The 239,609-nt window shown below is 36.9% G+C and overlaps 2 protein-coding genes and 1 long non-coding RNA gene across 9 annotated transcripts in view; 1 reads left to right on the top strand and 2 right to left on the bottom strand.

Moving 5' to 3' along the window:
• Nucleotides 1–29,236: 29,236 nt before the first annotated feature.
• Nucleotides 29,237–152,448, bottom strand: PSMA8 (proteasome 20S subunit alpha 8). Of its 3 annotated transcripts, XM_077900316.1 has the most exons (8): nt 152,355–152,448; nt 150,610–150,680; nt 56,516–56,642; nt 44,084–44,208; nt 40,516–40,638; nt 33,162–33,281; nt 32,987–33,049; nt 29,237–29,850 (listed from the first exon to the last, which is right to left on the bottom strand). In XM_077900316.1, exons 2-8 carry the CDS (start codon nt 150,637–150,639, stop codon nt 29,758–29,760), a joined length of 681 nt encoding a protein of 226 aa, XP_077756442.1. In that variant the 5' UTR covers nt 150,640–150,680; nt 152,355–152,448; the 3' UTR covers nt 29,237–29,757. The 3 variants fall into 3 exon arrangements, with proteins under 3 accessions (XP_077756442.1, XP_077756441.1, XP_077756443.1); XM_077900315.1 differs by lacking the exons at nt 150,610–150,680; nt 152,355–152,448 and adding an exon at nt 69,528–69,727; XM_077900317.1 differs by lacking the exons at nt 29,237–29,850; nt 150,610–150,680; nt 152,355–152,448 and adding exons at nt 32,797–32,826; nt 69,528–69,728.
• On the top strand, nt 87,542–168,105 carry SS18 (SS18 subunit of BAF chromatin remodeling complex). Of its 5 annotated transcripts, none has more exons than XM_077900309.1 (11): nt 87,542–87,687; nt 90,814–90,890; nt 99,440–99,524; nt 125,352–125,505; nt 129,318–129,539; nt 143,161–143,328; nt 143,967–144,071; nt 146,876–146,968; nt 147,680–147,802; nt 150,283–150,416; nt 166,337–168,105. In XM_077900309.1, exons 2-11 carry the CDS (start codon nt 90,814–90,816, stop codon nt 166,361–166,363), a joined length of 1,188 nt encoding a protein of 395 aa, XP_077756435.1. In that variant the 5' UTR covers nt 87,542–87,687; the 3' UTR covers nt 166,364–168,105. The 5 variants fall into 5 exon arrangements, with proteins under 5 accessions (XP_077756435.1, XP_077756438.1, XP_077756440.1 ...); XM_077900312.1 differs by lacking the exon at nt 87,542–87,687 and adding an exon at nt 88,040–88,195; XM_077900311.1 differs by lacking the exon at nt 87,542–87,687 and adding an exon at nt 99,293–99,329.
• Nucleotides 168,106–233,592: 65,487 nt separating this feature from the next.
• Nucleotides 233,593–239,609, bottom strand: part of LOC144315141 (uncharacterized) — a 12,801-nt gene continuing 6,784 nt past the window's right edge. The window contains exon 3 of the long non-coding RNA XR_013380917.1: nt 233,593–234,359. This is a non-coding gene — a long non-coding RNA (uncharacterized LOC144315141). The remainder of the gene's footprint in view (nt 234,360–239,609) is intronic.

Here is a 239,609-nt window from a genome sequence, read left to right as displayed (position 1 = left end):
CCACACGCTTTTACTTTGAGGACAAGAATGGGGACTGGTTTCAGACAAACGGTCGCTCAGACTTAAATCACGCTTCCTCTGTTTCTCTGCGGGTTTTGCCCGAAAGCGTCGCAAAAGGAGCGTTACCATGGACATCGTGTGTGTGTGTGTGGGGGGGGGGGGGGAGGGGGAGGGATGCTTTCTTTCTTTTAAATGTTTAAGAATGGCGTATGATTGTGTAGTCTTGTAAAATATGCCTGTTTTCCTGTGACTTTGGAGTTGAACTGCCCCCAGGGGAAAATGGTTTTCTTCCTTTGGGCGGATTTGGAGGTCTCTGTCACCTCTAAACGTGTCTACATCGTTGACGCGTAGATCTCCTTGAAGACCTGGGACAGTGTCTTTTGATTCCCACGTCCTCAGATTCTGGCAGTTAGATAGATGTTAACTGCGGTACGAAATGTTGTTTGGAAAACAGTGAGACTGTTTTTGTTAAAGGAATCAGTAAGTCCAGTATATGGGAAAACTTGCTCCTTGGAGATGTAGTTAAGAGAAGGTGCCTTGATTTCAGGCTTTTGTCGGAAGATGATGTTTGTAGGAACCGTCAGTAATACCGAGGGAGATTTTGCAAGTAGGCAGGTACCGTGATGGTTAGGGCTTGTAGTTTTCTCCCTCCCTGTACACTCTGGTGGACCAGGGTCTCCTGACAGCCTTCACACGTCACTGCGTTTGCTCTCTCTCCCATCCCAACCAGTCCAAATCAAGAACCCATTTTTATGATCCAAGACATTAATAACCTTCCCTATTTCATGAAGACTTACCTGATCACGTAGCTTCTAGAAAACTCACTGGGGAGTTGGAGAGAGAATAACTACATTTATCGAGCCCCCCCCCCCCCCCTTGTTTGCTGGTCACTAAGAGGTACATTTTCTGAAGACGTTGTTGTTTGAACGACCACTTCATTGAACTGGCTTAAAAACTACAGTTAAAAGTGATTTTCCAAGAAACTGGGATTCAAAATAGTCTGTATGAAACCGAAGTATATCTCTTTCCATATCTCCACAAATGTCTTAATTCATCGTATATCCCACACTGCCCCTAGCAAAACGTCTTGTACATAATAGATCTTTAATAAATATTTGCTAAGTGAATTAAGTAGATCCATGCAACATAATCAGTGAAGCAATATGGCCTAGTGAATTCGAATCTCAGATCTGCTTTTAATTGGCTGAGCGAATTGCTTAGCCTTATTTTTTTTCTCCATAGAGTGTAATTCCTTTTTTTTTTTTTTTTTAAGATTTTATTATTTATTTATTCATGAGAGACAGAGAGGGGCAGAGACACAGGCAGAGGAAGAAGCAGGCTCCCTGTGGGGAGCCCAATGTGGGACTTGATCCCAGGACTCCAGGATCACGCCCTGAGCCAAAGGCAGAGGCTCAACCGCTGAGCCACCCAGGCGTCCCCATAGAGTGTAATTCAATAAACACTTGTAGAAGAGCAGTTTGCTCTGAGGACTCTCCCTTTTTTAAACTTTCATTAGACCCCACCCCCAACTCACATACTTTGTTTAGATATGTAATTAACCTCAATCAAGTTACAAAGAAGCTTGGCTGAGGAAGTAAAGTTTCTCTTTAAAGTGACCTTGAACATTTTGTTATATTGGTTTGCTCTGTTATTTGTGTCATTGATGGGAACTTTAATTTTCTAGTTGCAAAGAATATACTTCTTACCCAGCACAGGTAACTAGTGTCCTGAATTTGGAGTTTAGTAATAATTATGTTTGATACATTTCCTTTCTATAGAAATTTATACTAAAACAGGATTCATAGGAAACAAAGTGCATTTTATCCATTTACGCGAGAAAAGAAAAAATGCAAGGGAAGATTGTACCTTGACTTTATTATGTTTATCTGTTAAAATATTTGTGAAATTAAGGATGCTGAAAAATACTTATTCATTTTCCTTCTGTCTTACTCCATTCGGGTTGCTGTAACAAAATACCACAGACTGAGTGGCTTTTCAAAATTTGAATTATAATAGATATACAATATTAGTTTCAGGTGTATGACAGCGATTCGATATTTTTATACAGTATGAAATGATCACTTTGATAGGACTAGCTGTCACTGTAAAGTTATTATAATATTAATGACTATTCCCTGTGCTATATATTACATCCCCATGACTTAGGATTTATTTATTTTGTAACTGGGTGTTTACCTCTTAACCTCCTTTTCCTAGGGGTATTAGGTGATGGGTGGCTTATAAACAGCAGAAACTTATTGCTCACAGTTTTGGAAACTGAAAATCTGAGATCAGGGTGCTGGGATGGTCGGTTGAAGGCTCTCTTCCAGATCACAGACTTCTCCCCACGTCCTCACATGACAGAAAGAATAAAGAATCTCTCTGGAGCCTCTTTCATAAGGTACAAATCCCACCCTCAGGATTTAAGTACCTCCCAAGGCCCCACCTACTAATACCATCACATTTGGGAGTTGGGATTTCAACATGAATTTTGGGAGACACAAACATTCAGACCAGATAGGACCTTCTAAATGAAGGATTAGGTCATTAATTGTCAGATACTCTCTTCATCAGTTCAGGTAGTGAAATAAAACTGAACAAACGCAAAATTTATATTTTCAACATTTCACTATTTTACACACACACAGCACACAACTTTAATTTGGACAAAACCAAAGTCTAAGAGTACAATTATTGGGTGGACAATTGCAAATTACTCTTACTATCCTTTTGATTTTTCATATATCTAATGTCTACAGTCTCCTCAGAAAATGAATAAAAGTTTACTACTCTGTAGAATCTAAACAGAAAGCCTTCTTTATCTGTGAAATGAAGTCAGCTGAAAAATCTGCCTGAGAAGATTGAAGCCTCAGCTTCAAATTGAATCAGAAACAAATGGCCTCAACTTCTAAACCTTGAACCTGGTCCAGTATCTGGGCTTTTACATCAAAACGTTTAAATACTTTTCTGCAGTAGAGCACATTCCTACAACACCATTCTGCCATTCCTTTCCTCTTAAAGGAATGTAGTTTAAACTCTTAAGAAGTTTGACTTCTTTAATGACTTCCATTTTTTATGCCTTCACTAAAGGCTTAATGAAGTCTGAGGCACTTTTAATTCTTCTACAAAAAGTGGATACAATGGAAAGATCCTATCACAGGAGGTGTGTCACACTATGGAATACTAATCAGCCACTCAGATTTATACTTGTAGAGGTACAGTAATGGAAAAATGATCATGTATATTGTTAAATAGAAAAAGGAACTTATGCAACAGTATAGAAAGTATTATTCCATTTTTTTGCGAACTAAAAAAAGAAAACTGACCAAAAAGCAGGTAGATATATGCTCAAAAGAAAATCTAGATTATGCACCAAACTGTTAACAGAGGATCTGTTTGGAGACATTGTAAGTGATAATTTTATGTTTATATTTGTGTATTTTCTAATTTATTTACATACTCAAAAACTAACACAAGCTTTTCCTTAAAATATATAATCTTACCAACAACTGACATCTTTTAAGTATAGCTAAGTACTCCCTGGTCTCCTCCCCATAGCATTCAGGAAAGCATTGAATGTCATGAAGCTAGACTACTATATTAGTCTGCCTAAGCTATGCTAGGCAGAAGCTTATTACACACACTGCCTTCACCTAGGAAGATGAATATTTTCTAAAAGCGTGAGTACTCCCTTCCTTTCATTTCATATTAAGTGTAGAAAAAGCAATGACTGCTCAAGAAGCCATAAGCTCAGAAATAATCTTTTATTTTCTAGAAGATTCTGCAATCATAGAATTTTTTACTTGTCTATTTTAGCACTAATTTTCTTGAATTATATCTTCTTAGAAGATCTTCCTCCCCACGCCCATCCATCATTCAGTCATTCATTCACATAACCAGAGTTTATGCTTACTATGTGTGTGTGCCAGTAAAGAATGTATCAGTGAAAAAAAGAAAAGACAGAAATCCCTGTCCCTGTGAAGCATGCAGTCCAGTGGAAACAGACATGGAAATAAGTGAATTATACAAATGTAAATAAAAAATGAATAGATATATGGTATATTAGACGGTGATGAAGTCATGCAAAAGGAAATCAAACAAGGGCATAGGAAGTACTGTTGGGAAAGAAAGAAGAAAAGAAAGAAAAGAAAGGAAGGAAGGAAGGAAGGAAGGAGGGAAGGAAGGGAAAAGAAAGAGAAAAGAAAGAAAAGAAAGAGAAAAGAAAGAAAAGAAAGAAAGAAAGAAAAAGAAAGAAAAGAAAAGAAAGAAAGAAAGAAAGAAAAGAAAGAAAGAAAGAAAAAGAAAGAAAAGAAAAGAAAGAAAGAAAGAAAGAAAAGAAAGAAAGAAAGAAAAAGAAAGAAAAGAAAAGAAAGAAAGAAAGAAAGAAAGAAAGAAAGAGAAAGAAAGAAAGAAAGAAAGACAGCAAATTCACACTGGGCCTTGTGTAGGCCTGTGAAGGATTTTGCTTTTTACCATGAGACATGGAAAGGCATGGGGAGATTTTGAGCAGCAAAGTAGCATTATCTGACATATTTTTAAAACCTCACTCTGGCTGCTCTATGAATAGATCAGGAGAGCTAACTGGATAGGATAACTATGGATAATATACCAGGATAGTAATACAGAGATAATTGTGGAGAGACTACTTAAGGAAGCTACTGGAAAATCCAGGTGAGAGATGTTGGTGGCTTAGACTAAGGTGATATTGGGGTAAGTGGTAAAAAGTGGTCAAATTCTGGGACTATTTTGATGGTAGATCCAACAGGTTTTCCTGATGGCTTGAGTGTGAGGTATGAGAGGAGTTAAAGATGATGTGAAGGTTTCTGGCCAAGGCAAACTGGAAGTATAAGGGGCTGTAGATTGCAATAGGAATGACTGCAGTGGTAGTTGGGAAATCAAGTGCCCAGTCTGGTATATTTTATTTTATTTTGTTTTAGAGAGGGACAGAAGGAGGGGAAATGAAGGAGAGAGAGAGGGAGAGGGAGAGAGAGAGAGAGAGAGAATGAATTATGTGGGGTTCAATCTCGCAACCCTAAGATCATGACTTGAGCTGAAATCAAGAGTCGGAAACGTAACCGATTGAGCCACCCAGGCACCCCTGGGATATTTTCATTTGAAATGCTTATAATATCAGCATACAGATGGTATTTTTTAACACCATTGGGCTCAGTATGATCAAGGAGGAAGAGAATATAAAGAAGAGAAGAGGCCAGAGCCCTGGGTACTCTAATGTTAAGTTGGGTTGATGAAGAGGACCCAGCAGTAAGAGATGGAAAATGAATCTCCCTTGATAAGAGGACAATTAGGAGAGAAAGGAGTCCTGAAAGCCAAGAAGTGGCCAAGTTTCAGATGAAGAGAAGGATCAAATGTGTCAAATGCAGCTGATAGGTCAAGTAAAATGAGGACTGATGATTGCCCAATAGATACAGCAACACAAAATGAGGTCATTGGTAGCCTTGAAAAGAGACAAGTCTCTGTGGGATGTGGAGGTAAAAGCCTGATTGGAGTATTTTCAAGAAACAATGGAAAGAGGATTTGAAGACTCTGAAGTTTTGATGCAAAGTAGGGCAGGAAAATGGGGCAGTAGCCAGAGGGGATGAGGTTATGATGACATCATACTATATCTTCATGGCAATGATCCAGTAGGGAGGGAGATTACTGATAGTGGAGTGAAAAGGGGAGCCTTGCTTGCTGGAACCATGTCCTTGAAGGTAAAAAAGGGATGGAATCTAGTGCACAAGTGGAGAGCTTTTAGCTTTTGAGTGCAATAGAGCATTCATCTATGGCAACAGAAGCTAAGGCAGATTTCTTGGTCACAGACACTGGTAGGAAATTCTCTTCTAATCTTTCTCCCTTCTTCCAACCCAATCCATGTCCCTTATTGTTTCTAGAACAATCTTCCTAAAATGCAAATCTACTTATGTAGCTCCCATTTACAACTTTTTCATATCCTCCCATTATTTACATGACAAAATCTCAAATAGCTGGCGTGGCATACAAGATTCATTATGACCTGGCACCTGCTAAACTACCCAAGTGATCTCTGCTGTGTCCCTACTACTGGCACCATAGATAAACTACAGAAATTCCTTAAATGTCTCAAACTCTCTGTCAGCTTCATGCCTTTTCTTACATTGCTGCACTTCCCCTCAAAGACTTTCCCCATTTGAAACTCATGTTTTACCTTGCCAATTCTTATTTGGCCTTCCAAAAGCTATAACCTACACTGGATGAATTCATTGCCTCTCCTCTTTTTCCTATAATACTTATTATATTATGGCATTTAAGTTGTTTTACTTGCCTATCCTCTCTCACTAAACTGGATTTTCGTCATAGCCAAGGTGATGTTCATCTCAGAACCAGAAGGGAGAACCTAATATATAAGTAGATACTTGACAAAGAGAGTACTTTTCTGACTCCTATCCCACTCCCAACCTCTAGATTGGCACTTAGGGACAGGAATTTTATCTCATCTGTGTATCCTTGGTACCCATTGTACTGTGTGTAATACAGTTCTCCATACAGTAATAGGAAGTTCATATTTCAGCTTTCTCTTCTTAGTCTGTATTTTCCTTGGGTGATAGCATTCACTTCCATGGCTTAATTTCCATCTATATGTTTATGATTTTTGGATCTACCTATTTTTGACCCAGATTTCTCTTTTGGCCTCTAGTCTTTATGGACAGCTGCCTACTATCTCCACCTGGCTGTTTCACAGGCTCAAACTAACTTTATAATTCTACTTCCAAGCCTGCTTTTTCTTCTATAATCCCTATCTCAGTGAGACGGTCAGTATCCTTCCAGTTGACTGGGATGTAAAATTAGGAATTGACTTTGACTTTTCCCTCCTTTTCCTCTGTTTCAATGAGTCATTAGATCCTGGCAATCCTGGCATCGTATCTGTAATATCTCTGGAATCCGGGATCCCTGGGTGGCGCAGCGGTTTAGCGCCTGCCTTTGGCCCAGGGCGCGATCCTGGAGAGCTGGGATCGAATCCCACGTTGGGCTCCCGGTGCATGGAGCCTGCTTCTCCCTCTGCCTCTCTCTCTCTCTCTCTCTCTCTCTCTCTCTCTGTGTGTGTGACTATCATAAATAAATAAAAATTAAAAAAAAATAAATAAATGTAATATCTCTGGAATCCATCGACTCCTCTCTATTCCCATGGTCACTCTTAGTTCAAGCCCATGTACACTTAAGTTATGCTAACTGGGCTCTCTGTATAACTCCAGCCTTGCTCTTTGTTCTATTCCCTACTCTGCAACAAGAGAGATTTTTATTCAGAATGTTCCTTTAAGCATTAACATTATAATCATTATCATCATTCTTTGATTTAGGCTTATTTTTCTTTCTTACTGAAAGGAACCTAAAAAGAAAACAATGTCTATTTTTAACTATTTATAATTCTATCGTTTCAGCTGAATTTTTTGCATATTACTTTCTAATCCTTGCCCATCACATGCTTGCTACTATGTGAAGTATACATATGCTTTGCCCCTATAAGTTAGAATCAACTGTACCCAAATAATTTTCCATGCCTAAACTAAGCATTTAAACAGATCATGTGCATAATTTCCTACTTCTAAAATGTCTTTGTAATTATCATTTTATGCATATTTATTAAACAAGAACATATAATTGTTTGCATGTATAATTATGAATTATGATAAATGCTACAGAAAAAGAAGAAGGTACTTTGAAAGAGGATAATGGACAGGATCTAATTTAGCTAGGACATCAGGGAAGTGTTCCAGGAATTAAAAGAATGCCCGTGAGACTGGCACAGAGCTAACTAGAGGAAGAGTTGCCTGAATGAGATTGGTGACTCAGAAAGTGGTCATGTGATGTGCAAGTGAAAGAAATTGAAATATTTTAAGCAGAGGAGTAAAATGAATTTACTTACATTTTTAACTTTTTATTTGGAAATAATTTCAAACTTAGAGAAGAGTTGCAAGAAATAACTCCCATATCCCCTTCATCCAGATTTACTAATTTTAACATTTTGATTTCTTTTATCATTCTCTGTGTGTCTATGCATATACGTGTGTATATATATGTATATGCATAGACATATATATATATATATATATATACATACACACACACACACATACTCAATCCTCATTACTCAGAGAGTCCATTTTGCAAATTCACCTACTTCCTAAAACTTATAGGAATGGCGCTCCCCAAATCCATACTTATGGTACTTTTCAGACCTTTTGCAGGCATGTGCAGAGCAGCCAAAACTTTGAGTTTCCAAATGTGCATGTTCCCAGGTAAGGTCAAACAAGGTAGTGCTCTGCCTTCTTGTTTTAGCTCTCATACTGTAGCCAGTTGTCCTTTTTGTTGTCTACTTAGTGCCATGTTTTTCTTATTTTTGTGCTTTCTGTTGGTGATGTCACTGCTTAAAATAGACCCCAGGCAGAGTGTTGAAGCGCTGCCTAGTGTTCCTAAGCACAGAAAGGCTGTGACATGCCTTACAGAGAAAATACGTATGTTAGACAAGTGTCGTTCAGGCATGACTTAGAGTGCTAGTGGTAGTGAGGACAATGTTACTGAATTAACAACATGTTTTAAAATAAGGTGTCTTTAAATAGAAACACACATAAAACAAGGTTATGTAGTGATGAGTAAAAGAAAATGTTATGACTAAAGGTTTACAGGAACCTAACCCTGTACTTCCCCTAGGAGTGATGGTTGAATATTAGCTAATTTAGTGTTTTGTAACTTAATAGAACATAACTACTATAAACCATGAGAATTGACCCTACATATACTTTTTTCTCTGAACTACCTAAAAGTAAATTGTAGACCTGCCCTCTTCTTTCAAATACTTCATTGTATATTTCCTAAAAACAAAGACATGCACTTATATTACCAAACTACAATGAACAACTTTAGGAAATTTAATGTTGATACAATTATTTAGTTAACAGATCTTAAATCAACAGATCTTTTCAATTTTTCTAAGTATCTCAGTAATGTCTGTCCTTGATAGCTTTTTTTTTTCTAGTCTAGGATCCAATCCAGAATCACTTTTGCATATAGTTTTGTATCTCTTTAGTCTCCTTTAATCTAGAACAGTTCCTCTGCCTTTCTTTGTTTTTCATGATATTGCCAATTTTAAAGAATGTCCTCAACTCGAGCTTGTCTCTTGTTTCCTCCTGATAGTAGTCAGGTTAACATGTGGGCAGAAATACTACATGAGTGATGCTGTATTCTCTATATCACATTAGGAGGCACATGATATAAGTTTGTGTTATTATTTACCTTCAATTTGACCACTTGTTTATGTTGGCATATTTGGGCTTTCTCACTGTAAAGTTACTATCTTTCCTCTTTGTGACTAATAACTGTGTGAAATATACTCTGAGACTCTGAGAATACCTTGCTATTCATCAAACTTTGACCTTTAATTTTGGCATCCTTTACTGACTCTTGGCTGAATTAATTATTACTTTGATGGATACACAATGGTGGTGTTTTATTTTTTTTTTAAGATTTTATTCATGAGAGAGAGAGAGAGAGAGGCGCCCAGAGACACAGGGAGAAGCAGGCTCCATGCAGGGAGCCTGACGTGGGACTCAATCCCGGGTCTCCAGGATCAGACCCTGGGCTGAAGGCAGTGCTAAACCTCTGAGCCACCCAGGCTGCCCCAATGGTGATGTTTTAAAACTCATTTTCATTTCTTCTGTGTTATCATTTGACATTTTATTGGAAGGAGTATGGATTTCTGCACTCCTTTTTAGTCAGTGGGCTATGACCAGTTATTATCATGATTATCCCAGATTTAGATAGTAAGATCTCCTTTAAATTATCTCCTGTATCCTTTTGATGAATCTGTATCAATTTCTGAGTAATTTACATTCTTAAAAGATCATTCTAGTTATTATACAGGGAATGGACTTGGGGAGGGCACAAGAAGAAACAAACTGGTTAGATTACTCTTACAGTGGGCCATGTGAGAGATGAGGGTGGCTTGAAATTGCATGATGGTAGTGGATATAGAAATAAGGTGTTAGCAATAGATAAATTTGAAGGTAACAGTCTATGTATTCTTGTGGTGAATTGAATAAAGTAGCCAAGGGACTAAGAAATGTTATGTTGCTTTTTTTTTTTTTTAAGTAGGCTCCATGTGGGGCTTGAACTCTCAACCCTAAGATCAAGACCTGAGCTGAGATCAAGAGTCAGATACTTAACCAGCTGAGCCACCCAGGCACCTCAGGACTGAGAAATGTTAAGAAGGACTCTCACATTTCTATCTTGAGAAACTGGTTGGATGGTGATTTCATTTGCAGTGATGGGGAAGATTGGAGATAGAGCAGCTCTAATGGAAAAAATCGAGAGTTCAAGTTCGAGAAAGATCAAATGTAACTTGAATGTGAAACACAGGCTAGGTGTTAAATTACCTTTCTGTCTGCATTTCCTGACACAGTATATATAGATTGTACTTGAAGTAATGGGACTCGGTGTTATCACTGAGGGAGAGGAGGTACAGTAAAGAGAGAAGAACCTACTTCAAATCTCAGCAGTTAGTGCGAGCATGGAAAAAGAAGCCAATAAAAGGAAGCAGAGAAGAGGAAAGACTGGAGAGTTAGGGAAAACAACCCAAAACAGTTGAGTCAAGAAGCCAAAATAAAAGTGTTTCACTAGGTTAAATGCTGAGAGGTAGAAAGACTTCAGTCTCTCTTATGAAATGATACTTTATGAAGGCAGGGATCTTTTACTGTTGTTCGCTGCTCTAGCCCTGTAGCCTGGAACAGTGGTCAGCCCATAAAATGTGTTTCATAAATACTTGTGGACTGAGTTTGTAGATCATGTATTTTTGTCATACTATTGCATTGATTAGATATAATCTCCAGAAAAATAGGGAATAATTACAGTGATATGTTTCCTAGTCTTCTTAATATATTTTGTCTAGTGGTTTAGTTGTTTCATGTTTGCCTCTCTAAAGCAAAATTTGAGGTTTCTTCCAGGCTTAAAAACTTGCATGGCCTTCTCAGTATCACCGCCCTCCCCTCCTGCAATTCCTCAAGAATAAAATCCAAATGTAGAGTAGAAATCCTATTGTGATGCCCTGGTTGGCATCACTTTTGGCCATCTCCCTTTTCTCGAATCTGTCTTCTTATGATGCTGTGCTCCTCTTGCCAGGCAAAGTGGTGGGAGAACTTTTTCCCAAGAAAGTCTTTGACCCTCTCCCTAGCAAATACCCTCCAATGTGTTTTCTTCTCCTGTTGGTAGATCCTGCAGGTAGTTCCCTTACTTTCCTAACTCCCAGTAGACTCTAGATTCCTTTCAGAAGGGTCTGTGGGGGCACAGTCGGTGGAGCATGAGACTGTTGATCTTGGGGTTGTAAGTTTGAACCCCATATTGGGTGAAGAGATTACTTGAAAATAAAGTCTTTAAAAAAAGAAGGGTCTGTTTATTTTGCTGTTTAAACTGCAGTTTTAGGGGTATAGTACTATGAGGTTAAATGGTAGGAGGGTAGAAGGTCAAGGTCCCATGCAAAACTGAGCTGAAACCTCCCACCTCCCATCACCTCTATTTGTTTCCTGGTATTTCTTCCAGAGATTCTTCTCTGTCTTCTGGTTCACCAAATTTTGCCTTATGTTTTCCTCTTACTGTCAAATAATCCCAGTTAATTCATTTCATTTTATTTTAAAAGGATTTATTTATTAGAGAGAAAGGATGTGTACACATGGGGGGTGGGGGTAGAGGTGGAGGGAGAGGGAGAGAATCTCAAGCAGATTTCCTTTCCGAGTGTGGAGCCCAACAATATGGAGCCCAATGTGGAGCTCAGTCTCATGACACTGATAACATGACTTAAGCTGAAACCAAGAGTTGGACGCTGAACTGACTGAGCCACCCAGGAGCCCCTGCATTTCATTTTATTTACATTGTTAGCTGATAAGGTGTGAGCTCCTCTTCTCTTTATTTTTAAACAAATTTCTTTAGGAGAAAAAAAGAATATCAAATTTTTAAGACTTAAAAATTGTTGACCTTACTGTCTCCTACAGGTTTATACATTTTAGATCTGGGTTGAAATTCCGGTTTGCAATTTATACTTGATCTTAGCCAAAAGGCCGAGAAGTGATTGCAATTTGCATTAGTATATCAAAATCTCTGAGAAGACTTGCAGTGAAGCAGCAGTTTCAAACTGTTTCATCTTGGAAACTTTTACAGTATTAAAACTTATTGAGGACCTCCAAAATCTTTTGTTTATATGGGTTATATCAGTATTTACCATGTTAGAAATGAAAACTGAGAAAATTAAATTATTGATTTATGAGTCCATTTAAAAAAGCCTCATTATATGTTATATTAGACAGGGTCTAGTCAAGGGATAGATATCATACCGGTTATTTGAAGAGGAAAAATTTAATAGAATCATTAGCTAGTAGATTGTAAGTAACTGCTACAGTGGATAAAAGAGGACTCTAAGGCATCTAGGAGTAGCAGGTGCAAGAAAAGCATTTACTCCCTCCAGCTAGAGGGACAGTGAACATTGAAAGAACCAGTAGAGGGACTTCCCTATGGCTGAATTTCAGGGCTCCTTAAAGAGAGCATGGAACGCACAGCCTAACAGTGAAGCAGAAACTTGCCATAGGGAATGGGCCACCGCTGATCTATGAAGCCACTGACAGTAGGGAGAGCATAGCCTGAGGGTGTGACTGGAGTTCATATTGCACTGAGTAATAGTAATAATGGAGTATCAGAATCCTTAAGCCAAGCATCTACCTGTTGTTATGGGCCAAGCGTATGACTTTAGTGCCCTTTATTGACAAGTGTAGCTTGTCACCCCTAGCAAAGGAAAAATGTTTTCAGGGTCCAGTTCTATTATCATAAATGAGGGCAAAGAAGGGTGAATTTGTAGCTGAGAGATAAGAGACTAGCACACATATTAGTATAAATACTTTAAATGAAAAAAAAACTTAAAAAACAGTATATAACATTGTTTTGTATTTTCGCAAGTATCTTTAATGTCTGGCTTAATAGAAAACAGCTGGATTTTATGTCTACTTTGCATTTAGTTTCCTGCAATATATTATTTTGGTTCAAGAGTATGAAGAAAATCTGGCCTCATACAGATAGGGAGTTGCAAATGGAAGAATATTTTAATAGCCTTTTCACATTTTGGGGGACATTCTTCTTGAAGTTGCAACAAACTTAACAAGTAGCAGTTTTTAAAGTTTAGATGCAATGTGGAAATCAAAATCCTATCAATTAACTTTTCATACTTTCATATATTGGATTCCATTGGGTGCGTTGGACCTCTTTGAATGGATCTTTTACCTGTACGTGATTTTGCCATATTGTGCATGTCTTTGGAGAATATTGTTTCACTGACTTACTCAGATCTTCCAAATGTTCACATATTTCATTATACCCATAGTCATATTTCTCAATAACACCACCAATCTCATCAGCTTTATGAATAGGGAAACTGTCAATTTCATAGTAGTGTCTACAGGTCTTTCAGAATTCTAATTTTTACTTGACAATTGAACTTTGTCATTGGCATTAAATGCTGTCAGTTGTTTGTCATGAAGTGACAGGTTTATTATTTTCATTTTTGAGAAAATGGTTGCTAAATACCCAAGTCTGAAAAAAAAAAAAAAGTTTGTCAGTATGTTTAAGACAAAACACTGTTTGTAAAATAATTTCTTCCTCAAAAGAAATGGTCCATGAAAAAAAAGTGGGCAGTTCAAACAGTTGCACAAGTGCTTTTTCTCAAATCAGTCTTCTTCCTTTGGTAAATAGCAGAAGTACTTTATATGTAAAGATAATTCTTTATTACACAGAATATTTTAAAAGCATGCAATGTTTACTGCTTCATCAAGAACATTCTTAAGAGAAATCCCTTAAAAAAACAAAAGCAAGATGTAAGTGTATGGTACTAAATAATATAGTGACTAAGGGGATGCTTGGGTGGCTCAGTGGTTGAGCATCTGCCTTTGGCTCAGGTTGTGATCCAGGGTCCTGGGATTGAGTCCCACATCAGGCTCCCCGCAGAGACCCCTCTGCCTATGTCTCTGCCTCTGCGTGTGTCTCATGAATAAATAAATAAAATCTTAAAAAAAAAAAAAAAGAATACAATGACCAGGGGTACCTGAGTGGCTCAGTTGGTTAGGTGTCTTGCCTTTGGCTCTGGTCATGGTATCAAGGTCCTGGGATTGGGCTCTGATTAGGCTCTCTGCTCAGCAGGGAGCCTGCTTCTCCCTCTCCCTGCCCTCTGCTCATGCTTTCTCTAACTATCACTCTCTCTCAAATAAATAAATAATTTTTTTTTTTAAGAATACAATGACTAGGTACAGTTTGGTCTCACTGTCCTGATTTGTAAATGCTCCCACATGTTTACCTATCACTACTTTTGCACCATCAGCAGAAATGTCCGCACTGTGAAAAAAGCAATCATTTTAGTATTATATGAAAATAATTAAGACCCCCATGTACCTCATGAACTGGTTTCAGATACCCCGAAGCAGACAGAACAGATTTTTATAATCACTACGGTAAAGAAGACTGCTTAATTTGTTAAGCCAGCATTTCACAGATTTCCCCAACCAGGAACACTTTGATCACCTGACACCCATTAACATGGCACAGAGGAAGCTTACGTGAAATAAGTTTTGGGATACTATGCCGAGGCTCCTCTACCTAATATAACGTACCCTCCCATCAGAGCCAGTTTTTAAGGAGTGTAACAACTCTAACCAATAACCTGCTTAACTTTTCCATCAAAAAGAATGCCTTCTAATCCCTCTTCTTTTTCAGGGCTTGAATAATAGATTTTGCCTACTACTTCAATTAAGTTAAAACCTTTTTAGAGACTTTATTTAATGAACATTAAATTGAGGCCCCCAGGGATGCCTGGGTGGCTCAGGGGTTGAGCGTCTGCCTTTGGCTCAGGGCATGATCCCGGGGTCCTGGGATCGAGTCCTGAGTCGGGCTCTCTGTGAGGAGCCTGCTTCTCCCCCTGCCTATGTCTCTGCCTCTCTCTCTCTGTCTCTCATGAATAAATAAACAAAATCTTAAAAATAAATAAATAAATTGAGGCCTCCAAACTGTAAAGTTACATTTCTTAAGCCAGAGATGCTCACACTCTAGTAGAAGATACAAGTATGAAACTATTACTAGATAGTGTGAGACAGGTTGCAATAAAAAGGTAAGGAAATAGAAGTCAGATCTCTAATCAAGCCTTAGGAAAGGCTCCTTGGAGAAGACTGCCTGTGGTGAGTCATAAGAAATTTCTGGAGTCAGCTCAATCCATGAAAAGGAGGAAGACAAAAGTCTTTTCAGTGAGCAGAAGCTTGTGTGTGCTACTCAAGCCAGTCTTGACACTTATGGTAGTCACTGGCCTGAACACATTTACTCTGAAGAATTGAAATTGGGAAGCTTGGAAAAGAAAGGGAAGTTAACTATGAAAGTTAAAGCTACAAAAAAAATCACAATTGAAGCAGACGCTGGAGAGGTCTTAATACACATGTATTAAGCTAGAAGTTAAGCTAAGCAATGAGTTAAATAAAATGAGGCTGAGAGGAGAGGGAGAAGAACAGAACAGTTGTATGGAAAGGAACTGATCCACTTACTGCTTCAACATTAGAATTAAGACCCAAAAGTTCTTGATGCAGACATTTCTAATGCTGCCATTCTTAGGAGGTTAAGGGTTACTATTGTTCTGAGTTTAGTACTTCCTCACGAAAACCCTTCTTTTCTTCTTTCTGGAATGAATCTTTGATTCTTTTAACCAAAGATCTCAACTAAAATGGGCATGGGCAAATCATGACACAATCAGCAAAGTCCAGGTATCATGTATGAATAAAGAGCCCTTGAATTGTCCCACATTTCAGTGAGCCAGGCTAGCCTGAAATGCATGATCCTCACATGTTATATGCATTTCAAAGTCAGAATTGTAACTTACAAACACATCATTTAGAGAACTTTTCAAATTCTCTTTCCTGTTGTTTTATCCATTATCAATAAATATAACATTATGTTAAAATAATTTAAGAAATGTATCATCTTAGCCAGTTGTTTCATATATCATATGAATATCATAAATATTTTATATCTTTTAAGTAGGAAACATGGTAACAATTAGTATTTGACTTGGGATTTTTTTAAAGACTTATTTTAGAGAGAGTGCATGCATGGGGGGGAGGGGCAAAAGGAGAAGCAAACCGGTTCAACACTCGTAAAACAATCAATGTGATTCATCCTATCAGCAAGAGAAAAACCAAGAACCATATGATCCTCTCATCAGATGCAGAGAAAGCATTTGACAAAACACAGCATCCATTCCTGATCAAAACTCTTCAGAGTGTAGGGATAGAGGGAACATTCCTCAACATCTTAAAAGCCATCTACGAAAAGCCCACAGCAAATATCATTCTCAATGGGGAAGCACTGGGAGCCTTTCCCCTAAGATCAGGAACAAGACAAGGATGTCCACTCCCACCACTGCTATTCAACATAGTACTGGAAGTCCTAGCCTCAGCAATCAGACAACAAAAAGACATTAAAGGCATTCAAATTGGCAAAGAAGAAGTCAAACTCTCCCTCTTCGCCGATGACATGATACTCTACATAGAAAACCCAAAAGTCTCCACCCCAAGATTGCTAGAACTCATACAGCAATTCGGCAATGTGGCAGGATACAAAATCAATGCCCAGAAATCAGTGGCATTTCTATACACTAACAATGAGACTGAAGAAAGAGAAATTAAGGAGTCAATCCCATTTACAATTGCACCCAAAAGCATAAGATACCTAGGAATAAACCTAACCAAAGAGGTAAAGGATCTATACCCTAAAAACTATAGAACACTTCTAAAAGAAATTGAGGAAGACACAAAGAGATGGAAAAATATTCCATGCTCATGGATTGGCAGAATTAATATTGTGAAGATGTCAATGTTACCCAGGGCAATTTACATGTTTAATGCAATCCCTATCAAAATACCATGGACTTTCTTCAGAGAGTTAGAACAAAGTATTTTAAGATTTGTGTGAAATCAGAAAAGACCCCGAATAGCCAGGGGAATTTTAAAAAAGAAAACCATATCTGGGGGCATCACAATGCCAGATTTCAGGTTGTACTACAAAGCTGTGGTCATCAAGACAGTGTGGTACTGGCACAAAAACAGACACATAGATCAATGGAACAGAATAGAGAATCCAGAGGTGGACCCTGAACTTTATGGTCAACTAATATTTGATAAAGGAGGAAAGACTATCCATTGGAAGAAAGACAATCTCTTCAATAAATGGTGCTGGGAAAATTGGACAGCCACGTGCAGAAGAGTGAAACTAGACCATTTTCTTACACCATACACAAAGGTAAACTCAAAATGGATGAAAGATCTAAATGTGAGACAAGATTCCACCAAAATCCTAGAGGAGAACACAGGCAACACCCTTTTTGAACTCAGCCACAGTAACTTCTTGCAAGATACATCCACGAAGGCAAAAGAAAACAAAAGCAAAAATGAACTATTGGGACTTCATCAAGATAAGAAGCTTTTGCACAGCGAAGGATACAGTCAACAAAACTAAAAGACAACCTACAGAATGGGAGAAGATATTTGCAAATGACGTATCAGATAAAGGGCTAGTTTCCAAGATCTATAAAGAATTTCTTAAACTCAACACCAAAGAAACAATCCAATCATGAAATGGGCAAAAGACATGAAGAGAAATCTCACAGAGGAAGACATAGACATGGCCAACATGCACATGAGAAAATGCTCTGCATCACTTGCCATCAGGGAAATACAAATCAAAACCACAATGAGATACCACCTCACACCAGTGAGAATGGGGAAAATTAACAAGGCAGGAAACAACAAATGTTGGAGAGGATGCGGAGAAAAGGGAACCCTCTTACACTGTTGGTGGGAATGTGAACTGGTGCAGCCACTCTGGAAAACTGTGTGGAGGTTCCTCAAAGAGTTAAAAATAGACCTGCCCTACAACCCAGCAATTGCACTGTTGGGGATTTACCCCAAAGATTCAAATGCAGTGAAACGCCGAGACACCTGCACCCCGATGTTTATAGCAGCAATGTCCACAATAGCCAAACTGTGGAAGGAGCCTTGGTGTCCATCGAAAGATGAATGGATAAAGAAGATGTGGTTTATGTATACAATGAAATATTACTCAGCCAACAGAAACGACAACCACCATTTGCTTCAATGTGGATGGAACTGGAGGGTATTATGCTGAGCGAAGTAAGTCAATTGGAGAAGGACAAACATTGTACGTTCTCATTCATTTGGGGAATATAAATAATAGTGAAAGGGAATATAAGGGAAGGGAGAAGAAATGTGTGGGAAATATCAGAAAGGGAGACAGAACATAAAGACTCCTAACTCCGGGAAACGAACTAGGGGTGGTGGAAAGGGAGGAGGGTGGGGGGTGGGGGTGAATGGGTGACGGGCACTGAGGGGGGCACTTGTCGGGATGAGCACTGGGTGTTATTCTGTATGTTGGTAAATTGAACACCAATAAAAAATAAATTTATTATAAAAAAAAAAAGGAGAGGCAAATCCAAATGGACTATGCTGCTGAGCTCAGAGCCTGATGTAGGGCTCAATCCCAGAACCCTGAGATCATGAGCCGAAACCTAGAGTCGGTAGCTCAACTGACTGCATCATCCAGATACCTCATTTGACTTGAGATTTTTAAGTTTTAATCTAAATGAATGGCTCTGTACTATTTATTATTTATTAAGAACCTATGATATGGCCAGCACTGTTCTAGGCCCTGGCCATTTACCAATAATAAAACAGATGTGGAACTTAAAATTTTAATGGGGAGGGGCAGTCAGTAAACATGTACACATATTTTGGGTGTTGGGGAATGGGCATTCTATTTTATATATGGTGGTCAGGAAATGCCTCTCTGAAAAGGTGACACTTGAGCAACAAGTGAAGGTACAGAAGCAGGTCATGCCCATATAAAGTGGGGATAGAGTGATCCAGGCAGAGGACCCAGTTAGTGCCAAGGCCCTGAGTCAGAAGCCTCCTTAGGGCATATGAGGAACAACAGTGAGGTGAGTATGGCTGTAGCTGAAGGAGGGAGGACAGCAATGGGCCAAAGGACAAGAAATGAGGTGGAGAGGAGGGGTGGGGGGGAGTAAGGAGGAGATCATATAGGCTACATGTAGATTTTTCCTAAATATGTAGCTGATGAGACCTAACAAGTTCCTAGGTGATACCCATGCATCCTAGGCATTGCCTGGGAACATGACAGAAAAGACTGTTGGGTTCCACCCCAGACCTATTGAATCAGAGCCTGTGTGTGTATATATCATCTATGTAACACATGTATATAACATAAACAACACATGTTTATACATACATATGTCCAAGTATGAGGAACACTACAGTTCAGTTCAGTTTATGTAAGTTAACTCTCCTCCATAAGAAGTTAACAGTTCAGTTTATGTAAGTTAACTCTCCTCCATAAGAAGAAATAAGAAATCACAATTAGCACTTTTTTTTTTTAATTTTTATTTATTTATTTATGATAGTCACAGAGAGAGAGGCAGAGACACAGGCAGAGGGAGAAGCAGGCTCCATGCACCGGGAGCCCAACGTGGGACTCGATCCCGGGTCTCCAGGATCGCGCCCTGGGCCAAAGGCAGGCGCCAAACCACTGCGCCACCCAGGCATCCCCCACAATTAGCACTTTTTAAAAAACTTTAAGATAAGGATGAATTTTATTTCTGCCAAAAATACTGGGATTTTGAAAGGGATCACAATGACCTCTGTAGCTAGTTTTGGGTAGTATTGACATCTTAGCAACATTAGGTCTTCCATTCTGTGAACACAGGTGACTTTCCATTTGTGTCATCTTTAATTTTTTTCAGCAGTGTTTTGTAGTTCTTAGTGTATAAGCCTTTACCTCCTCGGTTAAATTTATTCCTAAGAATTTTATTCTTTTTGTTGCTATTCTACATGGAATTTCTTAATTTTCTTTTCTGGATTGTTTAGTTTTAGTATATAAAACTCAACTAAAGTTGTTGATTTTTTTATCCTACGACTTTGGTATTCTAAAGATTTCATAAGAAAAAAAAAGCTGTTATAATAAACAAATATGTGCAAACAGATAATTTTACTTCTTTCTTTCCAATTTGGATACCTTTTCTATCTTGTTTTTCTTGCCCAATTGCTTTGGCTAAGACTCCCAAAACTTAGTACTGTGTTAAATATAAGTGGTGAAAGTGGCATCCTTGTCTTTCTCTTGATCTTATGGGGAAAGCTTTCAGGCTTTTACCACTGATTTTGATGTTAGCTTTGGGTTTTTCAAAAATGCCCTTCATCATATTGAGGAAGTTTCCTTCTGTTTCCGGCATACTGAGTGTTTTTTTTTTTTTTTTATTGTTTTTCTGTTGGTTTTGTTTTTAATCGCAGTAGATGGGCCAAACTCTTTCTTTTGCCATTTGGTACTTTAATGTACACAGAAATCTTGGGAACATTTGAAAATGGCATGTTGGGGCTCTTGGCTAGCTTAGTTGGAAAAACATATGATTCTTGATCTCAGGGTCATGAGTTCAAGCCCTACATTGGGTATAGAGATTACATACATACATACATAAATCTTTTTTTTTTTTTTAAAGATTATTTGTGAGACAGAGAGAGAGCACGAGCAAGGGTAGGGAAGCCAGAGGGAGAGGGAAACATAGACTCCTCACTGAGCAGGGAGCCCGATGTGGGGCTCAATCCCAGGACCCTGGGATTATGACCCAAGCCGAGGGCAGACACCTAACCAACTGAGCCACCCAGGCGCCCCCATATATAAATCTTAAAAAGAAAATGGCATATTGAAGGTGGCAGAGCCAGAAAATAGGAGGAGTTTTGGTTCCTAGATTTTTGCTTGGAGAATTGCTATTGGCAATGGGATTTTTTTTAAAAAAGATTTTATTTTTAGTAATATCTACACCCAATGTGGGGCTCACATTTACAACCCCAAGATCAAGAATCTTAAAAAGAGGGTAATTTCCCAAACATATAGAAAGTTGTTACTTAAACAATGAGAAAAAAAAAAACAAACCCAAAATCCATTGGAAAAATTAGGCAATGGATATGAACAATCAATGGAAGTAAACTTCAGAAGCCTTTAAATGAACGTGAAGATGTTTGACATCATTCATAATAAGAATGCAAATAGAATATTGGAAATTTTTTTAAAAAGTAAAAATGCAAAAAGTATTACAATTTCACCTATTTATTGGCAAAAAAAAGTTTTAAGCACTGTTGTATCAGCTTAGGTCAATTAAAGGAGCAAAACCACTATGATTCAGAATTGGCACTTTTCTATATAAATTAGACCCCATGCAATTTTGGGGGTTGATAGAGAAGTCCATGCCAGGCTGTTGCCTGTGTGTTGGGCCTGAAAGCACTCTGATTTGCTCAGCCTGGTAGTCAGGAAAGAAAGTTGGATGTGAAGAAGGGAGGGTCAGAATTCACTGTAACTCACAAAGACAGTACCTACATGTATCTTTTACCACCTACACCCATGTGATGCTTGTGACCTGCAAGAAAAGCCGGTGTCCTTTGGCATGAAGCTGCATGCATGCCTTGCCCAGTTCCCAAAAAGTCTGAAGGAAAAGAAACTGCAGAATATGGAGGAACTGGAGTAGCTATATGGTCCTGTATGCCTTCCCACACTAACAAAGCAAGCCAGTAAACCAGTATTCTTTGTGAGAGGCTACACTGCCTGGTGTCGTAAACTGAGCTGCTTTCCTTCAGCCTTTCAGATTTTGTACAAATTTCTCTTGTGGCCAACTAAAACTCAGAACCATAAAAAAAAAGAGAATTCTGGGAAATAGTTCCAGGTCAGCTGAGTTGACACCATACAAATCCAGTACAACTACCACGGGAAGGTGTAGAAAAGGAGAGATTCTCACTCATTGTTAGGAGAAAGAGATGACAAAAGTTTATTCATTGCAGCATCTGCAGTATCAACACTATGAACAGTTTAACACTATGAATGTATTCATCAATAGAAGACTGGTTGGTTAATAATTTATTGTTATATCTATACATTGGAAAGAATGATCGTCACATGAGAAAATCCTCAAATATAAAGTGAAAAAAGCAATATGTAGAATATACAGCATGGTACTTTTAATATATTAAAAGATATATTTTTTTCTATATGTAAAATACGTCAGTAGGAGTATATTGAAAACATCATTGGAAACATACTGATGATATGGTTGCCTGCAAGAAGAACTTAGTTCCTGGGGGACAAAAATGAGATGGAATATTTGATGATACAATTAAAAAAGTTATATACTATGTGAATGTATTATTTATTAAGAGTAAAAATATTTTAAAAATCCTTTCAAAGAAATTACACGCATTTCTTTTTTAAAAAAATATTTTATTTATTTGAGAAAGAGAGAGAGAGCATGAGCAGGGGGAAGGGCAGAGGGAGAGGGAGAAGCAAGCTCCCTGCTGAGCAGAGAGCCTGATACAGGCCTTAATCCCAATCCCGGGAATCTGGGAATCATGACCTGAGCTGAATACAGATGCTCAACCGACTGAGCCACCCAGAAGCCCCCACGTGCATTTATTTCTTCATGTTGTTTCCGGTATATGCCTTTTGAAATTAAGATCTTAAAAAATTCTAGTCACCTGTTTTCTCTATGATCTATAAAACACAATGTACCTTTATAATTCTTTATTAAAAACAGTGAGAAACTTTGTAATTTTTAATCAGATTAGGCATTTTTATAACCCTTCAGTAACCACTGAAAATGTATGTGGAGTTATGATAAAATAATCACTGGTACCAGTTCTTATGCCTTGTTCTCCTGGCTCCCAACAGACTCATTCACTATCCTGAATTTTGCAACAACCATTCCCTTGCTGTTCTTCAGTTTTAGGCAAACATTGTATCTTTTATTTGTTTTCAAAGATCTTACTTATTTATTCATGAGAGAGAGAGAGAGAGAGAGAGAGAGGCAGAGACATAGGCAGAGGGAGAAGCAGGCTCCCCAGAGGGAGCCCGATATGGGACTCAATCCCCGAACCTAGGATCACACCCTGAGTGGAAGGTAGGCACTCAGCCACTGAGCCACTCAGGCATCCCAAACATTGTATCTTTTAAATACATATTTAGGGACACTGGGTGGCTCAGCGGTTAAGCATCTGCCTTTGGCTCAGGGCGTGATCCTGGGGTCGGGATCGAGTCCCACATCGGGCTCCCTGCATGAAGCCTGCTTCTCCCTCTGCGTATGTCTCTGCCTTTCTCTCTCTCTGTGTCTCTCATGAATAAATAAAACCTTTTTTAAAAAAACTATATTTAGCTTTGTAGGTCTTGAGGCTTTCTAGAAACATTACATTGTACTTTCTCACAAATGGCTTTAGTTTTTGCTCAATATGATGTTTTAAGATATATTCATATTGACCCATGTAGCTGTAGTGACTTCTTTTCCCTTCCTATATGGTATGCTACTATATGAATATATCGTAATTTATTCATTCATTCTGTTGATGAACATTAGGTTACTTCATATATGTATGTATATGTATGTTGTTATCACAAACTACATGATTATTTTTATGCACATATGCTAGAGTTTCTGTAGGTTGTATGCCTTGGAGTGGCATTGCTTGGCTAAAGGGGGCACTTGCCTCTTTGACATTACTAGATCTCATTAACTTGCTGCCCGGAGCAGCTGGCCTGGTCTAGAGTCCTAATAGCAGTAGGTAGGAGTTCTTGTGGCTCCAGATGCTCATCAACATTTTATACATATTTTTTTACATAGTCCTTTTTAATTTTTGCAGCCTAATAGCTGCAAAATAATATGTCAGCATAGTTTTGTTTTGTTTTTAATTTTTAGGGGCACCTGGGTGGCTCCGTTGGGTAAGTGTCTGCCTTCGGCTCAGATCATGATCCCAGGGTCCTGGGATTGAGCTTCACGTCAGGCTCCCTGCTCATCAGGGAGTCTGTTTCTCCCTTTTCTCCTTGCTTGTGTTCTCTCTTAATATCTCTCTCTCAAATAAATAAAATCTTTAAAAAACAATTATTTTTAGAGAGAGTGAGAGCATGCACATGTGCATGAAAGGGGGATCATGACCTGAGGTGAAGTCAAGAATCAGAGGCTTAACCAGCTGAGCCACCCAGGCAGGCATCCCTCACCGTATTTGTAGGGCTCATTTCCTGGATTAGTCTAGTAGAACATCACTTCGTAAGTTCTCCATGAAGAGAAAATCGTTCCACTTTCCTCTTCTGCAAACTGCCTGCTCACATGTTCCACTCATTTTTCTGATGCATTGCATTTTCATTCCTGTGAACCAGCAATTCTTTATAAATTCCAGACACCTAGCTTTCACCAGTTATTTGTATTACAAATGTCTTCTCTCATTTTTTTTAAAGATTTTATTTATTTATTATGAGAGAGAGAGGCAGAGACACAGGCAGAGGGAGAAGCAGACTCCACGCAGGGAGCCCAACATGGGACCTGAGCCCAGGACTCCAAGATCCCACCCCAGGCCAAAGGCACTAAACCGCTGAGCCACCGGGGCTGCCCTCTTTTCTCATTTTTGGCCTATCTTTTCACCTTCTTTATCTTTTGGTTTGGAGAGGTTTTCCATTTTCAGGTAGCTGAATTATCAATCTTTTCCTTAAGTGTTAGCACTTTTGTATTTTGTTTAGAAATTCTATCCTTATACCACCAAGGTCTTAAAGATACTTTCCTGTGTTGTCTTCTAAAAGTTTTATGTTTTATGTTTAGGTCTTTAATTCCTCTAGAATTGATTTTATTAGAATGAAGTAGATCCAGTTTTCTTTTCAAATGGGTAACCAGTTGTCCTGTTGCCATTTATTGAAGAATTCATACCTTACCCACTGATATGCAATACTAACTGCTATAAACCAAGTACCCCAGTATGGGTAGATGTGTTCCTAGGTGCTCTGTTGCCTGATTCTTAGTCTGCTTTTATTCCATATACCAATACGAACAGGGCAGCACCAGCATCTATCAAAATGCCTTCTCTGATTTTCAGATCCCTTTCTGATTTTGGCCTCTAGGGATTTCCCTTGTGAGCTCAGCTATGCATTTAAAAGGATGTTTCATCCAGCATTAGATTTCATCATGTATTTCTATGTCCGTAGTTGAGAGATTTCTCAGACTATCTAGTTAACCACAACCCAGTGATGTAAAATGAAGTTGCTTAGCTGATTCCTAAAACCAAATGCTTGTGATTATCTCACCTTAAGGATATGAGGCAAAAAAGAAAAAACAAAAAACACAAGGTGCTTGTGTATCAAGGAACTATCTCTCAATAAAAGAAATAAAGATGACATTTTTAAATAGCAAACATGTTGGAGTACGTTTTGGCTAAAGCTTCACATTAAACAAAAAATTGCATTAGGAAGATCAGCAAAACCTGGTCAAAATTATACTTAGGTATCCAAAGTAAAATAAAGCAAATGAGCCAAAAATAATCAGACCCTCATGCCTGTTACAGGAAGAATAAAGCCAATGAGATAGATATACAAGTTCTGTCATGAAACAGCTTTGGGGGGCGGGGGGATATGGGAAAATGTGTCCATTCTGATGGACAGCTGTGGTAGCAAAGCACTATAAGCATCAGCACTATGGACATCAATTATATGCGTCTCATGATAGTTATTAAGAGAATTAAATGAGGGCAGCGGGGGGGATCCCTGAGTGGCTCAGTGGTTTAGCGCCTGCCTTTGGCCCAGGGCATGATCCTGGAGTCCCGTGTCGGGCTCCCGGCATGGAGCCTGCTTCTCCCTCTGCCTGTGTCTCTGCCTCTCTCTCTCTCTCTCTCTCTCTCTGTGTCTATCATGAATAAATAAATAAATCTTTAAAAAACAAATAAATGAGGGCAGCCCCAGTGGCCCAGCAATTTAGCGCTGCCTTTGGCCCGGGGTGTGATCCTGGAGACCTGGGATCAAGTCCCACGTCAGGCTCCCTGCATGGAGCCTGCTTCTCCCTCTGCCTGTGTCTCTGCCTCTCTCTCTCTCTCTCTCTCTCTCTCCTCTCTGTGTGTGTGTCTGTCATGAATGAATAAATAAAATCTTTAAAAAAAAGAGACTTAAATGAGTTAATGTTTGTAAAGAACTCAAAAGTGTCTGGTATGTAGTATTATGTGAGTACTTCTTAAATAAAAATGGGTAGAATTACAACCATACCATTTGGATGGTGTGTTCCTATTACCCCCAGTTGGGAAGCATGGAATCCACAGAGCTGAGCAATGGTTCAGAGAAGAGTCATTAATATTTTATCTATTTATAGCCAAATCCATCCAGAGGTATAGAATGTCCTCAGACCGGAGGTAGATATTGGGAGATAGGGAGATATAACCACTTTTTTGCAGTTAGTACACAAAATAGGTCTCATTTTTTTTTTTAAAGATCTGGTATTGTGTGCTACATTTACTAGGCAAGATCTAAACAAATTAGCCTATAACCAACAGCAACATGCTTCATATCAAGTTCACAGATTATAAGGGAAACGCACTTTTCATTATTCATATAACTTGTCAGAATGGCCTCAACAATTTGGCATATGGTACAAGGACCATATCTTGTTCATTTCTGGTACCTGGCACAAAGGGAATGTTCAATCAGGCATGAGTGGTTGGGGAATGGAACTTCAAATTACTGTATCTTCTAAAGGTTTCCTAGGGCTATAATAGCATATTCCTTTCTTCCTGAAGCCCTTCCATTCTTATTTCACCAGGCTTGGAATCCTTTTAGGGGCCCTGCCTACAATACATTGATTATGAGATGTCTCTCCTTCACTATAATGTTCAACGGAAGCCAAAGAAATAGTAAATTGGCTTCTACACGATGTAAGAGAGATGATTTTTCTCTCCATTCCCAATTTCTGATATTTGCAAAAAAGTCTGCAAATTAACACAGCTCAATGAGCATGTTCTAAGTCTTAGCCATAGACAAGCTATGGAAACAGAGATGGGGGTATCCCTGGGTGGCTCAGCAGTTTAGCGCCTGCCTTTGGCCTGGGGCATGATCCTGGAGTCCTGGGATCAAGTCCCGCATCAGGCTCCTTGTGGAGCCTGCTTCTCCCTATGCCTGTGTCTCTGCCTCTCTCTTTCTCTTTCTCTCTCTCTCTCATGAATAAATAGATAAAATCTTAAAAAAAAAAAAAAAAGAAGCTTACAGTCTGGTGGGAAAGACACACATTAAAAAAAAAGAAGAAACAGAGATGAAAGAGAGGTAAATCCCAGCCCTGCCTCCTGAAGAACTTCTAGTTGAGTAATGAAAACAGAAACCCAGAACTTCAGAACATTCATCCCCCTTAAAAAAAAAAAAAAAAAAGAACATTCATCCCCCTTGTAATTATAATTATTTGTTTAATACTCACCTTTTCACTACACAGTAATGAGGACAAATCAGTCTCTTTACCACTATATCCCTAGCAGTGTCTGCCACTTAAAACACCCAGTATTTGTCAAATATTTATTGTCAAATATTGTATCAAGACTATCAAGGATTCACAATGGGCTCACTGAAGTATTAGCAGAGTATTTTAGACACCCTGCCTTTATATTGTATGTGGGGTATGCTGTGTGTTGAAAGAGAAACCTTCAGTAGGAGCTGATCATTGATTATCAAAGTTGTGGGGTTCTTTTTCCAAAGTGATAAAATTTTGGTTAGCAAGCCTTCTGCGTAGGAAGCACCTTTGCTACTGGAAAGTTAAAAGGGGCCAGGAAATGATAGGGGACGGTATTTGTTTTTGATTCTAAGTTTTATTTTATTTTTTTTTAATTCTATATAATTAATTAATTTGAGAGAGCAAGCGAGAGACCACATGAGCAGGGGGAGGGGAAAAGGCAAAGGGAGAGAGAGAAGCAGACTCCCTGCAGAGCAGGAAGCCTGATGAAGGCTCACCCAGGACCCTGAGATCAGGACCTGAGCCCAAGGCAGCTGCCTAACCAACTGAGCCACCTAGGCACCCCTGATTTTAAGTTTTAAAGAGGAAGGGTATAGTATGACTCAAAGTCAAGAACCATAGTATACCAAAACAAAACAAGAGGAAGGGTATAGGGAGCCACAAAATTTCATGGTTCTAATGAAACTAGAAATGCAGTCAGGGCATAAGTCAGAATGGAATACAGACTGTACCTCCTGCCCCAGAGAATGCCCTGCAGTCTTTCTGTCTGAGGAAGTGAAATGTACCAGCAGCAGGCCACAGGAATTTGGTACAAGATGAATACCAGCAGGGTGGCCTTGTTAAGGTGTTTGTGTCTCTTAAAATTCTGACTCTGCTCTTTACTTTCCCCTTGCTTCAGAGCACTACAACCACCAATGGCTTAGATCTTCTTGAGAGCTGTTTATCCAAACTGATTTTTTTCTTTACTAAATACCTTGAGCTTTTCATGCCCCTGTAAAAACTCAACCTCTCTCTTCCTTGTTTTCAAAAAGAACATTAAAAAAAGAGAAAAAAGACAGAGCTCTCAAATAGTAAGATATACAGGCTTTTGTTTTTATGCCTACTATCTTTTGTCTTCAAAAATATAACCTCATTACAGGCATTAAGCATATTTTTGTGGACCCTCAATGTGGACAGGGATCACTTTTTATATTTATTTTATTACTCCCAATAAGCCTAGCTCAGTGCCAAGCACATAGTAAGCACTCAGACAGCCATGGAACAGGTAACAAACCTAACACACTGTACACTCTTTAAGATAAGGAAGGGCAGCCCAGGTGGCTCAGCGGTTTAGCACTGCCTTCAGCCCAGGGCCTGATCCTGCAGACCCGGAATCGTGTCCCGCATCAGACTCCTGGTGGGGAGCCTGCTTCTCCCTCTGCCTGTGTCTCTGTCTCTCTCTGTGTCTCTCATGAATAAATAAATCTTTAAAAAAAAGATAAAATAAAAATTGAAATTAAGAATTACATGTGTTCATTTCTCTCGTTTTCCAATATATAGAGTACCCTATTTGGATGCCCTTAAAAGCTCTTAACTACACTTTATTTTTTTATTTTTCAAAGATTTTGTTTATTCATGAAAGACACAGAGAGAGGCAGAGACATAGGCGGAAGAAGAAGCAGGCTCCCTACAGGGAGCCTAATGCAGGACTGGATCCCAGGACCCCTGGATCATGACCTGAGCCAAAGGCAGATGCTCAACCACTGAGCTACCCAGGTGCCCCACCACACTTTAACTACCTATTTAGATTAGGTCTTTAAATTTGTTCAATGAAAAAATAACATACTGCAACTTACGAAATGACAAAAATAGTATGTTTCAAAAAGAAGGCTCTGACAAAATTTTGGTAATTCAATACAAGGGTATTTTTATCATTTATCTAGAAGTACAACTCAGTATTCAGTTTATTTTGCAATAGCTATCTCTTTACCTGATACTCAATACCCAAACATCAACAAATTAATTTTTATTAAAAATCTTTTTAACAAATTATTAATTTTTTAAAATTAAGGTTTTTTTCTTAAATTTGTACAGATGAAGAAAAGTAACACACTGGACAAGTTATTAAGTATAGTCTCAGGCTTACATGGAATTGTGACTGCCTTCAACAATTAATAAAATTTGTTTTCAAAGATCTTCATACTAAGATATGTTTGTCTATGTAGCCTACTGAAGACAGCCAGAAATGTGGCATTCTCAAGACAGCACATAACTACTAAATGTAATGCCACAAACCAACTTACTTTCTTTAAAACTTCACTAAGTAATTCCAAGGAGTACAATTAAACATTTTAGGTTCCTAATGTTCATCCTAAAAATTAGGTGGTCTTTTTGGACTTTTTCTTCTCTGCTTCTTCCTTTTCCTTTTCTATTTCTGTTACTTGTAATTCAATTTCTTTGGCACTAAACATCTGAAAAGAAAATATTTTAAAAAGCAAATTTCAATTATATCAGTAATTTCTAAATAGTTCCAATATGGAGGAACCAATTATATCTTATACATTTATATTTTCTATTTAAATTTTAATTTTATATCTTCAAAAATATGAATATATATATAAGCAAAATACTTATAACAAATATGTACAAAATCTGAATTCTGATATTTCCACGATCATTGTGCTAAGAAAGCAGGGCAAAGTGTTATATTGCATTACATATCCTATATATGCATATAACTCTGAAACATTTTAATGCAGGCTTATTCTATTTATGAGTAAGTAACTCATTATTTAACTCCCCCTCTCTACCCAATTATGTGATTCTGATAGGGTTTTGCCTATTTTATCAGCCATTAGAATAGCTACAGAGGTAGTAAAAAGATGATTTACACTGCTTTGTTTACAACTCCTTAAATATAAAGCAAAAATATTTATTTTATATAAATCAATTTTATTATATTTAAAATTAAAGATGGGAGCAACTTGCTCAAGGGTATACTATTAAACATCAATTTGCTGGAACTTAGGTCTAACTCTAAATTTAAACCCAAGTCTATCCAATTCCAAAGCATATACCCTATTTGCCACACAGCGTATCCTGAAATAGCATGTGGGTGGGCGGTCTAACTTTGCTGCCAGTGCACATACCATCCTACCACACATTAGTAAGAAATATATGCATGACTGGGTGTGTATATTCATGTGGGTATATATTATATGTGTATATGATGGAGCTGGAAAGGTGACCCTGGCCTTGGTGGTTTTGTGTCTTTGTGGTGTTGGCATATCTATCCTGAGACCCTTAACAGCAGGGGTGACAACACAGCCCAGTTCTCTCCACATGCTGTGCTCAGCACCACAATTATTTTTGTGGGGCCATGCAGGGGCAGAACCTACACTCCACTCCCCATTTTTCTAACTCCCCATATCCCCATCTACTAATTGACTAGTCAAAAGTGAGAATGTGGTGTTAAAACAATGTAACAACTCAAAAAACAAAAACCCTACTGCTCCATCCAACACTGATTTTAATATTATTTCCTCTTGAAATATTTCCTTCAAAACAAAGGTATATGTAAAATAATACTTTTTATTTTTTATTTATTTTTTTTAAGATTTTATTTATTTATTCATGAGAGACACAGAGAGAGAGAAAGGCAGAGACACAGGCAGAGGGAGAAGCAGGCTCCATGCAGGGAGTCCAATGTGGGACTCGATTCCGGGTCTCCAGGATCACACCCTGGGCTGAAGGCAGCACTAAACCGCTGAGCCACCCAGGCTACCCAAAATAATACTTTTTAAATAATATTTTATTTATTTATTTGCTAGAGAGAGGCGGAGAGAGCATAAGCAGGAGGGAAGAGCAAGGGGAGAGGGAGGAGCAGGCTCCCCGCTGAGCAGGGAGCCCTATGTGGGACTCAATCTTAGGACCCTGAGCTGAAGGCAGACGCTTAACCGACTGAGCCACCCAGATACCCCTAAAATAATATTTTTAGTATACTTTTCATATAGTTTCCCATGCTTTAAGTGCTTTTTACAAGCTCAGAGATTTGGCAAAATATACCATGTACAGTTCTACCTAAGGAACAACAGTGAACCACGTTTCAAATGATCTTTAGCCAATGAGTCCTCTATCACAGTACTCTGGACAATTTACTTTGTGATTCAGCAGTTTTAACCCATAATGCTACCAAAAAGTATACAAAAAATAATGCTAGTCTTGCTACAAAGAAATACAGAAAGGTTATTACACTAGGTATTAAAATTTAAGTCTTACAGAGGCTCAAGGCACTTTTAAGTGAAAAGAAGAGAACATAGATAAAAACTAGTAGCCAATCAAGGGATGGAGGCTTTTTGACATAATGAAGGATAATACTATGTAAGAAGCCTGGAGGCCCAACAATTATACAAATGATAGCTGAATGACACTGGCTGGAAGCATATCTTCATTTCAGAATATCTAAAAAGATAAGGATGGTAACGGCTCTCTACAGGAATACATTGTTTTAATTGTGCTTTGCGGATACTGGGGCGGAAGTATCTCTGGGTTTTTTTTTTTTTTTTTAAGTAAGTTTTATGCCCAACATAGGGCTTGAGCTCACTATCCTGAGATCAAGAGTTGCATGCTTTAGGGAATCCCTGGGTGGCTCAGCGGTTTAGTGCTTTGGCCTTAGCCTTCGGCCCAGGGCGTGATCCTGGAAACCTGGTATCAAGTCCCACATCGGGCTCCCTGCATGGAGCCTGCTTGTCCCTCTGCCTGTGCTTCTGCCTCTCTCTCTCTCTCTCATGAATAAATAAAATCTTAAAAAAAAAAAAAGAGTTGCATGCTCTACCAACCTGCGTTTTCTACAAATTGAAAATCTGTGGCAACCCTACATCAAGCAAGCTTATTTTGCACCCTTTTTCCAACAGCATTTGCTCACTTTGTATCTGTGTCACATTTTGGTAATTCTTGCAATATTTCAAATTTTTTCATTACTATTATATCTGTTGTGGTGATCTGTGATTGGTAATTATGACTCACTGACAGCTCAAATGCTAGCTAGCATTTTTTAGCATTGTATTTTTAAATTAAGATATGTATTTGTTTTTAGACTAATGCACACTTAAGAGACTACAGCATTGTGTAAATATAGCTTTTATATGCATTGGGAAACCAAAAAATTCATTTGACTTGCTTTATTGCAGTATCGGCTTAATAACAGTAGTTGGAACTGAATCCTCAGTATCTCTAAGGTAGGCTTGTATGTGGGGCTGGGAATACATCTCCAAAGACGATATATTATACCAATCCCATATATGACTACTCAGTAGGGGTTCTTACTTACAAGAATATATTCTAAATGGGGTAAGCCTAAATATAGATTTCAGCTCCTCTAAGTCTTCACAAAGGACCAAGGATAGGTAACTGCTTGCACAAGCACATACAAATTAGTGGATGTTAGCCTACAGAAACAAAACAGATGTCATCATAGTGTCAGTGGATGTTAATGGGCGTTTCAGGCTTTTAATGAAGATTCACAGGTGTCAACATTTTGACAAGATTCAACTGTTATCCAATTATTTTATGCTACAGATTTTTTTTTCTCTTTGGTTAATGACTTACTTTCAAAGGCTGGTTTCTTCTTATTATAGCAAGTTCAATGTTTTTTCCACCAGACTGGACAACCTAATGTAGAACAAGCACAATATTAAAATTACTTCACATTTTATTTTTAGTAAGGAAATAGATAAGAAAAAAAACACTTGTTTTTCTGAGTATGTTTTATTAGATCACTTACTTCTAGCAAAGCTCTTATTGCTAATTTGATAGCCTCATTGTCGTTTGCTATAGCATCTTCTGTGTAATTTTTTTCTAGAAATTCTCGGACTGTTTTAGCACTTCGGCCTATTGCATTTGCCTTGAAAAATACAAGGTAATTATTAATATCATTGCAATACAAATGAATTTATGGTCACTCAGTGAATTTCAGAGTTTACTGAGATATTTCTTACCAAATGAAAATTATAGTTTTTGAAAACTTAGGAAACATTTCAGCAGCTCATTTTGTTTCTATGTGAAGAACATAGTCATGATTGCATGACTCATCTTCAAACATACCAATACCTTTTCCTGGTTAATGCCTTCTACTACTTTAATGGCTCTCAAGTCCTTGATAACCAGGGAAGACTGAAAAAGTTGAAATTCAAAATATATACAGAAGAAAGGAGGTATGACTTTGCAATGTAGTAAAAAAGGAGGAAAGAAAAGAGGGAAAAAAAGGACATTGACCCAAAGAACAAAACTGTTTACATGAATAAGGACTGTGTTCTTAGAACTTGAAAAAAAATGGTCATCTAATTACTGATTCATTATCTTTGATTCTATAAGTGAGTAAAGATTCTTCTGTCCTATTCCTCATTTTTCTTTGTTCTTTAGAAATTTTCATCAGATGAAGGAAAGAGGCACATGTTTTTCCTGGCTGCATAGCCACAGGTAGTATAGACATGTTTTTTTAATTTAGTCTAAATATCTAGGCAAGTATTAGTGATAATAATGATGATGATAAAGTAATTCTTATTAATAGAGCACTTATGAGCCAGACACTATGCTAAGCATTTTACATGGATTATTTCTGTTAGCCAATGCTAAACAATTAAATTATTTCCTTTAGCCAGCACAAAAACAATAGTTACTATTACTAAGCCCAGTTCATGAATGAAGAAATGGGGCTTGAAAAGGTTAAAATACGCTATCTCAATTTCAATGCTATTAACATTTTAGCTGAATGATTTTTTGCTGTGGGGGGCTGTCCGGTACACTGTAGGATGTTTAGCAGCCTCTATCCATTAGATGCCAGTAGCATCCCCACCCCAGTTGTGACAGACAACTAAACATGTCTCTAGATATTGCCAAGTGTCTCTTAGAGGGTAGAAAACCACCCCTATTTGTGAACCAGTGGCCTGAATAATATTGCCTAAGATCACAGATGGGATAAATAGAAGAGCTGAGCTTTGAAACCAAGTAGTCTGAATTGACATTCCAAGCTCTGAAGTCTATAAACTATGCTGCCACATGCCCCTTTGCTATAATGACTGTAGAGAGAGGAAAGAACCAGCAGAAAGGCTCATGCTTTCACTGAAGGATCCCAGGACTGAATGAGCGAATGTCTCAGTTCTAACTAGCTATGGTTAGTATTATGATTATAGGAAAGAGATTTCAAAAGAGAGCATGAAGCATACCTTTTGTACTGCATGACAGTATATTGTTCTGGTTAGCAGAAGATTATTTTTACTTCACAGAATTTTTTATATTCCTTTATATTTCAAAGGATTAAAAAAAACACCTGTGAAATTTTAAAATAAATTTTGTGGCCTTGAAATTTCGCTAAGATCAAAGACTATAAGATAGGAGTTTATCCAGAAATCTGAGCCCTTAGAAGGTTACCTTATAAATTCCTGGTGACCTTCCTAATTCTTCTAAATGGTGGTGTAAAATTCTTTAATTCTTACTTACTTGGCTGGTTCCGTAAAATCTTATTCTTGCCATACTTATATCCCCACCCTTCTTCCAAGTCTATCACCCACCCTAGCCCACTTCAACAGACTGTTAGTTTTGTGATTTTTTTTTCTGCCTACCTATAGTGATTAATGATAATTTTCTATGGCAAAGATTATTAGCAGTCAACCCCCAAATCCATTCTTCCTTTGTGACAGAACTCTGGGCAGTGTGCTTGCTGAAAAGTGTCATTTCCTAGCGTCAGTTAATAGGAATATATAAGTAGAAATAAATGGGTGGAACTGTAGAAACTTTTGCTGCCTGGAATGCAGACAGGCTGGCTAGAGATCTGGTAGCCACAATGAGAGAGCATGGGCAAAGACTAAGATAATAAACAAATAAAATAAAATAAAATAAAAAAATAGAAGAGACAGAAAGCAGCAACCATCTATCTTCAAACTTATTACATGAGAAAAATAAATCTTTATGTGTTAACAATCATCATATCTCTGTGGTTAAGAGCCAAAACAATACCTCACAGATAAATCTTTGCATATCTTAAAGATATACAGAACAAAAATCGATGGGGCACTGGAATGGCTCAATCAGTTAAGTGTCTGCCTTTGGCTCAGGTCATGATCTCAGGGTCCTGGGATCACCCAGTGTAGGGCTCCTTGCTTAGTGGGGAGCCAACTTTTCCCTCTGCCACTCCCCCCACTCCTCTGCCACTCCCCCCACTTGTGCTCTTTCTCTCTATCAAATAAATAAAAATCTTTTTAAAAAGAATAAAAATTGATAAAGAAGATCATTTTGGCAGGAATACTTTACTTACTTTCGGAATTTCTTAGCTGATGAGTAATACAATAGTTCTTCTTTATGTGGTCTTATACAGAAAGTATGGAAGCCCGATGATTCTTGATCTTTCTTATCTCTTTTAAATCCACTCCAATCAGGCTCTCATCACTATGAGGTGTTCTTGTCGAGGTCACCCATGACCTGCTCATTGCCAGAGCCAATCATTTCACTTTTTACCTGATCCATCAATGGCTCTGGTCAGCTCATCAGCTCTTCTCAGAATACTGTTTTCAATTACAATCCAGGACACCACTCTCTAGGTTCTCCTTATTCACAGATGATGCTGGATCCTTCCCCACCTTCCACTAGTCCACTACCCCTGATCTATATCAGGTCTTGCCTGGATTATTATAGGGCACAGCCTTCTAACTTGTTTGCCTGTTTCTACACTGCTGCACAGTATTCTTAATACAGCAGCCACACAGATCCTTTATGCCATTTTTTTTTAATTTATTTTATTTTTTTTATTTATTTATGATAGGCACACAGTGAGAGAGAGAGAGAGGCAGAGACACAGGCAGAGGGAGAAGCAGGCCCCATGCACTGGGAGCCCGACGTGGGATTCGATCCCAGGTCTCCAGGATCGCGCCCCGGGCCAAAGGCAGGCGCCAAACCGCTGTGCCACCCAGGGATCCCCCACACAGATCCTTTAAAAATATGTCAGATCATGTTACTCTAATATGCCAAAACCTCAGGTAGCTTTCTACATCACTCTCTTTTAATATCCAAGTCCTATCCATGGCCTTTACACCCTACAAGATCTAGCTCCCTCCTATATCTGCTACTGATCCCTCATGACTATCAGTCTGATTCACCACAGCACAGTCATACGCTCTGCATAGAGCTTGGTATCTCATAGATATGGAACATATTGCTTCCTTGGAATTTTGCCCTGATTGGTTCCTCTGTTTGGAATACCACAGAAATAACTACCTGGGCTGCTCCTTCACTTTCTTTAGGTCTCTGTTCAAATATCACCTTTTCAAAGGTGCTTTCCCTGACTACCTTACCTACCAATCACACTCCATCCTCCCAATCTTGTTCTTTTTCCCCCACAGGACTTATATTATATATATGCCATCTGAACATATTTTTTGTCACCTCTATATCCCCAGAACCTAGAACAATATTTGATATTTAATTCAAATACTTATATACTGAATATTTGTTAAATTATATACTGATAATAGATTTTACTTTGTAACTTTTGACGGTAATTATCTTTGAGAATCCTACACTATAACATCCCTAAGTACAGCAATATCATCAACTCACATGCTTACTGCTCTGGTACTCAATTCCTTCTTCATTTCTGGCCCTTTAGGAGTTTCTGTCTTTTCTGTGAGTTCAGCTATGCATTAAAAACATGTTAATGATCATTCTAGCTTTCTACATGGTTATAGCAGGAGAGTTTTTGATTAGTTCAATTTAATGTAATACACCAAACTCCAGAACCTGTTACTCCACATTAAAAAAAAATACTTTCTGCAATATAAAAATATGTAAAGAAGAAAAAAATATTTAAAATAGGGTGTCCCCTCACCACTGATCTGGATACTGCCAAAACTACAGGACTGATTCTTTTCTGTCATGGAAGGGGCAGCTGTATGCCCTCACTGGAAGAGAAACTTAATCTGGATATGACTTTCCTTTCCCTATATCAAATGTCCCACCTTCTGTGAACTTGATGAATGCTTTCTTCACCATCATGGGATCCTACAAGACCCTGCTGGTGACCAAGGAGGAACTGAGAGCACTTATGCCCATGGGATTCACTGGTCTTATCATGTTCTCTAATCCTAAAGAAGCCAGCCTGATAAAAACAGGGAATAGCCAACTGAAGACTCAGTTATAGCATCAGCATCTTAGGGAGCCAGGTTTCTATTCTACAAGATCCTGTATGTGCCCTGAAATAGGAACCGTTAACTAATTTCTTTCATAGCCACAAATCTAGGAATCAAGGGATAGATGTCTCATTAAACCCCTAATGGCTGATTAATAAAATTTTTGCTTCTTGAATTGTATTAAAGGTCCTACTTCCCAAATAGGTGGAGTGGTGGGGAAGGGATAAGAGGCAGTGTTCTACTAGGGAATATAACAATTTCACTTAACTAGAAACTGAGACTGTTACTTGGCAATTTTGGACACCTCATGCCTTTGAACCAGTAGGCAAATAATGGGTTATCATAAAGATGGTATGATTTATTCTGATTATCAAGAGAAATAAAGTTACTGTTATATAATGGGACCAGGAATGAGATGTCTAAAACTCTCATAGTATTCTCATGTAAAGTGAAAAAAGCTAATGGAAGGCTCTATAATCCATTAAGACAGGATCATTAATGGACCATAATGTTAAAAAAAAAAAAGTTTGTGTTACATACCAGGTAAAGAACCCCAACAAACCAAAGTTCTGGTTGATATCAGAGGTTTCTGTTCTCATTTCTGCTACCGGTCATGTGGCCACAGTTTATATTTTTAATTTCCTATTTCTACTACCCATTTCACATGTCCTCTATGTGCACCTTATAAAACTACATCCTAGCACTGCAAAGTGTTGTCACCATATGGTACCATAACTGTGCCCTCAATGGCCCATTATATCACTTTATCAGGCTACTGGTATAGTAAATCAGAGTAAAAAACAAAATATAGAAATGAATGAAAAAGGGAAAAAACCCCACCTGATCTCACAGCTAAAGTGCTATATGTAGTCTCCCCAAAACAGAAATTCTACCACAAGATTTTATTCTACTTTTTAAGACTGGATAACAGAATTTATGTAACACGCATAGGGAAACATTTGGCCCCAGCAGAATGTAATGGAAGGAACAGAAGACCCTGAGTTCTAATGACAGTTTCTTATTAACTAATGATGTGAACCTAAAAAACAAACAAAAAACAACTTAACTCCTGAGTCTCACTTACCAAATATGTAAAATTAAAGTTTTCTAATGTTTTTTATTTTTTTTTAAAGCTGCATTTGATTTCAACCAAAATCTTACAAGAAAGTACAATATGTGAAATCAGTTAAATGATGACACATGGCCTTCAGACACCACAACAAAGCATAGTTTCAAACCTAGATGATAAACAAAATTCCCAACAATTAAAAAAATTCCATAATTTTCCTAACTAGTTGGCTTTAAAATAAAACAAAAATGCTTCTCTGAATGACCCGAAGGAGCAATCAAATTAAAATGGAAAATTATGTAAACTTGGAAGTTGTTATGATATTGAAACGAAGTGTAATGATGTAATGATTAATACAAACAGAAGATGGCAGACTTTAAAATATTTAGAGAAAGACTGAGGGTAGTAACTTGTTTTGTTCAAGGTATAGATTTGGGAGGCATAAGAAATCTAGTACATGTAAAAGATTTCTTTTTTTTTCTTTTTTTTTTTTTTAAAGCTTTATTTATTTATTTTTTTAATTTATGATAGTCACACAGAGAGAGAGAGAGAGAGAGGCAGAGACACAGGCAGAGGGAGAAGCAGGCTCCATGCCGGGAGCCTGACGTGGGATTCGATCCTGGGTCTCCAGGATCGCGCCCTGGTCCAAAGGCAGGCGCTCAACCGCTGCACCACCCAGGGATCCCTGTAAAAGATTTCTTAAATTGGCAGAAAAAAGTCTGGTATTTGCAGTAGGTAAATTCATAGTTTCTGATTATCAATTAGTTTGTCTAGTTAGCTTAAAAGAAGATGTGCAGCTAACAAAATAATCAGATCTTTGTGGCAAAAATATAATCTACTGTTTTACTGACCTGGTTAATTAGTTTATAAAACAGTATGAGTATGGTCAGTTCAGATCAATTCCTTTAGTTAATACAGGCATAAAGACCAAGGCAGTATTTCCCATTAATTTATTTGGTTTTTAATAACAGTAAAATAAACACTTAATGAAACTATTTAAAGCTTGGGTATTTAAACTTTTAATAAAGTAAACATTATTTAGATTGTATAATGTACTTCTATTTTTATATATGAAAATATATAAAAATTTATTTCTGGAAATTGCCACTAGGTTTTTTATTAGATTTGAATGTACCATTAAACAAAGTATTTGGGTACTGAAAGAAAAATAACTTATGCAGAAAACAAACTATATTCCAGGAATTATATGGAGACAATTGTAATATACTTCTACATAGATTCATAGTTTGGGTACTCTAACTCTCCTAGAGTAGAGAATGCATTAAATGTCTCACTATGGGGTTTATTTCTTTTATTATTTTTTTATTTTTTAACAATTTTGTTTATTTATTCATGAGAGACACAGAGAAAGAGGCAGAGACATAGGCAGAGAGAGAAGCAGGCTCCATGCAGGGAGCCCGATATGGGACTGGATTCTGGGACTCCAGGATCACGCCCTGCGCTGAAGGCAGGTGCTCAGCCGCTGAGCCACCCAGGTGTCCCTCACTATAGGGTTTAAATGCTCATTCAATTCTGTATTAAAAGCAGAAAGAGGGATGCTTTGATATGCATATGATACAGTACTTATTTGAAAGAATGAATAATGAATAGGAATTGGATATATCTCTAATTTGGCCATTTATATATATTTAGGTTTGTCACATCTTTTCAAAAGTAAGGAAAATACCCTGTGATTAATGAACCGAAGTGTTTCTCTATCCATCAAAAATCATCGTAGTTGCTGACTAGCTAAATGATTACATAAAGTTTGTACCACTATCAGTACTTTAATGCAATACAACTTTTTTCATGTACCTGAAAGCAATAAAACATTTACTGTAAATACATTTACTCAACTTCTAAAATATATTAACAAATTCATGACTTACCTTCCAAGCATGGTAAGTACCAGAGGGATCAGTCTGATACAATCTTGGGATACCATCATCATCAAAACCTACAATTAAGGCAGAAATGCCAAAAGGTCTTCGTCCATTGCTTTGTGTATATTTCTGAAAAATAAAATGTTTTTATAACTACTTCCAGTATGAGGCCATACAAAGAACAGCACTATTACTAATTAACTAAGAAATCTTAATAATAGGGGCACCTCAGTGGCTCAGTTGGTTGAGCCTTCAACTCAGGTCATGATCTCAAGGTCCTGGGATGGAGCCCCATGTTGCACTCCCTGCTCAGTGGGGAGTCTGCTTCTTCCTCTTCCTCGCCTCCCTCTGCCCCAGTTTGTGCTGTGTCTCCCCCAAATAAATAAATAATCTTAAAAAAATTTAATAGTAAATAAGGTACTCCTGGTGCAATGATTTTCTTTGTCAATTCTTGTTATAAGATCCTCTTCCTTTTTATGGACTAACTTCAATTTATGATGAAATTTTAGTGAAATTAATGTATACAGTGTATAAAATAAAAAGTTTGCTTATATATGGTCTTAAAAGTATTTTTTGTTGCTTTATATATTTTTTCATAACATAACTGGATTGTAATCTTGTTAACATAGCAGAAAACCATATGTCACACCATTTTGGTTCCTCCTAGTAAAGCTGATTTTAATGAGCTGTGCTTTGGAAACAAGTTCTGGGGGTTTACTCTGAGAGTCACTGTAATTGTTACTTTTATAATCAATATTCTTACTTGATACTATTATTATCAAGTATATTCTGTTCACTATATACCAGGTTATCTCTACATAAAACCCAACTAAGACATTCTTTCAGTTCCTGAACAAGGAAACCTTTGTCTGTCTGGAAGAAAAAGCATGTTTTTTCCTCCCAGACAGCAGGGCACTGGAAACCAATTGTATTTCTTTTTTACTTTAGTGCCGACAACTTCCTGGATAGTGCTCCAAAGAGTAGAATGCACACTAATTCTGAGACTGGTGCCCCTAGAAGTTGTGCAGAGGGCAGCCCTGACAGAAAGCTCAAGCTCATACCTTTTTTTCATTTTTGTATTTTATTATTATGTATTTTTATTAGCTACCTCAAATTTGGAATGCAAATAGTTGGGCTACAAAGGTAAATAAACTATTAAAGAACAGAGTTTATGACTTCATTCTTTTGTATTTCCTAATATTCCTAGTTTACACAGAGGTGTGAAGGGGATGGTTTGTAAAATACACCTCAGAAGAAAGAACCTTTTATTTGTTTAATCAATCATGTTTTTTTTTTCTTTAATGAAAATATAGTACTTGCATAGGGTTAATTTAAAAGTATAAAAGTATACATAAAGGATCTCCTTTGTCTCTGAGCCCCAGGCCCCTTCCCAGTAGCAAACACACTGTTACAGGTTTACAATGAATACTAAATGTTCTATGTGGAGGCTCTATAATACTAGAAGAAAAACTAAAAACCAAGGTTGGGAACCTTGTATACACAATGTCCTACATGTTGCTTTTTTGGTGGATACAGTGTGGACCTCAGCATCAGGCTTGAACTCATGACCCTGAGATCAAGACCTGAGGTGGGATCAAGAGTTGGATGCTAAGCCCACTGAGCCATGTAGGCACTCCAGTGGATACCTGTTTAACCACTGAGAAAATGAAAGCAAATAAAAAGAGCAGAGTAATATAAAAATGTTGGACTTCCTTGCAACATAAATTAAATTGAAAAAAAAATAAGGTAACTCTTTTTTTTTTTTATTATTTATTTATGATAGTCACACACAGAGAGAGAGAGAGAGAGAGAGAGAGAGGCAGAGACACAGGCAGAGGGAGAAGCAGGCTCCATGCACCGGGAGCCCGATGTGGGATTCGATCCCGGGTCTCCAGGATGGCGCCCTGGGCCAAAGGCAGGCGCTAAACCGCTGCACCACCCAGGGATCCCCTTTTTTTTTTTTTTTTTTATTATTTATTTATGATAGTCACACACAGAGAGAGAGAGAGAAAGAGGCAGAGACACAGGCAGAGGGAGAAGCAGGCTCCATGCACCGGGAGCCCGATGTGGTAACTCTTTATAAGTATGTAATTTAAAACTTTTAATATCTAGAATAGTTTATTAAAATAAATCTCTACATGGACTAATGTTAAAATCCATGCCAGAAATATTCTAAATGCTTTATGTGTATTAAATTATTTAATCCATAATGCAACTCAACAACATAGGTATAATTGTAATGTTTATTCTATAATAAGAAAATTAAGACAAAACAGGCTAACTAGTATGCTCACGGCACTAACTAGGAAGTAGGGAAGTAGCAGAGCTAGGATTCAAAACTCCCAAATTCTGGCTCCGAGAGGCACATTCTTTTTGTTTTTTTTTTTTTTACCCTAGAGGCACATTCTTAACCACAGCAGTGCCTGTCAAAAGGAAAGACAGTTTACACCAGAAGAAATGAAAATAGCAAACCAACATGTGGGAAGAAAATCAACCTCACTATTGATTATAAAATACAATTTAAAACAACAACTATAGTACTATGTTATACTTACTTGAAAAATAAAAATGAAAACCCAAGGCTGATGATCCTTCAGGGATACATTTATGGATTGCTGGTTGCACAATAAAAATTGGTTCAATCTTTTTAGCAAGCAATTTAGCTACATATAACTAGTCTTAAAACCAATTATAAATCTCTAATCTAGTAATCTCATACTAAAAATTAATTTAATGATATAATTCAAAGAAGAGAAAAGCTGTGACAAAGATAGAGTAATGCTATTAAAGTACAAAATGAGAGAATGAGAAAGGGAAAGACTGGAAACAATCTAAATAATTACCAGTGAGGAACTGGAAACAGTATTTTATATAGTTAGTAAGAATGGTAAGTATGCATAAGGACTATGCTGACATAAAGGACACATAAAATGATAGAGAACAAATCCTTATATGCGTCATGATTATACTTAATGTCAAAACATGTATCTACGTAAGGACTCAGAAGTCATATCCAGGGGCACCTGGGTGGTTCAGTTGGTTGAGTGTTGGACTCTTGATTTCAGCTCAGGTCATGATCTCAGGATTGTGAGACTGAGCCCCATGTTGGGCTATGCGCTGAGTGTGAAGCCTGCTTAAGATTCTCTTTCTTCCTCTCCTTCCTTCCCTCCCCATTGTATCTCTAAAATAATAAAAAAATAAATCTTAAAAAAAAAGTCATATCCAATGATCAATGGTGTTTAGGTTTGTAGGTGAAAGGACTATGTTTTTTTTTTTTTTTAGTAAACATTTAAAAAAGAGTTTTTATTACTGTATCTACAGAGGTGTAGAAATTTTAAATGAGATTTATTGCTTTTTTAAAATTTTAATATAATTCCTAGAATTGATGGTGATTGAGATTTCTAATGTTCAGATCAGTCCACTGGAATAAGAGTGTGAGTATGAAGTAAGTGTGAGAAGGAATAATGAGTTTAGTAGATTTAACAGATCAAATGACTGGAGTTATTGTAGCATTCCTATCATAGGAACCATAATGATGCAGAACCTGAGGAAATCTGTTGGAATATTGGCTTACCTGCTTTAAGGTTGCTATGAAGCGAGTTATATATTCTACAGTCACTGGGTCCTCAACTGTAAGCTTATGACTCTGGCACTCCACACGGGCTCTGTTTATTACTACTCTAGCATCAGCAGTCAGTCCTGTAAAAGTAAGTAATACAAAAACGAATAACTCTTTCCTGGTTAAAAGTGTTTTGTTTTGTTTTTAGCTACCATGAAATCTTTCTTGTAATATCCATTTTTTTCAGTATATGTCCATTATAAATAATTTATAAAATAATACCACTCATGTGATATTCAAACTTAATCTGATGCATTCATATTTACTTTTTAAAGAAAATAGTTTGATTTTTTGAAGATTTTTTATTTATTCATGAGAGACACACAGAGAAAGGCAGAGACATAGGCAGAGGGAGAAGCAGGCTCCATGCAGCGAGCCCGATGTGGGACTCGGTCCCGGGTCTCCATCATCACGCCCTGGGCCGAAGACAGGCGCTCAACCACTGAGCCACCCAGGCGTCCCTAAAGAAAATAGTTTTAAAGAATAATAGGTAAACACTAACGTTAAGTAAATTTTCCCAAAGATCAAAATGTTTTAAGCCCAGTAGCTGGGCTGGTTATTAGTTTTTATTAAACATTTTCTAAAAATCTATGTAATCATATCTTCTTAAAATTATTTTTTGGGAAGGTATCGATGGCAGACTGATCAAAGGCTGATAGTTTATCCTGGTTCCAAAATCAATATACTCATTATTCATTACCCAAATCATTAAGTAAGCTGGATTTCTCCTTGTGGAAACAATATTATTTCATTATCAAACACATATCCGTTGAATTCAAACTGCATTCAATATAACTGTGACATATGATTTCTCTTAGGTTTTTGTCTAAGATTAAGGGTTTGAAAATCAAGAATGTTACAACAGAAAAAGAAGACACTGTCTCCCTTTTGCCATACCAAAACATCATGTAATGAATTTGCAAAACCTCCATAAGGAAATAGAATGTTTCTATAAAAGTAACTGACCCAAAACTTAAGTGCAAGGGTTGCAAACATTTCTATTCAAGAGGTCTTTGGCATTTGACCTTTATGTGGCCATTTTCTTTCTCCATTCTCTCAATAGCACACTGCCAGGAAGATGCATTCACAAAATCCTGTGTAACAATCATTTCTGACATAATCATCAGTCTTTTGCAGTCACAAACTAGTGTTCCACTTCCACACCATTTCAAATTGTGTTTCTACAAACGTGGAAGAATTGTCAATCCCTGAGGATAATGGTAGTCAACAATGAAGAACCTGTCACAATGTGCCACTAAGAATCACTCTAACACTCATCGGTAGGGTGCATTTGAATCAGATAGTTACAGAAAAGGTGATTCTCTGCTCTCTGCAAACATTGTATGAGAGAAGCGCCTGGCTGTCTCAGTCAGTTGAGCATGTGACTTTTGATCTTGGGGTGGTGAGTTCAAGCTCCACCTTGGGTGTAGAATTTACTTAAAAAATATATTAAAAATTAATAAAGGGATTTCTCAATTGGGTTTTCATATACAGGTCACTGAGTGTTCTCCTTAAAGCATTTATTTTTTTAAAAAATGTTATATGAGGGGAGCCTGGCTGGCCTCGTTGGTAGAACATGTGGCTCTTGATCTTGGGGGTTGTGAGTTTGAGCCCCAAGAGGGTAAAGTCTACATTATAAAAATGGTTTAAAAATTTATTAATAAATGTTATAGGAAAGAAAAATGGGAAGAGATTAACTTTACCTATCCTATGGATTAAAAACTATACTCAATTGGAAAATGTGATCAGAAAGGATATTTCTAAGTTATTTCCTCTTTACTATGTAAATATGAACCAAAGCTACAGAAACATAAAAGTATGCTTAAACAGTAGTAACATAATTCAAGAAAAAAATTAGTGATAAGTTTGCCAAACCATATGAGTAATAGTTATGTGATTGTATTTGTTTATAATATAAGAAATAGCAATTACACTAATCTATACTAAATGGCTAGGAAAAAGAGAACTTCAATTTTTTTTTTTTAGGATTTTATTAATATATTCATGAGAGACACACAGAAAGAAGCAGGCAGAGGGAGGAGCAGGCTCCCTACAGGGAGCCCAATGTGGGACTCAATCCTAGGACCCTGAGATCACGACCAGAGCCAAAGACAGATGCTCAACCACTGAGCCACCCAGGTGCCCCAGAACAACTTCAATTTAAAGATAGCATTGAAAACTGCAATCTCATATTCTGTAGGTTATCTTTTAGTTTTGTTATTTCCTTCACTGTGTAAAAAGCTTTTTATTTTGATGAAGTCCGATTAATTAATGTTTGCTTTTATCTTCCTCGGCTCAGGAGAATATCAAGAAAGAAGTTACTGCCTCTGTTCTCCTCTAGGGTTTTTATGGTTTCAGGTCTCACATTTAGGTCTTTAATCCATTTTGAATTTATTTTTGTGTATGGTATAAGAAAGTGGCCCAGTTTCATTTTTCTGCATGTTGCTGTCCAGTTTGCCCAACACCATTTGTTGAAGAGACTTTTTTTTTGAGGCAGTCTCTTTCCCATTGGATATTCTTTCCTGCTTTGTTGAAGATAATTGACCATGTAGTTGTGGGTTCATTTCTGGGTATTCTCTTCTGTTCCATTGATCTATGTATCTGTTTTTGTGCCCATACCATACTGTTTTGTAATATTACTTGAAGTCTGGAATTGTGATGCCTGCATTTCTTTCTCAAGGTTTCTTTGGCTATACAAGGTCTTTTGTGGTTCCATTAAAGTTTTAAGATTGTTTGTTCTAGCTCTGTGAAAAACGCTGTTGGTATTTTGTTTGAAGGGATTGCATTAAATGTGTAGATTGCTTTGGGCAGTATAGACATTTTAACAATATTTGTTCATCCTACATAATGGGAGAAGATATTTGTAAATCGCATATCTGATAAAGGCTTGTATATAAAATATATAAAAAAATTATAAAATCAAACCCCTAACATGAATATTCCAATTAAAAATGGGCAGAATATTAGTTGACCATAAAGTTGAGGGTCCACTTTTGGATTCTCTATTCTGTTCCATTGATCTATGTGTCTGCTTTTGTGCCAGTACCATACTGTCTTGATTACCACAGCTTTGTAGTACATCCTGAAATCTGGCATTGTGATGCCCCCAGCTATGGTTTTCTTTTTTAATAATGCCCTGGCTATTCGGGGTCTTTTCTGATTCCACACAAATCTTAAGATAATTTGTTCCAACTCTCTGAAGAAAGTCCATGGTATTTTGATAGGGATTGCATTAAATGTGTAAATTGCCCTAGGTAGCATTGACATTTTCACAATATTAATTCGACAAAGGAGGAAAGACTATCCACTGGAAAAAAAAAACAAAACAAAACAGTCTCTTCAATAAATGGTGCTGGGAAAATTGGACAGCCACATGCAGAAGAATGAAACTAAACCATTCTCTTACACCATACACAAAGATAAACTCAAAATGGATGAAAGACCTAAATGTGAGACAAGATTCCACCAAAATCCTAGAGGAGAACACAGGCAACACCCTTTTTGAACTCGGCCACAGTAACTTCTTGCAAGATACATCCATGAAGGCAAGAGAAACAAAAGCAAAAATGGGGTGGTAGAAAGGGAGGTGGGTGAGGGGTGGGGGTGACTGGGTGACGGGCACTGAGGGGGGCATTTGATGGGATGAGCACTGGGTGTTATGCTATATGTTGGCAAATTGAACTCCAATAAAAATTTTTTAAAAATTAAAAATAAATAGTGATCCCTGGGTGGCACAGCGGTTTGGCGCCTGCCTTTGGCCCAGGGCGTGATCCTGGAGACCCAGGATCGAATCCCACATCGGGCTCCCGGTGCATGGAGCCTGCTTCTCCCTCTGCCTGTGTCTCTGCCTCTCTCTCTCTCTCTCTGTATCTGTCATAAATAAATAAAATATAAAAAAAATTAAAAATAAATAAAAATGGGCAGAAGATATGAATAGATTTTTATTTTTTATTTTTTTATTTTTTTATTTATTTATGATAGTCACAGAGAGAGAGAGAGAGAGAGAGAGAGAGGGGCAGAGACACAGGCAGAGGGAGAAGCAGGCTCCATGCACCGGGAGCCTGATGTGGGATTCGATCCCGGGTCTCCAGGATCGCGCCCTGGGCCAAAGGCAGGCGCCAAACCGCTACACCACCCAGGGATCCCTGAATAGATTTTTAAAGAAGACATGCAGATGGCCAACAGACACGTGAAAAGATGCTCCACATCACTCATCATTAGGGAGATACAAATCAAAACTACAATGAAATATCACATCTGTCAGAATGGCTAAAACTAACAACACAAGAAACAACAGGTGTCGGTGAGGATGTGGAGAAAGGGGAACCCTCTTACACTGCTGGTGGGAATGCAAACTGGTACACCCACTCTGGAAAACAGTATGGAGGTTCCTCAAAAAGTTAAAAATATGACTACCCTATGATCCAAGAATTGCACTACTAGGTATTTACCCAAAGGGATATATATGCACCCCAATGTTTATAGCAGCATTATCTATAGTAGCCAAATTACGGAAATAGTCCAAGTCCCATTGGCTGATAAATGGATAAAGATGTGGTACACACACACACACACACACACACACACACACACTGGAATATTATTCAGCCTTAAAAAGAACAAAATCTTGCCATTTGCAATGATATGGATGGAGCTAGAGAATATTATGCTAAGCAAAATAAGTCAGAGAAAGACTAATATATGATTTCAGTCATATCTGAAACCTAAGAAACAAAACAAATGAGCAAAGGGAAAAAAGAGAGACAATGGGTGAAACAGGTGATGGGGATTAAACAGTGCACTTGTGATGAGCACTGAGTGTTGTTAGAAGTGTTGAATCCCTATATTATATACCTGAAACTAATTACACTGTATGTTAACTGGAATTTATGTATTTAGTTAGTTAACTGGAATTTAAATAAAAACTTAAAAAGTTACAATTTCACTTCTCTTATAAATAAGCAATCTATAGAAGAAAAAAGTCCTCAGTCTAGTGCTTTTAAATTCATACCACAACTTTATCTTGAAGATACTTTCACAATGCAGAATTTCTACTTTTTAATTTTTACTTTCACAATGCAGAATTGTACATGGTACATGAAAGAACTATTTTTTCAAAATCTTTAATTTTTTTCCCTTAGGGCTGTTTTCTTTTCTTTTTTTTTTTTTTTAAGATTTTATTTATTTATTCGAGAGAGAGAGAGAGAGAGGCAGAGACACAGGCAGAGGGAGGAGCAGGCTCCGTGCAGGGAGCCTGACGTGGGACTTGATCCCTGGTCTCCAGGATCAGGCCCTGGGCTGAAGGCTAAACCGCTGAGCCACCCAGGCTGCCCCAGGGCTGTTTTCTAAACATTAAAGTACAATATAACAATATTGACAAAAGAATGTGATTTTTTTCAAGATGAAACTATGTTTTTTTTTTTCTGATATGTACTCATTGTAAAATATTCCAACAGAGGGAATAAAAGCTACCATATAACTCCACAAGTTATAAACAAAACAATATTATACATATGTTTTTTAAAAGATTTTGATTTATTCATGAGAGACAGAGAGAGAGAGAGGCAGAGACAGGCAGAGGGAGAAGCAGGCTCCTCACAGGGAGCCCAATGTGGGACTCAATCCTCGGACTCCAGGATCACGCCCCGAGTCAAAGGCAGACAGATGCTCAACTGCTGAGCCAGCCAGGCATCCCAACAAAATTATACATATTATTCACTAACCAGATTTTTAATGTGTATTGTGAATACTTTATGGTGTCAATATGTATAGATCCTATGACCTCCTTTTAAAAACATTTAAATTCAATTTAGTTATGATATAGTGTAATATTGGTTTCAGGAATTTAGTGATTCATCACTTACATATAACATCTAATGCTCATCCCAACAAATGCCCTCTTTAATACCCATCACCCATTTAGCCCATCCCCCTCACCCATCTCCCCTCCAGCAACCCTGTTTGTTCTCTTAACTATAGAGTCTCTTATAGTTTGCTTTCCCCTTGTGTTCTCCTCTAGGATTTTGATGGTTTCCCGTCTTAAACTTAGGTCTTTCATCTACTTTGAGTTTATTGTGTATGGTGTATATAAGTGGCCCACTTTCATTTTTCTGCATGTTGCTGTCCAGTTTTCCCAACACTATTTGTTAAAGAGTCTTTTTCCACACGATAGTCTTTCCTGCTTTGTTGAAGATTAGTTGACTATATAGTTGTGGGCCATGACCTACTTTTTAAACTGCTACTAAATAAGAATAACATGGTAGTAGTAGTAGTAATTGTAGTGGTAATAGTAATAATATATGCTCTAAATGTTCTTAATGTTTCTTATGTATTAACTCATTTAATTCTTGTAAAAAATCAATAAGATACACACTGTCATTAACCTCATGTTAAAGAAGACTAAACTGAGGCAAGGAGCAGTTAAGTATATCACAGGTGTATTGGGCAAGGGAGTCTGGCTTAGAAGCCAGCTGGTATGTATGGTTCCAGAGCCTATAGTTTTAAGCAACTGCTTGGATATGCCATCTAGTTCCCCAATAATAGACATTTAGGTATTTTCCAATTATGAAAATCAGTGTGGGGAAAAGTATTAATAAGTGCTTATTTTATTCTGCTAAAAAGTCATATTCATATAAAATTTAATTTATATTAAAGTCAGAAAAGTACGCATACCGGAAGTTAAAGCATTCCATATTATTTATACTAAGATGATTTCATTTTAAATTTTTTCTTTTATTATAGTAAAATATACAAAGCATGAAATTTATCATTTTAACAATTTCTTTTTAAGATTTTATTTATTTATTCATAAGAGAGACAGAGCGAGAGAGAGGCAGAGACGCAGGCAGAGGGAGAAGCAGGCTCCATGCAAGTAGCCCGATGTGGGACTCGATCCTGGGACTCCAGGATCATGCCCTGGGCCGAAGGCAGGCTCTAAACCACTGAGCCACCCAGGGACCCCCTCATTTTAACCATTTCTAAGTTTAAAAACAGTTCAGTGGAATTAAGAACTTTTACACTGTTGGAAAGTCATCACCATCCATTTCTAGGACTTTTTATTTTCCCCAACTAAAACTCTGAGTCCATGAAATAATCTCCCAGTCCCCCTCCAACACAGTCCCTGGCAACCAACATTCTACTTTCTATTGTCTATGAATTTGACTATGCAGTACTCATATAAAGTGGAACTATATGTAATTATACTATTATGACCGCTTATTTCACATACTATAATGTCTTCCAAGATTCATCCATGTTAAAGTATGTGTCAGAATTTCCTTCTTTTTTATGACTGAATTATATTCCATTGTATGTATACAGCACATTATGTTTACCCACTCATTCACTGATGGATACCTGGGTTGTTTCCATCTTTTACCTATTGTGACTAATACTCTTATAAATATGGGTCTACAAATATCTCTTTGAGTCCCTGCTTTCAGTTCTTTTAGATATATACCCAGAAGTGGAATGGTTGGATCACATGGTAATTCTGTTTAATTTTTTAAAAAAACACCATATTGTTTTCAGTAGTGACTATACCGTTTTACATTCTCACCTACTGTACACAAAGTTTGGAATTCTCCAGTCTTGTTAATCCTTATTTTGTTTGTTTTCTTGGTAATAGCCATCCTAATGGATGAGAAGTGGCGATTCATTGTGGTTTTGACTTGCATTTCTCTAATGATTAGTGACACTGAATATTTTTTCATGTGTTTATTGGCCATTTGTATACCTTCTTTGGATAAATATTTAAATTCTTTGCTCATTTTTGAATTGGGGTGTCTGCTTCTTTGTTATGTTCTAAGCATTCTTTATGTATTCTGGCTATTACTCCCTTCTCAGATACACAGTTTTAAAAATATTTTCTCCCATTCCACAGACTGCTGTTTTACTCTATTGACTTTGTCCTTTGATGCATTACAATTTTTGATTTTGAGGTTGTCCAGTTTACTATTTCTTTCTTTTTTGCCTGTGCTTTTGGTCTCAGATCCAAAAAATCATTACCAAATCCAATCTCATGAAACTTTTCTCCTACATATTCTTCTAAGTTTCAAAGTTTTAGGTTTTAATTTTAGTTAACTCATTTTGAGTTAACTTTTGTATGTGGTGTTAGGTAAGGTTCTACTTTATTCTTCTACACGGAGATATCTTGTTTCCCTAGCACCATTTGTTGAAAAAACTGTCTCTTCCCCCACTGAATGGTCTTGGCAACTTTGTCAAACAAAAACCATTTGGCCATATATTTGAGGATTATTTCTGGGCTCTTTATTATATTCTTTTGGTCTTTATGTTAGTACCACAGTATTTTGATTACTGTAGCTTTGTAGTAAGTTTTGTAGTAAGCTTTGTAGTAAGAAAGAAATCAGGAAGCATGAATTGTCCAAATTTGTTATTTTTCAACACTGTTTTGAGATTCCATATGAATTTTTTTCTATTTCTGCAAAAAAAAAAAAAAAAAAACACAAATCCATTGAGTTTTTTTTAAAGATTTTATTTATTTATTCATGAGAGACAGAGAGAGAGAGAGAGAGAGAGAGAGAGAGGCAGAGACACAGGCAGAGGGAGAAGCAGGCTCCATGCAGGGAGCCCAACGCGGGACTCGATCCCGGGTCTCCAGGATCACACACTGGGCTAAAGGTGGTGCTAAACCACTGAGCTACCTGGGCTGCCCCCATTGAAATTTTGATTGGGATAACTACATCATTGCTTTGGGTAGTACTGATATCTTAACAATATTAGCCTTCTAATCCACCACTAGGGGGTGTCTTTATATTTATTTATTTATTTTTATTTATTTTTATTTTTTATTTTTTTAAAGATTTATTCATTTGAGAGAGAGAGAGAAAGAGAGAGAGTGAGTATGCATGCAGGGAGGGGAGGGGCATAGGGTAGGGGGAGAGAGAGCACAGAGCCCAATTCGTGGCTCAATCTCATGACCCTGAAATGACCTGAGCTGAAACCAAGAGTCAGACACAGAACCAACTGCGCCACCAAGGTGCCCCTGTCTTTACAATTATTTGTGTCATCTTCAATTTCTTTCAGCAGTGTTTTATATTTTTTAGTATACAAGCCCTCTGTCTCCCTGGTTAAGTTTATTCCTAATTATTTTATTCTTTTTGATTCTATTGTAAATAAAATTATTTCTCTTAATTTCCTTTTCAGATTGTTCATTGTCAGTATATAGAAATGCAATTGATTTGTGTTGACACTGTTTCCTGAAACTTTGTTCAATTTAATTATTACCTCTTAACATTTTTTTTTGTGTGTGTGTGGAATCTTTAGGGTTTTCTATATACAAGATCTGCAAAGAGAGCTAATTTTATATTTTCCTTTCCAATTTGGATCCTTTTTTTCCGTGCCTAATTGCTCAGGCTAGGACTTTATTATGTTAAATGGAAATGGCAAAAGCAGTCATCCTTGACTTATTCCTGATCTTAGAGGAAGATCTTTCAGTTTTTTTAACTATGATGTTCTCTGTTGAGTTTTTCATAAATTGTCTTTATTATGTTGAGATCTTTTCCTTCTATTCCTAGGTTGTTGAGTTTTCATCATAAAAGGGTATTGAATTTTGTCAAATTCTTTTTCTGCATCAATTAGATGATCATGTAGTTTTCCCCTTCATTTTGTTAATGTGGTATATTACACTGATTGATTTTCATGTGTTGAACTATCTTTACATATCAGAAATAATCCAGTTTGGGACTGCAGGGACCCTGTCAGTACAGTGGGCAAGTATTTAAAAATGACACTAGCCTGAGCTGAAGTAACAGGACACTCCCATGGAGACTGTCTCTGACATCAGCTTGAGCTATATTTATTAGTTTCTGACACTAATATGTACCCTAGGGCTAGGTACCCTAGCCCAGCCAGGGGCCTACACAGAGATGGGGGCTCTAGGGCCTAACTGAGGTCCTGTGCTGAGCTGGCCTGGACTGTACTTGCTGTCCTGGGGGTATCAGGACAAAACCGGTACCAAAACCTATCTCCAGGAGTTTCTGCCCCTGCTCCTCAAGAACATCCAGGAAGGGCCAGGGAAGTTCCAGCTGCTGTGCTGCACCCTGAGCAAGGTGTTGGATCACCACTGCAGCCTGCTGGCACTCATGAAGTTCTTCCTAGACGTGACCTTCTGGAGCAGATAGCTTCGAAGCCAGCTCAGCCTTATACTCATTGCCTTGATGCTAGATCAGCAAGAGACATACTCCCTCTCTGGCCAAGAGAAAGCCCACTGTCTTTGCTCAGCTGGCTCCTGACCCTCATGAGGCCATCATCCCTCTTGTAGTACCTGGACTCTGAGACCTTGCAACCCTGCCAGGAGCAATAGCCAAAAGCCAGTGCCAAATTAGACCACAAGGTCTGCTACCTGTGCCACAGCTTTCTGACACTGGCCAGGGTGATGGCCAGTACATTACTCCAGACCAATGGGGAGAGATGCAGCTTGCTGTGCAAGCAGTTGCTCTGGCATATTAGCACCCATATCCAAGAGAGCCCCCGGCCACACACTGAACCAGATTCAAGGACTTGGCTGCTCAGACCTACATCTGCTGGCAGAAGCTGCTGGCTCACTGCCAGCCCCAAGTCCTGTAAAGGACTACAAAGACTAAGAGAAGCCCTGGAAAGACCAAGGTGGCAGGGCAGCGGTGGCCCTAGACTCTTGGCACTCGGGTGAAATGAACAGGGCTCAGGGAATATGAGGGAGTGAAGAACTGAGGCCAGAGGAGGACCATTGTGATAAAGCAAGAGCCTGCCTCAGCACTGCCCCTGAGCCCCACCAGGCAATGGATGTGGCCTCTCCCTGCCTGGCCCACTCCTCAGCTCTCTTCTGCCAGCTGTCTCCTCTGCTACAGAGCCTTTGTCTCCACACTCTTTTCCCTAAGGCCTCCTCACTTTCCTTCCTCTCTCTATCAGTAATGTGAGCTTTCTTTGTGCACACTGAAGTCTTATTTCAGAAAAAGAAAAAATAAAATGGGTGCATGGGCATTCACCCACGACAAGAAACATGCCTTGTTTGCAATAATACAGAGGCAAATAAGCACTTGAATATCTGCTCAACATTATTAGCCATGAGTCAAATGCAAATTAAACCCACAACGAGATAGTGCGACATACTTAGAAAAATGTCTGAAATTAAAAATAGTAACAACACCAAAGGCTGCTGAGGATGTAGAGAAAATGAATCATTTATACACTGCTAGTAAGAATGTAAAATAGTTCAGGCACTCTGGAAAACAATTTGCCAGCTTTTTATAAACTAAGCATGTATTACCATACGACCCAAGAACCGTACTCTTGAGCATTTATCGCAAAAAAGGGAAAACCTATGTTCATACAAAAACCTGTACATAAATGTTCTCACCAGCTTTATTTCTAATGAGCAAAAACTAGAAACAATCCAAATGTCCTTCAACCAGTGAGTTGTTAACAAAAGTGTGGTATATCCATGTCATGGAACACTTTTCAGCCATAAAAAACAAGTGACTAATGATCTTTGCAACAACTTGGATGGAAATGCAAGGGAATTATGCTGAACAAGAAAAGCCAAGATGGAAAGGTTATATATCACAGGGTTCTATTCATAGAACATTCTCAAAATGCCAAAATTGTAGAGATGGAACAGAGAATGGATTAGTGGCTGCCAGAGGAATAGCATGAGGTAGTCTTGTGTTGATGGAAGAGTTATGTATCTTGATTGTGGTGATGATAATATGAACTTACACATGTGATAAGTCTTAATAAAACTACACACACGCACACATGAATGAATGCATGTAAAACTTTAATTTGAATAAACTGTGGCTTGTAACAATGTCAATGTACTATTTTTTGAAGATGTTAGAATCGGGGGAAGCTCAGTAAAGGAGATTTCCCTGTGTTTTAATTTTTTTTTTAAAGATTTACTTATTTTAGAAAGAGTGAGAGAGCTCGCACACAAGTGGGAGGGGTAGGGAGAGGGAGAGAGAATCTCAAGCAGACTCTCCACAAGGCTCGATCCCACAACATGGAGATCACGACCCTAGCCAAAACCAAGAGTCAGATGCTCAACCTGCCATGCCACTCAGGCGCCCACCCCCCACCATGTTTTTTTAATGACTTCCTGAATACAATTATTTCTATGTAAAAGGTTTAAAAAGAAAACACAGCTACCTGAAGTTATAATCAAGGTACTATAATATATATCTTTAAACATTTATGTTTTATCAAAGCTAATTATCAGAAATCCATGTATATAGAGGTGTGATTTTCCAGAAATGATAGGGTATACTGTTTGTGTTAAATAAGAAATGGAGCATATCTCCATGTGTTACATAAATGTAGCAGGATGACTATAGGAGGAGCCTGTAGTATTACCCTATCATACTATGATCATGACCGTAGTTCCATAAGTACCTGCAAAAGCCATGCAAACATGGTCATCAAGGGCACAAATCTTTCTCACAGTTCTTTCATCTTGAAGCTTGGCAACAGATTTTTTTTCTACTCCAAGCACAACTATATCAGTACCTCGGATTCCAACCTGTCGAGTGATTAAAAAAAAAAAAACATAATTAGTTGTCAGTTTTAACATTAAAATGAATTTTATTCTAATACATATGTTGTAGGAAAAGCTTTTATCTAACCATTCAATAAAACTGAGAAAAGTAAACTTCCAAGAAAACAGCTGGATAGGTACATGATTACTAGAAGTCCATTCTCCAAACCCAAAGCAATTAAGACAAGTAGGTAGGAATTGGAAGAATATACCACAAATGCTGACACTAGATGAGTGTCCTAACTCAAAGAATACGCCTGAAGAAGTACTAACTATATACTAACTATATATAGAACAATTTTAACCAAAATGAAAGAAAATGCTGGGAATCCATATGGATTCCTTATAGAATGGGCAATACTAGTATTGGTAGTAGAGGTAGTATAGAAAACTAAGTAGATAAAATTCTGAAAGCTCTCCCATATATCTCAAAATTTGTAGGGATAATGCTCGGGGGCCATAAGCAGCCAAGAGAAAGACCAAATGCACTCATTTTAGTTCAATGATCAACAAAACCTATTTCAAACATGAATACAAGAGGAATCATTATTGTTCCTCCCTCTACTCCTTCCCTTGGGAGTGAAGTGGGAAAATGTTTTAAGAATAATGTGTAAGGATAATAGTTCTCAAATTGGGACTTCTGTAGAAACCTGCCCATATTCTCTGTAATAATTCTGTATTACAGTGGTAATCTAAATACTTTGATATAGGTATTTGTTATTTTTAAAAAAAGGTTTTATTTATTTGAAAGAGAGAATGTGTGTGTGTGCGTGTGTGTATGAGGTGGGAGTGGCATGACCTGAGCCAAAGGCAGACACTTAACCAAGTGAGCCACCCAGGGACCCCTTGATATAGGTATTTATGTTCATGATTGCTGTGTAGCTAAGTGTGATATTGGTACTCACTATGCAAATAGATGTGCTTTGAATTAGTATCACTTAAATAGAAATACAGAACAGGTTAAATACAGAACTAGACCTGGAATTACCTCTTTCAATTAAATAAAACTTAAGATAAATTATAAAGGCTTTTTCTCTTTCTGTTCCCTCACTTCATTCCAGTCTGTCAGTTTATCTAATAGGTCTTTCCCTAATCATCCTATCTAAAATCAATAGCTCTCCCTTAACACTCCCACCCTCATCTAAAAGACTCATGTTAAACTTTATAGCCTATATGGATTATGCTTTCTTATCAAGCCATGAGACATCATAACAATATAATATATTATGACTCAAGAAAATCTCAGTATTTTTTCCAAACTTGTAATAAATTGATCACTACATAGAATTTTTAGAATTCTCACTTAAACAGTTTTGACTTAATAAAGAAATTAAAACTTCCAATACAGACTATCTAGAAAATATATTATAATGAAAATCCTAATATCAAAGTCTTTTAGTGTGGGTAAAACTATTCTCAGAAGAAAATGCATAATCTCATTTTATAAAATCAAATTAAAAATTAATTATGAATTCATTTAAGAGGTTCAAAAAGGAATAAAAGTATTTAAGCTTACAGGGTGAAGTAAGGAAAAAGCAGAAATTAATGAGTATGGAGAAAACAATAAAACTGATAAGTAATACCAAGAAATAGTTTTTTTAAGATAATGAAGAGATGGCTCAGTTAATCTAACCAAGAGGGGCAAGTGTAAAAAATGTATACAAGTGTGAAAAATCAAGAATTTAAAAATTGTAAGTCTAAGCCAACCAATGTGAAAACCTGAGTGAAAAGGATGACAGACTAAATTCAAAATTGCCCATGCAGACTCAAGAAAATATAGAAAACCCCAGTCTCCCTAACAAACATGGAATAATTTCAAAAACAAGTGTCATGCCTGGAAGGTTCATGGATGAATTTTTCCTGATCTTCTGTTATGGGTAATTCTTATGTCATTTAAATTATTCCTCTTTTTTGGAAAGCTATGTAACAATGTTAAAATCTGGCAAATAAAACATTTTCTTTTTTCTAAAATATTTTATTTGTTTATTCATGAGAGACAGAGAGAGAGAGAGAGGCATAGACACAGAGGGAGAAGCAGGCTCCCTGTGGGGAGCCCCATGTGGGACTCCATCCCAGGAGTCCGGGACCACACCTGGAGTGAAAGGCAGACGCTCAACCGCTGAGCCACTCAGACATCCCTAAAACACTTTCTAGGTAAATAAAAGTACTAATGATTTTCACTTAGGAAGAAAATTGATGTCAAAAATTCTTTTAGCTGATGTCAAAAATTCTAAACAAGATATTTACAAATAGAATCTACCAATACAGGAAAACAGTAATATACCATAAACATTTACAGTTCTGTGAATTTTAGGAATGTCAATAAGAGTAAATCTTTTAATATAAATGTTATAACAGACAATGTGGAAGATCTGTTATTTTTGCCCCTCTGATAACAACAGCACTTCAACTGTTCTTGGAGAAATACTGAGTCTTTAACTGAGGCTGTAATGTAGCCCAGCCTCATCAAACAGTAAGTCCTTAAAGTTTTGCTGAAAGTGTTTGGAAGACAGGATAATTCTTTACCTATTGCTAGGAGCCTGGGTCCCAGGACTATTTAGGAGCCACCTCTTGGAAAGGTCACATCTGAGACTGAAAGTAATAAGAAGGAAGCAAGAGGTGGAGAAGGAGATAGAAGAAAGGAGGAGAAGAAAAACAGACACCTACCAGTTCTGGGGATATCATTTAAGACCCTACTAGCCATATAATTGAGCCTAAAAGGAAAGTTTACTCCTGCTCCCTTTGGGTAAGGGAGTAATACAGATGACCCTTGAACAATGTAGGGGTTAAGGATGCCAACCCTATCCCTTCATGCAGTTGGAAATCCACGTTATAACTTTTGACTCCCCCAAAACTTAATATTTAATAGCCTATCGTCACCTGGCAGCCTTACCACTAACATCAACAGTTGACTAACACATATTCTGCATGTTATATGTATCATATACTGTATTCTTACAATAAATTAAGGTAGAGAAAGAAAATATTAAAATCATAAGAAAAAAAGAAAATCATAAGGAAGAGATATACATTTATGGTACTATATTGTAAAAAATTTGAGAATAAGTGAATCCATGTAGTTCAAACTCATCCTCAGTTTTTGTTTAAATCAGTTTGAGTTGGCTTTCTGATGCCTGTAACTGAAATAGTCCTGACTAAAACAATTAAATAGCAGAAAGCAAATGATAAAAGCTATAAAAGCATTTGATAAAATTCAACACCCACACCTAGTTTAAAAACAACACTGAAAAGCAGGAAGACTATTTGTAAAGACTCTTTCATAACTTGTTAGAAGTATCACAAACTTGTGGTGGTATCTCTCCCATTCAAGTATATGTATGGGGGTGACAACTGGGTAGAAGCCAGTGGCACAGGTGATAAATTAATTCACTAGAAGCAGAACAAAGGAGATAGAGGTTTATTAAATATATTGCGAAGGGGATCCCTGGGCCGCACAGCGGTTTGGCGCCTGCCTTTGGCCCAGGGCACGATCCTGGAGACCCGGGATCGAATCCCACATCGGGCTCCCGGTGCATGGAGCCTGCTTCTCCCTCTGCCTGTGTCTCTGCCTCTCTCTCTTTCTCTCTCTGTGACTATCATAAATAAATAAAAATTTAAAAATATATATATATATATTTAAAAAAAATATATTGTGAAGGAGTAGCGAGCAGAACAGTAAAGGAGAGGCTGTCTGCCAGGAGGCAGTGGGTGGGGGCCATATTTGAGGGGGCAAGGTGAGGGTGCATCTGGGTGGCTTAGCTTAGTCTGTTAAGCATTCAACCCTTGACCTCAGCTCAGGGCTTGATCTCAGGGTTCAAACCCCATGCTGGGCTCCATACTGGATGTGGAACCTACCTATAAAGTAAATAAAATAAAATAAAATAAAATAAAATAATAAAATAAAATAAAATAAGGGGTGCCTGGGTGGCTCAGTCGGTAAGCATCCAACTCTTGATTTCAGCTCAGGTCATGACCTCAGGATCCTGGGTTCAAGCCCTGCATCAGGCTCCATGGTCTGCATAGTGTCTGCTTGAGATTCTCTCCCTCTGCCCTTCTCCCCGCTTGAGCGTACTCTCTCACTCAAACAAATAAAATATTTAAAAAATAAAATAAAAAATAAAAATAGGGGTGCTTGGGTGGCTCAGTTAAACATCTTCCTTTTGGTTTGGATTGTCCTCTTGGGGTCTGGGGCTCGATCCCCGTGTCAGGCTCCCTGCTAGACAAAGAGCCTGCTTCTCCCTCTCCCTGCTGCTCCCCCTGCTTATGCTATCAAATAAATAAAATCTTTAAAAATAAATTAATTAAAATAAATAAAATTAAGGGGGAAGGTGAGGAGGTAGAGGGACATATGGAATTTTCCCCTTTTTAAACTGTGCCTGGTTGTAAGTAGCCCATTGATTAGTTATGGCCTATGGATATTTTGAGGTGGGTTGCCTGATGGGCCTGTCTGTAGTCAGCCAGGAGCCTGGGGGTCACTGTGGGCCCTTTTGCTTTGATCAAGTTTCCGTTGCTCAAGCCTGTTGTTGGTCTTTACAAAACTGGCAGCCAGAATCATCTGAGAAAATGAGTCATCGTCCATTCTAATGTTCAAGTCAAAAACCCAGTTATCCTTTATAGCTCCTCCTCTCACACCATCCATTTCCAATCAATTACCTTGTTTTTGTCCATTTTACCTACAAAAGTTATCCAACTTCCCAACAACACTCTAGTATAAGCAACCATCATTTCTTGCCTGGACTATAAAGGACTGCATAGCCTAATAGATTTTTCACTTTGTACTTTTCTACTCTCTCCACCTCTCCATCCTCCCACCCTCATCCCATACTGCCACCTAGTCTTCACAAGACTCCCAGGGTGAACATTTAAAAACTTGAGTAGGGTCAAATTGCTCTCCAGTTGAATATCCTTCCACAGCACTCCACTGCACTTAGAAAATGTTTTTAAACTCTTTAGTCTTAAAAAAAAAAAACAAAAAAAAAAAAACTCTTTAGTCTTTCCTATAAAGCTGGGCATGATCTAGCTCCTGCCTATTTCTCCAATAGTATGTCATTGTTATTCTAATTCTAGCCACTTACCTTCTTATTTTATTTTATTTTTTTCATTACCTTCTTTCAAGACTTTTTCAAGCACAATTCTGTTTCCCTCCTCTGAATTTTCATACGTAATATTCCCTCTGCCTGGAATGCTTCTCTTCCTATTTCAAGTCTCAATTTCCATTTCACCTCAAGGAGTCCTCCTCTATCATTCTTTAAACAACAACCTGTTCTTTTCTTTCAGTCAACACATTCATAATTATTTGTCATTATACTTGTCTCTCCAAATAGTAATATCTCTGAAGGCAAGGAAATAGATGAATCTGGAAAGTGGGACACTCCATTGAATAATTAACCCTGTCTCTTCAAGAAGTCAAAGCCATGAAAAAAAGAGGAGATGCTGTTCAAGGATAAAACAGATAGATACCTAAGGGCTAAGCACAGTACATGGACTTTAGATTCAGACTCAAACAACACAATTACAAAGAGATATTTTATGAGCAGTGTGGGAAATAAGAAGGTAGACTAATTAGAAGTGATAATGGTCTTAAGAAACAACTTTATTGAGACGCCTGGCTGGCTTAGTGGTTGAGCATCTGCCTTTGGCTTAGGGTGTGATCCTGGAGTCCCTGGATCGAGTCCCACATTGGGCTTCCTGCATGGAGCCTGCTTTCCCCTCTGCCTATGTCTCTGCCCCTCTCTCTGTGTGTCTCTCATGAATAAATAAATAAAAATCTTTTTAAAAAAAAGAACTTTATTTTTCAGAGATGCATGCCAAAATACTTATTGATGAAATATCTTGTTATCTGGGATTTATTTTAAAACACTCCACTGAAGAATGAATTTCAACCTATACTTCACACTATATACAAAAGTTAACTCAAATAGATCACAGATTTAAATGTTAAATGCAAAACTATAAACTTCTGGGAAAAAATACAGGAGGAAAATTTTGGGATATAGGCAAAGGGTTCTTAAACTTGACACCAAAAAATATGAACCATAAGAGGAAAAATTGTTAATCTGGGTCTCATCAAAATTACAAACTTTGCTCTATCAAAGTCCATGTGAAGATGAAAACACCAGCTACAAAGAGGGAGAAAATATTTGCAAACCCATATCTGACGAAAGACTAGAATCTAGAATATATGAAGAACTGTCGAAACTCAATAGTGGAAAAACCAATCCGGTTAGAAAGTGGATAAAAGACACGAAAGATATTTCACTGAAGAAGACATACAGATGGCAAATGAGCACATGAAAATCTGTTTGACATCATTAGCCATTTAACAACTGATTTAAAACCAAGATGAGGTATCACTATACACTTATCAGAATGAATAAAATGAAAAATAGTAACACAAAATGTTGGTAGGGATGTAAAATGATACAGCTACTCTGGGAAACAATTTAGTAGTTACTTATAAAACCAAACGTGCAATTACCATATGATCCAGTAACTGCAGTTGATTTATACCAGAGAAATAAAAACTTATGTTTACACAAAAAACTTCTATAAATTTTTAGAGCATATCTATAAATAATAGCTCCAAACTGTAAATAACCCAAATGTTTTTGAACATTTGGTACATCCATACTGTTACACACTTTGGTACATCCATACTACGGAATACTACTTAGCAATAAAACGTTGATACATACAACAACTTAGATGAACCTCAAGGGAAAAAAAAGCAAATCCCAAAGGTTTCATACTGTATGATACCATTTACATAATATTTTGAAATGAAAAAAATTTAGAAATGGTGAACAAATGACTGCCTCTGGAATGAGGGCTATGAATAGGAGGGTGTGTGGGGCGGGGTAAGGAGGTGGGTATGGTTATTTTTTTGGGGGGTGTGGTTATTAAACAACAGCTTACGGAATCCTTGTGGAGTTGGGACTGTTTTATATTTTGACTGTGGAAACAAGAAAGTACACAGGCAATAAAAATCTGACAGAACTTAATGTATATACAAATTAGTACAAGTGATACTGGAGAAATCTGAATAAAATAGGTAAGCTTGTATCAATGTCAATAACCTGGTTGTAATATTCTGCTATAGTTCTGCAAATGCTACCATTAGCAGAAAATGGGAAAAGTACACAAGGAATCTCTATGTATTATTTCTTTTTTTTTTTTTAAGTTTCAATATTTAAGTAATCTCTACACCCAACATGAGGCTTGAACTCATGATCCTGTGATCAAGAGCTGCATGCTTTACCAACTGAGCCAGCTAGATGCCCCCAAATCTCTATGTTTATTATTTCTTACAACTGCATGTGAAATCTACAATTATCTCAATAAAAAATTCAATTAAAATTACTCCAATGGAAAGAGGGAAAAGTTGGGGAAAGATAAAACAGGTTGGTAAATGTTGATAATTGCTGGAGCTGGGTAATAGGTATACAGAGGTTCATTATGGTATTCCCTTTATATCTTTGTGTGTTCAAAATATACCATAATATAAAGTTAAAAATAAATAAAATAAACATAAAACAAACAAATCTTGAATTTCTCTATCGGCTTTTTCTCACCAACAATTTAAACACATGCTAAAGTCTCCCTTATCTTTTTTTTTTAAGATGTATTTATTTACTCATGATAGACAGACAGAGAGAGAGAGAGGCAGAGACATAGGCAAAGAAGAAGCAGGCTCCATGCCTGGGAACCCAACGCAGGACTTGATCCCAGGTCTCCAGGATCACACCCCAGGCCAAAGGCGGCGCTAAATCGCTGGGCCACCCAGGGATCCCCAAGTCTCCCTTATCTTAAACAAAGTCTTAAAGACCACTTCACTTCAATCTCACTCCTCTCTCAAACCCTTCAAGCCCAAATATTGTCATCATCCCTTAGCTGATGGCAACATGGTTTCTAGCCCCACTCCTCTCAGAATTTAGTCAAGGTCGACTACATGCAAGTTACTAAAGTCTCTTATGGTTGTGGGCTAAACTCTACATAGTACATTAGTAAAGAAGAATACTCAATAATACTCTTTTACTTGATCTTCAACATACATTTTGAGCAGGGGAGAGAAATGATGCAGTCAAAATTACTATCTCCAGCCCAGATCAATCTCCTGAGTTCCAAACACATATATTTAGATATACTCATGCCTCATAGTCTCTGTGGGTCAGGAATATGGACACAGTTTACCCTCTGGTTTAGGGTCTCTCACAAGCCTACAATCAAATTGCCCTCTAGGACTGCACTCATGTCACGGCTCATGAGGGACAATCCATTTCCAAGCTCGCTTGCGTGATTGTTAGATTCAGTTCCTCACAGATTGTTGGGACTAAGGATCTCAGTTTCTTACTGTGTCTTGAACAGAAGCTTCTCTCAATTCCTTGCTACATAGGATCCTCCATAGGGCAACTCAAAATGGCAGCTATGTTTCACAAGAACAAGCAAGCAAGAATGAAAGAGGATGAACAAGAGATAAGTCACCATCTTTTTGTAACTTAGCCTCTAAAGTGACATCCCGTCACTTTTGCCTATCCCATTCCCTAGAAGCAAGTCACTAGATTCAGCCCACACCCAAGGGGAGAGGATTACACAAGGGCATGAGCACCAGAAAGTGGGGATCACTGGAGGTCATTTTAGAGGTTACCTACTATAGTTCCCATAAGCATCTCAACCTCAACAAGTCCAAACCTCAATCCTTCAGTCAAACTTAGAGCTTCATATTCCCTAAGAAATAGTAGGGCCATGTACTAAGAGGCTAAATCCTCTTTCTTCAGTACCTCCTACTCTCCCTCCCCCATACCACATAAATAATAAGCAAATTGTATCAAATATACCACTAAAGTTTCTCTGGAATCTGCCTTATTCCCACTTCTGCTCCAATTATCTGTCAGCTGGATTGCTTCACAGACTCCTATATGGTTTCCCTGCTTTCAGTCTTGATATCATTCAATCCACTGACTACCCTGGAGTCTGAGAAATCTTTGAAAAATAAAAACATGAAAAAAAAATCTGAATGTGGTATTCCTCTACTTAAAAACTTGTACTAGTAAAGATCATTTCTCACTAAGCATACTGAGACAGCACAGAGCTGGACTTGGAATAAAAAGATCTAGGGACTATAGTATTTACTCTCTGTGTATTGGCCTTTTGCTCTCTTTATGTAGAGAAGCTTTCCCTGATACAGAAAAAAAAGATGGCCACTGGCAATCTTGGACACACATCCTAACAAGTTATCCCAGATTAAAAAAAAAAAAAAACTACCACTATCTCTAGTCTAAAAAGTCCTAAGGATGGACTTATATTGGCTAGATTTGAGTCGCGTGCTCATCACTGTGTCCAGGAGAACAGAAACTATAAATGATTCTACCTGGATCATGTGAGTACCTCTGTGCTTGGACAAATGTAGACTGTTACTAGAAGGACAGATCAGTAGTGATCTAGAGAATGACAACAGGTACATTAAAACTCTTCAAAGCCTCTTATTTCCTTAAAGTCATTCTATGATACAGCCCCTCTTTCTAGCTTTACTTTTTTCTATTTTCACATTGCTTCAGCAATCTGGAATGCCTTCCAATTCATAGAATATAGTTACTTTTTGTTATTTGGTCTTCTACATGCTATTTCCTTTGTCTAAAATACTCTTTCTTCTTTCCACTTTTCAACCTGGCTACCATTCATCTTTCAAGTGTCTATTTATATACTACTTCCTCAGGAGAACCTCCCTAACACCTAGAGTTCCTATACTCTCTCCCCCTCATAATACTCATGATGACTTTAGGCCTTGTTAGGACTATTTACTTAATCATCCAAAGTGCCTGCTAGATAGTAAGCTCCTTAAGGACAGGGAGTGAATCTATCTTATTCATTCTGAAACCCTAGGACCCAGCACCATGTTTGGCATACATAAGTGTATCAACAAAAATGTCCTGAAATAATAAACGAATGCACTAGAAGAATCACAGACAAAAGTGAAGGGAAAAGAGAAAATGAAGAGATAGTAAATAATAGCTTTTATTAAGTACCTGCTGTGAACCAAACACTGTGCAAGATGCTTAACACATATTATTAGCTCATTTAATTTTCACATCAGCCCTATGAAGCAGGTGCTACTTTGCTACCTATTTTACTATTAAACTGTAGCTGAGAGAAGCTAGTTGCCTTTTGCGTTATATACCTGGCTTCCACATTCATGGTACTGACAGCTACTTAACATAAAAGTATTTATTGAATTAACTGCATGATACAATGCAAAGAGCAGAGGCTTTGGAACTGGAAAAAAATTAAGTGTGAATATGGGCTCCATCACTTTCTAGCTGGTTACCTTCAGCAAGCTATCAAAGTTTCTGAATCAGTTTCCACACATATAAAAAGGGGATTAAATACTATCCTTAACATTACATAACGTACACAAAATACTTGGTACAAAGGAAACTCTACTTAAAGGCTTACTTTTTACCTTGCCCCTCCACTGTAGTGTATCATGTGGTAGAAATACAGGAAGAATTATGCTACCTAGATTCTGAAAGACCTTACTATCCAGTTGGTATGAGAAGACTATTAAATATACCTGAAATTAAAGAGAATACATGGCCAAATAGGAGATACTCTACAATGCTATGTGGTACATATTATAAATTCAGAAAAAGAATATGAGCCATGATGCCTGGAGGAGATCAGAGAAGGCTTCATCAAGGAGAAGAAATGTACAGAGATTGTCTAAGGATAAATAAGAGAGAGTGTGGCAAAAATGAAAGTGTTTTCTCTTCTACCCACAAATATATGTGAGTAAAACCATGAAGCTACCCCATTAATTAAAGAGGGTGGATAAGGATTATAGAACACTTTGATGGCCAGAATGTGAAGCTAAGATTTGAAAAAGCAGGAAACATGGAGCTAGTAATAGTTTGGGGTCAGGCAAAGGACAGGATGAGGAATGATAGTAAATCTTACCTTTTTCATGGGAATACTGCAAAGGATTCATTGGTTTTTGTTTTTTGTGTTTTTCTGAAGAAAGGTATTACCTCTCCAAAATGCTATTCAAACGTATTTTTCATTTACAGAAAAAGAAACTAAAGGAAAAAGAAAAGGCCCTTGCCTCACTTTGTGCTGTAAGATAATCACCAAGAATGAAGTAGAACCCAAGTCTCTAATTGTGGTTCCTATAACTTCTTTATTACTAAATAATATTTCTTTTTTTTTTTTTCATTCATCTACTGGCCAAAACTAGCCAACCTTGGGCTTATTTACAACTCATTATAACAACTGTTGTTTATAGACAGAATATTTTCTAACATATTTTAATAAAGAGGTGCCATTATAAACTTTACCCCACATAAAAGGTCATAGCACCCTCAAGGAAACACAATGAACAAAGATGCAAATTATAATTTCAGAATCCTGAGATAAAAACTTGTCTCATCCTTCCAATGTATCTTTAAAAATGCCCACTATAGGTATCTTTATATCCTTACCCTTTTACAGCTCATTACAAAGGAACTATCAATCAGTTCTATAGCATTCTTAAAACATTTTAAATGAGCCAACGTGGCTTCTTATTACACCCCAGTCTTCTCCCATTACTTCCTTTATTTTAGGCTCTAAAACTTGGGCATTATTTTCTAACCATATGCTTCATGCCTTGCTGGGGATTACACAACTTTTTGTTTTTATCAAAATGGTACCCTTTTGGTTTAAGCTACATCAGGCCTTTCTTAAATTTACAATTCTAAAAAAATTACTTATAAAACAGAAGCAAAACTAGAGGGCCCAATTAAATAGAAAAATACTTAAAAAATGGTAAGATTCTTGCTAGTGTTTTTTTAACCACTTTACATTTGATAGATTTATAATAAAAGTGAATTATTTCCTTCCATAACTAAATTGGTATGGAAAGTAAGGGAAAATAGAGATACTGCTAGACTCAGAAATGCACTGTGTATTCCCATACCTAGGGTCTCAATTTCCAAAATACATAACAAACATGCTCATGAAATTCGAGAGATTAAAAAAAAAATTGTTTCTTTCTGAACTCACAGGTTAGGACTTAGAAGATTTGGGGTAATAGTTCCTTGGTCACCAGGGTAGTTTTGTCCTTTTTAATTTTTACAAATCATTATGATTATTAAATGTAATTAAAATTTGGCAGGAGCATTACTGCTACCCTGAATATTTGAAAGTTTTTTCAGAAATGTGGATACGTAAATATGAAATAGGGAATCATCTTTCAAGAAATTCCAGCATTATTTGAACAAACAAAGAACAAAGTGGCAAAAGAATGGGGGAGATTCTTGGTGCTTAGAGCGTCTAAAAGGCTGCCAAATATTCGGGTAAAAGTCTCTTAGGACAATTACTTTTAGCAGGTGGAAACGTATGGCAACTGGCTTAGCGTTCTTGACCATTTCCTTGGCAAAGGATTCAATTTTACATGGATTTGTCCGTATTTCAGGGCAGGCATGGCATAAACTACTATTAAACAAGAGTGCCCATATGAAGGAACCGTCACTTTTCCATGCATCTACAGATTCCTGAGGAAGTGCATTCAGGAAGGCTTTTACTGGCTGGAAGAAGTTTTTTCTTCCCTTATTGTTAGCATAAATACCTCTTCTAAATCCAAGGCTTCAACTCACACCCTAGTTTTAGGTCTGTAGCTATCGTTCTTCAAAAGCAGCTGCACACCTATGAAATCTACCGAATTTTACTCCGCCGCTTCCAGCCCAAATTTCGGAAAGGGCGTCTCTCCCAATAAAAAGAAGGCCGCAATTTTCACAAGTGGGAGACTCGCCTTTTCTGACTCCCTACGCCGGGGCCTCGGGCTGGGGTAGCGGGGTAAGGAAGGCACGGCCGGGGGCCGTGAAGGAGTTGTTCGCTCACCGCCGTGGATCCTTTCTTCACTGCTTCCTGGGCATATTCCACTTGGAAAAGGTGTCCATCTGGGGAGAAGACCGTAATTGCCCGGTCATACCGCGATGCCATGGCACACGCCTAGGCCAATTCCTGCGGTGTCAACGACGCTGCCGCTGGAGAGACGTGCGCAAGAGCCACTGCGGCTGCCACGTGCCACCCGGAAGTGCTTGCCCAGGGCCTCGAGGTGCCTCCCGGAAGTGCTCGCGCAAGCCCCCGAGATGCCTTCTGGGAGTCCTGGCGCCCTCGGAGCGGCGCAGAGGTCCTGGTTCCCGCCTCGCTGGCTGTGCGCGGCTGTGCCCTGTGCCCTGGGAGGGCAGAGTCCCTCTGCTACCCTTACGCCTGGTGCACGCTTCCCAGCTCCCCCCCACGGTGTTGCCCCACGGTGCTGTCAGATCACTCCAGTTACAAAAATGACGGCCAAGACGAGGGCTTCGCGAAGAGAAAGTCAGCGATCAGGTATTTTGGTTTTCGCAAACCTGGCAGAGCACCGGTGGGAAGTTAAATTTCAGCCTCTTCAGTTTAGCTTCAAGTTGTAAATTTCATTTCTCGCTCTCACGTGTCTTAACAACGTTTAAGTCAAGGAGAGAAATTAAAATTTTCGAAGTAGTGGGTTTTGTTTTGTTTTGTTTTCATTTTCTGCCTGTGAATGCAGAGGATTTTTATTTTCTGCTAATGACAGGAATTAAGATGATACTATTTTATTTATTTATTTATTTATTTTTTGATACTATTTTAATCAAAGAAATTCTTTTAAAGTCCAAAAGTATGCTACTTAAAAAAAAAAAAAAGTATGCTACTTAAAAGATTTCTGCAAATGTAACGATAGTAGAAAGTCTTTAAACAGGTGCAACATTTCTGCCTGTGAAACAACTCTTGTCTCTTTGTCCTCATTTATAAAATGGGGATGTTTAAAACGCGGTGGCAAAGTGTTACGCTCAGGTTTACATGTGTTTGTAGGCATAAATAATTTAAAATGGTGTCTGGTGGGTAGTAAAAAGTAAGTTTAGCTATTATTATTGCTTTCCATGTAGTATTTAATATATATTGTTTTCCATTGGGGAGGATCTTACCCTTGGTGAAATGAACCTTAACTAAAACAAAGAAAAAAAGAATAATTACCTACAAAAGAGAAAAACTCAACACCTTTAATTCCTAATATTTAATTCAGAATTTTAGTTGACTACTAAAAGCAATTTGTATTTACCTGCCATCTAATTTCTTAATATTAGAAACTATTGAAAAACTTGGCTCTACTGAAAACAAAATAGTAATTCCTAACCAAAACAACTCGCTCTACCTTTTCAAGAGTTCATGAAATTTTACAATGAATGTTATGTTACACCAACATTTACAGGAAACTATTATGTAAGAAGTGTTTTAGCATTTTATTAAGTAATCATAATTTATTCTTTGAAATACTTACAAATGACGGGAGACTTCAGAAAAATGCAGAGAGGTCCCCTCTACCCTTCACCCGGTTTCCCTATATGGTAATATCATACATAACCTATGGTACAATAGCAAAACCAGGAAATGGCATTGGTAATAATCCACAGAGCCTATTCAGATTTTACCACTTATATATGCACTCATTTGTGTATGTGTGTATAGTTCTATGCAGTTTATAGCCACTGCCACAATCAAGATACGCAACTGTTCCATGACTATAAAGATTACTTGTGCTGTCCATTTAACAGTCATGCCCATTTCTCCCCTGCTCCCAACTCCTGGAAACCATTAATCTGTTCTTCATCTGTCTAATTTTGTCATTTAAAAAATTTTACACTGGTGGAATCATATGGTATGTAAATTTTTTGTGACTTTTAATTTTAAGATAATTATAGATTTACAGGAAGTTGTAATCAAATCATCGTAACAGTGTTCCCTTGTACCTTTAATTTAGTTTACCCAGTTTGTTACATTACACACAATATCAGAACTAGGAAATTGACATCAATAGGAAATATGTCCATAGCTTTCATTGGAAGACATTTGAAAGTGTTACAATGTATTATAGATGTATTTCAGCAATGAGATAGTATCGAAATCTTGACAAGGATTACTTTACACACTTAGGGTTCACATTGACACTACAACTTAACAGTGAGGCTTTGGGTAGGTATATTTCAGTTTCCTAAAACCTACTTTTCTGACCTGTAAAAGGGGGATAATAATACTGACTTCCCAAGATTGTTGTGAAGAGCAAGTGAAATAACATATTAATGTATGAAGGTATTACCTATCACAGATAAACACTTGAAAGATGTTAACTCTTGTTGTTAATCATTGAGCTAACTAAAATTAAGATTATTCTATAAGTGAGAAGTTAGGAAGAGTAAAAATGTAGCATGAACCCACTTATATATTTTTTAAATGTATGTACAAACATAATTCTAAATCTATAGAGAAAAGAGTGAGAGGGCATACATCAAGTTGACAAGAGTTTTTTTCTTTACAGGAATCCAGAGATTGGAAAGAGAATGAGGAGATATGGTAAGGAAGGAGAAGTTACTGTTTTAAACTTAGTATCTGTATTTTAAAAATTTTACAGCAAGCATAGTTTACCTTTATACTTAATAAAGACAGTGTAAACTAACAGTTTAATGCCTAGAGACTTCCTGCAATGACAATCATGATGGTTTCATCCAGATCTCCTATTGAGAACTACTAGAAATACTGGACAAAAAAATTTTTTAAATATATATTCTGACTCCAATAGCTAACAAAGAATGAAGAGTTGTGATGCCAAGATTCAGAAGAGGAGTAACCCTTGCAGGGGTAAGCCTAGCATTTTCTTCTTGAAGTATTTTCCTATTTGCAGTGGCTAGGTGAGTAGTGAAGCAGACTTTTGATAGACAGAAATTAGATTTCAAAGTCAGTCAAGGTATAGGGTCATGGTGAAGATGTTGTAGACTTTTTGTTTGGGACCCAAAGAACCACAACCCAGAACTAAGAGTGAACCCAAAGTAGACCTCTTCTTACAAGAACTACCACTAAGTTTTTCATCACCTTAGTTAAAGATTGGAATAAAGCAGTTGATGAAGAGAACAAAAGTAACAGAAATGTAGGTAAAATTAAATCTCCTAAAAAAAATTTACATCTCCTTGCAATTCACAGCCCACTGATGAATACCTGAGACATGTAGAGGGTGACATTCCTCAAGGAACTCATGGCTGCCTTAATGTTGATGTTTTATTAGAGACTAAAAGCAACATTATCTTAATAGCTAGCCCTCCAAGGTCCTGGAGACCTTGCTCTCAACAAGCACAAATTCCTTAGAGACTTCTGTTACCCATAACCCCCACCAACTAGAAAGTATACAATCAGTCACTCCTCACAATTCTGGTGTAGTTCTTTCTGCCCATGGATCCTTTCCCCATGCTATATAATAAAAGCACCTTTTGCACTGAAAATGCCTCAAGAATTCTTTTTTTGACCATTCACTTGGCAGCTCCATCACCAATGTTTCTCAAACTGTGGTCTGCAGATCTTTGAAATTACCCTGAAATCTTTCAAGGAATTCACAATATCAAAACTATAGTGATAATACTGAAATAGTATTTGTCCTTTCATTATACGAATATTTACATTTGCAGTGCAAAAGAAATGGGTAAAACTACTGGAACCTTAGTATGAATCAAGGCAGCAATACCAAACTATACTAGTATCCACTGTATTCTTTACCACTAAGCACTCATTTTTTAAAAATGCCAATTTCATTTAAGAATGTTATTGAATAAGCAGTAAATTATTAATTTTATCAAATCTTGACTCATGAGTACTTATATTTTTAGTTTTCCAGAATGGGAAGTATACTTAAGGTACTTCTGCTGCCTTCAAAGTAAGGTGGTTAGCTTGAGATAAAGCACTTTTGTAAATCTTTGAGTTGCTAGCTGTACCAGCCCCCTTTATCATGGAATATCATTTATACCTGAAAGAGTGACTGACATATGGTTATTCAGAGTTAGATATTTGGGCAGACACTGCTGAAAATAAACAATATTAGCCTATCACTCTAAGAAAAACAACAGATGGTATATTTCCAAAGATAAAATTCAAGTTTTGGGGCCACCTGCCTTTTGCTCAGGTCATGATCTCCAGATCCTGGGATTGAGCCCTGCATTGGGCTCCCTGCTCAGCAGGGAGGATGCTTCTCTCTCACCATCCCCATGCTTGCTTGCGTTCTCTCTCAAATAAATAAATAAATAAATAATCATTAAAAAAAGGTTTAAGCTTTTAAAGCAAAAATCAGAATTTTGAAAAATTTATATCCATCACCATGAACTTGACAATTTGTCCATAATTAACTACTTTACTGATGAGATTGGTGGTGTTAATAAAATGTGATTTTTTTTATATAGTGCTACATTTGGAAAATATGCATAACTCAGTGAACCAGGATCTTCCAGTGACCAAAGCATAAATCATACACAATCATGCAAAAATAAAAAAGACATTCAAATTCCTACACAGACTAGTAGATTTTAATGTAAAAAGAGTACTAAAATTTCATTGATGTGATTTTAGATGACACATTTCAACTAACTTTAAGAACTATCACATTTTGAATGTTGGTCTAGTAACAAAGAGTATCCAGTGATTGAAATCACTGAATAATTGATCTGAAGTGACTAAAAAGGCTATAAAAAATGTTGTTTTCCAATATATTTTGGTGACATTGTTTCCCCAATATATTTCAACCTAAATAACATTTTAAAACTGTTTGAATGTAGAAGCAGATCTAAGAATCCAGCTGTATTCTTTTAAGCTGGATATTAAAAAAGATTTACAATTTCATTATTCTCATTAATGGTTTTAAATTTTGGAAAATACAGGTTTTTCATTTTATTTTATTTATTTATTGAAAAGATTTATTTATTTTAGAGAGGGAGCACACAAGAGTGAGCACATGTGAGTGAGGGGGAGGGAAGGACGGAGAGGAGAGAAAGAATCTCAAGCCAACTCTCCACTGAGTGCAGAGCCTGGCTCAGGACTCGATCCTACAACCCTGAGATCATGGCCTGAGCCTAAACCAAGAGTTGGATGCTTAACTGACTGAGCCGCCCAGGCATCCTGAAAAAATATAGGCGTTTTAATAGAATATATGAAATGTGTAAATAGGTAATGAGTTTAACTTTTTAATGATAAATAAGTAAAATGTTTTAATTTTAATGTGGTAAATATTGATAGATATAGCCCACATAAATGAAAGCTCTTCAGCATCTTCAATAATTTTTAGGATGGTAAAAGTATTCCTAAGGCCAAAAAGTTGGGAAGCACTGGAACAAAGCATTACTAATACCCTAGAGGATTAATTGCCTGCCAAAAGCAAAAGTAAATCCTCTGTAGAGGAAGACAACATCATACAGAACCTCAAATTGTTGCAATTTCTCATATGTAGTATCCTGTGCTCTATCAAAAGTAAGCCTGCATACACAAAAAGATCATATGACCAAAGAACAAGAGAAACAACAGGCAATAGAAGCAGACTAATACAAGATCCAGATAATGGAGTTATCAAATACAGATTTTTAAAACATGTTAATTATATGCAGGGGATTTCTTTTTTTTAGATTTTATTTATTTGAGAGAGAGACAGATATAGCAAGAGAGAGAGAAAGCAAGAGAGAGCACAAGTGGGGAGGAGAGGGAGAAGCAGATTCCCCATTGAGCAGGAAGCCCCTGGGGCTCCGTCTCAGAATCCTGGGATCATAACCTGAGCTGAAGGCAGATGCTTAACCAACTGAGCCATTCAGGCCCCTATGCAAGGGATTAAAAACAAGATCAAGATTTTCAGCAGGGAGGGCAGCCCCGGTGGCTCAGCGGTTTAGCACCACCTGCAGCCCTGGTCGTGATCCTGGAGACCCGGGATCGAGTCCCACGTCGGGCTCCCTGCATGGAGCCTGATTCTCCCTCTGCCTGTGTCTCTGCCTCTCTCTCTCTCTCTCTCTCTCTCTCTCTCTGTCTCCCATGAATAAATAAATTAAAAAAAAAAAAGATTTTCAGCAGGGACCAGAGCTATTAATGAAGAGTGTTTTGGAAACTGTAGAAATGAATACTATATTAATTGAGATTAAGAGCTTAATAATCAGGCTTAAAATCAGACCTAGTTGAAAAGAGAAGTAGGGAATTAGAAGATAATAAAATTGTGTGTGTGTGTGTGTGTGTGTATTTAAAATCTCTATATCAAAGCAGAGAGAGATAAGAGGATAGAGAACACTGAAAAATAATCTAAAACATAGTGGGTATGGTGAAAAACCAAATGTAGGTGTAGCTGGAGTACCAGACTCCCAACTGGAGGTTAAAAAAAAAAAAAGACAGAAACAACATATAAAGATATTTTGTTTAGATATTTTCAAACTGGCAAATGAATCAAGCAACAGATTTAAGAAAAACTATTAACAGCAAGAAGGATAAATAAAAGAAATTCACACTTAGGAAAGCCACAATAAATCCAATGTAAACCAAAGACACTGAGAAAATCTTAAAGCACCTTTCATGAGGATGGTGCTGAAGGCAAAGGAAGTTCTTGCCTCTCCCAAAGCCAAGGCCAAAGCAAAGGCTTTGAAAGTCAAAAAAAGAGGTGCTAAAAGTTGTCCACAGTCAGAAAAAAAAAAAAAAAATAGATCTGCACCTCACCTACATTCCAACGACCCAAGATCCTGTGTCTCTGAAGGCAGCCCAAATATCCTCGAAAGAGTGTCCCCAGGGGATCCCGGGATCGAATCCCACGTCGGGCTCCTGGTGCATGGAGCCTGCTTCTCCCTCTGCCTATGTCTCTGCCTCTCTCTCTCTCTCTCTCTCTCTCTCTCTGTGACTATCATAAATAAATAAAAATTTAAAAAAAAAAGAGTGTCCCCAGGAGAAACCAGCTTGATCACTATGCCATCATCAAGTTCCCCCTGACTGCTGAGTCAGCCATGAAGAAAATAGAAGACAACAACACACTTGTGTTCATTGTGGATGTCCAGTCCAACAAGCACCAAATCAAACATGCTGTGAAAAAGCTCTATGACATTGATGTGGTCAATGTCAACACCTTGATCAGGCCTGATGGAGAGAAGAAAGCATATGTTCAACTGGCTCCTGACTATGAAACTTTGGATGTTGCCAACAAAATTGGGATCATCTAAACTGAGTCCAGCTGGCTACAAATCTAAATACAATTTTTTTAACCAAAAAAAAAAAAAAAAAAAAAAAAAAAGGAAAAAAAAAATCTTAAAGCTATTTAAGGAAAAAGAAAAAAGCTGTATTGTCAAAAAGAAGATAATAAGACTTTGAACTGATTTGTGTAGTAACATGGAATTCTACCTTAAAATGCTAAAAGAAAATACATGCAAAGCTGGCATGATGATCTATTTCTAGTGAAAATAACCTTTAAAATTGAAGGCAGGGGATCCCTGGGTGGCGCAGCGGTTTAGCGCCTGCCTTTGGCCCAGGGCGCGATCCTGGAGACCCAGGATCGAATCCCACGTCAGGCTCCCGGTGCATGGAGCCTGCTTCTCCCTCTGCCTGTGTCTCTGCCTCTCTCTCTCTCTCTCTCTCTCTGTGTGACTATCATAAATGAAAAAAAAATTTAAAAAAATTGAAGGCAAAATTAAGATATTTCCCACACAAAACCATAAAGAATTAGACACCAGCAAGCACTCACTGCAGGAAATACCAAAAACTGTTCTTCGGACAGAAGAAAAATTATCACAGATGGAAATTTGGAGATGGAGGAAGAAATAAAAAGGATCAAGGGGGGCAGCCCCGGTGGCTGAGCGGTTTAGCACCGCCTTCAGCCCAGGCTGTGGTCCTGGAGACCAGGGATCAAGTTCCACGTTAGGCTCCCAGCATGGAGTCTGCTTCTCCCTCTGCCTGTCTCTCTCTCTCTCTCTCTCTCTGTCTCTGTCTCTAATAAATAAATAAATAAATATTTAAAAAGAAGAAAGGATCAAGGGTAAACATATACTTAAGTTCAAATAAATATTAACAGTAAAATAATCCCTATGGATTTGTAAATATATATATATATATATATACAGTATTAAAATATTGAGAATATAACATAATTTGGGTAGGAAGACAAATGAATTTTTTAAAAACATTTATTTATTTATTTATGATAGACACACACATTGAGAGAGAGAGAGAGGCAGAGACACAGGAGGAGGGAGAAGCAGGCTCCATGCCGGGAGCCCGATGCAGAACTCCATCCCGGGACTCCAGGATCATGCCCTGGGCCAAAGGCAGGCGCTAAACTGCTGAGCCACCCAGGGATCCCCAAAACAAATGAAATTAAAGTGTTCTAACTTCCCTTCATTGTTTCAGAAAGTAGTCAAATTTCAAAATAAAAAGTAGTTAAATTTCGGGCAGCCCTGGTGGCTTAGAGGTTCAGCCCGGGGTGTGATCCTGGAGCCCCAGGATCGAGTCTCACATCGGGCTCCTGGTGCATGGAGCCTGCTTCTCCCTCTGCCTGTGTCTCTGCCTCTCTCTCTCTCTCTCTCTGTGTTTCTCATGAATAAATAAATAAAATCTTTTTTAAAAAGTAGTAAAATTTCTTATTTGTATTAGACTAATTGATCCAAAATGCATATTGTAATCTCTGAGGAAACCACTAAGAGAACCATATAAAAATATGTAACCATATATAATACTTTATTATAATGAAATAATAATAAATAACAAAAAGAACACCAAAAAGAAAGAAAAAGGGACATATAACAGGATGGAAAATAGAAAGCAAATAGTATTTTAGTAGGTTTCAAGATAACTACATTAATACTTATATTTTCTATAATGGAATATTTCAGTTATATACATATCCAGCTGGATAAAAAGAAATGCACCTATATGTGCTTATGTGCGAAAACATTAAAGGGTAAAAAAAAATTGAAAGTAAAAGGATGAAAAATATATGCAAACATTAAAAGGAGGTAGTATGTAGTATAACAAAATATAGTTCAAGTTAAGGTTCATAGCAAGAGATATTGAGGGATATTTTGTAATAAAGGATCTAATTTATTAGCACTACTTAATTCTAAATTTGTACCTAATGCCAACCATATATTCAGGATAAAGATTGATAGTACTAAAGAAGAAATAGAGAAACTGCAATTAAAGTCAGATTTTAACAGCTTTTTTTGTAATTGATAAAGCATATAAAAAATTAACAAATTTACAAGGAATAAAAGCATAGAGAATATATTCTCTGACCCCAGAGAATTAAGTCAGAAATAAGTAACAACAACATAATTAGAAAACACCCAAGTATTTGAATATTAAGAAATGTGTTTCTAAATAACATGAGTTAAGGAAGAATCTACAATGGAAATTAGAAAATGTTTTCAATGGAATCTTATTAATATGATTTAATATTACATATATAAAATATACATTAAAATATGCATGTTTAATATATATTATAAATAAATATAAATATTATAAGTAAATATATTAAAACATGTGTTGCAGCCAAAGCAGTGCCTAAGGGGGAAATTACAGCATTAATATACACATTAGAAAAGGAGAAAAACTAAGAATAATTACCTAAGTATCAAAGTCGTTATATTAAAAAACAGCTTATTAAACCCAAGGAAAGTAAAAGGAAGGAAATATAAAGATAAGAATAGAAATCAGTGGGGCAGCCCGGCGGCTCAGTGGTTTAGCGCCACCTTCAGCCCAGGGCGTGATTCTGGAGACCCAGGATGGAGTCCCAAATCGGGCTTCCTGCATGGAGCCTGCTTCTCCCTCTCTCTCTGTATCTCTCATAAATAAATAAATAAAATTAAAAAAAAATATTAAAGGAAGAGTAGAAATCAGTGAAATACGAAATATATAATAGGGAACACAAAGAAGGCTGAAAGAGTATTGAAAAGGCTAATAAGGGGCACCTGAGTGGCTCAGTGGTTGAGCATATGCCTTTGGGTCAGGGCATGATCCTGGGGTCCTGGGATCCAGTCCCTCATCGTGCTCCCCATGGGGAACCTGCTTCTCCCTCTGCCAATGTCTCTGACTCTCTCTTTGTGTCTCTCATTAATAAGTAAATAAAATCTTACAAAAATGAAAAGTATAATAAAATTGATAGTTGTCAGAAGTTACCAAGAAAAAAGAAGACAATATGAGGAATGAAAAGAGGACTTTATTAGAGGTCATAATGACATTAAAAAGTTATGAGTAACTTCATGCCAATAAGTTGGAAAATTCAGAATAAAAGGGCAAATTCTTAGAAAAACATAATAAAACTAATGCAAGAAATAAGAGAAATGTCTTGATGGTCCCAAATCTGTTAAAGAAATTAAATCCATAAATAAAACATTGCTACAAAGAAGACCTTTGGCCCAGGGGTATCACTGGTGAATCCTATGGAATATTTTAGAAGGAAATAACACCAATTTTACATAAAGTCATCACAGAAATAGAAAAAGAGGGACTACTTCCATACTTCTTTTTTTTAAATTTTTATTTATTTATGATAGTCACAGAGAGAGAGAGAGAGAGGCAGAGACACAGGCAGAGGGAGAAGCAGGTTCCATGCAGGGAGCCCGACGTGGGACTCGATCCCGGGTCTCCAGGATCACGCCCTGGGCCAAAGGCAGGCGCCAAACCGCTGCACCACCCAGGGATCCCCCATACTTCTTTTATGAAAGAGAATAACCTTTTTTTTTTTTTTTTTAATAAGCTGTATGCCCAACATGGGATTCAAACTCATGACTCTGAGATCAATGATCTTATGCTCTCCTGACAGCTAGCCAGGTGACCAGGATGCAGCATAATCTTAAGAGCAAAAACCTGAGGATACTATGAGAAAGGAAAATTATAGTCCATGTTCACTCATGAAAATGCATATAAAAATCCTAAGTAAAATATTAATAAATAAAAATAAGCAATATGCAAAAAAATTTATATTGCGTGTATATCACAACTAAATTAAGTTATTCTAGGAAGCTATCAATGTAATTCACCACATTAACAGAGTAAAACAGAAGTTATCAACCTATTGCCCAAAACCCAATTCTGGCCATGCTGCTGTGTCTATTTTTGTAAATAAAGTTTTACTGGAAAAACAGCTATGCCCATTCTTTTCTATTTTTGCTTTCTCGCTAAAATGACAGAGTTGTGTAATTGCAAGGGAACCCAGATGGCTTGCAAAACTTGAAATACTTACTCTCTGGTCCTTTATAGAAAAAGTTTGCTGACTTATATTTTTTTTTTATTTATTTATTTTTTTTATTTATTTATGATAGTCACAGAGAGAGAGAGAGAGAGGCAGAGACACAGGCAGAGGGAGAAGCAGGCTCCATGCACCGGGAGCCCGACGTGGGATTCGATCCCGGGTCTCCAGGATCGTGCCCCGGGCCAAAGGCAGGCGCCAAACCGCTGCGCCACCCAGGGATCCCAGTTTGCTGACTTATAAAATAGAGGGAAGAAAACTCTATCTCAATAAATGCAGAAAAGCATTTAATAAAATCCATTGTCTTGTACAATCTTATTGACTCATAATCTAAGGATTGGAAGGAATTTCCTTAATCTGCTAAGGGACTCTACAGGAAACCTCCAGAAAACATACTTGATGGTTAAATATTGGAACTTCTTTACATTTGAGATCAGCAATATACCTGAGAGTACCTGCTCTGTCATTTCTATTTATCTTTTCTTTTAAGCAGTATATAGCAAGAAAAAAAACTGAGTACTAGAAAGGAAAAAATGAAAATTGTATTATTTTTAGATAACCTAACTGTGTGCATAATAAAGAGTCCAAAATAAATTATAAAGATTTTATTTTATTTTTTTAATTTTTATTTATTTATAATAGTCACACAGAGAGAGAGAGAGAGAGAGAGAGAGAGGCAGAGACACAGGCAGAGGGAGAAGCAGGCTCCATGCACTGGGAGCCCGACGTGGGATTCGATCCCGGGTCTTCAGGATCACGCCCTGGGCCAAAGGCAGGTGCCAAACCGCTGCGCCACCCAGGGATCCCCAAAATAAATTATAGATAAATTGCTAGTATTAGTAAATGACTTTAGGAAGAAATCAATTGTATTTCTATAAAACAAAACCAGATAATTAGGAATTGAAATAAAAAAGATACCATGTATATAGTATATTTCCAGGAAATACATACAGACCTCTACAGAGAAAAACCTAACATATTATTGAAAGAACCTAAAGAACCTCTAAGTCAGGGGAGGTATATATCATATTCATTAGTTGGCAAACTCAAATTGATCTAGATATTCACTGCAATATTAACAAGAATGACAGCACTTTTTTCCTTAGAAAGTACTTTAATTAATATTTAAATTTTGTATAGTAGGATACATTTTTACCAATGTATATACACTTATGTAATTATGACCATGATAAAAATATAGAATATTTTCGTCATCCCCAAACATTCCTTTGTGCTCCTTTGTAGTTATCCTATCCCCCATCCTCATCCCTCATCAACTATTGACCTACTTTGTCACTATAAATTGATTTTGCCTTATTCAGATTTTTATGTAGATGAAACCAACAGTACTCATTTGTGTGACTTTTTCTATGCAACCTGATGTTTTTGAGATTCATTCATTTTGTTCCATATATTAATAGTTTATTACTTTTTATTCTTGAGTAGTATTCTATATAAATGTATAATAATTTATTGATTCACCTGTGTGGAATATTTGGGTTGTTTCTAATATAACACTACTTTTTCAAAGATTTTATTTACTTAGAATTCAAGTAATGGGGAGGGACGAGGTGGGGGTGGAAATGGAGAGAATCTCAAGCAGACTCTGTGCTGAGTGCAGAGCCCAACTTGGGGCTGGATCCCAGGACCCTGAGAGCATGACCTGAGCTGAAATCAAGAATTGGATGCTCAACTAACTGAGGTAACCCAGGCACCCCTAACTTAACACTATTTTTATCAAATGTGCTATGAATACTCATGTATGAGTCTTTGTGTGGGCAATACATATTAATTTCCTTTGGGTAAGGAATAAATACCCAAGGGCACAACTACTGGATCATATAATAGGTGCATGCTTAACTTTATAATAATTACTAGTTGTTTTTCAGAGTTGTATCATTTGTACTCCCACTAGCAATATATGAATGTTCCTAGTTGTTCCACATACTTTCCAAAATGTGATGATGTCACTCTTTTTAGATTCTGGCTGTTTTAGTGGGTATGTGGTGGTGGTTTCTCAGTGTGGCTTTAATTTGCATTTCCACGATGATTAATGATGGAGAGCAACTTATTGTGTTTATTGGCCACTTGTATATGATCATTCTAAAATGCCTCTAAGTCTTCTGTTCATTTTGTTAATAGGGTTGTTTGTCTTGAGTTGTAAGGGTTCTTTATATTTTCTAGAGACAAATTCTTTCTTTTAATGTTTCATAAATTCATATATTTTATCCCAGATGATAGCTTCCCTTTTCATTTTCTTATATCTTTCAAGAGCAGAATTTTTAATTTTAATAAAAATGTATCAAATTTTTCTTTCATGCTTCTTGCCTTTTGTGTCATATCTAAGAAATAAATGCTTCACACAGGGTCATAAAGATTTTCTATTTGTTTTTCTGTAGAAGTTTTGTAGTTTTGCTTTTAAAATTTAGGTCTACAATCTATTTCAATTTAACACTTGTGTATATGTGAGGAAAAGGTCAAAGATAATTTTTAAAAACATGGGTATCAAGCTGTTCCAAAACAATTCTTTCTCCATTGAAGTATCTTGGCCATCTGTATTAGTTTCCTAGGGCTGCAGTAATCATCACAAACATGGTGGTTTAAAATAATAGAAATTTATTCTCTCACAATTCTGGTGGCCAGAAGGCTGAAATCATGATGTTTGCAGGATTGTACCATAATATTATGCTATTATTTTTCTTTTAAAGAAAATATATAACAAATATGATTGCTAGGTTACTTTAATATAAGAACAGTAGTTTGTAACATACGGAATAGGTATTCCATAGAATATTGACCAGTATTTTAGTACACATTGCCCAATTCAACCATAAATAATACTAGATAGGAAAAAAAAATTGTATTAGTTTTCTATTGCTGTTCTAACAAATCATGACCAATTTAATGGTTTAAAACAACAAATTCATTATCATCAAGTTTTAGGGGTCAGATGTCTAAGATGAACCCCTCTGGGCTATAATTAAAGTGTTAGCCGGCTGTGTTCCTTTTGGAGGCTCTAGGGGAGAATCTGCTTGCTTTCTCCATCTTCCACAGGCGGCAGCAGTATCATGCCATAAGGTGGAAGAACTGAGAATTCTAAACCTATGCATTTGTCATAGTAAGTTACGATTGAATATAGCTTCACATAGAAACTTTTTTTTAAAAAAGCAATACTTTCTTATAACATTATACCCCCAAATATATTTGATTCAGCCCCTCCTTAATTCATTCAATGTTTGATACTGTAAAAAGAGATAGAAATGCCCCAGATAGACTTTGTTATAGTCTACTTTGAATGAAGTGTTCTGGAGTATTGAAAATATAGTCTTCTGGGGGAGAATTGGGAAAGGTGATTTGTTTTTGCCTAGAATAATGATTATAGATAGTTGCTGTTCTCCTTATAGTTTTGAAGTCTGTGGAAGCCACAACTCAAAATGACTCACTAAATGCCATGGAGACAGTGAGTAGAAATATTTTGAAAGATACTACCTGAGGGGTTTTGCTCTGAGCCCAATTATGAGCAGACAGGCTTGTCTATGCCTCCCCAGGTATTCAAGGAATTTATGGCAGCACAGGGGCTTCAAATGCAAATTCAATAGTATGGATACTCTATTAATTATAAAACAATAAGTTTATTAATTATAAAACAATAAGTATTAAAAATGCATATAAAAGTAATCTCAATTATCTATTCATGTATATTTTTTGTGGATTAAGATAATATTTAATAATAATATTAAGATAATATTTAATAAATATTTAATTAATTACATATTAATAAATCAATAAATTATAATAAATATATATTTATATATAAAATAAATATATTTTAAAAAATATTATTATTATTATTTTTATTAATATTATTATTATATTTATTATTATAATATAATATAATATTATATTTATTAATATTATTTTTATTATTTTTTATTTTATTTTATTTTATATTATTTATTTTATTATTTTTATTATTTTTATTATTTTTATTAATATTATTAAAATATTTTAAAAAATAAAAATAAAAATATATTATATATAAATATATAATATAAATAATTAATAAATTAATAAATTAAATTTAATTAATTAATACATATTTAATATTTAATGATTATAGTTTTACAAAATATTGAGCATATTCCTGGAGCATCTTATCCATTTGGTGAAATACATTTAAGGAATACAAACAAATTCATGTAATACAAATTAAAAAATGGAAACATTTGAAAAATCAAATGTGGACAATTTCCTTACTTTTCTTGCATGTGTCTATATTCATTAGTGTAAATAACAGAATTGTTCATGCAGATTATTTTACTAATTCTAAATCATCGTGTATGCTCTTCTATTAGGATTATTCTAAAAAACCTTTCACCTTGTTATATGACCTCAATTCCTTCTTCAGATGTCTCAGTCCAAGATTAAATAATGGGATTGATTTTTTTGGTTGGGGAAATAGTTGTCTGGGTAGCTCATTTTTAAGTTCCTACAGTCATTTCTGAGACTTGGGTCAACTTCCCATCTTCATTCCCTGTTATCTCCCAAACTAAATGCTGAGTACTCTTTAATCTTTTTCTCCTAAATCTGCTTCCACTCAGTCTATACTTTGGAATTCCTCTCTCCCCAAACCTAATGGTCAAATGAGACAGGAAGGAAGCTTGAGAGTAACATAGGGTCCCTTTAAGGTGTCTTCTTTTATGGAGATCATTTTTATTCCTGGCTGGATCTTTACTCCAGTGCCCCCTTATTGATGTCCTGTGAGGGACACAGAAAATAATTTTTATGGCACACATGCCATCACAGAAAAGGCTGTGGTTATTCATGCCTATTACCCTGGGTCCTAACCTGCTACTCTGAAGGGATAAACACCTTGGGCTGACCTGTTACCTGTTTTCAGTTGATTTCTTTTCCTGCTGTTGGGGAGCTGTGATTTAGACAAAGAAGGTACTTATCTTTGGGTAACTCCTGGAATAAGATTCTCCTTGGCCTTTTTTCTTTTTTTAACTGGAATATAGAAATTTCAGACAACTATTCCCATTGGTTCATGTTGTTAAGATTTAGGTGCTATCTTCCAAGTAGACACAACTGGAACAGTAGGATTATGTTTCATTTTTCCTACTGAAATATTGCTCTTGACAATTAAGGCATTTTTTTAATTCTTAAAGATTTATTTTTTTGAGGGAGGGAGGGAAGAAGGGAGAGAGAGGGCACAGGAGCTGAGGCAGAGGGAGAGGGAGAGGGAGAAGCAGACGGAGAGGGAGAAGCAGACTCCCCTGCTGAGCAAGGAGCCCGACTCTGGGCCCATCCCAGGACCTTGGAATCATCTAAGCCAAAGGCAGATGCTTAGCCAACTGAGCCACCCAGGTGCCCCTAAAGATTTTATTTTTAAGTAATCTCTACACTCAATGTGGGGCTCATACTCACAAACCTGAGATCCAGTTGCATGCTCCACCCACTGAACCAGCCAGGTACCCCTTGATGTTTGTGTAAATATCAAGACATGATGATGTACATAAATGTTCAAAGCATTATTCATAATAGCTGAAAAGTAGAAACAACCCAAATATTCATCCACTGATGATTGTTTTCTTCATTGATGATTTTTTAAATGCGGTATCCATATGGTGAAATACTATTCAGCCATAAATCATGCTCAGTGAAGACACAGCCGGGTGTTGGACATACTATATTAATGGTGGACAAGACTAAGTTTCTGTTCTAAATTCAATAGTTGTTTTTCCAGTTTGAAGTGATTACCTTAAATCCAAATATAACAGTCCCCTCCCCCCCCCAAGGTTTAGGGTAGTAAAAGACAAGAATTCTAAGAACTACAGTTAGTAGGAGTATAAATTCTCTTCCCTTTATTCTTAGGATGGCTTGAGTCTTTTTTATCCTTTAGAGGTCAGTTTAACAGAGAAGGCTTCTCACCCTAACTCATGTTGAGTGCCTGTCGTTCTCTGTTCCTCGTTACCATCTAGTCTTTCTTGGAAGTTTACATATTTACATACTTGTTTCTAATCTGTCAGCCTTGTCAGAATATAAGCTCCATGAGAGCAGGTTCCATGTCCACCGTATGACCGCTATATCCCAGGTGCCTAGCACACAAAACTACCAACGTTTGCTTAATGAAACTTAGGGCCTCTCGTGAAGAGCATATATTTGAAACAAAAACTTTAAAATATGCATTTTTTCTTAGTTTTTTCCCCCAGTTTTATATGTAAATGAAAGAGTTGTTTTTGAGCCTCATTACCGTTGGGCGACGGCTACGTCTTACATAAACGTTTCCTTTGTGTTCTATGGAAGTCCACATTTACAGAATAATTACACCCCCAACCCCCGCCCCTCCCCAGGGCCAGTACCTTACCCACATTTGACCCGTGTTCCTGCCCTAGTTTGAGAGCTTTGGGATTTTTTTTTTTTTCCCCTCGCACTGATTTGAACCCTGGCAGCTTGGGCCTAATTTACAAAGCAATCAAGTCTGTAACTGTAAAAGGAAAACCGTGAGGGTGCTCGGTCTCAAAACTTAGTCCCGAAGCTCCTCGCCCGACGAATTCGGCGCGCGTCTGTGCCAGGGCTCTGCCCCACGCGGCGGCCGGCCGTGGGCGGCCTCGGGGACCGCGCGCAGCCGGCCTGCTCCGCTGGGGCCACGGCCACGCCGACTTTCCGACTGTTGGGCGCGCCCGTGCGCCTGCGAGGCTGCGGACTCGGAGGTGCGCCTCCGGGGCGTAGCCGGGCGGTTTGAACCAGCGAATCCGCGGCCGCCTACACCTTCCACCTCTGCTCCCCTCGGCAGGCGCGGCGCCGGGCGGCTCGAGCTCGCAGGTCCTGACCCGCTGCCGGGACAGCCCGGGCCGGCCCCTTCTTCCCGGGGGCGGGGGCCGCTGAGGATGAAGTTGACAGAACTGAATCGGGTCTCGAGCCGAGCGCCGAAGCGCAGGCGGAGGGCGGCTCAGCGCGCAGGAGAGGCAGGCAAGTGGCACCGCGCGAAAGGGGCGGGCCGGCTCGGGCGCTCGCATTTCCTGTGACAGGGTCTGCCCCAGCCTCTCCTTCTCCCGCGGCGGCGGGACCATTTCCTGAATCGCTGAAGCGGAGGGAGGACTGGGGCGCGGCCCTACCACTAGCTCCGACGGCGCGGGGGGGACGGCCCAGCGAGGGGCGGAGGGCGGGAGGTCGGCCGAGAGCCGGGCAGCGCCGCGGGGGCTGCGGCGCCGGGTCCCGCGCCGGCCCCCGACTGCGACGCGCCCGAGGAAGAGCTGGGGGCCGGGCCGGCCGGCTGCGCGGTCGGCGCCGGAGCATCCCCCCTCCCCGCGTTCCCGAGGTGGTTCGGCCCGAGAGGCCGGCGTCTCTCCCCCAGTTTGCCGTTCCCCCGGAGCGCTCGGGACTTGCCCGTAGTGGTGACGGCGGCAACATGTCCGTGGCGTTCGCAGCCCCGAGGCAGCGAGGCAAGGGGGAGATCACCCCCGCCGCGATTCAGAAGGTGAAGCCTCGCGGGGTCGGGGATGCCAGGCCCATCCCGCCCTCGGGGGCGCCGCCGGGGGCCGGCCCGGGAGTCGGCCGGGCGGGGGGCGGAGGCGGGCCTGCTGGGAGGCGGTCGCGTGTGGGAACCCGAGCCGCGGGCTGTGCCCGAGTGGGCGGCGGAAGGCGGCGAACCAGCCCCCCCACGGAGCCCTTGGCGCCTCTGGGCTCTCTCCTGCGGGCACAAAAGCCCAAGTAGCCGCCGCCGGATTTCTCCGGGGATGGGGCGGCGTTCGGGCGGCGGGGCGCGTGCGCCCGGCGGCGCCGACGGCCGCGCGGGGAAGGGCGGTGTGTGGGAGCCGGCGCCCCCCGCGGCCCCGCGCGCCGCTCCGGAGTTACTTCGGCGTCGCCCCGCCCCGCGCGCCGCGGCCGCCGCCGCTGCCGCACACCCGACCTCGCGTCGCGGGAGGCCGAGGGGAAGTCGCAGCGTGGGTCGCCGCCCTCCGCCGCCCCCCGCCGCCCCCCGCCGCCCCCCGCCGCGCGCTCCCGCCGCCTTGGGGAGCTCCCGGGAGAACTCGGGGGGACGCCGCAGGCGCCTGAGGGGCGGGCGAAGGAGGCCCCTGTGGACTCGGGGGTCCCCTCCGACGTCCTCGTCCCTTCCGGCTTCACCCCCTAGCCGTGTGCATCTGCGGCAGGTCCGCTCTGAGCGCCTGCGCCGGGTGCTGAGCCTGCAGTGGTGACCGCGGTCTAGCCCCGGAGACCACCCGGCCGTCGTGACCTGGAACGCAGTGGTGCTCCCTGCACGGGGGAGGGGGGTGCTGCCTCGGTCGCTGCTCCGCTGCCTGCCAGCTAGGGACACAAACAAAGCTGCTTTATTGTCCGCTGTCCCTTGTTGCCGATGAGCAAGACAGTAATCTGAATTTTAGTCAACCAGACTTTGAAAAGTTACTTGGTAAATTCGGCAGTTTACCTTAGGTATCGCGGTTCTGTTGTATCCATTGGGATGAAGATGAAAACCGAAGAAAAGTCCACTTTTTCGTACCCCTCAGGCACCGTTGTATGCCGGCAGATTATGTTAACGGGCTTCTGTTGACTGTCACCTTCTTTCTCGCGTGGCATTTGACATTTGCCCAACTGTTGCTTTATTTATTTATTTATTTATTTATTTGAACAAACCGGCCTGTCAGTGCCTGGAAGTGGCGGTAGTTTCATAGAGTGCGTTGGGCTAAGTCTGCAGCCTGGCAAACAGCTCCAAGTACATGCACGAAAGACATGTTTTTGGAGGGATTCATTTTTTTTTTTTTTTTTTTTTAATTTTGGACCGTAGAAGAGTCCTAAGGCTGGTTGGTTGGTTTTCAAAGAGTTTTTCTTGCATACATGTTAAGATATTTACTACCAGTGATTACTCAGGAGATGCAGATCAATTAGTTTTCATTCTGAAATGAGAAGAGAAAACGGATTCTAAATTAAGTGCCTTACTTTACAATGTGAGAGATTGATGTTAGAAATGAGACATATTCTCCAGTGAAGTTTGTTAGGTTGAGTATTCAACTGAAGAGATTATGTTGTGAAATCATTAGATTGGACTAATGGATTTTAAAGACTTTTTTTTTTCTTTTTTGGCATCCGATGATTCTGTTTAGGAAATAACTGCACTTTTTGGAAGAGCATGTCAATATATATTTTTTTTTCTAGCAAGTGAATATTGTGATTCTTATGTGGGAAGAAAGTCACAAGATTCAGTGGATTTTTGTTTTTGATTAAAAGAGCTACATTAAGTTATTGAAGTAGAGTGATTATTGTATTATACTTTATGTTTATCGAGTCTTGGAAATGTAGGACAAGTTCAGGAGGAACATCTACTCCTGTCACTTGACCTTAAGATAAATCTGAGTCTTTAAAATCGTAAGTGATTTGCATAGGATTGTGAGGCTGGCACTAAAACTAACTGGTCTTTTCATTACTATGTCAGTACTTTCCTCAGTGCACCCTTACTTAGATGAATTATTTAATCCTTTAAGCCAATACTGCTTTGAATTGTTATAAGACAGTAGAATGATAAGTTGATATGCTTTTTGTTTTTAAACTCTTGGGACAACTTAATTTATAAGGTAAGCTTGTAAAGTCTGTAACGAATACATATTCATAGAAATTATCGTATTTGATTATTCCGTATTTGGTATATGAACCACAGAACCATACTGTATAACACTTGGAAACTAGCCAGCTATCTCCTCAAGCTTTATGGGCTTATATTTTCATGTATTCATTGTGGATAAGGACAAAATGTTTCTTTACTCCTGCAGAGCATAAGAATGACACAAAGTTAGCTTTGACCCTTACCTTTTAGTCTTAACAGGCTAAATCTTATATTACAAGTAGCAGAAGTAATAAAATGTTTGAATACAAAAGAAACTCGTTTAGGGCTTCAGGTAATAATTTAAGGGGAGAATAATTGGAATATAGTTCTTTGAAAATTACTGATTAAACATATCATTCCGGGGGTGTAGAATAAGACTTAAAAGAACTGAATAGATTCAGTTCCTTTATGAATAAACATTTCTAGAAATCTGAAGGATTTAAAAAAAAATTTATGTGATGCACTACGTTTATAATAAACTTTTTCTAATTTTATTTCAGATGTTGGATGAAAATAACCATCTTATTCAGTGTATAATGGACTATCAGAATAAAGGAAAGACCTCAGAGTGTTCTCAGTAAGAATGATATGAAAACATTTTTTGTATTCATTTTTTTGTGTTGGTTAATTTTTTACTTTTCTTTTTAATAACAGCTTTATTTAGATATGATTCACGTGTCGTACAATTCACTCATTTTAAGGTTACAATTTAAAGCTTTTGGTATAGAGTCGTGTCATCATCACTGCAGTCCGTTTTAGAACACTTTGATCATCTCCACCCTATGCCCATTAGCAGTAACTTTCCATTCCCACATCCTAATCCCTCACCCTCTGACGGCTGCTAATCTGCTTTCAGTCTGTGTAGACTGGTCTATTATGGTCATGTCATATAAATGGCTTCATACAATATGTGGTCGTCTTTGAGTTCTTTTCCTTAGGATAATATTTTCCAGGATTCATCAGTGTTGAAGCATGTATCAATACTTCCTTTCTGTTGCTGAATAATTTTTCATCGTATGGTTGTACCATGTTTTATTTATCCATCAGTAATAGACATTTGTGTTTTCATTTCTTGGCTATTATGAATACTTCTATGAACATTAATGTACACTTTTTTGTGTGACTTTTCCTGATTTTTACAAAAGAAAAATTTGTTCTTTGGGATGCAGTGGATTTTTTTCTTTTTCTTTTTTTTTGGTCTTTTAAATACTTACCCTGCATTGTAAAATAATGACTTCAAATTTGTGGGTAGTCTGATCTGTGGAAAAGTTAGCTCTTCACACATATAGGATATTTAGTGAACATCCGTATATGTAGTTGAGAAAGCAAAGCTTATATCTTTTTTTTTTTAATTATTTTTATTTATTTATTTATGATAGTCACAGAGAGAGAGAGAGAGAGGCAGAGACATAGGCAGAGGGCGAAGCAGGCTCCATGCACCGGGAGCCCGACGTGGGATTCGATCCCGGGTCTCCAGGATCGCGCCCTGGGCCAAAGGCAGGCGCCAAACCACTGCGCCACCCAGGGATCCCCGCAAAGCTTATATCTAATAAATAGAGAATGGTTATCATTCATAAGAACCAAACTTGTAATTTTAGTGATGTGTCAGAAGTAAATGGTATCTTTAATAGAATCCAACGTAGTGGAACAAGTTGAATGTTTTATCGAAAGTCCCTAGAATAGCGCTGTCGAGTAGAAATATATTGCAAGCCACATATGTAATTTTACATTTGCTGGTAGACACATTAAATAAGTAAAAGGAGACAGGAGAAACTAATTTTAATAATATATTTTACTTAAGCCATTATTTCCAAAAAGTATCACTTTAGTACATAATCAGTATAAATATATTAATGAGACTGTTTATATTCTTTTGTTTCATACCTAGTCTTTGGAATCTCTTGCGAATCTTGCTCTAATAACACATCATTTTGAACTAGCCACATCCTGTGCTACCAAGTGGCAACTTTACTGGACAGTACAGCTCTAAAATCTTTTATTCCCACCATTGTTTTGTAACATATCTGTCTTTACTAGAGATCTCACGGGTCTCTCAAGTAGATTATCCCAGCAGCCCAGAGTCTTGCCTCTGCATGTGCTTTCCTGCTGGGCTGAACTTTTGCTATCACTTGATTCCCCTTTATCTAATTTCGAGTCTCTCTTTGTTACTTGGTCGTTTTCCTTGTTGTTTTCATATCATTTTTGAAATGAAAAAGTCATGTAGGGTCATTATAAAAAGAAAATCATAACGTATAAAAGTTGGTAGAGAGAAAAGCAAGTCATGTTTTACCTTCCACTCATATGCTTCTCCCCTCTCCATAGGGGTAACCACTTTTAATTGTTCAGTACCTATCCTTCTAAACATTTTTTTTGTGCATTTGCACACAATGACATTCATATCATATGAATAAATCATATCATTTATTTATGTATTTATTTTTAACAGATTTTTTTTTAAGATCTTATTTATTTATTCATGGGAGACACACAGAGAGAGAGAGAGAGAGAGAGGCAGAGACACAGGCAGAGGGAGAAGCAGGCTCCCTGCAGGGAGCTCGATGTGGGACTCGATCCTGGGACTCCAGGATCATGCCCTGGGCTGAAGGCAGGCACTAAACCTCTGAGCCACTCAGGGATCCGGTATAACTATATAAATACATTTAGGTAAATGTTTTGTTTTTTAATAGGTTAGAATTTTATAAATGGGATGTCTGGGTCAAAGATCATGCAGATTGCCAAATTACCTCGCAAAAAGGTTATATTGGTTTTGTTTCTTCCAGTCAGATTTCAGAGCCTTGGTTTTCAGCATCCTCTGCCAGCATTGGAGATTAGTAGTCTTTCAAAAATTTTTGCATATCTGGTTGGTGAAAAGTGGTATCTTTTCTAAAACTTTTTATTTTGAAATAATTTCACTCTTGAGAAAAGTCTTAAAGAAAGTAGAAGGGATGCCAGCTGTTGAGCATCTGTCTTGGGCTCAGGGTGTGATCCCAGGATCTGGGATTGAGTCCCACATCGGGCTCCCTGCGAGGAGCCTGCTTCTCCCGCTGCCTTTGTCTCTGCCTCTCTCTCTATGTGTCTTTTATGAATAAATAAATCTTAAAAAAAAAGGATAAGAAATTCCTGTATGCCTTAATTTTCATTTTCTTCCCGATATCATTCATATCTTCTCCATATTGTTTCACAGAGACATTTGATAATAGGTTGCACATGACTTTATCTTACGTTCAATTACCTGTGTGTATTTCATAAAATCAGACATAACTTCTTAAATAATCAGTATAATTGTTAGAATTAAGAATAGAATTATCTTCAGACCTCTTTAAAATTTTGCTACTTGTCCCATTAATGTACTTTTTTCAGGTTTAGGGTCCTGTGCAGGATCAGATGTTGCATTTAATTGTCACATGCCTTGATTATACCTTTGATCTGAAACCATTCTTCAGTCTGTTATCTTTCACGTTGTTGATGTTGAAGAATACATAGCGTTTATTTTGTGGAATGTCCCTCATTTTGGCTTTGACTGGTATTTCTCCTTGATTAGATTATGTTATGCACTTTTGGCAGGAGCATCACAAATAAATGGTGTTGTGTCCTTCTTGGTGCATTCTCAAATAGCTGTATGATAGTGATTTGTCCTAGTATTTGTGAGAATCTTAATCAGTTACGGTGAGACCTGCCAGTTTATCAACTGTAAAGTTATTATTTTTCTCTTTTTAATTCATATGTATCTTCTTAGGCAAATACCTTGAGACATATACATAATGTTTCTCCTTGTCCTTTAAAAAAATATTTATTTTTTAATTTCAATTTTTATTATTTTTAAAAGATTTTATTTATTCATGAGAGACACACACAGAGAGAGAGAGAGAGAGAGAGAGAGAGGCAGATGGAGAAGCAGGCTCCACACAGGAAGCCTGACGTGGGACTCGATCCCAGGTCTCCAGGATCATGCCCTAGGCTGAAGGCGGCGCTAAACCGCTGAGCCACCCGGGCTGCCCCTCTTGTACTTTTTTTTTTAAGCATTTATTTAAGTATTCACCATCCAATGATCCTTGATTGAAACTCTTATTACTATGGTGGTTGCCAAATGGTGACTAAATCAGTCATTCCTTCTACATTTATTTGAAATCCTACTTTAAGGAAAACATTTCTCATTCTCTGCCCCCATTCACTCATTCATTTATTTATATCTGAATGGATTTATGGATTCTTACTATAATTCTTTAAGTTATAATGTTATCCTATTTTCTTTTTAAGTTGTCCCTAATGTTGGCCACTGGAGCCCCTCAAGCTGGCTTTTTGATTTGTATTCATTATTTTTTGAGCATTTTTAAAAAATTTTCTTGCACTACAAAATATTCTAGGCTTATCTTGTTCTTTTTCCTGTCCCATTTTGGAATTGCCTATTTCTCCAAGCCCTGGTTCTTTTTAGAGAATGATATTTAGAAACTTAGGTCTGAGTATTTTATTTTCTAGTCACTTGTACATTTTGCATCTTATATGACAATTTCCACTACTTTTATGTGTATTGTTTCTTCAGTGAGTCATGTCTGTTTATATTTCAAAATATTCTCTAAAAATTAATTAATTAGCTGATCTATTCCTTAGTTTAACTATGGATAATCATCAGTGGTAAGGAGATCACTGCCTCGAATTGGCCATGGGATGATAAAAGTCGACAGGCTCTGATTAGGATACTTATTTTCACCTGTGGCTTTTTCAACTGTCAGAGGATTTTGTGGCATAGGACTGGTTCAGTTTCTTAAAGGACCCAGTAGTGCATGGCTTGGATAGAAAGTGTTCAGATCTAGAATGAGCCTTTCCAACTTGAGTCAGAAGAAGTTTGTATTGCTTTATTCTTTATATTCTTAGCTTTTTTTGTGTATATATGATCATTTCTTCCTTCTGCATATTGGAATAGACCTCATTTTCTCACATATTTGGTGCAGATGGGGCTTACATTGATTTAGATATAGTCTTATATTTTGCTCTTCCTGACGGATTTAATTTCATTTTTAGAGTTCTTTAGATACTCTTTCTTTATCAAGTTGTTTGTGAGTAAAGAGAAAAAAATTCCTCCTCTCAACCTTAAATGTTTTCATTTCTTGCATTAGGAGAAAGCAAAGGAAAATGAAGAGGAACAGTAAACGACAGGCATCTAGGAACTGATAGTTCAATTTTAATTAAACAATTCCTTAAGATGTGATAACTTTGCTTGGAACAGTTATTTGATGTAAAATAACTATTTTTTATGAAAGTATTATATGAATTATAGAAAATTTAAAGACACAGGTAACATAAAAATTACATAACAAACACTGTATCTCACCATCTAAAGATTTTTCACTGGTAACATCTACATACATGTGCACACATTCCTTTTATGTTCAATAAAAGTAAATCACTTGTGGAGCTCTTATGCAAAAACCCTATTCCTTTTTAAATTCTGATAACATATGTGTGAGAATGTACTATTGCTCTGTTATAGTTTCTGGGTATTTTCTAAAATAACATATTTACTTAAATCAGACTTTATTTTTGTATTTCATTATAAGTACTTCAGGGTGTCCTAGAAGTGATTTTCATGGAAAAAAATTGTATTAATCATTATATAGAAGAATGTAGTTTTAAATATCTAGTTAGGAAGATGACTTTTATTCTTTAAATTTTATTTCTGTTGTCTTATAAATCTAATCTTCACAGCTTCTTGGTAAAGGTTTTTTGTTAAAAATGAGATCTGACTTTTTCAGATTCATTTTTTAATTATATGCATAAGTTTAACAGTGGATATTTTACCTTACTCCAGATAATTGATGTAGTGGTTCTTAGTGGAATCTTTGGGAAGTGGAACTGACCCTCATTTAATATGTTGATAATTATGGGTGTTTTGGAATATCTGCCACTATTTATTAGGAAGTTACCATCATCATACAATGTTAAATATGTTTATATTTACCCTTGTTATTTATACTCCGTTTTCTTAATACAGACTGTTTTAGAGCTAATAAACATACATTAAAAAAACTAAATTGCTTCAGTGATAAATGTAATAGTATATACAGAGTAAATTTTCAGAGGAAAATGTTTAATATTTATAGAAGAATCTACTTTTTATTATTTCAGTAGAGTCCACTAAAGCCAGATTCTTCTGGAATGTTTGCTTATTGCTTTGTAGGTGATGTATACACAAACTTGTAAAAGAATATGAGTATATACTACTTTTTCAATAACTTTCATCTTTGGGTCTTAAATGATCTTAGAAAAAGCTTATTTTGATGAATGCTGTAGAAATAATGCAGTTTACAAGAAAGAAAACCTACTGAAGTTAGATAAGATACCTTATATTAGGTAAAATATTCGGGGCTCTTGGTGCAATTGGAGTAATTTGAATGGGTTTTTGGATTATATATTACTGTATTGATCTTAATTTTTTGTACAGTGGTTGCATATGGGAATTTCCTTGTTTTTGGGAAATCAACACTGAAGTGTTAGAAGTAGTGGAGTAATATGTCTGTAATGACTCTCACAAGGTTTTTTAAAAAAAGCTGTTCTGAGTATGTGTATGTGTGCTTGCATGTGTGTACATATTGGTGTGTATGTTTACAAATGGAGTAAGACAAATGTGAAATGCCGGGGATCCCTGGGTGGCTCAGCAGTTTAGCGCAGCCTTCAGCCCAGGGCATGATCCTGGGTACCAGGGATCGAGTTCTGCATCGGACTTTCTGCGTGGAGCCTGCTTCTCCCTCTGCCTGTGTCTCTGCCTCTCTCTCTGGAATAAATAAATAAAATATTTTTTAAAAATGTGAAATGCCAAGGATTGGGGAGGGTGAGGGAAAGATACTTGGGAATTCTTTATACTGTTCTTAAAACTGTAAGTTCAAGATTATTTCAAAAATAAAAGTTAAAAAGATTTAGTTTGGGGAAATGTCCTAAAACTGAAGTACTCCATAAAAGATGCTGTATTTATAGATATTTAGAACTACAAGGGACTTTGGAGATCTATTTTTAACTCCCATTATTTTACAAAGGAGGCCTTAGGAGCATGGCAGATTAGATTTAACAGTATTTTAAGATGGACTTGTTAAGTACTAATCAGCATGACTAAAATTTTTTCTTAAAGGGTCATGAGGAAGCCATAGTCTCTTAGTAAGGTTTGTTATTTTTATTTGTGCAGGGTGGTCAGCAAATTTCATATCTGAATACTTTAAAGCCATATTCTCAGAAAAGACACTTAAAGGAGTAGACTTTGAAGTGAATTTTATGTTCTAATTAAAAATGGCTAAATAGTTTTAAAAAATGGCAAGATTTTGGAACCCTATACCTTAAATTCCATTCAGGATCTTCACAGAATAATGAAATGGTTCCAGCTAGTGGTGCCTGTTAGCGCTGTTTTAAGAATTTTGACAACATAATTAACCATTATGAATAATTCAGTACAATACAGTAACTCCTGGTCCTCTTTTGTCTGAGGATCACTGTAACAAACATTATATCATGTTTAATTGAGCAACATAGTGTAATACGTGAGGAGAAGCATTAAGATTCTAAACTTGTTTTTTAACAACAAAGTCATAAAAGGAAACAAACACTTTGGGAAGTATTGGTTATGTCTGTTACCTTGATTGGGGTGATGGTGTCACAGGTGTTTGCATATGTCCAAACTCATCAAATTGGACAAGTTAAATATGTGTCGTTCTTTTTTTATATTGGTTATACCTCAATAAATCTGTAAAAAATAAAAAATGAGCATAAACTTGTTAGGAAAATCAAGGGTCAGTGAGAAGTTGTTTTTCCTCTAATAAGAAAAAAGTAGTGAAACCAGTTCTAATAGAAAAAAATAATGCTGCAAAAGATTTCCTAGGATTCCTTATGTGATGTATAGATAATGATTTTATATGTGATCTGTATTATTATTTAAATATTTTATTTATTTATTCATGAAAGACACAGAGAGGGAGAAAGGCAGAGACATAGGCAGAGGGAGAAGCAGGCTACATGCAGAAAGCCCAATGTGGGACTCGGTCCTGGGACTCCGGGATCACGTCCTGAGCCAAAGGCAGACGCTCAACTACTGAGCCACCCAGGCATCCCTGAGATCTGTTTTAGAAGACTTTATTTAGCTGAATAAAATTCTTTTATCTTATTTTCATTATTTTAATTTGTGTATAATGTTCCTAGGTAAACAAAATTCTAAAACAGCCTAACAATTTAGTATAGGATTTGTAAGTTTTTATTTGGAGGGTTTACAAACATTAGTAACTGAATCACTACCAATTTGCAGAGTTAGCAAAACTAATTCATAAGATTACAATGAGCATGTTTAGCCACTTTGTTGCAGTAGTGAGAATTTGCTTTGTTTTATAAAGTTAATTCTTAATGGTATTAGTGTCCAGTTATTTTGTCTCATATTACATATATATGTCTCTCTCTCTCTATATATATATATATGTTATTTGTAAGTAAACATGTCTATTATCTTCTTTAATGCTGAGCCCTAACAGATGGGCAGCATAACTGTAGCAGGCATAAATTGTTGGTCACTGCTGCCAGAGAAAGAAAAAGTTTATGTGATTTCTGCCTCCTTCCTGACATTTTCTGTTAGGGTTTGAGGGTTTTGGCAATATGAAATTGGCGGGGGGAGGGGGGGGGGGAAGAGGAGTAGCATGTCCGTTTTGTTGAATTCCTTCATTCTGGGTCTCTTTTTGGAAAGCATATGTGCAGTGTATAGAGCTGGTACATATCTCAGTTATTCCATTTCCTGAGCTGCGCAAATATTGTACATGTTACTAACTTTTCAAAACCTCACTTGTCTCATCTGTAAAATGAAGAAAGTAAGAACTTTTACCTCAGTGTGGGTTTGAGAATTGACTGAAACATATGAGTATATATAAAACAACTATAACAATATCTAGCACATGGTAAACTCTTTATGTGTATTATTATCTTTGAATGTATTTATTATTTGGAATTATTTTGCAGAGGAACTAGGAAAAATTGAAGTGCTATTGATGTTCAGGTAACATAAATCTTTTATTAAACTTGGGAAATAACTAGAATGCTAATTTGTATTGAAGCAGATAGGAAGAAAATTATTTTTAAATATTGATATTTGTTTTGTTTTAATAGGTATCAGCAGATGTTGCATACGAACTTGGTCTACCTTGCTACAATAGCAGATTCTAATCAAAATATGCAGTCTCTTTTACCAGCAGTAAGTACCTTTAAAATAGTATAAAGTAGACAAAATCTTTTAGACTTATGTACAGGATAACACATTTTTGTTTAGTGATTTTTAAGTTTTGTTTAGTAAATTCTGCCCTTTGCGAACATAAGGGTATTCTATGTGATCTAAAAGCTTCATTGTTTTGCCTTCATATTGAATTTGAGTTAATTCACCTAGAATTGATTCCCTCCCTGAAGAAGTTATATCCATCCATCCATTTACCCACATACCCACCCACCTGCCTACCTACTTACTTAATTATTTTCATCTATAATTGCAGATATAATTTATGAGTAAGTCTATAGTATTTCAAAGCAAAACCCAGGCATCATATACTTTCCTTGGCAAGTACTTCAGTATGCATCTCTAGCAGAGAAGAAGCATTATTCCACCCAAAAGATTAACCAGAATTTCTTAATGTTTTATAATACCCAGGCTATCTTCGGTTTTCATTGATTATCTTAAGAGCACCCAAATGTTTTTTTTTTTTGTTTTTATTTTATTTTATTTTATTTTATTTTATTTTATTTTATTTTATTTTATTTATTCATGAGAGACACAGAGAGACAGAGAGACAGAGACAGAGAGACAGAGATAACAGGCAGAGGGGAAAGCAGGCTCCATGCAGGGAGCCTGATGTGGGACTCGATCCCAGGCCCCCAGGATCACACCCCGGGCTGAAGGCAGCACTAAACTGCTGGGCCACCAGGGCTGCCCACACCCAAATGTTTAAACGATTGTTTGCTGCAGAATCCAGACAAGATCCACATGTTGCATTGGTTGATACATGTCTTAAGTTTCTTTTAATCTATATCAGTTTATCTTTTTTATTCTCTGTTTATTTGTTGAAGAAACTGGGTCATATTTATAGAGTTTCTCACATTCTAGATTTGGCTAATTGTATCCTCATGGTCCTTTAATGTGTTCTTCCATTTCATCTCTTATTTCCTATAAACTGGTAATTAGGTAGAGAGGCTTGATTAGGGTTAGGTTTTGTGTTTTGTGTTAAGAATATTTCATTGAGGGGCACCTGGGTGGCTCAGTCAATTAAATGTCTGACTCTTGATCTCAGTTCAGATATTGATCTCATGGTCATGAATTTAAGCCTTGAGTTGAACTGCACTTGTCTATTGTATCACATCAGGAGGAACATTTTGGTTGTTCCATTTTTAGTAATGTTAAGATGGGATGGGACCTCTGGTTCCATTTTTAGTAATGTTAAGATGGGATAGAATGTCTGGCTGGCTCAGTCAGTAGAACATGTGACTCTTGATCCCAGGGACATGAGTTCAAGCTCCAGTTTGGGGCGTGAAGTCTATTTAAAAAAAAAAAAAAAAAAAAGATGGATCCATGGGTACAGTTGATACTGGCCTGATGAATCTATTACAAAGTTCCCCATCAACCTTTGACTTAATGGTTTTAGCAGTCATTAATGCTTGTTGATCAGATCTATTATTTCACATTGAGATCATGATGAATTTCTAATTTTACAGTTCCTCCTGCATTTATTAGCTGTACTTCTTTTAAAAAAGAAAAACTTCTTTCCTCAAGTATTTGGTTATTCTGAGATAGAGAGTCCCTATATGAGAATCATGATTAAAGATTGGTTTCTATCCTCTTAATCAGTTTTCAAAATAACAAGCTGGCCCCTAGCAATCTGACCAGTGATATTTTTTTTATTGTCATCTAAACATTCACGTTTTTATATTTTTAATGTGTGTAAGTCCATTGCATCATTCTTTTTGATACTTCAGGTTGTCTCCTCTTTGGTCAGTGAGAGGCTGTTCATTTGGCTGCTGTGTCCATCTGACATGATTCAAGTATTATTGTATAGCTTCTATTCTTTCAGGATTTGAGAGAGCTGTGACTATATTTTCTGCCCCGGAACTATTCTGCCTCAGCTATTTTTTCAAGCAGCGCTTTTTTCACTGTGAATTGATACCTAGAGACCCCAATTTGGATGTTTGGGGCATTCATTATTACTGGGTTTTCTTTGTTTTTTTGGTATTTTTGGTGAATAGAACTAGTAAACATGTTTTTTAGAAAAAGAAATAACATGTTGAATTAGTGATATTTCCCTTCAGGAATTAGCTTTGATTTTATATATTATTTCTTGTCTTATTCTAAGAATCTTGGTACCTTAATGGCATTATCATGTTAATTTATTTGCTTTATACATGTATAAAGTAATTTCAATTTAACAATACCAAGATTGCCACTAATAAGATGATGTTTGTCTTTAGGGTATATCCCACTGGGAATATATATATATAATCAATACATTTCTTTTTGAATCTGAAATAATTCATGTGATTATTACTATGAACTTGATTACTAGCTAGGTGGAATTTGTTTTTGTGAATGGTGTGAGAAGTGGGTTCAATTTCATTTGTTTACGTACGGGTAGATTTCTGTCCCAGCATTATTATCTATTGGAAAAACAAAACAATGACTTTTCTCTATTTTGTCAGGCCACCCATATGTGTGGTTCTCTGTCTGATCTCTATTCTGTCCCATTGGTCTGTTTTTATAAATTCCACTATCTTGTCACACTTGTCATAGTCTTCTAAATCTTGATGTATGTTAGAGAAGTTCTTTACTACTTAATGTTTTTCAAGAATATCTTGGCTATTAGTCCTTTGCATTTCCATATATGCTTAAAAACCAGCATGCCCAACACAATCCTGTTGTGATTTTCATTGAGATTCTTTGACTAAATTAATTTGGGGAGAATTTATATCTTCACAATATTGAGTCTGTCAAATCATGATCATTGCATATATTTTCATTTTTTTAATCCTGTAAATATCTTTCAATGAAGTTTTATGATTTTCCCTGCAGAGGATTTGCGCATCTCCCAATGGATTCACTGTTAGGCACTTCATATTTTTTGAGGCTATTTTAAGAGTCTTGATTTTTTAAGTTTTATTTTCTAACTGCATTTGCTATTTACATGGAAATGCGCAATTGATACTGAGTTTCACAGTCTTGTTCAACTCTTATTTCTAACAATTTTTCTGTAGATACCTTCTATTTTCTGTATTCACGAACATATTTGTGAATAATGAGTTTTGTTTCTTTCTTGCCAATCCTTACATCTTTTATTTCTTTCTCTTGCCTTACTTTTCTGGCTAGGACCTCCACTACATTCCTGAATAGAAGTGGTGATAGAGGACAACTTTATCTTGTTCCTGATCACAAAGGGAAAGCTTTCACTCTTTGACCATTAATAAGTATGATGTTTGCTGGAGTTTTTTGTAGATGCCTTTTATCAGATTAAGGAAGTTCCCTTCTGTTTCTGTTGTGCTAAGTAAGAGTTTATATCTTGAATGGATGTTAAATTTTATTAAATACTTTTATTGCATTTAATGAGATGATCATAATTTTTCTTTTAATCTGTTAATGTGGCGAATTACATTGATTTACTTTTTAATGTGCAATCAATCTTGCATTCTTGTAATTAACCTTTTTCATGGCCCACTTGGTCATGATCTTTGGTTTGGTTTGGTTTGGTTTGGTCATGGTCTTTAAAAAAATTGATGTATTCAGTTTGTTAAAATTTTGATCACAATTTTTATGTCTTTGTTCTTGAGTGTAATTGACCTTTAATTTTCCTTTTTTATAATGCATTTGTCGGGGTTTTATTTTGAGGTTATTTTGGTTTTATAAAATGAATTGGAGAATGTTCCTACTTTTTCTTATCTGGAATAATTTGTATGATAGAGCTATTGTTCTTAAATGATTGGTGTACTTCTCTAGAAAAGCCATGTGAGTCTGGAGTTTTCTTTGTGGGAAGGCTTTTGTTTACTAACTCAATTTCTTTATTGGTCTTTGGACAATTTAAAACATATATTTTGTGAGTTGCCTATTTTGGTAAATTGTGCTTTTTAGCATTTACTAAATTTTCAAATTTATTGCCGTATAGTTCATGAAATAATCTTGTCTTTCTAATGTCCTCAGCATCTATGGTGATATTTTCTTTTTTATTTTTTAACATAGTTTATTTGTGCCTTCTCTTTTAAAATGTTTTGATATTCTTGCCAGTTGTTTATCTTTTTTTTGTCTTTTCAAGGAATCAATTTTTGACTTTTATTTTTGCTGTGACAGCATTTCTCAAACTTCTTGTTCTCAGAACCCCATTATACTTAAAAATTACTGAGGACTCTGAAGAACTTTATATGGGTTATATATATATTGATATATTTGTAAATTTTCCTCAGTTTTTAAATTAAGACTGAGAAAGTTTTTAAAGTGTTTATCAGCTCATTTAGAATGAACAATAATGAACCCATTACATGTTAATGTAAATAATGTTCTTTAAAGGAAAAATAACTCTTTTAGAACAAGTTTAAGTAGGAAAGGAGTAGCATTGTTTAATAATTTAGCACATTTCATTTAAATGTCTGACTTAAAACAGGTATATTCTCTTATGTTTCTGAATTCAATCTGGTATAAAATGTCTTGGTTGAAATAGAAAAATATCCTTTTTCACTCAGATATGGAATTGGAAAAGGGAAAACTATTTTAATAGCGTTTTCATATTGTACAATAATCTTCTTTGATAGTACAGAGGATTTCAACAAGTGTTTCTAAAGGTTTTTTGCGATACGGAATCTGAAACAATATCAATAGATTTTTCTTATTCTGGTATATTAGAGTTCATTGGTCTGTCCTGCATTTTGGATGGATCTTCTATCATGTATAATTTTGTAACATGCTTTGGTCATTTGGAAAATAGAAGTGCATTGAGTTATGTACATCTAAATATTTACGTATTTCATTATATGATACCAAAAACCACATTTGTTTAAATCACCACCAGTCTCATCAGAAGTTAAGTATTGGGATGCTGTCAAACTCAAGATTGTAGATAGAAGTTTGCCAAATTCCCAATTCTTGCTTGAAAAGTCAAACTTAATCATTGGCAAGAAATGCTGTCAGTTATTTTCCAGGCTTAATGTGTTAATTTTTGAGCAAATGTCTGCCAGAAACCCAAGCCTGGGTAAGTCTAGTTTGTCTAGCAGTAGTTCTTTGAATTAAAAATGGAGTTCCATAAAAACTGTATGGATCAGCAAGCAACTCAGTCACAGAGTGCTTTTATCTTACTTTGATTTGCAACAGATACGTTTATTACTTTCTTATTTTGTCCCAGAATATTTAACTGACATAGAGAATTTAATAAATGAGTAATTTTTACTGTTTCATCAAGGACGTTCTTAAGTGAAGTGACTTTTTTTTTTAACTGCTAGTCTGGCAATCAATAAATAATACAGTGATTTACTGTAGAATTTGGTGCCTTCATTCATGCCAAAACTCTGGCAGTTAAACCCACTTTCTTACTTTTGCACCATTGTTTTAAATATCAACATGGCATAAAAGTATTGTTATGAAAATAGGTTGACATTTTGGACTCTGAAAGAGTCTTGAGAACTGAGAACCATGTTTTGTGAACTACTGCTCTTTTGTGTGTTTTTGAGTGTGATTAATTTCTGATCTTGTCTTTTTATTATTTCCTTTTACTTTTATTGTATTTTGCTGTTCTTTTTCTGAGTTTTGAGATGAATGCCTACTTTATCAGTTTTCATTCAATGCTAATATATACATTTAAAGGCATAAATTTCCCATTAGTCATAGTTCTATATTTATATTTGTTCAGTTCCAAATATTTTCTAATTTCCAGTGTTATTTCTTCTTTATACATGGGTTGACAAACATACTTTCTAGTTTTCAAACATATGGAAATTTTTTCATTTTCTTTTTATTAATGATTTCTAACATTATTGCATGTAGTTACATAACATTTTCTATGATTCAGTTCTCTGGAATTCTTTGAGGTTTGTTTTATGTTGAAGCATATGGTCAGTCTTTACAGATGTTCTATGTGTACTTAAAGAGAATGTGTATTTAGCCCCTGAATGCCTGTATATGTTTATTGGGTCAAGTGTGGTCATCTTGTTTGAATCTTCTATAGCTTTACTATTTTTAACTTTTCTGATGCTTTGTTATGTCAGTTACTGAGAGATGTATGTTTAAAATGTATAATTGTGGATTATATCTTATTCTTATAACTCTTCCAAGTTTTTTCTTAATATGACATTTTGTGACATTGTTAGTAAGTGCATATATACTTTAGAACATTTACAGCTTTCTGGTTCTTTGTAACATTTGTCATTATGAAGTATTCCCCTCTTTATGTCTAATAATTGCATTTTGTCTTAATGTCTACTTATCTGATATTAGAATAGCTCAGTTGGTTTTCTTTAGTGTTTGCATGGTATATTCACCTTTCTATTTCCTTGTATTACAGGTAATGTTTTATGAATGGCATGTAGGTTTTAAAAAAAATCCAGTCTAGCAATCTTTTAATTGGAACATTAAATCTATCCGTTTATATTGAATATAATCAATCACTCATGTATCTAAGTTTAAAGTTACCATCATACAGTGTACTTTGTCTTATCTATTCTATATTCCTTTTTTCTTTTAGATAAACAAAAGCCTTTTATTTTTGTTCCTTTTTTCTCTTCTAGTTTGGAAATTATGTACTTAAAGACTTAATATCTTTTCACTGGTTTGCTCTTAGTGTTATCATTGTTACCATTTCTCATGCTTTTCATTTCTCCCTTCATTTACAACCTCTTTTCTCAGATCATTTTCTTTTTCTTCCCTAAAGAACATATTTTAGTATTTTCTTTAGGACTGATTTGCTTGTGACAAATACCTTAGGTTTGTTTGTTGTTTGGTGATCTGAAAAATTATTTCACCATCGTTCTTATTGAATTTTGTTGCTGGGACAGATTGTTGTTTCCATCTTGTATCTCTTGGAAATTTAGTTATTGGTGTTACTATTCTGAAGGTAATCTATTTTTTGCTTTGTCTAGAGTTTTCTGAAATTTTGCTGTATGGGTGTGGATTTCTTTTATTTACTCTGCTTGTGTGTTGAGATTTCTGAAATCTGTGAATTTATGTCTTTTACCAGTTTTGGGAAATTATCAGCTGGCTTTATAGATTGGCTAATGTACCCATAGCAAATGTTACTCACTCCCCACCCCCTCCCAAGTTTGGGCCCACCTCTCTGGATTTTCCTTTTTCCTTCTGAACTCGGCCTGATCATTTGCTACTTCTCGGCCTGATCATTTGCTACTTCTTTGTGTACTCTTCCATATCTTTAAGCATATTTTAAAAATATTTGTTGAGCTTTTTTTGTTGTCTTCGTAGAGAGTTGTTTGAATGTGCTAATCACCTTAGGTGATTCTTTAAAGTACTAGAATTGTATTGTTTTGCTGTCCAAGGAATAAGTAACAGAATATTAGTTACTTTTATGGATTTTCAAATATAACTGTTTCTTTGGAGAGAGAACAGACACTTGCAGAATGACTACTATGCATTGAGTCCCTTCAGTATTTCATCCTCAGAAACCTTTAGGATATTAGTTCCATTCTGTAGTTGAGGAAACGGAGTCTCAGGTAGATTAATTAACATGCCTGGGGACCCATAGTTGGTAAATGGTAGCATGGGATTTGAACTCTGGCCTTACTGAAAGCAGTTTGTGCATTACGCAATCATGTCTCGTTGCTACTAGGAAAGGAAATAAAATCCTGATCGATTTGCTTTTTTTTTTTTTTTAAAGATGTATTTTTTTAAATTTTTATTTATTTATGATAGTCACAGAGAGAGAGAGAGAGAGAGAAGCAGAGACATAGGCAGAGGGAGAAGCAGGCTCCATGCACCGGGAGCCCGATGTGGGATTCGACCCCGGGTCTCCAGGATCGTGCCCTGGGCCAAAGGCAGGCGCTAAACTGCTGCGCCACCCAGGGATCCCCGATTTGCTCTTAAGTTGGAGTATATGGGTAGAACTTGGCTAGGTCTTCATAGAGTTTGAATTTTACAACCGGCAGTGTCTTGATTGATTTATTATGTTGTCACAGAAATGATTACCTTAATTATTTTCAGGTTTTTGTTTTTTGTTTTTTGTTTTTTTGGTCTCGCATTATTCTTGTATTTAGGTGTTAATTTTGAAAAAAATGTGATGTGACTGGGTCCACTTATAGTTTGGGGACTAAATTATAGGTTAAAGTAGTAGGTTAAGAATTTAGCTTATCATCACCATGGTGACCTATAATTAAGTGATTCTTAAACTTGTTTCCCTGTTCTAAAACATCTGAAGATAATGACAGTCTCAATATGTTCTCGTCAGTAACAACTAATTATGGCAGAGATTCAAGTCTCAGGGCATTGACAGTGGAAAGGGGGACGTTTCCCTTTAGGTAGTCTTATTAGAATCTTGTGAGTAGTTGGGATGTGGTAAAATGTCCTCTGCTGATTCTGTATTCCTCCTTCTTCCTTCTACCCAGCGAATTGAAATTCTTTGTGTAACTTATGATACTGTATAAACTGTAGATTTTTTCCAGGTTGTCTTGATTTGAAATACTGTCTCCATAAAATGTGGAAATGTCTTCCAGCCTTAAACATTACAGCCTCTCAAATATGTCTCGTGTTCTTTTTTTTTTTTTTTTTTTAAGATTTTATTTATTTATTCATGAGAGACTCAGAGAAAGGCAGAGACATAGGCAGAGGGAGAAGAGGGTCCATGCAGGGAGCCACCCAGGTGTCCCTATGTCTCATATTCTCTAGCCTTTATGTAGAGTACAAAAATATTTGGTCAGATCATGTATCTTACTAATTTCTCTTGCCCTTCTTCAGGAAGATAGTAATTATTGAGATGCCGGTGTGGTAAAGTTGAGCTATCATGGAAATTCATTTTGGTCCAAAAAGATGTCTTAGAACTTACTATTTCAGGGATCCCTGGGTGGCTCAGCAGTTCAGCACCTGCCTTTGCCCCAGGGTGTGATCCTGGAGTCCTGGGATCGAGTTCCGCTTCAGGCTCCCAGCATGGAGCCTGCTTCTTCCTCTGCCTGTGTCTCTCTGCCTGTCTCTCTGTGTCTCTCATGAATAAATAAAATCTTTTTTTTTTTAAATAAAATCTTTAAAAGAAAAAACAGCAAAAGGGAAAGAGACACATTTTGTTACCATCTACCATTATTTCACTCCTTTAATATGGAGTTACCATTTTACATCATATTTTACTAAATATAAAAACTGCCATTTGTATATTTTGAAATAAAATTTTTGCCTCCTAATATTGGTCAAAGTTTAAAACACATGGTCAAATTTTTATTAAAAAGATATGAGCGTTTTGAAGGTCAAATTGCTTGAGGAGTTAACAAAGGAGGAGAAGTTTTTGAAAAAATAGAAATAAATATACCCTCATAGTAGAGAGGATAAGAGGATAAGTCTCTCATAAGAGAGACTTGAGCCAGTAAAGAAAAGTGGGGCTAGAGAGAGGGAAAAATCAGTTAGAAGGATTAGAGATGAAATAGGAAGTAATGTAAATTTGGGAAAACTAGAGATAATGAATGCAACCAGTCTGCCAAAAGGGAGAGAGAATATGCTAGTAAATAAGTATAGTTTGAGAAATTTTGACTGTGAAAAAGAACTGTATGTTTTGGGGTAAAAAAAAAAAAAAAGGTTTTCCAGAATAGTTTTTCACTTCATTTAACTAGTGAGAATTGGAAGTATGCTCATAATTATATACAGATTCAACTTTTAGGTTTTTTTCATATCCCCCAAAAGAGAAATTATGTATTTATAGTACCATTTCATATATCTGGGACTAGGCTACATCTAGCAAGCTTCTCTTATTTGAAAGAAAGTCAAGAGTTCAAAAACCAGGAATAAATGGAAAAAGATCTATAAGGAGAAAAATAACTTATAAATCCAGTGCATTAACACTTAGGCATTTTACTTTTTTATTTGGGCCCTATGTATTCTTACTACAAAAGCATTATCCGTTCATATATTTATTTATTTATTCTTAACCTTATATATATTTTAGGAAGTTTGTTTCTTAAATTTTAAGCCCTTAGCCGGGAAACAACTAATCAGAAACGAGGGAGTGTAATCTATAGGCAGGCATACAATATAATCAGTGTAACTGAACAGCAAAGGCGGCATGGAAAAAGACCATCTAGTTATAAAAAGCTGACGTAATTGAAAACGTACCCTACTCTGGCTTCTTTAGTATATGCACCCGGAGCTCTCTTTATCTAGATAAACCTTGGAGGCATCACTTGAAGGTTGGTATTTACTTTCTGAAGTAGCATAAACCATTGACTATTTTCATATATGAACTAGGAATATTTTGCCAGTAGACATTATGATTATGTTGTATGTCAGTCTTTCCTTCTCAAATATACTTTGAATAAATTGGATTTTTAAGTTTTAGCCTAATATTAGTTATTGGTCACTTATTTTTGTTGTTCGGTAGTATTAGTGTATACAAAATGGTAGACACCAGTGATTTAGGAAAGAATTATGAGAGGACAGCTTAAATCAAGAAGTTTTTATTTATTTTTTTAAGATTGACTTATTTATTTGAGAGAGAGAGTGAGCATGCATGCACCTGAGTGGAAGGGGCAGAGGGAGAGGGAAAGAATCTCAAGCAGACTCCACTCAGTGTGGAGCTCAACTCGAGGCTTGATCTCACGATCCTGAGATCACGACCTGAGCCAAAATCAAAAGTTGGACACTCAACCAACTATACCACCCTGGCACCCCAAAGAAAAGTTATTTTTATTTGGGAAAAACTTGGGGAATAAAGAGTCTTTCTATTGTAGTTCATTTTAAAACCTACAGACTGGAAATATTTCACAGAATTAAAAATTGTAGAGCTGGAAAGAACATGGACAATCATAGTCTTGTGTTAATCTACCCTGGCTGCATATTTTAAAAGCTTCTCAGGTAAGTCTAATATGCATCTAGGAATTGAAGACCTTATATTTCCATGCTTTTTAAATGAAACATCCAGTGACATTCTGAAGATAAGCAAATTAAAGAAAATATTCCTATCCTGGTACTAGCAACTTCATTTGATGTCGTGTACCACAAACTATTTTTACAGTATGAGAAGGTAATCCTTATTCTGTAGTATTGTTATGAGGACTAAAATAAACAATTCACCTACGGAGTCTCAGGTAGGTTAATTAACATGGAGGGGGTACATAGAAAATACTGATGATAATGAAGATGAAGGTAGTACACAGTTGGAAGTATAAACAGAAAGAGAAGTCTGATTCAGGAGTGTTTGAAGTAAGACTAGCAGGATTCAATTCTGAATACATACGAAGGGTAAGGGAGAGAGTTGGGAGACTTGACAGTGACATCCCCTGAGGTTGAGTATATCAGCATGTCTCCTAATTTTAAAAGAAGGTTGGAGGCTGATAGGAATTGCTTATCTTGCTTTTCACTTAATTCATTGAGTATTTGAGTTTTTTAAAAATTCCTTAAAAAAGGTTTAAAAAATTCCCAATTTAACCAGATATACTTCTTGAATTTTAAGCCTATTAAAGATTATTTTTGTTTATTGTGTATTCTCTACAAAGGATAAAAGTCTGGACTATTAATACAAATTGATTTAGAGTAAGTACAGTAGTCTTACGTTTTATATTTCCTAAGTTGCATTTCTTTCTTTTTTTTTTTTTTTTTTTGGTGATGTGCACTTGATGTTCTCAGCAACCCTTGGATAGCATTTGATTAACCTCTCATTACACAAGCTTCAGTAAAAGTGATAATGTGTAGTCTTTAGATTCAGTACTGGCAAAACATCTGTTTTAAAGTAATTCATTGACTAAAATTTGGCGTTACAGAATTCACTGACAGGTATGATCTACCTGAAGTGAAAGAACGTGTGCTTAGAGATGTGGAACATCTTACAGATTAGCATACTATATTTCATTTATAAATTTTACCTTCACTTTCAGCATAGGTAGTACTTTGATATGGTCAGAACATCAAAAACTACAAAAGGTCATACAAAAGCCCACTCTGTCTCTATCTTAGATTTTTTTATGCAAATAAAAGCTGATATAAGTACATACTTTATCCTTTTCTGTCCACATACAACCTTGCCATCCACAGTTCTGTTTCTTATTTTTAAAAAATGAAAGTGTTTGCATTCTTATTTAGAAGTGTGGAAAGAATTTTTAAGATTTTATTTATTTATTGAGAGAGTGAGCAAGAGAGAGAGAGAAAGAGAGCATGAGCAGGGTGAGGGGCAGAGGGAGAAGCAGACTCCCTAATGAGTAGGGAGCCTGCTGGAGGGCTCTATTCCAGGATCCTGAGACTGAGCCACTCATGCTCCCATGGAAAGAACTTTCTTAAATATTGGCATCACTTTAAGAATTTTTAAGTTTTGAGTGTTTGATAAACACGATAATGTATATTTAGTCAGTGCGATGTTGACTTCTTTCTCCTTTGAAACATTAGTTTGACTTCTGTGATAGTTTTCTTTTTACCTTTCTAGCTACTCAGCTTATCTTTTTTTTTTTTTTTTTTAAAGATTTTATTTATTTATTCATGAGAGACATAGAGGCAGACATAGGCAGAGGGAGAAGCAGGCTTCCTGCTGGGACCCTGATGTGGACTCGATCCCGGGACTCTGGGAATCTCAAGCCAAAGGCAGACGCTCAACTATTGAGCCACCCAGGTGCCTCTTCAGCTTCTTACCTTTAACATGCCCATCAATTGTTGATATTCTATTCTTGAACATTTTTTTTATCATATACACTCTTTCTGGGAGATTTCATTCATACTTCTGGTTTCTTATATTCTTGACTTCAGGCTCCACTTATACATCACTGACTCCCAAATATCTGTCTTTATGCCTGAGTGAAACATGAATCCAGTTTCCAATAGATGTATCCATTTGGGTATTCCATAGGTCTCTCAGCGCAGTGTGGACAAGACACCATTTCCCTCAGCTCCCCCTATGCTGTTTCTTGCTGTTAAAGAAAAAGGCCCATAACCTTGAATTTTCTATTTACTATTTCAAGTGAATGGTATAAACATGGAGTTCTTTTAGTCAGAAATGTAATGGTCATTTATGATTTATTCACCTACTATAGCTACTTTCTGAGTCTTCCTCTTGTATGTAGTATGGTGCTGCACAATAAGAGGTGTCTAATTAAAACATTTTGGTGTTGGGATCCCTGGGTGGCGCAGCGGTTTGGCGCCTGCCTTTGGCCCAGGGCACGATCCTGGAGACCCGGGATCGAATCCCGCGTCGGGCTCCTGGTGCACGGAGCCTGCTTCTCCCTCTCCTTCTGCCTGTGTCTCTGCCTCTCTCTCTCTCTCTGTGTGACTGTCATAAATAAATAAAAAATTAAAAAAAAAAAAAACAAAAAAAAACATTTTGGTGTTAAAAACAGAAGCAAGATCATGAATGAAATGTCTTTTAAAGTCTGTTATTTGATATTTAGGATGAATTAAGGAAGCCATCAGTTATTTAAATAATTTTGAGGTGAGGAAGACTTCTGTGAGAACGAAAGCAAAGGAGGAAACTATAAAGAAGATGCTGCTTTTATCCTTTTAAAAAAAGTAAAATAAGACTTTTTGTATGCCAAAAAGTCCTGTAAATGAAATTAAAGACAGCAGATGGTAATAGTACAGTATAATACATGTTATTTTAGAAGTACTGGACATTTAAAATCTATTTTACATAGTAGAAGTGATTAATTCTGCTCTTAAGTATTAGGGAAAGTTTCACAAAAGAGGTAACCCTATAATTTGTAAAGAATTGATTTATGGGGAGCATTTTCCTGTACCATTGCTTATGTCATTTCAGAATCCTAGAAAAGAATCATGTTATAACTCTGCTAGACAGTATATATGAGATTCAGGCACTTATTCAGCCCACATATGTAAAGAGATTGGTTATATCTTACTGAGGATTTATAAATATTTGTGTATATATGTATATATATGTATGTATGTACAGTTTTTGGCAGACTATTATTAAATTAGCAAAAGTAGCTTCTGCCTGTACTAAGAAACCCAAAGATTCTCCCTTTGTCACAATTGAAAATAATGTAGCTCACTAGCTCACTTCTCTAAAGGAGAAGCGTTTCTGTTTGAGAAAAAAAAGAACCTAAATGTTGGGAATTAAGTAATTCACTCTTAATTTGCACAGAATAAGTGCAGAAAAGTTTTTCTATGGGACTGTTAATTTAAGCATTGTTTACATTAGCAAAACAAGAACAAATTGAGAACTAGTCTCAGTATTGAGGGTGGGTTAAAAATTTTTATAGCTTGTATCATTGAATTCTACACTCTTGAATTATATGTTGATAAAGAGTAATTCCTACAGTAGAACGAAAGAAATCACACAATAGTGTGACCCTACTTTTAAAAGCTAAACACACACACACACACACACACACACACACACACACGTTAACAATGCTTCCTGTTTGCGTTGTTAATGTTTTTGTAATGATTGCACATTACTTTGTAATTTAGCGAGATTGGTATAGATGTAAAAATATAATAAATTCAAGATTAAACAAATACATACATTCCTGTTTCTTAACTGATGGTATTATTACAAACCTAAGAAAGTCTTAGATTCTGTCTCCCAATGTTTTAGGAGGGGATTAGTTCTTTGGAAGTATATACCAGAGAATTCTCCTGGTCTGGGAAGAAGGCTAATACTTCATTCCCTAAGATTATATGGATATGGAGTGACTGCTTAGTAGTTAACATCATTAGGGCTAGGTAGGCTTAGTTTTTCATAGTGGAGATAGTATAACATTGCATTTGTTATGGTGAGAGTGTTTGCTATTTCAAAAATGAAGGTTGAGTTTCTGGGGAACCTATTACTAACTGAGGAGAATATTGTTGGTAAGTGAATCATTTGGGGGTATAACTCCTTAGGAAGTTTGGAGGATCATGTTGTGAAAATAAGTGGAAAATGTTGCTAGTTGCGAAAGTTCAACTGGTCAGGTTTTATAGCAGGACTAAATTCTGTATTAGCTTGGGGACAAGATGATATAATAACTGATGAGATTATTATTTTTAAGATTATTAAATTGAGGAAATCATTTGGTAAGATCAAAAACCTATATCAGTTCAAGGCTACTCATGATGGTATTCTGACATTTCTTACAGAATTAGTAAGGAATCAAGGAGATCTTTCTGAACTGTCTCAGATATGTATAGAACTAATTTTTGGTGAGATTGACATAGGACTAGGAAGTAAGACAAATGTAATGATAAGGCTTTTGGATCCATTCTTGGTTGACCAGTCGGACTCTTTTTATTTGTGTATGTACTGGTCATCTGTTAGCTTTTGGCAGTATTTATATATGTATGCATATATAAATATAAATATATACATATATATTCCTCCTGTTTGCATAATATTTTTAAATCTCCTATTTCTGTGTGTCATTTTAGTGCCTCCTTGTGGGAATGTATACTAATGACAGTTATATGAATGATAGTTGCACAGAGGAAGGATTATTAAACTAAAAATTATGTTTTACGGTGATATTTTTATATTTTAAAGAAACATTGAAGATAATTTTATAGTCAGAATTTTACACTAAATAATTTAAGTTCGAGAGTTCATTTATTTCCTAAATATTAAGCGCATACTGTGTCTCAACAATAGTTAGGTACTTTTAGAACATTAGTTAGCAAAACAGATGAATATTCCTGCTGTCTTGGGTTTTATGTTCTAGCAAGCAAGGCAGGTACAATAAATAATTAAATCATATAACTTATTAGAAGATGATAAGGGCTATTGAAAAGGAAAACATAGAGCAGGGAGAGATTTATTAGGAATGCTGGAGGTGGGGGGTGGTATTTGCAGTATGAAGTAGAGTGCTCAGGAAGACCTCATTGAGAAGGTGACATTTGACCAAAGACTTGAATGTTTTAGGCAGAGGAAACAAGCAGTGGAAAGGTCCTGAAGTGAAACTGTGCCTAGCTTGTTCAAGAAACAACATGAAGTTTGTGGCTAGAACAGAGTAATGTAAGGAAGTTGTGTGGACAAATCTATCTTGCAAGCTCTTGTAGTGACTTTAGTTTTTACCTTGAAATTGGAAGCTCTTGGAGGATTTTGAGCAGAAGAGTGAATTGACATATTTGAATAAGCTCATTCTGATCACTGTGTGGAAAATTGATGACAGAGGAGCATGAATAGAAGCCGGGAATCCGTTAGTAGGCTATTTCAGTGAACATCTTGAGAGATGTGATGGTGGCTTGTACCACCATGGTAGCAGAGGAGGAGGTGGAAGGAATTGTCAAATTGTAGGTATATTTTAAAGGTAGACTCCAAAGGATATGCTGAGAATTGAATGTGGGAAGCAGAGGATGAGAATAAGAGACATGTAAGGGATGACTCCATGGTTTTCAGAGAGCAACTGGAGTGATGAAATTGCCATCAACTGAAACTATTGGGTAAAGGGATTTGGGTGGGGGGGTAGTGGTGGAGATTTCAGAGATTTAGTGTTAAAGATTTCAAGTTTGAGATGTCTGATAGTTTTCTAAATGGAGATGTGGAGTATACAGAATAAGCAGTTTTGACAATAAGAAACATGAAAGTTATTACAAAAATATTGGTCCCTAATTGGATTTGAAACGCTGCTTATATTTTAAAATAATTTTTTCATTTAGTGAATATTTCTTGAATACCTCTATTTGATAGTAGGTGATTGAGAGCAATAAGTGATAAATAAATACAATCACGGACCCAGGTCTTACAGAATTTAACATATGCAATATAGATGTTAAATAATTACACAAACATTCTTTTCACAGACATTTTATTTTTTATTTATTTATTTTAAAGATCATTTATTTATTCATGAGAGACAAAGAGAGAGAGGCAGAGACACAGGCAGAGGGAGAAGCAGGCTCCATGCAGGGACTCAATCCCGGGTCTCCAGGATGAGGCCCTGGGCTGAAGGCAGGCACCAAACTGCTGAGCCACCCGGGCTGCCCTCACAGACATTTTAAATGACATTTGTAATAGATGCTATGAAGGAAAGGTATTTAGAACTCTAGGAGATAATAGGGCCTGATTATTCTGATAGGGAAGGTTTTCTTGAAGAAGTATCATTTGAGGTACAATTCACATAAAATAAGATTCACTCATTTTAGTTATACAGATTAATGAATTTTGACAAATCTGTGTAAGCACCACTACAGTTAAGATACAGAATAATCCTTTCATCACAAAAAAAATTGTGGTGCCTTTTTTGTCCATTTTTACATTGAGTTGTCTTTATTATTGATTTGTAGGAGTTTTTTTTTAAAATATATTCTAGATATAAATCTTTTGTTGGCTGTGTAATATTTTTTAAAGTTTTTATTTTAATTCCAGTACACATACAGTGAGTGCTAAATTAGGTTCAGGTAGAAAATATAGTGATTCCACAATTTCATACAATACCTGGTGCTCATTACAAGTGCACTCCTTGAATCCTCATCACCTATTTAACCCCATCCCCCCACCCACCTCCTCTCTGGTAACATCAGTGTATTCTCTATAAATAAATAAGAGTCTGTTTCTAGGTTTTTTTTTTCCCCCTTTGCTCATTTTCTTAAATTCCACATATGAGTGAAATCATAGTAATTATCTTTCTCTGACTGACTTATCTCCCTTAGCATTATACCCTCTAGCTCTGTGTCATTGCAAATGGCGAAATTTCATTCTTTTTTTATGGCTGAATAGTACTCTATTGTACACACATATGTACACGCACATGCACACACATGCCCCACATCTTTATCCATTCATCAATTGATGGACACTTGGGCTGCTTCCGTATCTTGGCTCTTGTAAATAATGGTACTGGAAGTAACAGGGTACATATATCCACTTCAATTAGTGTTTTTGTACTCTTTTCGTAAGTACTCAGTATAATGATTGCTGGATTGTAGAGCAGTTGCATTTTTAACCTTTTGAGCAACTTCCATACTGTTCCACAATGGCTGCATCAGTTTACAGAAATGTCTGTTCATGTCTTCTGCCCATTTTTAAATTGGATTATTTGTTTTTGGATGTTGTGTTTTATAAGTTCTTTGTGTATTTTGGACACTAACCCTTTATCAGATAAGTTATTTGCATATATCTTCTCCCATTCCATAGGTTGCCTTTTAGTTTTGTTGTTTTCTTCACTATGCTATCTTCTCTCATTTTGAAAATTCTATTTTTATTCTCTTTATGATCTTTTTATGAACAGAGTTTCTAATTGAAACAAAATCAATTTATTGATCTTGTTTTTCTTTCTGTATGTTGTTTGAGAAATAGTTTATCAAAGTCATGAAAATATGCTTATGTTTTCTTCTAAAAGTCTATATCCATGATCCATTGCAAGTTAAATTTGTGAATGATCTGAGCATAGGAGTCAGCATTCATTTTTGTTCATAGAATATTCAGTTAATATAGTACCGTTTATTGGAAATATGATTTTTATCCATTGAATATAAGTAAGGTGACTGTATGTGTGGATCTGTTTCTCACTTCTGTTCTGTTGGTCTTTTATCTATCCTTGCACCAACCACATATCTCAATTATTGTAGCAGTTAGTGGTGTTCTTTTTCAGGAGTGTCCTGGCTATTCTAATTCCTTTGCATTTCCATATAAATTTTAGAATCAGCTTGTGAATTTTCTTCAAAAAGCCTTATGGGATTTTGACAGAGATTGCATGGAATTTCTAGGTCAGCATGGGGTAAACGGCTATCTTTATGGGGTAAACGGCCATCTTTACTATATTGAGTCTTCCAATCAATAAAAATGGTGTATCCTGTAGAGAGAGAGAAAAAAAAAAAAGGTATATCCCTCCATTTAGTAAACTAATTTCTTTCAACAGTGTTGCAATATAGAGGTATTACGCATCTTTTTAGATTCATTCCTAGTTACTCACTTTTTTGATCCTATTATATATGCTTTTAAAAGTTCATTTTTGGGACGCCTGGGTGGCCCAGCAGTAGAGTGTCTGCTTTTGGCTCAGGACGTGATCCTGGAGCTCTGGGATCGAGTCCCACGTCGGGCTCCCCGTATGGAATCTGCTTCTCCTCTCTCTGCCTATGTCTCTGCTTCTCTCTGTGTCTCTCATGAATAAATAAATAAAAATCTTTAAAAAAAAATAAAAGTTCATTTTCTTTTTTTTTTTGGAAATATATAGAAATCCAGTTGATATTTACATATTGATCTTATATCTAGTTACCTTATTCAAATAATTTTTTACAGATTCTCTTGGTTTTCTGTGCATTCAATTATGTCATCTGTAAATAACAACAATTATGTGTCTTTTCCAAACTTTTTTTTGTGTGTGCTTTATCTCTGTTCTTAATGCTATCGATTTGTCTATGGGTTTATTTATTATGTTGAATAGATAATGGTGTTAGTGGATAGTCTTGTCTTATTCCTGAATTCAAGAAGAAAGAGTCTAATATTTTATCAGTAAGATATTAACTGCAAACTTTTCGTAAATTAGATTCATTAAATTAAGGATGCGCCTGAATTTTTAAAAATTTGTATTATGAGTAGGTGTTGAATTTTATCAAATAATTTTTCTTTATATACTGAGATGTGATATTTTATTTTATTTTATTTTATATTTTATTATTTATTATTTTATTTTATTTTATTTATTTTATTTTATTTTTTATTTTATTTTATTTTTATTTTATTTTATTTTATTTTATTTTATTATTTTTTTTTGTAATTTGGTGGATTACAGTGGTTGCTTTCCAAAAGTTAAACCAGCTCACATTCTTGGAATAAGCACTATGGGTAGAATAATGCATCATCTTTTGAATACAGTTTTGATTTATTGGCTAAAATTTTGTTTAGCATTTTGTGTCTATGCTCATTAGAAAGTTTGGCTTGTAGATTTTTTTCTAATAATGTCCTTTTTAAGTTTTGATATCAGAGTTTTGATGACCTCATAATAGAATTGAGAATTGTTGGGCTGCCTGGATGGCTCAGTTGGTTAAGCATCTGCCTTTGGCTCGGGTCATGATCTCAGGGTCCTGGGATCAAGCCCTGCGTTGGGCTCCCTGCTCAGTGGGGAGTCAGCTTCTCCTGTTCCTTCAACCCTTCACCATCTCCGCACTTTTTCTCTCTGTCAAGTAAATAAATACAGTCTTTAAAAAAAAATTGGAAAATTTTCTCCTTTTTTTGTGTTCTCTGGAAGATTGCATATAATTTGTTGAGTTTTGTTTTCATCCATGTTACTTCCTTCTCTGTACTACTTTGGGTTTGACTTGCTGTCTCTTTTAGCTGTTTGAAGCGGAAGCTTATATTATTATTTTTTTCCCTCCCTACTGTACCCCCCCAAATAAATAAATCTCCTCCCCCCAAAATCCAACCATTATTATGGATTATTCTATTTTTACTTTTGGGTACATCAACTTTGGCTTTAAAGACTTTGAAGTTGTGTTATGAGATGTCTACAAATGATTGTTACATAAATTTTTATGTTGGACTGATTTTATAATAAAATATTCCTCTAGTGTTTTTAGTAGTGGTTTTTGATTTAACTCAACTGTCTGATATAAATATAGTGACCTCACCATACTTTTATTAGTGATTAGTGTATAGTATCTTTTTCTCTTAACATATGTGTCCATAAAGTAGATTTTTTGTAAACAGAATAGAGGTGAGGGTTTTAGAAATCCATCCTAATAATATTTGTCACCTAATCAAAATGTTGTGTCCAGATACATTTAATGCAGAACATGATATAGTAGAATTTGAGAATATTAGTTTTCTATTGCTTTTCTCAAAACTAATCAAGCATTATTTTTTCCTCTCTACCGGTTTTTTAGCTGTGCATTTTTACATGTGTATGCATTTTTAAATAGTTGCCTTTGAGATTACAGTGTGCATCCTTGGTTAGGTTCCAGTCTAAATTTGTAGATGTAGCACTTGAGAAATGCAAGAGATATGTAAGTGTAGCTTCATTTATCCTTTTTGTATTTGTGCTTTGTGTTAGTGCTGTCTTAAGTTTTATACTTTTATGTCTGTTTAAACCACACAAGTCATTGTTATTATTATTATTTAAAGATATTTATTTATTCATGAGAGACACAGAGAGAGAGAGAGAGGCAGAGACCTAGGCAGAGGGAGAAATAGGCTCCTCGCAGGGACTCGATCCCCGAACCCGGGATCACACCCTGAACCAAAGGCAGATAGATGCTCAACTCCTGAGCCACCCAGGCATCCCTTTAATTATTTTAATTATTAATATTAATGTATATTCGTCTAAATAGTTACCTTTTCATTTCTATTAAATCTTCTAGTTCTGTGCTTCCATCTGAGATTGTTGTCTTTTAACTTGATGAATTCCCTTCGTTTGTAACAAGTTCTCTGAGCTTTTGTTTATCTGAAACTTACTAACTCATCTTCATATTGGAGGATATTTTTTCTTGTAGAACTCTAGATTGTTTGGTTTATTTTCTTGTTTTGACATTATTTTAAAGATATCATTTTATTGCCTTCCATTTCTAATGTTTCTGATAAAAAAAAAATGGTTGTTAGTCTTACTGTCCTTGCCCTGTGTCTTATTTTTTTTTGGCTACTTTTAAGATTTTCTGACTTTGACTTGGGTATGGTTTTCTTCATATTCTTCTGAGGTTTATAGAACCTGACATGTTTACTTGAGAGACTAATGTCTCGTGTTAGCTTTGGGAAATTTTTGACTAGTGTTTTTTCAAATATTGCCTATGTTTCATTTTCTCTACTTTTCTAACTCTAGTTAGATGTGTGTTAGACCTTTGTAGCATGTTGTACTTGTCTTTATGCTTTTTGGGGGACCTTTATTCTCTCCTTTATATCTCTTGGTGTATCATCTTTTGTGTACATTTCTTCCAGTTTTACCCGTCTTCTGTTTTACTGTTTGTAAATTAGTGAGTTCTTAATTTTATTGACTATATATTCCAGTTCTGGAATTTCCATTTTACTCTTTCAAGAATTCTAGGATTTTGCTAAAATTGTCCATCTATCCTATCCTTTTTTTTTTTTTTTTTTTGCTTTTGAATGTATCAGTTATTTTAAGGTTCCTCAGATAGTTCCAAACTATGAATAACCTATATGTCTTTTTCTATGTTCTCTTTGTTATTCATCCATTTTTTTTAAATTTGAGAAAAAATTCACATAACATGAAATTCACCATATTAACCTTTTAAAGTATACAATTCAGTGGTTTTTAGTAAAGTCACTGTGTTATGTGACCATCACCACTATTCCAAAACATTTCTGTCAACTCAAAAAGAGATCTCATAATTATTGACACTCAGTCCCAGTTTTTCGTCTACTCACCCCCTGGCAACATCTGATTAGTTTATATTCATTGTCTCTGGATTTATGTCTTCTGGATATTTCATATAAATGGAATTATATGATGTGTGGCCTTTTGAGTCTGATTTCTTTTTTTTAAAGTACTTTTTAAAAAAGATTTATTTATTTATTTATTTATTTATTTATTTATTTATTTATGATAGACATAGAGAGAGAGAGAGGCAGAGACACAGGAGGAGGGAGAAGCAGGCTCCATTCTGGGAGCCCGACGTGGGACTCAATCCCCGGACCCCAGGATCACGCCCTGGGCCAAAGGCAGGCACTAAACCGCTGAGCCACCCAGGGATCCTCGATTCTGATTTCTTTAACCTAGCGTAGTGTTTTCAAGATTCATCTGTGTTGTAGTATGTATCAGTACTTCATTTCATTTTGTGGCTGAATAATGTTCTGTTGTATGGATATTTTTACTTAGCCATCAGTTGATGGACATTTGAAATTTTTTACTATTTTTTGACTATGATGAATAATACTACTGTGAACATTTGTGTGCAAGTTTTGTGTGAACACATGTCTTCAGTTCTCTTGGGTCTGTACCAGAAGTGGAATTGCTCTGTCATATGGTAACTCTATGTTTAACTTTCTGAGGAACTGCCAAATTGTTTTCCACAGTGGCTGTACCCCTTACAATCCTGCCAGCATGTAGGAGAGTTTCATTTTCTCCACATTCTTGCCAATCTTTGTTACTTTCTGTAATTTTTTTCTTTTTTTAAATTATTATAGTCTTCCTAATGAGGGTTGGCCATTTCTTCTTTTTTAGAATGCCTTGTAATTCTTCATTGAACAATTGTAGGGGCTGTATTTGGTGTTATTTTCCTCCAGTGAGTTAAGTTTTCCTTTGGAAGGTGAAGTGCTAGATTACCTTGAGTACTGAGTGCCAACTATAAAATTTGTTAGGGCTGATAGATTTCCATTTCGACTTTAATTTAAGGAGGGCCTTTTTGAAGTCTCAACAGAGAGCTTGAGTTGCTTATGAAGGCCTTTCTAACTTCATAGAGGTTATACTCCAGTCTATACTGCTCTAGCACTGGGCAGAAGTTGAAATAGTCCACTCAGCTCTTTAGCCTCCTAACTGCTATTTATGCTAGTTTTTTTTTTCTTTTCTTTCTTTTTTTCTTTTTTTTTTTTTTTGAATTTTCATCCTTTTTATGATTCTTTCACTCTGGGACTTTATTCTTTAGTTTTTAGCTTTCTGATAGCCCAGAACTCTTCTTCTTAATCGATTTGGGCTGCCACCTCTGCTTGGACTCTATTTTCCTGTTACACAACAAAGTCAAGGAAAAAGCAAAGGTGCTTATGGAGCTGATCTTCTGTGCTTCCCTTCTTTCAAGAGTTGTAGCCTTTCCTTGTTTCTCTCTGTATATTGCTCTTCAGTGTCTTCAAACAGTTTTTACATTGTCTAGATTTTATTACTTTTATTAGCAGGAAGGTTAGTTTGATACAAGCTACTCTCATGATGGGAGCCATGAATACTGATGTTCATTAAATGCATCACAAGAAAATGAAAAAACTGGTATCTTTTGACAGTGAGAACGTAAATTTTCAGCAGAAAATTTGGACGAGAATATAAAAAGAGGGATTTTTATTTTCAAACGAGAGGGTCAAAGTCAGCTATGTTTGTAGCATAGTAAAAGATCATTTCCAAGTAAGATACATGACACTGAGTTGATATTTGGCAATTTAAAGAAAAAACAAAACTGAAGGAAGTCATTAAGAGTTTAAAGAATCCAAAGTGGGTGAAGAATTTAAAATGATAATTGAAGGTGTGCCTGAGTGCTCAGTTGGTTAGGTGTCTTGCCTTTGGCTCAGGTCATGGTCTCAGGGTCCTGAGATCGAGTGCCACATCGGGCTCTGCTTGGTCAGGAGCCTGCTTCTCCCTCTCCCTCTGCTGCTGCCCCTGCTTGTGCTCTTGCTCTCTCAAATAAATAAATAAGATCTTAAAAAAATAAAATGAGAATTGAAGTATTTAATAAAGAACAATTATTTTCTGAGTTTAGTAGTGAAGAAACCAAGACCATGAATTTTATTTATTTATTTATTTATTTATTTATTTATTTATTTATTTTTAAGATTTTATTATTAGAGAGAGGGTACAAGCTCATGAACATGAGTGGGAGGAGGAGCAAAGGGAGGGGTAGAAACAGACTCACTGCTGAGCCGAGAGCCTAATCCAGTACTTGATCTCAGGACTTTGGGATCAAGACCTGAGGTAAAGGCAGACACTTAACTGACTGAGCCACCCAGATGTGCTAAGACTGTGAATTTTAATTAATTAATTGGTTAATTTTAAAGATTTTATTTATTTGAAAGAGCGAGCACAAGAAGGAGGAGGGTCAGAGGGAGAAGCAGATTCTCTGCTGAGCAGGGAGCCTGATGTGGGGCTCAATTCCAGGATCCCGGGATCATGATGTGAGCTGAAGGCAGGCACTTAACCAACTGAGCCACCCAGGCGCCCCAAAAATATGAATTTTAAATGGGAACTATTAGAGTAGTTAGGTTATTTGTATCAATGTTAATGATTATTAAATGGTTGGAGATTTGAATATTTGCATGTGATGGCTATAAGACAGTGTTTATCTGTTAAGGGGGCCAGAGAGGACTGTGTTCACAAAATCTTGATAGTACAGAAGTGGTAAGTAACTAGCCATGTAAAAATGTGGGAGGAAGATAATGACTAAAATGATAAGAGTGGACGTTAGGTTTTTAGAATAAGGAGAAATAGAGAAGGCAGAAATAGATGTGTAAAGAATATAGCTCCTTCTCTTGTAGGCTTAAAAATGAGGATCGGAAAGAACTAACCATTTGCTTTCTTCACCAAAATATCCCTAAGAAGAGCCAGGTGTTGCAGACCACCTTCTATCTGTGTTTTTCCTTTCGCCCTTTTGTGAACTCTCAAGGTTAGTCAGTGATTTTCTTCACACTTTCATTAGGAAATTTGCCAAAGGCATCCTTTTGAGGCAGCTGTCTCTGTACCCTTGGAGGCCATCAGTAATGTTTCCCATCTATAGGAGTCGTCGGCACAAAAACGTTGGACTGAACTGAGTCTTCATGGTTTAAAACATTCCCTTGCCAAAATTGCTTTATTTCCTCTCGAACAGTAGTACATTGTATATCACATTTTGGAGCTTCTGATCCTTTTATAGTTTTTTGTTATTGCATCTTTTCAGATATAATATACATCATTAATAGTAAACATATTTAAATATAAATAATGAAAAGAGATCTAAGTTTTAAAAACATAATTTAAATAACAATAGACACATTAAAATATGTGTATAGACACGTTATATATAAATAAATGTGAATTTTTGTATAAAATGTTAAAAAAATTATTTTCACTATTGAGATTTTGTAAAATCAAATATACTTTAGTTGTGGTGTTCTTTTGGTCTGAGGTTGTCAGATGATTTCTTCATACTAAGATAAGTTTTGGGGGCGTATTAAATTTGATGTAAATAATTAGTCCATGATTAAAATGCATTAGAATAAGTTGAAATGCTTTTGTATTTTTGTTTCTATTCAGTTTAATAATACAGGCAACTGTTATATGCATCTTTAATATATTAGCCTAACTGTTTCTCTTGTTTTACTAAACTGTCTTCTTTCAGCCACCCACACAGAATATGCCTATGGGTCCTGGAGGGATGAATCAGAGCGGCCCTCCCCCACCTCCACGCTCTCACAACATGCCTTCAGATGGAATGGTAGGTGGGGGTCCTCCTGCACCACACATGCAGAACCAGATGAACGGCCAGATGCCTGGTAAGTTTTTCTCCTCTAAGACATTAACACCGGAGTTGCTTAGCAACTGAAACGACATGGGGGCTCAAGGGATACTAGATTGTTGATGACAAAACTGCTTTGAATGCCCCCGAGTACAAGCTCTCTTAGAGTTTGTTAGCTACAGAGCTACGTGACCTGTATTCAGTGTTTATCAGGCTGCCCTTGGGCTTTGATGTAGCTGACACACAGCATTCCTCTGATGAACAGAACTGGCTAAATTTAGTCTGTCTGAAACTATGCAATACAGCTGGCTTTAGAAGCTTTTTGGAAAAAAAGGCATTGTGCCATGACTTAAGAATTAAAATCTCTTTATAGATTATAGGGGTATGATAACATTTCCTTGGGTTTTGCATTTAAAAAATTTACTGGTCTCAGAAACAACATTGCTGGAAAAAACGGGGGGAAAAGAAAGAAAATCTGGTAAGTGCTAGTGTGTTTAGTATTTCCTCATTGATACTATTGAAGCTGAGAGTAGATTTTTATGAATACATATGTTTACAGTATATTATAAATATGCAAGTTGACATTAAAGCAGAGTTAAAAGAAGAAAAAAAATGTCAGATGTTTTATATAGTGAGATATTCCCTTTACTATTCATCCTCTTTTAAGTTTGGAGCCACCTAGAATAGTTTCCAGGCAAATGAATGCTTAATTAGTTACTTTTTGCTGGTTTGAACTTTTAAACTGAAAAGTATCTTTAAACTATTTTGTTTTTGTGATAGCTACAACCCATACCCATAAATTTTGGTTGTTTTTCTGCATTTAATTTGAGAATAGTTTTATTTTCTAAAGACAGCCCAGGTGGCTCAGCGGTTTAGTGCTGCTTTCAGCCCAGCGGTTTAGTGCTGCTTTCAGCCCAGTCAGATCCAGGATCGAGTCCCCACGTTGGGCTCCTGCAATGGAACCTGCTTCTCCCTCTGCCTGTGTCTCTGCCTTTCTCTCTCCCTCTCTGTGTCTCGAATGAATAAATAAATAAATAAAAATCTTAAAAAAAAAAATAGGACAGAGGCTATTTTCATTAACAAAAATAGAATATTATACAAATAGCAATAATGAAATAATTTTTTTATGAAAGTAAATTAAAATAAAGCAATTCATTTCTAAAATTAGTAATTAGCATCCTTAGGATATTCTTGTCATAGCTGATTGTGTTGGTTGATAGCATTGGTGTCTGGGGACAATGGGTACAGTAAATGATGTAAAGGAGAACACAGGGCAAAAGGAGCCAGGTAGCCTGGTTTATAGAAGATTGATGTGTGATTGATCATGTAGGAGGGTGGTGCCGTTTCGGTGGCAGCCTTCTATTTCTTGCTGAGGCCTATCACAATCTGTGGCCCCCACAACATGCACCCTGTGTGGGAGTAGGAATAAAGTCGTAACTACTTATTAGGTTGTAGTCAGGAAGACGCTTCTTGCTGAATTCACATTTACCTCATCAGGACCTCTTGTTTTTAGAACTGGAAGGGTGCTAATGCACATTAGCAAGTTAGGCGTTTTGTATTTTTTTATGGTAGTACTGTTAATTAGAATTTTAACGTAACTTCTTCATGTAACATTCAAGATTAAGGCCAAAGGAGCACTTGAGCAGCAATGTAATTATTGTTAACATGACATTTGGGTTTTTGTATAAGGCCATCTGGAATAGTTATATCCTTTATAAACTAGAGATTTTCAACTGGTTATGACCTACATTGTCTAGAATACTATAGAGCTTCCAAAACAACTTTCTTATAAAGAATTCTAGTTACATGTAGGAAAAATTGAAGTCCAGTTACTTATGTTTCCTTTATTTAATGAGCTCCTCATTAGAGCTTAGCCAGTGTTTTTATAAGCGCAAATTTGTATCTAGGCTTTTAATTTCCTATTTTAGTTTTGTTTTTCAATACTTTATAATCTAAGTTGTAGAGCTACTTCTGTGCTCCTTGATCTTGGTCAAATGGCCTTAGTTTCAGGTTCTTTTTTATAAACATTTAGCTGATTTAAAAAATAGTACTAAAAAATCTTCGGTACCAAAGTCAAAAGGTACCAAAGCCATCTCCTCCACATACTTTGTTCCAGAGAGTCGTTGGTGTCTAGTTATCCTTCAAGAGATATTCTCAGTATCCAGAACATATGCATAACACTTTTTCTTTTGTCTTATTCTTTTAAAAAATAATTGGTAGCATACATTTTGTAGTATTATATGTAGAATTTTTCCCTCTTGAAGATATATCTTAGAGACCATGAGTATATAGTGATGTATTTTGGAGACCATTCAGTACATGAAGAGCTGCCTCGTGCTTTTGGCTGTATTCATTCTTTTTTTGTTGATGCCCCTAACTTATTTGAACAATTCCCTTAGAAGGAAATACAGATTATCTCCAGTCTTCTGGTATTAAAAATTATGCTTCTGTGAATATGCCTTAAAATAAAGGTAAATAAGTAAATGAGTAAATAAACATGCATATGCAGTTTAGCGTTTATGCCTATGTGTGCACAAAGACCTGTATATTTATAGAACTGCGGTTGGCTGGGTTAAAAGTATAGGCCTTTTAAAATATGGTATTATTATGGCTAAATTGCTCTACTTAAAAATAGTCCTTATTTATATATTTATATACCTCAACAATGTATGAAATTACTTTTTGTCGTAGATCAAAACTTCAGGTCTTTGAAATCTGAAAGATGAAAAAAGAGTCTCATAGTTTTAATTGGCCTTTTTATTGTAAGTGAAGCTGAAGCAAGCAGTCCTCTCATGTTTATGTCCCTTTGGTAGTTTTTGTGTGAACTGATTATTTGTGTCATTTGCCATTTCTTTTATTGCTGGTGGTCTTTTACTTACTTTATACACTAAGCCATTAGTTCTATCTGTGATAGGTCTTGTTAATAATTTTTCCCCAGTTTTTCTTTTTATTATTTTGTTTAGTTTGGTCTGATTTGGTCATATTGAAATTTTTTATTTTTATGTAGTTTAGTTTATCAGTCTTTTATGGCTCTGGGTATTCTGGCATAGAATAGAAGGCCCTTTTGCTTCAAGATTATTTTGAAAGTTCTCCTTTTTAAAATCTCTTGTAAAGGTTTTTTTTTTCTTTTTTCTTTTGTAATGCTTAATTTTTTTTTTTTTAAATTTATGATAGTCACACAGAGAGAGAGAGAGAGAGAGGCAGAGACATAGGCAGAGGGAGAAGCAGGCTCCATGCACCGGGAGCCCGACGTGGGATTCGATCCCGGGTCTCCAGGATCACGTCCTGGGCCAAAGGCAGGCGCCAAACTGCTGCGCCACCCAGGGATCCCGTAATGCTGAATTTTTTTATTCATCTGGAACTATTGGTAGAAGGAATGTGGTAGGCCATTTTCCAGATGACTACTCACTGGTCACACTATTGAATTGTCTTTGTTTTGCCTACGGATGTTTAATTTTACCACTATTATATTTTACAAAATTAGAAATTTGGGTGTGTTTTTAGACTCTCCTCTGGGTCCATTGATCTGTTAATTCATTTATGTGCTAATACTACCTACTTTTAATTACTCCAGATTTTATATGTTTTTTTCATCATTGCTTTTCTCTTTTAGAATGTTGCTGGCTTATAAAAGCATCGGTTTCTTAATCTGTAAAATGGGAATAGCATCTACCTCACAATATTTGCTATCATTCATGTAAAGCATTTACTTTGTTTGCTATTGATTAAATACTCAAGTTATTGTTTGGTATTACTATTATGGTATGCAAAAAATTAAAAGCTTTTTAAAGTTTTTAATAGACCATTTGTTTAACTTTCTTATTTGATTCTGACCACTTTTCTTCAAAGGGCCTAACCATATGCCTATTCAGGGACCTGGACCCAATCAACTGAATATGACAAACAGTTCCATGAACATGCCTTCAAGTAGCCATGGATCCATGGGAGGTTACAACCATTCTGTGCCATCATCACAGAGCATGCCAGTACAGAATCAGATGACAATGAGTCAAGGGCAACCAATAGGAAGCTATGGCCCCAGACCAAATATGAACATGCAACCAAACCAAGGTAAATAAACTTGATGTCATTCTTTGTTTTAAAGGTTTTTAAAAATTATTATTAAAGATTTTATTTATTTGAGAGAGAACATGAGCAGGAGAAGGGGCAGAGGGACAAGCAGACTCCCCGCTAAGCACGGAGCCCCATGCATGGGGCTCCAACTGGGGCTTAATGCAGGACTTTATCCCAGGACCCTGAGATCATGACTAGTGCTGAAGTAAGACGCTTAACCAACTGACCCACCCAGGTGTCCCTGATGTCATTCATTTTATTTATTTATTTTTAAAGATTTTATTTATTTATTCATGAGAGACACAGAGAGAGAGAGAGAGAGAGAAAGGCAGAAGACATAGAGGGAGAAGCAGGCTCCATGCAGGGAGTCCTACGTGTGACTCGATCCCGGGACTCCAGGAGCAAACCCTGGGCCAAAGGCAGACGCTCAACCGCTGAGCCACCCAGGTGTCTCAAAATATTTATTTATATGAGAGAATGTGGTTGTGGGCGGGGGAGGGGCAAGCAGACTCCCCAGTCAGTAGGGAGCTGGACTTGGGGGTGGATCCCAGAACTCTGGGATCATGACTTGAGCCAAAGGCAAACACTTAACCAACTGAGCCCCCCAGGTGCCCCAGCCCATTATGTCATTCTTGACAGAATGCTATCCTTTGAAAATAAAACCTTTGTTTCAAGTTTGTAGCTGATTCATGAAGATACAGTTTGAAGTAACAACCATATCCATAAAAAAGGAACATTGAGTTTGAAACTAGTTTAAAATAATTTTTTTTTACACTTAGAAGTTAATTTGCCTAATTAAGCCTTTAAAGATTATTTTATCTTTACATCTTTTGGACGGTTTATTTGAGATTCTTGGATTTTGATTTTAAAAAATTTTATTTCAAGCTAATAAATGAATAACCACAAGCATTTGGTTTAGAGCTAGAAAGTTGAGAAAATAATTTTATCTTTACAAGTACAACACCATAAAAAACCTTTATTCTGTAGTTTATTTTACTTATTAAGGATATATTTATATGAATTTCCCTAAATTTTTATGAATGTTTTCTGATGTTGTATTTTAGCATTAAGAAGTAATTTTAACATAATTTGTTTATTAGAGTGTTGAGTGGAAATGCTGCTGTATTCTTCTATTATAAGTCTATTAAAGTTTACTACCATTCTCAGAGAATGAAATTATTATCATGTTTCTTTTTTTAAGTATTCTTGTAAATAATAACAAAAAACCAGTAAGTGGCGCTCTGTTCTACTAATTGCCCTTTAAAATATTTGGCATATTGCCAGCCTACAGCTATTTCAGTTACAAAATGTGAGGTTAATGCAATAAAATTTTCTAGATTTTGACTTTGAAAAACAAATCACCAAAGCACACCCAGATAAAGGAAGTTAAGGTTAACCTGTTGATAATTATTTATGGTGAAATAATATATTTTAATATTTAAAGATTAATACAGAATTTTTATAATTTTGATGAGATACACTGAAAACAAAGAGAGACAGTAGAATAAGTTGTCAGGGTAGCCTCACAAAACTGACGCTTTCTCCATTTTTTTTCCTCAAATTTGTTTAGTGCCCATGATGAAATTTCTTTTTTTTTTAAATTAGGCCAATTAAAGGTTCAAAATAACAGCAAGATCCATTCATTGCCAGGTCAGAAGGGAGTCCAAATGTTTCTCTATACAATTTGGTTAACAGGAGAGAGAGCAAGAAAATTGGTAGATTTCACAGTAACTACAGTAATGATGGCACCCTGCTTAGAAAATATAATTTAAAAAAGGGTAGAGTTTGCACAAGAATGGATGTTGCTGTAGAATGGGTTGATATGACATTATAAGATCTGAAGAACAAAAAAATAGTGCATGCAGCAATATGTATGTAGAAAGTAGTAACTTTTTGGAGAAAGTAATTGAGGTGTTTATAAGAATTATTTGTTCTAAACTTAGGAACCAACTATTCTTTTTTAAAATGTCGTATTTTGTATTTGTATTATTAATGTACAGTTTTTCTTTTTACTATAGTAGTCAGTGCTTTTTGCTTTGTGTAATCTGTGAATTTTTTTTTTAAGATTTTATTTATTTATTCATGAGAGACACAGAGAGAGAGGCAGAGATATAGAGGGAGAAACAGGCTCCCTGCAAGGAACCTGATGTGGAACTTGATCCTGGACTCTGGGATCACACCCTGAGCCGAAGGTAGATGCTCAACCACTGAGCCACCCAGGTGTCCCAATCTGTGAATTTCTTAATAGTCCTTTTCTCTATACTTTACTTTCTATGTAGAGATCTGATTTAAAGAAATAAAAGTTACTTTTCAAAAAAGAATAGGATGGAAATTAGTGAGGAACTTCTCAATATTTAAAAAATATCTTCAGGACAAATAACTTTGCAGTTAAATTTTGATATTTCACATACAAAGAACACTAAAAAATTACAATTGCACAAAAGAAAGATATTTGAGTTTATAGCAATATCTACTTTTTTTAATCCTAGAAGTTCCTTGTAAAGTTATTTTATCTATTGGATGAAAAAAAATTTGATTATGAGTTTTATTTAAAGTTTTAATATTCATTTCATATAAAACATTTTCTTTGGGGGGGGGCTGGGTGGCCCAGTTGGTTGAGCGTTTACGCATCTGACTGTCAGTTTTGGCTCAGGTCCAATTTCAGGGTCATGAGATCCAGGAGCCGCCTCCACCCCCCTCCCCCAATGCCCCCTTGGGCTCTGCACTCAGCTCAGAGTTCACTTGTGTTTCTCTCTGCCTTTCTCCCTTTTGTGCATTTTCTATCTCTCTCAAATAAATTTTTATTTATTTTTATTTTTTATTTTATTTATTTTTTATTTTTTAAAATAAATCTTTAAAAAATTTGTTTTCTTAGGTAGCTTTAAAAATAAGCTACATGTTTTGCATTTAAAGTTTTCTGTTCTGGGCACCCCTGGTGGCGCAGCGGTTTAGCGCCGCCTGCAGCCCGGGGTCTGATCCTGGAGACCCAGGATCGAGTCCCGTGTCAGGCTCCCTGCATGGAGCCCGCTTCTCCCTCTGCCTGTGTCTCTGCCTCTCAGTCTCTCTCTCTCTCTCTGAATAAATAAATTAAAAAAAAAAAAACTTATTTAAAAAATAAATAAATAAATAAATAAAGTTTTCTGTTCTTAGGCTCTCTGCTCAGCGGGGAGTCTGCTTGAGATTCTACCCCCACTCCCCAGACCCCCTCTCTAACATAAAATAAATAACTGTTGGTCATTTTCTCTATGTACTCTTAGAGGATCTACTCTATATTTTCTTAGAGAGTCTACTGCTTCCATGAAAGGTTTAGGAATTGTTTCTTATACTGTTGGCAAAATGTTGTAAATAGTTCATCCAACTTAAACTTTGTGTTCTTTTCACTACTTTTCAGATAAAAGTTCAGGGATTATCACTTTGAACTTTAAGACTTGTTCAAAGTGAATGACCATTTTCTTAAATAATTGGATCTGTTTGCTCCTATATATAGCATAAACTTCACTAGAATTCAAATACTTGAATTCATTCGGATTATCAAAAAAAAAAAAGAAAGAAATTTTATCTGTATTCATACTATTTTGTTCTAGTGCCTAGAACAATGCCTGAGAGGAGACAAAATCTGTTTCTTCAATGAATAGGAATTAAACCCAGTGTCATATAATAACCTGGAAAGACAGAGTTACTACCTTAAATATATTTCTTTAGTAAAGCAACAGATATATTCATTAGAGCTAAAAGTCATATTAGAATATCAGGGCTTTCTGAAAATGACCCAACAGTTACATTTGATAGAATCAATATATTTTCTATTCCTAGGCATTAATGATTATAGCTTTTCTCATTTAACATCATTTTACTAATTATATATTTGAATGTAAGGAGTTTTCACAAATTACTGTATTTATGTTAAAACATGTATTTCACAAGTTCCATGTATATAATTCTTCAGAGTTGGATCCAGATCTTGGCCCTGTAGATTATTTGTATATGACACCTTTGACTAAATTATTTAATAAGTAAAGTAAAATGATAAATATAAAAACCTTGATTCAGTAAATGTTTGCATAGTTTATATGAAATTGGCCAGAATAAAAAACTTTAATTTTTATATAACAAAAAAATTGAGATAAGTTTATCAGTTGTCTCTTTTAAGCATGTCAACTTCATTTCTGGTTTTAGTTTTGTCTGAATAGTGTTAAAGTCCTGGTACATTTAAGTAGTAAGTTTTGATTTACATATCAGGTAACGGTCTGATCTGGAGGCTTGATGTTGGAATAGTGGGAATTCTTTCTTTCAGTACCTTTTTAATGCAAATATAAAGGGTGAAGAGTATATATTATAGGCAGGAGTGTTATATTTATCATCTTATTATGCAGTAGATTTTTGCATGGTAAAAGCTGTAACAAGCAGATGTGCTTGAGAAAAGCCTGGCACTTACTTGTGCATGCATATTGTAGTAGTATATTTATTTCCTTGTGCCTCTTTGTTTTCAGTCTTTACAGATCTACCTCATTTTAAAAATAGCATTCATTATGTGGATCTAACATGATTTATTTAACAAAACCATACTCCCTTTTAACAAAACCATATCCCTCCAGGATCATGCCCTGAACCACAGGTAGGCGCTAAACTGCTGAGCCACCCAGGGATTCCCCTCTCATGCTACTTTTAGATGCTGTCAGTGATTGGTCACTATATCTATCATTTTATGGGCATATAGCAGAGTATGTAATTGTGTTGCTTCCTTGGCTCCCAGTTATCAACCTATGTGGTATTTTACAAAAGTTAAAAGTGTAGCAGGGAAATGAGAAGTAATACTGCTAAAAATGAAATCCAAATCCTTTGTAAATAGAGTTAGAGAAGAAATTGCTGACTGGGAATGTTGACACTGCTGCCATTTGAGAGACTCTAGATGTGTACTTGCAGGTACTTAGTGAAGGTGAACTCACTGACATAACATGAGAAAACAGGTTGTGATGAAAAGAACAAAGATGTCCCAGAGAGGGATGCCTGGGTGGCTCAGCAGTTTGGCACCCGCCTCGCGCTCAGGGTGTGATCCTGGATTCCTGGGATCGAGTCCCACATCGGGCTCCTGCAGGGAGCCTGCTTCTCCCTCTGCCTGTGTCTCTGCCTCTCTCTCTGTGTCGCTCGTGAATAAATAAATGAAATCTTAAAAAAAAAAAAAAATGTCCCAGAGAAAAACTTAAGGCCAGCAAAATACTTCATATTGAAATTTTTGGAGACATTTCATAACATTGAAAGTACAAAGGATAAAATGCTGGAAGCTGATCCATACTTAGAAAGGAAGATGACAGTTGGTCAAGCTATAGAAAAGTTACTAACTCCAAGAATTTAGCCAACTACAGAGTTTTGGGGAATGGTTCCTAAGACTGCCCTTATTTCTGGTATCAATCGCAAGTTCTGAGATTCCCAAAAGCACTTTCAGGGTCAGTAATTCATTGAATATAGCTCACAGAACTCACTGAAAATTGTTGATCCCACAGTTATGATTTATTATGGTGAAAGGATAGAGATTCATGTTAGCCAAGGGGAAAAGTGCATAGGGAAAAGTACAGAAGAGGCACCATATGTGGAGTTTCTCTGTCCATGGGAGTCAGGATACTCTCCTGGTCCCAGTGTGTAACAAACAATACGCATAGAATGTGGCCAACCAGGGGAGTTCCCCTGAGCCTCCATGCTCAGAGTTTATAGTGGCGCTCCACTGTGTAGATCTGATTGATTGTCCAAATTACTAATCTTAGTCTGTAATATGGAGTCCTTCTGGGCATGACCAGAAGCCCTCACTCGGGTTCAGGAGCTATAGGAATCCCCAATTTAATAAATACAGTAAATCTTCAATATGAAAAAATATTATAATACTATTTTTCTCCTTTCAAGTACAACATAGAAAGTTTACAAATGAAGAAATTATTTCAAATATTTTATTTCATGGAAATGTGTTTGACTTCTAGTCGATTTGAATGAGAATTGTGTGTATACTCCTCTCTCTGTAAAATTGGCAAATCTATGTAATATTGCTAATATTGCAGGTTTCTGCTACAGCTTTAGGTATATACAGTCATTATAGTTAGGATTAGATATTTTGTTTATAAATTGATCATTGCTGTATTGAATGAGCTTTTCAAGGTTGTAATTTTTTCCCCAATGATGACAGTTTTCAGATTATAAAAATAACATATTATGAAATATCTGGAAAATTTAGAATAAAGCATAAAATAAAAATCACCCTTTCTTACTTGTCTTACTCTACAAGTTTTAAGTTACTCTACAGACAAGCTACAGTCTACATAGGTATAGTAAGTAGGCTGTTCTTAGGCTCTTTGTAGCAGAAGTTTGAGTACTTGTAATTACATAATTATTTGTAATATCCATTTAATTATTTTCCCCTAAACTCTAAGTTCTGTGAAGTCAGGAACTGTGTCTTGTTCACTACTCTATCCTGTTTGTTGACTGATTAGCTACATTTCCTCATGCCATAACAAATTAGAAAACTAGTATTCTCTATGCTTTGTCATCCATCAACTGTCATTCTAGGAATGAACCGAAGAAAGAACTGTCACTGTCAGATAAAATAGATGATCATCAGTTTTACCAAAAACCTTTTGGGTGTAGAGAACTAAATCCAGATGAGTTTCTTCAATAGATTATAAACTAAGTTTCATTAAGATACTTTATTTTGAAAGATTAATTTATTTGAGAGACAGAGAAAGAGAGTGTAAGAGAGAGCACAGACAAGCAGGGGGAGGGGCACAGAGAGAGAGGGAGAATTCTCCTGTAGACTTCCTGCTTGGCATGGAGCCGGATGCAGGGCTTGATTCCACCACTGTGGAATCATGACCTGAGCCAAAATCGTGAGTTGGATGCTTAACTGACTGAACCACCCAGGCTCCCCACAATACGTTTTTAAAACCTTTTTATGTTGAAATAATTACAGGTTTACAAGAAGTTACAAAGGTAATACAGAGAGATGCTATGTGTCTCTTTCCCCCAGCCATCTGTAATCCCTCAAAACCACTGTTAACTCCTTCGTTTTTATAATTTTGTAATTTTCAGAATGTTATAAATAGAATTATACAGTAGGAGACCTTTTGAGATTGACTTGTTTTACTCCACATAATATTTGTTTCAAGTTGTTGCATGTATCAGTTGTTCCTTTGTATTGCAGAATTAGACTTCCAAGGTATGGATATACCACAGTTTGTTTAACCATTCACCAATTGGGGGACATTTTAGTTTCCAGTTTTTGGCCTTTTTAAGTAAAAGTGCTATGAACAATTGTGTACAGTTTCGTGTTTTTATTTGGATAAGTTTTCCTTTTTTTGTTTTCATTTTGTTTTGTTTTTTAAGTAAACTCTCTACCCGATGTGGGGCTCAAAGTCATGATAGCAAGATCAAGAGTAGAATGCTCCACTGAGCTAGCCTGATGCCTCCTTTTTTCTTTTTTTTTTAAGTTTTTTTTAAAGATTTACTTTGTTTTAGAGTGAGAGAGAATGTGTGTGAGTGAAGGGGTGAAAGGGAGAGGGAAAGAGAAGCTAACTCTGCACTGAGTGGGGAGCTTGACACAGGGATCCTGAAGCCACCCAGGTGCCCAACCATTTTTTTAAAATTTTTTTAATTTTCATTTTTTGGGGATAAATACCAGGAGTGCAGTTGATGGATCACATATTAAGTATATGTTAGTTTTTTTAGAAACTGCCAAATAGATTACTAAAGTATCTGTGCCATTTTACGTTTTCACCAGCAGTATATGAGAGATCTGCTTTCTCCAAATCCTTGTCAACATTTGATATTGTCATTTTGTTTAATCTTAGCTGTTCTAAAAATGTATAGTGATAAATCACTGTGGTGTTAATTTGCATTTCCCTAGTGGCTGCTGAACATCTTTTTGTGTGGTTATTTGCCATCTGTATATCCTCTTCAGTGAAATGTCTTTTCATGTCTTTTGCCCATTTTCTAGTTGGATTGTTTGGGTTTTTACTGTTGGGTTTTGAGAGTTCTATATATATTCTTCTAAGATTAATTTTTAATTTTTTCCCCAGTACTTAATATGTAATTTTCAAACATACATGAAACTTGAAGGATTGTACCTGTATAGTTGCCTCCTTCATTCTACAGTTAGTATTTTACTAAATTTGTTTATTATCTGTCTGTTAATCTAGTAATCTATAATCTGTTAATGCACTAATCAGTGCATCATATTTTTTAGAATGCATTCAAAGTAATTTGCAGATATTAGTATATTCAAACCATAAACACTTTAGTCTGCGTATCGTTAAGGCTTAACATTTAAAAATTTTATTTTTTAAAACATTTTTTTCTTTAGGTAACATTTACATACAATGACATGTGTAGGTCTTAAATGTATCATTTGATGAATTTTGATATATTTATAACACAAACCCCCTAGGATTCATTTTATAGCTAACATCTTTAAGTACTCTATGAGATGCAGTCCTATTCCAATTTAAACATTTTATATGAACCATAGTCCGGCTTCTTTTATATAAGTGGATGATTGATTATTCTTTCTCTTAGATCTTTATTTCATCGTGTGGTCCTGAGACTATGTGGATCAGAATCATCTGAGGAAATTGTTAAAAAAGATTTGTGTGCCCCATCCTATACCGGCTAAACCAGAATTTCTAGGAGTAATTTTAGAAATTAAATTTTAACAAATATGCTAAGTCCTGCTTATTTACAATCCTTTCTCTCAATAATTCTGGGCATGATAATCTCTTCATTGCCAGATGGTTTGTAAGTTTGCAGCTTTCCTGCTTAGTGACACGAACGTAATGTTCTAATGCAGTCCATCTCCATAGCTTTCTACTGAGGCTTTTGGAGTTCTTTCAGTTGACTATGATAGATATTTAGCAATGTCTTTGTTATGAATTAATTTTCTAATATAGTATAGTTTAAACTATGTAAGAGGTATAACTAAGAAATTACCCAGTCTTTTGTTTTTTGGGTTTATTAAGCAATAATACATCCCTTTTCAGAAAGTTAAATTCATAATATAATTCCTAGACTAGTTTGTAGAGATGCTTGTGATTTAAAATTACGCTCTTGAGGATCCAGGATTTCTTGACTCAACACTTGACATTTTGAGCTGCATAATTTGTTGTGAGGGCCTGCCCTGTGCGTTTTGAGATGTTTGGCAGTATATCTGTCCAGTACCCACTAGGTGGCAGTATCACCACCACTCATATCAATTGTGACCGCTAAAAATGTCTCCAGATTTGCTGAAATGTCTTCTGGGGGACAGAATCACCCAAGGTTGAAAATCACAGCTTTAAGAAACGGTTAATATAAGAAACTACATATACATATAAGAATGGTTTGTGTTACTAAACAAACAACAAAAGTTATTGGTACTAGTATGTTTTAATACTTTTTAATATTTTCATGAAAATGTATCTAAAAGTTTGTATTTCTAGATGAACTGTCCTTTTTAGTAACTGGAATCTATCGTGCTTCTGTTTTTTTCATTGGCTGCTAGGAAACTCAGCTAAGTTTGCATTGGTTACAGTGACTTTACTAGGTTTCTGGGATTTTCTTAGTTACGTGGCTGTTCTTTTATCCTTGATATTGTATCTAAATGCCTTATTATGAACTATTGAAAACTCTTGATGAGAACAGATGTACATTTTAGGTTATAAAAAGTCCTATTCATTTTAAATGGCTATTTAATAGATAATGGTAAGTTAGCAAATTGAGTTTGCTAGAATAGAGGAATTGTTTTTCTTGCAAATAAACTATTAGTAATACCTTCAAATGAGAGCTAAAAATGGTGTAGTTTGAGATTAAAAGGTTAAGGAACAGTAGTAAATAAAATGAGTAATAAATAGTGAAATATGAATTGGAAATTAGGCTTGGAGAGTATTACTTAGGCAGTTTCACAGTCTAATTCTTATAGATATAGGTGGGGTGAAGAAATTTTTCTTGCATTTTAGAATTTTTATAGTGTATTATATTAGTACATATTATAATATTCATATAATAGCATTATTATCACTATTATAGTGTGTATATATGTGTATATATAGTGTGTGCATATATATATAGGGTATGTATATATGTATATATACACACATATATATTACTTATAGTATATTGTAGGTAATGTTACATAGAACTGTTATCCTGGGAGATATTACATGGGAGAAGTATGATTTAACTTCAGAGAAGAGATACACATACTGGTTAAGAGCATGGTTGTAAAGTTGTCATCATTTACTAAGTGTGCGACACTAGGTAAGATTCTTAATGCATATAAACCTTAAATTTTATTACCTGTAAAGTTAAGTTGATGATAGTATTACCTGTTTTATAGGATTTGGGAGAATAAATAATAGAAAGCTCTTAGCTTAGTATTTGGTCTTTAGTAAGTTCTCATTAACTGTTAGCTGTCATTTTTAACCTTTATTTAAAATAATTCAGGGACACCTGGGTGGCTCAGGGGTTGAGTGTCTGCCTTCGGCTCAGGCATGATTCTGGAATCTGGATCAAGTCCCACATCCAGTTCCCTGCAGGGAGTCTGCTTCTCCCTCTGCCTGTGTCTCTGCCTCTCTCTTTCTCTCTCTCTCATGAATAAATAAATAAATCTCTTTAAAAAATTCATAGATTAGTGATATGATTTTTAGAGCTTTAGTGTACTGGTTTGTGTTTGAGAATGTGATTATATATGTGTGTATGTGTACAGAATTTTTAAAAAATTATGTAATCCTTAATTTTTCACTGATTAATTAAAACTTAATGTTCTCTTTTTAGTTGTGTCTCAAGATATTTTTGACCAGTAACTTAAGATACAACTAAGTATTAACCATCTCACTGGAGCAAAGAATTACAATAATATAAAACATGGTGATTTGGGAATATTTTACATAGTTTAAAATATAGGACATTGTTTCCATAGAATATCTGTTAGGTATAAAACTCAAAATGGAAGGAAATAATGTTGTGATGAACATTTGTTATATGTCTTCTTAAAACACTTTTATAAAACATATTGTAGATAATTAAGACATTAGGATCTTTATGTAATACCACACTTTGTAGTGTATCTTAGCATCAAAATGATTTATGTAAAAGATGATGAATAACTTTTAAGCCATACAGTAATGTATTATCTCCTTATTTGCAGAAAATGGTTATAATAGACTCATTTTGTAATCTTCCTCTGTAGTACAGATTTTTAGAACTTATTTTGGGGTAACCTTTTGAGATTCAGCTCTCATTTCCATTACTGTCTCAAGGGATAATAGACATTTGCCAGTGTAGCATATTTCATTGTTGTAAAGAAAATAATATTATTCTTAAACAATCAGAGTTGAAGTCATAATTTTTTTTAAATGGGTAAAGCTTCAAGGAAAAAGATGAAAAACATCATGTGTTAGTAATGCTGTCCTTCTCCATTCTCTATGGTTTTAGGCTTGATCCTGAATGATGTTGAAGATCCTCAGAGGGAGGGAAGTGACAGAGTATAAAAGAAGGGTAGTAATTGAGCTCTTTGGGATTGAAACTGCTGACAGTCCCAAAAGATAAAGCACAAGTGGCATGGTCTTTTCTGTCTAGGGCTTAAGCTAGAATTACTTTCCTTCTTTAGGGCAAAGCTTAGAATTTTTTTTGTTATTGTATCCTTTTGGATTTTCCCCAGCTATCACGTTTTTGCTTTCTTCCTCTTTTACTTTAAATTTTGGTTCCAGTGCATATTATATGCATTAGTTTTATAGTTAACCTTCTGTAAGACAAGAGATCTTTAATCAGTGTTGGAGAAGAGAATCAAGGCACAACCTTTATCTACTAAAAATGAATTATAGGAATGTCTAATCATTCTGCCTATTAAATTTTACATGCTAGTATTCAATACTTTATTATATGGAAAATATATTTTAGAAATTATAAACTCAAACTGGTTTTATTTATTTATTTAGAATGAGAGAGTGCAAGTGCACATGTGTGTGCACGAGTTGGGGTGGGAAGAGGGGAGAGAGAGAATTTTAAGTAGGCTCCATGCTCAGCACTGGTCCAACCAGGAGCTTGATCTCCCAAGTCCTAGAGTAACCTTTGAAAGCTTTATATTTAGGATAAAATTAGAAGCAAAAATGAATTTGAAATGAAGTAGAAGACCAAAAGAAGGCAAATAGAAAAAGAGCTCTGATAAAATAGACAGTACAGTTCTTCAAATTGGAAGAAAGTTAGATTCTTTCTGCTTGTGTTGTTGCTGCTCTTATAGGCCAGTAATATGTTTAAAGAGGTGGTCAAAGGGGCGCCTGGGTGGCTCAGTTGGTTAAGCGTCTGCCTTCAGCTCAAATCATGATCTCAGGGTCCTGAGATGGAGCCCTCATCCAGCTCCCTGCTAAGTGGGGAGTCTGCTTTTCCCTCTTCTTCTCCTGCCCCCTCCCCCCCTCATTCATGCTCGCTTGTGAACTCTTTCCTCCCCACCCAAATGAATAAATAAAATTTTAAAAAGAGGTGAGCATGTTTTATTTTTAATTATTTAAACAATGAACTTTTGGCTCATCTGTGTAATTTTGCCTGTAAAAGTTTTCTCGGCCTTCTAATCCTTTTTGTAGTTAAATTGTCCCGTAAGTCAGTAAATGAGAAATACATAGCTGTTTAAGCAGTAAACTAGAGGATAACTCATACTTACTTCTGAGACAGTAACGGTTATAATGGTAGAATGGTGAGTTCTCCATACCATAACTTGACCCCGTGAACCTCTGAGGAGTTCTTTACATTGTTAGATGGCAACACAGAACTTTATGGCCATTGTTGATTATTTCATGTGATACATTTTACTATTCCATTATGATTCTGTAGCCATGGTAGGCAACTTCAGCATTGCTTGCTTTGGAAACCATAGTTCTGATAGTTGAGTCTGTGGCTTATTAAGTTTTCTACCTAGGTATTTTTGATTGAGTGTGTGTTAGAACTTACTAAGAGGGCACTACAGTCCTTTGATTTCAGGAAGCTTTTTTCATTTATAAATCTTACTGTTGGAAAAGCGAAAGAAGACCCTTTTAAATTTTTGTCCTAAAATTAAAGTTTATGAAATTTAACTGATGTAAGTATATTTATAAATGTGTAGTTTCACTATCAACCATTATATAATGAAATGAGTGGGCATTGAAAAAGGGAGAGAAAAATGGGTGTTCAGAAATTAGATTTCTTTCCGTTGGTTTGACTGCTGATTTGCTGTGTGATTCTGTGAAGTGTACTTTGTTTTAGTGTATTTTCTTATATACCTTAAAGATTCTCTTTTTCCGAGAATTGTGTGGATAAATATTATATAGTATATAATAAAAAAATACATACATCCAAGATTTTCATATATTGTATTCACTTTGCATTTTGAAAAAGTCACTAGGACACTCCTCCAGTAGATTTTAAATCAACTACAATGGGTTAGTTGTTTTCCCTTGTTTGCAGATTATATTCGGCATGTAAACTTCAATTGAAAGATTTGTTTTTATTACTTGAAGTCAGTTTTTATTATAATATATATTTTGGAGATTGTATGATAAAAGGTTTTTACATTTCTCTTAAGTTGTTAAAATTATATACAGAAAAATTGTGTGCATAATGTTTTGTCTCTTTTCAGGTCCAATGATGCATCAGCAGCCTCCTTCACAACAATACAATATGCCACAGGGAGGTGGGCAGCATTATCAAGGCCAGCAGCCTCCCATGGGAATGATGGGTCAAGTTAACCAAGGCAATCATATGATGGGTCAGAGACAGATTCCTCCTTATAGACCACCTCAACAGGGTAAGATTACATGTGGGAAATTTCCTGCTTATTATAAATGACAGTAGTTGAAAGGCTTTATTTTAATAAACTCTTTATATAGGCAGAGTCAAGGCTTTTTGTTTCTTGACTTTTATGATGATTTTTACGTATTTTTTTCTAAAAGTTAGTGGATATAGTAGGTACATAGTGTATAGGAACTTCCTGTTACACAGCTTTCTTTTATCTATTTTTTTCTGGGAAAAAGGTTAATATCCTAAAATTTGATAACAAAAGCTCACTAATACATAGCAGAAGATAATATTTTAGTTTTGAGAAGTTACTGAATATAAGATGAGAAACAAACCCTATTTTGTTCCAAACTACTCTAATACCAGAAAGAAAATTTTCTACTAGTTTGAACCTCTTTTTAAGGAGTTAGTATTTGTTCTTTTAAGTTGATCTTGTTAGATACTGCATGTATGGTCATAACAGTTTTTGTGAAATGTGGTTGTATGATGTTGCTGTGTGTTTGTGTATCTGTGTGTGTAATTAAGAATAGTTAAAAAGTATCTCAAATGCCAGTGCATGGGAGGGGAGTCTACAGGTGAGAAGTAATTTCTCTTAATAACAGATTAGAGAACAAATTATTTACCTCTTGACTGGTTGTGGTTTTTCAGGCCCACCACAGCAGTACTCAGGCCAGGAAGACTATTATGGGGACCAATACAGTCATGGTGGACAAGGTCCTCCAGAAGGCATGAACCAGCAATATTACCCTGATGGTAATCTCTCCTAATGTTAATTTTCCTGTTGTCTATCTGTGCCCAATATTAATGTAGATAGCTGTTCAAGACATTTTAATGAGGATGAAGAAACTCACAATATGTTTCTTCTAAATTTAGAAACACTTTTTAAAGCATCAGTGGTCGCATTAGTTTATAATCCATTTCAAAGTATATTTGGTTTAGATAGTCTGTATTAGTACCATCAGGAATTATTCTGTCACTGGAATCCTTTCTTACATAAAAGAGGATCCTCTTAGTTTGGAATTGTTAATTTGAACCAAAGCAGTTGTTACTGATACACTTTTTTTAAATAAACGCTTTATTGAGATAATTCACATACTGTAAAGTTCACCCATTGGTTTACTTTTATGCATGGTATAAATACACAGAAGATCTAGTTCTTGAGTATTTTTCCAAGTTTCATCATTTTTAGTTAACATTGAGTACTTCTCAAAGAACTGTGGTTTGTGTATATTATCATTCGTATCTGAAAAATTTGGAGGTTAAATTATATGATATAGCTGTGTTTAAAGTTGAGAGAATAGGAAAAGCATTTGGAAATCAGATTTTAATTATTTAGTTTAATGAGTTTTGTGGGAAGGTGGTATATGAAAAAGTTGGTCATTAAAGATATATTGCACTTGGAAGTGATGCAAGCATAAATAGGCTTTCACTATACAGTTCTTCCAGTTTTTCTGTGTGTTTGAAAATTTCATGATACTTTGTTGAGGAAAAAATAATCCAAACATATAAAACTGTGATAAATTACAGGTGGCTATTCACATTACAGTATGATTTGTTTTGTTATGAAAGGATTTGTCAAAATCTTCATTTATCCAAGCTCCCTTGGTATATTTAAGGTAAACTACTTAACAGAGAAACTTGGAGAAACAAAAAATTAAAAGCTAAAGTGTTGGGACTATCCTCTCAAAGCTAATGTGAACTAGTAAGAAGATATAATTTGGTGAATTTAAAAAATATTTTAGCCTGCCATTTTTTGTTAATGTATAAAGGATAAAGGTATATCAGTATAAAGACAGTGGTTTTTTACTGCAGAGACTCTGCCTGTATAGGCAGAGCAAACACTCATCTGTAGAATTTTGTTTATCATAAATGTTTGTTATGATAGTGGTGATATGTATGGATGTTTCTTGTTAAGAAATGATATATTTTTTTAAATCTCAGGTTTTCTTGCCCTGAATTAATTCAGAATTTTGGAGTTTTTTTTCTTTTTTCTTTCATATATAGACATTAAGATTTTTTTTAACGAAAAAATTTAGTATGTTTATAGACTATGGATATTTTAAAGAAGTGAAATCTAGTTTGTCAAATTTTATGTATTAGGAACTCTGAAAGTAAATGATTGTTTTGTTTAATTTTTAAAATACATTTTACATAATTGAGTTGAATTTGACACTGTTTTGGTCTTGAGTATTTTTCTGAAATGTAAAATGTGTATTGTTATAAATACGACCTTTCTATTCAAAATAGATGTTATTTTTGTTAGACATCAAAACTTTAAGGTTATGTAAATTATTTATTACATGAGGGGATTTAAAAATCTATCATTTTTGTATAGGTGTGTATTAATATGTTTTTCTGATATGTATGTAGAATATCCCATGTATAACAATAATTTGCTTAAATAGCCTTGAATATTTTCTTACTATCATTCAGATATTTATGCCAATAAATATATAGATTAGGAGTTGGCAAACTTTTTTCACTAAAGAGCCAGAGAGTAAATATTTTAGTTCTTTGCAGGCCATATCAACTACTGAATCCTTTCTGTAGCATGAAAACAGGTAGAGAAAATGCGAATGGGCATACCTGTGTTCCAGTAAAACTTTATTTACAAAAGCAGGGCACTGGCCATATTTATGCTGCAGGCCATAGTTTGCCAACCCTTCATGTGGCTATTTATGAGGTGGTTTGGGAATGTTGAAATCCTAGAACACTGAATATAACATTGATTCATAACTGTATTGCTCTTCTTAATTAGGCATTCTTCTAAAATTTAGATTTTAGCTAACTGAAGCATTATTTCCTGCATTTTCTTGGTGTGTAACTTTAGTTAAAAGAAGTAGACTATTGATTTTCATTAAAGTCCAGTCATAAAATTTATTGAGCCTTAAAACTTAAGGTGTACCCTGGCACTAAACACAGTATTAATTTTTTGAAGGTGTGTTTATGGTACTCTAGAAATATTTTCTAAAGGCGTCTAGAATGGCAGCATTAAGCAATATTATTCTTGCATCTGAAAATGCTTTTATAAGATACATATACGTTATGCTAGTAAATAGAATGTGAAAAATTTGTTTCAGTTTCTTTCAGGGGAAAAAAACTTATGGAGCTTTTTTATACTTTGCATTGTTTTAGCATATGCTGTGGAATTGGCGACCAGCAGAACAGGTGTTTGACAAAATATGATAATTGCTTCCTTTGTTCATTCTAATTTAATTCAAGTTATTTACATGTGAAAGGCCTAAATGCTTTCTTTCTCTTTTTTGAAAAAAATTGAAGATGAAGTTTTTTTTCCCCCCCATGTTGAGGATTATCAGTTAAGACTAAGTGTAATGTTTCTAAAACTACTGTTTTTTGCTTTTAAAAAATTTGCACGTTATATCTCAATATGAAAACAATCACATTGGTAAATATTTGGCTAATGCATTTGAAATTATTTTTTATGTATTTCCATTTCTTTTTCTTTTTTTCAATTTTATCTGAAAGTTTAAATATATTTAGGGTTTTCACTCAGTGGCCATTAACGTTTCTTCCTGTCTCTTGTCGAATTGATGTAGGTCATAATGATTACGGTTATCAGCAACCGTCGTATCCTGAACAAGGCTACGATAGGCCTTATGAGGATTCCTCACAACATTACTACGAAGGAGGTATCTATATACCTTCACACACATACACATATATATCCCCTTCTACAGGAATGCAAATTTTGCATAAGACAACTTCTACCCATGCAAAGCTCTCGTAGAATACTAGTTGCTGGCTGTCTTGAAAGTTACAGGGAGCCCAGAACAACCAAAATAATTTCCTTACAAATATTTAAAATGTATAACCATGACTTGCCATTTCTAACAACAATAAAAAGACTAAAACATTTAAAAATAATTTTTTCCTCAGTGGAAATTTTCTATTTGAACATAAATCCATCAATCCAATTTTTTTTTCTTGTGTGTGTTTACATATGTATAATTTTACATATAAGTATAGTGCCTTTAGGAAACAGCTTGCTGATCTTGTGTAGCTAGTGTGTGCTCTTGTAGCTGTCTTTAATTTTGTCTTTTTTATTTTATTTAGCATAGTCATGATCTTATGACTGTGATGTTCCAGTAAATGTAATGCTCGTATGGCAGAGACGCTGAAAATGCTGCAGTTCAACCTTGCAAAATTGGCTTTAACTGCAGTTTGTTTGGCCGAAATCCTTCTGTTTGGTTTGAGTTTTTTCTTTGTTTTGTTAACTTTCAAAAAATCAATATGGCATTTCATTTTGTTCTTGTGTTGTTGGCTATGCATCTTAGAGTAAAAAAGTTAATTAAGCGAACTTCTCAGTTGTTTTTTTTTTCTCTTCTCCAATTATCCTGTAGGAAATTCACAATATGGCCAACAGCAAGATGCCTACCAAGGACCACCTCCCCAACAGGGATATCCACCCCAGCAGCAGCAGTACCCAGGGCAGCAGGGCTATCCAGGACAACAGCAGGGCTATGGTAATAGCTTTTTGCAGTTTATTTTTGTCACAAAAAATGTGATGATTGAAGCAAATATTGAAGCAAATATTTAATGTTTATTTTTCTAAGAATTCTTATTTTTGAAAATTCACAATTTTAGCTCAGTCTGTTACAGGTATATTTATTTTAAAGTGTTTTGCTCAGATAAACTAGTAATCCATTTAAAAAGAAACAAACTAGAGATGGTTCATTGACCAAAGGTAAGGTATGTAGTCATTTAAAATGAGTTCTTAAATGAATTCTTAAACCTCTTTGGTATTCATGACCACCCAGTAGCTTTGTATGTGCTTGGAAAACTGATGAATTGGTTGATTATTAACCGTATCTACATAATCCACTTAGCAAATTTATTTCTAATGACTGTTACTATGAAAAATAGCATTGATTTTTAGAGTACAAATGAGATTTATTTGGAATGCATAAAAAAATGTTTTTGTCATTCTTTGGTTAAATAGTAATATACACATACATAGAGATATATTTATATATTTACAGAGTTTGGGGAAATGTAGCCATATTTTCTTATTGTAGACTCACTATAAGATCTAGTGGCTGGATATCTTGCTTTAAATAACTTTATTAGATAGGGAGTGGGGAATGATAAAGACCTGATATCTCATTCTTAAATATTAAGCTACTGTCACTACTTTATATATAGGAAAATATGTTTCTAATGTTAGAGACATCTTCTCTTGCTAGCATGGTCTCTTTTTTACATCAGTAATGTCTTATTATTTTTAGTCATTACTTTAAGCTCTGTGATTAGTATGGGCGCCTCTAGCCACCCGTCATTGCAAATCTAAGAACCAGGATCAGCTCAAGTTCTCTTGTGCCTTCAATATATGCATTGAAATTTAGTCATGTATTGGGAGCCAGGCATTCTCCCCCAAACTGATAATTGTGGTTCCCTGATTTGAGATAGGACTTTAGAAATATTCAGTGGATTTCTTGTTTTTACAAGAGGACTTTCTTGCTCTTTTCAAATGGCAATTTTCATTTCATGACCATTGAATATCTGTATTTTGAATAAGTAGAGTATTTGGTTTTATTGTATTTACATGAAAATAAATGCAATGTGGTTTAATCAAGTAAATTCATTGATTTAAGACATTATTTTTGGGCAGCTCCTGTGGCGCAGCGGTTTAGCACCGCCTGCAGCCCAGGGCGTGATCCTGGAGACCCTGGATCGAGTCCCACGTCGGGCTCCCTGCGTGGAGCCTGCTTCTCCCTCTGCCTGTGTCTCTGCCTTTCTGTGTGTGTGTGTGTGTGTGTGTGTGTGTGTGTGTGTGTGTCTTTGAATGAATAAATAAAATCTTTAAAAAAAAAAAGACATTATTTTCAGTGGGAAGAGAGAGTAGATGAAATTGAATATTTTTTGGTTCAAGTAGTTATGCTATTTTGTTAGACATTGGGAATCCCAAAGAAGTTCCCATTTTACTTATTCATAGGCTTCATTTGTCTTACTTTCTTCTAGTAGAAATTTAGAGTTTAATAATGCCTGTATAGTAATTAAATAAATAATAGACTGATGGAATTTATTTACACTTGAAAGTTTATTCTCTTTTGACACTTTCCTCTGCCATCTGTTTTTTTTTTTTTTTTAATGGCAGATTTTGAATAGCTGTGATAGAAAAAATTTAAGTGTCAAAGCTTTTCAGCTTATGCTTTGTAAAGCATTCTTTACAATAGGCAGTAGTGGAATTTATGAAAGAGACATATTTGTTTGGCAAGCCAGATTAGTCCCTTGCCATCTCTGGAGTTGGAAATCATTCATTTTTATGGGTTAAGTATTAAAGGTGATTGGTACATAGAGTGTAACTTTTGAATCAGGTTTTTTCGCATGCAACCTGTGGCTTTTCAAGTCTTCTTTAGTTTTGGTTTGAAAATATTGTGATAGTAAGTTTATCAGTGCAGAGCATAAAGCCTTCTTTTGATAATTGCAAATACAAGTCTAGAATTTATATGGAAAATTATTCTTTGTGATCCTTTGGTGATTTCAAGTGTAAATCTAGAGTCCTACAGCTATAAATATCATTGGTTCCCAAACTTTATTCAGAAATTATTTCAACATATTTCTGCTTCTTGCTTTTTCTTTTACCTATTACTCATACTGGTTGGCTTTCTAGTAGAAGTATAGATAAATTTTCTTAATACCATGGAATTAACCTACTGTACAACTCCTGAGTCTCTTTTACTCATTAAAAAAAAAATTTTTTTTTGATGGCTAACACATAGCTCACTAGTTACACTGAATCAAAACACCTTGTACATGGTGGTATCCTTACAGTATTTTCACTCTTACAACCTTTGGAATTTATTTCAAAAAGTAATTGAGAAGATCAAGATACCAAACTATCCTTTTTTTTATATAAGAACATAATAACATCTAGTTCTAAACCGTTCTGAGAGTTCAAGTTCTGTTTTTATCTGGGCTTTTATTTGTGTTAATTATTTTGCAGGCCCTTCGCAGGGTGGTCCAGGTCCTCAGTATCCTAACTACCCACAAGGACAAGGTCAGCAATACGGGGGTTATAGACCAACACAGCCTGGACCACCACAGCCGCCACAGCAGAGGCCTTACGGATATGACCAGGTAAGTTATTTGGCCAGTGATTGCCCCATTGTTTGTTCACTCATTAGGTTGTTTTCACTTGAAGGCTCATTTTTCCCTCCTCCTGTTCATAGTATATGAAAGTTAACAAAAAAAAAAAATTACTTTTAAGTCTTTTTCATAAAATGCTAGCACAGTTAATGATAGTTACTATAACATGTAAAACATACCTTACCTCTAGGCACCAGCATTCATTCATATTCATCCATATTCTCTTTCTCTCTGGTCTTTACCCAGGCATACTTCCTGTAGGTATTACAAACATCATCTCTTTTTTAAAGCCCCTAATTTCTCCTATCTACCTCATGTTTATTGCTGACAACTGTGCATTGACCTGTGGAGATGGGGAGTCTGTGCTCTTCGTAGCTCTCCTCTCCTCTTCACTTCAGCAGATCCACTACACCACCTCCACATCACTGAGATCCTTTCTCTTCCAATTCGTAATTACCTCCTGTCTCTGATGCCTCCTTTTGTACACATATCCATTCTCTAAAAATAATAATCTTTATCTCCTGTTATCTTTCCTTATACTTTCTCATATATGTAGAGATGTATCTCATTCTAAGGTGACTATACTCTCTTAAACCTAGTATTTATTTAAGTTCCTTCTTTTTATCAGTAGACTTTTCAGACTTAATAATCTGTGCCACAGTCATTGTTTTGTGAATCTTGTTATTATAAATATTCTAAATTCTAATGAAAATTGTTATTAAGTCGGCAGTTTCTTTAGATTGATTTTGGGATTGTCTAATGACTTTCTAGTGAGGATAATCTGGTCTGCTCCCTACTCAAGCTACCCAAAACAGGTTGATTTTTTTTGTAAGTTATGTTTCCAGCATTAGTGTAGATTATCTGGTTTGAGGAAAGGAAGGAAGGAAGGGAGGGAGGGAGGGAGGGAGGGAGGGAGGGAGGGAGGGAGGGAGGGGAAGGGGAGGGAAAGGAAAGGAAAGGAAAGGAAAGGAAAGGAAAGGAAAGGAAAGGAAAGGAAAGGAAAGGAAAGGAGGAAGGAAAGAGAAAGAAAGAGAAAGAGAAGAAAGAAAGAAAGAAAGAAAGAAAGAAAGAAAGAAAGAAAGAAAGAAAGAAAGAAAGAAAGAAAAAAAGAAAAGGAAAAGAAAAGAAAAGAAAAGAAAAAGAAAGACTTATAAGCCATGTTAGAGGACTTGGACTTCATCCAGACATCATTTGGAGCCTATAAAGGGTTTTAAATGAAGTATGTAAAGTATTAGCTATGCCTGGCACTTGGTAAACTATGTGTTATTATGTACTATATATGATAGACATATGTTATGGTACCTCTTTTATTATAATTATTCCACCCCCTGAACTTCTTAGGAATTTGGGATGGTACTGTTTTAAAGACCTATGATGTTTGGATAGATGCCAGCCACATCTCCTTCCCCACTAGAAAAGGCTATGAGGAGGGGACCATCTTAGCTACTCTAGGGTTAGTAGTCTGCCCACAGTTATCATAGATTTCACCTTACCTGTATCCTCCAACCCAAAGGCTTGTTGGTCTTTTCATTTTAGGGAAAGTAGTTCACCTCTTCAAGGTAGTGAAGGGAATAGAATACTAATACTGATTCTTATATCCAATAATAATATAATTATAGTGTTGATTTAGGCAGATGACTCTTGTGGCAATATGCAGGATGAATTAAAAGAGGGGGTAATTGGGAGAGAAATCCATGCTGGAGGCTGTTGTTTCTCCATCATTTTTTTCTATCTTAGTAAACAGCATCTTGATTCTTTCAGTTCCTCAGTCTAAAAACCTGGAGTCCTTTTGGCTCCTCTCTTTTTTGCAAATCAATCGTCTTGTCAACCAGCAAGTCTCATCACTTCTTTCTTCAAAATATATCTATATCTAGCCATTTTTTTACAATTCCTGCTCTTACCCAAGTCAAAGTTATAACGGTCACTCACCTGGACTTACTGTAGTATCTTTCCTTCTGGTCTTCCTACTTTCATCCTAGCTCCACTATAGGATATGCTCCACATAGGACCCAGAATAATCTTTTAAAAACATTAATCAGATGTTTTTAAAGCCACTGCTCAAAGCACTGTGAGTCTTAAAAAAGACTTCAGTCTTAAGGTGAAGTCCAGACCTTATAATGACCTACAAAGCCCTCCATGACTCGTGCCACCCCTGCAGCTGTCCTACCACCTCATCTCTGCATTTATAGCTCCCTTCATTCAGTTTGCTTCAGTCAAATTGGCTTGCTTGCTGTTCCCATACACATCGAGCATATTTCTACCTCAGAACCTTTATATTTGCTGTACCCTTTACTGCCAAAACTCTTCCCCAATACTTTGGCTTCTTCACTTTCTTCAAATCTCTGATCTGTCACCGTGTCATATCAAGGAGTCCTTCACGGTCTACCTATCTAAAATAGTAACATCTGTGGGGTGCCTGGGTGGCTCAGTGGGTTGAGCATCTGACTTGATTTTGGCTCATGATCTCAAGGTTGTGAAATTGAGCCCTGTATTGGGGTCGTCGTCTTCTCCTCCTCCCTCCTGCCCTTCCCCCAGCTTGTACCCTCTCTCTAAAATCAATCAATCTTGAAAAATAGTAACGTCCTCCATTGCCTTGCTTTATAGTAGCTCCCCCTTACCCACAAAGGATACTTTCCAGTACCTTCAGTAGATGCCTAAAACCACAGGTAGTACTGAACTCAGTATATACTCTGTTTTTCCTATGCATATCTATGATAAAGTTTAACTTATAAATTAAAATATAAGTTTATAAAATTAATTTATAACTTTATAAGAGATTAACAGAATAATAAAAGAACAATTATACAATATACTACAATAAAAGTTACACGAATGTGGTCTTTCAATGTCTTACTGTACTGTACTCACTTTTCTTATGATGATGTGGGCTGACAAAATGCTTGCGTGATGAGGTGTGAAGTGAGGGGAATGACATAAGCATTGTGATGTAGTGTTAGGCTGCTAGTGACCTAGTGACCTTCTGAGGATGTGTTAGGAGGATCTTCTGCTACTGGACCACAGTTGACTATGGATTGAAACTGAAACTTTAGAATGTAAACCATGGATTGGGGAGGGGGCGGGGGGACTACTGTATTTCTTCATCCTTCTGTATTGAAACAACTTCATTTTTTAAAAAATATTTATTTGAGAGAGCACGCAGGGGGAGAGGGGAAAGGAGAGGGAAAAGTGGACTCCAAGTTGAGCAGGAAGCCTGATGCGAGACTTGATCCCAGGACCCCAGGATAATGAGCTGAAGGTAGATGCCCAACCGACAGAACCACCCAGGGGCCCACCCAATCAACTTTATTGAAGTATTATTGACATGCCATAAAATACACATATTAAAAGTGTACAGTTTGATATTTTTTGATGGGTCAGTCTTTTCAATTTTACCCTATTCTAAGGCATGTGTAGTGATAGCTCATTGTGCTTTTCATTTTCATGTCCCAAAGGACTAGTGATAATAACTTGTCATGTGCTTATTTTCATCTATGTATCTTTTCTGAAATGTCTGTTCAAATCTTTTATTTTAAAATTCAGTTATTTTCTTACTATTGAGTATTGAGAGGTCTTTCTATATTTTTACATACAAGTCCTTTATCAGGTATATAATGTGCAAATATTTTTCTTCACTCTGGATTTTCATTCTTTCAGTATTGTCTTTTGAAGAGAGGAACTTTAAAATTTTTATGTAGTCCAATTTGTCAAGTTTTTCTTTTATATATCATGCTTTTGATGTTATGTGTAGGAAATCTTTACCTAATCCAGAGTCACAAAGATTTTCTCTTAATGCTTTTCTTTTAGAAGCCTTATATTTTTAGACTTTATATTTAAGTCTATAACCCATTTTGAGTTAATTTTTGTAGGAAGCACAAATTGAAGTTTGCATTTTTGTTTTCAAATGGGTAACTAATTTTCTGAGCACCATTTGTTGAAAAGACTATCCTTTCTCTACTGAATTGTCATTGAATCTTTGCTGTAAATCATAAATATGTCTATTTATGGACTATCTATATATCAGTCTTTATGTCAGTACCATGTTGTCTTTATTACCATAGTTTTATAGTAAGTTTTGAAATTAGGTATTGTTAGTTTTCCAGCTTTGTTCTTTTTCAAAGTTGTTTTAGGTTTTTGGAATTTCCATATAGATTTTAAAATCAGCTTGTTAATTTCTACAAAAAGCCTACTGATATTTTGATGTCTTAAAATAAGATTAAGATTTAAGATTGTCTTAAATGTATAGATTTGGAGACAATTGTATCCTAACATGTCAGTGAATATTCCATCCAATGATCATGGCATATGTCCCTTTAAACTTTTTTTTCAATAGTGTTACATAGTTTTCAGCATACAGATCTTAGATTTTTGTCAGATTTATCTCTAGGTATTTTATATTTTTGATACTATTGTAAATTTTTTAAAATTTCAATTTATAGTAGTTAATTGCTGGTTATATAAAAGTATAATTTATCTTTATTAATATTTTATCAAAACTGTAACATTAACTCATTACTTTTATTAGTTTTTTTGGTAGATTCCTTCAGAATTTCCACATAGCAGTCATGTTGCCTATGGATAAAGACTATTTTTTCCTTTATAATCTGAATGCTCTTCCACTGTCCCCCTTAATCTATCCCTGCCTTAAAACCTCTGATATCATGTTGAATAGAAATAGTTGAACATCTTTTGTCTAAATCCTAATCTTAGGGGGCTAACAATGAGGCTTTCAGCCTTACATAAGGTGTGTAGGGTTTGTGTAGCTGTCCTTTATCAGGTAGAAATTATTGCCTGTATTCCTACTTCACTGAGAATTTTTATCAGGAATGAATGTTGAAATTTGCAAAGTGAATTTTCCTTATCTTTTGAAGGAATCATGGTTTTCCTTTTTTAATTTAGTATGTTAAATAATATTATTTGATATTCAAGGTTTTTTTGATATTCAAGTTTTAAATTAATCTTGGATAGTTAGGATATACTTCACTTGGTCATGATGTATTATTATCCTTTTAATATGTTGTTGGAATTGATCAGCTAAAATTTTAAGAATTTTTGCATCTATACATATGAGGGATATTGAACTCTAGTTTTCTTTTAATGTCTTTATCTGGTTTTGTTATCAAAATAGCATGAGTTTCAGGATCTGGGTGGCTCAGCAGTTGAGCATCTGCCTTTGGCTCAGGGCGTGATCCCAGAGTTCTGGGATCAAGTCCCACATCAGGCTCTCTGCATGGAGCCTGCTTCTCCCTCTTCCTATGTCTCTGCCTCTCTCTGTGTGTCCCTCATGAATAAATAAATAAAATCTTTAAAAAAAAAACAAAACAGCATGAGTTTCATAAAGTGAGTTGAAAGGACAACTCCCCTTTTCAGGTTTCTTGAATGATTTTTGTAAAATTGGTGTTATTCTTTCTGAAATGTTTGGTACAATTCACTGGTGAAGCCGTTTAGGCCTGGATTTTCTTTGCAGGATGGTTTTTAATTAAATTTTTTTTTTCTTTATTAGACATAAGAGTATTCAGGTTATACATTTCTTTTGAGGAGATATTTATACTTGTTAAGGAATTTGTCCATTTTATTTGTTCTGTCGAATGATTTCTTTTTTATCCTTTTGTATCTCTAGTATCAGTAAAGATATTTCTTTCATTTCTGTTACTGGTAATATGTATCCTCTCTCCTTTTTCTTTCCCCTAAATAATCTGGCTGCCAGTTTTTATGTACTTCATTGATCTTCTCAGAGAGCTAGCTTTTGGTTTTATAGATTCTCCTCCCTGCCCCCCCACCAGTTTGTTTTTATTGCCTTGATTTCTGCCCTCTATTTTTTTTTTTAGATTTTATTTATTTATTTATTTATTTATTTATTTATTTGAGAATAAGCAAGAGAGAGAGACCACAAAGAAGAAAAGGGAGGGGGAGAAGCAGACTTCCCATTGAGCAGAGAACCATTATGGGGCTTGATCCCATGACCTGAGCTAAAGACATCTTAACTGAGCCTCCCAGGCACCCCTCTGCCTTCTTCTTTATTATTTCTTGTCTCCTCCTTGTTTTGGGTTTTATTTGCTCTTTTTTTCCAATTTCCTAAGGTAATAGCTGAATTCCCATTGATTTAAGAACTGCCCGCCTGATATAGGTGTTCATTGCTGTAAATTTTCCCCTAAGTACTTCTTAAGCTATCACCCACAAATTTTTATATGTTGTGTTTTTCTTTTCAGTCAGTTGAGATATTTTCTGATTTTGCTTTTGATTTCTTCTTTGATCCAAGTGTTATTTAGAAGTGTATAATTTAGTTTTCAAGTATTTGGAGATTTTCCAGATATTTTTCTGTAATTGATTCTCATTTAATGCCATCATCATTATTCCATCAGCATTAATGTGACTTGAATTCTTCAACTTTTTTTGAGACTTAATTCATGGCCTATGGTCTGGTCTATGAGGTTGTTCTATAAATGTTAGATCAAATTGATTGGTAAGTCTATATCTTAGCCGATTTTCTTTCTACTTTATTTCTATTGAGAAAAACATATTAAATTGTTGGCTATAATTCTGTCTGTATCTTAATGCTAACTTTTAAGGTTTATACATTTTTAGAATTTTTATGTCTTGATTAATTTAGTCCTTTATTATGAAATAACTTTATCCATGATAATATTTGTTCTGAAATCTTTTTGATATTAATGTAGCCAACCAACTTTCTTTGGATTATTGATAGAATTATATATTTTTTTTATCCTTTTTTGAAAAGATTTTATTTTTAAGTAATCTCTGCATCGAACATGGGGCTCGAATTTGCAACCCCCATGCCATGTCCTACCTCATCCAGCCAGGCACCCATATCCTTTTATTTTTAACATATTTGTGTTTTTATATTTAAGTTCTGTTTCATGAAGGCAGCATTGTCAAGTCTTGCTTTTTTTTTTATCCAATCTGACAGTGATAACATTTTTTATGATTATTAGATTTGGCTGAATTTATCATCTTGGTTTTTTTTTTTTTTTTTTTTCTTATTTTGTTCTTCCCTTTTTCTTCTTTTTCTGTCCTTGGATTTTTTTTTCTTGCTTTAAAAAAGACTTTTTATTGATGTAATTCATGTACTATTTAATTAACTCATCATTTTGTAGTGTAGCATTCAATGGGATTTTTTTTTTTTTTTAGTTGTATATTCATTTCTCTCTAAACCCCAGCCCTAGGAAACAGTTTACTTTTGATCTGTATAGATTTTCTTATTCTGGATATTTGAGATAAATGGAGTCATACAATATGTGGTGTTTTGTGATTGGCTGTTTTCACTTATTGTAATATTTTCAAGGTTCACCCATCTTGTAGCATATTTTAGGTGCTGTTATACCACTTTATGTATAAAGCCTTTCAATAGTTTACTTTTATTTCTTTTTTCTCAACCTTTGTGTTATTGTTATAAATTTTACTTGTACATGTGTTATAAACTCTGTAGCATATGGAATTTATTTTGTTTTTAAAAAGCAATTATCCTTTAAAGATATATAAGAAAAAATCTTATATATTTATTTAAGTAGTTACTACTTCTGGTGCTCTTGATTCCTGTGATAGAGGCATAGTTCCATCTGGCATCATTTTCCTTTGCATGAAGGAAAAGATACTGTTTTAACATTTATTGTAATGCAGGTCTTCAGTTTATGTATGTTCAAGAAAGTGTTTATTTCTCTTCCATTATTGAGAAATATTTATTCTGGGTATAGAATTCTAGGTTTACAGGTTTTTTAAAAATTTTCTTTCAGCACTTTAAAAAATGTGGCTCCACTGTCTTCTTGCTTACATTATTTCCAAGGAGGCATCTGCTGTTGTTATTCTCTTTCTTTTCTGGTGGTTGGTATTTGTTTTTTGGGGGGCTGTTTTTAATTATTATTTTTTTAAAGATCTTATTTTTTTATGAGAGACACAGAGAGGCAGAGACACAGCAGAAGGAGAAGCAGGCTCCCTGGGGGGAGCCTCATGCAGGACTCAATCCCAGGACACCAGGATCATGACCTGAACCAAAGGCAGATGCTCAACTACGGAGCCACCCTAGTGCCCTTGGCTGTTTTTTAAAATTTTTCCCTTTATGAAATTATTTGACTTTTTTATGCTTTGGGTTCATATATCTTCTTGCAATTTGTAGCTTTATGGTTTTCATCAGATTTGGAAAAATTCTGACCAAGTATTTTTTTTTTTTCTTTTACCCTTATATCCCTTTCTGTCCTCTCCAATTACATCATTAGTTGACTTCAATTAAATGTCTTATTTGTCTGCTTAAACTTGCACCATAGTTCACTGATCCTCTAATTTTTTTGAATAGTTTCTATTGCTTTATCTTAAAGTTCACTAATGTTTTTTTGTTCATTTCATTCCCAGGTTTTCATCTCTTGAATTTCAATTTGAGTCTTTTTTTCTAGAATTTCATTTTGGGTCCTTTTTTATGTCTTCCATATTTCTACCTAAAGTTTTGAACATCTGAATTATAAGTATGATAATTGTTTTAATATTCTTTTCTGATAATTCTTAATATCTAGGTCAGTTTTTTGATCTACTGGGCTTTTTTCAAACCCTTTTATTATGGGTTATTTTTCTCATTCTTTGTATGCATGATAATGTTTGATTGTATACCAGAAGTTGTGAATATCACTTTTTACTTTGTTGGATGTTGGATACTACTACTACTACTACTGCTGCTACTACTACTACTACTACTACTACTACTACTACTACTACTTCTTCTTCTTCTTCTGTGGGGGGGATGCATAATATTCTTTTTTTTTTCATAATATTCTTAAAAATAGTTTTGAGCTTTGTTTTGGGATGCAGTTAAGTAATTTAGACATATGTTGACCTTATGAGAATTGTTTTCAGGGCTTTTTAGGCAGCACCAAAGCAGTGTGTAGTCCTTGGCTAAGTATTTCTGCTACTGAGATAAAACCTTTTCAAGTACTTGACCTAATGTCCTTGAATTGTGAAGTTTTCCACAATTTTCTGGCTGGTGGGAATAAGTACTATTTCTGTTTCTTTATGAGCACCGAATATTGTTTCCTCTAATTCTTTTGGTTGTTTTCTCCTTGGACGGGTATTTTCCTTGCATGGATTTGCATGTCAGTACTACACTGAATACTCAAGAGAGTTCTTCTTCAGATCTGGACAGTTCCCTCCCTCTGTGCATTTCTTTCCTCTCTGGTACTCTATCCTATGACCTAGAACTCCTGCTTTCTCTCCAGACTCTAAGCTTTATGTCTTTAACTCAGATTCAGCCTTCATTCCACTCCACACTGCAGTGTAAATTCAGGAATATATATAAGCAGAGAGCTCACCTCATTTGGTTCTAATTTCTCAGATTGCTGTTCTTTGTTACCTTGTGTCTTGAATGTGATTATGTCATATGTTTTGAGTGGTTTGGGGGTAAACCCATCTTAACTGGAAACATGTTTTAATTTTTTAAAAATAGACTTGTTTTAAGCAGTTTTAGGTTCACAACAAAATGGAACACAAAGTACAGAGTTTTCTTTTTTCTTTTTTTTTTTTAAAGATTTTATTTATTTATTCATGAGAGACAAAGAGAGAGCGGGGTGGGGGGGCAGAGACACAGGCAGAGGGAGAAGCAGGCTCCATGCAGGGAGCTCGACATGGGACTTGATCCTGGCTCTCCAGGATCACACCATGGGCTGAAGGCGGTGCTAAACCGCTGAGCCACACGGACTGCTCTACAGAGAATTTTCTATAAGTCCTTCCCCTACATATGTAAAACCTCTCCTGCTTTCAGCATCCCACACCAGAGTGATCCATTTGTTATAATCAGTGAACATACATTGAGAGATCATTATCACCCCTATTCCATAGGGTTCACTCTTGATGTTGTACCTTCTATGGGTTTTGACAAACTTATAATGACATGTATACCACCCCCCATTATAGTATCATATGGAATAGTTTCATTGCCCTAAAAATCTTCTGTGCTCCCCTTATTTATCTCTCTCTCTTCCCTAACCCTTGGCAACCAGCGATCTTTTTACTGTCTTCATAATTTTGCCTTTTCCAGAATGTCATATACTTGGAATCCTGTACTATGTATAGTCTTTTCATTTCACTGGCATTTCACTTAGTAACATGCATTTAAGGTCTTCTTGTGGCTTGATAGCATATTTCCCTTTAGTGCTGAATAATATTCCGTTGTCTGGATGTACTGCAGTGTGTTTATCCATTCATTTATTGAAAGACATCTTGGTTGCTTTCAAAATGTGGCGATTATGAATAAACTGCTATAAACTTCCATGTGCAGGTTTTTGTGTGGGCATAAATTTTCAACTCATTTGGATAAATACCAAGGAGCACGCTTGCTGGATTATATGGTAAGAGTCTGTTTAGTTCTGTGAGAAACTGCCAAACTGTCTTCCATAGAGGCTGGACTGTTTTGCATTCTCAGTAGCAATCTGTCATTCTACATCCTTACTGGCATTTGGAGGTGTTAGTATTTAGGATCTTGGCAATTCTAGAAGGTATGTAGTGGTATCTCATTGTTTTTATTTGCACTTTCCTAATGACATAATGTGGGCATCTTTTCATACATTTATTTGCCATCTTTAGTGAGGTGTCAGTTCAGATCTTGACCCATTTTTTTAATTGGGTTGTTTGTTTCTTATTGTTGAGTTTTAAGAGTTTTTTTTTTTTTTAATATATTTTGGATAATAGTCTTTATCAGATGTGTCTTTTGGAAATATTGTATTGTCTTCATGGCTTGCTTTCTCATGCCTTTGACATTGTCTTCTGCAGAGTAAAAATTTTACTTTTAATGAAGTCCATCTCATCAATTATTTCTTTCACGGATTATTCCTTTGGTGTTGTATCTAAAAAGTCATTACCAAACTCAGAGTCACCTAGGTTTTCTTCTAGGAGTTTTACTCTTGTGTTTTTGACATTTAGGTCTGTGATCCAGCTTGAGTTAATTCTTGTGAAGATTTGAAGACCTATGTCTTGATTCATTTTTTTGCATGTGGTTGTCTAGTTGTTCTAGCACCATTTATTGAAAAGACTCTTTGCTCCATTGTATTACCTTTGCTTATTTGTCAAAGATCAGTTTACTGTATTTATGTGGGTTTATTTCTGGGTTCTCTTTAATGTTCCATTGATTTATTTTTCTGTTCTTTCACCAGTACCACACTGTCTTGATTGCTGTAACTTTATAGTGAATTTTGAAGTCGGAACTATAGGTCCTCTGGCTTTGTTCTTCAATATTTTGTGGCTATTCTGAGTCTTCTACCTCTCTCTGTAAGCTTTAAATTCACTTGTCAATAACCACAAACACCTTATTGGGGTTTTGATTGGGATTGTGTTGAATCTTTAGATCAAGCAAGGAAGAATTGACATTATAACAAAATTTATTTTTCTATCCATGAACATGGAACACTTCTCCATTTATTTAGTTTTTAAAAATTTTTTTCTTCAGCTTTTTAGTTTATCTTGTGTTTATCTTATATATACGGTATTAGATTTATACCTAATTTTCATTTTTGAGGTACTAATGTAAATAGTATTGTTTTTAATGTCAAATTCCACTTGTTCATTGCTGGCATATAAATGATTGACTTTTGTATGTTAACCTTGTATCCTGTAACTTTGCTTATTAGTTTCAGATTTTGTTGTTGTTATTGTTGAATCTTTGGGGTTTTCTACCTAGATGATCATGTCATCTGCATACCTTTATTTATTTTTCTTATTGCATAAGCTAGAAATTCTGGTACAGTGTTGTAAGGGGCTGGTGAAAGGGGACATCCTTGCCTCGTTCCTCATTTTAGTGGGGGAAGTTTCATTAATTATGTTAGATGCCTAAATTTGTCAGTGTAGCGTGTATCTCCATGTGACAGATTATGTATTGTTTATTGTCAGATTCTCTTCCTCTAGAATGTTAGTCCTTTAAAGAGATCATCGTGTCTATTTATTATCACTGTTGAGCTTCCATTGCCTAGCAGAACTTATCAATTAGCAGTAAATATTGATAAATAAAGTATAAATAAGTGAATAATTAAGGTCTTTACTTCCTAAATTTGAATGGTGATCATAAGATAAGAATACAGAAAGAAATTCCCAAAAATTATTGTGACAATAATTTTAAGACTTTAATATGATTAGATGACTAGAAGAAAGAAATTTAAAGATGATTGGTATTGCTCAGGTTTCTAGCTTAGGGACTCTTCATTCAACACACTCTATTTAGACAATATCATTTGCTCACATGGTTTCAGTTTACCATGCTGTTGACCCCCAGATCTCTATTTAGTCTGACTCCTTTTCTTTTCTTTTTTTTTTTTTTTTTAAGATTTTATTTATTTATTCTTAGAGACCGAGAGAGAGAGAAAGAGAGAGAGAGAGAGAGGCAGAGGGAGAAGCAGGCTCCATGCAGGGAGCCTGATGCCGGGTCTCCAGGATCACACCCCAGGCTGCAGGCAGTGCCAAACCGCTGCGCCACCGGGGCTGCCCTGACTCTTGCTTTTCAAAATCAGATACCTACTGGACATCTCCACTGAGATATATCATAAATATATCAATTCAGCATAACCAAAACAAACTCAGAATTTTTCTACCCAAACTTACTCCTTCTTTCTGTATTCTCTATCAAAGAAGAGAAGTACTATCATCAAGCTAGAATGCCAAGTGCCACATTTGGTATCTAAGACTTTCTCCTTCTCTCCATCTAATACATGACAGAATTTTGTTAACCCTCCTTCCTAAATTCTTAAATCCATCCAATTCTCTGTAACCACTGCCTTATCTTAGTTAAGACCATCAACATCATGGCAGGTTGCTTCCATTCTGTTTTCTTGCTTTCTTTTCTCATTCATTCTTTATACCTTAGTCAGAGGAATTTTGTAGTTAAAAAAAGAAAAATTTGAAGAAGCAGATATAGAAAATCTGAAGTTTAGAGAGTTGGAGTGATTTGTCCAAGATGACAGAGCCAAGAAGTGGTGGAGCTGGGTGGCAAATTCTGAGTGACTATAGCCTGTAATGACTGACTAGAACTCACTTTCTCAAGCTATTTCCAGTAATGTCAATGAGTACTTGAGTTGTTTGTAGAGCATTCTCACATTTTTCATCTCTAATAACTTTTTGAGGTGGAGATTGTAATGACTTATACTTGTCAGATGAGAAAATTGAGAAGGGGAAGATAGGTAACTTTCTCAAGGATAAGCTGCTGTTAAGTGGTGGAGTCAATGCTAGAAATTGGTTTCTGACTCCCAAACTCATACCTTTAATCCTGGAATTCGCTAATGTTTGCAGATATATAGTATACTTTTTTGGGCTTGATTGTGATTTGATTTGGTCCCAGCACTGTGATCAAGTGTGGTTCAACTTACTCGAATTCTCAGTGCTTCAATTTCTTCATCTATCAAGTGGAGATAATATTTACTGTATAGGTTATAGATGGACGCAAAGCATTTATTAGTGTCTGACACTAATAAAGTGTTATTGAGATATAGTAAGAGTTTGCTATTATTAATACTAGCCAGACTTCTTAATTTCTGTTACTTCAGGCTCTTTGTTACCAAGTAATGAATAGCTTTCCGCATTACTGTATATTCCTTTTTTACTCTATTTCCCTAAGCATTATATACCTGTGTTTCCAACATGCCTTTGCTTTAGCTATTCCTTTATTTGAAGTGCCTCATTTTCTTTTCTCTGCTATTTAAAGTTTTCTTAAGGTTTCCACATTCTCTGAAATATTTTTCTAATTATTTTAGCTGTGTTAATCTTTTCATTCGTGAACTCTTAGAGAATTTCTGTAATTGTACTTGATTTATTTCTGAGTTTTACTTTCCCTGTTTTTCAAGTTTATTATGGTGATGAGCATGTAACATTTGCTCAGTAAATGTTTATAACTGCTTGATTATAGTATTCGGCACACATTATTCAAGAAGTTTTATGTGTCAGTATCAGGCACCCATCAGTACTTGGGCCATGAAGATAGGTAAGACCTAGTCCCTACCCTCATTACTCTCAAGTAGTTCATAATATAGTTGATAAATTATAGCTTATATTTATGTAGCACAGCAGTTCTTAACCTCTCTTCTGCTTTCACATCATTCATAATATGTGCAAGTCACTTTTATCATTAATATCTCATTAGACACATTCACTAGGGGAGCATTTCCCTCCGGCATTGAGGTTTCCTTACTTTTAATATTTAAAAAATTTTAAAAGCCCTTCCTCATGTCCTCTCTTATTTAAGTGTCCTAACAAACAGATGAGGTAGGAATTAATGTAGCTATAAATGGAAAGAAAATTGAGATCTGTAGACAGGGATGTTACATTCCTACCCTTAGTGAAGAAACTTAGTCTCAAAGAGCTTTTTTAGACTCAGATGGAAAGTTAACAATAGAGTTGGGACTTAGATTACCTAAATACTGAAGTTGAGATTAGCAATTGAATAAGAAGCACCTGGTGCTAAGTATTTATTGACTTATATTTCTTATTTTAAACTTTGTATTATAGGGATCTTTACACAATTACAAAAAAAGAGAGTATGATGGATCTCCATATACCTAGCAACCAATTTTAACAATTATCAGCATTTTGCTAATGCTATTTTATATATATATATACACACACACACACACACACACACACACACAAAGCTACATTTCTTGAGTATTTTAAAGCAAATTCTACATTTGATATTCTACCTATAAATATTTTCAAGATGAGCCCTGACTTTAAATTTTATTGAATATAGCTATGAAAAGTACATTAATATTTTTAAAATACCTTAATTCTCTTCATGGTGCATTATTCCATTAGAAATATAGTGGTGTTCAACAGATTTTTCAAATACATCTATATCTGTGGAAATATAAAGTTTTAGGTTGCTATTTCTTAAAGTATAGAAGTAATTCAATTCTAGAATACTTTATTGATATAAAATTATGTGACTTGGAGGGGGAAATTTAGCTAAAGGAGACAATTAGCTGATTATGTGTTTCCTATGAGTACTATTTTTAGAAAATAGGTGCTTTTAGGAGCATCTCTTTTAAACACATTTAAGAAATTTTTGTTAAAATATATGTATTTTCTAGTAGGTTTCTCTTTTCTTCTACCTTTCTTTTTCTTTTTTCAGATTCTTTTCTTTTTCTTTTTTATTCCTTCTCTTCTCCAAAATCTAACCCTAACAGCAGTATACTAGACATTATTTACCTCCCTTGTAGAATTCTGCTACTTCATTTATCACCTCTTTTTATCTGTACTCTTTGTCTCCTCTGTCCTGTCAGCCTACAGGCCTTCAAATCTACCTTATTAAAAGCCACAAAAACAAAACAAACTTCCCTTGATTTTATGTACCAGCTGCCTGTCTGAATGCTTTTACTGACACTTTGTTGGCCTCAGGGAAAAGCCGAGCTTCTTAGTATGGATAGAAGGTTCTTTTCCCTTTATCTCCTAGGTATCTTTCCATCCTTGCTACTTATTCCAAATACTATTGATGTTAATTCAGAATAGCAATTGTAATAAACTAAACAGTCACAAAATTGTTATATTAGCACTGTAATTAATACACAATACATATCATACCAGGATTTAGAACCAGAACTCATTCATTCTTGCTCAGTTCAGTTCAATAAAATTCACCAAACATTTAAATTTCTCCTGTGAAAATAAATAAATAAATAGGTAAGTAAGTAAGTAAGTTTCTACTGTGTGACAGGTGCTGTTTTAGATTTAAAGACTCTGAAATCCACTTGCAATTGAATGTGACATCAGAAGCAATTACAGAAATGCCATGTACCTAAATATATAACAGTTTCTGTTATCAATGAAGTCAACTTTTGTAGTATGACAATGTTAAGATTTATTTGTAATTTTCTCTGCCAAATGATTATGGTCAAACTATGCTCAAATCGTTATCTAATTGTATTTTTAAATTTATCTTTTAGGGACAGTATGGAAATTACCAGCAGTGAAGAAGTACTTACATTCCAATAGCCAGTATCTATTAGCAGCCATATTGTCACCTCAGCACTGTGGACACCTCTGTGTGAAGAGATCCTTCCATTCCATCTAGTTTTTGGAAAAACTTTGTGGATAAGTGGCTGTTTCATCAGTAAGCAGCCTTTGTGGCTTAGTTGTAAAGGCTTTAGTAGCTAAAAAATACTCTTGATTTCACATTTCTACTCTAGATGGCAACATTGGACAGAAAATACAATGACATAACCAATTTGCAATGATTTGGGAACTGTGTTTCAAATGGACTGTTACAGACTGAAAGGTGTGAACAGCTTTGTATGTTTATGAAGGTTAAGGGAATTTAATACTTTTCCACAGATTCTTTTGTAAGGGGAAGAGGGAAATGTACACTTTTTACAGCAGCAATATTTTGTATATTATGTTTATTTCATGTGGTGAATATGCAAGGCGGTACACTACGCATTGGACAGAATCAGAAATCCTCTGTTAATGTGGATTGGAGCTTGGTGGATGCTTGATTGTGTTGGTCTCAAAATGGTGTACTATAGAAGATAAAGGTGAGGGAGAAGACAAAGCACACCATATGTCCACTATTATGTTCTTTAGAGGAAATTCAGATCCCTTTTATCTATTAGATAATCAAGGGCACTGTGATAGTTTTGAGTAAAAAGACATTTTTTAAAAGCTTTCCAGTTTTGTGGATTAAAACCTTTTTATAAAGATCATTTATAATACAGTTTTAAAATGTGAGGCAATAAGAATGACTTCATGTGGGATCTGAAAAATCTTGGTAGCAGTTTCATATAAATGAAGTGGTAATTCTTCTAAAATAGCAATAACTGAAAATGGAAATGTTAATTTTACTTTAAGTAATCAGGGAACTTAGAAATATCAAAGCATTTTTTAAATGGTATCAAGAAGAGTCAACATTGATCCAGTAATTTTATTTTTTAACATTAGAAGGATAATTGGTTTATATAATAGAATAGTTCAGGAGACTTTACAAATCTTTATTTCAGCTTTCTTCACTGGAAATAATGCCATTTATAAAGGGACACTTTTAAGTTTTTCCCTTTTTATGTTGGTTAATATAACAAAGAAATGTTTAGGAAAATGCTTATTGATGAGGTTTATTCTGATCTGTATTAAAAGCATATAGAGGTTGCATTCTAGATCACTTTATTAGTGTGGCGTATTTAATCATATTCAAGACTGTCCGGTGCCTGATTATTTTAGCTAAATTCAGGGATATTGCATTGGGCAGGAAATCATGCATTGAGAAGTTTATAACCACAATTATTTAAGCATAATCTGAAAACATCTAGCCTAAAGGTAAGTTGTTATTTTCATCACAGTTGCCTATGCCCAGGGAATAAGATGTATTCTTTATAATTGAATTGTTTTTTCCCCACTTCTAACTGGAAACAAAGCAGAAGGGGTGCCATAAATTTGAATAAGCAAAATGTACTGTTTCAACATACTGTAATCAAAAGGAGGAATTTTAATATGTTTCTGTGTGTGTATGAGAGAGAGTATGTGTGTTTTAAGGTCTGAATAGAGTTTTTTTCAACTTGGTCAGTAGAAAATGGACATCAAATTTGAACAGATAAAGCATGGACAGCCTTATTGTGATTGAAAATGCTTATAGGTTCTGTGCCAATTTTCCACCACTGTGTACTTTGTTGCTATTTAAAACTGTATCAACTCTAACGGAAGAATAAATTATTTGTGATTTTAATTTTCTCATTTGTTTCTTTAAATTAGATCTCTTTGACTCTCTTGTTTTGTCTGGAGACTTTGCTGTGGGTTTTTTATATAAGTTAGTCTGGTGTAAGCAGACTATATTTGTATTCTAGGACTTTATCAAAATTCTCTTGCCATGCCCAAGTTAATTAGAATTAACTGTTCAGTAATCAGCATGTTGTGTGGGCTGTTTGTTATAGAATTCTTTTCTGAAAATGAAGTCCATGAGGCTATAATCAAGATGACTGAATTAGATAAATGAGTTGAGGAGACAAAATTGTACTGAACCCAACCTGGTGTAGATATGTTATCTCATTTGAAATAAGCTCAACTGACATTAAGAAATAATTTGTCTTGCCAACCCATCTTCTGTTGTCTTATTCTCCTTTTAATGGAAACTAAAATTGCAATTTTAATAAGCAGAATTTCCTCCAGGACTTTCTTTCTAGAGACTAGTGCATTTGCAAGGTTTAATTGTTTTATAACAGTCCTATTTCGTAAAAGTTTTTAATTGGTGGTGACAAAAATTACCTTACTCCTTTGATACCTAGTAGGAAGACTAGCTGTACCAGGAGCTTTTTTCCAAATCTGACATTCCCATATAGACTAAATTCCCCAAAACTGAAGTTCTTATTTTATCAAAATGTATTACAATGAATAAATATCATGCCATCATATAAAATTCCAGAAGCAAAACATTACTAAAAAAGAGTGTGGTGATTATTGATCAACATTTTTGAATACTTAACTGAACTAGTTCAGTTGTTTAAGAAATATGTTAGCATTATTCTATAGACTTGTGGTGGCACATTGCTTTTGGTATGTTTCTGTTTTTATTTTTTTTAGTGGAATATTCAAACAGATGCCCAAGTAGAGAGGATGTTCTAATCAGCCCCATGGTCCATTAACCTAACTTAGATAACTGGTTCACTTAGGAAGCCATGGCTAATCTTGTGTTGTCTATATACCAACCCACAAATGGAAGCAAACACTACATCCTTGAAATATTTCGTTAAGTACCTCTAAATAAGTACAGTTGACTACGTGGGTTTGAACTGCATGGGTCCACTTACATGCGGATATTTTTTCAATGAATACAGTGCCATGCTATAAATCTATTTTCTTCTTTATGATTTTCTTACTAACGTTTTCTTTTCTCTAGCTTACTTTATTGTAAGAATACAGAATATAATACATATACAAAATATAATCAGCTGTTTATGGTATTGGTAACAGTAGGCTATTAAGTTTTTGATGAGTAAAAAGTTACACGTAGATTTTTGACTATGTTAGGGACTTCGTGCCCCTAACTCCTTTGTTGTTCAAGGGTCAACTGTACTCTTTAAAAAACACTTTGGGGGCAGCCTGGGTGGCTCAGCGGTTTAGTGCCACCTGCAGCCCAGGGTGTGATCCTGGAGACCCTCCCTGCATGGAGCCTGCTTCTCCCTCTGCCTTGTGTCTCTGTCTCTCTCTCTTTCTCTGTCTCTCATGAATAAATAAAATCTTTAAAAAAAAAAAAAAAAAAAAAACTTTAGTACCAGCACTCTTCCTGCTCTTGAAATTTTGTAATTTCACTATTAGTGATTAGAAACCAAAATTTGTATGAATAAATTACCACTTTTTTTTCACTTAAAAAATCATTCTTGAATAATTAAGACCGTTGCAAAAATAGATTGCACAAAAAGTGAACATGCTCCATAATTTCATCTCTTAAAGGTAACAGTTGTTAAAAGGTTTGATGCATTTCTTTCAACTTGATTTTACACATATAAGCCAACATCTATTACTGTTTTTGTCTCTTTGAACAAAAATGGAATCAGATACGAGTCATACTATTTTGTAACTTCCTTTTTTTTTAATGTTAGAAATATCTTGAATACTCCCTATTTTGTGTTGTCCCTAATTTTTTACTATTAGGAAAATAAAACATTCGTAAGTGATCCTGCGAGGATTTGGGGGTTATTTTTGTGTGTGTGCTTGGTGAGATATTTCTATACAGTAAATTTTGAATGTTAGGTGTAAGGCTATGTATTAAAAGATGTCCCCCTAAAAAATAAATTCTCGCCAGCGCCAGATTATTAGCCTTGTTAATTTTTACAGTTGTAGTAGGCTTTAAAAAGTGCTCTTAGGATTTAATTTGAAATACATTTGTTGGGGATCCCTGGGTGGCACAGTGGTTTAGCGCCTGCCTTTGGACCAGGGCACGATCCTGGAGACCCGAGATCGAATCCCACGTTGGGCTCCTGGTGCATGGAGCCTGCTTTTCCCTCTGCCTGTGTCTCTGCCTCTCTCTCTCTCTCTCTCTCTCTCTCTTTCTCTCTCTCTCTGTGTGACTATCATAAATAAATAAAAATTTTAAAAAATAGATTTAAAAAAAAATACATTTGTTTGTAACTTTGAACATCTTTTCAAATGCTTAAAGGCACTTTATTCTTTGCTGCAAAATACCTCTTTTTTTTTTTTTTTTTTTTTTTTAAATTTTTATTTATTTATGATAGTCACACAGAGAGAGAGAGAGAGAAGCAGAGACACAGGCAGAGGGAGAAGCAGGCTCCATGCACTGGGAGCCCGACGTGGGATTCGATCCCGGGTCTCCAGGATCGCGCCCTGGGCCAAAGGCAGGCGCCAAACCGCTGCGCCACCCAGGGATCCCGCAAAATACCTCTTAATGTCCTTTGTTCATTTTTCTGTTGGGATGTTTTTTGTGTAAGAAAGAGAAAATAATATAAATACATATGCACAAATATTATATATAGTTCTCTGCAAATATTAATTCTATGTCTTCTGTATATTGCACATCTCTTCAGATGTGCAATATGTTAACTTAGGTTATGATGTCTTTTACTGTATTAAGGTTTTAAGATTTTACATATTCATAATCCTAGCTTCTTGCAACCTCCCTAACTTGCCAATTTATAAAAAAGTATTTTGCTTCCATTTTTCTAAAATTGATTGTACATGGACAGTTTAGAGCATTTACCTTTTTCCTATGTGGATAACTGGTTGTTTCAATGTTATTTATTGAATAAACCAACTAATTTGAGATGTCACCATATTCTGTTTATTTAAAACACAAATTATAATTAAGGCATGTTTAATTTAATGCCATTTCAGTGACTGGTTAGATTCACTTAAGTACAGTTTTGTTGGCATAAAGTTGTGGATTCTTTCCCCCTAAGCAAGCTGTTTTTTATTGGTGAAGAGTTAACTGCAAGGGTTTAAATAATGACTGGCTTCTTAACAGAGAATTACTAAAATGTGATTTTTACAGAATAAGTAGAACCTCTTGCTTGTTGGAAGTTTTCAAGTTCTTTAATTTTTCTTGTACCTTGGCAGTTAATTACCTCCATAGATGTCCCAAAGTATTTCAGTTTGATTATTATAAAAAAGTAAGAAATCAATATACATTTTTTTATTTTTAAAACTCCAAGTCTCAGAAATAGACACTGCAATATAATTTTCATTAATTCAGTAAAGACCTATAAATAGGGTAATCATATAATTTATTGCTTAATCTGGGAAACTTGATAATGAAAGGAGGATACTATACACAAGCATACATATATGTATGTATGTGCACATGGGCATAAATGTATGTGTGTGGATTTTATACTTGTACATATGTGGAATTGTACATATATAGATATATATACATAAATATCTTATTTTGTCTTTTTCCTGATAGAGGTCCATAGTTTAAGAAGTTCAATATGCAAGTGATACATTTGTTTTGGCTATAATCTTTAACTGTGGTAACATATTGAGAGATTTTTCATGAAACAGTACATTAAAAATATTTAATGTTAAAATAGATGAATAAAAAGTCCTAAATATTTTGAGACACTTTTGTCATTTTGGTCTGTATTAGGGAATACTGGTTATTCCCTAATATTCTGTTTCCTTTTAAAAAAAAATACCCAAGTTCTGGGTGGGCACATAACTGTGTACCTAATGCCTACATTTAACAGCATCCTGTGCAACTAGACATGGTCAGTGACTAAGTTCAGCCAGTGGGATGTGAGTTGGAGTGATGCATGCAGCTTCTAGATCACAGCCTTAAAAATGTACTCCATTTTCTTTTTTTCCATTTCCCAAGGGCTGGAACATGACATATCAGTGGGAAGATTTAACCTTACAGAAGAGAAAAATATCTTAGAGAATGGCAATGCATCTAGATAGAATCAAAATTCCCCCGAATGGCCTCCTGAAGCCCATTCTGTTGCCTATTGGTGTGGACTCCCAACATGAGAAAATTAACACTCCTGTCTTATTAAGCAGCAGAGCCTGTAGTTCAACATAGGATCATACAGTAGAAGGCCATTAACATTATGCTATATAGCATGTTCTGTTTGGAGTCCTAGTTTTTACGGATAACAGGCTAGTATATTATGTGTGTAGTATACTTCATAACGGTTCAGTGCCTAATCATTCTTGACTCATGAAGTAGGACAAACTGTATTTCCTCTAAGATCATCCTCTTCTATCACTTGAATGAACTGAATGCTATAATTTAGTAACAATAGATTTAATTTTAAAGTACTGGTAAAAATATACTTCATATTTATCATTTTGGCGTGTGTCTAGTAACATTTTAAAACCTCTTCAGTTTTTAACTTTTATTTTGGCTTCTGTTTTAATTTATTCTTAGCACTTTTTGTCTAATGCTTTCTTATGGTTTCTTTAGTCTTTTGACTTTCACTATATGAAGTGTGTACTTTGATTCTAACTTTCCTGCCAACTTTTCTTTTGGGGAGAAAAAAAAGATGTACTAAAAGCATTTGGTTTTTATACCTATTGTGGATCTTATTCAGCTTACGTCAAATATGAAGAATTTCTTTTTTTTTTTTTATTTTTTTTATTTTTTTAAAGATTTTATTTATTTATTTATTCATGATAATCACAGAGAGAGAGAGAGAGAGGCAGAGACACAGGCAGAGGGAGAAGCAGGCTCCATGCACCGGGAGCCCGACGTGGGATTCGATCCCGGGTCTCCAGGATCACGCCCTGGGCCAAAGGCAGGCGCCAAACCGCTGCGCCACCCAGGGATCCCAAATATGAAGAATTTCATATACTCTTTCATACAGATCATCAAATTTTTTACCTTTGAGGACTCTTAATATTAGTAGATCAAAATACTGTTTATAACTACCAAGGATTTTATCTTCTATCAATATGACTATAGCAGGGAATTATTTCTGTTAATGCTTAGTAAATTAAGAGCAAGGAAGTGTAGCTGTGGCTTTCTTTTCAATACTAATATCATTCTATCCATAGAAATCCTATTTTCTGTTCATTAATTTCAGTATTCCATTCTTTCCCAAGATCTCACTTCACAGCAAGCTTTCATACTTCAAGCTCAACATGTTAGTGCTCAGTCCTCATTCCCACATAAACACAACCATTTTGAAAACGTGAACTGATATTAATTACCCCCTTGGCACCAAAAAGTCAGGATTTCCTGATGCGGCACGCTAATGTAAAATGCATTAGTGCAAACGCTGGCTCCAAGGGGTAATACTCTCTAAATAAACACAGCAATGTTTTTCTTTATTCACGACTCTCAGGCTATTCTGAAAGTCATTCATCCTCCATACCCCCCAAAAGCATTTTGAGTTTTAATAAGTTATAACTGGATTTTCATAAGAAGGAATTGAATTCCAAGCTGCAAATCTGTGGTACTTAACTCTTTGATTTTTTGAAATAAAATCTACCTAAATGTTCCAATGATTAAATGGCATTGAACCATAATTTGCAGTAGTCTGTTGGAAGATAATAGTCCATGTTTACTGATTAGTGTCACTAAAAATGTGTCCTTTTGACCTAAAAAATGTCTTTGGAAATTTCAGTCACTTAAGGCCAGAAATGATATATTGGGGGGGGGGGTTGGTTTGGGGGTTTTTTTGGTGCTAGTGTGAGTGTGTATGTGAGTTTGAACATTTAGTGTCGACTTCAGGTCAAGTAGACATTATTTCATCCTTTGATGTTCCCTCTCCAAACATACTACTACTAATATTATTACTGCTACAACTACTACTACATAAAACAAATGAACCAAACCAGAGATGGCCAAGCCTCAAACAAAAGTTAAGATCTAACATGGAACAAAAATGTAAGTTGGTAAGGCTAAAACCATTGGGCCTTCTGGGTAGTGTTATTTGAGAAATCAGCCCCTATGAAGAAATAGAGATTAAAAAGTATTTCACGATCAGATTCTGGAGCCAGGTTTACTGCTTGACCTCAGAGGCTAGAATGTGACTTGCCTCTATTGCTCCCACTTATAAAAGGAAGCTTAATAACAGCTTGCTGCAGCTGATCACTAGGGCCTTGTTTTGAGGAATCTAAGCATAATGATACTGAAAATATATATACTTAGCTTCTTGATCTGAAGCTGAATTAAGATATTCTGAAGCTTGGTAATTAGGTCTAAAATATTCCTGAGAATCTTCGTAAGGAAGAAGTTCTTAAAGGTTTGACTCTGGACTTGGTATAGGAGCCTAAGAGAGGAAGTACAGAAAGGAGGAAGGGTGGGGAAGAAAGAAAAAAGGAAACAAGTAAAACCTCCTACTTTAAACAAGCCCATGAAACTGAAGTCCCAAAATTTGCCCACAAACCTCTTGGCAGAACATGTATTCCCACCGCATGAAGTTAATTTTATAGGAGAGTCTGACATTTTAAAATATGAGTGTTTAAGATGCTTGAGGAAATAAATCTATCCACATAGACCCTCAAACAGATATGAAATTATAAGACAAAAACTTGGGCAAAATTAAGCAGATACATTTAAAAACTACTGAGAAGTCTAAGCAAAAAATAGAGTCATTGGAATAAGCTCAATTGGCATAAACTGTAGAATGGACACAGTTAAAATTTGTGAATTAGATGATAGTGTGAGAAATTGTTGCATGTTAGAGAGGGAAGGGAATGCAGAGTTTTAAGCAGGGGGTGGGGGTGAATGGGTGACGGGCACTGAGGGGGGCACTTGACGGGATGAGCACTGGGTGTTATTCTGTATGTTAGCAAATTGAACACCAATAAAAAATAAATTTATTATATAAAAAAAAAAGGTAGCTTCGAGAGAAGGAAATGGAAGGGTTGGTAGAAAAGCAACACATAAAAAAAAAAAGCCGACAGTTTTCCACAATCGAATCTATAAATACTCAGATTGTAAACCCACACTAAATCCAATCAGGGCAAAGAAAAATGAATCTATATCTAGATATATCATGATGTATTCAGAAAGGAAAAAAAATCTATTAGGAGAGAGAAAAGGAACAATTTAGACGAGAACTCTCTGCAATAGTTAAAAGATACAGGAGTCAAGTACTGAGGGAAAAGGACTCAGCCTAAATGTTACTCCCAGCTAAACTATAATTCTACAGTGAGGGCAAAATAAATTTTTAGATTTCTAAAGACTAAGAGTTCATCATCCAAGTTGTACTTGAGCAAAAAGAAAACCCAGAAGGTACGGGATGCAAAAAAGAATGGAGATTGCATAAAATTTGTCAAATATAGTTATTTATGGGAAACATCCCTTTTCTTTTGGGTGCAAAGAAGAGGTAAAGTTCCATGTGATAGGTTGATTGCGTTGGTGACTTGAGTTCTTTACCCCGTCCTGAATGCATGCCCCTTTGTCATATGATTTTGCAGTTCCTCTCACTGAAGAGACAGAGTTCAGCTTCTTGTCCCCTTGATTCTGAGTTTGGCTGTGTGACTTGATTTGGCCAGTGGGATATTAGTTGATATGACTCAAAGAGTCTTGTAAAAGCACTGGTACAGTTCTGCTTCCACTCTATTATCTCTGCCTTTGCCATGGAAATCTGCCCAAGCTAACCTAAAGAATGTGAGAGACACATGAAGCAAAACCAAGTCAACAAGATAGGATACATGAATGAATAGATAAGCCTATGAAGGGGCTTTCATGTACTGGAGAATAATAGACTAAGAAACTTTAGGCTTTGTTGGAAATCTTTCAGGTAAAATTATAAGAGTAATGTTTAAAGTATTAGTATAAAAAATGTAAGAATCATCATTTTAAAAAAGAAAATATAATTCAGAAATTTAGAAGCCAGAAAAGAGGGAGGGGGAAAAAAGCAGGAGGAGGAATAGAGAAAATGTGCTAATCATTATAAGGAAGGAATAAAGGAATAAAAAGAGGAAAAGTGTCAAGAAGCTCACAAAAAAATATAGGATTATATATATATCAGCAGTAACTGTAAATATAAACTTATTTATTAAAAGATACTAAGTTAGAGGAAACTCAACTATATTATCATTAAGGGATATTACTAAAAGGTAACCAAAAAGTGGAAAACAGATACAGGTGAATTAATACCAAAGTAGAATTTAAAGCAAAAGTATTAATAAGAATAAAGTAGGAGCTTAAGTAATAGTAAATAGAAAAGCCATTTAAGATATAATGACTTTGGAATTTACAAAGCAAAAACAAAAGCAAAAAATGTAAACCTCTAAAAGCATAGTGGAAATATTTTAATCTACTTAGAGCAGAAACTTGACTCAAACAGACAACAATTCAGATATAGCACAGTTTGTCTGATAGAAATATGTCAGCCCCATATGTAAATTACAATTTCCTGATAGCTACATTACAAAATACAGAAACAGGGAAACTTCTAATACATTTTATTTAACCCAATATGTCCAAAATGCTACTTCAACATAACTAAAATTCATGAGACATTTTATATTCTTTTCTTCATAGAATCTAGCTTGTATTTCAACTCAGAGTACATTACTAGTCACATTTCAAGTGCTCAGCCAGAGGCTACTGGTCTGAGGCTACTATACTGGATAGTCTTGATGCAGAAAAGCTGATAGATCGCGGATCCTATACCTAGCAAAGTATATACGTTTTTCAAGTATATGTAATATATTTAAAAAATGGCCTTATGCTAATTTACAAAGGAAGTCTGGTCAAATTTTAAAGAATATCAGCCAAATCACTTTCTCTGAAAACAGTACATTTGCTAGGAACTTTCAAAATTTATTAGTGACCTGTGGTTAGAAAATTGCAGTGGAAATGTAAAAATTTTTAGAGCTAAGCTACAATAAATGTTGTCAGTAGCAAAACTTGTGAGATGCTCAAAGGACAGTTCTCGAAACCAAACTGATGGCCTTAAGTGTCTTTATGTAAAAACAAAAACAAAAAACATGGAAAGCAAATCCAACTCAGAAATACTGATGAGGAAACTAAAATGCAGTTAAGACAAAAATAAGGAAAGGTTTTGAAGGGAATAATGAGAAGAGCATAAATAAATGACATAAGACTACAATAAAATAAGAGGATTACCAAAAAGAACCAAATCTCTTTTTGAAAAATAATAAAAGCTATAAATTGACACCCCCCCCCCGCAAAAAAAAGAAGGCACAAGTAAGCAGTTTTAGAAAGAGGAACAGGAGTATGACTAAAATGTGCTACATATTCCAAGTATTCGCCAAAAGTGTATCATACAGGGGTTGTATAGCAAACCTGGCTATGAACTTCTTATATCTGACATTAATATCACAAAATTTAAATAGATGTAACATAGGATGTAGTTTCTGGCCCTTTAGGAACCCATGACTAGATTTAAGAATCAAACTTAATTCTTTTTTTTTTTTTTTTTGGATTTTGTTTATTTATTTGAGAGAGAGAAAACATGAATGGGGGAGGGGGATGGACAGAGAGGGAGAGGGAGAAGCAGACTCCCGCTGAACAGGAAGCTAACTCAGGGCTCGACCCCAGGACTCCAAGATCATGACCTGAGCTGAAGGCAGACACTTAATGGACCGAGCCATCTAGGTGCCCTCACCCTGAATTTTTTTCATCACTTATAGCTCATTTATGAATTTTCAGCAGCTTGAAGGCAGAGACTTTGTTTCTGTCTACTGCTGGTCACTTAGTACCTAGAATAATTTCTAACATGTAATGGGAGTTTCATAAATATTGGTTGAAAGGGTATTGGGAATGTTGGTTCTGAATTGGTATGTATGCAGAAATTTAGAATTCAGGCATTGTAGATGAAGAAATAAAACAGACAGTTTAGACATAAAAACCAGGGCTTTAACACAGTGCCTTTCAACACAAGATCCGCAAAGCCTTCTCCACAATTCACAATCCTGACTTATCCTAAGGTATCTGACCATGATACCTGGCCTGACCTATGGTGAGGTTATTTATAGTCTATCTTTATCTGACTCCGACTCTTCTGGAGGTGCCATGTAACACTGCATATGCACATATCTGGCCCTAGTTCAGGATAAAGGATTATGAACCTGTGTAAATGCCTATCCTTAAGCTGTATAATAGAAGGATCCATTTCATTTTTAAATAGGCCAGTGGTGGTTGCCTGGTCATACTGGTGATTTATTAATGAATTATAGCATTGCAATCATTTCACAAATGGTCATAAAATGGTAAACATAGCTAACTTTATTTTATTTCCCCTTGTTAATAATGATAAAAAAAAAGTCTCCTTGGGGGAGCATATTCTTGTGGGAATACAGACACAAGAATGATGACATTGCTGATAGCCCTTCTCTGTTTTGGTCTCCGTGATCATCTAGTCTGTGCCCAGAGCTAAACCAGGAGGTTTCTACAACTTGCTAGGAAAACATGTGCTGTTTTGCCCCTGCACCAATATAGCCAACTATATGATACATATAATGATCTTACCATCTTAAGCTTCCTTGGGCTTCCCCTCCACATCTCCCTCCTGGCCTTGGCCATATGCCCATTCTGCCTTAACAATGCTCCTTCTATTTCACTGTGTTTCTCCCATTCTGTTTATAACCCTCCCCAAACATTCAGTCACATTCCAAGTGGCTTTCCTTACTGCATAATATTCACTCAACCATGTTCAAGTTGACTGCTGAATCCATTTCTTTTATTAGCATTTTATGGTTTCTAAGCATTTCCAAGTTCCTCTAGTTGACAGTTCCCTTACGTGAGGGGTGATGGGCTTCTGGCCTGGCATGGGTAATTATTAGCAATAATTTCTTTTCTTCTATGAAAAATAGATAGCAAGAGCTCCTTGTTAAGCATGTGTGGGGTCTGTACACTCATCTTTGAGCTGACACGTCAGTAAGTTTGCCACAAAGGAAGGTGAATGAAAATTCAGGCTGAAGAGGTTAAGAAGCCATGTCATATCACTTTGTATTTGGAAACTCAGTTCTAAAATTATCTTCAGAAAGAAATACTACCTCCTCGTTTGAATTGAATATACTATGTTTCATCTAATCTAAGACCCATTTAGTTCACATTTTAATATCTCTGAAATTACCTATTTCTTTTTTTTTTTTTTTTCTTTGTGGATTAGTTGGTTGGGCGTCCGATCCTTGGTTTCAGCTCATGAAATTACCTATTTCAATGGAATATTACTCAGCCATTAGAAATGACAAATACCCACCATTTGCTTCAACGTGGATGGAACTGGAGGGTATTATGCTGAGTGAAGTAAGTCAATCGGAGAAGGACAAACATTATATGTTCTCATTCATTTGGGGAATATAAATAATAGTGAAAGGGAATATAAGGGAAGGGAGAAGAAATGTGTGGGAAATATCAGAAAGGGAGACAGAACATGAGAGACTCCTAACTGGGAAATGAACTAGGAGTGGTGGAAGGGGAGGTGGGCGGGGGGTAGGGGTGACTGGGTGAAGGGCACTAATGGGGGCACTTGATGGGATGAGCACTGGGTGTTATTCTATATGTTGGCAAATTGAACACCAATAAAATATAAATTTATTAAAAAATAAAAATAAAATAAACTGCTAAAGCCTAAAAAAAATACTCTGAAATAGGGATTTTTTTCTCTCTTGATAATACATAAAATAATGGTGTGTCTTACAATTAATGGTGTTTTAGACTGCATGAATTACAGTATGAATGTTTTTTAAAGTATGCCATGGTATTGTCATCTTTTTCATTTTCTTAATAGACTAAAGTTTCTTAGAACCTATAATAATCTAAACTAATTAAAAGCCTATAATAGAGAAACCGTATCTTTAAAAATCAAGCATACTATGTTATCTGTGGTACCTTTTGCTTGTTTCTCCTATTTTAGGAGATTTGGCTTTTCTTATGGAAATTCCTATTACGATTTTTGCTGAGGTAAACATCTTTGTATGTATGCTTATTCTATAGAGAGGCAAGATAGCAGAGTGGTTAAGCACATAGGATTTGGAGTCAGACTGACTGGTTTTGAATCTTGGTTCCTTCACTTGCTAGTTATGAAATGTTGGGCAATGACTGAACCTCTTCGTGCAGCATTTGCTGAACTAGAAATAATAATATACTTACTTCGGGGTTGTTATGAGAATTTTTTTTAAAAGACTTTACCCATTTATTCATGAGAGACACACACAGAGAGAGAAGCAGAGACATAGGCAGAGGGAGAAGCAGGCTCTATTCAGGAAGCCCAATGTGGGACTTGATCCCAGGATTCCAGGACCACACCCTGAGCCAAAGGCAGACACTCAACCACTGAGCCACCCAGGTGTCCCTGTTATGAGAATTAAATGAGATGATATACCCATACTACTCAAACTTCCCGATGTCATTGCATGTTAATATATTAGATAGAGTAGTACCTGGAACAGAGTAAGTGCTATATAAGTGTAAATTGTTACTACTTGGGATTATTTCTTTAAGACAGTTTCCTAGAAGTAGAATTATCTTATCAAATTCTAAGGCTCTGGATAAATATTGTTATTTTTCTTTCCAATAGGATTATATTAATTTACACTCCTGGAATGGACAGAATGTATATCATCCCACTTTTGCCAGTTTTTTGCATTTTTAAAGATAAATCTTTGCTAATCTCATAGATGAAGATGACAGTTTATTCTAATATTTATTTTTTTGGTTATTAGTGTAGTTAAATCGAATTTTTTCTTGTATATTTGCCATTTGTATTTCTTTATTTTTTAAAAAAATCTATTTATGCTTAATGATTTTAAAGGGATTCTTATACATTTGGATAAGTTCAACAGGTAAAAGCTATACTTTTATAGTCTATTTGGCTAAGTTACGCAGTGGGTTATACTTTATACTAGTTTTTTTCATTTTGGTCTTTTATTACATATATAATCTTGATTTTTGTGCAGAAAAAATATATTTTTTTGCTTGAATGCTTGGAAAGTTCTTTTCTTTTGTTTTATGATACTTAGATTTATTTTTACATATAACTAAAGTTAACTTGTAATATTTATTTTTACATATAACTAAAGTTAACTTGTAATATCTTAAAAATGTTTTTCCTCAAATAGCTTATCACCTGCCCCACACATTTATTGATTCATTCATTCCTCTTAAAATATTTTTAAGGTAATACATGTTAATTTTAAGACAATTGAAAAATACAGAAAAGTTCATAAGGAAGAAAACTAAAATTATCTATAATTCTACTATTTAGTAATAACCATTATTAACATTTTGGAGTTCTTCTTTCCTTTTTTTCCCCCTTTGCATGATATAATTTTGTTATTCTTGCTGTTTCCTTTACTGTATATTAGAGTGTTTTTCTGGACTCTTTATCTTGTTTCATCATTATATCCTTACCCTCAACCCCACCAATTTTTAACTGTTTTAGTTTATAATCTGTTTTAATTTAAGGATGTCACACTCATTTTACTGTTATTCTTGAACATACCAATGACACTTCAGTCTCAAGACCTTTGCTTTTTCTTTTCTCTCAGACAACAACAGGGCTCACTCCATACTCCTCTCTCCAGGTCTCTGGACAATGTCACCTTATTAGTATGGTTGTCTCTGACCACCCATTTTAAAATAGCAACCTCTTCCCTCTGGGTACCTCCTATTCCCCTTCTCTAATTTTTTTTTCTAGGTTCATATAATCAAATCACATACTACGTTCACCATTACTCAGAAAAAAAGATTCCTTTCAAAGTATTATTGCTCAATGACAATGCCTCTGGTCAACCAAGAGCTCTGAGGGAGATGTACAATGAGATTAATCTATCTTTTTTTTTTTTTAAGATTTATTTATTTTGAAGAGAGAGTGTGTGAGCAGGGGGAAGGGCAGAGGGAGAATGAGAGAAGCCCACTCAGCGTGCAGTCAACGTGGAGCTTGATCTCATGACCCTGAGATCATGCATGACCTGAGCTGCAATCAAGAGTCTGACACTTAACTGATGAGCCATCCAGGTGCACCACAATGATATTAGTCTTGTTTCCTTCCTGCTAGCACAGCATCCATTCTGAAGCCAATGGATTAAGGAGTGAAGTTTGACTTTCAAGTCTTATAATTGAAGAAATACATTTCATAAGGCTCTAGATGCCATTGATAGTGATTCCTCAAGTGGATCTGGGCAAGTCAATTGAAAACCTTTTGGAGAGAGTTCACCATTCTTGATGTCATTAAAAACATTTGTGATTCATGAGGAGAGGTCAAAATATCAACATTTACCAGAGTTTGCAAGAAGTTAATGCCAGTCCTCATGGATGACTTTGCGGGCTTCCAGACTTCAGTAGAAGGAGTCCCTACAGATGTGGTGGAAATAGCAAAAGAACTAGAATTAGGAGTGGAGACTGAGGTTGTGACTCAATGGCTGCAATCTCATGATAAAACCTGAACCAATGAAGACTTGCTTCTTGTGGATGAGCAAGGAAAGTGGTTTATTCAGATGAAATCTACTTCTGGTGAAGATGCTATGAAGATTGTTGAAATGATGATAAAGGATTTAGAATATTTCATAAGCTTAGTTGAGAAAGCAGAGGCACAGTTTGAAAGGATTGACTACAGTTTGGAAAGAAGTTCTACTGTCAATAAAATGCTATCAAATAGCATCACATGCTACAGAGGAATTCTTTGTGAAAGAAAGAGTCAATCAATGTGGCAAACTTGTCTTATTTTAAGAAATGTCCATGGCTACCCCAGCCTTCAACAACCACCACTGATCAGTCAGCTGCCATCAACATCGAGGCAAGACCCTCCACCAGCTAAGATGATAATTTGCTGAAAGCCCAGATGATGGTTAGCACTTTTTACCAGTATTTTTAAATTAAGATACATGCACTGTATTTTTTTTAGACATACTGCTATTACACACTTAATGGACTACAGTATGGTGTAAATATAACTTCTTTTTTAAATAGCTTGATTGATGTATACTTCTTATACCATGAAACTCACCCAATTTAAGTACACTGTTCTCTCTCTCTCTCTCTCTCTCTCTCTCTCTCTCTCACACACACACACACATACACACAGAAGTCTGGGACATACTGCTCAACAAGTTTGATAAATGCATACAGTTGGGGAGACATCCCCACAGTCCAGTATTAGAATAGTTCCAAAGCATTGTTCATACCTATTTGTAGATATCTGTGCTTATCCCTGATCCAGCAACCATTGTTCTGCTTTCTATTGCTATAATTTTGCCTTTTCTAGAAGTATCATGTTACTGTAGGCATACAATATGCACTCTTTTATTTCCAATTTTTTTCACTTGAACTAAAGATTTTGAGATTCATCCTTGTTGTGCATATTAGTCATTTTTCCCCTTTTTTATTGTTGAGTAGTATTCCATTGTATGGAAATACCACATTGCTTTTTCTTTCATCAACTGATAGGCATTGCATTGTTCCCAATTGTTAGCACTTATGAATAATGTTGCTATAAGCATTTATTTACAAAGTCATCGTGTGTTTATTTATTTTTGTTGCTTTTTGGTAAGTATCTAAGAATGAAATTCCTAGGTCTTATGGTAAATGTATCCTTCAGTTCTTAAGAAACTCTCAAATACCCTCAACTCTATGGTCAACTAATATTCGACAAAGCAGGAAAGACTATCCACTGGAAAAAAGACAGTCTCTTCAATAAATGGTGCTGGGAAAACTGGACAGCCACATGCAGACCATTCTCTTACACCATACACAAAGATAAACTCAAAATGGATGAAAGATCTAAATGTGAGACAAGAATCCATCAAAATCCTAGAGAACACAGGCAACAGCACTATGAACTTGGCTTTTTTGACCTTGACCACAGCAACTTCTTGCAAGATACATCTATGAAGGCAAGGGAAACAGAAGCAAAAATGAATTATTGGGACTTCATCAAGATAATAAGCTTCTACACAGCAAAAGAAACAGTCAAAAAAACTAAAAGACAACCAACAGAATGGGAGAAGATATTTGCAAATGACATATCAGATAAAGGGCTAGTATCCAAGATTATAAAGAACTTATTAAACTCAACAGCAAAGAAAAACAATCCAATCAGGAAATGGGCAAAAGACATAAACAGCAATTTCACAGAGGAAGACATACACATGGCCAGCAAGGACATGAGAAAATGCTCTGCGTCACTTGCCATCAGGGAAATACAAATCAAAACCACAATGAGATACCACACCAGGCAGAATGGTGAACATTAACAAGACAGGAAACAACAAATGTTGGAGAGGATGTGGAGAAAGGGGAACCCTCTTGCACTACTGGTGGGAATGTGAACTGGTAGAGCCACTCTGGAAAACTGTGTGGAGGTTCCTCAAAGAGTTAAAAATAGAACTGCCCTATGACCCAGCAATTGCACTGCTGGGGATTTACCCCAAACATACAGATGCAGTGAAACGCCAGGACACCTGCACCCCAATGTTCATAGCAGCAATGTCCACAATAGCCAAACTATGGAAGGAGCCTCCATGTCCATCGAAAGATGAATGGATAAAGAAGGTGTGGTCTATATATACAATGGAATATTACTCAGCCATTAGAAACGACAAATACCCACCATTTGCTTCAACGTGGATGGAACTGGAGGGTATTATGCTGAGTGAAGTAATCTTGAATCTCCATTGAGAAGCATGAAGTCTTCTCAATCAGAGAAGGACAAACATATGGTCTCATTCATTTGGGGAATATAAAAAATAGTGAAAGGGATTATAGGGGAAAGGAGAGAAAATGAGTGGGAAATATCAGAGAGGGAGACAGAACAGGAGAGACTCCTAACTCTGGGAAACAAACAAGGGGTGGTGGAAAGGGAGGTGGGCGGGGTTTGGGGTGACTGGGTGACGGGCACTGAGGGGGGTACTTGACGGGATGAGCACTGGGTGATATGCTATATGTTGGCAAATTGAACTCCAGTAAAAAAAAGTAAAAATTTAAAAAGAAATTTAAAAAAAGAAACTCCCAAATATGCACAGAGATTTGAGAGGGACAATGAAGGGTTCAAGTTTGAACTAACGTGGAGCTGCTTATAGGCAATTACAAGTCTAAGTACAGAACCAAGGAGACAGGCTAGGGCTGGAGTTAGAAAATCATGAGTCGTATAGCACAGGGGTAATGCTGAAGCCATGGGGTGGATGAGATGACGTGAGGAGTTCATGTTAGGAGTTCATCTCCTGGACTGAACTCCTGGAGATGTAAGCATTTGGAGAGGGGGTGGGTAGACAAAGAGAATTAGTGAGACAATGTGAGAGATCAAGAAGTTACAGAAGCAGGAGAAATTATGTCACAGAAACTAAGGGAAGAAAAGATGATACAGTAAGTGAGTGGTATGACTTTTGCTTCCAAACACAAATTTCCAGCCTTTCTTCAGAGACTAACTAGCTCTCTGTCAGAAGCCTCTTAGTCTGGCTGTACTTGGAATTCTCTGGGCTGAGGTTCCTGTTAGAAGTAGTACTTCTCAAACATAGTCTCTTACTCTGTGTCTGCAGACCAGCTCATACTGCCTTTCAGGTATACCCTTTCTTCTGGAAGGAGTAGGCCACTGGTCTGCCATGTTCCCCAGGCTCCAGGAACCTCAGGTGGTCCATTCCAAAGCACTTGTGGAGGGCAACCTGGGCTTTAAGTGAGAGGAATATGCATGAAGCTATCACTCACAGCCCTTTGAAAACTTTCTTCAGAGGAATTTCCATTTTCTTTCTTTTTTTTTTTTTTGGAATTTCCATTTTCATGTCATTGTAACTTTATATCTTTTGTGCTCTTATAGTAAGTGTTGAGAAAAAAGCCTCAACTACCTCCTTAGCAAAATCCTGTCTAGGTGGGCAAGCACCTTATTTGGAGTGTGTTTGGACCTCAGCCTAGGGTTAATGCTAAAAAGTTTATTTTTTTATTTTATTATTTTTTAAAGATTTTATTTATTTATTCATGAGAGACAAAAAGAGATAGAGGCAGAGACATAGGCAGAGGCAGAATCTGGTTCCCTGCAGGGAGCCCAATGTGGGACTCCATCCTAGGACGCCGGGATCACGATCCTGAGCCAAAGGCAAACGCTCAACCACTGAGCCCCCCCCCCCAGGTGTCCCAAAGGTCCACTTTAATATACTAGATTTCCAAGCACTTGCAAATGCTCAAAAAAATTAAATATTGAATGAACAAATGATATCATAAATGAATAGATAATTTTTATTCCTTGTGATCACTTCTTGGTGTCATTTATATTGTTGACTACTGCTTATTTCTTGATCACCTGAAGCCCTCTGCTTCTCCATTTCTAATTTATCAGCTATTTCTCATCTTCTCCCATGCTCACTTTTATTGTCTGCCCTTTAAATGGTGGTTTCCTTCAGGGTTCCATTCTCACTACCGTCTCTTACCTTTACATTAAAAATATTTTCCCTGAGGGAATCCCATCCATATCCCTGGTTTGACTACCACATATGCACTTTCTGTCCTGGGCCAAATTGTTCTACTTCACTTTAAACTAGTGGTGTGTTACAGCCAGGCTGTACCGGCTTATGAGAGCCAATTGTTAAATTTTCCAGAATTGTGTGAGCCAATTGGTTGCTAAATCCAGCCATTATTAAAATTATATAAATTTCCAATTAAATGATATTAAAAACAAAGGTAATAGATACTTAAAACTCACTTCCTAATAATCTTGCTACTCTTTTATTATCAATGCTCTTGAGATTTGGTATGTCTGTTGTATTTTTGGAAATCCTGTATAATGGTGTGTACCTGTGCATCTCTTCCAATTCTGCATTCAGTGATGTCATGTTGGTCACTTGCAAACTGCTACAGTAGGAGTGTTTACACCATGGAAATCAGAAAATGCTGCAAGTCAGGGCTTGGTCTACTGTTTTATTGATTGTCTAGACTTAAGAAAGTGAGAAAATGAAAGAAAATGAAAGAAAAAAAAGTGAGAAAATGTTAATGTAGATTAAGCTTAATAGTGTGTTGGTCTATAGTTGTTACATTGTGATTAACACAAAAAATTAAAGAAATATTCTCCCAATGTTCAAAAACTATTGTCCAGTTTAGCAAAAAAAAATATGATCATATCACTAGTGAACAAGAGAAGTTCTCTTTTTTTTTAAGATTTTATTAATTTGAGAGAGAGAGAGAGTGCATGAGTTGGAGGGGGTGGGTAGAAGGAGAGGGAGAAGCAGACTCTCTGCTGAGCAGAGAGCCCAACTTGGAGCTCAGTCCCAGGACCCTGAGATCATGATCTGAGCCAAGGCAAATGCTTAACCAGCTGAGCCTCCCAGGTACCCCAAGAGAAGTTCTGCCCCATGTTTTCAGCATTTCACTTTCTCTCACTTCCTGATGTAAACATAAATAACTGCATTTGTGCCATAAGTGTCCTCATTCATCAACTGCAATCACAGATTGGCTGTGGATACAAGAGTTTGGCAAAAGTCAACAAAGACATTTTGTGAGAATTGATTGGTGATAGGAGATTTACACTAAAGAGTATTAGATGCTTTATTATTATTTGTAAATTAGGAACTACACATCCTCCATACCAGTAAAATGTATAAAACTTATGAACATATATATGTGTGCATTTCCCCTGTCCACCAGAGAGCCAGTTAATTATTTACCATCACATCACTTCTTGAAACCCTCAATATCAACTGCCTATTAGACATTTTAAATTTAATATGGTAGGCATCTCAGACTTAATGTATCAGAAATGGAATTCATTTTCCTTCTAATATCTTTTCCTCTTCTGATATTCTGTATCTTAGAGAATTACACTACCCTAGGAGGCAAAAAAGTGAAAAAGTAGCCATAGATTACTTTTTCAATAAGTGTGATCTATGAAGACTGGAAAGAAAATAAGGAGATAAAGGGTTCATGGAGTTTTCTGTTTAGCCTTGTTGTAAGAAAGAATGATCTTAAATAATTTGTATGGGAAAGAGGCAATGAAGAGGGGAGAATTGGGAGTTCCAGGAAAGAGAGAAAACAGATAACAGCACAGTCTGTGAGAAGGAAGGAGAGGGCAGGGTCCAGAGCACATTTGCCTTAGAAGAGAGTCACCTTTTCCACACTGCCAGGAGGAAAGGAGATAGCGATTAGGATGTGTCCTAGGTTGGGTTCTCTAGGAGCAGAGCCTGGGTCAGAGATTCTCGTTCAAGTGAGTGTGTGTTAGAGGGGAGAAGGGAGAGAGACATAGGATAGGATAGGGGAAGAGAGCTGAGCAAGAGTGTGATCTTGACTGGAAACTAACATCCGTTGTAACCATAGAGGAAGGGGCAGCATCACAAGCTGAACCACAGGGTTATTCAGCTTGAGGCTGGGACTGGCATTTTCCTCCTGTGCCAGTCACTCATTGGTTAAGATCTGCTTGCCAAACGAGTGCAACATCATCTTCTAGACTATGTGGGTTCTGGCTGGCTGAGGGCAGTTCACCAGGGGAGGCAGTAGCTATGAATTTTAAACAACCAGCCCTCAGAGCAGCTGAGGGACAAGGACACCTGCCACTAAAGGGGATCTGAGTGGGGCATCCACAGCATCCACTGTCGTGTGGCTACCTGCATAGGCCTAACTAGGGAAGAGGTGGAAGTGCAGAGGAGATTGAGGCAGTTCCTGGTGAGTGGTCTCTCTCTCCAAATAGTAATCCAAATTAGCTGTTGAGGGTGGGGAGTAATCTGGTGGGTGCAGAAAGCTTGAGTAGGGTGGGAAAGTTTTGAGCAACTGCTAGTGTAAGCAGTGGGGGAGGGGTCCAGTTACTGTTGGAAACACGGAGTAGTGACAGCACTTTGTGCTGTTACTTGTATTCTTCAGCAGTCTCAGTGTAGGGTTGCAGAGGGCAGGTGGTTGGCTTAACCTAGTGTTGATATTTTGCTGGGTACATATAGTGCAGGCAGAAAAGAGTAAGTAAACCATGAGGATGATGGTGAGAGAGTTGTTGAAGGCTCACACTACCTTTTGGGAAGGCAGAAATGTACACAACATATTATAGGGTATGTTCACAGTATGTCGATAGAAGTACAAAGTAGTGGGTAAGATCAGAGAAGAGACAAAGGTGTTTTCTGAGTTGAGGATAGGAATTTATGTGTCCCATAAATGGGACTGCATTTCAACTGCCTCTTGAAGGGCCAGTGGTGGAAGGGGGCGGGGTGGATCTCCCCAGGGGAATGCGGAAAGGGAATGATATAGAGAAAGCATGGAAAACATGCATGAAAGCAATCTGGCAGAGACTGATGATTTATATGAGAAAGCCTGCAATAAGGCACCCAGGATAAGTAAAATCAGACAGAGTGGTTTGCATTGGCTCTTGCTCTCTCTCACTCAGCCCCATTCTCAAATAGGGGCAGGCTAAGTTTCTTATACTGAGGTAAGAGGGTAGCAGTGGCTTGGATAGAACCTTGGCTAGAAGAGTAGCATGTAATCCTATCTTTGAAAGCAGGGAGGCAAAGACTGCATCTCAGTAGTCTCTTAGACTTACTTGCATGGCTGTGAAATGGGTACCAGTTAACAAGGAGATAACTGGGTGGCTGGCACTGCCTTTGGAATCTCAACCAGCTTTGAGCACAGAGTTGTCCCTATTGATATTTAAACAAGAGTAAACACTGCAACTGATGGACAAACCAGACCTCAACCAAACCATGTTTGGATCCAGCACCTGACCCAGTGTAGTTAGTTCTACAGGCTCCTCTGAACTTTTGTTAACTTTATAACTACACATATTCATCAATATTTTGGTTTCTGCATATGTGGGATTTTGGTGGGGTTTATTGTGTATAGGTGGTATGGAGGAGAAAGTGAAAACAATTGAAAAGGTTTTTCTGATGACAGAGAAAGTGAAAATAGCTGAGAAGTTATTTTTTTGTTGAAAAAAATGAAAGTAATACATATTCATTATAAATCAAATAATGTAGGAGTATAAGAAGGAAAAATGAAAGCAACTATCCCTTCATTCTACTAAAAAGAAACTTTTTTCCCCAGAGATAATAGTTAACAGCTTGGTATATAGCTTTTCTTACATATGTAAGCACATTTGGAATTTACATTTTATATAAATATAAATATGTGATTATATGTATTATACACAATATTCTAGTCTTTGGCCTAATACTTTTCAGTTATTAATATATCTTGGGTATTTTTACCTGCTCAATGTTGCTCTTTTTCATAGCTACCTAATATTCCATGGTATTGAACAAATTTCCCATTGATGAGAATCTAAATAGGTTCTACTTTTCTTATTATTACAAACAATAGAACAATGAACATCTTATGTATACTTCTATACTTCTTTTTGTATTTAGTCAATTACTTCTTTTTTGTCAATTACTTTTGATAAATTCCTAGAAGAGGGATTACTGGATCAAAGGGTATGATAGTCTCCTGTATCAGTTAACTACCTGATACACATTGCTAGACTGCCTTCAAAAACTTGCCTAAATTCACTTCCCAGTCAACAGTGTAAATATTGTAATATTAAGCACTAGTGTAACTAGTGCATAATTCTTTGCCAGCATAGAACATTATCAATGTCTGTGATGGGTTGAAGTTTTACGTATATATAAAATATAAATATATAGGTATACATATATATGTATACATATGTGTGTGTATATACACACACACATATATATACACATATATTTTTACCTGTTTATTTTTACTGCAAAAAGCTTTGTTCCCACCTGGTCCACAGCTTGGGGGAGGGCTGCAGGGGGTTAAAACGCTGCCTAGGGGATCCCTGGGTGGCGCAGCGGTTTAGCGCCTGCCTTTGTCCCAGGGCGCGATCCTGGAGACCCGGGATCGAATCCCATGTCGGGCTCCCGGTGCATGGAGCCTGCTTCTCCCTCTGCCTGTGTCTCTGCCTCTCTCTCTCTCTCTCTCTCTCTCTCTCTCTGTGACTATCATAAATAAATAAAAAAAAATTAAAAAAAAAAAAAAAAAAAAAAACGCTGCCTAGTGGCTGCCCGGAGGCTCAGGCACAAGCCCTGGCACCAAGGGCAGGGCGGAGGGGCCCCTCGAAGGCTGCTGGGCTCCAGAGACTCCTAGTTGTGCTTGAGGGTGAGTCTTTCCAAGAGCTCCTCGCCCAGCCCGGCCTGGGGGTGGTCAGCCTGCGGAAGCGAGTCAGGTGGTCACCCATGTCCTTGAGTTTCACCTCCTCACCCGGGAAGTGGCTCTCCCTGAAGTCACGGAGCTGGGGGTCAGCTAGGGCAGATCCCAGGGCGTGCAGATCCGGACAGGCCTGGTTCAGGTTCTTCTCCAGAACTAGGGTGGCTTGCATGGTGTTCAATGATTCACCCGCTCATCCGGGACAGCTTCTGCACGTCTTGGACTGGAGCGCTGCCGCCACGCTGGTTTTGCATTTTCTTTTTTTTTTTTAAAGATTCTTATTTTTTAAATTTTTTTATTTATTTATGATAGTCACAGAGAGAGAGAGAGAGAGAGAGAGAGAGAGAATGGCAGAGACACAGGCAGAGGGAGAAGCAGGCTCCATGCACTGGGAGCCCGATGTGGGATTCGATCCCGGGTCTCCAGGATCGCACTCTGGGCCAAAGGCAGGTGCCAAACCGCTGCGCCACCCAGGGATCCCCTGGTTTTGCATTTTCAAGAGACACTCCGCACCCTCGCGCTTCTCAGCCGACTCCTGGCAGTGGCCCAAGCCCCCTGGAGTCACATGGTCCTGGTCGGATTAGCAGCCCAGGGAGGGGTAGGTGGAAGAGGCCTGCAGATGCACGTTGGCCAGGAGGTTGCAGGTGGCCTCCACCTGGGGGGAATAATTCTGATGAATCTGGGTGCTCATGGTTGATTGGTAATAAGAAGCTAAGCTCAGGATAGGGTGTTGGCTGAAGATGGTTCTGAAGTTTGTGAACGGGAGAAGGTTGGAGGCTGGTTGGGGGCTGGTAGGAAGGGTGTACCCTGAGTTTGTTCTGTCCAAACGTTGTTGAAGTAAGAGACAGATCTGCGGGACCACCAGGTGCACTGTTGGTTAATGTTTTAAGAAGTTATTTTTAAGTTGATATTGCAGATAGAAAATACTCTCTGGGTAGTTGAGTTTGAAAGTATGTTTAGCAGTTAACTTTCCTGAGGTTCTGTTATAAATTTAATTGAGATGATGAAGATGGCATAGAAATCCTGGGGGTGGGCGGTGGTCACCTGGGTGACTCAGTCAGTTAAGCATCTGCGGTCGGCTCAGGTCACAATCCCAAGATGGGATTGAGCTCCACATCAGGCTCCCTATTTAGCAGGGAGCCTGCTTTTCCCTCTCCCTTTGCCTGCCACTCACCCTGCTTTTGCTGGCTCTCTCTCCCTCTGTCAAAATCTTTTAAAAAGGGTGGGGGCTTAGAAATCCTGGGGCTGCTGCCTTCACTGCTCATTAGTTTGAAACTCCACCCAAATTCGTGGAGATGGAATTCACCTCTATGGTTAGAGATGGCCATTTGGTAGAAGGTCTTTTAAGAGTTTACTTGCTGTATGCAGAAATGAATCAAAACCTTTCAGTGTGTGGGGAATGCTTCTCAAAGGAGCTGAGCTCTTCATATTATAGGGCTATTTTAAGATTCTTTAAAAAGAAAATTTTCTTAGATTATTTTATCACTAAGAAGAACATAGATTAATGTCAGCCATTAGGATTTTCATATGCATAATATGCATGTGCATACTATGGAAATATACACATAGATGGAAAGGAAATTAAAAACATCATTATTCTGTAACAAAGGTTTTGTTAAAAGCTTATGTTTCTGTATTTCGTGTCTGTCTTGATCTCTGTCTCTGGACCATTTTTCCAGAGATTTTTTTTATATGTAATTTTGGAAGAAAAAAAAAGTTTTCGTTTTGAGTCTAGAAGCATGAGTTGAGCATGCCCTGGCTAGCTGAGTGGTTCAAGGAGAATCAGATCCAGTGTGGTATGTGAAGTAGAACCACACCAAATGATTCAAAGAAACATTAGAACAAATGCTTATATTGTCATATGTCACTAGTTTTTATGGTTGGTTGTTATGCGGCATTGTTTTGGCAATAACTAACTGGTGTAGAGTTAAAAAAACATGGTCTTAGTGCTCCTATGATGTTTCCACTGATTTTTAAATTTGGTACACTTAACCTCTAATACATTTTGTATTTGATGTTTATGATTTTTATTTTGCACAAGGATTTCTTAGTTGAGTCACAGTCCAAGAGAAAATTCACCCAACTTTGTTTCCTCATATACTGGTAAATATAAAAAAGCAAGCTCAATTTTATTTTCCTCAAATCCCTATTTAATTGTAAAGAGATTTTGCCTGTTTTTTAAAATGATTTGCTTGGGTCACAAAAATGAGAAATGATGCCACATTTCTTAAAATGTTTACTTTTTGCCTTCAGTTTTCAGAATTCTCTTCATGTCAAGCAGGTCTGAAAGGTTAAAAATAACTACCTCCAGAGATTTCTTCTTGGGCTGTATTCTTCCTTGGGAACCTCTAAGCTTTTCCCACCCAAACTGGGTCATCATCCTTGCCTAATTTAAAAATCTCCCGGAACCAATGCTCTACAAAAATCAATGAGATCTTTCCCACCAGTTAATCCCAGCAGCCACACGTTATATTCTCTGGTCTGATTCTGCATGAGTTTGATTTTATATACTCTATTGTAATAATTTATTAACTTGATAAAATCTGCTGACTCCTCATGGAAAATATTCTGTTTATATTTTATATTTCCTGTGGCTTTCTTTCCATAGCTTTTATTACTGAGTATTTACATGAGAATAGGGCCTTTGTTTTTTTAAAAGTTCATCTGTGCCTGCTGTTTATTGTCTCCCCTGAAGTCACAACCCTCTGTTTGTGACATACATCGTGCTTTTCATATTGAAAGCACTCCATAAACCCTGAATAATTAATCTTCCCATCATGTCTGTGAGTTATCTAGGTGAGTTGAATTAGCCCCATTTTATAGGCAGGGCAACATGGAGAGATAGAGAAGGTTATCATTTGAGCATGTCTGAGTTCAAGTGTAAAGTCCCATCTCTTGTACTACATGAAACCCTTTTCCTTGCTTATGGTTAGTTCTGCTGGGTTTTTATCATGTGTATTATATTATGTTTGCTTTTTCTTTGCACATTTCCGAAGGAAAGATATCAGTGGGAGAGGAAAGATGAACACTTCTTTGTGATGTAACTTCACAAATAAATAGTCATTCCAGATAATTCTCAAGGGAGTGTTTGCTGGATCATCTGTTGGTAAAGTCAAGGCAATGGCCTTGTGTAACACCACATTTGTGTGGACTGAGGGGCATGTTCTAATTTTGAGGTCTCCTTGCACATTGTCTTTTTGTTGTCAAAGACTGCTACTTTGGGGTCAACTGGCAAATAACAGGATGAATCATGAATAGAAGATCAGGCATATTCACATTAACCATTAAATTAGCTTGATTTATTCAGATTATTTTGATTGTTATGCCCAGATAACACCAAGGGTTTGCTTACTGATTGGTGATCAACAGCCATGATGATTAAAACAAAACAGAATTTAAAAAATCTGGTGCAGTTCAAATTTTTTTTTTTTCCAGAAAAAGAGAAGTCATGCAGTGCTTACAGATCAGTGTTGAGAACCACGGGCAATGGGGTGGGAGTATTCCATGCTTTCTTGTCCTCTGAGATGTCTGCCACTCTACAACTTTCTGTTCTTCTTCCTTGCCTTGATACATTCCTGCTAACATTTCAGGACCCTCAAAAGCAACAGTCTCTGTCTCTCACTTAACCCATCCTTTCCTTTTGAATCCACATTGTATTTTTTTGAAGCTCTCTATGTAACCCTACTGTATTATCCTCTTGCTAGATTATAAACTTCCTGAGGGCGAGGACTATAATTTATTCATTTTTATATCCTCTGAAAGCCTAGTGATATTTTTCTATTCTTACTATTTGAATAGTGTTCAATTCTATGCTACAGTAACTAATGAAATGAATATATATATATACATATATATATCCTCCCCTAGTTGAGTTCGACTAGGATGGAGGACCTACTCTCAGAAGTAAACCCCACGAGGATGTTAACAAATGCTTTGTTATAGTTACTATTAGGAGTGTATCTAAATCAAATCCAGGATCACAGTTTTGGTGAATTTCACAGTTTTTGTTGCATTCAAATAATAGAAACTCCAAAACCTTTCAGTTCCAATTTTTGAAAGGATCCAGTTGCCTTAGTAAGAAATCAAAGACTAGGAGTGGAAGCTCTACTTCTGTTTCATCTATAAGAAAAAAATAAACAAAACGTGATGGGATATAAATAGGAGGAGAGCATGTTCTCATAGGTACTCAAGAATTAATTCCACTGCTATTCACCAACCTTTAGGAATGTGGAAATAATATGCCTGTTGGCTATTTATGTTAGAACAGATGTAGAATTAATCGGTCTAGCTAACAGTACCAGGTCTGCCTTGGCCAGTGAAAGATTTTACAATACTTCTCCCAAAACAAGAATCATAAAAAAGTCCTCTAAGCCACATTATTAGTAGGCCCAAATATTGCCCTTGTGTCATATTTACTCATGTTTCCCCTCTCATGAATCATTTTCACCTTCTCTCAGGAGACACAGGGTCATTTCTCTCCAGAGCTTCCCCTTCCTGGAAGGCAGTTTTCTTGCCTATTGCCTCCGTGCTTTCTTGGAACGAACATTGTACCTGACCTGAGCACTAGATCTTCAGCTGCTTTTAGGATGAGGAGCCTCTGTCCCTGGTGAGAGTAGGCAACAGCAGATGGCCCTGCTGGATTTCAGAGAACATAAAGTGACCCTGTTAGCCATGGTATTTGAAGCTATCCACCCCCTAATTCTTTTCTTCTTTGTCTGCCCTTTTCCTATTGACATAAAAGTGGAGGTAAATTATTTCAATAAATATTCTGGATTCCTAATCACCTTCCAAATTTGAGCTATACAAGGGTAGTTATTAAATGTTAGATGGGAATGACATCTACAACCCACAGAATGGATTAGGGAGACTAAGAGCTTTATACCATGAAAGCCAATGTTAACAGCATTTGACTTAGTGGGAGAGGACCTCAGCTTGGATCCAGCCTCAACACTTTTAGACCAATTCCACCCAACAGCCAGTAAATGTAAATTTCAAATATGTGAATAGCTCTTTTGTTTTGTGAGAGTTGTCTAGACTCCTCCTTGCTTGATTTATGTCCACAGGCTCCCAAACATCCTATTTTTCTGTCTTGTTTCTCTCTTAAATCCTAGCATTCTTTAAAACTTGGTTTTAAGACAGGCAAGACGCTGAAGACATCTGACCGGGGCACCCAACCCAGTCTGTAAGGTGAGGAAAAGCTCTCCTGAGCAGATGGCATTTCAGCTCTGGCCTGAAGAATGAGCGCATTCTTCAGAGCTGGGAACAGCCTTCTGACTTTGTTGTGGAGAATGAGCTAAAGTGAGGTGAGACCCACTAGCATGTAACTACCATGACAGAGGGATTTTGGGGGTAAGTGGGTCTTTTTTTTTTTTTTTTAACTGTCATGTTGTTGGATTCTAGAATACTACTTAGCTGGTTAGCACAAAAGTGGAGCTTCAATATTTGTTGAATGAATGCTGAGTGAATGGTAGTAGGGAAAACTTTTAGAAGGTATCTCAATCAGTTCAGGCTCCTATAACGGAATACCACAGATTGAATGTCTTATAAGCAACAGAAATTTATTTCTCATAGTTATGGGGACAAGAAAATCCAAAATCAAGGTGCCAGAAGATTTTATATCTGGTGAGAGCCCGCTTCCTGGTGCATAAGTGGCTGTCTTCTTGCTGTGTCCTTATATGGTGGAAGGGGTGAGGGAGCTCCCTGGGGTCTCTTTTATTAGGGCACTAATGCCCTTGTTAAGGGCTCCACCCTCATTGTTTCAACAAATGAATTCTGGCCCGGGAAGGGGTGGGGAAGGAAAAGACATTCAGTCAATGGCAAAAGGAAAGAAATTCCAACAAATAATTCAGGCATGGAATAATGAGGGCCCGAACTGAGGTACAGGAGGAAGAAAGTTGGTATGGATTTATTATATCTTTTAAAGATGTTATTTATTCATGAGAGACACACAGAGAGAGGTAGAGACATAGGTAGAGGGAGAAGGAGGCTCTATGCAGGGAGCCTGATGCAGAATTTGATCCCAGGACCCCAGGATCATACCCTGAGGCAGACCCTCAACCACTGAGCCACCCAAGCACCCGTAATGGATTTAATACTGTGTCCTGGACTCTGGTAGATTCAGGAGAAGATGTTTTACATATTTAACTCATAATCTACTCCAGCCTATGTTCTGGAGAGCCAGCAACTTAATTCGCTCACTGTTGAAACTTAGTGCCTAGCGGAGCACCTGATACATTTCTTTTTGTAGAATGACTAAACGGGCCCTGATGGCAATTGGCAATTCTTCAAGATAAGCATTGTTATTAGCTGACAAATAATCTCCATTTTACATTTAAGAAAGTAGGTTAAGTTTAAGTTAAGTCTAAGAAATTTAAGGCTCAGAATGTTTAAGTCATTTGCCCGAGGTCACAAAGAGTCCAGATTTGAACCCAGGTTTACTTTGCCCCAAAGCCTCTGCTTCCTCCTCTGGTTTGCTGACCACTATCCCATGGAAGTATTTTGAGGGTGAGAGGATGGTCCAAAGTTCTTAATTCTGTCCACCGGGCAGGTGGTGATCACACGTTTCAGTGAGAGGGGCCAAGGAAAGGAGCAGGTGGGTTCCAGGCACGTGGACTTTGAGGGGCTGTGACACATCAAATGGAGATAAGTGAAGGAGTAGAAATGCAGTGTGAAATTTGGAGGCAAGACCTGAGCTGGAGACGGGAATTGGGGAATTACCTATTGTGGATGCTGCGGTGAAGACCCTGTTGTCCAGCACCAGCAGCTGGAGAGTGGACACAGCTAAGAAGGCAGCTCCCAAATGAAAGGAGTGGTGGGTCCCAGCAAATGTGACTTGCTGGCAAGGAGGGGGGATGGGGAAGGAGAGAGAGAGAGGAGGGAGTGGGGAGGGGAAGAGAGAGGGATGTGAGCACTTGTCCATTTGGATTTGTGATTGAGGAGAAAAATTTCAGCGCCCATGTGCAGCTGAGCGGAGTCCGAATTGAGAGCACAGACATCGAAGAGTGAGCCTGGTGGGGACATAAAGGCACAGACTCATCAGTTAGAAGCTTGGCTGGTCACCTGCCGTAAAGCGGAGGGCTCAGGAAATGCCTTTTCTCCCACTTCTGACCTTTCTGGAGATGAAAGCAGGCTAAAGGGTGTATCAAGCATAAGCTTTATCCCAATAAGGCAAGGCGAGGGCAGGTGTGAATGTCGGAGTGTGGACTTTACATGGATCAGGTGGTTGAGCATGTGTGTGTGTGTGTGTGTGTGTGTATGCACGTTGTTTATGAATTTGTATTCATTCGTTATTCAGCAAATATTTACTGAGTGTCTCTCCTGTGCTCCGCACTGTTGTAGGAACTAGAGACACAGGAGTAAACAAGAAAGGCAAGAACGAAATCTCTTTCCTCAGGGTGCCTACATCCTCGTGGGTGTGTGTCTGTGTGTGTGCACATGGTGGCTTTGGAGAAGGAGAAAGCAGAAAAAGAGGATGGGGACTTGGGAGTGGAGGGGTTGCAATCGTAGATAGGCAGTCAGGGAGATCCTCCCTAAGAAGGTGGCACCTGAGTGAGCTGAAAGAGGTGAGCCTTGGTGACATCTGTTTGAGGAGTGCTTCAGGCAGAGGGTACATAATTATATGAACAGCTCAGGATTTTTTTTCTTCAACATCAGCCATTTCCTTTCTCCTTGAGTCACTCTGCAGAACCAGCGCAGGGTGGTGAGTATGAAGCACTGGAAAAAGAAATAGTTCTACTGAGAGGAACTTGTCAATGGGGCCACTTAGTCATGGCTTCCCCTGGTCAACTTCTTGGGCCCTCGGGGGTTGTCAGCATAAAACTGACCAAGAGAGAAAGACCTGGTCACCCAGTGAGGTTAGGATGGCAACTGTAGAAACTGGTGAAATTTAAAATATCAATTTCCCCTTCAACTTTTATGTGTAAATTGACAATTATGTTTCACTAAGTATAAATGAGTTCATTTTGCCTTTGCTTGGATCCAGTGTATGAGAGAAATGTTACAAATCATCCTTTTGTATTTGCTAAATCTGGACCTAATTCCATTTTTCAAGAAATCGTGTTTGCAGAAATAAGGCCACATGGAAATGAACAAATAATGAAAAATGGAATATAACAAACCCCTGAAGTCCTAGAGAATTAAAACGCTGCCAGAATTATTTATAAAATGTGTACCAGCATCCAAAAGTATTTACATTTGCTCCACGGCTTATAAAATCTGGTGCAATCTAAACAGACTTGGTAGTTCCAAGAGACCCAAAACATGTTTCTGAAATCCTGTGGCCAACTCCAATGCAAAGCAAAGAGCCCCATATGGTGGGATCATAATCTTGACATGCGAAATTCTTTGTAACTAGAGATCGTTAGGATCGCTCAGAATGGAAGTTGAATTCGGCATGTAACTCTGGGTCACTCCTTAGTTAGTCCATAAATATAAGACAAATGGCCAATTTCCTATGACTCCGTGAGGTTGGTGCAATGAAGGGAGAGTCAGGAGTCCTGAATTTGTTTGTGGTTCCGGAGGGGGGCAGAAGGGGCTGGCGTGCACAGAGATCAACGTGGGGAAAAGTGAATGAGGATCACAAGGCCCTTTGGGACACAAAGGAGTATCTCAACACTAAACAGCATCTCAACACGGAAAGTGATTTATTTATGTCTGAGCAGTGTAGAGTCAAGATCAAGCACGGGAGATTCCCTAGTATACAGCAACGTTGGGAGGGATGGCAGTGTTGGAGAGGGACTTCGGTGTGCGTCCTCCATGGCACATTTCCTGCTTCCGTGACCGAGCCGGGTAGTGGCAACACAAAGCCATCCATCTGTATCTCTTTGAAACAAGAATCTCACATTCAAGCGTCCCTTTTAAATGGTGGATGCAAGAGCCAACTCTTGCTGCTAGCACGAGGTCTCACAAGGCTGTTAATCATCAAGTACTGATAGCTACTGTTCCGCGTTGGATGAATACCAATTAGAGAGATGGGGACGACCTGAGGAATGGAGAAGCCGAGCAGTGGGGGACTGGCTTTGTTGTTTTGGGGAGGGGTTGCCAAAAAAATATTACCTGGGGCGCCAGTGCTCTTCTCGCCAACCCTGAGGGGTGACTGATGAAAACAGCAGACTCATTTACAAAGTATAAAGTAGGGGATGGATCAGAAGCATCCTATTATTATTAATGGGGTTTGTTTTTCTGGGTAGTGAGAGCTGAGTCTTGTCGCTTGCAGTTTTAAAATCGGACAGCGTTTGTCTAAACTTTATGATTCTGTTTGCATTTTCTATTCTGGTATCTCCTAAAAGAGGTTGTGTGAAGCTCCGGGGAAGCTTAGAAAGAAAGGCTCTGGAAACAAACAAACAAACAAACAAAAAAACCTTAACCATCTGCAAGAGAGGAACTTACCAGGGAACATTTTAGGAAAATAGAATAAAGAGTCCTTCCAAGTTAAAGAACATCGCAACGGGGAAAAGAGTCCAAATTGGAGCAGGTAGCTTGGACCAGGAGGGCTTTCATCACAGTGAGACCTCGTTTGCTCGCGAGCAGCTCTCTCCCCGGCCAGTGACTTCCAGACCCAGCGTTCAGCCTGGGGCCTGCTCTCTGGCTCGGGCCCTCCTTGGTCTGTCTGGCGCATGTCCTCGTCTGGTACCAGAGATCTTCCCGCGCCTTGGGTTGCATCGCGGGGGCAGTGATTCTCAATATGATCAGAAGGTTTTATGACTGGCTGCTCTATCAGAAGCAAACTTGTTGAGAACCAACGACCTGCTTGGGAATCGGGAAGGAAAAACTGATTTCCCCCTAGTTTATTTTAGAGCTGTCTTCCCCTGTCCCCGAGTGCTGAGAGCACAGCGTGGAGCTGTTCAGAAAACCTGATTAGGTCCCACCGTGCAAAGCACATAGAGTTTCAAGAGGCTGGGAAATTGTTACCATTGGAAGTAGTGTGAAAAATGGTCCATGTGGGGGGAGGACAAAAATTAAACGGAGATGACTAAGAAACATATTAACTAAAATTATGTTTGATTTGCCATCAATTGCTCTCTCTTCTAGATGCTTGGGAGAGTGCCTCCATGGGGAGCTGAAAAGCGTTCAAGGCCTCTTCTGAATTGATGGTGCTCCCAGGGCTGATGGAAGAGTTTAGGAATAGGGAGAGCCATGGGGACCTTTCAATTAGGCAGGAGGCCCTTGTGTTAGATTTGAGAAGAAATAAGAAAAAGATCATTTAGCCAGGAGAGTTGTTCGTTTGTTCTTTTGTTCCTTGCATATAGTAGGCGCTGAAAAGATATGGATTGAATAGAGGAATGTTTATTCTAACATACTAAAATAATATGTTATTTGAAACCAAGTAGTGGATCTAGCCAGAATTTGTTTCTCAGATTATTATTCTATGACAAGAAACACTTCACTCTGTGTGAAAATAGAGTTAAAAGACAGCTTTGCAGAAATTTCCCTTGGATTTGAGCTTATTGGCTCATTATTTGCTCAAGTGATTCATGATCTAGAGATTGTGGAAGTCATAGCAATCCTGAAATTGCCAAGTAGAAATAAAAGCAAACCCTATGTAGCACGTCTTAGATTGAACATAATCATGGAGGCAGCTGACAAGCGAGTATATTTTGGGGAGGAGAAGAATCTACAGAGGTTGCCTTGAGCACAAAGCAGATCTCGGCCTTTTGGTTGATGTATGAGTTACCATAGTGATTGCCTGAACTTTGCTGTGATTAAATCTTTTTTGTATCTGTGTAAATATGATGCAGTGGAACTCATGTAGCTAGGTTTGTGTTTGCGTGTTCCCTTTTTCTTAAAGATCACTAGAGGGTACATGCTCTCAAATGTTGATGTTCTTTGCAACCTTCTGCCAAAATCACAGAGAATGGGAAGCAGTGTTCTGTCCTATTGATGGGATGGGATGAAAAAGTGGGAGCCTGAGAAGGCCATGGAAGAAGGCCTGTGGAATCATTCTGGAGGACACACTCCTGATGGACCAGATTTATACAGGACAAATGTCACTTTTTTTTTTGACAAATATCACTTTAAAAGAGGTGGGGTTTTTTTGTTTTTGTTTTTGTTTTGTTTGTTTTGTTTTGTTTTGTTTTGCATAAAGATTGTCAGATGACAACTAGTTCAATCCAGACAGATGAAGAAGAAAAGCAGTGTAATATCTAAAAGAAAACCTGGAAGAACAGAAAACTTCATAAACTTAGGCTGCCAAGTTGCAGCAGATTGTGAGATCGGGGGAGACATTATGTCAGATATGGGGAGAAAAGTGATCCATCCTAACAGCAATCCAAGTGCAGACAGATCAGTCTAAGGACTAACTTGAAAATGTATAGCATCAATATCTTGTCATCGTTTCTGAGAGGAGCTCAGTGAATGCAGCTCTTCTGGAAAGAAGAGAGGGGATTCAATCCTCTAGACTGGTGTAGTGTCTGTGAAGAATTCTCAGAAGCTGCTAAAACAGAGTGTGTTTTGGGGATCAGCCAAATTGTGAAAGCCAAGGCAGTGACTGACAGGTGGGGAAATAGAGAAAGGATGCAAATTGTCCTGGGACTGAGAGGCTTTGTGAATTTGGGCTGCCCTGGGTGCCTGAAAACAGGAAGTCAAGGGCAGTTCTGAAACTTAAATATGTGAATGAATCAGCTGGGGATCTTGGGAAAACATAGATGTAGATCTGGATACAGTAGGCCTGGGGTGGGCATAAGATTCTGCATTTCCGGCAAACTCCCAGATGGTACTCGGATGCCATTTCAAAGACCATACCTTGAGGGGCTGTGGGCTACTTCTAAACAGCACACTTGGAGTAGCTAATCACAAGGGCCCAGATCATTAGGTCACAGTTTGGGTAACTTAAATTGTTGTTGAAGACAACTTTTTAGGATGGTGGTATGTTTGAGATTACATGTTTAATTTTATTAGGTAATTAGTTAACATGTTTGTAATTATCAATATTCTAAATATATTGGATTTTAGGTTGTGTAAGGGGCCTTTGGTGACAACTATTGTATCAATGTCCTATTCACATTACTGACAATTTGTCTCTTCGGTTGTTGGGAATTGATCGTCTCTCTCCAGATGGTATTATGCAGGGAAAACCTGAGAAGTGACATTACCTTTATCATTTCTAACTGCAACAGGATGTACTAGGACTCCTTTCTTCCCCTTTCTCTTGACTCTTTCTTTTTCTTTCTTTCTTTCTTTCTTTCTTTCTTTCTTTCTTTCTTTCTTTCTTTCTTTCTTTCTTTCTTTCTTTCTTTCTTTCTTTTTCTTTTTTCTTTCTTTCTTTCTTTCTTTCTTTCTTTCTTTCTTTCTTTCTTTCTTTCTTTCTTTCTTTCTTTCTTTCTTTCTTTCTTTCTTTCTTTCTTTCTTTCTTTCTTTCTTTCTTTCTTTCTTTCTTTCTTTCTTTCTTTCTTTCTTTCTTTCTTTCTTTCTTTCTTCTTTCCTTCTTTCTTCTTTTCTTTCTTTCTTTTTTAATAAACCACTACTGAGTCTGTGGATCTAGCCAAATCCCTGGAAATAATCCAGACCTACACATTTCTCTTGCCCATTACAACTGAAACAGTAGTAGCAAAATAGAAATAGCTCTATTTACTAAGACATTTTCCCCCTACAATTTAAGATTATAACTGGCATGCCAAATGGATATTAGGGACATGTTTAATACACTTATGTATTTTGGGGGTGGGGAATAGAAATAACACCTTTTATTTCAGAATCAGTTTGAAGGGAGCTGACTTTATCCACTGAATAGAGATCGCAGCCCATAATCTTGGGTTTCTGAGCACACAGCACCAGTTTAGCTTCTAATTTACTCTCGGGTGACTTAATGGTATTGCTTAATTATAACAGTTGCAAATTCCATCCTCCAAAATATATCACAGGCAGCCAAACATCTGCAGGGTTTTGTAGCAGGGAGGTTGCCAAAATGAAATGCTCATTTTTTGTATTATTTTGCTTTTATTAGTTTTTAATACATATATGTAATAAACAAGATGAGCAAGACAGCACTTAAATATGCACCAATGGTAATCAAACTTAAGATATTAAGTTGCAAAAATGCCCATTCTATGGAAAGGAATATGCTCCTCGGGAGAATCTGGGCTGTGACAGGGGACATTTTAAAATAACATTAACTTTTCAGTGGTAGAAAAGGAGTAGGAAAACTTCTCAACATGGGAAGTGCAGATCAGAGCCAGAGAAAACCCTGTAGAATGCACTGATCGCCAGCAAGAAATTTTGTTTTTCTGTGAAGAGGAGGGCTAAGTGCTGACTAATTGAAACACCTCTGCTACTGGATACTGCATCTTTGAAACAGGTTTTGGAAATGCAGACTGGTGTCAGCAAACTCAGAAAGTTAAAAATGAGATTAGCCTGGGTTTGTCTCAAGCTTGTGACTGACAAATAATTACGAAAATAATCCAATTTTTTTTAATAAGAGAAAAGATGTTTTGGGGATAAGCACGGAATACATAACTGTCATTTCTAGAAATGAAATTTGTACTTTATTAGGCAAATTACTGAATGCTATCATTTTACATATGCGATAGTTGGGGGAAATATTTTTGAGCTAGTTTTTCTTTATTTTGTTATACAAAGATATTCCCCACCGTTAATCAAACTCTATGTATATGTATATGTTTCTAAACTAGATAGGTTAAAAAGAGAAGAGTGTTCTTTTAAAGGATGTTTATTGACTTTATTTTTTTTTTAAGAGAAGAGTATTCTTTACCATAATGCCTTAGAAATTTTTTTTTGCAAACTGCAAAACTGCAAACTTCACCAATGACTCATCTCCCTGGTGCAGTAGTATTTGTGTAAATTAAAAAAAAAAAAAAAGGAAGAAGGAAAAGCACAAAATATAAAAAAAAATAGCCAATTAAAAACATTGCTTCTGTATATGCTCAGCAGGGATCTGGTAAAAATTAAGCTGGGCTAATGAAGCTCTAAGCCCCTGCCTAACGCCACAGAGGGAGGAAGGCTGGATATTGCCTGCTCTGAGGCAAACTGCTTACGGAGCTTTGGGAAGGTCTCATGACACCTGCCTAGCACGCGCTCCTGTCCCCCAGCCTTTATGAAGATCATCTCCAGTCAGATGATACTGCTGCCTCCACGGACCTACGTGGACCTACGTTCGACTCCCCTGTGTGCTGACCGCGTAGTCACCTCCGTGGGGGTGTTCACTTGAAAGTCAAGGGAGCCTGTGAAGTGGGTCTTATTAAACAGTCCGGGGCACTAGCACTAGGCTCTCGCAAAGCCCAGATGGGCGCTAGGCATATGGATCGCTCATCACAAGACTCACCCATTCCCTTTGCTGAACCCAACTTTGTATTTTTTTTTTTTTTTTTCAAATGAGGCAGCTTCCAGCAAAATAGAGTCTTTTGTGCCCTGATTTTTTTCCCCTCATGACCACATGCAAGCTCTGCTTAGGAACTGTTTAGAACTCCCTACATACAGTACATACCCCCCTAAGGGCTGGCCTTTCTGAGTCTTATGCAGAAGCCTCATTGCCACCAGATTTATGCTTCTGTTATGTTCCTTCTAGGTCTTCTCTGGAGATGTGTTTGCTCATTTCAGATAGACCGCTCAAAGCAGTAGTCCTTAGCTCGATAGCACCACAGCACCTCAGAGCTTGTTTGAAATGCAGAAAAACAGGCCTCACTCCAGAACAACTGGATCAGAAGGAGCTCTTGAATAAGAGCTCCAGATTAAGGCTAGGCGCAGTCATCTGAAGCACTGTTCTGATTCATTTTGAAAGTTTTGAGGGCCAGATGACTTGGCCTGTCCAAGAGCATTTGCATTAGAAAAAGGGACTTCTGGCGATGCAGAATTTTGTACTTAAAGAACAAAAGTACATGATAAACAAGAATCGCTATAAAGACTTTCAGAAATTGGATCCTCTTGGGTCAAATTTCCCAATTCTTTCTCAATTCTGCCACCTAGGGGGCCCTCTATTCCATCTCAACTCAAGGCTAAGTCTTGAGAATAGCCAAGGTCACCAACCATGGCCAACCATGATGATGGGACTTGAAAATATTATTTTTGAAGTTTGCATCTATTTTTCTATGGAGCAGGAGATTAGCACAATTATTCACCAAATGTTTATAAGACTTAGGGCCATACAAACTATAAGGAGTGTGACAGTGGCATTAATAACACTGGGCTGGGAATCTGGAGACCTAGGCTCCAGTCCCAGTTTAGGGTTAACCAGTTATGTCTTGGGCAGGTGACTTAATTCAGCCAATGTTATGGAGTTCCTGCTGTAGACCAAGATGATGAGGGTGATAGGAAAGTGAAAACCATCGAGTGGCTTTTGTAAAGAAGTGGGCTGCTTTTGATCAGGATTTTATTTATTTATTTATTATTCATGAGAGACACCCAAACAGAGGTAGAGACACAAGCAGAGGGAGAAGCAGGCTCCCTTTGGGGAGCCTGATGTGGGACTCGATCCCAGGACCCCAGGATCACAACCTGACCCAAAGGCAGATGCTCAACCACTGAGCCACCCAGATGCCCCTTGATCAGGATTTAAATTCTGAGAGGAACCTGTTAGAAAAAAATGAAATGTTTTGTGGATACCCAATAAAGAAACAGACAAAATTTAAGCTGTTTTGTTTGAAGCTGAAGCAGAAAGGCCTGAACATTGGGCTCAGGCTCAGAAAATCAATATCAAAAAGATAAGTCCCACTAGAAAAGTACTCCAAGAAAAAGAAAAGAAGGGGAGGGAGTAGGCAATGTATCAAGTAATAGACACGAGTGGATAAAAAGTCGCCAGCCTCAGATTAAAACAACAGTAGGATACCATTTTTAATTTTTTAGATAAAATTTAAGAATGCCAATTTTTGTTGTTGATAAGAGCATTGGGGAGAGGGGACTCATAAACACTTCTGGCATTTGTTCCTTCTGGAGGGCAGTTTGTTTTATGACCCCCCAAATACGCATATTTGTTATGTACAATTGTGTTTTTTGTTTTAAAGTGTTCATTTATTGATTAGAGTGAGATCACAGCTGGAGTGGAGGGAGAGGCAGAGAGAGGGACAAGCAGAAAGCCCCACCCCCCACTGAGTTTGGAGCCCGATGCAGGGCTCCATCCCAGGACCCTGGGATCATGACCTGAGCCAAAGTAGGACGCTTAACCGACTGAAGCACTCAGGCCCCCTTACAATTGTGTTTCTAAGATTTTTGTCGATAGCAATCAATCAAAGACACAAGATGCAAATACAGGGCATCTGGGTGGCTCAGCGGTTCAATGGAGCATCTGCTTTCCACTCAGGTTGTGATCCCAGAGTCCTGAGATTATGATGCCAGGTTTGAAAAGCAAATATGTGTGCATACATGTAGTTTGCAGTTTTACAAATATAGAAAAAAAAATCACAGAGCCATTGCAACGGAGGGGGCTGCACTCAACTGGGGATCAAGAAGTTTATGTTCCTGTGTTGACTTTTGCTTCTAACTAGTTGTGTGATTTTGGGGGCGATGTGTCTTCTCTTGGTTTTGTTTCCTTGCTTCTAAAACAGGCTGAATAATGGCCCCAGAGAGATCAAGTCTCAATCTCTGGAACCTATTAATGTTACCTTAAACTGGAAAAGGTCTTGATGTGATGAGATTAAGGTTTTTGAGAAGGAAGGTTATCGTGCATGATGCTAAATGTAATCATGATTGTCCTTATAAGAGAGAAGCAGAGGGGGATTTCACACAGAAGAGGAAGAGGTGCTGTGATCCTGGAGACAGAGACTTTGGTGATGTAGCCACAAGCTAAAGACAGCTGGCAGCCCCCAGAAGCTTCAAGAAGCAAGCACGGACTTGCCCTGGAGCTCCTGGAGGGAGCTCAGACTTGCCAGCACCTAGATTTTGGCCCAGGGATACTCATTTCAGGTGGACAGCCCTCAGAGCTGTGAGAGAAAGAATTTTGTTTGTTTTAAGCCTCTGGAGTTTGTGGTCATTTGTTACAGCAGCCATAAGAAACTTACACCTGCAGTTTGGAACAAATTATTCCTAAAGTCTGTTTTGCTCCCAAAGAATCAGGATCCTATAATTTGCTTTGTTAGATGGAGAGAAGTTAAGGGGTAAATATTGCCATGCAATAATTTGGGTAGAATAGGTTCTTCCCTGGCATATGTTTTCTCTTTCCTTTAAAACAGAAGTGAAGGAAACAAAATATTGCAAATATCAAGTCACCTATGGAAGGGAACAAGTAGCTTTATATTAGCTTATTTTATAGAGAACAAAATTGTGAAATGTTATTATAATTAATTGTAGGGTCAGCTTTATTTGCAGTTACTAGTAGACTTCATTTAGCTCCTTCTAGACAAATTGGAAAAGAATGAGAAACCACATAAAGGGTAGAGTAGTTTTCTGAGGTCTATGCTTGTTCCCCACATCTCTGATGGTAAATTCTTTGCTCAGGACCATGTTGGGGTCTGTGAATCCTTCTGAAGTAGTCCTGTAGAGCTCCATGAAAGCATGTGAATGTAACTGGTCATGAGGTAATTGTAAATAGAAGTCATCCATGTCGATACACCACTTTTATTTTTTTTATTTTTTATTTTTTAAAATTTTTATTTATTTATGATAGTCACAGAGAGAGAGAGAGAGAGAGAGAGAGAGAGGCAGAGATATAGGCAGAGGGAGAAGCAGGCTCCATGCACCGGGAGCCCAATGTGGGATTCGATCCTGGGTCTCCAGGATCGCGCCCTGGGCCAAAGGCAGGCGCTAAACCGCTGCGCCACCCAGGGATCCCGATACACCACTTTTAATAGTTTCACTAGAATTTTGTCTTGTGGTAGGAACTCTCAGGCATATTAATATTGGTATAAAAATGTGCTATGTATTTCTTCCCTCCTTCTAGATTTACTTGTACACATACTATTGCATCTAAAAATACTGTATTAAAACAGTATAAGCTGAATGCTTACTACCACATATTCCAATCCTGGAGTTGTTATGTTCCAATGTAATTGTAATTATCTCAACAGATATTGCAGAAGAATTAAGACCAGGATTTTAAAAATGTGATCAGTTCTGGCTCAAGTCACAAGCCAGTAGGTGCCAACTACTTCCAAGTTCCAGACTACCAACTTGGGAATTGTGAAGGGGTTGTCTGGGAAATGTTTTGGTTTTGTAACCCTTAGCTGTTCTAGTCTGTAAGAGCTGTTGGAGAGAGTAACAGGAGAGTTGGGGAGGAAAAAACTTTAGGTCAAGTTTAGGAAATATTCTACAATTCCAAAGGAAGAAGAGAAAGGGGTGTTTATGTTCATCTCATGCCTAGGGAAAGATACTTCAATGGGGCTGACTTTGGTTGCTTGCATTGACAGAATGGGGAATACTGCAATACAGCCCTCACGCTCAGGGTTTGTGAAGCAACAAATGCCTGATGGTTTTTCTGGAACCAATGTAGGCCAGTAAAGAGTGAGAATTGGTATAGAATTGTCCACAATTCTGATCCAGAGGTCCAGCTGGTCAGGTAAGGAGACATTGGCAAAAAGATACTGGAGGAGTAAGCCAGATGGAAGAGACTGAGCAAGGAGGTGGGAGCTCCCAGGCTAAGATGATCCTTTCTCCAAGATCTGAGAATTGGCAGGTGAGAGATCTTCTACTGAAGAACCCATGAGAGAGAGAGAGAGTCAGTCATAAAAATCTTCTAGAAGACAGTTTCACACTATATTGCTACTCCTACCCACCTCTTCTTCCACTCCCCTCCATGCTGAAGCCTTGGCTGGAACTGAGTTGGGCATGGTTGACAGAGGATGATAGTGCTAGTTGAATAGATGGTGAGGTCATCCTTGCTTATCTTCACAATTGTTGATGCTGAGCCCAAATCAAGCCTAGCTGCAGAAGGGGAGAAAACTTAACATTAAGCATAATTGGAGAATTTGACAGGTATCAGGGATTGAACAGTTCATTAATGAACTAGGACTGTTTGGGTGACTAGAGTCCCCAAAGGAACTTTTGTGGCCTGAGTATCCAGAAAAGCTATGGGAACTGCTCTAATTTTTATTCAAGGAGGTAGGAAAAACTAGCTCCAGACAGGGCTGACTTAAAGGAAAGTGGGAAACAAATATAGTTACTTGATGGCTGCTGGTCCTATTTGTTTAACTGAACAGTTTTATTTTAAAGATTAATTTATTAATACATTAATAGCCCCTCTTTTTAAGGTCTAGAAATAGTATTGCCAAGTCAAACAATAGTAGTGTTAAATTTTGAAACCTTATGAGTTTAAGACTTGACTTGCTAAGTTTAATAAATGGTTGCATATGTTACTATGGGACATGTAATCAAAGTAATTTAAGAACATGCTACTAAATAAATAAAATCCTAAAAAGGGGAGGGCACCTGGGTGGCTCAGTAGGTTGAACATCTGACTGTTGATTTCAGCTCAGGTCATGATCTCAGGGTCATGAGATGGAGCTCTGTGGGGAATCTGCTTAAGATTCTCTCCCTATGTCCCCCACTCCATTTGTGCTCTCTCTCATATCCCTTCTCTCAAATTAGTAAATAAAAATCTTAAAAAAAAAGAACTTGTACCTGAAAAGTCTCATTTAAGTTATGGATTCCGTTGTCTTAAGTTAAAACTTTCCAAACTACTGGTAGGAGTCTTTTTAAAGCTTCAGCTGGATCACTTTAGCTATATTTGAGTCATGTGAGGGTAAAAAATACCTTTTTTCTTTAAAATAAGTGATCTGACCTTTTTGGGCTTATATAACTCAAAGAGCTGAAGCCATAAACTTCAAACTGAATGTGAGTAGAGTTTTCATTAAGCAAGGAAAATGAAGTCAAATTAGAAAAAAAATGGTTTCATATTTTAAAATTTCATATTTCATATTTAAAACTTAAGCCTGTGTCCTGACATTTAGACAATTCATGACAATTTACACGGCTATTTAGAGACACTTGGGTAGGGCTAAGACAAGTCACCATTTGATTAACTTTTACATTTGCTTTGTTTTCTACTAAGGAGTTTTTGTACTCATAAAATTAAATGCAAACATATATGTTAATAAAATGTTTATATTGGGAAGTGAAGCACTATGGTTTGAAATTTTACTGAAATTAAAAATAACTAGGATTGGTGAGGTTGCCATATTATTCATGTTTGATGATGTGTTCCTCTTATTGTAGTCAGGAGAACTTTTATCTAAGAGGGTAAGGAGAACAACCCATTCTCCTAGACATTACTTTGAAAACTAGGGACATTTAAAAAAATGATGTTATTAAGCTTATGACTAAATTATTAATATTAAATATGTAAAACATAACCTAAGAGGTGTATCTTCTAGGTTTTGGCACTGGATTTTGCAGACTGTCTAGGGCCATTATTTGACTTTTGTGTTCCAAATAAATTCATCTGCAGGATATTTTTCTTTACTTTGTGATTTAGAGTTAAAAGGGAGAGTGAATCTCATCCTTAGAAGGAGGGACCCACTGCCTGGTGTAAAGAAGGTTGAAGAACTCTTATACACTCCTTAAAAACCATATGTTAAAGCAATTCCCAGTGAACCCCAGCCTAAAACCCAGTTTATGATGTTCTTGTGCTGGTACTTCTATCAATGATGGGTATTGTTACTTCCATTCCCATTGTTTTCCTATCCTTAGACTTCTTCTATGTTTGGCACAGGAGGAGGTGGGGAGCAATCTTGTTTCTTTTAAAAAGTATTGATATTTTTTTGGAGTGATAATTCTTTCCTTTGATAATAATATTTTCCTTTTTCTAAAATAAGTCCGCTTTAGATTAACCTGTAAGGAACTTGTCTCCATTCTAAAGCCTTTTTCCAGATACCAGGTTGTGAATGTAATGATCTCGGTGTCTTATTTTTTTAAACCTCTTATTGTTAGATATTTCCTTCTTGAAATAGTGTTCCTTATACATAATTTTAGGATAAAATATCCTAGTAGAGTCTTGACCTTTTAATATAGTCTTCTTATTAAATATAGCTAAAGGCCATGTAGGATGTATGTAGTAAAAAATTTAATCTTTTAAGATAGAATAAAAATTTTTTATTTGCTCTTTATTTTGACATAGTTTCAGATTTACAGAGACCTTGTAAGTATAGTACAAGGTCTCTGTACAACATCAGACGTAGTACAACATCATGTGTTGCAAACATGATGCTCTATTCCCTTACATACTTCAATGTATGTTTCCTAAAGCAAGGACGTTCTCTTACATAACCACAGTCAATTATCCAAATCCTACAATTAGCACTGATATAATACTATTATCTGATCTACTTTAAGTCGCTGATTTTTCCAATAATTTCCTTTATACCAAAAGAAAATCCCAGATGATTTATTGCATTCAACTATCGAGTCCCTTTAATCTTCTTCAATCTAGAACAATCTCCAGTCTGTCTTTGTCATGACCTTGACATTTTGAAGAGTGCACAACAGTTACTTTGTAAAATGTCTCTCAATTTGGTTTTGCATATATATTTTTAAAAGCATAAAGTATTCATTGTGGGGGAGTTGGAAAATTCTTGTTGCTCTAGAAACCCATAACTTCAAAGTTTGTTGACGTACATGAGCTCAAATATGTGAAACACCAAAGGGATTTAATCTCTGAATTTATACATATGCTTCCTGAGTCATTTGCACATATGAACATTCTGTAGATTCTGTACCTTTTGTTCTTAAATAAAAATAACAAATTGCCAAAGTTATTTGAAACATCTATAAATCATTTTAAAGGGAACAGTTCTAAGTTCTTGGTTTTAGTAAGTGTTGCTATGCAGACCCCCCTCCCCCATTTGGACTATTTGTCTCACTTCGTCTCAAGTTACAGACATGAGCAAAGAGTTGCCCGTGAACGGTTCAGGAGAGGTTTAATAGATAAACTAGTTTACTGAAAAGGTCTGAAAAGATGTGCCATCAACTGAAGGCCTTCCTTGAGGGACAGCTGGCCCATTGCTATCCAGGGGTTCCTTGTCTGTTGCTTTCAAGGTTTCTCTTCTTCTGTCATGTCTTTGTGTTTTCATAAATCCAGAACATTCAGTCCTGTTCGGTACATGTGATTTTCTACATACAACATTGCAGGATTTTTAAAATCATTGTATGGAGTTTTGGAATCTTGAGATCCCTCAGAAGTACAATGAAGGCTTCAGAAAACAACCTGCTTTCTCCTTTGCTGCAATAAATGAACGAAAGCATGACAACTATCTTAGGAATCATGTCTCTTTTTGAACAATAGATTTTTATTGTAGACTTGAGGAGGGGGCTGCTCAGGTAATGCAAATGTTGTCAAAATATATGAGCATAAAACTTTTTCCTACTGATTTAGAGATTACCTCCCAGGATACAAGAAGGTGACCCTTCTTCCTACCTTTCCTCCCTGCCTCCCTGCCTCCCACCTTTCCTTCCTTCCTCCCATTTTTTTAGGAAGGCAAAAAGATATTATGATAAATAAATTTTAAAAAGTGCAAATAGCAACTGAAATTCAAGCACCAGATAGCCCTTGACTTCGGGAGAACTGTCAGCCAGACCTAAGCAGCATTTTTGTGTTGGAACTTCTGCAGGTCCTCTGCCTCTTTGACCATCAATTCCCTCATTCCAAAGATTTTCCCTTTAACAGCAAACAGTGTAAGAATTATTGAATAACTGTCTTGGAAAAGCAATTGTAGCTCTCTTTGCCGTTAAAAAATGTGACTGAACTTAAAATGCTGTGTTTCTGATTAAAAAAACAACAATAACATCGTACACACCTTTCTTTTGGCTTTATTCTTTGCAAGTGAAGCAATTAACATCAGGATTTTTTTAATTGGACTCAAACACTGCAGTGCTTTTCTCCCAGAAAAATCAATGCAAAATAAAACAAAAAAACGAAAAAGCCCACAACTGAACCTTTACACTCCTTTGTTCTCCTGTTAATTGCTACCACCTGCTTTCTAGAGGTGCCTGAATTATTTTGGCTTTTGGTAGTCTTAATATTTACCTGATTTTGAGCAATAGGAGGTTAGTTTGCCACTTATTTTTTTCTCACCACCTAATGCCATCCAAAATTTTCTTGCTGAATCAACTTTTTGTGCTCTCAACTTTTCTTTTCAATCCCTCACCTCTGTTGCTGATTTGTCAGGCCCAGGGATTCAGCTTTGTTGCACCAATGCACACTTCAAAGATATTTTAGAATTCACACTTCAAAATTAAAATATACATTTTCTTTTCAGTGACTGAGCCATGAAACAGAATCACATGGGATAAGGAAGTGGTAGAGTAGAACAGAAAAAACTACAACATAGAAGCAAGTACTTCCCAGGGAATTAACTTTCTCAAACATGTGTTTCCCAGAGCTCAGAAAACACTAATTTCTGTGTTGTTGGTATTGTTTCTTTGTTCTACTCTGGCACTTCCTGATCCCACATGATTCCATTTCATGCCTCAGTCACCAAGTAAAAAAAAAAATGTATATTTTAGGTTAGATTTTAACTTCAGGCACATTTTTGAAATGAGCCCCCAGGCCTAGAAACTCTTCACAATCAAACAAAGAGGAGTAACTGCATCGCCTGGGGACAGAGGCTGTGGCTCCTTCCTCAAGCCATAGATGACTTCAGTAGAGTCCTGTAGGAACCAATGGAATCTCGGTGCTGAGTTGTCTGAAGTCTAACATGGGAAGATTCTGTATTTCAGAACATTGCGGAATTATAAGGCTGTCGTAGTGGAGATGATATGTGCCACTCCTGTGGTGATGGGTGGCCAATTTCAAAATGATTCCATATGGCCCCTAACCGTCAGAGGGCTTTCCCTTTTCCCCATCACCCTGAAAGTGATGATTCACATTTATTCCCCCTTCTGAGAGGAGCTTGTCGATGTCCTGGGCATTCATGGCACAAGACCATCCTTCTAAACAAGACATCGTTCTTTAGAATGATGGGTGGAGAAGGAAGACAAATTCTGGTGCTTTAAGAGGTTCCTCCAACCCAGAAAATGCCTGGGGGTGCTGTTGGCTGCTGTCAGCTGGGGGTCCTTGAACACAGAAGCAGGAGGATGGGCTCGGTGCCCTTGGACCCAGCATTCTTCTCTAATGCTCCCCGAGTGTGGTGGCTCTTCTCCCATTCCTGGCCCAGAAAGGAACATTTTCTTTTCTTTTCTTTTCTTTTCTTTTCTTTTCTTTTCTTTCTTTTCTTTTCTTTTCTTTTCTTTTCTTTTCTTTTCTTTTCTTTTCTTTTCTTTCTTTTCTTTTCTTTTCTTTCTTTTCTTTTCTTTTCTTTCTTTTCTTCTTTTCTTTTCTTTTCTTCTTTTCTTTTCTTTCTTTTCTTTTCTTTTCTTTCTTTCTTTCTTTCTTTCTTTCTTCTTCTTTCTTTTTCTTTCTCTTTCTTTCTCTCTTTCTCTCTCTTTCTCTTATTTTATTTTATTTTATTTTATTTTATTTTATTAAGAGAGAGAGCATGAAAGTGAGAGCATGAGCAAGGGGAGGGGCAGATGGAGAGGGAGAAACAGACCCTCCACTGAGCAGGGAGCCCGACTCGGGACTTGATCCCATGACCCTGGGATCATGACCTGAGCTGAAGGCAGATGCTTAATCAGTTGAGTCACTCAGGTGCCCTATTTTCTTCTTTCTAAGAACAGAAAAAAACTCGACCTTGAAAATATGCATTTGTGTCTTTCTCCTTGGATTTAGGTTATTTTTTCCCTGAAATAGTTAAGTGCCTGAAGCTTTTCCTACTGGTTCTATTGAAGAAAAAAATATTCAATGACACTTCTAAAAGATGGCCAGGCAAACCCTATTCAGGACCATCACCATAGGTGTAGATCCATTGCACTGACATTCTGCTGTGGGGGAGAAAGATTGGGCTCACTTTGAATACAACATGGACAAGTGGGAGTAGTTTATAACCAAGGAGGGCCAGGGTGTGGGGCCTAGTAGTGAATGGAAAGTTACTGAGAGGAAACATCAAGGCTAGGGGGAGCTCTGGCTAACTCAGCCTAACCGGATGCTTGCTGAAGACAGGCCAAGGTGATGAGCCATCATCTGGGGAGGTTGGAGTTGGAGGGTGAGGAATGCAGTCAGATGTTGAAGTGATCAGATATTGAGGGTGTGTGGGGGGGTGGTTCTTATTAGACTGACTAAGCAAGGTTCTTGTTTTAACCAGATTTCACAAGAAGGAACACAGATGGCCCCCGGAGAAGGTTCAGGAACCTGACTGAGGTTAGGTCAAGCAAAGAATCTATGTCAGTTCTTAGTGAGAGAGTTTTTACCATAAGCTGAGGACAGAAGAAGATCTCTCTCTATGTACCAAGGTAGAAGAATTGAGTGAGCCTGGGGTGGGAATGGGGAGAGACAGAGGACCATAGAGGAAAATGTTTCAAGACACTTTCTTTCTATAAGTTCTATAACATCAGTAAGCACCCAATCCCTCCCTATCCCGGCTTATCACCGGCACAAGTCTTAAATTCCAGAAGATCAACTCCAACAACTCTAAAGAATCTAATTTGAAGTATGGTAGACTCCATTGAAAGTATGAAAACCTGACCCAGGCCATCTGGGAGCCCGGCGTTTCTTGAATGTAACACTTAGAATTTTTATAAATTCTTTTTTTTTTAAATTTTTTTTTAAATTTATTTATGATAGTCACACAGAGAGAGAGAGAGAGAGGCAGAGACACAGGCAGAGGGAGAAGCAGGCTCCATGCACCGGGAGCCCGACGTGGGACTCGATCTCCGATCTCCAGGATCGCACCCTGGGCCAAAGGCAGGCGCCAAACCGCTGCGCCACCCAGGGATCCCACACTTAGAATTTTTAATCATGCTTCAAACTCTTGATCAGATAGTTTGACAAATGCTACGTAGGCCCCTAGAAAGTGGTAAGCCTTCTGCTAGCTCTGAGGATTACAAAGAAGGGTAGAAACCTCTGCCTTCGTGGAGTTTGGAGTAGATCACTAGGAACACATGCATGAACTCGCAGAGCCAGTCAAGGAGTCTGTACACAGTGGAGAAAAAGGGCAGAGCTGGGAGATCTTTGTTCTCAGGGAGAGTGGGAATTGTCAGGCAATGTTTCCGGAAGTGATAATGCCTGATCTGGGTTTGGAAGGACGAACAGGATTTTGATAGATGAACAAGAGAGAGGCAGGTTCATCCGGGTGGAAGGAGCACGTACAAATACGTAACTTTCTATCCTGCACTCGTCTGCTGGCTGTCCTTTGGATCTTTGAGAACCAGAGTGATTTAGGGAATAAAGTTTAAAGCCGTCTGGAGCTTTCTGCATCTGATTTGTGGATTTAAGGGAATCTGGGGATTCAGGGTAAGAAGTAGGTTCTAAATCCTCCAGGAAGCTCTTGGGAAACCAAGTTTGGAAACCTTTGCTAAACTCCTGTCTTACTCTGGAAAGCTTGCTTTTGGTGTCCAAAGTCCTTGTTCTTTGAATAGCATTGAGTGCTGAGCACTGTTCTCCTTTCTTAGGGATGAGAAGCTAGATGACCCCTGGGCAGATGTGTAGTCATCAGAGTTGGGCCAAATCTGAGATGTCAGAGGGACAGCATCCACTTGGGGTACTAGAGGAATCCATGCTTTTGAACGTTTGGAGAGAAAATGAGGAAGCATCAGCATCCCAGTCTATCACATCTGGGTAAATGCACCTGGTTCATTTGGAAAGACAATCTAGGTGCTGCCAATGGTCTTCAGTGGAGTTCAGGGCACTCAGAGCTCTGGATGAGCCAGCTGAGAATGAGGTCTATTTCTATCAGAGAATTCTTTGTGATCCTGTATAGCAGTACTTGGTGGACTGGTTTGTCTCACCTTGGTCACATGGTCAGCAAATGCTGACTGAAAATATAGAGAGCCCCTCACAGTCATGTTGCAAAGTTCCAGGTCACACAGAAGTATATCTGTGCAAAGTGACAGCTCAGCTGAGTAGGCAATTGAACTTAGGACATTCAATTTTACAAGAGTCTCTAGCAGTGGACCTTCATTCCTTCTCAAAATAGGTTTCTGTAGTTAGTAGCCATATTATATTAGGTAGTCCTACCTAGACTATAACTTGATTTTGTGCTTTGGTGTTTTATTGAACATTGATTTAAAGTATTCGTGGGCATCCCCAGTGGCTCAACGGTTTAGCGCTGCCTTCAGCCCGGGGCGTGATCCTGGAGACCCTGGATCGAGTCCCACATAGGGCTCCCTGCATGGAGCCTGCTTCTCCCTGTGCCTCTCTCTCTCTCTCTCTCTCTCTCTCTGTGTTTCTCATAAATAAATAAAATCTTAAAAAAATAAAGTATTTGTAAATCTGCTCTTGAATATATTATTCTCAAATTGTTCAGTGTCCCTTTAATAAAGCTCTACACAATAAATACTCCCCTGAATTTAAAAAGAGATCCTTTTTAAATGGGCAGAAGATCTGAATAGACAATTTTCTGGAGAAGACATACAGATGGCCAACAGTTACATGAAGAGATGTGCAGCCTCATTAATCATCAGGGAAATGCAAATCAAAACCAAAATGAGGTATCACTTTGTGCCAATTAGAATGCTGTTATCAAAAAGACAAGAAATAACAAGTGTTGGCAAGAATGTGGAGAAAAGGGAACCCTTGTGTATTGTTGGTGGGAATCTAAATTGGTGCAGCCACCGTGGAAAAAAACATGGAGGTTTCTCAAAAAATTAAAAATAGAATCACCATATGACTTAGGGATTCCACTTCTAGGTTTTTATCTGAAGAAAACAAAAACATTAATTCACAAAGATAAATGCACCCCTACGTTCATTGCAACATTATTTACAATAGCAAAGATACAGAAACAACATAAGAATTCACCGATGGATGATTAGATAAAGAAGTGTGTGTGTGTGTGTGTGTGTGTGTGTGTGTGTGGTATAATGGAGTATTATTCAGCCACAAACAAAGAATGAAATCTTGCTATGGGTGACAACATAGATGGTCCTTAAGACATTATGCTAAGTGAACTAAGTCAGGTAGAGAAAGACAAATACTGTGTGATGTCTCTTCTATTTGGAATCTAAAAAATAAAACAGCCCTCCTTCCCCCCAGAAAAAAACCAACAGTTCATCAATACGGAGAACAGACTGGTGGTTGCCAGAGGCAAGGGACAGGGATGAGAGAAAAAAAAGAGAGAGAGATCTTGATAAACCAGTATCTTTCTTTTCAGCAGCTAATGAGAACTATGTACTCCAGGATGTTTTCTATTTTGCCTTAGCTGTTGCCAGGAAGCTCAGAGGTAAGTATTCTGATCAATTCAGTCATTGCAATTTAGTTTTCTGTGATAAGTCACTGCCCTCATCCTTCACAAAATCTTCCTGTTTTTCATTATAGGTGATTTCAAATCCAGTTTTAGAAACAGTAGGGGTATAGGAGATAAATTTGTGCAATGAAACCATAATATTTTATTAAATGGTATTGTCTTACTTTCTAATGAAACATATATGTGGAAACTTTTTTGTGTTAAGCACAGCGAGGGTTCTGATTGTGACTATTATTCACGTGGAAGTGTTACTGTGAGGAACATGCTTTCATTCCTACTGAAATGCTCTGTGGGTCGTTCCTCTGTTAAACCCTCCTAGATTAACTCGCTCATCTCCAGACTCTCCTATCACTCTAAGCACCTCTAAGCACTCATATATATGTGTCTGGGTAGCTGTAACTGTCATTAGTTATGTATTTCATAGAACATAGAAATTTAGAGCTGGAAGGAATATAATCACCCAAATCCCATTTAGCTAAAGCGATAGATGGCATTTTGCAACCACTAACAGATTCTAACAGAAGTTAGCGTGCTGTAGGTTATTGCATGGGCTCTCTGGGACTCTTCCAAATGTGTAGACTGGGCCTGAGAGATTCTGGGTGGTGTTTGCATTGTTCTTCCTTGAATGGCAAACTAGAAACCTAGCTTTGGGACTTTCTTCTTGAAAATAAATTTTCATCTAGTTATTTGTTTCTGGTTTCTATTTATACACAACTGTCTTCTTCCCTAAAGGGGATTATCCTTGAGGGCAGGGGTGATGTCTCAGTTATCTGTCTTTGGCACCAGCTCAGGTCTTAGCTCACAACAAACATGGAATAAAAGTTGAGTGAGTGAATGAATAAATGGCATACTCTGGTGGGGATGTACATGTACTGGAGGAAGGTCTGAACGTCGCCATTTCTTTTCTGCCTTGTAAGATGCACTATCACCACAATCAGATAACTGGGCAAGCAGAGCCAGGCCAGGAGGGAAGAGTCGAATCAGGCAGTGAGGGAAGGATCAGAGAGGTGTGGTGAAGGCTTTGCTGTCTGGTGACAGAAATAAGGGAACTGGAGGTGATTCCAAAGTTGTGAGTATTTTTTTTTTTTTTTTTTTTTTGGTCTGGGAGGATAGGAATGCTGCACGTGGAGAGTGGGAAAGCCAAGAGGGAGAAAATTTGGAAGGAAACTAAAATCATGTATGGGTGGCTGTACTGAGTTGTCAGGAGTCTCCTTCCCTAGATATGGTCTTTATGTTACCCAAGATGGCTGCTTATACTTTGGCTGCCACAGTGGAGTCAGACATCACAGTGGAGGAAGGGGAAAAAGGGGAAAGAAAAAGGCCATGGGCAAAGACCTGCTTGTAAAGACACTTCCTGGAAGGCACACACTTATGCTTCAATGTTAATTGGCCAGAACTTTGTCACACAGCTCTATCTATCTACAAGGAAGTTTGGGAAAAGCGGTGTTTTAATTAAGGAGATGCCCTAAATAAAATGAGGTCTTTACTATGGAAAAGGTGAGACTGAACAGTGAGTGGCTACTGGTGGTCTGTGTAGTACAAAGCTGGACATAACTTGGTCTCTGACTCCTAACCCGGTGCTCTTTTAACTTTACTACACGATTGAAGATGTGAACTCTATACTATGAAGGCAGAATGGGCAAGTGGGAAATGCTTGAGGCATAGGGGTCAACGTCCTATCTCTACCAGTGACTGTTATCTTGGACGTGGCATAGAATTTCTCCGAATCCTTGCTTCTAAGTTGGTAAAATGGTTTGTTGGATAAAATGATCTCTAAATTTCTATAAGCTAAAATCTCTTATGATTAGAAAAAATTATGGTAGCTAATACTGAGTGAGTGAGTGAGTGAGTGAACACATCAAGGGAGTCTATGTAGTTCTTCCCGAATGGCCACTCTGGTTTGAGGTCTGTAATGGAGCTTCATGATTCAGCTGGATCACATACAGACCTTTTCTCCACAGAGATGATTTGAGGTTGCCTACGCAACACCTATACTTCTACCTTTTCCTTGTCAATAAGAGAGAATGTGTGTTTTTCAGTCTGACATTGTTGTGTCTGCATTTGACTTCTGGAACTATGGCAGCTGTATTGTGCTCCTAAGGAGACAGCTGTGAGGACCGAGCCAGTAGTCTGAAGATGACAATGACAGAGCAAAAAAGATGGAGGAGCTTGTATCCTTGAAGTCAATCCTGAAAACTTCCAAATTCCAAACTTCTTGTTACATGATGTAATAAATCCTTTTTGTTTAAATTGTTTTCAATTGGGTTTTCTGTTACTTACTACTGAAATCATCCCACTTGATATAGTGGGGGGGGGGGGGAATCTCTGTGCTACTTTCTTCCACTGATGGAGGAAAAAAATGAAATGACAAAGTCTCTTCTCTTTCTTTTATGCTATCCAGAGTAGATAGGGCTTCAGTCTTGGGCATACAAAGGTGGCAGCCGAAGTGTGGGTGAGACCACAGCTGCTTTGCATAAGAAAATGAACGGAATTAAGTTTTCAGAGAAGGGGGCCAGAGAACAGAGAATCTGGGAAGGAGGATGGGATTCTTGAGCCCGGGTGGGTGTCTGTGTGTCTTTGTGTCTGAACAAGGGAATGAGGAATAGGAGGAGGAGTTGAATTTCAAGGAGAAAAGCAACCTTCAGTAAAGTCTGGTCGCTTGCAGTTCTTGTGAGCATGAGGATGAATTCCAGGTATAGTTTGGTGTGGAGCAGGAAGCAGAGGAGGCACAGCACAGGCGAAATGGTGAGTTAGAGGAAGGGGAAGTCGAGCCAGAGTGGCTCAGGGGAGTGTGAGCCTTCAGGATTTAGATTGAATCTTTGAGCTGCCATGGGGGTGGGAAACGGACATGCCAATTTAAAAAAATCTTTAGTTCTGGAAATACAAAGTGACCTCTTCTGACATATTGATTTAGGACTAGCTTCTTAGACAACAATTATGTGCTAAAAACATGTTTTTGAAAGTTTTAAGTATTCAAATTCAACAGGAAGTTTTTTCCAGATCCTTGCTGCTGTTTAACTCCTAGACCATGTCAAGATGTATTAAGATCCGTTAGATAAGCCTGAAGTCATAGTAAAGCGTTTAAGTGAATGAGACGTAGCATGGCTCAGTGGAAAGAGCTGAGCTTTACCTGGAAGACTGGTTGCTACCTCTTCTTCTTTTAAAGATTTACTTATTTATTCATGAGAGACACAGAGAAGAGGTAGAGCCATAGGCAGAGGGAGAAGCAGGCTCCCTGTGGGGATGTGGGATTTGATCCCAGGACCCCGGGATCATCACTGAGCCACCCAAGGGCCCCTGGTTACTTCTCTCACTAACTTCCTGAGTCACCCTGACTGAGCAAGTTGTGAAATGATTCTGAGCCTGGGTTTGCTTATCTGTAAAATTAAAATTGCTAACCACTGTCAGTTTTTTTAAAATAAAAAAAATTTTTTTTAAATGACCATAGTAATACATTATTGTTGTTGGAAAAAAATACAAGCAAAATACTGACGGACTTGATTTTAATATTTCCTGAAAAGAAAATAGAACTCCACATGTAATCTGTGTGAATCTCTAAAGGTTTTAAATTAAGGTGGCAAACTACTGAGTACAATATGTTCTATTGTAAGGACAAGTATTAAAAATACGGGGCTTAATTCTTCTTGTTAAAAATAAGGAAGAGATTTCCCATCTCTCCTTTTTTCTTAGAGCATTTACATCAGAAAACTTGTGACTGAAGTTCTTTCTCTGTGTCTTTGAAATGTATGTAGATCTTGTTATAAGCTAAACAAGTCTCTTGTGAGCATCTTTCTAACCCGGGAATGTCTTATCAAGGATGGGGAGCTGTCTCTTTGAACCGTGATCATCCGGGAAGATAGCACTCCCATGGTTTCTGTGGAATGGTAGAAACTTAACTTTGGTGGGCACCTTGTTCTCCTTTGCTAAGCTACTTTCTGCCACACAAATAGAATTTATTTTTCCTTTGTATAAAACCAATTAGCTAAGGCAGATGGTTACCCCAGTTAGCAGGTGAATTTTGGATGAACTTTGGTAATAAATGGTGTTAAGTCCTTTGACTTGGGGAGTGGGTACAGTTTATCTTGAGCACATGTAGGTAGTGGGTTGTGTCTCCCTGGCTATGTAAGTGGGTGAGATTTCTTTCTATCCTTCAGTCTCTTAGCATGTTGCCTGTGATGCACACCCCATTCTGGTTTAATACTTATTCAGCATAAAACTCTTTTCTTTCTCTACTATCTTTGTGGAAAGGGTTCTGGGTTAGAAGAAGAGTTGGTTTTAAATTATGTTTCCCGTTGACAAATATATCACCCTAACGCTAACAAATGGAAGATGGGGCTCAAGTGGATGGACTCGTTAGAGTTCTTTGTCAAAACATGGCATGGTGGAGAGAGCCAGCCCTGGCTCATTACCCCACTCATCTTCTCTTTCCACTGCCAAGGGGCCCTGGGCACTCCTGTGGAAACCCCATTTGCATATCTGACTCCATCCTCAACTCCCATCCTTCAGCCCCACAAACACCTGTCCCTTGTCACCTCTCAGGGCTGGGAGGGGGGGCACACACTAATGCTGTGCATCTGCTCTGAGGAGAGCAGACTTGGGGAAGAATCCCAGATAGGGCATTCCAGAGTTCCAGTGCCTGAAATGCAGTCTGATATTGTGAGTGAGGCCTCCGGGTGGGCATATATCCTTGGCTCCTAAAGCACTTAGCCCTGAAAAAAGGCTTGACTAGAGAAGGTTCAGAGTGTCATTGTCTATAGTGCAGGAGCAGGAGCAGGAGCAGGACACTTTCCTCCTTACTTGGGGCTAGGGGTGAATAGCGAACACCGATAGAGTAAGACATGAAAATCCTGCCTGATTTCCTTTTACTTTTGCTCCTTGGCTCAGAGGGACCCACTCACTATCAATAGTTTGGTGTGTATCCTTCTTTGATGTTTAATTTTGTGTGTCAACTTGACTGGGCCATGGTGCCCAGATATTTAGTCAAACATGATTCTGAATGTTTCTGTGACGGTGTTTTTATTGGATGAGATTAACATTAACATTGAGTAAAGCAGAGTTCCCTCCGTGATGTGGTGAGCCTCGTCTCATCATAGGTCTTAAGTCAGAACAAAGACTGACATCCTCTGAGCAAGAAGGAATTCTGCTGGCAGGTGACCTTTGGATTCAAACTGCAACTCTTCCCTGAGCGTCCAGCCTGCTAACTTTCCACCATCAGATTTTGGATTCATCAACCTCTACAATAGCATAAAAAATTCCTTAAGATAAATCTCTCTAAAAAAAAAAAAAAAAAAAAAAAGATAAATCTCTCTATATAAATATACATACACACACATCACGTCAGCTCTGTTTCTCTGAGGAACCCTGACTAATGTGCATTCTTATAGTTTTCCTGAATGTTTGGAAATACACACACTTAAACATAAACATACACACACGCAATTTTTTGTTTTTTTTTTTAATTTTTAATTTAAGTGGGCTTTTATTGTGCTGTAGTTTCTTTATTAACTTGCTATCTCTCTCTGACAGCATCTACAGTTTAACTGATAAAAAGAATGCAGTGAAGTGTTCAGCACTGTGCTGGGCAAAATTAGTACTTGATAAATGTTAATGCATCTGTATAGGGAGCACACAGGGCTGTGCTCAGAAAGCAGTTTATTATCTCTTGATCATTTAAACTTTATTCAGTGGGGGCAGTTGTTTCCCTTGCTATTGGATGAAAGTTCTGGAAGTCCCACAACTCTTTGATCATCCCTAGGTAATAAAAGATCCTGAAGTCATTTAAAGTTGTAAACATGGTGTCAATTCAATAACTAGAACATCAGGACCATGTGAGAAATAGGTTTGCCTTACTTACTTGACTTATAGTTAAACTGGAAACCCCTCCCCTCATCCGGCTAGGACCTGCTGTAGGTAGAAAGCCATGCCTGGGAAAGCCAGGTTGAGTTCAGGTTCTTCTTTCTCCATCTTATCCTCCTACCCCTCTTCTGGCATCTTCTGTGGTCTCTGACACTTTCAGGGTTGAGACAGGGAGGAGAGGCAATAAGGAGACGGGAAAAGCTATTTCATGGTTGGGTGATTTTGTGCTTTCTGAATCTGGCAGCTTTTAACAATGGACCCTTTTTCTTGGATGTTTGCACGGGTTCTTTTGGGATATCCCCAGCCACCAGGGACTTCCCACCTGTATTTCCCTTGACAAGAATGATGAACTGGCCTTCAACTGGCTGCTTTCCCATATGCAGTCCTTAGAAATACATTGCTACCTTCGGCTTCTTTCTGCTGAGGCCTGGCTGCCCGCCCTCTCAGTTGGCCTGATTAGATAGGCCCCAAGAAGACATCAGGCTGGTTGTTTGTCCCTCACGGCACACAGCCTGTGGGAATCACTGAAGTCTTTCTGCTTCCATAAACTCTGGTGGTGCAGGCACCCCCAACACAGCCACCTCTCCTTTGGCTCATCCATCAGATTCGAGACAGCCTGCCTCTCCTTTTCAATTTCTCAGATGGGATCAGACCACACGTCACTGTATCCCCTATCCTACTAACTTCAGGAGATGTTTATTTCTTTCTCAGAGTAGTCTCTCTGGAGTCCCTCGCTCTTAACTGGAGATATACAGGGAGGACTTCAGACCCTTCCCCTGGGTGGTACTCAATGTACACCAGTGGCTTTCAGCAAAGAAGTCTTCTTCCAATCCTCTTGATTTCCCACACATTGATCCCTTTGTATGTTTGAATAGTGGGTGAGATGTTTGGAAGTTCAGTAATAGGTTTGCTTTATTATTTGTATTGAAAATTCAGTTGGTACTGACTTTGGTATGCTGATTTTACTGCATCTTGGTACCTTGGTTAAAACTTCCAACATAACATCCCACCATATCAGCTACTACTTTTATTGTTTTTATGATCTACCATTTAAAAAATGATTTCATGGTGTTCCATGGTGAGACTATTACGATTTATTTAAATCTTCTTCTACTGATAGTCATTGAGGCTGTTGCTAAATTTCTTTTATTAAAAATAATACACAAAATAGTCAGACAGAGAAAGACAAGTACCATATGGTTTCACTTATATGTGGAATCTAAAAAACAAAACAAATGTACAAACAAACCAACCAGACTCTTAATCACAAAGGAGAGGTGGGTGGAGGGATGGGAGAAACAGGTGAAACAGATTAAGAGGTACAAGCTTCCAGTTATAAAGTAAGTCACAAAGATGAAAAGTACAGCGTAGGGAATATAGGCAATAATATTGTAATAACATTGTATGGTGGCAGATGGTGGCTACGCTTATCATGGTGAGCATTGAGTAATGTATAGAATTGTCAAATTAGTATGTTGTAGGCCTGACACTAATAACATATTGTATTTCAGCTGCATTTCAGTAAGAAACCTGAAATATAAAAAAGGACGAGTACTACCAAGTATGCGTATAACAAAAAAATGTTTTAAATTGGATGGAATTGCAGTTTGGAAATGGATTGTGTTTCATTGCATTGGTATAATGAAGAACTGTTTTTTTAAAAAAATTTATTTACTTATTTTAGAGGGAGAGAGACACAGAGAGAGAACGAGTGTGGTAGGGAGGGGCAGAGGGAGAGGGAGAGAAAATCTCAAGCAAACTCCATGCTGAGCATGGAACCTGACTCCAGGCTAGATCCCACGGCTCTGTGGTCATGACTTGAGCCAAAACCAAGAGTTGGATGCCTAACTGACTCTAACACCTGGGTGGTCCTGAAGAACTATTTTAAAACACATTTACCTGACTTTCCTGGAAGGTTCTATATCATATTAATATGAAAATTTGTGAGGTCTAAGGTTTTCTTTTTTTTTTTTTTAAGATTTTATTTATTTATTCATAGAGATGCAGAGAGAGAGAGGCAGAGACACAGGCACAGGGAGAAGCAGGCACCATGCAGAGAGCCTGACGTGGGATTCGATCCAGGGTTTCCAGGATCACACCCTGGGCTGCAGGCGGCGCTAAACTGCTGCGCCACGGGGGCTGCCCTCTTTTGTTTTTAAATAAGTGTTTGTGCACCTGACAAATACCATGAAATATTCTTTTTGGGAGAAGTAAACTGATACGTGTTTCAATAAATACATTTTTAAAAAATATTTATTTATTTGAGAAAGAGAGAGAGCATGTGAGCAGAGGGAGGGTCAGAGGGAGAGGGAGAAGCAGACTCCCAGCTGAGTGTGGGGCATGACTCAGGGCTCGGTTTCACGACTCTGAGATCATGACCTGGGCTGAAACCAAGAGTTAGATGCTTAACCAACTAAGCCACTCAGACATCCTTTGATAAATAGATTTTAATATTTCAAGAAAATAATTGGTTAAATGTAAAACCATACTTTATTTTTAAGTTAGAACTTACTGACTATAAGAAAAATGTTCTAAACTTGGCCTTTTGCTTGTATTTCCTTTTGCCCACATTTTTTTTTTTTTTTCGCAAACTTTTGCAACAAGAAATACAACCAAGGGTTGAAATTTGTACCTAAAAATAAAATCACAAAGACATGTTCAAGGATGTTTATCTTTATGCACATGTTTGGAATTTCTGTAGAATAGGTTCTTAGAAGTAATTTTCTGGGTCAAAAGGCAAATATAGTTTAAGATTGGAATTGCTGCTTGATTTTTACCTCCAAGACAGTGCTATTTTACCTTCTTGATAATATAAATATTTGCATTTTACTAGTATTATGGGTAAAGTCTGTTTCCTGTTGTCTCAACCTACATTTTCCTGATTAGCAGAGTTCATCATCTTTACATACCTTTATTGGCCATGAGTATATATTTTTCCAGTAAAATTCCTTTTCATAACTTTGCACACTTTTTTTCCCATTGGTTAACTTGTCATTGTTCTTGTTGCTTTCCAGGTGCTTTTAATATATTGTGATTATTAAACCAGTCTCATGGCTTTCTAATTGTCATCCATTAAGCCCCAACTTTCTGTGGAGCTGTTAGATGTGTGTAGATGCACTTCCTTGAAAATGAGAGTCAGAACAGACAGGGCTCTGGTTTCTTCAACTTATGTTTCAACCAGAGCAGCTCTACTTTACCTCACTTAGAAATCAGTACATTTATAAGATTGCATTTTGAAAAAAAATTCTATTGCTAAAAATAAGTGTTTACGAGGCACCTGGGTGGCTCATTCTGTTAAGTGTTGGCCTCTTGATTTCAGCTCAGGTTACAATGATCTTAGGGTTGTGAGATCAAGCCCTGTGTCAGGCTGCACACAGAACCTGGAGCCTGCTTAAGATTCTCTCTCTCTTTCTCTCCCCACTCTCAACAAATCAATCAACCAATCAATAAAAGTTTAGCCAGATCATCTTTGAATATCACTATTGCTCTGAAGTACTATGATCTTTGATTCTATGAATTAAAAAATAATGTGGAGATAGAGTCAGGATTGATAAATGATCACATTTTTAGAACTTTATGTATTTATTAATTTGCTGAGTATTATTATTGGGCATCTACTTTATGCTAGGCCCCTATACAAAGTATTGATCCAGTTGAATACAAGATAGCCATGGTTTTTTTTGTTTTGTTTATTTGTTTTGTTTTGGTAAAGATTTTACTTATTTGAGAGAGAGGGAGAGATAACACGATCCAAGGGAGGGGCTAAGAGAGAGGGAGAAGTGGACTCCCCACTGAGTGGGGAGCTCGAGGCAGGGCACCTAGGTATCGAGGATTATGAAAATCACATATGGCATGTTATGTCAACCCATTTTAAAGGGCAGTGATGGCAGAGTGATGTTTACTGTAAACTGATCATGACCATGAGCTAGACAGGTGCAGGGAAGGGGCTAGAGATTGGGGATGGGTGAGCAAAACATTTGCTCTTTGTCTCTTTGTCTCCTTGCCACTTTCCTCTCTTTCCACTTTTCCACTTGTTAAAAGATGAAAGTGAACTTTTACTGTATAAGTTACAAATTAACATTGTATTTCTAAGGTGGAATATACCTAAATCAACAGTTTTCTAAATAACACAAAATGGAAATTTGAATGAGCGATGAGATTTTTGACAAAATTCCAGTAACACAAAGAACCATTTGACTTGAATTCAACTGAAACAATTGATCCAGAATTTACAATCACTGAGAGACTTCAAACAGAAGTTAACATGCTGTAGGTTATTATATGGGCTTTGTTGGGCTCTCTCCAAAATGAATAGACAGATCCCAAGAGAATCAGGTGGTTTTCACATCATTCTTACCCAGGTAGAGAACTTGAATTTAGCTTTCGAATTTTGCTGTTGGAAATATGTTTTCTGTACAGGGTTGGATTATTCCCCCCAGCACCCTGCAGTCTTCTTCCTTCTTTTCATTATCAAGCATTTAAAAGAGGAGAGTCTATCCTCTGTGTTTCTACTTTCTTGTCACCATTCACTACTTACCTCTTGCAATGTAGCTTCAGTTCCAGTTCTCTGAAGAGATGTTCTTGATTCACTGGTAACTCCCTGATTGCTAATCCAGTAGTTTTGTCTTAATTCCTTTCAAACTGGTGTTTCCTAGTGTGTCTGGTCTATTCTCCTGTTTTCACCAGACTCACTCGAAAGTCTTTGTTTTGGTGATAATGCCTGATTTTCCTCCTTATATGTCTCAACCCCTTTGTTGACTCCTTCACTGACTATCCTTCCTTTTCTCCTCCTACAGTAAGTGTATTCCCAAGACTTTCTCTGTCTTCTTTTCCCTCCGTCCTTATGGAGATGAGTCCCATATTTCTATCTCCTGATTTTTTAATCCAGCATTTGTTGTTTGCTCGACATCTCCACCTGGTTACCTCCTCCTCTACCCAGCTCCCAGGTGTGTTCAGTTTCTGTTAATCTATCCTCCAGGTTATCTAGAGCTCAGTATTTGACTATTCCTTCCCTCTTGACCTCTTGAGTCTCGTAAATCACTAAATCTTTTTGCTTTTTTTCTTCACATTTCTCTTTCATCTTTCTTCTTTTGCCTTCCCACTGGCTAGAGTGACTATACATCCCAATTTGCTCAGAACAGTTGAAATCTACACCAAACACCCCCATCCTGCTACCGCTCTCTTTTACTCACAGAAGTATCCTGGCTAAGACCATAAATTAGTTACCCTACAACTTACACAACACTAGTTCAGATCTCAAGCGGCTATTTCAATATCTCCTACCTGGTCTCTTACCTCTAGGCCTCTCCCTAAATGTGTGCTACTAGAAAAGATTGGTCTTAAATACATTTTTTTAAAAAGATTTATCCACTTATTTGAGAGAGAGAGAGAGAGAGAGTGTGCCAGAGGAGGGGCAGAGGAAGAAGGAGAGGGAGAGAGAGAGAATTTCTCAAGCAGACTCTGGCTGCGCACCAGCCATACATGGGGCTTGATCTCATAATCCTGAGATTGTGATCTGAGCAGAAATAACAGTGGAAGCTCAACCAACTGAGCCACCAGGCCACCCCAAGACTGGTCTTTTTAAAGTGCTTTTTAATTTTTTTTGATTTTTTAATTTTTTATTTTATTTTATTATTATTATTTTTTAAAGATTTTATTTATTTATTCATGAGAGACAGAGAGAGAGAAACAGGCTCCATGCAGGGAGCCCGACGTGGGACTCGATCCCAGGTCTCCAGGATCACACCCCAGGTGAAAGCAGCGCTAAACCGCTGAGCCACCGGGGCTGCCCAAGTGCTTTTTTAAAAAAATTATTTTTACTTTTATAAATTTACTTGTCTGCTTTAAAATCTTGGCCAATTCATCACTGCCTTTTACATAAAGTAGATGCCCTTTGTTTTTTGTTTGTGGCTCTCCGCAATTTGGCTACCACATTGTGTTTTCAACCTTATTTCCTGCTTCTCTCTGAAAGGAAAATATGGAGTATCAAAGTAGAAGGCATGTCTGGGCCAGCATCTCAATGTGCTTGCTACTGCAGACATACAGAAGATATTTTAGGGATTGCCAGAATTAGGAATAAATCCTTTTTCTGTGATAAGCCCAACTTTGGTTCTTTCAATAATGAGAGAGAAATTTCAAGACTGCAAGATATCCCTTGCTTGGTTTTTACTGTCTCTTTATTCCTAGTTCAAGGCAATATGAAGGTACTGTTTGAGATCTTGGCCAAAGGTGGAGTACTTCACTGTACGAGCAATCCAGCATCCCTGAACCAATGTGGTCCCCTCGGATTACAGGGTGCTCATGGAGGGGCTTGCATGCAACCCACAGCCAAGCTTTGTGGGCATACACAGCAAATACTTCCAGAATGGGGGTTCTGTGACCTCCTAAGGCAGATATAGAGTCTGGGGTAACATCCGATTACAAAGTATTTTTTTTAATCTCATATTAAGACAACCTTTTAAATTCTCTAATGGAAACATTACCCAGGAAGCAAGTATAATTTCAATACAAGGATGGATTTGGCTTTTCCCCAAGAATTTTGGATACCAAAATTTCTCTTGTGTGTGATTTTTTCATGTCCTGAGTAGAGCTTTTGTGCATAGAAAGAACTATTTATAATACTTGAGTTTTAAGTAAACAATGTACAAAATTTTAAAAAATTAAGTCTGTTTATTAAGCTTTTAACTTATAAATCTTGTATTCTATATAAAAAGTGATTAAAATAAGAGCAAATAACTTTACTTTTTCTTATTTAATTTACTCAAGTTGAAAGATCAGAAGTCCTTAAAAAGTCTTCCATCCTATTTACAAATCTAATTTAATTCCCTAAACATTTAAAAATGTACCAATATATTTAATAGATTTCATTTCTTTTTTATAGTTTTGGATGCCTGACAGGGTAAATTATTGACTCTAACTAGGAGAAGTTTCTCAAACACTTAAAAAAATCTTGTAAATCTACTACATTGTTTGCAAATATAGCAAAACAAATGATAAACATGGAAAATTCTCTGAATTGTTCCAATATTATTTACCCTGTTTTCCCGTAATCCTTTCAAAACAATTCTGAAATTATTTGAATAGTTTGTGCTAGAATCACAAAAAATAACCTGTCAGATTCCCTATATGCCAAATTCTCTTAAAAATACTTAAAAATTCTCTTAAAAATACCAGATACGTAGTGATTGTCCTAATGATAAAACTTTCTCCTGAATATTACACAAAATTGTTAATATTAAGAGCTGGATTTTTTCATTATATTTATATTTCATTCTCATGAATTGGGAATGAATTTCCCAATCTGGAAAACATACATACCCATTAGGAGATTCCCTCTAGTGGGTGAACTGAGGTTGGTTATTGGGTGGACAAGTCATGACCAGGATGTGGTCAGAGGTAGGAGATGGAATATGGGGCTTGAGGCATGTGGATACATGCCTCTGTGATGATTCTGTGTTACCAACCCAAGGCTTAGGTAATCTTCCGAGTTTCTGTATCACATGGAGAAAGAACTCCATATTTATACCTTGACCCAATCCTATTATTTGATGTGAATCTTTGCCTCTGTCCGGATTATCGTTAAGTTCATTCAATTAATTTCTTTACTGCTCAGTTTAAATCAGCATCCTTTTCATTCACACTTTGAAAGTATCTAGGGCAGCATAGAAATAGGATGTGAGCCATAGATGTGAGCCATGCATTAACATTTAAAAAAAATTAAATAATTAAAGAGTAACAGGTGACATTAATTTTAATAATATATTTTACTTAACTCAATGTATCCAGATCTTATAATTTCAACCATATTTAATATAAAAATTATTTTTGGTCTAAATCACTTTTTACTTTACTCCCGAGGTCAAGAGAAATGAAATTAGGATCAAGGTAGGAGCTGGGTGGCTGTAAACAGAGTTTGCTTCAAGATATATTTTGATAGAAAGTCCAGAGATTGCTGCCAGGATCTGTGTGCCTAGATACTTCTCCTCTCCTATAGAAGACTAAGTATCTGGAAGGTAGTAACAACCATTTTCTTGCTGCCTCCCAACACCTGATTCATTTGTTAATAAACATGAAGTAATTATGTTTTGAACGATGAGTGAAAGAAAGTAAGAGACAGATAGATGGCTGTTCTGTCATGGAGTGCATCTCATCAGATCTGAGAGTGAGGATGTTCAAGGATCAGAAACTTTTCACATTACTGGTGGGACCTGTGTCTCTTTACTGGGTTTGGAGATTCAAATCTTAAGGAGTCTTAAGGAAATCCTAGCGAAGTGTTCTCCTTTAGCCCATTGACTTCTTTTTTGTTGTTGTTGTTTTAGATCTTATTTATTTATTTTAGAGAGAGGGAGAGAGAGTGCACATAAGTGAGGTGAGGGACAGAGGGAAAGAATCTCATGCTGACTCCCTACTGAGCATGGAGCCTAACTCGGGCTCGATCTCACAACTCAGATCGTGACCTTAGCGGAAATTAAGAGTCAGATTGCTTAACCGTCGAAGCCACAAAGGCTCCTGTAGCCCATTGACTTCTTAAGTATCACATTCTGGCTCACTGAAGAAGTCTTTGAAGACTGTAGGAACCACTCAGATAATAGTTACAGGATGGCTAATTCATTCTTGGGGCTACTGAATGTTGAGAAGGCAGCCTGCTTATCAGTCAGTGAATAGTCAGTGTGCTTGCCCTTTGACCAGGTAAAGTCATTTCTGGGAAAGTAGCCTAAAGAAATACAGAAAAATTCTTTATTAGTTAGCTTTTGCTGTATAATGAACCACTCCAAAATAAAGAGGCTTGAAATAATGACCACTTATATGGCTCATGATTCTATGGATCGATCACTGGCATTTCTTCTTCAGTGGACTGGCTCTGCTGATTTCAACAAGGTTTGCCCAAATCTTCAATAAGGCTGTTCAGTTGGTGAGTTGACTGGTGGCTGGGTGATCCAGGATGGCTTTCATCACGTCTGGTTGTTGGCAGGTCTGCAAAAGGAATGGAAGCAACTTGGTCCTGTGTCTCATCATCCAGCCAGCTAGCCTGGGCTTGCTGATATGGAGATAGAATCTCCAGGAAAGCAAGGGAGCAAGCTCTCCTGTGCAAGCACTTGGCATGCGTCAGGGTTGCTAATATCCTGTTTGCCAAGCAGATCCCATGGCTGACTTTGGAGTCAAGGGGGACACTCACAGTTACATGGCAAGAGGGCATGGACACTGAAAGGGGAACTGCTGGCATTTTTGCAATCCGTCTACATAGAATGTTAAAACCTTATGCATTAGAATGTTCACCACAGCAGTTTCATAGTGTAGCAATAATGCATGTAATTCAAATGTCTGAATAACAATAAATAAAAAAATGAAATCATGATATACTGAGGATACTATTTGGTAGCTGTCATGCAGTCACATTAAAATGCTTCTGATTTGCTGTTAGAAGGATACGCAATTTTATGTGCAGCTACTTAATCAAGATTAATTGAAATAAAAAATGTTAGAAAAGGATATACAGAAATTTTAATAATCATATTGGGGAATGACATCATGGGTCAATCTGTTCTTTACTAATCAAAACTTCTCAATTATTCTACATGTGTATTTATACAATTTACTTAAAATGTTATTCAAAATCAACTTTCCATGTTTGTTACGAAGGAATCATTTTGTACATCTCCAAATTATTAATGTCATACCATAGGCGCTCAGGAAATGTGTTTCGACAACATTTTCTCTTGGTATAAAGGAAAATTTTATAATTTCTTCTTCTGAAAGACTAATATGAGCCTGCAAGAGCAAGAAGGAATTTAAATATGTTCAGGGACCATTTTCATCTTCAGAATTAAGGATTATTTTAATTTTACATCATTGCCTTTTCTCTTTTACTTTCCTTTCTAGTTTTATCATTTAAGGATTCCCTATTTTTAATTTTCACACAGAGATTTCTTTAATTGATCATTATAATTAAGCATAAAGTCATAAGTTACAAAGTCATATTTTGCTGGATCCTAGAGTTCTGAATTATTCATTTCACTTACTGTTTTTAGATTAATTTATCTGAAAATTTCCAGTTTATTGCAGTTGTTGTTGTTGTTTGTACAGATAGGAAAGCAGAAAAAAAGGAAGGACATTATAAATAGATCTTCAAGTTTGTTGATCTTAAAGTTTATATTGCTTGATGCTCTTGTGTCCTTACCAGACATCAATTTTCTCCCAGAAGCTCCCTATTTTATTTTCTACAAACCTTGATGTACTCAATGTAATCTAGCAAACCCTCACTGTTTCTTCTTGGACCCTAACTTCTTAACTAACGTCATTTATTGATATACTACTTTTCTTCAGTGAAGTAGCAAATCAATAAATTAAAGATTAGTTCAGTGTGTCAGCTTTTCCTAAGCATTCTGGGGCTCATTTACTACTTTGGTGGACATAGAGGCCAAGTGGCAGCCTCATACAGAAATAATGGGTTTTCCTGTCAGACATTTCTGGAAGTTACCTTTCATACTAATTATTGAGCTCCAAACTGTTTTAAACGAGAAATTGGATGTAGATCATAACTTAATATGTACTAGGATTGCTAGTTAAAAAAGTGATTTTCAGTACATCCCATTTTATATTACCCTAGCAGGCTCAGATCCAGTTTTAGGAGAATTCTTTGGGGAGATAGTTTGTTCATTACATAAAGCAAGCCCACTGCCGTGGCCTGACAAAGGCTATATTTTATATTTTCTTTCTTTTCTTTCTTTCCTTTCTTTCTTTCTTCTTTCTTTCTTTCTTTCTTTCTTTCTTTCTTTCTTTCTTTCATTCTCTTTCTTTCTTTCATTAAAAAAATTTTAGGGCACACATTTCCATAAGCTCTCTTTCACAATCCTATTTATATAACTATGTGGGTGGGATATATTAGCGCTACACTGGATTTCATCAATCTTATCTCTTGGAATCGGTACAGTCTATTTACTCTGATATTGTTCTGTTCACTCCTGCTAGCTTTTACCCAGCTTTCATCCCTCAGAGGTCCGTTCAGGGATCTGAGCTGTTTACTCTTTAGATCTTCCTGTTAGCATCACAGTCATTGCTGAGAACTCTCCCCTCAGCTGAGAGTTTTACAATTCAAAACCTCATTACATTTTATAGAACCATATTTGGAATCTCTATCCCCAACTGTTTGAAATTGCCTTTATTTTTACTTAAGAGCATGTTGCTATCTGATCAGAAACATTTTGTGTGGATGAAAAAGGACAGATTAACCATAGAAAGTGAGGATGTGGGAACTGCATTAGAATAGTGTTCAGTGATCAGATATGATGTGTTGATGGCCAGTTTTGCCTGACAGGTTTACAAAAGACATCATAGGAACACATTTAACTCCAATCACACCGTTCATTTACCACCTTGAAGACAAGGGTCACAACAAGTTCTATTTCAAAAAAGACAGAATATTAAAATAATGGTAAAACCAGTTTTGGAAAATGGGGAAAGATGCCCTTTGATATACGACTGGTAGGAATGTAAATTGGTATAATCTTTCTGAAAAGCAATTTTGCAATATATAGAAAACCTTAATAATTGCCTAATCCCAATGACTCAGCAACTCAATTTACAAGATTTTACCCAAAGGAAATAATTCTGGATTTAAGCAAGGATAAAAGGATGTTCAACGTAATTTGGCTAATGATGACAAAATGTTGGCAACAACTTAAATACCCAACAATAAGGGATGGCTGGATATCATTAGGTATGTGGATTGTTTGGCATATTATGTAACTTTGGAAAATTACACTTGGAAGACTATTCAATGATATAGAAAAAACATATTATACTATATACTATCTTCACTTATGTGTTTATCTCTGGTTGGGGCTTATGACTGATTTTTTACATGTGCATCAGAAATGATTTTTAATTTCTTTGTGCTCTCCTTTCCTTTCTACATTTTCTATAATAAACATGTATTCCATTTGCAAATACGGAAAATATTATTTTGGAAAATGATGGGAATCAGGAGGGAAAAAATTGCCCCAAAACTGTATATAGTGCATATATATATATATATATATATATATATATATATATACCCACTACAAGAACTCCTATTAACAAAGAGATATTAACATTTGCAAGGGAGTGTATGCAGGCTGCTAAAATGTGATGTGTGTATGCATGTGCAGAACCAGTGGTCTGAAAACCCAATGATCTTTATGTAAAAAGGCATAAACAGAATAAATAATCCATATAATTTTCTTTTTCCATAGAAAATTTGACTTAAACATTTTTTAAACGCAGAATTTGGGGGCTGGTAAAATAAACAATGCAAAGCAACGTGGAACTTTCGACCTCCCAAATTATGATTTATTCCACCCACATCCTTCCTGCTTAGCCTCTTGTTGAGAAGAGCTGTCAGGATTTCTGAGTGTGTCCTTGTGTACCTGTGGTCTGTGGGGACAGAGGGTGGCCTCAGGGACATGAGCTGGGAGAGATTTGGAGGAACTCTTGCTGCCCACCACACAGCCCTGTGTCTTAAGAGTGGAGACTGAGCAGGAGAAACACTGACTCACTTCAATATGTAAAATTTTAAAAAAGCCAAAAAACTTGTAAAAGTAATGACAGCATTTTCTTTTTTCTGTTTCAGTTCTGTAACAAGGGATCATCAACTCAGATTGGGGGCATGTTGGTATTTCCCTCCTATCTGCTTTGCTTCCCTCATGACACTCTGGGTGACTTTCCTAAGAGGTCAAATAGGGTAAAAGGCTCTCCCCTATCCCCAATTTAGTGTTTATTTCGCTTGGTAAACCTATTATCATTGAACGGTGGGCTGAACATGCTACATGCCCGGCTGCTTTGTGAGCCGTGGCATTGGGGCTGCTTCTGTTCCTAAACACCTATTTTCAAATCTGGTTCATTTACAGGAATTAGGATTAACCTTCTCATAGGCAAAACCAAGAGGCCCTGTGATAATTTGGAGAGCCTGCAGCTCTCTCTGTAGGCCTCCTGAGCCTAGGTCTTTTACAACATAACCTTGCTCAGTGGTTGATGGGGAGACGCCCTTTGGCAAAGTCATGGCAACTGGAGATTTTCTAGGGATGAAGGCTCTCCGCAGAGCGTTCACCCTAGGAATTCAACAGTAAACTTTCTTCCTTTGAGAGATCTGCATCTCTCTCAGTGAAATATTTGAGGGCACTTTTTGAGGAATTTACTGGAAGTCATTTGCATAACGTACTAAATTTTACTTGCTCATTCTCATTCTCCTCTACTTAATGAATTAAAATGCCATCAAGAATTATATCAGTTTGGCCAAGGGGAGGTGGACTGAAGCAGCCAATCCTTTATTGCCGTTTTAAGTATATATACACCCTTCCTCATTCTTCCTGTAACTTCCACATACCCAGAGCCGGGAAACCCCTCCTCCTTTTCCAGAGGCGCCGATGAGGGCCAGTCTTTGAAAAGTGGGGCTAACGTGCATCTTAGAACTCATTTTATTATCAGGAACATCTGCAATTCTTTGGCAGTAGAGGCAATTGGTGCGTATGCAAATATGATTCTGGATTGTTCTTTAGGTCACCCTGGGTGAGGTTTCTCATCATGACATGCTGGAAAACTGTTCATTTCCTGTATTCCTGGCCCAGATTGGAATGTCTTATTTTTGTTTCCTTCATTGTTTTTTTCCCCCTCAACATGTTGATGATGTGCCTGAGCCTATGGTGGTGGGTTTTAGGGGCGTGGGAAAACTATGGTATTTGTTCTCTACTTACTACTTCTCTTGAAGTATGTCCTAGGTTATACTTTCTTACTGTATCAATTCATTCATTTCTTCCCCCCATATCTTGAATTTTTCCCTTTCTCTGGCTCCCTCCATAAAACACACAAATGTTCCCAGACCTCTTCTATTTTAAATAATTCTTTCTTTGGCCAAGACACTGCTATCCCTCGCTGAAACTCATTATAGCCTTATTTCTAGAATGGGTATTTTGTCTGACTTTTTTCCTCTTTCTTCCTTTCACTCATTCTTTAAAATCTACAATATCCTGGCTTCTACTTCCACAAAACTACCAAACTGCTCCCATTTGGGTATTCAGGTGCTCCTAACTGCTTGCCTTCAGTTTCCATCCTGTGAGACCTCTCTGTAGCATCAACTGAGTCGTTTACTCCTTATTTCCTGAAACTTTGCTTCCTGGGTGCCTGAGACACCGCATCCCCAATTGTCCTGTTTCTGACCACTGTCATCTGCTTGTTTTTATTCTTTGA

The sequence above is a fragment of the Canis aureus genome, chromosome 6, assembly GCF_053574225.1.
Source record: "Canis aureus isolate CA01 chromosome 6, VMU_Caureus_v.1.0, whole genome shotgun sequence".
NCBI lineage: Eukaryota > Metazoa > Chordata > Mammalia > Carnivora > Canidae > Canis > Canis aureus.
The sequence above is the reverse complement of the archived record's forward strand: the minus strand, read 5'-3'. Positions and strand labels throughout refer to the sequence as shown.

What these genes read in the sequence shown, in the direction of transcription:
- PSMA8 (XM_077900315.1), bottom strand. Translation starts at nt 69,629, where the DNA reads ATGGCATCGCGGTATGACCGGGCAATTACGGTCTTCTCCCCAGATGGA. An exon ending in TCATAGCAACCTTAAAGCAG is followed by an intron (nt 40,639 to 44,083) that starts GTAAGCCAATAT and finishes TTTATTTTTCAG; the next exon opens with AAATATACACAAAGCAATGG. An exon ending in GTACTTACCATGCTTGGAAG is followed by an intron (nt 33,282 to 40,515) that starts GTAAGTCATGAA and finishes GTATTTTTCAAG; the next exon opens with GCAAATGCAATAGGCCGAAG.
- SS18 (XM_077900312.1), top strand. Translation starts at nt 88,127, where the DNA reads ATGTCCGTGGCGTTCGCAGCCCCGAGGCAGCGAGGCAAGGGGGAGATC. An exon ending in AAGACCTCAGAGTGTTCTCA is followed by an intron (nt 90,891 to 99,439) that starts GTAAGAATGATA and finishes TTGTTTTAATAG; the next exon opens with GTATCAGCAGATGTTGCATA. An exon ending in GGCCTTACGGATATGACCAG is followed by an intron (nt 150,417 to 166,336) that starts GTAAGTTATTTG and finishes TTTATCTTTTAG; the next exon opens with GGACAGTATGGAAATTACCA.